The following is a 288,358-nucleotide window of genomic DNA, read 5'->3' on the forward strand; positions in this document are numbered from 1 at the left end:
GTATTTCTCTCGGAGGAGGGTTGGCCACCCCAGCAGTAGGCCTACTGAAAGAATTTAGCAAAAGCAACATCTTTTTCCAATCTCAATACATACAATGAGATAGTCTGTAGAGTTTAAACTTTAAAGAGAAGATCACATGCCTTTCATGGTTGAACGAGAGACATCCCAAAAATCGGTCTTCTCATGTCTGTAGGGTTCAAACTGTTTGAGCTACAAACTAATGTGACCCCTCTATGGAAATATTCTCACAAACACAATGGACTTCTCCGTTTTGCTCTATGTCCCCCACAAGTGTCACAGGACTAGTCTGAAGGTAACCCGCTACCGGGCTCGAAAATGCATGAAAGGGAATGGGGCATTTCAATGTCAAAGGCATACGGATAATTCCATGGTATAATATATATTTTTTCTGAGCTTTCTTATATCTCTCAGATATAGGATGGACACTTCAAAACACACACTTCCCTTTCGATTTATTTTGGGACCAAATTCCAAAATGTTTCATCAAATTATTTTTGTATATATTTTTGTTATACCTACAGGGCCCTAAAATTCTAAATAAAATAGCTAAATGATCCTTGGTATGACCATCATGAAACAATTCCATATGTTAGCTAAGTAGAAACTCAGCCTTGGGCCCTTAGACCCTCGCCTTACTGACTCTGACAATGAGATAATCGGACCAAGCTCCACACACACACACACACACTGTTCAGTCCTTTGCGCCCCTCCTCAGTATCTCGAATGGCCCCTGCGGCGAGCTGATTGGAGGAAGAGGATTCTAAGCGAGTGGACTGGTTAATTATTCTCGAATGGCCCCTGCAGCAAGCTGACTGGAGGAAGAGGATTCTAAGTTGGCGGACTGGTTAATTATGCTAATCCAGGGGGCAGATAACGAGACGCTTAATACCTCACTCTGAGACACACACAGAGCTCTCTGCCAGTGTGGGTACGACTGTTATCCTCTGGAGAGAGATAGTCTCTGTGAGAAAATATAAGACTTTGTCAGAGAGAAAGAGAGATAGGGATGAGTGTGTGTGTTTGCGTGTGTGTGTTTCAGAAAGAATCACAATTATAACTATTTCTCAGCTCATATCCCATATCTATGCTACAGCTCCATACCATAACCCCACCCCTCCTCTGACGTGTGTGTCTCTGTCTTCTCTGTGTTGTGACTAGGCACGTATCCATTCTGGCTCTTTTAACAGACTGATTCTAAACTAATTTTATTTTATGATGTGCATCCCTCTGCCAACTTCTACTGGATTTATAGTCCTCTTCCTGGCTCCCTTTCTTCTCCCTCAATCATTTTCTCTGTTGTTCAATGCAGCATTTTACTGAATCTACAGAGCTGATAACACCACCGTTTGTGTTCATGTGTGTGCGAGCATTAGTGTGTGCAATTATGTGTGCAAGCAAGCATGTGTTGTCCGACTGACTCTCTCTCTCTCTCTCTCGCCCGCTCTCTTTCTCTGTCTCTCCCCCCTTTCTCTCTCTTCCCCCCACTCTCTCTCTCAGGTCAGTGAAGGCTGTTTGTGGGGGAATGTCTGTTCCACTGCAGGCTCGCATCCGTGACTTCCTCTGCAGCTCAGTCTTTAGACACACAGAGACATGGGGCAGAGAGCTCAGCAGAGCCGCTCTGCCTGCCAGACCTCAAACTGCAGCCTGCAGCTGCACTGACCAGCACTGGGCTGGGGGGGGGGGTGGGGTGGAGGGAGAGGAGAGCCGAATGGGAGAGTGAAGATGTGAGGAGGAGAGAGGGGAGAGCAGTGCAAAAGAAAGAGGGGGAGGAAGCGAATGGGAGGACAGAGAGAATTATTATCCTCCCTTCTCCTCCTCTTCCTCCTGCCCCCTCTGACTCCCTCGCTCCCGATGGACAGCTCAGGATGCTCCACCTCCTTCCGGATTTCAACCAATCACTGGCTGAGGCTCGTAAAGCTCGCTACATCCATCACGAGGTCTATCCCCCTGCGAGAGGGAGCTGTCAATCACTGACATATTCACCAGAGGCAATATGGGTTCCAACCACATTCTGAAAGCAACCCTGTTAGACTTAAAAACATTCCTGTGAGTGTGACCTACTGACTAGGTTTGCTTTAACCTAAGACCTTTGCACACCACAGGAATGTGTCGAGTGGGGTTCCCAAAGTTTTTCTGCACATGACCCCAAATTTACACTAGAAAATGCATGGGACCCCACTTTGGAAAATAATAGGCCTAACAGTTAACACTGTGTTTACATTCACTAAATATTAGGTCCCACAGGCTGTCCCAACATGATAATGACATGAAAACACATTTGTGTAAAAGGCCCTTGGTTGACACTGTACACATTTTGAAGAGAAAGAGTTCTTAATTTCTTTGATAAGCTTACAGATTTTCTCAGGGGACCCCATTTCAATTTCAGGGGACCCCACCCCAAGTTTGGAAAACACTGTGTTAGCCAATTAAGCAAAAACCTTAATATTTGCTCGGGGAGCTATAGCAAGTCTTCAGTTCTCAGGCAATTCTCACTTCCGTTACATTATGGACACCTCTATAAACATTAGATCAGTGGAGGCTGCTGATGGGAGAACGGCTCATAATAATGGCCGGAACAGAGCAAACGGAATGGCATCAAACACCTGTAAACAGTTTGTTTGATACATTCGATACCATTCCACCTATTCCGCTCCAGTCATTATCACGAGCCCGTTCTCCCCAATTAAGGTGCCACTAACCACTTGTGCATTAGATCCATTCCAACCTACTATGTCCGGACAACGTGACGCCATACTCAACAAGGCCTTGGTCTGTCATACACCTGTTTTGTGCCAAACTGACAGTGCATCTTGTTCAATGTGCCATATTTCTATCCATGAATGTACCATTTGAGCAGGGCCAGTTTACCACATTTGGGGCCTCGTGCACTAACCTACGTCAGCTAACTTACTGCATTTCAACACATTTGGCTGTGGAGCAGAGAGAGAATGTGCAGTTTTATAATGCTATTCTACACATTTCATCATGAGGCTAAGGGAAAATGTTGCAGTTTAAAGCAAATTTCCAGTAATTCTACACTTTTTGCCATCTCATGCCTTTGTTCACATTTGGCCATAGGGCTGGGAGAACATTTTACAGTTTTAAAGCTAATTTCCTGCAAATGCAGGGTTGGGGGTTGGTGCTCCCTGGAAGTCAGGGGAGGCACTTACCCTGTGTGCCAGTTCGATAATCCAGCCCTGCATTTCAAATCAAATCAATTTTTATTTGTGACATGCGCCGAATACAACAGATGTAGACTTTAATGTGGAATGCTTACTTACAAGCCCTTAACCAACAGTGAAGTTGAAGAAGAAGAAAATATTTACCAAGTAGACTAAAATAAAAAGTAATAAAAAAGGGGGCACCGGTACCGAGTCAGTGTACTGGGGTACAGGCTAGTTGAGGCAATCTGTACATGTAGGTGGGGGCGAAGTGACTATGCATAGGTAACAAACAAACAGCAAGTGTACAAAAGGGAGGGGGGGGGGGGGGTCAATGTATATTGTCTGGTGGAGATTTTATGGATTTTTCAGCAGTCTTGTGGCTTGGGGGTAGAAGCTGTTGAGGAGCCTTTTGGTCCTAGACTTGGTGCTCCTGTACTGCTTGCCGTGCGGTAGCAGAGAAAACAGTCTATATACTTGGGTGACTGGAGTCTCTACTTTGGGTGACTGGAGTCTCCGGTCGGGAAGAAAGGTTTTGTCATGCCCTCTTCACAACTGTCTTGGTATGTTTGGACCATGATAGTTTGTTGGTGATGTGGACACCAAGGAACTTGAAACTCTCAACCAGCTCCTCTACAGCCCAGTCAATGTTAATGGGGGCCTGTAGTTTTCCTGTAGTCCACGATCAGCTCCTTTGTCTTGCTCACATTGAGGTAGAGGTTGTTGTCCTGGCATCACACTGCCAGTTCTCTGACCTCCCATTTGAGACCTGCTCAATGTAAAGGTCCATAATATATTTTGTGCTAAATCATGTATCTGATTGAAATTCTCAATGCATGTAAAGTATAATGTATAAAATCATTGGCTCATGAATCATGATTAATTGTAATAAAATAGAGGCCAAGAGATAAAGGTTGCATCAGTGCCTCAGGCAAGAGTGTGTGAGGAGAACGTCCCCTGGCGACTCCTTTAGATATTGCTTAACATTTGCATTCCAATCACTGACCATAAATACGTATGAGAATATGTAGGCCTATTTAGTATCGCAATGTTAGGATGTTTTTTTAATTTACTTATTTAACTAGTGAAGGGAAAGGGGGATACCTAGTCAGTTGTACAACTGAATATCTTCAACTGAAATGTGTCTTCTGTATTTAACCCAACCCTCTGAATCAGAGAGGTGTGGGGGCTGCCTTAACCGAAATCCACATCTTCGGCGCACCGGGAACAGTGGGTTAACTGCCTTGCTCAGGGGCAGAACGACAGATTTTTTTTTACTTTCGGTTACTGGCCCAATGCTCTAACCACTAGAACAAATTCTTATTTACAATGATGGCCTACCGATAATTTAAAACAAAAACATGTTCTGTGGTATTATTAATAAACTATGAAATCTATTGGCTCAAACCATGGGCAGCTAAGGATGTATGCTTAGTCAGTATGTAACCAAGCCGATGATCCCACTATGAAAAGAGAGAACACTAAAACAGGTTCAAGTACGTTGAAGGATGCTTAAATGAACTCGGAAATGAAAATGTATCCGTTCCGTTCCCAAAAACGTCAAGCACAGTAAAACTGAAATAGAACTAAGTTGGCCTTAGACATACTGATATAAACTAGGTTTTGCGTCCCCCCTTGGCCTTGGCTGGCTTAACTAAGGATTTGGGATGTAGCTGATCCTAGATCGGTTCTTACATCCCTCGGGCAACTTATACCTGGAGCTGAAACTAAAAAACAAGTCAATTGGTTGTAGCCTACTTCCGTGTTTTCTTTTAAACGAAATAGCTCCATACACACAAGAAAAAGAAGAAACACAACCATGACTTTCCTTCGAAGGTTTGCGATTAGGCACTGCTCTCTATCCCGCGGCTTGGGTGCTCTATCCTCGGCGTCTCTTGGAGCTCCAGGCTCGGTAACGTTACACCGTCTGGGAGTGGAAAAGCTGCCTAGCCGAGGACGCCCTTTCACGGGGCACAATGACACACACACAAGCTGGCTACACACCGAGACGCCAGAGTCCGTAGAAGTGGATCTAAAGCGACTAGATGGAGAGGACACTGGTAGGGAAGGACGCTCTTTGAATCTTTATGCTTTCCGCTACCAGGAAACCGAGTTGAACGGTAGTAAGGTTTACCATTTTTGAGTGAGTGCAAGTTCCACAATATTCACCATGGTCGACAACCTGGTCTCAGAGCATTTCGTATTAGCGTTCCATTTATGATATGTATGTATGTATTAATTTGTGGATAATCCATCTCCCATTTTGTATGATATATTACGAATTTGTTACATGTACAATATGTAACTAATTTGCAAAACATTCTATATGTTACGAATTTTCTAAATGTATGATATGTTACAAATTCTAGCTAGGTTGCTGACTAATGTTTGCTGGGTTAAGGGAAGGGTTACCTAACATGCTAAGTAGTTGAAAAGTTGCTAATCAGCTAAAGTTGTCTGTGAAGAGATTCTAACTCCAACCTTTGGGTTGCTTAACGTTTGTGTTATACGCCCATCCACCAACTACTCTAATATGGGTTATGTAACCATACCAAATGTAGCATCTCTTACTTTTATGAGAATCTTGGATTTAAATGTACTATGTTACGTCTAGGGTATGAGACCAGGCTGTGATTGACAATCCTGAGAATCATAAACTCAGCAAAAAAATAAATGTCCTCTCACTGTCAACTGCGTTTATATTTCAAACTTAACATATGTAAATATTTGTATGAACTTAACAAGATTCAACAACTGAGACAGAAACTGAACAAGTTCCACAGACATGTGATTAACAGAAATTGAATAATGTGTCCCTGAACGAAGGGGAAGTCAAAATCAAAAGTAACAAGTCAGTTTCTGGTGTGGCCATCAGCTGCATTAAGTACTGCAGTGCATCTCCTCCTCATGGACTGCACCTGATATGCCAGTTCTTGCTGTGAGATATTACCCCACTCTTCCACCAAGGCACCTGAAAGTTCCAGGACATTTCTGGGGGGAATGGCCCTAGTCCTCACCCTCCGATCCATCAGGTCCCAGACGTGCTCAATGGGATTGAGATCCGGGCTCTTCGCTGACCATGGCAGAACACCAGGAAATCACGAACAGAACAGGCAATATGGCTGGTGGCATTGTCATGCTGGAGGGTCATGTCAGGATGAGCCTGCAGGAAGGGTACCACATGAGAAAGGAGGATGTCTTCCCTGTAACGCACAGCGTTGAGATTGCCTGCAATGACAAAAAGCTCAGTCCGATGATGCTGTGACACACCGCCCCAGACCATGATGGACCCTCCACCTCCAAAATCGATCCCGCTCCAGAGTACAGGCCTCAGTGTAATGCTCATTCGTTCGAGGATAAACGCGAATCCGAACATCACCCCTGGTGAGACAAAATGGCGACTTGTCAGAGAAGAGCACTTTTTGCCAGTCCTGTCTGGCCTAGCGACGGTGGGTTTGTGCCCATAGACGACGTTGTTGCCGGTGATGTCTGGTGAGGACCTGCCTTACAACAGGCCTACTAGCACTCAGTCTAGCCTCTCTCAGCCTATTGTGGACAGTCTGAGCACTGATGGAGGGATTGTGCGTTCCTGGTGTAACTCTGGAAGTTGTTGTTGTCATCCCGTACCTGTCCCACAGGTGTGATGTTTGGATCCGTCCTGTCTCTCTGTAGAGCTGTCTTAGGAGTCTCACAGGTCGGAAATGGCAATTTATTGCCCTGGCCACATCTGCAGTACTCTTGCCTCCTTTCAGCATGCCTAAGGCACATTCACACAGATGAGCAGGAACCATGGGCATCTTACCTTTGGTGTTTTTCAGAGTCAGTAGAAATGCCTCTTTATTGTCCTAAGTTTTCATAACTGTGACCTTAATTGCCTGCCGTCTGTAAGCTGTTAGTGTCTTAACGACCATTCCACAGGTGCATGTTCATTAATTGTTTATGGTTCATTGAACAAGCATGGGAAACAGTGTTTAAACTCTTTACAATTAAAATCTGTGAAGTTATTTAGATTTGTACAAATTATCTTTGAAAGACAGGGTCCTGAAAAAGGGACCTTTCTTTTTTTTGCTGAGTTTAGGTAGCTTAGGTGAATAAGCTTACCCTGAAATGACATAAACATTATCTGAAGTTACAGGGGAAGTAAGCGCACCACCTGCTGTGCCATAAAGGTCCTGCCCTTGATTTGATTTGGATTTAACCTCTTGGTAGAGGCAGAAGAAGTAGTAGGCACATTGATACAGGGAGTGTTGTGTTGCAGGAGCACAGAGCACAGAGTACAGAGTGAAAACCATGTCCTACTATTCAGTGATTAACACTGAGGTAAACACGGACATATTTACACACACACAGGGGAGATGCTGCTTATAAAAAGCCTTCAGCCTAGCCACAGGTCAGACAGCCTCAGGCATTCACCTCCTGTCTCTTTCCCTCCTTTCCTCCCTCTATCACCTCCTCTACTTCCCACTCCTTCTGTCCCTCCTATCCTCTTCTTCCTCCCTCCCTCATCCTCTCCTCTCCTCTTCTCCAGACATACACACACACACCTGTCACCTCATGGCTCAAATCTAATGTGACAATATCGTCAACATCTGCATCTGCGCCTGTGCAGCTGCTTATATTTCAAATGCATAAACAATAACACACACACACGTGACTCTCTTTCTTTCTCTCTCTCTCTCTCTGTAGGTATAGCTGAGGTGTTGATGTGCCGTCAGAAGGCAAAGAATGCTCTGGGCCGTGTGTTTGTCTCTCAGGTGGGTTTGATCTCTATGTGACCTTACACACGCATCGAATTGCTAACTATTGATCAGAGGTGTGGACTGAAGTCACATGATTCGAGTCTGACTTGATAGAAAATAAATTTACTTTAGACGCTGAGGAGTATTTCTGTCTGTAATAAAGCCCTTCTGTGGGGAAAAACGAATTATGATTGGCTGGGTCTGGCTCTCCAGTGGGTGGGTCTATGCCCTCCCATGTCCACCCATGGCTGCACCCCTGCCCAGCCATGTGAAATCCATAGATCAGGGCCTAATGAATTTCTTTCAATTGACAAATTTCCTTATATGAACTGTAACTCTGTAAAATCTTTGAAATTGTTGCATGTTGCGTTTAAAATGTTTTTTTTTCAGTATATACAGTTGAAGTCGGAAGTTTACATACACCTTAGCCAAATACATTTATACTCAGTTTTTCACATATCCTAACATTTAATCCTAGTGAAAATTCCCTGTCTTAGGTCAGTTAGGATCACCACTTTATTTTAAGAATGTGAAATGTCAGAATAATAGTAGAGAGAATGATTTATTTCAGCTTTTATTTCTTTAATCACATTCCCAGTGGGTCAGAAGTTTACATACACTCAATTAGTATTTGGTAGCATTGCCTTTAAATTGTTTAACTTGGGTCAAACATTTCGGGTAGCCTTCCACAAGCGTCCCACAATAAGTTGGGTGAATTTTGTCTGACAGAGCTGGTGTAACTGAGTCAGGTTTGTAGGCCTCCTTGCTCGCACACGCTTTTTCAGTTCTGCCCACAAGTTTTCTATAGGTTTGAGGTCACGGCTTTGTGATGGCCACACAAATACCTTGACTTTGTTGTCCTTAAGCCAGTTTGACACAACTTTGGAAGTATGCTTGGGGTCACTGTCCATTTGGAAGATCCATTTGCGACCAAGGTTTAACTTCCTGACTGATGATATATTCAATATATCCGCATAATTTTCCTGCCTCATGATGCCATCTATTTTGTGAAGTGTACCAGTCTCTCCTGCAGCAAAGCACCCCCACAACATGATGCTCCCACCCCAGTGCTTCAAGGTTGGGATGATGTTCTTCGACTTGCAAGTCTCCCCCTTTTTCCTCCAAACATAACGATGGTCATTATTGCCAAACAGTTCTATTTTTGTTTCATCAGACCAGAGAACATTTCTCCAAAAAATGACGATCTTTGTCCCCATGTGCAGTTGCAAACCGTATTCTGGGTTTTTTATGGTGGTTTTGGAGCCGTGGCTTCTTCCTTGCTGAGTGACCTTTCAGGTTATGTCGATATAGGACTAGTTTTACTGTGGATATAGATACTTTTGTACCCGTTTCCTACAGAATCTTCACAAGGTCCTTTACTACTGTTCTGGGATTGATTTGCACTTTTCGCCAACCAAAGTACATTCATCTCTAGGAGACCGAACGCTTCTCCTTCTTGAGCGGTATGATGCCTGCATGGTCCCATGGTGTTTATACTTGAGTGCTATTGTTTATACAGATGAACGTGGTACCTTCAGGCATTTGTAAATTGCTCCCAAGGATGAACCAGACTTGTGGAGGTCTACAATTTTTTTCTGAGGTTTTGGCAGATATTTTTTTTTCACATGATGTCAAGCAAAGAGGCACTGAATTTGAAGGTAGGCCTTGAAATACATCCACAGGTCAATTCCTCCAATTCACTCAAATGATGTCAATTAGTCTATCAGACGCTTCTAAAGCCATGACATAATTTTCTGGAATTTTCCAAGCTGTTTAAAGGCACAGTTAGCTTAGAGTATATAAACTTCTGAGCCACTGGTATTGTGATACAGTGAATTATAAGTGAAATAATCTGTCTGTAAACAATTGTTGGGAAAAATACTTGTCATGCACCAAGTAGATGTCCTAACCATCTTGCCAAAACTATAGTTTGTTAACAATAAATTTGTGGAGTGGTTGAAAAATGAGTTTTAATGACTCCAACCTAAGTGTATGTAAACTTCCGACTTCAACTGTATGCCTTAGTGGTAGTACTGACTACAGTGCCATCAGAAAGTATTCAAACCCTTTGACTTATTCCACATTTTGTTGTGTTTCAGCTCAAAATGCAGGCGTATGAAGCAGTTTATTTCTATATCTTGCGTTTTGAAAATGCGTCACCGTTTATGGTTGTAATGAAAAGCTACATTGTGTGTGCCTGTATGCCCAGTGCATGCGTGCACGTGCTTCCGTGGGGGTAGGAAGCTTTGAACCATTCCTTTTCGTGGTTGCGTGTGAAAAAGTTTGAAAACAACTGAGCTAGCGAACAAATTGCTGATTTGATGTACAGTGATGGGTTCAGCGTAAACGTCAAATTGTAGGGAGAGAGGATTGCCAATGTCACAAGAGGCTGCTGAGGTGAGAACGGCTCATAATGATGGCTGGAACTGCGCAAATGGAAACCATGCGTTTGATGTAGTTGATACATTCCACTCATTACACTCCAGTCAATACCACGAGCCTATTCTCCCCAATTCATGTGCCACCAACCTCCTCTGAAATTTGCTCCAAAAACTTTTCGGTGATCAAGTGTTTTAGAGAAAATAATGAAAAGGTCTGTCTGTTAGCCTCATTAAATATACAAAGATTTGTAGTTGAACAAGTCATTGCCTGTACAGATTTATTTTTGATTGACTTGACTTGGAAAAAAAACCTGTGACTCGACTTGCTCTTAGAATGCACGACTTGGACTTCAGACTCGACCTGTTCTACTTGGGACCTGACTTAAGACTTGGACCTTTCGACCTTCTTGTGAGTGACTCGAATAATAGTGACTTGGTCCCAGCTCTACTATTGATCTAACAGAGTATGATGACTGCTAAGACTATTCTCTCTCTCTCTCCCACTTCCTCTCTCTATCCATCTCTCTCTAGATGAGGGAGCTGGTGTCCTCTCTACACCATGACTCAGCTGTGAGAGTGGTGGTCTTCAGGAGTCTGGTACAAGGGGTCTTCTGTGCAGGTCTGTCCTTTTGTGCGTGTGTGTGTGTGTGTGTGTGTGTGTGTGTGTGTGTGTGTGTGTGTGTTTTTATGTCTTCTCTGTGTCTTCTGTAGGAGCTGATCTGAAGGAGAGAGCTGAGATGAACCACTCTGACTCCGATCTGTTTGTTCACGGCCTGCGCTCACTCATGACTGAGATCGGTGAGGGGTGTGTGATCGATTTTTAGGATGTCTGACAAATACTGCTCTCACTCAGTCACCTTTCACAGCAAATGCGTTAGTGTTACATACATTACCAGTCAAAAGTTTGGACACACCTACTCATTCCAGGGTTTTAATATCTTTTTACTATTTTCTACATTGAAGAATAATAGTGAAGACATCAAAACAATGAAATAACACATTTGAAATCATGTAGTAACCAAAAGTGTTAAACAAATCAAAATATATTTAATATTCTTCAAAGTAGCTACCCTCTGCCTTGATAACAGCTTTTCACACTCTTGGCATTCTATCAACTAGCTTCATGAGGTAGTCACCTGGAATGCATTTCAATTAACAGGTGTGCCTTGTTCAAAGTTAATTTGTGGAATTTCTTTCGTTAATGCGTTTGAGCCAATCAGTTGTGTTGTGACAAGGTAGGGGTGGTATACAGAAGATAACCCTATTCGGTAAAAGACCACGTCCATATTATGGCAAGAACAGCTCAAATAAGCAGAGAAAAGACAATCCATCATTACTTTAAGACATGAAGGTCAGTCAATCTGGAGAATTTCAAGAACTTTTAAAGTTTCTTCAAGTGCCGTAGCAAAAACCCTCAATCACTATGATGAAACTGGCTCTCATGAAGACCACCACAGGAAAGGAAGACCCAGAGTTACCTCTGCTGCAGAGGATAAGTTCATTAGATTTACCAGTCTCAAAAATTGCAGCCAAAATAAATGCTTCGCAGAGTTCAAAGTAACAGACACATCTCAACATCAACTGTTCAGATTAGACCGTGTGAATCAGGACTTCATGGTCGAATTGCTGCAAAGAAACTAGAGGTCGACCGATTAATCGGAATGGCTGATTTAATTAGGGCTGATTTCAAGTTTTCATTACAATTGGTAATCTGTATTTCTGGACACCGATTATGGCCGATTACATTGTACTCCACGAGGAGACTGCGTGGCAGGCTGACTACCTGTTATGCGAGTGCAGCAAGGAGCCAAGGTAAGGTGCTAGCAAGCTAGCATTACAATTATCTTATTAAAAACAGTCAATCTTAACATAATCACGAGTTAACTACACGTGGTTGATGGTAGTACTAGTTTATCTAGCTTGTCCTGCATGGCATATAATTGATGTGGTGCCTGTTAATTTATCATTGAATTACAGCCTACTTCGCCAAACGGGTGATAATTTAAGAAGCGCATTCGCAAAAAAAGCACTGTCGTTGCACCAATGTGTACCTAACCATAAACATCAATGCCTTTCTTAAAATCAATACACAAGTATATGTTTTTAAACCTGTGTATTTAGTTAATATTGCCTGCTAACATGAATTTATTTTAACTAGGGAAATTGTGTCACTTCTCTTGCGTTCTGTGCAAGCAGAGTCAGGGTATATACAGCAGTTTTGGCCGCCTGGCTCATTGCGAACTGTGTGAAGACCATTTCTTCCTAACAAAGACTGTAATTCATTTGCCAGAATTGTACATAATTATGACATATATTGAAGGTTGTGCAATGTAACAGCAATATTTAGACTTAGGGATGCCACCCGTTAGATAAAATACGGAACGGTTCCGTATTTCACTGAAAGAATAAACATTTTGTTTTTGAAATTAGTTTCCGGATTTGACCATATTAATGACCAAAGGCTCGTATTTATGTGTGTTATTAAATTATAATTAAGTCTATGATTTGATATTTGATAGAGCAGTCTGACTGAGCGGTGGTAGGCAGCAGCAGGCTCATAAGCATTCATTCAAACAGCACTTTCCTGCATTTTCCTGCACTTCGCTGTGCTTCAAGCATTGCACTGTTGATGACTTCAAGCCTATCAACTCCCGAGATTAGGCTGGCAGTACTATAGTGCCTATAAGAACATCCAATAGTCAAAGGTATATGAAATACAAATGGTATAGAGAGAAATAATCCTATAATTCCTATAATAACTACAACCTAAAACTTCTTACCTGGGAATATTGAAGACTCATGTTAAAAGGAACCACCAGCTTTCATATGTTCTCATGTTCTGAGCAAGGAACTGAAACGTTAGCTTTTTTTTGTTGTTGAATTTTACCCCCTTTTTCTCCCCAATTTCGTAGTATCCAATTATTAGTAGTTACTATCTTGTCTCATTGCTACAACTCCAGTAAGGGCTCCGGAGAGACGAAGGTCGAAAGTCATGCGTCCTCCGAAACACAACCCGACCTAGCCGCACCAAGCGTGCATTCCAACCTGGAAGCCAGCCACACCAATGTGTCGAAGGAAACACTGTGCACCTGGCCACCTTGGTTAGCGTGCACTGCGCCCGGCCTGTCACAGGAGTCGCTGGTGCGCAATGAGACAAGGATATCCCTACCGGCCAAACCATCCCTAACCTGGACGACGCTAGGCCAATTGTGCGTCGCCCCACGGACCTGCGACAGAGCCTGGGCGCAAACCCAGAGTCTCTGGTGGCACAAACGTTAGCTGTTTTACATGGCAAATATTGCACTTTTTCTTTCTTCTCCAACACTTTGTTTTTGCATTATTTAAATGAATTTGAACATGTTTCATTATTTGAGGCTAAATAGATTTTACTGATGTATTATATTAAGTTAAAATGAAAGTGTTCATTCAGTATTGTTGTAGTTGTCATTATTACAACTATTTGTATATATAAAAATAGGCAGATTTTAATCGGTATGGGCTTTTTTTGGTCCTCCAATAATCGGTATCGGCATTGAAAAATCATAATCGGTCAACCTCTAAAAGAAACCACTACTAAAGGACACCAATAGTAAGAAGAGACTTGCTTGGGCCAAGAAACACAAGCAATGGCCATTAGACCAGTGGAACTCTGACCTTTTGGTCTTGAGGTTTTTGGTTCCAACCACTGTGTCTTTGTGAGATGCAGAGTAGGTTAACGGATTATCTCTGCATGTGTCGTTCCCACCGTGAGGCATGGAGGAGGAGGTGAGAGGGTGCTTTGCAGGTGACACTGTCTGTGATTTATTTAGAATTCAAGGTACACTTAACCAGCATGGCTACCACATCGTTCTGCTGTGATACACAATCCCATCTGGTTTGCGCTTAGTGGGACTATCATTTGTTTTTTAACAGGACAATGACCCAACACACCCAGACTGTGTAAGGGCTATTTTACCAAGAAGGAGAGTTGTATCAGATGACCTGGCCTACACAATCACTAGACCTGAAGGAAAGTTGCCAACAATTGCTCAGCATGTGTGGGAACTCCTTCAAGACTGTTGGAAAAGCATTCCAGGTGAAGCTGGTTGAGAGAATGCCAAGAGTTGTCAAGGCAAAGAAAGGGTGGCTACTTTGAAGAATCTCAAATATAAAGTATATTTTTATTTGTTTAACACTTTTTTTGGTTACTACATGATTCCACATATTATTTCATAGTTTTGATAGGTCTTCACTATTATTCTACAATGTAGAAAATAGTAAAAATAAATTAACTTTTGACTGGTACTGTATGTGTACAGACTAGGGGCTACCCCTTGTCTTATTCATTATTCAGCCTGTTCTCATGCTAGTACATCTCTCTCAACAACCCGAAATTCTCTCTCTCTCTCAAATCACTTTATACAGTGCTTTTGGAAAGTATTCAGACCCCTTGACTTTTTGCACATTTTGTTACGTTACAGCCTTATTCTAAAATAGATTAAATGAAAAAAAAAATCCTCATCAATCTAAACGCAATGCCCCATAATGACAGTGAACTGTTTTTTAAAAATGTTTGCAAATGTATTCAAAATAAAAAACGATACCTTATTTACATAAGTATTCAGACCGAGACAGGATTGTGTTGAGGCACAGATACAGGGATGATTACCATAAAATGTCTGCAGCATTGAAGGTCCCCAAGAACACAGTGGCCTCCATCATTCTTAAATGGAAGAAGCTTGGAACCACCTAGATGCTTCAAGAACCTGATGGTCACTCCAACAGAGTTCCTCTGTGGAGATGGTTGTCCTTCTGGAAGGTTCTCCTATCTCTGCAGCACTCCTCCAATTAAGCCTTTATTGAAGAGTGGCCAGACGGAAGCCACTCCTCATTAAATGGCACATGACAGCCCGCTTGGAGTTTGCCAAAAGGCACCTAAAGGACTCTCAGACCATGAGAAACAAGATTATCTGGTCTGATGAAACCAAGATTGAACTCTTTGGCCTGAATGCCAAGCCTCACGTCTGGAGGAGACCTGGCACCATCCCTACGGTGAAGCATGCTGGTGGCAGCATCATGCTGTGGGGATGTTTTTCAGCAGCAGGGACTGGGAGACTCAGGATCGAGCAAAGTACAGACAGATCTTTGATGAAAACCTGCTTCAGAGTGCTCAGATCCTGAGACCGGGGCAAAGGTTCACCTTCCAACAGGACAACAACCCTAAGCACACTGCCAAGACAACACAGGAGTGGCTTTGGGACAAGTCTCTGAATGTCCTTGAGTGGCCCAGCCAGAGCCCAGACTTGAACCCGATCAAACATCTCTGGAGAGACCTGAAAATAGCTGTGCAGCGACGCTCCCCATCCAACCTGACAGCTTGAGAGGATCAGCAGAGAAGAATAGAAGAAACTCCCTAACTACAGGTGTGTCAGGAAGACTCGATCGGGTAATCCTTGCCAAGGTGCTTCAACAAAGTACTGAGCAAGTGTCTGAATACTTATGATAATGTGATATTTCAGTTTTTTTTTTCTCAATAAATTAGCAAGAAATTCAAAAAAACGTTTTTTTTTTGTCATTATGAGGTATTGTGTTAAGATTGATAATAAGGGAAAAACCAATTGAATACATTTTAGAATAAGGCTGTAATGTAACAAAATGTGGAAAAAGTCAAGGGGTCTGAATACTTTCCGAATGGGTTGTCAGCCTTCACTACACAGTACGAGTTTCATCAAAATTAGAAAGTTATCACAGGGCCTCTCGAGTGGTGCAGCGGTCTGAGGCACTACATCACAGTGTTAGTGGCGTCACTACAGAACCGGGTTCGATCCCGGGCTATATCACAACCGGCACTGATCGGGAGTCCAATTGGGCGGCGCACAATTGGCCTAGCGTCGTCCGGGTTAGGGGAGGGTTTGGCCGGGGGACTTTACTTGTCTCATCGCATTTTATACGAGTCCTTGTGGCGGGCCGGGTGCCTGCAGGCTGACCTCGGTCATCAGTTGAATGGTGTTTCCTCCGACACATTGGTGCGGCTAGCTTCCGGTTTAAGCGGGCAGGTGTTAAGAAGCTCGGGTTTGGCGGGTCATGTGTCGGCGGACGAATGACTCGACCTTCACCACCCGAGCCCGTTGGAGAGTTGCAGTAATGAGACAAGATCAAAATGGGGGAGAAAAAGGGCGTACAAAATATAGTGTGTGTTTGTTCATTGTACTGTGTGCATGCGTGCATTCATAGTCTGTAACTACATCGTCTGAACTCTCCACATGTCGTCTCTCCACATGTCGTCTCAGCCTTGTTGCCCATGCCGACGGTTGCTGCGGTGGATGGCTTCGCCCTTGGAGGGGGTCTGGAGCTGGCGCTTGCCTGTGACCTTCGAACAGCTGGTCAGTGACCTCTAACCTCTTACCTCACCAATCGCCATTAGCCTCTCACTTCTCACCTCTAACCGGGAGCCATCCCTTTTTGTGAAGAATAAATACAGTCTAGATTATTGTGTACATTGCATTCGGAAAGTATTCATTTTCCCACATTTTGTTACGTTACAGCCTTATTCAAAAATGTATTAAATATTTTTTCCCCTCATCAATTTACACACAATACCCCATAATGACAAAGTGAAAACAAGTTATCAATTTTAGCAAATGTATTAAGGAATAAAAAAACATACGTTATTTACATGAGTATTCAGACCCTTTGCTATGAGACTCGAAATTGAGCTTAGGTGCATCCTGTTTCCATTGATCATCCTTGAGATGTTTCTACAACTTGATTGGAGTCCTCCTGTGGTAAATTCAATTCATTGGACATGATTTGGAAAGGCACACACCTGTCTATTTAAGGTCCCACAGTTGACAGTCCATGTCAGAGTAAAAACCAAGCCATGAGGTTGAAAGGAATTGTCCGTAGAGCTCCAAGACATGATTGTGTCGAGGCACAGGTCTGGGGAAGGGTACTAAGATATTTCTGCAGCATTGAAGGTCCCCAAGAACACAGTGGCCTCAATCATTCTTAAATGGAAGAAGTTTGGAACCACCAAGACTTCTTAGAGCTGGCAGCCCAGCCAAACTTGAGCAATCGGGGGAGAAGGGCCTTGGTCAGAGAGGTGACCAAGAATCCAATGGTCACTCTGAAAGAGCTCCAGAGTTCCTCTGTGGAGATGGGAGCTCCTTCCAGAAGGACAACCATCTCTGCAGCACTCCACCAATAAGGCCTTTATGGTAGAGTGGCCAGACGGAAGCCACTCCTCAGTAAAAGGCACATGACAGCCCGCTTGGAGTTTGCCAGAAGGAACCTAAAGACTCATAGACCATGAAAAACAAGATTATCTCTGGTCTGAAGAAACAAAGTTTGAACTCTTTGACCGAACTGCCAAGTGTCACGTCTGGAAGAAATCTGGCACCATCCCAAAGGTGAAGCATGGTGGTGGCAGCAGCATGCTGTGGGGATGTTTTTCAGCAGCAGGGACTGGGAGACTAGTCAGGATCGAGGGAAAGATGAACGGAGCAAAGTACAGAGAGATCCTTGATGAAAACCTGATCCAGAGCACTCAGGACCTCAGAATGGGACGAAGTTTCTCCTTTTGTTATAGTTCCGCAGATCTGTGCCTCAATACAATCCTGTCTCGGAAGTTCCATGGACAATTCCTTTCAACCTCATGGCTTGGTTTTTGCTCAGACACGCACTGTCAACTGTGGGACCTTATACATACAGGTGTGTGCCTTTCCAAATCATGTCCAATCAATTGAATTTACCACAGGTGGACTCCTATCAAGGTGTAGGAACATCTCAAGGATGATCAATGGAAACCGGATGCACCTGCGCTCAATTTCGAGTCTGACTGCAAATGGTCTGAATTTTTATCTTAATAAAGTATTTCTGTTTTTTATTTTAATATATTTGAAAAAATTCTGAACCTGTTTTCACTTTGTAGTTAATATTACACTGAGTGTACAAAATGTTGACCAATGCTTCCCACAGTTGTGTCAAGTTGGCTGGATGTCCTTTGGGGGTGGACCCATTCTTGATACAAACGGGAAACTGTTCAACTTCAAAAACCCAGAACTTAAATCTTTTGTCTTGCCCATTCACCCTCTGAATGGCGCGTATACACAATCCATGTCTCAATTGTCTCAAGACTTAAATAAGTATTATTAACTGGTCTCCTCTCTTTTATCTACATTGATTTGAAGTGGATTTAACATGTGACGTCAATAAGGGATCATAGCTTTTACCTGGATTCACATGGTCAGTCTGTCATGGAAAGCGCAGGTGTTTATAATGTGTTGTACACTCAGTGTATGTATTGTTTTTTTATTCTGAAAAATGACTGAGGTCCAGACCTTAGAATGTAATTTCATTACTTTCAAATCACCTATAATTTCCGTTCTCGGAGAGTAAATAAAACCTCCCAGGAAATTGTTCAAGGAACCAGAGTAAAACGTTCTCAGAACCTCCCTGGAACCTAAAAAAAAAAAAACATTCCCAGAACAGGCAACATTTTTACTTCTATTCTCAGAATGTTTAAAAAACATTCAGAAACGTAAAAACACGTTCCAAGGAACCAAATGTGCTATTTGGTTTGTTATTTGAGTGAAATGCTCATTATATTTATTTTAACCTTTATTTTGACACGGAGTTAACGCCGAGACCAAACTCTTTTCCAAATGAGCCCTGTATATCACAACAATAAGCATCAAAATACACATTATTCTACACAACAATTCATACAGTATGATGGCCATTGTTCATTGTAAACATTTTATTTTTGGACAGCCCAATAGAGTAGCTTAAATCTTAAGTTATTGAAACACCTTTCACATGATAATGATTAGCAAAATATCTGGATATATTCATAGTTCAAATTACTATGTGACAAGAAATGTGTGTATGCGTATGTAAATTTGGAGAAATGTAAGTTTTTAATTACACTCCTGAGTCTTATTTTGTCTAATTTGTAAAGCGAGCACATGTAGTTGCTATTTGTTGTACATTTTGTATAACATATACTAGTGTATTTAAATGTATGTTTTTAATGATTAACGTATTCAAACACTCAACATGATTTTCGTTTCACCAACATACTTTTCCACAGTGGTACCTTATCATACGTAACTTGTAATATATATTTTATGGAACTGCTAGAATCTAGAGAAAATCTGGTTGGTAATAGATTTTTTGGCAGAGGCGTGAGGTGAGCAAGTGTGTGTATGTGCGTGCACGTCTCGCTCTTACAGACCCATCAGTCAGTCTGTACTCCCACCGTTGCTTAATGACACACAGCCAGTCTGACCTTCAACTGTCCTCTGTGTGTGTGTTGTGTTTCAGCCAACTCTGCACAGATGGGTCTGATTGAGACAACACGGGGGCTGCTCCCAGGGGCGGGTAAGACAACCAGAAGTCATATGCGCGCACACACACACACACCAGTTACCCTCATGTCATCTCAGTTTGTTTGGAATAATGAGTTCAGCATCTTTCCCTCTCTACATCCTTTCTCCAATAGGTGGCAGTCAGAGGCTGCCCAGAGCGGTGGGCTTTGCCCTGGCCAAAGAGCTGATCTTCACCGGCAGGAGAGTGGATGGACAGAGGGCTGTGGACATGGGGCTGGTCAACAGAGCTACCGAGCAGAATTCAGACGGAGACGCTGCCTATAGAGAGGCACTGAGTCTGGCTAGAGAGATACTACCACAGGTTACACACACACTAAAACCTTACTCATTTGTCTCTTTCCATTCCGATGAGTGATTTTATAGGTGGTTAGATTAAATGAGTTACCAGGGATGAGAAGAGAGATTACACACTGACTGACACTGGGGTTACATAGACATCTGCTGTCTCTCTTATCACATCCTGTCAGTTGTCAGTCAGTCACTGTCACCAGACCAGTCATACCAAACCAGGACACCAACTGACCACTGTAAGGGACATGGACAGCAGTGTTTTAACCTGGGTCATCTGCTGAGCTAAAGCCTTGTCATTATCTCAGGGAGCTAACACAAGTTCAGGTCTTAGACATGGTTACTCATTGTGTGTGTCCGTGGTCCTTCTTACCCCCAGTGTGTTCTCTCTCCAGGCTCCCATTGCTGTGAGGATGGCTAAGGAGGCTATGAACAGAGGCATGGAGGTATGGCTGCTTTACACATTACTCAGGGCCAGACCACATCAGGGGCCCGGTAACTTCCTGCAATTCTACACATTTTTTCCCATGGGGCAGAGAGAAATGTGCATGCTATTCTAATTTGCCACAAAGCAGAGAAAATGTTGCATTTTTAATTCACATTTTGCCATTCCTTATGTGTTCATATGCTATCTGGGATACACACATCCCAGCTCATTATCTCAATGTATTTGATGACACCTGTCTCTGTGTGCTAGTAGCAGGTATGTCTGTAACCTGTCTGTCTCTCTCAGGTGGACATCACATCAGGGATGGCCATAGAGAGGATGTGTTACGCCAGGGTAAGAGGTCAAATGCTCATGTGCATTGTCTGAGGTCAAACTGTAGTGGTTAATCATCTTTCTCTCTCCAGGTGATCCCGACAAGAGACAGACAGGAGGGGATGGCTGCCTTTATAGAGAAGAGACCCCCACGCTACACTGGAGAGTAACACACATGGAGACTGCTATTGTGATTGTACACAAACCTAATTTTCATTCCTTTAATAAAATGTTTTTCAACTGCAGTTGTAATATTTTAGCAGATGGATCAAGGATAAGTGTTTGCGATAAAGGGATACAGTACTCGTTTACAACCGATGGGGGGTGTACATTCTTTATTTCAGAAACATGAAAACATGACCCTCAGCAGCAACATATGCAAATGCTTTCCCTTAGATCCACTCTGCCCCCAGCTTCATGAAATACCCATACTGAAAGAAGAAACTGACTGTCACATTAGGGGAATGTACAGACAAGACTAAACTTTCCCACAGCTTCAATCACAGTGAGGATGCAAACTCACATTTCATATTCTGTCAATATGTAAATTAGGATGCTGACTTTAGTTCAAATCAGTTCTGTACATTGCCTTTGATGCCATAGAATGACCCATGCAGCAGTAGCAAGCACATACAATGTGTAGGCTGATTGAAATTGAGCATGTTGTGATTTGCCAGCAGCCATGAAATGTAATGTCAGCCTCAGTTGCATAAAGAATGAAGGCAGTAGCCTATAGCATTATCACAACCAGGATCACGCTCAGAACGTTGCGGATAGAATTGCCATGAATAAAGCAGACATGATTCCGTTACTCTTCAAGTCAGAGGCATGTCTGTGACACAGTGCATTTCTGATTCAGAACATTCCATAACGTTGTACCTACTGAACAAGGCCCTGATGGGAGAGCGCAATCAAGATACAATCCCAAATTGACTGAAGCCTCATGCAGTTCTTGTGTACATCTGAAAGGACTGTGGGGTTGAGCAATATGGTGAAAATTCAGAGAGCAAGGTGGGGAACCTGACATTTTTCTTACACATCTAAATGAAGTGCCTAAAGGGTAGGGGCTATGGGTCGATTTGGGATTGAGCTACTCTGCTTCAGAATTCCCCCCTCAGTTGACTCCTTTGTTCCATTAAGTACCTCATTTGGAAATAAACCAAATACGTGTATTATTGTTTCCGTGCAACACTTTACACATTTCCTTATAACGATTGTAGTTTTAATCTCCCCCAATCCAGGTATGTACAAAATAGAATCCTCACACTCAGCCTCATACATGCTCCTGAATGTACTGACACTAGTACAAAGACACAACCAGCAAACACACACTCACCTATACCCATACACGGATCCACATACAGAAATATACAGGACTCTCAAGAAAAAAATTGCTTTCATACTGTACAAAGTCGGATTCTAAATATTGACCAACATATTTGCCATTTGTGTCCACAGGGGAAACCATATTTACTTTCCCAACATAATTTCTATTAACATAATTCAGAAGAACTCAAATTCTAGAGGTCCACAGTACTGCTGATTTTCATCACCTAACCCTCTAATCAGGGACTGATTCAGACCTGGGACCGTGGTTTTTTTAATTGATCCATCAAATAATTCATACATTTACATTAATCAATTAACTACCAGACTGAAAAGATGTGTACACTATGGACCTCCACGTCAATGTCCTGCTACAAACTCACTGGTGTCCAAATAATAGACCTAAGCCTCTGGAAAAATCTAAACATAATAATTCAGACAAACTCAAGCATGCTGGGAAATCACATTGTCATGCACATATATTACTTAATCAGCCAATAAGAGGAGCTGGACTCTCAACCCCCCCAAGTATTTAACCCCTTATTTTTGTCACCAAACAGACTCCATATATATTTCCATAATTCTTTTCAACTGGTACCAAGGGACCTTCAGACTTGTCTTGTGATGCTGCAAACATGTTTGTGAGAGTCTCACTTTTACACAGATGGGTCATATTAATGTGTAGCCCAAACTGTTCGGACGCTACAAACAGAAGTTGGCAGATCGGCTGTACTGACTTCTGACGAGTCCCAAGACGCTTGCAGTGGTCGAAGTGCAAAACAGAGAACACCCTGGTGTTTTATGAAGGTCTCATCTTTCCATAGAGGTGTCATAATAGTTTTGTAGGCCAAACCGGGTCGGACGCTACAGACCAATTTGTCAGAAGATCGATTTTTAGGATGTCTCACAGTCTGACAAATACTGCTCTCACTCAGTCACCTTTCACCGCAAATGCGTTAGTGTTACATACAGTACCAGTCAAAAGATTGGACACACCTACTCATTCAAGGATATTTCTTAATTTGTACTATTTTCTACATTGTAGAATAATAGTGAAGACATCAAAACTATGAAATAACACAGATGGAATCATGTAGTAACCAAAAAAGTGTGTTAAACAAATCAATATATTTTATATATTTGAGATTCTTCAAGGTAGCCACCCTTTGCCTTGATGAGAGCTTTGCACAATCTTGGCATTCTCTCAACCAGCTTCATGAGGTCACCTGGAATCACCTGGAATGCATTTCAATTAACAGGTGTGCCTTTGTTAAGTTCATTTGTGGAATTTCTTTCCTTCTTAATGCGTTTGAGCCAATCAGTGTGACAAGGTAGGGGTGGTATAAAGAAGATAGCCCTATTTGATAAAAGACCAAGTCCATATTTTGTTAAGAACAGTTCAAATAAGCAAAGAGAAACAACAGTCCATCATTACTTTAAGACATGATCGTCAGTCATACTGGACATTTTCAAGAACGTTTAACGTTTCTTCAAGTGCAGTCACAAAAACCATACCATTAAGCGCTATGATGAATCTAGCTCTCATGAGGACCAGCACAGGAATGGAAGACCCAGAGTTAACTCCACTGCAGAGGATATGTTCATTAGAGTTACCGGCCTCAGAAATTGCAGCCAGAATAAATGCTTCACAGAGTTCAAGTAACAGACACATCTCAACATCAATTGTTCAGAGGAGACTGCGTGAATCAGGCCTTCATGGCTATAAAGAAACCACTACTAACGGACACCAATAAGAAGTTGAGACTTGCTTGGGTCAAGAAATACACTTAATGGACATTAGACCAGTGGAAATCTGTCCTTTGGTCAGATGAGTCCAAATTTGAGATTTTGGGTTCCAACCACTGTGTCTTTGTGAGACGCAGAGTAGGTGAAGGGATGATCTCTGGATGTGTGGTTCCCACCGTGAAGCATGGAGGAGGTGGTGTGATGGTGCTTTGCAGGGGACACTGATTTATTTAGAATTCAAGGCACACTTAACCAGCATGGCTAACACAGCATTCTGCAGCGATACGCCATCCCATCTAGTTCGCACTTTGTGAGACTATCATTTGTTTTCAACAGGACAATGACCCAACACACCTCCAGGCTGTGTAAGGGCTATTAGACCAAGAAGTAGAGTGATGGATTGCTGCATCAGATGACCTGGTCTCCACAATCACCCGACCTCAACCCAATCGAGATGGTTTGGGATAAGTTGGACTGCAGAGTGAAGGAAAAGCAGCCAACAAGTGCTCAGCAGATGTGGGAACTCCTTCAATACTGTTGGAAAAGCATTCCAGGTGAAGCTGGTTGAGAGAAAGTGTGCGCAAAGCTGTCATTAAGGCAAGAATATCAAATATATTTGGATTTATTTAACACTTTTTTGGTTACTACATGATTCCATTTGTTGTCATTTAATAGTTTGATGTCTTCACTATCATTCTACAATGTAGAAAATAGTAAAAATAAATAAAAACCCTTGAATGAGTAGGTGTGTCCAAACTTTTGACTGGTACTGTAGGTGGATGTGGTGGATTGAGATGCATCAAATGCAAAAAAACGTCTCTAGTTTAAATGAACAGATTTCTATGGTGATTATTTCATTATAAATAGATTTACGTGGGGGCATAGACATCGACCTTAGTGTTTTTAACCAACAACTATTTTCTTAGCATTTTGTTTTCCATAATATTAATTTGCTTATCAGTAGCACGCATAAGTAGCCACATAGTACTACTTTTGCTTACCAAACTCTAGAAAACATAGCAAGGTGTGTGTGCAAAGAAATGCATAGTTTCTGTCCTCTCATTCACTTTATAGCACCACCTTCAGACAGGATGGGGGGTGACAAGGTGTCCGTCCTCACCCCTGTCTAATGAACGCACTCACGCACACACTTTCAATGGCCTCTTGTCCTGAAGGTAGCAGTGGGATAGGTTCTGATCAGGGCTTGTCACCCTCTGGAGGAGGAAAACAGAACATTTTTAACATGACTTTTAACATGTTCTGAAATAACACACTTCAAATAATTGTGTGTGTCTCACCTTTGTGTGTGTGGGGTTGTAGCGGGCAGCGGGTGTGTGTGTGTGTCTGTGTGGTCTGCCTGGTGCGAGCTTGGTGGCGCTGCAGGCTCTCCAGAATGCTCTCGGCCAATCGCATGACGTCTGCGTGGGTGTCAGGGTGTGTCTGGACCTTCTCCAACTGATGCAGACCTCCCTCGTCCAGCAGCATACTGCAGTACCGAGGGGCTGAAGGAGTTCAGAGAGATTACACTCACATCAATTATAGAAACTTTACGATAGTGGTACGTGTGTCTCACCGTTCTACACTGGAGACAGGCAGATAGGGGATGTGTGTGTGTCTCACCGTTCTACACTGGAGACAGGCAGATAGGGGGATGTGTATGTGTCTCACCGTTCTACACTGGAGACAGGCAGATAGTGGTACGTGTGTGTCTCACCATTCTACACTGGAGACAGGCAGATAGGGGGATGTGTGTGTCTCACCGTTCTACACTGGAGACAGGCAGATAGTGGTACGTGTGTGTCTCACCATTCTACACTGGAGACAGGAAGATAGGGGGATGTGTATGTGTCTCACCGTTCTTGCTGCAGACATGCTGCATGGCCCAGGCCGCCCACAGCTGAACTCCTGGGGTGTGGAAACACTCCAACAGGGGGAAGAAAGGGTTAAAGGACCTACAGGGAAAGAGGGATGAGAGGTGGAGGAGAGAGGAGATAATTAACACTCAGGCTGCATCTCAATACTTTACAGTGTATTCCTCTCCTTTTGCGAGTGTATGGGGTTGTAAAGGTGTGTTCTGGGGTCTCACCTGTAGGCCACCATCTCACACGCTGGTGTCGGCCACTTCAGGATGGTAGAGTGCTAGAGGAGAGAGAGAGAGACACAGAACATGAGCCACATTTATGAACACATGAAGGTGGTGGGATAACATTACAACTCACTTTGACAACATACATACGTGAACACACTCACACAGACGCGCACACAGGCGCGCCCCCCCCCCCCACACCACACACCAGTTGTTCTAGCAGGTCAGACCTCAGTGTGATACTGAGTGTCCAAGCAGCCTCTCCTCTGGAGGTGAGGTGGGCCAGTATCCCAGCAGCGAAGTAGGACACCTCCACCTCAGGGCTGTGGAGCAGGGAGCAGATGTGATCCAGGAAGCCCTGAACCATCAGCTCCACATGCAGCTCCCCAACCTCCGCTATGTTATTCTAAGGAGAGGCAGAGCCACAAAGTCAGCTCCTCCACTGTTCTACATCACTTCAAACAGGATGATTCAAACACTAAAACAACGGTATTGTCAGTATAGCTTCAGCTGAATTCACTAAGACCCTGTCCAGAAACACCCCCCTATGCACTCTGGCCACCTAGGGCTACCAGGGTTGGATGTCCACCTAGGGCTACCAGGGTTGGATGTCCACCTAGGGCTACCAGGGTTGGATACCCACTAGAATAAATACACACATTCATTCAGGGTTCACTATGACTCACCAGCAGCCCCAACACCTTCTGTTGGATGGAAGACTCAGAGGGGAATGACTGCAGAGAGAAAGAAAGAGGAAAAGAAAGAGGCATGAGTGAGTCAGCTTACACTTTAGGGTGACAGCGAGAGCGTAACTAGCACTTCGATAAACAGCTCTAGGGTCTGTGAGTGTGTGTGTTAGTGTGTGTTCTTCCCCACCCGCAATCGCCCGACCATTACACTGAGCATACAAAACATTAAGGACACCTGCTCGTTCCATGACATAGACTGACCAGGTGAATCCAGGTAAAAGGTATGATTCCTTATTGATGTCACTTGTTAAATCCACTTCAATCAGTGTCGATGAAGGAGAAGGGACAGGTTAAATAATTGTGTATGTGTGCCATTCAGGGGTGAATGGGCAAGACAAAAGATTTAGGTGCCTTTGAATGGGGTATGGTAGTAGGTGCCAGGAGCACCGGTTTGAGTGTCAAAAACTGCAACACTGCTGGGTTTTTCACTCAACAGTTTCCCATGTGTATCAAGAATGGTCCACCACCCAAAGGACATCCAGCCAACTTGACACAACTGTGGGAAGCATTTGAGTCAACATGGGCCAGCATTCCTGTGGAACGCTTTCGACACCTTGTAGAGCACATGCCCCGACGAATTGAGGCTGTTTGAGGGAAAAGGGGGGGGGGGGGGTGCAACTCAAGACAGTACTGTGCAGCCTTCTTCATCGACCTGGCCAAGGCTTTTGACTCTGTCAATCACCGCATTATTAAATCGGCAGACTCAATAGCCTTGGCTTCTCAAATGACTGCCTCGCCTGGTTCACCAACTACTTCTCAGATAGAGTTCAGTGTGTCAAATCGGAGGGCCTGTTGTCCGGACCTCTGGCAGTCTCTATGGGGGTGCCACAGGGTTCAATTCTCGGGACGACTCTTTTCTCTGTATATATCAATGATGTCGCTCTTGCTGCTGGTGATTCTCTGATCCACCTCTATGCAGACGACACCATTCTGTATACATCCGGCCCTTCTTTGGACACCGTGCAAACAAACCTTCTAACGAGCTTCAATGCCATACAACACCCCTTCTGAGGCCTCCAACTGCTTATAAATGCAAGTGCATGCTCTTCAACCAATTGCTGCCTGCACCCTCCTGCCCGACTAGCATCACTACTACGGACGGTTCTGACTTAGAATATGTGGACAACTACAAATATCTAGGTGTCAGGTCAGACTGTAAACTCTCCTTCCAGACTCACATTAAGCATCTCCAATTAAAAATTAAATATAGAATTGGCTTCCTACTTCGCAACAAAGCCTTCACTCATGCTGCCAAACGTACCCTCGTAAAACTGACTATCCTACAGATCATTGACTTCAGCGATGTCATTTACAAAATAGCCTCCAACACTCCACTCGGCAAACTGGATGTAGTCTATCACAGTGCCATCTGTTTTGTCACCAAAGCCCCATATACTACCCACCTCTGCGACCTGTATGCTCCCGTTGGCTGGCCCTCGCTACATATTCGTCGCCAAATCACTGACTCCAGGTCATCTATAAGTCTATGCTAGGTAAAGCCCCGCTTTATCTCAGCTCACTGGTCACCATAGCAACACCTACCCGTAGCCCGAGCTCCAGCAGGTATATTTCCGCCTTTTTTTCCAGTTCTCTGCTGCCAATGACTGGAACGAATTGCAAAAATCACTGAAGCTGGAGTCTTATATCTCCCTCTCTAACTTTAAGCATCAGCTGTCAGAGCAGCTTACCAATCACTATACCTGTACACCACCAATCTGTAAATAGCACACCAAACTACCTCATCCCCATATTGTTACATATCCTCTTGCTCTTTTGCACCCCAGTATTTTTCTATTGTGTTATTGACTGTACGTTTTTTTGTGTAAATGTGTTGTTGTTTTGACGCACTGCTTTGCTTTATCTTGGCCAGGTCGCAGTTATAAATGAGAACTTGTTCTCAACTGGCCTACCTGGTGAAATAAAAGGTCAAATAAAAATAAATATTTGTTTTGTATACTCAATGCAGTGGCGAATTTAGCATGTAAAGCGGGGAAGAGAAAAAAATAGTTGGGATGCATGCCAGCAAAGCCAATACACAACACAACACTAAACAATACATTAATTGCACTATAGCGCTGACAAACTGTGCCCACAAACTGTTAGGGCCTAAAGCTGTCCCAACACCGTACCACTGCTACACCAGGCTATCAGAGGAGCCTTGTCTTGCAGCGAAACAGTTCATTCAGCCTCATTTATTTGAAAAAAAACATAGCTGATATGGCTGACTTGCTTAAAACAAATGTGGTTCTACTGACAATTGAGATGTACAAACTATGGCATAACAGGACGACAAGCAGATAAGAGGCAATCCGTAATTTCAATTAACACATTTATAAGCGAGCTAGGACGGACATAGTCAATATAACTACTTCTTCAGATCTTTTGAAATGTAGAGCAACAGAATTCAGAACTTGGCCCGTTCTTACAGTATTCTCCCTGTATACCAAGTCAGAACCGTATGATAAATAAAGGGGGCATATAAGCAGACAATGAAAGCTCTCACAATATTCCATGATTACATTTCTCTAAAAACAGGTTATAGGCTACATGTGCACCACCAAGTCAGAACAGTAGGCGAAATTAAGAGGGGAAAATAGACCAAATTATTAGGGTGAGGCACATGGGCTACTAACATCTTACTACACAACATACACTTATGTATACTGTAACTAAGGAAGTAATACTATCTCCCTGGCATATTACATCATTTACAGTGCCTTGCGAAAGTATTCGGCCCCCTTGAACTTTGCGACCTTTTGCCACATTTCAGGCTTCAAACATAAAGATATAAAACTGTATTTTTTTGTGAAGAATCAACAACAAGTGGGACACAATCATGAAGTGGAACGACATTTATTGGATATTTCAAACTTTTTTAACAAATCAAAAACTGAAAAATTAGGCGTGCAAAATTATTCAGCCCCCTTAAGTTAATACTTTGTAGCGCCACCTTTTGCTGCGATTACAGCTGTAAGTCACTTGGGGTATGTCTCTATCAGTTTTGCACATCGAGAGACTGACATTTTTTCCCATTCCTCCTTGCAAAACAGCTCGAGCTCAGTGAGGTTGGATGGAGAGCATTTGTGAACAGCAGTTTTCAGTTCTTTCCACAGATTCTCGATTGGATTCAGGTCTGGACTTTGACTTGGCCATTCTAACACCTGGATATGTTTATTTTTGAACCATTCCATTGTAGATTTTGCTTTATGTTTTGGATCATTGTCTTGTTGGAAGACAAATCTCCGTCCCAGTCTCAGGTCTTTTGCAGACTCCATCAGGTTTTCTTCCAGAATGGTCCTGTATTTGGCTCCATCCATCTTCCCATCAATTTGAACCATCTTCCCTGTCCCTGCTGAAGAAAAGCAGGCCCAAACCATGATGCTGCCACCACCATGTTTGACAGTGGGGATGGTGTGTTCAGCTGTGTTGCTTTTACGCCAAACATAACGTTTTGCATTGTTGCCAAAAAGTTCAATTTTGGTTTCATCTGACCAGAGCACCTTCTTCCACATGTTTGGTGTGTCTCCCAGGTGGCTTGTGGCAAACTTTAAACAACACTTTTTATGGATATCTTTAAGAAATGGCTTTCTTCTTGCCACTCTTCCATAAAGGCCAGATTTGTGCAATATACGACTGATTGTTGTCCTATGGACAGAGTCTCCCACCTCAGCTGTAGATCTCTGCAGTTCATCCAGAGTGATCATGGGCCTCTTGGCTGCATCTCTGATCAGTCTTCTCCTTGTATGAGCTGAAAGTTTAGAGGGACGGCCAGGTCTTGGTAGATTTGCAGTGGTCTGATACTCCTTCCATTTCAATATTATCGGTTGCACAGTGCTCCTTGGGATGTTTAAAGCTTGGGAAATCTTTTTGTATCCAAATCCGGCTTTAAACTTCTTCACAACAGTATCTCGGACCTGCCTGGTGTGTTCCTTGTTCTTCATGATGCTCTCTGCGCTTTTAACGGACCTCTGAGACTATCACAGTGCAGGTGCATTTATACGCAGACTTGATTACACACAGGAGGATTGTATTTATCATCATTAGTCATTTAGGTCAACATTGGATCATTCAGAGATCATCACTGAACTTCTGGAAAGAGTTTGCTGCACTGAAAGTAAAGGGGCTGAATAATTTTGCACGCCCAATTTTTCAGTTTTTGATTTGTTAAAAAAGTTTGAAATATCCAATAAATGTCATTCCACTTCATGATTGTGTCCCACTTGTTGTTGATTCTTCACAAAAAAATACAGTTTTATATCTTTATGTTTGAAGCCTGAAATGTGGCAAAAGGTCACAAAGTTCAAGGGGGCCGAATACTTTCGCAAGGCACTGTATGCAGCAGCATACAAGACATTTGTGACCTTGTTGTGCTGTGCTCACTTGAACAGGAAGGTGGCGCAGCGGTCCTTCGTGGGCAAATTTTGTCACCAAACTTTGTCATCAAAGTCTGACATTCTCTGGATTTATGGTGCTTTCAAGACAACTGGGAACTCTGAAAAAAAACAAGGTCGAATTATGATGACTTCAGTGATCTTCAGGTCGTAGCGCTAGAAAGAGGCCAGAGTTCCCGACTTACAATTCCGAGTTGGATGACCGTTCAAAACGTATTGTCCCAGTCAGAGCTAGTTTTTTCCCCAAGTACGCAGTTGTCTTGAACTCACTGAAGTTAGATTTCCCAGTTCCGAGTTAACAGGTGTTTTGAGCACGGCAGAAATCATGCTGGATTGACAGCATGGTCAATGTTGAATGTTTATCATTTTAAGTTTGGAAACTGGAGACCCTGAAACCCAGACTTGGAACCACACACCCACTGAACTGAATAGCAGGTTAGCAGGTTAGTGATTGCTTTGCAATGCTTGCAGTTAACCACTGATTCCTTCCAAACGACTCACTGTTGAATTTGCGATTTCCAACTTGTTGTGTGATGTTTATGTCCAATGACCGATACTTTTTATCTATAACTTATCATGACAAAAATTAAAAAGGATTTGCAAGTAGATTGACTTGATTCATGATGATGACTGCTAGCTAATATTTTGAAAGCATAATGCTGACATGATCAGTCCAATCAAACTTACGGTAGATATAACGTGATTTGATGTAATTTTATTTGTGGGCAATGACCTTGAGCCTTGTTGGATGGGTACTTCTAATGTAAATATATGGCAGCACCCAAAGGGCTTGAATTTCAAGCTCTCCCTGTAGAGTTTGTGGTGACGTAGTGTCCCCATGAGTGACAGAACACTGAGCTAATCATGGCCTAACTAGAGAACACCAACCCCTAAGCTTCATATTTTCTGCTGGCTGCCCCACCACCACAGAAAGCACTGAGCTGGCTGAAACACCTGCATCTTGGAGCTGCCTTACTCAAGAAAGCAAAAAAGAGACCATGTTTATTTTTTTTTTTAAATGTGGGGCTCAAAAGCCTCACCTGCACTGAATGACGGGTAGACACTGACGCAATGTGTGATAGTGACAATCCCGCCAATATAGAAAATGCATTGAGATGTTGAGATGACTGCTTACAATTTCAGAGATTCTCTGTGCAAATTTGTTTTTAATAAAAACAATTATTTAACCTTTATTTAACTAGGCAAGTCAGTTAAGAACAAATTCTTATTTACAATGACAGCCTAGGAACAGTGGTTTAACTGCCTTGTTCAGGGGCAGAAGGACAGATGTTTTACCTTGTCAGCTCGGGGATTCGATCTTGCAACCTTTCGGTTACTAGTCCAACGTGCTAACCACTAGGCTACCTGCCGCCAAATGACATCAGTTTGACCAGTAGTAAGGAAATAGAAAGCTGTGAAAAACGACTCAACATGTTTCTGATAACATTTCAGTTTGGCTTGGATGCATATTTTAGTGGTTGAAATACTAAATCAACTGTTATGACGCTGATGAAGATCGATATACCTGTAGAGGTGCTAACTGCACATGCGCATTCTCTTAAGATGCTGAAAGAAAGAAAGAAATCATATTTCTCCACTCCTGTTCCCGAGTAAAAATGTTGCCTCCATTTAGTGTATAATTTTACTGCAAGAAATGCTTAATTCTGCAGGAGTTAATAATAAGGCTATGTGATAAGTTATAGACCTACAGTCAGTGTCCAGATTTCAGTTTCCATTTAACCCATCTGAACAGTAGGTTACATTTACCTTGACATGCCATAGGCCTATTTGAAGTCCACATCTTGTGACTGTTGAATTTGTATAGTGCCTCACAATCACACATAACAGCTTTTCTCTTATTGAATTACACTCCGACATTGTCCTCTTTGCCCCTGTGGATCGATGTTAATGAACTTTTTCTACCCGTTCCCAAAAGCATTTGGTGATTGGCGTGTAGGCTATTTGGTGTGCGTACAGTTAGGCCCTCAAGTTTAGCCTTACGCACTAATGCGAGACAAGTTTTTTATTTTATTATTTTAGGCTATAGCCTATAGATGTAAATTGCACAAGAATGATACATTTATGGATTCTTTAAGGTATTGTTGTTTTCCCTTTATTCAACCCACCCAGCCACCCTTCTTCCACACAATATTTAATGACCCTTAACCCGCCCACGGATATAACTACAGGGACTGTGGGTTATGAGTCAACCTGTGCATCATGAGTGTGTGTGTGTACTACCTCCAGTACTTTGATGAACAGGTCCAGTCCCTGGTTCTCTATAAAATGGCGGCAGGTGGTTGGTGATTCGTCAGTGAGGTTCCAGAGCGCGCTCAGTGTGAACTTGAGGGTGGCGTCCACCACGCCCTGGGTAGCCTTCTGATGCACAATGTGGAGAAGCTGCTGCAGAGGGAGGGAGGGGGAGAGAGAGAGAGAGAGAGAGAGAGAGAGAGAGACACACACACACACAGAGCGAGAGACAGACAGATACAGCGAAAAGAGAGAGAGGGGGTAGAAAGAGTGAAGTGGGATAGAGATGGTGAACATTACAGTCTTAAAATTATTATTATTATAGATTTTTTTTACACCCTGCAAACAGCAATTGACCCTTTTTGGTATTTTATTAGGATCCCCACTAGCTGTTGCTAAAGCAGCTACTACTCTTCCTGGGGTACACACAAAACATGACATAATACAGAACATTAAAAGACAAGAACAGCTCAAGGTCAGAACTTCATGAATGTAAAAACAGCACACAGCCTACTTATCAATACATACACACAAAATATCTAGGTCGGGCCGGGCGCAGTGCATGCTGACAAGGTCGCTAGGTGCACAGTGTTTCCGCCGACACATTGGTGCGGCTAGCTTACGGGTTAAGTGGGCATTGTGTCAAGAGGTAGTACGGCTTGGTTGGGTTGTATTTGGTTGGGTTGTATTTGGTTGGGTTGAGTTCTGATACCAAGACATTGGGGAGAAAAAAACATTTTTTTTTAAATAAAACTTTGAAGAGTAGAGGTCCTAGAGAGCTGTTCTGCGGTACACCAAACATGTTTGACATTAGAGAAGTTCTCATTAAAGAAAACCTTTTGAGTTCTATTAGATAGATAGCTCTGAATCCACAATATGGTAGAGGTTGAAAAGCCATTAAATAAAAGTTCTCAACAGGTTATGGTCAAAGGCTGCACAGAAATCTAAATCAAATCTAGGTCCCACAATCTTATTTTAATCAATTTCTTTCAACCAATCATCAGTAAATTTGTATCAGTGCTGTGCACTTTGAGTGTCCTCTATAAGCATGCTGAAAGTCTGTTGTCAATTTGTTTACAGAGAAATAACATTGTATTTGGTCAAATACCATTTTGTACGACAGTTTGCTAAAAGCTTGCAGCAAGCTGATAGGTCTGCTGTTAGATCCAGTAAAGAACGCTTTATCCCTCTTGGGTAGCGGAATGACTTTGGCTTCCCTCCAGGGCTGAGGAGATACACCTTCCTCTCAACTCAGATTAAAAATGACAGATAGGAGTGGCTATAGTCAGCTACCATCCTCAGTATCTTTCCATCTAAGTTGTCAATGCCAAGAGGTTTGTTTTTATTGATAGATAATTTTCCCACCTCTCCCACACTAACTTCACAAAATTCCAACTTACAATGCTTTCTTTCATCATTCACTTTTTTTTATGCAAGAATAGGATGCTCACTGTTCATTGTTAGCATTTCCTGCCTAAGTTTGCCCACTTTGCCAATGAAGTAATCATTAAAATAATTGGCAACATCAAATGGTTTTGTGATAAGACATCTGATTTGATTAAAGTTGAATTTGTCTTTCTGCCCATAATTTCATTTAAAGCACATCAAAGATCTTGCCACCATTCTTTATACTTAATTGACCTTGGCTTTATAAAAGTTTCTTCTTCTTGTTGAGTTTAGTCACATATTTCTCAATTTCCAGTAAGTCAGGTGTGCAGCCAGGCTTATTAGCTACTCCTTTTGCCCAAACTCTTTCAACTATAGTTTTCCAATTCCTCTTTAAACCATGGAGCCTTAACACTTCTGACAGTCAGTTTCTTAAAAAGGTGCATGTTTATCAATAACGGGAAGAAGCAATTTCATAAAATTTCATCAAGTGCAGCGTCTGGATGCTCCTTATTAATCACATCGGGAGAAGGGCCTTGGTCAGGGAGGTGACCAAGAACCCGATGGTCACTCTGACAGAGCTCCTCCTTGGAGATGAGAGAATCGGCATTGAAAGTTCCCAAGGACACAGAGGCCTCCATCAAAACCACCAAGACTCTTCCTAGAGCTGGCCGCCTAGCCAAACTGAGCAATCGGAGGAGAAGGGCCTTGGTCAGGGAAGTGACCAAGAAACCGATGGTCACTTTGGCTCTAGAGTTCCTCTGTGGAGATGGGATAACATTACAAAAGGACAACCATCTCTGCAGCACTCCACCAATCAGGCCTTTATGGTAGAGTGGCCAGACGGACACCACTCCTCAGTAAAATAAATGACAGCCCGCTTGGAGTTTGCCAAAACGCACCTAAAGGACTTTCAGATCATGAGAAACTAGATTCTCTGGTCTGATGAAAATCTGAATCTGCCAAGCGTCACATCTGGAGGAAACCTGGCACCATCTGTACGGTGAAGCACGGTGGTGGCAGAATCATGCTGTGGGGATGTTTTTCAGCGGCAGGGACTGAGAGACTAGTTAGGATCAAGGGAAAGATGAACGGAGCAAAGTACAGAGAGATCCTTGAAAACCTGCTCCAGAGCAAAGGTTCACCTTCCAACAGGACAATAACCCTAAGCACACAACCAAGACAACGCAGGAGTGGCATCGGGACAAGTCTCTGAATGGCAGCAGCATACCACCCTGCATACCACTGCTGGCTTGCTTTTGGAGCTAAGCAGGGTTGGTCCTGGTCAGTTCCTGGATGGGAGACCAGATGCTGCTAGAAGTGGTGTTGGAGGGCCAGTAGGAGGCACTCTTTCCTCTGGTCTAAAAAATATCCCAATGCCCCAGGGCAGTGATTGGTGGACACTGCCCTGTGTAGGGTGCCGTCTTTCGGATGGGACGTTAAACGTGTGTCCTGACTCTCTGAGGTCATTAAAGATCCCATGGCACTTCGTAAGAGTAGGGGTGTTAACCCCGGTGTCTTGGCTAAATTTCCAATCTGGCGCTCAAACCACCGTTGTCACCTAATAATCCCCAGTTTACAATTGGCTCATTCAACCCCCTCCTCTCCCCTGTAACTATTCCCCAGGTCGTTGCTGCAAATGAGAACTTGTTCTCAGTCAACTTACCTGGTAAAATAATGGATAAATACAGTGGGGCAAAAAAGTATTTAGTCAGCCACATAAAAAAATGAGGTCTGTAATTTTCATAATTTCATCAACTTTTCAATCAAGAAGAAAAAAAATCTGACAATCACATATTTTTTATTTATTTATTATTATTATTTTTTGAATTTTACCCCTTTTTCTCCCCAATTTCGTAGTATCCAATTGTTGTAGTAGCTACTATCTTGTCTCATCGCTACAACTCCCGTACGGGCTCGGGAGAGACGAAGGTTGAAAGTCATGCGTCCTCCGATACACAACCAACCAAGCCGCTGCTTCTTTAACACAGCGCACATCCAACCCGGAAGCCAGCCGCACCAATGCGCCGGAGGAAACACCGTGCACCTGGCCACCTTGGCTAGCGTACACTGCGCCCAGCCCGCCACAGGAGTCGCTGGTGCGCGATGAGACAAGGACACCCCTACCGACCAAGCCCTCCCTAACCCGGGCGACGCTAGGCCAATTATGCGTCGCCCCAAGGACTTCCCGGTCGCGGCCGGTTACGACAGAGCCTGGGCGCGAACCCAGGACTCTGATGGCACAGCTGGCGCTCAGCGCCCTTAACCACTGCGCCACCCGGGAGGCCCTCATTGTAGGATTTTTAATGAATTTATTTGCAAATTATGGTGGAAAATAAGTATTTGGTCAATAACAAAAGTTTATCTCAATACTTTGTTATATACCCTTTGTTGGCAATGACATAGGTCAAACGTTTTCTGTAAGTCCTCACAAGGTTTTCACACACTGTTGCTGGTATTTTGGCCCATTCCTCCATGCAGAGATCCTCTAGAGCAGTGATGTTTTGGGGCTGTTGCTGGGCAACACGGACTTTCAACTCCCTCCAAAGATTTTCTATGGGGTTGAGATCTGGAGCCTGGCTAGGCCACTCCAGGACCTTGAAATGCTTTTTACGAAGCCACTCCTTCGTTGCCCGGGCGGTGTGTTTGGGATCATTGTCATGCTGAAAGTCCCAGCCACGTTTCATCTTCAATGCCCTTGCTGATGGAAGGAGGTTTCACTCAAATTCTCACGATACATGGCCCCATTCATTCTTTCCTTTACACGGATCAGTCGTCCTGGTCCCTTTGCAGAAAAACAGCCCCAAAGCATGATGTTTCCACCCCCATGCTTCACAGTAGGTATGGTGTTCTTTGGATGCAACTCAGCATTCTTTGTCCTCCAAACACAACGAGTTGAGTTTTTACCAAAAAGTTATATTTTGGTTTCATCTGACATTCCCCCAATCTTCTTCTGGATCATCCAAATGCTCTCTAGCAAACTTCAGACGGACCTGGACATGTACTGGCTTAAGCAAGGGGACACGTCTGGCACTGCAGGATTTGAGTCCCTGGCGGCGTAGTGTGTTACTGATGGTAGGCTTTGTTACTTTGGTCCCAGCTCTCTGTAGGTCATTCACTAGGTCCCCTCGTGTGGTTCTGGGATTTTTGCTCACCGTTCTTGTGATCATTTTGACCCCACGGGGTGAGATCTTGCATGGAGCCCCAGATCGAGGGAGATTATCAGTGGTCTTGTATGTCTTCCATTTCCTAATAATTGCTCCCACAGTTGATTTCTTGAAACCAAGCTGCTTACCTATTGCAGATTCAGTCTTCCCAGCCTGGTGCAGGTCTACAATTTTGTTTCTGGTGTCCTTTGACAGCTCTTTGGTCTTGGCCATAGTGGAGTTTGGAGTGTGACTGTTTGAGGTTGTGGACAGGTGTCTTTTATACTGATAACAAGTTCAAACAGGTGCCATTAATACAGGTAACGAGTGGAGGACAGAGGAACCTCTTAAAGAAGAAGTTACAGGTCTGTGAGAGCCAGAAATCTTGCTTGTTTGTAGGTGACCAAATACTTATTTTCCACCATAATTTGCAAATAAATTCATAAAAAATCCTACAATGTCATTTTCTGGATTTTTTTCCCCCTCATTTTGTCTGTCATAGTTGAAGTGTACCTATGATGAAAATTACAGGACTCTCTCATCTTTTTAAGTGGGAGAACTTGCACAATTGGTGGCTGACTAAATACTTTTTTGCCCCACTGTAAGTAAAATAAAATCACCTTGAGTGGCCCAGCCAGTGGACTTGAACCACATCGAACATTTCTGGAGAGATCTTAAAATAGCTGTGCAGCGACGCTCCTATCCAACCTGACAGAGCTTAAGGAGGATCTGCAGAGAAGAATGGGCGAAACTCCCCAAATACAGGTGTGCCAAGCTTGTAGCATAATACCCAAGACTAGAGGCTGTAATCACTGCCAATGGTGCATCAACAAAGTACTGAGTAAAGGGTCTGAATACTTATGTAAATGTGATAGACAATTTTTATTTTTAATACAATTTCTAAAAAACAATTTTTTGCTTTGTCATTATGGGGTATTGTATGTTGATTAAATGAGTGGGAAAACAATGATCAATTTTAGAATAAGGCTGTAATGTTACAAAATGTGTAAAAAGTGAATACTTTCCAAATGCACTGTATATAGCAACACCTCCCCCATAAGCATTACTGTCTCTAACATATAGATGTTATATCCTTGTATTGCTACTGCTGTATCAAAGGAATTATCTAAGTGAGTCTCAGAAATTACTAATATATGAATGTTATCTGATGTTAGCAAGTTATTGATTTAATGAACCTTATTTCTAAGGCTACATATATTAATATGGGTTATTTTCAGCCCTTTCCAGGGTAGCTCCTCAGAGATAGACATAATATGGAAAATAACAAAGCAAGAGAAAGAACAAAAATCAGCAGTCGATTAATCAGTTGGTGTGTGTGCGCTGCGGGGGTTGAAGCTATGAACCCATAGGCTTGACTCTCTCATCCCTTCCAGGCTTTTGGGAGGGTGGGAGGACAATGAATTGGTCATAGCGGATGGAAGCAACATCCCCACGTGCTCTAGCAGCTTTCATGGCAGGAATAAGTTATTTTCTCTTGTGGTGCACAGCTTCTGGATAGTCCTCGTTGAGGAGATCCTCTCAAATTCTTGGCTCTTTCTAAAACAAATACCTTGTCCTTGAACCTCAGGAACATGACCACTATCGGGCCTGTCACCTGGGTCGGTGGTGGGTTTTCCAGTCCTGTGGGCATGCTCCATCTTCAGTTTCTCCGAGACAATTTCCCTCACTTTGTCCTCAGACTCCGTCCATGTCTCGTGGAGATTCTGCAATTCCGTCCACAGCTATCTTGTTCCACCCTGATTGTTCCTCTAAATAATAAGATTTCTCCATCATTATCATGGATTCACATACAGAACTGATGTCCTCTCTCAATGACTTCTCCTGTTTAAACTCATCGAGCTGACCCTGGGACAACTGCAAAATGTTCTTCAGGTCCTGGACCTCTCTGGTCAGGTCGTCCATTATTTTATTAGTTGACTCCACCAGTATTTGGATACAACACTTGAAACTATTTTCTTGTTGTTGTAACAACTGCTTGTGGAACAATTTTTGTTCATTTAAAAGATTCTTCACCTGTGATAGAGAGACACCACTGTCCTCAACGGTACTCCCACTGGCTTTGGTCTTTTTCATGGTAGAAACGTAGGCTATGCTGTTACTCCTTGTTGCTCCTTGCTGTTACTCCGCTAAGCCCCGGTCCTTTTGTTACTGTTGCAGCATTTTCCCAAAAAGCCCAACTCCCCATTCAACCACTGGTAAAATCCCCTCACAATGATCTCAAAATCTGTTTCTAATACACAATGAAAATAAACACAGACTACCCCTTGTTAATGTTGTAGTGGACTGTCATGACAATTGCTTCATGGGAAACTAACTGGTAAATTATGTTTGTCGTGTAGCTAGCCACTGAATGTCTCTGTATTCACTGTCAGCATGCAGTCAAAGCTAATAACCACTTTAGGAGCTAACTAATGCTCTTAAATCGTATCCTGACATCAACAGCAGATGGGAGTTGTATTCATAACATTAACATACATTGAGAAAACAAGTTATATTAAGTGGCTAGCTAGCTCGTCACGGTATCTCTGTGCATTCAAATTGTAATCGATTAAATGCAATTGTGTTCGTTGCCCATAGCATATGCATGTCCATACCGCTCGCCCACACAATGCCATCTGCCCAGTACAGTTGTAAGCGGGATTCATCTGTGAAGAGTACACTTCCAGCATGCCAGTGGCCATAGAAGGTGAGCATTTGCCCACTGAAACTGGTTATGATGCCGAACTGCAATCAGGTCAAGACCCAGGTGAGGACGACGAGCAGACAGATGAGCTTCCTTGAGATGGGTTCTGACAGTTTGTGCAGAAATTCTTCAGTTGAGCAAACCCCCAGTTTCATCAAATGTCGGGTGGCTGGTCACAGATGAACCCGCAGGTAAAGAAGCCGGATGTGGAGGCCCTGGGATAGCGTGGCTAGACATGGTCGAAGGTTGTGACGCCGTTGGACGGAATGCCATATTCACTAAAACAACATTGAAGGTGGCTTATGGTAGAGGAAATTAACATTAAAGTCTCTGGCAACAGCTCTGGTGGACATGCATACAGTCAGCATGCCAATTGCACGCTCCCTCAAAACTTGAGACATCTGTAGTATTGTATTTTAGAGAGGCCATTTATTTCCCCCAGCACAAGGTGCACCTGTGTAATGATGATGCCGTTTAATCAGCTTCTTGATATATAATGCTCACTAATAGGGATGTAAACAAATTTGTGTACCAAATTTGAAAGAAATAAGCTTTTTATGCACATGGAAAGTTTCTGGGCTCTTTTAATTCAGCCATTTAAAAAAAAACTCTGTCCATTGGAGCCCTTCGATTGGTTGCCCAGAATTCTGGGGTGGGGCTTAGCGAAGGGTCAATCATTTAGAAGGGGAAAGTGTACACAGCATTGAATCATTAGGAACAACTACTCTTTCCATGACACAGGTGAATCCAGGTGAAAGCTATCCCTTATTAATGTCACTTGTTAAATCCACTTCAAATCAGTGTAGATGAAGGGGAGGAGACAGGTTAAATAATGATTTTTATGCCTTGAGAATGTGTGCAATTCAGAGGGTGAGTGGGAAAGACAAAATATTTAAGTGCCTTTAACGGGGTATGGAAGTAGGTGCCAGGCGCACCGGTTTGAGTGCGTCAAGAACTGTAACGCTGCTGGGTTTTTCACGCTCAACAGTTTCCCGTGTGCATCAAGAATAGTCCACCACCCAAAGAACACTCAGCCAACTTGACACAACTGTGGGAAGCATTGAAGTCAACATTGGCCAGAATCCCTGTGGAACGCTTGACACCTTGTAGAGTCCATGCCCCGACGAATTAAGGCTGTTTTGAGGGCAAAAGGGGGTGGAACTCAATAATTGAGAAATGTTCCTACTGTTTTGTACACTCAGTGTATGTGGAGCTGTTTGAATGGAGGGTGTAAAATATGTGTTTAGTGAACAGTTTTACCTTCACTATGAAGAGCTCTGCTCCCAGCTGTGCCGTCTGCTCTGTAGACAACTGAAGTTAAACACACAAATGTTAGTAAAGGCCAAACTGTAGACACATTTCTAATACATTATTATGCGCGCGCACATGCACACACACCTTGGCAGCCAGTATAGAGATGATAGCCACAGCCATCCTCTGCATGTTCTGGTCCTCATGGTTACATAACCACTGCATCACCAGCTTAGCTGCTTCAAACCTGTAATAGACCACACACACAACTGTACAACGGATACGCACATACACTGTACATACTACGTTTCTTGTCAGAAATAGGGCTCTATTTTCGGCTAGCGGTAAGAAGGCGCAAGTGTCAAACGCAAGTAAGTTTGCAATTTCGTCATGTAAAAACAGCCTCACAGCCCTTTAGCCAGGTTTGGCAATTTCCCTGTCTAACTTCATCAGCTCGCTTGCGCTGAGGTGGGAGGGGTGAAAATACTTGGTGTGTCCTTAAAAATATGCGCCAATATGCCAATTTCAGCAAGCGCAACTAGGGATATTTAAGACCAACCAAAAGCGGGTCTTAGATGTAACGCAATTGGATGTTGCAGCGATTTTGCCAGTGGTGGTACACACAGTAGCCTTTATTACATCACCAACGTTTTATTAAAATATTGCGAGCAGCAAAATAGACATGACCCTTTTTTTATTTATATTGGACATTATTTTTGTCCAGCTTCTGTGAAACATTTGGACTCATTATATGCGATAACATTGAATGAAAGTTGTCTGACTGTAGGAAGCCTGTTTAGGAACACAAATGTATTTTAAAAAGACTGCTTAGGGAGCGGTAGAAATGTACACAATTGTTACCCGGAGGAAAATGGGAGGGTCATGCTTTTTCAATTTCGTCAAAAAAAAAATGACACTTTCCTCTGTTGGACCCAACTGTCAAATTCCAATCACTGTCAGTGGTGCTGAATGCATTTGAAAGCTATATTTGAAAGTTGACCTTTCAAGTGGCAGTCACTACTGGCCCTATCAACAGTCAACAGCAATGGTAGGCTATAGCTACATATATAGGAGATGTAACAGTGAGTGGACGTTCCACCTTTCTCTTTATATTGGATATTTCCCCAGCTCTTTTGTATGTAAAACCCTCCATAGTCTACGTTGCCTTAGGCATAATATTATATGCTGTAACTGTATTTAGACATAGCTTAATTAAAAGCAAGTTGTTCAATTTTATTCAAAGTTAATTAGAATTATTCACTGTCATTTTAGGCCTTATCGATAGTGAATTTAATCTTGCTTAATTCAATGATAAATTAACAGGCACCGCATCGATTATATGCCATGCAGGACAAGCTAGATAAACTAGTAATATAATCAACCGTGTGTAGTTAACTAGTGATTATGTTAAGATAGATGGTTTTTTATAAAATATGTTTAAAGCTAGCTAGCACCTTACCGTGGCTCCTTGCTGCACTCGCATAACAGGTAGTCAGCCTGCCACGCAGTCTCCTCGTGGAGTACAATGTAATCGTCCATAATCGGTGTCCAAAAATGCAGATTACCGATTGTTATGAAAACTTGAAATCAGCCCTAATTAAATTGGCCATTCCGATTAATCGGTCAACCGCTATACAAAACCCATCCCTTTCACACTACCGCCCACATAATTCTGATAGTGAAATTAGCAAAAATATTTCTGACAAACCCCTGAACCTATAGTGCACTTAGATTTACCATTGCGTTAAGTTTGTTCAAATAGAGCTCATAATCTTAAGGGATAAATGTATCTACAGTAAGTCAACGTAACTAAAAATGTATGTGTACCTGTTGAAGGGAACCTCCTGCAGTATGCGATCACTGCACAGAGAGAGCAGGCAATTCTTCTGCAACTGGAAAGAGAGGATCCAAGATGGCAGTCAGAGACCAAACAAAACAAAACACACATTCTGGCCTGGTCCTCAAACAGCCCCTAGCCCGTCTGTGTTTGCAGATGGGAAGAAACTGAATATGTGTAAACAATTTGATGGAGAAGGTGAGAGTGTGTGTGCACCTGTTGGTGGTTAGGGAAGGTGCACATGGCCTCCAGCAGTAGTTGAGTGACTGTGCCCAGCAGTCTAACAGGTATGCCCGCTGCCAGGTCCTGCTTGGTCAGGTTAAACACACATGCACTGGCTGCCAACTGGACGTTCAGGGTGGCAGGGTGGTTCTTCATCCCCAAAACTACCAACTAAATAGAACGATAGAGGGAGAGAGAGATAGGGAGAAGAGAATAAATTACTTTCTAAAAAGTTGTACCACTGACTAAGAGCCAGGCTGTAGTAAGATTTAGGTGGAGGTGAAGGAAACAGAATGACAAAGTGTGTGTGTACCTAAAGTGTGTGTACCTTGAGTATGTCAGGGCGTGGTTTCTCCATGACGTGTGTGAGACTGAAGAGATGAAACAGAGCCTCTCTGACAAAGCCCTCCCTCTCACTGTAGCGACGCAGCGCCTCACAGATCTGAGTCTCATTGGCCTCTCCTGTCACCTGAGAGGACATACACAACATGTAGTGCTCTCAATATGCTGCTTACTCTACACAAAGGCAACATAGCAAGAGAGACAGAGAAAAAAAAAAGGAGACAGTGAGACCCACCTTGAGGCTGCCCTTTCCATTGAGGAAGTTAGAGAAGCCAGCGTCTGTAGCCAGCAGACCAACAAAGGTCATCCCTGGACGCTCCTCTACAAATGCCTTGACCGCCGCATCCGTCACCTGGCATAACACACACACCAGGTAAACACTCTACACCAGGGTCCCCAACTACATTCACCCGTGAGCGGATGATCGGGGGACCAGAGCAAAATTGCAAATTGACCATAAGAATCGCCAAAAGACTTAGCATTTGACAAAAACAGATGCCTCTGTATTCATGAGTGAGAATACCTGGGAACAGATTTCGTAAATGAAAATCAATTTGAGCTGATTTTACAGTCTTTATGTCCAACAGCGAAAATCCCAATAGGCTCGGGCCGCCGATTGGTGAACCCTGCTCTACACACACAGCCAGGTCTGCAATACACCCACTCACAACTCTAGTCAACTAAACTCATAGTCTGTCTCCAATACCTGTTTGCGTCCAGACACATCCAGCGAGACCAGAGCAGGCAGGATCCCAGGCTCACCCAGCAGCTGACGAGCCACATCTGATGTGAACTGTTTATCATCACTGATGTCCAAGTGCTGCATGGTTAGGTTCACACACACACACACACACACACACACACACACACACACACACACAATGCTTGTGTATCATAAGTAAAACCATTAGAGCACCGCAAGTAAAGTTCAGGGATAGCTAACAATCACTGTGACGGATCACTAAAAAGGTTTCAGAAACTTGGCTCAGCAATGCACACTACATGACAAAACATCTCATTCCAAAAATAATAGGAATTAATATGGCGTTGGTCCCCCCTGTGGTGCTATAACATCCTCCACTCTTCTGGGAATGCTTTCCAATAGATGTTGGAACATTGCTGCGGGGACTTGCTTTCATTCAGCCACAAGAGCATTAGTGAGGTTGAGAACTGATGTTGGGGCGATTTAACCCTGGCTCGCAGTTAGCGTTCCAATTCATCCCAAAGGTGTTCGATGGGGTTGAGGTCAGGGCTCTGTGCATCCAGTCAAGTTCTTCCACATCGATCTCGACAAACCCTTTCTGTATGGACCTCGCTTTGTGCACGGGGGCATTGTCATGCTGAAACAGGAAAGGGCTATCCCCAAAATGTTGCCACAAATTTGGAAGCATAGAATCGTCTATGTAATGTAATTGTATGCTGTATCGTTAAAATTTCCCTTCACTGGAACTAAGGGACCTAGCCCGAACCATGAAAAACAGCCCCAGACCATTATTCCTCTTCCACCAAACTTTACAGTTGGCACTATGCATTGAGGCAGGTAGCGTTTTCCTGGCATCTGCCAAACCCAGATTCGTCCTTCGGACTCCCAGATGGAGACGCGTGATTCATCACTCCAGAGAAAGCGGTTCTACTGCTCCAGAGTCCAATGGCAGCAAGCTTTACACCACTCCAGCCGACACTTGGCATTGCGCACGGTGATCTTAAGCTTGTGGGCGGCTGCTCGCCCATGGAAACCCATTTCATGAAGCTCCCAACGAACAGTTCTTGCGCTGACGTTGCTTCTAGACGCAGTTTGGAACTTGGTAGTGAGTAATTAAAACTTGTTTTTCAACCACTCCAAAAATGTCCTGTTAACAAACTAAAGTTTTGGCAAGTCGGTTAAGACAACTACTTTGTGCATGACAAGTAATTTTTCCAACAATTGTTTACAGACAGATTATTTCACTTATAATTCACTGTATCACAATTCCAGTGGGTCAGAAGTTTACATACACTAAGTTGACTGTGCCTTTAAACAGCTTGGAAAATTCCAGAAAATGATGTCATGACTTTAGCTTCTGATAGGCTAATTGACATAATTTGAGTGAATTGGATGTGTACCTGTGGATGTATTTCAAGGCCTACCTTCAAACTCAGTGCCTCTTTGCTTGACATCATGGGAAAATCAAAAGAAATCAGCCAAGACCTCCACAAGTTTGGTTCATCCTTGGGAGCAATTTCCAAACGCCTGAAGGTACCACGTTCATCTGTACAAACAATAGTACGCAAGTATAAACACCATGGGACCACGCAGCCGTCATACCACTCAGGAAGGAGACGCATTCTGTCTCCTAGAGATGAACATTCTTTGGTGACAAAAACGCAAATCAAACTCAGAACAGCAGCAAAGGACCTTGTTTCCTCCAGCATCTTCACGGGTACAAAAGTATCTATATCCATAGTAAAATGAGTCCTATATCGACATAACCTGAAAGGCCACTCGGCAAGGAAGAAGCCACTGCTCCAAAACCGCCATAAAAAAGCCATACTATGGTTTGCAACTGCACATGGGGACAAAGATCGTACTTTTTGTCCTCTGGTCTGATGAAACAAAAATAGAACTGTTTGGCCATAATGACCATAGTTATGTTTGGAGAAAAAGGGGGACGCTTGCAAGCTGAAGAACACCATCCCAACCGTGAAGCACAGGGGTGGCAGCATCATGTTGTGGGGATGCTTTGCTGCAGGAGGGACTGGTGCACTTCACAAAATAGATGGCATCATGAGGATAGAAAATTAAGTGGATATCAGTCAGGAAGTTAAAGCTTGGTCGCAAATGGGTCTTCCAAATGGACAATGACCCCAAGCATACTTCCAAAGTCGTGGCAAAATGGCTTAAGGACAAAGTCAAAGTATTGGAGTGGCCTTCACAAAGCCCTGACCTCAATCCTATAGAACATTTGTGGGGAGAACTGAAAAAGCGTGTACGAGCAAGGAGGCCTCCAAACCTGACTCAGTTAAACCAGCTCTGTCAGGAGGAATGGACCAAAATTCACCCAACTTATTGTGGGAAGTTTGTGGAAGGCTTCCCGAAACATTTGACCCAAGTTAAACAATTTAAAGGCAATGCCACCAAATACTAATTGAGTGAATGTAAACTTCTGACTCACTTGGAATGTGAGGAAAGAAATAAAAGATGAAATAAATAATTCTCTCTACTATTATTCTGACATTTCACATTCTTAAAATAAAGTGGTGATCCTAACTGACCTAAGACAGGGAATTTTTACTTGGATTAAATGGCAGGAATTGTGAAAAACTGGGTTTAAATGTATTTGGCTAAGGTGTATGTAAACTTCAACTGTATATATGTATATTACACACACCTTATAGTGGAGGAAATCAATGTAAAACTTCAGCATCAGAGCTGTCCCCACCCACCTGCAGTGCCTCCAGTTGTCCAATGACAGCTAGTAGCTGGGCAGTGCTCATCTCCAGCCTCTTCAGCTGGTGTAGTGTTAGTGACCTCAGCCTCTCTCTGAGTCCCAGTAGAGGGTTGAGGTTGGTCACGGAGGTGTTGGACAGGTCCAGGCTCTCCAGGCGGGACAGGGAACACACATCAGCCAGCCCAGAGTCGTAGAAGTCCACATTGGCCAGGGAGAGGGACCGCAGCCCCTGGAGAGAGCTGAAACAGTGACATGACGGTTCCTCCAGAGAGGACATGGTCAGACCTGTAAGGACCAACCGCTGCAAGCTCTCCTGGGGGGGAGAGGGAGAAGGGGGAGAGTGAGAGAAGGTTAGTGTTTGTGGGTGTCTAACTGCTGGAGGCTCTCTTATTAGTGTGCTTACCCGGCAGTGTTTGTTGGAGGCAAGGCCATGTAGTATGTCAGAGATTGTGAGGTCAGCGTTGACCCTAGCAGCGTCCAGCTCCAGCAGGCGGTGAGGACAGAGAGCTCTCTGGAACGCCTCGGCAGAGATACGGGCCGTACGAATACACGCACGACGCAGCCGAAGGTACTCACTGCTACGAAACACTCCTACTGTACTGTCATTCAACAGACCTAGAAACACACACATACACACCTTTTTTGTTAGAGCGGAGACAAAATCATTTAAGGAATTAGCTCATTACTGCTCTAGACACTGCCTGTTTTGTGTTTTCTACTAATGATCAACGTAAGGATCGAAGCTTGGATCTGTGACGGTTGACTACTTCATCCTCCTTGCTCACCGTCAGTGGCCATCTTAGCCAGCAGCTGGTCAGCTAGCTCCTGGGGAAACAGCAGAGAGTCTCTGAGACAGAGAGATCCATCAGCATGCTTCACACAGAACCTCTCCAGGTTCCTACTGACATAGGACAGACACAGATCCGTCAGAGATGCAGGGGATGCCTCATCCTGGAACACACAAGGCAAGAGATCACCATTAGACACTTATGCCCGCACTTCAAGGCAGTATTCCCAAATGGCATACCAAACATTTGAATAGATTGCCATTGTCGCAACCCCTATTACCAGCCTGTTCAACCTCTCTTTCATATCGTCTGAGATCCCCAAGGATTGGAAAGCTGCCGCAGTCATCCCCCTCTTCAAAGGGGGAGACACCCTGGACCCAAACTGTTACAGACCTATATCCATCCTGCCCTGCCTATCTAAGGTCTTCGAAAGCCAAGTCAACAAACAGGTCACTGACCATCTCGAATCCCACCGTACCTTCTCCGCTGTGCAATCTGGTTTCCGAGCCGGTCACGGGTGCACCTCAGCCACAATCAAGGTACTAAACGATATCATAACCGCCATCGATAAAAGACAGTACTGTGCAGCCGTCTTCATCGACCTTGCCAAGGCTTTCGACTCTGTCAATCACCATATTCTTATCAGCAGACTCAATAGCCTCGGTTTTTCGGATGACTGCCTTGCCTGGTTCACCAATTACTTTGCAGACAGAGTTCAGTGTGTCAAATCGGAGGGCATGCTGTCCGGTCCTCTGGCAGTCTCTATGGGGGTGCCACAGGGTTCAATTCTCGGGCCGACTCTTTTCTCTGTATATATCAATGATGTTGCTCTTGCTGCGGGCGATTCCCTGATCCACCTCTACGCAGACGACACCATTCTATATACCTTCGGCCCGTCATTGGACACTGTGCTATCTAACCTCCAAACGAGCTTCAATGCCATACAACACTCCTTCCGCGGCCTCCAACTGCTCTTAAACGCTAGTAAAACCAAATGCATGCTTTTCAACCGATCGCTGCCTGCACCCGCATGCCCAACTAGCATCACCACCCTGGATGGTTCCGACCTTGAATATGTGGACATCTATAAGTACCTAGGTGTCTGGCTAGACTGCAAACTCTCCTTCCAGACTCATATCAAACATCTCCAATCGAAAATCAAATCAAGAGTCGGCTTTCTATTCCGCAACAAAGCCTCCTTCACTCACGCCACCAAGCTTACCCTAGTAAAACTGACTATCCTACCGATCCTCGACTTTGGCGATGTCATCTACAAAATGGCTTCCAACACTCTACTCAGCAAACTGGATGCAGTCTATCACAGTGCCATCCGTTTTGTCACTAAAGCACCTTATACCACCCACCACTGCGACTTGTATGCTCTAGTCGGCTGGCCCTCGCTACATATTCGTCACCAGACCCACTGGCTCCAGGTCATCTACAAGTCCTTGCTAGGTAAAGCTCTGCCTTATCTCAGTTCACTGGTCACGATGGCAACACCCATCCGTAGCACTCGCTCCAGCAGGTGCATCTCACTGATCATCCCTAAAGCCAACACCTCATTTGGCCGCCTTTCGTTTCAGTACTCTGCTGCCTGTGACTGGAACGAACTGCAAAAATCGCTGAAGTTGGAGACTTATCTCCCTCACCAACTTCAAACATCAGCTATCTGAGCAGCTAACCGATCGCTGCAGCTGTACATAGTCTATTGGTAAATAGCCCACCCATTTTCACCTACCTCATTCCCATACTGTTTTTATTTATTTACTTTTCTGCTCTTTTGCACACCAATATCTCTACCTGTACATGACCATCTGATCATTTATCACTCCAGTGTTAATCTGCAAAATTGTAATTATTCGCCTACCTCCTCATGCCTTTTGCACACATTGTATATAGACTCCCCCTTTTTTTTCCTACTGTGTTATTGACTTGTTAATTGTTTACTCCATGTGTAACTCTGTGTTGTCTGTTCACACTGCTATGCTTTATCTTGGCCAGGTCGCAGTTGCAAATGAGAACTTGTTCTCAACTAGCCTACCTGGTTAAATAAAGGTGAAATAAATAAATAAATAGATATAATGTCCAAAGTTAAAATAGTCGCCAATGAGACCTGTTATCCAGATACACACAGGAGGAGGTAGAGAACGTCTGGTGGTGGTAATTTGTAAAAAATAAAAAATAACAGACACCTCCAGCTAAGGACAGGTTTAACTAGCCAGCAACGTTACGTTCGCGATCGTGGTGGATCAAATTTCATCAGGTACCGTTATATAGCTAGCTTGCTAGTTACTGATTTGCTATCGAAAACCCAAGGCATTCTAATCAAGGCATTCTGCCTTATCCCAAGGTAGCTAGTTAGTGTCTATGCATAGGCTAGCTAGCTAACGTTAACTGTATGCTTTTTTAGATCAATGCACGACTGAATTTTAGAAATGTAAAGCGAAAAAAAACCTCACCATGGTCAAGGAATTGAAGGCCATATCATGCACAGTGAAACAGACGGGAAGGCTCGACACCTGACCAAAAATAAATATAGCTTTAGCCTCGGCTCGTCTTGTTAACTTGCTACTGTACCTAGATAGCCAAATCTAGCTGAAACTAGTTGTTGCGAAGAGCTAACAACTAACGTTAGCTAGCTAACTTGTTGGTACGAAAAGAGATGTTCCTGCAACATTTTCAGACCATGTCCGTTAGTTAACAGGGCTAATACGTATCTCTAAATCAACACACAGCCAGTTTGAACGTAAACATTCACCGGAGAAAACGATAGATGTAGCTATTTTTGTTGACAGACAGTAACAAAGGTCATGACACAGGAAGTACATCACCAGCTAGGAAGCTATTATTTACAGTATGCTAGGAATATACAGGGCGCTTTCGAGGATAAATGTTGTCTAGTCCCTTTCAAAGGTTGTTGCATTATGGAGATACAAATTGTCCGACTGCGCCTGTAGTATATGGAGCTATACACCTTTAATGTTGTTGTGATCAAATGTCATTCGTTTTTTTTATGAAGTCGCTTTCAAGTCACTGGTCATGGCTAGAAGGGATCCAGCTTTTGTAAAATAACGTCAAAAGGTATATTTGTTTCGAATTTTAGCAACCCGTGTCCAAACCTTAACCGAATTATCCTAACCTGCTATGTTAATTATCCAACCCTGCTACAAAAAGTCAAATCGGACGTTAATTTGACAATTCTTGGTTGGGCTGCCAATTTTTGGAGAAAGTTTGGAGTGAGATTTGCTGTATGAATTTCATTGCCCCCTGGCACAACCCCTAGTTGGGGGTTCTCCCCCGGGAATATTTTATTGTTTTAAAGCTCATTTTCTGTCATTCTATTTATTTTGACATGGTTTAGTCCTATGACCAGGGTGGAACATTTTAATAATAAAAAACACAGGTCAGGGGTATTCAGGATGCTTTGAGCATCAAATGAACACTCAAAATGCGACTACTTTGTTACTTTGAGATTTTGGGGTGATGAAATATACTTTTCTTTAAAACATATTTTTGAGGTGGTTTGACACTTTATTCAGACAGTAATGAAATGGGGGGACAGGCAAGTGGGAGAAACAGTGGGAAGGTTGGAAGCAGGGATTGATTCCTGTTCTCATGTGGAAAGTTGTAAACGACACATGCTGGGGAGTTTAACCACTACACCAAGGCTCTACTCAGGAAATACTCATATTAATGGTTGATGGCAGTGGGTAACCAAATCATAGATTGCAGTCTCCTTGTCCATAGGTTAGTTTCAAGGTAAGGACACAAATATTTTGTAATTTGGGTACACCCCGCTTGCGCTCCAGGATGGTTGGCCACCCCTGATCCATATTTCCCAAGTGCTGAGAGTTTTAAAATGTTCTTGTTCTAACAATTAATTTCTCAAAATGAACCAACCTTCAAGAAAAATCAAATTAATATTCAGGTGGTTTATGCCAACTAGTTGAAGAACTAGTCCTTGCCATCATCTTACTCTACAAAGACAAAATATGATGTGTTTATGAGTTGTGAGTCCTCCTACCATCTATGCCATCTGTGCATGTGCACAAATACTAAAATGTCCTACAATTATATTTGAGGCCTGGAGCATTCAATATCCAGTGCTTATTTGTATGACTTATTCAATACTGCCCATGAATGGTGGCAAAAATACATAGCCTCATATATTTCATTTTTAAAGACACGAGTAGGCATATCAGATTTCAAATATGTTATTACAATGAAAAAAATATGAAGAAGTAAAATAATAAAACAAGTGTGGGGAATGGTAATAGTGTTCTTGCTGACAAGCACAATTATTACCCTATATTTTAGCCCATTGTTAAGCAGGAGAATTGTTCCACTAATCAGATATTTAATAGATCAGTTAATAGATATTTAAAACGCACATCCAATCCATCCGATCCCTTACATAACTAGACCAATCACATATGCTTCAATGTGCCGCGGTTAACAGTGCAGGGGTAAAACAGGGTAATGATGTGGGCCTCCCGAGTGGCACAGCGGTCTAAGGCACTGCATCACAGTGCTAGAGTCGTCACTACAGACCCGGGTTCGATCCTGGGCTGTTTCACAACCGGCCGTGATCGGGAGTCCCATAGGGCGGCGAACAATTGGCCCAGCGTCGTCCGGGTTAGGGGAGGGTTTGGCTAGGGGGGCTTTAATTGGCTCATTGCACTTTAGCGACTCCTTGTGGCGGGCCAGGCACCTGCAGGCTGACCTCGTAGCGATTCCCTGTGGAGGGCCGGGCACCAGCGGTCGTCAGTTGAATGGTGTTTCCTCCGACACATTGGTGCAGCACGCTTCTTGGTTAAGCGGGCTGGTGTTAAGAAGCGCGGTTCCGCTGGTAGGCGATGCTTGTAGGTGATGTCATGGCTACTGTTGGGAGTGTTCTAAAAAATCTGCTAAAACAAGCATCTCTAGCTACCTTTTCCTTAAAAATAGATTATAATTCACTGCAAGTTCATCACATCAAGACGATCTCTCAATATTACATTGTTGTTCAACGGGGACCTGAAATTATTACCTCATCAGTCCAACACCAAGGTCACAAGTTGTGGACTTTTCAACACGTGAGGTTTTTAGACAGGGATTTTTATGACACTGCTCCTCCATTCGAATCACGGCTAGACTCATAAACTTTGAGGACGAAAAGGAGGTGAAGCAGCATTTGGATAACATAGGGGTAGATTTCAGCTACCAGTGTCACAGAGAGAAGGACCCTGAAGGTAAGGCATGACGTGCGCTGTCCCATGTGCTGAAGTGAGTGGTTGGGTCACTCAGTGTTGTTCAGCTCATGGTTACCCTTTCGCTGTCCCATAACTGGGGTGCTGAAACACTGATTCTGGTTGGTGTTTAGTTTGTTTATGCCTCATGTACTTGTACTGTAAGCTTTCCGCCTTCCACCTCATAAAAGTATCTAACCTATTTCTGCATGTACAGTGGGGCAAAAAATTATTTAGTCAGCCACCAATTGTGCAAGTTCTCCCACTTAAAAAGATGAGAGAGGCCTGTAATTTTCATCATAGCTACACTTCAACTATGACAGACAAAATGAGGAAAAAAAATCCAGAAAATCACATGGTAGGATTTTTTATGAATTTATTTGCAATTATGGTGGAAAATAAGTATTTGGTCAATAACAAAAGTTTATCTCAATACTTTGTTATATACCCTTTGTTGGCAATGACAGAGGTCAAACGTTTTCTGTAAGTCCTGGCTAGGCCACTCCAGGACCTTGAAATGCTTCTTACGAAGCCACTCCTTCGTTGCCCGGGCGATGTGTTTGGGATCATTGTCATGCTGAAAGACCCAGCCACGTTTAATATTCAATGCCCTTGCTGATGGAAGGAGGTTTTCACTCAAAATCTCACGATACATGGCCCCATTCATTATTTCCTTTACACGGATCAGTCGACCTGGTCCCTTTGCAGAAAAACAGTCCCAAAGCATGATGTTTCTACCCCCATGCTTCACAGTAGGTATGGTGTTCTTTGGATGCAGCTCAGCATTCTTTGTCCTCCAAACACGACGAGTTGAGTTTTTACAAAAAAGTTTTATTTTGGTTTCATCTGACCATATGACATTCTCCCAATCTTCTTCTGGATCATCCAAATGCTCTCTAGCAAACTTCAGACGGACCTGGACATGTTCTGGCTTAAGCAGGGGGACACGTCTGGCACTGCAGGATTTGTGTCCCTGGCGGCGTAGTGTGTTACTGATGGTAGGCTTAGTTACTTTGGTCCCAGCTCTCTGCAGGTCATTCACTAGGTCCCCCCGTGTGGTTCTGGGATTTTTGCTCACCGTTCTTGTGATCATTTTGACCCCACGGGGTGAGATCTTGCGTGGAGCCCCAGATCGAGGGAGATTATCAGTGGTCTTGTATGTCTTCCATTTCCTAATAATTGCTCCCACAGTTGATTTCTTCAAACCAAGCTGCTTACCTATTGCAGATTCAGTCTTCCCAGCCTGGTGCAGGTCTACAATTTAGTTTCTGGTGTCCTTTGACAGCTCTTTGGTCTTGGCCATAGTGGAGTTTGGAGTGTGACTGTTTGAGGTTGTGGACAGGTGTCATTTATACTGATAACAAGTTCAAACAGGTGCCATTAATACAGGTAACAAGTGGAGGACAGAGGAGCCTCTTAAAGAAGAAGTTACAGGTCTGTGAGAGACAGAAATCTTGCTTGTTTGTAGGTGACCAAATACTTATTTTCCACCATAATTTGCAAATAAATTCATTAAAAATCCTACAATGTGATTTTCTGGATTTTTTCCCCTAATTTTGTCTGTCATAGTTGAAGTGTAGCTATGATGAAAATTACAGGCCTCTCTCATCTTTTTAAGTGGGAGAACTTGCACAATTGGTGGCTGACTAAATACTTTTTTGCCCCACTGTATGTATTCTGTTGTCATGGTGTCAAAGGCTTGCTGACTACATGGAAGGAGTGAAAGAAAACATTGAGTCTACCACCCAGGTGCTCAAACACAATTGTGAGATGAATAAACATGGTGAAGGCTTCTACAAGCTTAGGGTTTACTATGTCCAAGGGAGGTACATGACTGAACTACACTACACTTAATCCCATTCAGTAGAAGATTATAACAGCAAAGTCTGCAACAATTTGCATTTCTCAGATTGACAAGTCATTTGAAAGGTTAGAGTGTGGCATGACAAAAACATGTTTTCAGACATGTCATCTTATTAATAAGAAATATAAGGATGATAAGAAAATACAGACAGACAGACCCTGAATCCATCCCCCAAGTGGTCAAACTCACCATGTTCTACATCTCTCCACCAGGGGAAGTTGCAGATAATCTGAAGATGGCCTACTGCTTCATGACGGCCTACAGCAGTAGTGGTAAGAAGTCTGTGGACTCGTGTCAAAACGTGGGTCTCTTCACTGACGTTGGTTGAGCCATGAAGGCCGGCCCTGACTCAGGGGGCAAAAGGTTGAAGGATTCACTAATGTGCGTGTTTTAGATTTAGGTATGTCATTTTAGGCGGGAATTGAAAAAAAGGGTCCAATCCTTTGTGTGTGGATGATTTATATGGGGCTCTGTAAAATATAACATGTTTTTTCTCTATAGGGGACCAACTTAATATTTTTGCATCCAATGAGATTGTTCCTCTCGACATGGAGAAAGGACAGATTCTCAGTCCAACACATCTATCTGCCTGAACATTGACAACAACTTGACTTGATTAAAATGAGTTCATGCAAACAGGTCTGTTCACGTGGTGTCATTATAGTTATAAATCCATGGTGGAGAGTATCTCATCCCACATTGACAGTGGACAAACAGCGCCATTTAAGTGTGTGGTCGTGTTAAAATGCAGCTGTTTGCGAAGTTCATAGGTTCTGCCATAAGATGGAGTCAAAGTCAAGGAAAACTAGCGTGATATGGCAAATCCACTGTCCATGAGTACATCAGGGCAGGTCAGAGTTTTATTTTGTCGTCTAATTTGCTCATCCCATTTGATGTCATGTGATGTGTTAAAAATAGAATAATCTGGTGGGACATATTCACGTTATGGAGTAAAGCGCTTCAGATCAGACAGATAATGTGACGTTTCGGTCAGAATTGCTGAAACATTTTTTTTTTTTTTTTTGCACCCATATTATTATTAAAGTACCAGCCTTCAATGGGCCAATTTGACAATATTGTAACGACCCAGGGTTTATATCCGCGGAAATCGTCTCTGCTGCTCGAGCATACTTCTGCGGCACAGTCGATAGCGCGCCTGACCTCCAGGGTTCGAGACCTGCTCCCTGCTGTTTCATTACAAAACATTGATGTAAACATATTCTATTGTCTTGCTACTTCCAAATCCAGCAGAGAAGCACACTGGTCACATCCGAGATAAAAACTTGTCTGTAATGCAAAATATTTGGGGGTGTAGCGAGAAACCTAAAAACAGACCTTTATCCTCTTACCATTCATTACCCGTGGCAATTTCACTGGCATATCATCCACTCTCGTAGACACTTAACTAAACAGTGCCCAGCTCTGTCTCGCGACCCCGGTAGGTGCCAGTCAAGACTCCACACGCGCAGCATTCTCTGGTGTACTGGCACACGGTGGTAGGAATCACCGTTATCTGTAGCCACAGATCTAGGATTAGTTTACACTCCCTAGTAACATTGGGGGAGACATAAAACATATTTTAGAGCAGTGTTTAGGCAGTCTGGTCTCATAGACTAAACGTAACATAGTAACATAAATCCTGGACACTCGTATTAGTTAGTATATGTTAGGTTTGATATGGTTACATAAAACAGATGAGTACTTAACGCAAAAACAAAAGTAGGATGGTTGGTTGGTGTGGATGGGTAGGAATGAATGTCTAGCAACTCAAAGGTTGGGAGTTTGAATTTCATCAGGGACAACTTTGGAATTTTAGCTAATGAGCAACTTTACAACTGCTTACTACGTTTTAGCTACTTTGCAAGAACTTAGCACGCTTTCCTAACTTTACTCCTTTAACCTAACTCCTAAACCTAACCCGAACCCCTGGCCTAGTGTAACAGTATAAGTTTAGACCGTCCCCTCGCCCATACCCGGGCGCAAACCAGGGACCTTCTGCACACATCAACAGTCACCCTCGAAGCATCGTTACCCATCGCTCCACAAAAGCCACCACCCTTGCAGAGCAAGGGGAACTACTACTTCAAGGTCTCAGAGCAGGTTACGTCACCGATTGAAACGCTATTTAGTGCGCACCGCTAACTAAGCTAGCCGTTTCACATCCGTTACACTAGCTAACGTTAGCCAGCTTGCTAAGGTTAGCCACCTAACTGTCTAGCTAGAATTCGTAACATACCATATTTTTTTCAAATTTTGTAACATATAGTTAATTTTGCAAAGTTTAACATATTCTGTATTTTGCAAATTCGTAACATATGTCACGAATTACAATTCGTATTATATCATACAAAATTGGTGCCTGACATCCACAAATTAAAACATACCATTGGACATGTCATTTATTATCCTGAAAACTAGGCTTTCGGATTTCCGTACACGAAGTGCTCTGAGACCAGGTTGCAGCGGGCGACTTTCTAAATCCCGCCATTTTTCCCGTGTCCATTCACCCTTATTCAAAACAGAACACATCTGTTGCAAGTTTCGGATTTAGCTACACACGTACACAACAATACGACTTGCTCTGAGACCAGGTTTCAGCGGGCAACAGCGAAGGCGAGCGAACTTTCTAAATCCCGCCCCTTTTCTCGTGTCTATTCAATCCTCATTCAAAACAGAACACAGCTGTTGCAGAGCACACCGCTTTTGGCTTTGTAGGAGCCTCTGAAATTTGCTGGGGTCGAGTTTGCCTTCCCGAAAAGAGGAATTTGGCACCCATTTCTGTGTGGTGAGTGTCTGGTTTATGTCTGTTTTCGTAAGCTAGGGTGTGTGGCAGCATCCCTGATGCTAAATCCATTTGCGCGGAAGGTTAGCTAACGTTATCCACAGGAGTAAGCCACACTAACGACGTTAAGTATTCTCTTTGAAGGTTTAAGTAAAGCGTTTATTTTGAGTTGAATAGTATTATGTGTTGCAGTAACGTTAAGTACGTTAGCTAACGTTAACTACCTTGCATTACACCACAGCCAGTTCTAGCTCTCAGAATGTCTTAAGATGTTTGCACTTGTCGAGTTAGCTAACGTTAGCTATTGTAGGTAGTCAACCTTTGTTTGCCGAGTTTAGTTAGCAAACTAACTAGCAACTGTCTTTAATGTCGTTGCTATTTGTGTTTTTTTAGCCAACTGAGATGGCAAGCTGGCTAACGGTTATTTGCGCGTGTTGTCCCCCTGATGTTAGCGCTAAGCTGATGGCTACTGAAACGCCTTGTCTCGGGTTGTCTTGGACTCAGAACCCCCCTCACTGTCCCGCCCAGATCCGGGGAGTGTTTCGGGTGGGGCGTGTTTTTTTTCTCTCTCACTAAAATGGCTTGGATATAAACATAAACTGCCGGTTGGCTACATGTCTTTCAATATAGAAGTTATTACTATGTGCAGTTAGTCTGAAAAAGCAGAGCACTTTTAGGGGAGGTGCAACGGCCTGTAGTTCATGCACAGGCAAGAAGCATCACGTTAGCCAGTCAGCCGTTGCAATACGAATTCATTAATCTTTCATGACAGGTTGGCATCAACATCGTGGTGCCTGCCTACTGTAGCTAGGATATGTCAGCATCAGTGATTAGCTAGGTAACGTTAGGCCCTGAAACGTACCAGTTAAAAGCAATACCGTGGGTCGATATTTGATTTCAAAGGGTGAGTGTTTAGTAATGAATTTATTATTTGTAATGCACAGTCAAGCACGTCTCATGTCCCACATCATTAGCTAGATGAGCCATGTTTAACAGATTGCTGATGCATCTTTCATTGCTGCCTTCAATGCCTTGATATTGCTAGGCCACTCTTGCTGGGCAAAGCAGGGACTCTACAGCAACATATATCAATCATGCCACATGCCATGCAGGCAGATTTCCGTTAACCCAGTAATATCTGTCAAGCAGTATAAGCTCGTGTTCCATAACTGAGATGCAGGTCTGGACATTAACGTTTTTAGCCAGTAGGACATTAAAAAAAAAAAAACATTTTTTTTTACTTGTCGAAAGAGCTCAAGTCACTTGTCCCCCGCCCCGGAGGACACCACTCCAATTCGGCTTAGCCTAATTGTTTGATATTGTTTTTTTTTGTGTGATTTCTTTAACTTGTCCATTCGGCCAGCTTAAATCTATATTTATTATTATTATATATTTGTTTTATTATACTTGCCCCGGGGAAGCGGACAAGCGTTGATGTCGAGCCCTGAGATGCCGTATAGTCATGGTAGTGCCTTTACAGCCTGGTTGATCTCAGGCTGTACTGTAGCCAACACCTCTATCCTATCATAACTTGTCATGCCATACACGTTTGGCATGACGTAGAACGAACACAGAGAGGAGTTTGCTAAATTAGCACTTTAGCAGATCTGGACCACCAGGCTATATATATTAGCCTTGGTTGGATACACAGAAAACTACAGAAATGTGTATTGTAGGCGCACTTCTGCATTGGCAGATTAACATTCTCTCAAGATGAATATAACTCGCAAGATAGATTTGAGTTGGGTTAGATGCTCATATCTACATAGCTACAATTGTCGTGTCTATCCATTGGTAAAAGATAAAGTGAATAGTGTGATATTGAATGTTTAGATAAAGTTCCAGAATTCAGCCCTAATAAGAGATCACAGCCACTGAGTTTCCCTGGCAGATCTCCTGTAGAATAAATTATTTATTTTCATGCATGACTAGAGCTGTTGCATAGGATGCAGAGCAATATAAACTGAACATAAATATAAATGCAACAATTTCAGAGATTTTACTGAGTTACAGGTCATATCAGGAAATCAGTAAATTTAAATAAATTAGGCCCTAATCTATGAATTTCACATGACTGGGATTACAGATATGTTAGTCAAAAATAAGTAGGGGCGTGGATCGGAACCAGTCAGTATCTGGTGTGACCAATTTCCCCATGCAGCACAATACATCTCCTTCGCATAGAGTTGATCAGGCTGTTGATTGTGGAATGTTGGCCCACTCCTATTCAATGCCTGTGAAGTTGCTGGGTATTAGTGGGAACTGGAACCCGCTGTTGTGCACATCAATCCAAAGCATCCCAAACATGCAGATTGGGTGACATGTCTGCTGAGTATGCAGGCCTTGGAAGAATTGGGACATTTTGACATCAGCAAACCGCTCGCACAAACAATGCCACACACACGGTCTGCCATCTGCCCGGTACAGTTGAAACCAGCTCATGAACTATGAGACCAACACTTTACATGTTGTGTTTATATTTTTGTTTAGTGTGTATATATTATTTTTACTAAACTTTGGGGGGGGGGGGGGGGTAAAATCTCTGGATGAATCTGTTTGTCTACCCCTGGTGTACAGAGCATTCAATAATCAAGATTAGTAAGGGAAAGTTTCACCATAATATAGGGAAAGGGAATACCTAGTCAGTTGCACAACTGAATGCATTCAACTGAATTATTTCTTCTGCATTTAACCCAACCCTTTTGAATTAGAGAGGTGTGTGTATTGGGGGGGGGGGGGCTGCCTAAATCGACATCCACGTCATCAGTGCCCGTGAAGCAGTTGTTGTTGGGGGTTAACTTTCTGACTCAACGGCAGATGTTTTCCACATTGCTGGCTCAGGGATTCGAACCAGTGATCTTCCGGTTACTGGCCCAATGCTCTTTATCTAATTTTATCTTTTTTCTTCCCATCACTATATATCACTGGCCCTCCCTGACTGTCCCACACGAACACTGGTTAGTGCAGTCTAATCTAAGTGGTAGTACTGCTGTGTTCTAGGTGCGCCCATCTGGTGCTGTAGTTGTGTTCTCTCTTTCCAAGGCCTGAAATGTGATTAGCTGTAAAATGAGACTCTCTGCTGTGTGTGTGTGTGTGTGTGTGTGCGTGCGCTACAGGGCATGCGTCAGATGTCAGCGCCATGGTCTGTCTCGGGTTTAGTCAGCCTACTCTGGGTTTTGTCCCTCCTCGGATGACATGGGACTTTCTTAGAGTCCGGATTTGTTATTGTTTTGCGAACTAAACTGAGGTGAGGAGCATGGTGTTCTAGCTGATAGCTGTTCTATCGCATGCGCAATGATTTCTGAGAAGGGGGGGAAAAAGTGTTTGTTCGCAGTAACCTCTTTGTTGTAATATCCCAAACAGATGTGGCAGTTACACCACTTTAGGATTCTAGCTTTAAATTGCAACATGTGTCCTGGTCTGTGTGTGTCTCAATGTTGGTGTTTGTGAACCGTTTCAAGAAGCAAGGCGTATGTCACGTCAGTACTTCACAAGAGAGGCATTGGAACGTGTTGATTTTTTTGGCTGAGATAATGGATGGGCTGGACATGCCTACAGATGATTTTGGATTGGTCTGCCATGTAGCACGCTTCTGTCTATAACACGAGCTGCTCAGTATGTGTAGATAATCCTTGGAAACGCAGCTTTTTTAGCCATGGGGAACTGCAAAAGTGTTGCTACTGCTCTTAACAACATTACTGTCCAGAATTTAGCAGGAGCTATCAACAAAGATCACTGGAAAAAATTGTGATGGACTACTTTCTGCACAGTTACTGTGAACTGGAGTGACTTGACACAACAAGGGGCCAAACAAAGCTGTAGCTAGCTGCAAACAGAAAATACATGCTACCGTGAAGTGTTTATCCATGTATACGGGTAAGAGTCAAGCTAAATTTTAAGTACACTTGCCAATTTTACGTGTATGATATGAATATTGCTAGACAGATGTCATTTGCATTGCTAGTTATAGCCTATTGTTACCTAGCTAGCGCAAATTGACACTAGTTACTACAACATTTCATGCACGGTGGCTAGCTATGACGATCAGTTTGTATTGCTAGTAGAATGGGTTGGGATTATGGTTCATTGTTCATGTTCAAATGTTCATTTTGTCCCATAAAGATTATTTTTTATAGCCGAAATACCTTCGTTTGTAGTTCACGTTTGGTTGAGAAATCCACCGGAAACTGCGGTCACGACAACGCCAAAAAATATTCCAAATTAGATCCATAATATCGACAGAAACATTGGCAAATGTTTTTTATAATCAACCCTCAAGGTGTTTTTCAAATATCTATTCGATAATATATCAACAGGGACAGGTGGCTTCTTAGTAGGAAATAGAGAAACAATGGTCGCATTTGGTCTATTACGCACAAATCACTCTGAGAGCCTCCAGCTGACCACTGACGCAATGTTGTCGTTCAGGCTCATTTTTCAAAATAAAAGCCTGAAACTATTTATTGTGACACTAGACACATTAGGGAAGCCATAGAAAAAGGAACCTGGTTGATATCCCATTCACTGCTCAATAGGAACGCAGAGCTTTCTAAATAAGAGTCCCTTCCTGATTGGATTTTTCTCAGGCTTTCGCCTGCAATATCAGTTCTGTTATACTCACAGACAATATTTTTACAGTTTTGGAAACTTTAGAGTGTTTTCTATCTTAAGCTGTCAATTATATGCATATTCTAGCATCTTGTCCTGACTAAATAGCCCGTTTTACTTTGGGAACGTTATTTTTCCAAAAATGAAAATGGTGCCCCCTAGTTTCAAGAGGTTAAACCACTTGTGTTGATTTAGCAGTATGCTTAGGTTCATTGTCTTGCTGAAAGGTGAACCTCTGTCCCAGTCTCAAATCTCTGGAAGATTGAAACAGGTTTCCCTCAAGAATTTCCTTGTATTTAGCGCCATCCATCATTCCTTCAATTCTGACCAGTTTCCCAGTTCCTGATGATGGAAAAACATCCTCACAGCATGATGCTGCCACCACCATGCTTCACTGTGGGGATGATGTTCTTGGGGTGATGAGAGGTGTTGGGTTTGCGCCAGACACAGCGTTTTCCTTGATGGCCAAAAAGCTACATTTTTGTCTCATCTGACCAGAGTACCTCCTTCCATATGTTTGGGGAGTCTCCCACATGCCTTTTGGTGAACACAATGTGTTTGCTTATTTTTTTTTTCACGCAATGGCTTTTCCCCCTCTTCAAGTAATGGCTTTTTTTCTGGCCACTCTTCTGTAAAGCCCAGCTCTGTGGAATGTACGGCTTAGTGGTCCTATGGACAGATATTTCAATTTCCGCTGTGGAACTTTGCAGATCCTTCAGGGCTATCTTTGGTCTCTTTGTTGCCTCTGATTAATGCCCTCCTTGCCTGGTCCTTGAGTTTTGGTGGGTGGCCCTCTTGGCAAGTTTGTTCTGGTGCCATATTCTTCCAATTTTTAAATAATGGATTTAATGGTGCCCTGTGGGATGTTCAAAGTTTCAGATTTTTTTATAACCCAACCCTGATCTGCACTTCTCCACAACTTTGTCCCTGATCTGTTTGGAGTGCTCCTTGATCTTCGTGGTGCCCCTTGCTTAGTGGTGTTGCACACTCTGGGGCCTTTCATAACAGGTTATATATATGAGATCGTGACAGATCATGTCACACTTAGATTGCACACAGGTGGACTTTATTTAACTAATTATGTGACTTCTGAAGGTAATTAGTTGCACCAGGTCTTATTTAGGGGCTTCATAGAAAAGGGGGTGAATACATGCACGCACCCTTTTCCGTTAAAAACAAACCCCCAAAAACTATTTTTAAACAAGTTTATTTTATTTCACTAATTTGGACTATTTTGTATGTCCATTACATGAAATCCAAGTAAAATCCATTTAAATTACAGGTTGTAATGCAACAAAATAGGAAAACCGCCAAGTGGGATGAATACTCTTGCAAGACACTGTGTGTGTTGTGCCCATAGTTAAGGAGCTCATGTGGCCCCTTGCCAACTTCAGTCTGCCGGTTGGGCTGTCACTCAAGATAATGTCTCAACTTTCACTTCCGGAAACCGGAGTAGAGACCCACAGTCTGAAGCTGACTTCCCCTCTGGTACCACAAGCAAGTAGGCTACCCGGCTGCCAGGGGAGGCTGCCCTCCCTTGATCATACTGGTCTGGAACTGGATGTCTCCGCCTGTACTTATACTGGGAGTGGCTCAAACAACTACAAGTGGCACACTGTCTCCCTCTCTCTGTTCTGTTCCTCCAGTCTCATTCTCAACTCGGGCGATATATCTAATTCATTTGATAAATTTGAATTTATGTTTATGCCTTTTTCCCCAAGAAAGTTTGAAGAAATTTTAAGTTATTGTAATTTTCCGGCTTGACTGACCTTAATGTCTTAAAGTAATCATCAAGTAGTCGTTTCTCTTTGCTTTTTTTGAGATATTCTTGCCATGATATTGACTTGGTCTTTTACAAAATAGGGCTATCTTCTGTATACCATCCCTACCTTGTCACAACACAACTGATTGGCTCAAACACACATTTTTAGAAGGAAAGATAATACACAAATTAACTTAACAAGGCACACATGTTAAATTAAATGCATTCCAGGGGACTACAACATGAAGCTGGTTGAGAGAATGCCAAGAGTGTGCAAAGCTGTCATTGAGGCATATTGTGGCTACTTTGAAGACTCTCAAATATAAAATATATTTTGATTTGTTTAACACTTTTTTTTTTTTTTTTTTTTTTACATGATTCCATATGTTCATAGTTTTGATGTCTTCACTATTATTCTACAGTGTACAAAAGATAAAAAAAAATAAAGAAACCCTTGAATGAGTTGATATGTCAACTTTTGACTGGTAATTGATACACTGTGAATCACCCATAAATTAGAAAATTATAAGATGTGATTGTTAAGCCATATCGCCCTATTCTCAACTTCTCTCGCTCCTGTAAACAGTTCACGGCTGTATGGAGCTGTGCATCTTTCTAATGGTTGTGCTGAAATGGGGGCATATGAATCAGCCGCTCTATCAGCCTCAATCACCCAGACCCCAAGTCTCCTCTCTCACACAGTCACACTGTGAACTAACCCTACAACGATTCACTGTGTATGTGTTCATGAAATGTGGGGATAATGCATGGAAAGTGTGTGGGTGGACAACAGGCGGGGTAGCTGCAGTCAGTGCAACAGGCCCTCGTGTGCCTAGGTCAAGCTTTTGTGTGGGTGGGGTGAAGAAATGTAACTGGCTAATGAGGCCAGTCCTAAGGCTTATACACAGTGCCTTCAGAAAGTAGTCATACCTTTTGACTTAATCCACTCTTTTTGTTACAGCCTGAATTCGAAATGGATAATACAAAAATTCTACACACAATAACCCCATAATGATAGTGAAAACATTTTTATACATACTTTTGTATAAGTATGTGGACACCCCTTCAAATTAGTGGATATGGCTATTTCATCCACACCCATTGTTGAGGTGTTTAAAATCGAGCACACAGCCATGCAACCTCTGTTGGCAGCAGAATGGCCTTACTGAAGAACTGTGACTTTCATAGGATGCCACCTTTCCAACAAGTCAGTTTGTCAAATTTTTGCCTGCTAGAATGAGATGTTCGATCAAATGACACTACATGACCAAAAGCATGTGGAAAGTTTTCACACCCCTGAGTCAATACATGTTAGAATTTGGCAGCGATCACAGCTTTGGGTCTTTTCTGGGTAAGAGCTTTGCAGACCTGGATTGTACAATGTTTGCACTTTTTTAAAATTTAAATTCTTCAAGCTCTGTCAAGCTGATTTTTTATTTTTTTTTATTTTATTTTTTAAGTCAACTGTAACTAGGCTACTCAGGAACATACAATGTCATCTTATCAAGCAACCTCTGTGTATATTTGGCTTTGTGTTTTCGGTCACTGTCCTGCTGAAAGGTGAATTTGTCTCCCAGTGTCTGTTGAACAGCAGAATCAGGATTTCCTCTTGGATTTTGTGCTTGGCTCTAGCTCATATCTTTTTAGCCCCCCCAAAAACTCCCTAGTCCTTGCCAATGACCAGCATACACATGACATGATGCAGCCACAACCATGCTTGAAAATGTTAAGAGTGGTACTCAGTGACGTGTTGTTTGATTTGTCCAAAACACAACAGTTTATATTCAGGACAGATTTTTTTGTTCTGGTTTTACTTTAGTGATTCATTGCAAATAAGTAGAGGCTTTCTTCTTTTCACTTAGGTAATTTAGGTTTGCATTGTGAAGTAACACAATGTTGTTCCATCCTCAGTTTTCTGAAATCCCTGAGCAGTGTCCTTCCTCTCTGGCAACTGAGTTAGGAAGGACGCATGTATCTTTGTAGTGACTAGGTGTATTGATACACCATCTAAAGTGGAATTGGGTAAATTCACCATGCTTAAAGGGATATTCAATGTCTGCGTTTTATTTTATTTTACCCATCTACAAATAGGTGCCGTTTGTGAGGTATTGGAAAAACCTCCCTGGAGTGGGTCCTGGGTAGAGGTCGACCGATTATGATTTTTCAACGCCGATACCGATTATTGGAGGACCAAAAAAGCCGATACTGATTAATCTGACAATTTTTACAATTATTTATTTGTAATAATGACAATTACAACAATACTGAATGAACACTTATTTTAACTTAATATAATACATCAATAAAAATCAATTTAGCCTCAAGTAAATAATGAAACATGTTCAATTTGGTTTAAATAATGCAAAAACTAAGTGTTGGAGGAGAAAATAAAAGTGCAATATGTGCTAACGTTTCAGTTCCTTGCTCAGAACATGAGAACAGATGAAAGCTGGTGGTTCCTTTTAACATGAGACTTCAATATTCCCATGTAAGAAGTTTTAGGTTGAAGTTATTATAGGAATTATAGGACTATTTCCCTCTATACCATTTGTATTTCATTAACCTTTGACTATTGGATGTTCTTATAGGCACTTTAGTATTGCGAGTGTAACAGTATAGCTTCCGTCCCTTTCCTCGCTCCTTCCTGGGCTCGAACCAGGAACACAACGACAACAGCCACCCTGGGAAGCAGCGTTACCCATGAGCAAGGGAAACAAGTACTAGAGGGCTCAGAGCGACTGATGTTTGAAACGCTATTAGCGCGCGCTAACTTGCTAGCCATTTCACTTCGGTTACACCAGCCTCATCTCAGGTGTTGATAGGCTTGAAGTCATAAACAGCGCAATGCTTGACGCACAACGAAGAGCTGCTGGCAAAACGCACAAAAGTGCTGTTTGAATGAATGTTTACGCGCCTGCTTCTGCCTACCACCGCTCAGTCAGATACTTAGATACTTGTATGCTCAGTCACATTATATGCAACGCAGGACACGCTAGATAATATCTAGTTATATCATCACTAGTGATTGTTTTTTTATAAGAAGTTTAATGCTAGCTAGCAACTTAACTTGGCTTACTGCATTTGCGTAACAGGCAGTCTCCTTGTGGAGTGCAACGAGAGAGAGGCAGGTCGTTTTTGCGTTGGACTAGTTAACTGTAAGGTTGCAAGATTGGATCCCCCGAGCTGACAAGGTGAAAATCTGTCGTTCTGCCCCTGAACAAGGCAGTTAACCCACCATTCCTAGGCCGTCATTGAAAATAAGAATGTGTTCTTAACTGACTTGCCTAGTTAAATAAAGATTAAATAAAGGTGTAAAAAAAAAAATTGTGTCCAAAAATACCGGTTCCTGATTGTTATGAAAACTTGAAATCGGCCCCAATTAATCGGTCGACCTCTAGTCCTGGGTGGCACCACCGTCAAAAGCACTGTACCGCAATGGCGCCACTACAGGCTGGGGTTTGATCCGGCCATAACTGGGATCCCCATAGGACGGCGCACAATTGGCCCAGCGCCGTATGGGCTAGGGGAGTGTTTGTCTGGTGGGTCTTAACTTGGCTCATTGTGCTCTAGCGACTCCTTGTGACCGGTTCGGGCGCCTGCAAGCATCATTAATCACATCAGACCAACAAATATTTTTTACATCTTCAACAGGAGTCACAGCTAAATCTTTTGTATGATCTCTTATACACTATTTTAAGCCCAGCTGTTAGAACTATGGCTTTCCTGGATATTGCCACTGCATCCAATTGGTATGGATACAGCTTTAGAACAAAGTTCTACAGTATTAGTAAAAATGTGATAAATACATGTGGATGATCTTGTTCCTGTAGTGTTTGTAAATACCCTGGTAGGTTGATTAATAACCTGAAACAGATTAGACACTATTTAGATACTGACAGTTAGCACTGGGTGGCCTATAGCAACACCACAAAAGAAAAGGCCTTAGATGTGCCAAGTGAACCTGCAACCACAAGACTTCAATAACACATAAGATCTTCTCTAACATTACAGCGATATGGCTTTTCTATAGATGTGATATCCTTGTATTGCTGCTGCTGTATCGTCAAATGAATTAAGTTAGTCTCAGAAATGGCTAATATATGAATGTTATCTGATGTTAGCAAGTTATTGATTTTATGAACCTTATTTGTAAGGCTACATATATTAATATGTGTAATTTTCTGCCCTTTCCTGGGTCGCTTATCAGAGTCATAATACTGAAAAGAACAAACAAAGCAAGAGAGAAAAATATACATTCAGCGGGAGGTTTGCCATTATTGATTGATAAGCCTGTCATAGCGGATGTAAGCAATGTCCCTACACGCTCTGGCAGCTTTCATGACTGGGATCAGTTCTTTCCTCTTCCGGCGCACAGCTTCAGGATAGTCCTCGTTGAGAAAGATATACGTTCCTCTCAAGTTCATGCTTGTGGCCATAACACCCAGGCCTGGTTAGTACTGTGACAGGAGACTGCCTGAGAATACCAGTTGCCATAATTGCACTGAGTCCATGCAACTTATTGTGAGTTAAGCACATTTTTTAGTCCTGAGCTTATTTAGGTTGCCATAACCAAGGGGTTGAATACTTATTGACTCAAGACATTTCAGTTCTTCATTTGTAAATAATTCTAAAAACCTAACTCCACTTTGACATTATGAGGTGTGTGTGCCAGTGACCCAATCTACATTTCAAATTCGGCTTAACACAATAAAATGTGGGAAAAGTCAAGGGGCGTAAACTTTCTGAAAGCACTGTATATGAATAGGCTCTAACACACACTCACTGAAGACTTTTTCACTTAAAAAAAAATGTATTTACACTTCTAGTTCTCAGCACTATTGAATGACTGTCCCATCTGAGGATACAGTAGAGAGGTGATAGAGGAATTTATGAGGTGGTGTCATAAACCTAGGGGGCCAAGGTGAGAGGTGTAGGGGAATGAGGTCTGTGAGTGAAGGCATGCAAAAGACCAGCGATGAAGGGCTTGAATGGCCATTACTGCGGTTGAGTCAGTTTCTGCAGTAGCATGTACTGTTAAAGGGAAAATACACTCAAACTATCTTTTTGGTATTTTTTCATTAGTCCTCTGATACAGTCCCCAAACATTAATCCACTCCTGATACAGTCCCAAAATGTTTTGCATGTCAGCAGTCAAGTTGTCAAGATATTGGTCTTTCAAGAAGTTTCACCGGCCACATCATGATGATGCATGATATATATATATATATATATATATATATATATATATATATATATATATATATATATATATATATATATATATATATATATATATATATATATATATATATATATTGAGATTCTATATGCAAATCGATATTGCGATTTGATGTTCCAAACTTATTGCTCTCTGTCTGTTGCAGAGAGAATGAGAATTATTTCAGGGAATTAAAAATGTTTGCTCACTAGGCTCTTTAGAAGATTGAGAACCATTTAATAGGAGGAAAAATATTGGCGTTTTTGCGCAGGTACAGCGGGCTTAGTGCCAGCTAAAGCTACCAGCAGTAGCAAAATAATATGTACTAGGAGTCAAATATAGATATTGTCCCAGAATATTGTGATATGTATCGATTTTTATTTTTTCATCACTAGAATAGCCTGCTTGCCTCCTCTTCCTGTTCTCACCCTTTCTCAGAGAGCGGTTTTATGCTGATTCCCTTTTATCGTGTGTATAAACATGCATGAGCATTTGGGTGTCTGTTTTTGTTCCTCTCCAGCATGCAATGTGCACTCTGTTTCAGTAAACTCTGAGAGCAAACTATTGTGTGTTTGTTGCCCTCCACTGACCAGCCCTCTGAAAGACATGTCCAGGCTAAATCATGTGGACACTGCTACTCAGCAGGCGTCCAGTCTTCCACTTGGTTAGGAGTCCCTTCAGCTCTTCATCTCTTCTCCTTCTCTTCCCCCTCTCTACAAGCTGTAATGGGGTGTTTTATCAGTCTCTGGAGACAGGGCAGTGCCAGGTTAGAGGAACCCATTGTGTGTGTGTGTGTGTGAGAGGGGGGAAGGGAGGCCCTACTCCAGCTTTGTTATCCAAGTCTTGCTCAGTGAAGCACCTTCAAAGAGCATTAACTACACACTAGAGTATTTGTTCCTATGCCTGGAGACTAGTGTCAGTACTATCACGCAACTATTTTGTGGTAAGTCAACACTGTTACACTAAATAAACTCAGAGCAACATTGTACTGCAGTATTTCCTCTTTTAAAGACATACAGTAAAGTTTGATAGTATTGGGATAGTTACACATTTTGTTTTTAGATCTACTCCAACACGTTGGCTGCATTTGATACAAAGATGGCACAAAGAACATACCCCCAAGACATGCTAACATGTCACCATTACCAATAACAGGGGAAGTAAGCATTTTTGGCTGGGTATGATCTTTATGCCTCAAACTTTCTCGCGTAACATTATTCACTATTCAGGAGTATCTGTAATGGTAGAATCCACATTAGAGATTCTCCGGTACTTTTTGTGTACTTTTGTTTTAGTGATGCATCGATATGACATTGGCCGATATCCAATATTTTCCTTGCCAAAAAAAACCCGATGCCGATATTAAAATGTTTAGCGGCCTTTTAAGCGTTCTAGTACAGTTAAATAGTTAACAGACCACTGCGTCCATGTGTGTGTAAGGCACTCTGCATCTCAGTGCAAGAGGCGTCCACTACAGTCCCTGGTTCGAATCCAGGTTGTATCACATCCGGCTATGATTGGGAGTAGAGGTCAACCGTTTTAATCGGATTGGCCGATTAATTAGGGCCGATTTTCGAGTTTCATAACAATCGGAAATCGGTAAATTTGGACGCCGATTTAAAAAAAATAAATAAAAAAAAATAACAATAATATATATATACATACATACATACACACACACACACACACACACACACACACACACACACACTGCTCAAAAAAAATAAAGGGAACACTTAAACAACACAATGTAACTCCAAGTCAATCACACTTCTGTGAAATCAAACTGTCCACTTAGGAAGCAACACTGATTGACAAATTTCACATGCTGTTGTGCAAATGGAATAGACAACAGGTGGAAATTATAGGCATTTAGCAAGACACCCCCAATAAAGGAGTGGTTCTGCAGGTGGTGACCACAGACCACTTCAGTTCCTATGCTTCCTGGCTGATGTTTTGGTCACTTTTGAATGCTGGCGGTGCTTTCACTCTAGTGTGGGTTGTAGACTCCGTCTCATGCTACCACAAGTGGCTCAGGTAGTGCAGCTCATCCAGGATGGCACATCAATGCGAGCTGTGTCAAGAAGGTTTGCTGTGTCTGTCAGCGTAGTGTCCAGAGCATGGAGGCACTACCAGGAGACAGGCCAGAACATCAGGAAACGTGGAGGAGGACGTAGGAGGGCAACAACTCAGTAGCAGGACCGCTACATCCGCCTTTGTGCAAGGAGGAGCAGGAGGAGCACTGCCAGAGCCCTGCAAAATGACCTCCAGCAGGCCACAAATGTGCATGTGTCTGCTCAAACGGTCAGAAACAGACTCCATGAGGGTGGTATGAGGGCCTGACATCCACAGATGGGGGTTGTGCTTACAGCCCAACACCGTGCAGAACGTTTGGCATTTCCCAGAGAACACCAAGATTGGCAAATTCGCCACTGGCGACCTGTGCTCTTCACAGATGAAAGCAGGGTCACACTGAGCACATGTGACAGTCTGGAGACGCCGTGGAGAACGTTCTGCGGCCTGCAACATCCTCCAGCATGACCGGTTTGGCGGTGGGTCAGTCATGGTGTGGGGTGGCATTTCTTTGGGGGGGCCGCACAGCCCTCCATGTGCTCGCCAGAGGTAGCCTGACTGCCATTAGGTACCAAGATGAGATCCTCAGACCCCTTGAGACCATATGCTGGTGCGGTTGGCCCTGGGTTCCTCCTAATGCAAGACAATGCTAGACCTCATGTGGCTGGAGTGTGTCAGCAGTTCCTGCAAGAGGAAGGCATTGATGCTTTGGACTGGCCCGCCTGTTCCCCAGACCTGAATCCAATTGAGCACATCTGGGACATCATGTCTCGCTCCATCCACCAACACCACATTGCAGCACAGACTGTCCAGGAGTTGGCGGATGCTTTAGTCCAGGTCTGGGAGGAGATCCCTCAGGAGACCATCCGCCACCTCATCAGGAGCATGCCCAGGCATTGTAGGGAGGTCATACAGGCACGTGGAGGTCACACACACTACTGAGCCTCATTTTGACTTGTTTTAAGGACATTACATCAAAGTTGGATCAGCCTGTAGTGTGGTTTTCCACTTTAATTTTGAGTGTGACTCCAAATCCAGACCTCCATGGGTTGATAAATTTGATTTCCATTGATGATTTTTGTGTGATTTTGTTGTCAGCACATTCAACTATTTACAGAAATTATTTAATAAGAATATTTCATTCATTCAGATCTAGGATGTGTTATTTTAGTGTTCCCTTTATTTTTTTTGAGCAGTGTATATTTTACACCTTTATTTAACTAGGCAAGTCAGTTAAGAGCACATTCTTATTTTCAATGACTGCCTAGGAACTGTGGGCTAACTGCCTTGTTCAGGGGCAGAACAACAGATTTTTACCTTGTCAGCTCAGGGATTCAATCTTGCAACGTTACGGTTAATTAGTCCAACGCTCTAACCACCTGCTTCACGAGGAGCCCACCTGTTAAGCGATTGCAGTAAGAAGCCAGGGTAAGTTGCTAGCTAGCATTAAACTTAATCAATCGTAATCACTAGTTATAACTACACATGGTTGATGATATTACTAGTTTATCTAGCGTGTCCTGCGTTGCATATAATCGATGCAGTGCGCATTTGTGAATAAGGACTTTCGTTGCGCCAACGTATACCTAACCATAATCACCAATGCCTTTCTTAAAATCAATACACAGAAGTATATATTTTTAAACCTGCATATTTAGCTAAAAGAAATCCAGGTTAGCACGCAATATTAACCAAGTGAAATTGTCACTTTCCTTGCGTTCATTGCACGCAGAGTCGGGGTATATGCAACAGTTCGGGCTTCCTGACTTATTGCGAACTAATTTGCCAGATTTTACGTAATAATGACATAACATTGTAGGTTGTGCAATGTAACAAGAATATTTAGACTGATGGATGCCACCCGTTAGATAAAATATAGAACGGTTCCGTATTTCACTGAAATAATAAACGTCTTGTTTTCGAGATGATACTTTCCGGATTCGACCATATTAATGACCTAAGGCTCGCATTTCTGTGTTATTATGTTATAATTAAGTCTATGATTTGATAGAGCAGTCTGACTGAGCGGTGGTAGGCAGCAGCAGGCTCGTAAGCATTCATTCAAACAGCACTTTAGTGCGTTTTGCCAGGAGCTCTGCTGTTTATGACTTCAAGCCTATCAACTCCCGAGATTAGGCTGGTGTAACGATGTAATGTGAAATGGCTAGCTAGTTATGCGCTAATAGCGTTTCAAAAGTCACTCGCTCTGAGACTTGGAGTAGTTGTTCCCCTTGCTCTGCATGGGTTCGAGGGTGGCTGTTGTCGTTGTGTTCCTGGTTCGACCCCAGGTAGGAGCGAGGAGAGGTACGGAAGCTATACTGTTACACTGACAATACTAAAGTGCCTATAAGAACATCCAATAGTCAAAGGTATATGAAATACAAATGACATAGAGAGAAATAGTCCTATAATTCCTATAATAACTACAATGTAAAACTTCTTACCTGGGAATATTGAAGACTCATGTTAAAAGGAACCACCAGCTTTCATATGTTCTGAGCAAGGAAATAAATCGTTAGCTTTCTTACGTGGCACATATTGCACTTTTACTTCTCCAACACTTTGTTTTTGCATTATTTAAACCAAATTGAACACGTTTCATTATTTATTTGAGGCTAAATTGATTTTGTTGATGTATTATATTAAGTTAAAATAAGTGTTCATTCAGTATTGTTGTAATTGTCATTATTACAAATGCATTTAAAAAATCGGCAGATGTATTGGCGTTGAAAAATCATAATCGGTTGACCCCTAATTGGGAGACCCATAGGGAGGTGCACAATTGGCCCAGTGTTGTCCGGGCCGTCATTGTAACTAACAATTTGTTCTTAACTGTAGTAGTTTAAAAAAAATATATATTTATTTTTTACATAAGGTAGAATGCAGTATGCAGACCACCTATTCAAAGTTTGTTCCGAAGTCTTGGATCAATTATTGCGATGCACAATTCAGTGATTCATGTGCTGTTTGAATCAACATTGTCTGAAGGTTTTCCCAAAAATATCGACTGCAAAATAGGCATAATGATATGATTTGTATCAATCGCGGTCCATTTATTTAGCTGACTCGGCCATCACATGCAGCTTACTGTACAATAGATAAACACTGCTAGCCAAACACAACAGTCTCTTGCTAGGCACACCCTCTACATTTTTGGGGGTGATTGTTCCTAGACCTCAACTGGTCTCCTCATGTGGTTTAAAGTTTTACTTTGGGATTTGATGAACGTGTGGATGCCATTGTTATGTCTCTGTGTGCAATTTGAAGGAAGTTGCTAATTAGCGCTAGTGCAATTGCTAACTAGTGTGACTTGTGAAATGACAGAGATATAAAAGTGCTGTCCATGAGTTCACCTGGCTCAAAGTATCCCTTTGTTGTGGATGTTGGACCTTCATTTTTATTTTAGTAGACCTAGAAAAATATAAGCGGTAAAACATAATTTACTGAAAGATGAAACTTTAGAGTGACTGCACAAAGGGTTCTTGTTAGTGACTGGAACACTAACACCCCCCCCCCCCCCCCCACTCACTCCAAACAATCAATGTAAATATGTCAAAGTTCATTATTTGTCTATGGAGGGTAGGTAATTATAGGCTATTTGCTCGGCTCACAAAGGAAAGATAACATTTTAAATGGTGCGAGCATCATCTGCTTTCTCGGGCCTTTATTATTTTCTTTTGGGTCAGTAGCTTTGGCCTGGTGTGCCACTGGCAAATTTAGCTGAATTTCAAGTCCTGCAAGGGCATAGTGATTTAAAAGATGGCCAAAAAAAGAGTGTGCGTGTGTAATAAACACCTTAATTACATAAGTATTCAGAACCTTTGCTATGAGACTCAAAATTGAGCTCAGGTGCATCCTGTTTCCATTGATCACGTTGAGATGTTTCTACAACTTAATTGGAGTCCACCTGGGGTAAATTACATTTTTGGAAAGACACACACACCTGTCTATATAAGGTCCCACAGGTGACAGTGCATATCAGAGCAAAAACCAAGCCATGAGGATGAAGGAATTGTTCGTAGAGCTCCAAAACAGGTTTGTGTGGAGGCACAGATCTTTGGAAGAGTACCAAAAAATGTCTGCAGCATTGAAGGTCCCCAAGAACACAGTGGCCTTCTCCATTCTTAACTTCTCTAGGGCAGGGGGCAGCACTTGGAATTTTGGATGAAAAGCGTGCCCAAGTTAAACTGCCTGCCACTCAGGCCCAGAAGATAGGATATATATATATATAATTTGGACGATTTGGTAGATTTGGATAGAAAACACTCTAAAGTTTCCAAAACTGTTAAAATAGTGTCTGTGAGTATAACAGAACTGATTTGGCGAAAAACTGAGAAAAATCCATTCAGGAAGTAGGATTGTTTTATTTTTGTAGTTTTCTATTCAATGCCATTACAGTATCCATTGATTTATGACTCAAATTGCAGTTCCTATGCCTGCCACTGACCTAGTCTTTATAAATTGTTTCAGGCTTGTATTCTGAAAAATGAGGGAGTAAGAGCAGTCTGAATGAGTGGACCCTCCCGTGTCAGAGCTTTTTCATGCGCGTGACCGAGAGAGTGCCTTTCTTGTTTACCTTTTTATATTGACGACGTTATTGTCCGTTTGAAATATTAGCGATTTATTTAGGCTAATAACAACCTGAGGATTAAATGTAAACATCATCTGACATGTTTCTATGAACTTTATGGATGCTATTTGGATTTTTTGTCTGCCTGTTGTGACTGCGTTTGAGCCTGTGGATTACTGAAGAAAACGTGAACAAAACTGACGTTTTTGGATATAAAGAGACTTTATCGAACAAAAGGAACATTTATTGAATAAATGAATGTCTTCTGAGTGCAACCATATGAAGATCATCAAAGGTAAGAGAATTAATTATCTCTATTTCTGACTTTTGTAACTTCTACTTGGCTGGTTACTGTTTGTAATGATTTGTCTGCTGGGCTATGTTCTCAAATAATTGTAAGGTATGCTTTTGCCGTAAAGCATTTTTAAAAATCTGACATCGTGGTTAGATTCACAGGAAGTTCATCTTTAAACCTATGTAAAATAGTTGTATCTTTTCAGAATTTTTACAATGAGTATTTCTGTATTTGAATTTGGCGCTCTGCAATCTCACTGGATGTTGGTCAGGTGGGACGCCCGGCCAAACTGAGCAATCAGGGGAGAAGAGCCTTGGTCAGGGAGGTGACCAAGAACCCGAGGATTGGCCAGATGGAAGCCACTCCTCAGTAAAAGGCACATGACCGCCCGCTTGGAGTTTGCCAAAAGGAACCTAAAGAGACAATGAGAAAAATACTCTGGTGTGATGAAACCAAGATTTTAACTCTTTGCCCTGAATGTTAAGCTTGTAACTTCATACCGAAGACTCGATGCTGTAATCGCTGCCAAAGGGTCTGAATACTTATGTAAATGTGATATTTCAGTTTATTTTGAATACATTTGTATAAATACTTCTCTATGCTTTGTCATTATGGGGTATTGTGTGTAGAGATTTATTTTTTGAACCTTGCGCAAGGGCACATCAACAGATTATTTTCACCTTGTCGGAACGGATATTTGAACCAGCTACCTTTGTTACTGGCCCAATGCTCTAACCGCTAGACTACCTGCCACCCTAGTCATCATTAGCCTGGTTCCGTATGGACTGGAGCAACATTATGGGACACGTTCATTTCAGTATCGCTGATACGATTTTTCGTGACCAAATTGTGCTGGTTCCATCAACTGAAAAAGTTAATAGCACCAGTGGGAAAAGGTTGTCTAGAGCATTGTACACATTGACACATCCAGGTTTAAAAAATACTTCGTAGTTGTTAAAGTTCTGGTGCATGTCTTTATTGTAGAAGTGTTTAACATTTTCTTATTTACAATAAAAGGGACTCCAATATTACACGTTATTTACCATTAATTTCCTTTGAGCACAACAATCTGAAACATCAAAATGCATCCAAGTTTGTAGAGTCAAAAGCATGACGTAGTCATTACATACTAGGAATATGTGACAAAATACTAACCTTTCTGACTACCGTAATACACACAGCCTAAGTGAATTTGTTCAAATACCTTAGTCTCTCCATTTTAGGGACCCTCTATGTACAAAATGTGCTGTAGTATCTAAGCTATTCACCTGATATGGATAAAAATGTAAGCTGACCGTCTGCACTTTAACCTCCCATAGTCATTGTGTAATCAAATCCATAGTGCTGGAGTACAGAGCCAAAACAAGTAAGTCTAAAAACAAGCCTATTTAAAAAGGTAATGTTATGTCATCCTAAAGTCCTTCCTCCTGCATGCTTCGGTTCGGCTGACACTTAGTCCAACTCGGTGAACCGAACTAGTGTGCTCGCGTACTCCCTTAACTAGAAGAAAGATGCAATCGTACTGTTCGTCCATCTTAAGACACCGTAGCCAGTATACACTTTCTCAAAATAGTCAGAAGATAACTTAAGAAATCTGTCAGTGATTTTGACGGTTTTGCAGAGATCGTAGTTGCGCAATTTTATATTTAACAAATTTTAGTATTTCTCAAATGAAAAATGTGCATGAACTGTCTCTTGTAGAACGACAACAAACAGTTATTTGAAGAATCCCTATTGTTGACCAATCACTGGCGAATGGGCGTAGACTTTGCTACCGACAGATGAAAAAACCCTTGCCGAAGAACAAAATAAACATCACACAAAGTCAGCATAATATATGCACACACTGTTCTAAACTGTTTGGGATGGGAGCATGCAGGATGACTTGAGCCTTTTTATTGAATGTGTGGTGGGGAACATCTGTGGCTATTTAGCTGCTCCACTACCTCCCAACAACCTGGAGGGGGATAGAACAGAAAAGAAAATGGAGAAAGAGGGGCATGAAGTCATTGAGTGGGGATGGAAAGGTTTTGCTGAGTTTCAGAGGGGCGGGTGAGTGGAGTGGAGGGTCTCACACACCACTTATCTCTCTCCAGCTCATAAAGCAGTTCTAAGCCAGCTCTTACCATAGACCCCTTGCGGAGATGGGCCCAGCAGGATCAAAGCTCAACATGCCTCCACAGTACTGCCTGTTGAACAGCTTCAGTCAACATGGAAAGCACACAGGAGGTCACATAGATATACTATAGCTGAACACTCCCCATCTTAATTTCCTTTGGCTTTTGCCTGTGTTTGTGTGTGCCCTAGCTATGTTGGATGGGAGGAAATTATACAGCTTCCACAGGCTTTACTGTGCCTGTCAGTACCAGAGCCAAATCATTGTTCTAGCCCGGCCTGCGAGTAGAAGGAGGGTGAGATGGAGTGTGTTTGAGAGAAAGTGTATATGTGTGTCAGAGCGCGAGCGCAAGGTGTCTGTTTTAGAAAGGGGTGCCTTTGCTTTGTCAGGTTCCAGCATGTCGGCTTGCTAAAGTCTATTCCACCCAAAAGCCCCGGGGCCCGACTGGCACGTCCCCCTGGGAAAATAACTGAGTGTGGGTGTTGAAGCTGGGCAATATGGACAAATCCATTTCACTATAAATGTACTGATTTCTAACGAACAAAAGAACGATACGTTTATAACAATGTGCACGGGTTTGCCTATTTTTGTATATTACAGTACTATTGACACTACTTTGAATGTTTTAACTATCAATTGTATTCTTAGCAATAGCCCACATTAGCAGTTATTTAATTTCAAACTTCACATTTCTTGTATAGGTTAATTGTCATGATTATCAGTAAAATGTGCTCAGAATGACAGATGAAATATAATATAAAATTTGACATCTTAACAGAACATGTAACTCCTGTAATAAAGCAGCCAATAAAATGTAATTTGCGCGAAAACAAATCTAAACAGCACACCTGATGCGCGTTTTTACGAATGTGACAGATGAAAATCTGTGGAATTTCGAGGGGAATATGACTAGTATTGTGCCTTTGGCTTCTGGCCAACGAAAGAAATGCGATATGAAAGAAATGCTGGTTTCAATGGCATATGAGGAAGTCTTTATAAAATAAATGCCTCCATGTTTCTATTGTCGAATTTTGTCTAGGCTTCTGTGATGCAAGGTAAGACATGGCTCATAATGAAGTGAAACGTTCAGGTTTCAAACAATTAAGCTTGTGTTTTCATAATGCCTACTGCCTCCAACTTGCATTGCAAAGTGGTGGGTGGCTTGCTGATAGCCTGCCTACAGTTGCCTGTGCACTTGAATGGCGAACGTGTGGCGCGCTTCAATTACCAGTTGAGGAACAAAAATAGTGGCAATTGTTTTTATTGTGGCCATCAACTGTTTTTAACACGCGATTGCATTTACAATTGTTGCGCAATGACTGGGTTTATAAAAGAAGCAACCAACTGAGGAGCTTGCACGAGAAATCCAGCTCAAATTAGGCTCTGTATGCTGTGCGCGTGTGACTAGTTGTTGGATAAGATGCATGATAACTAACAAGTACACGGTCATATTAAATTCCACAAAATGATGCTAATTAAACTATAGACTGATAGGCATGACAGGGAAATTTGTTTCCATCAACGAATAAAGAGCATTATTTTGCACTGGGGTTTTTCTCCCGGTCATTTTGACGTCAAGTTGTCTTATTGGCTGTTCAATTTTGTTATCGGCCAAAAGCTGGCAATTGCCGGCTAACGGAAACGCTCTCGCTCTCTTTGTCTCTCTGTGTTAAAGGGAAGCTTGGAGGCTTATACCAGTTACTCATCATAAACACAGAGAGATTGCTGGGGGAGGTAGACTGAGAAGGAGAGCAAGAGGGAGTTGGAGAAAGGCTATTCTTGCTGTGGCAACAGCAAGCTACTGATCAATCATTTAAAGGATAGCTCTAGCTTCTGGCATTTAACCCATTGTTCTACTTACCCAGAGTCCATTGAACTGGTGTATATTAGCATTGCTACTGTACCTGTGGACTTCCAGTCATTGCACTAATGCTAGTTAGCATTGGCTTGTGAAACGACATTCATACTGCACACAGACATAAAAATGGTATCCAGAAGTTCTGACCTTGTGTAAGTAGAACAAGGGACAGAATCTCACAGTATCCCTTTAATCAGTATTGGGGGAAAACGCACAACAAACCCTAGATCAGTGGGGTCAACATTGGCCTTGCTACCTTGTCACATGGTGCTTGTAGACCAGGATAACCTTCGACCTCTAGTCCCCGGAACACTCCTGACTCCAGTCATGACACCTGGCTTGTGATGAGGCAATATGCATATAACATTGTAATGGGATGTGGGACAGGGTAATGTTGCTGTAATTAACCCACATTTTAGTATAGTTCTAGTTTCACTTGACATGACAGTTGAGTGTCTCACTAATAGGAACATTGAACTTCGATGCTAAACGCTCCTTGATGTCCTGCGTTGCTGTAGTGTAGACAGCATAAACTCCATACGACTCAGAGTGAGATCTCAGGCAGTTTCCTATTAGCATGGTTCTAGTGACAGAGCTGTTCTGGCTATTGTTCCCCTACCGTATTACTCCACACATTATTAACTGACTGTCTGACCCACCATAACAATCTGCACTGCTTCTGCCTGTACAACACGTCCTCTCCCCCCTTCCTTCCTACTCGTCTGTCGCTGAGCTCTGGCCCTCCAGTCTTAAGCAAGAGAAGCTGGGACTAGGCCAGGCTGGCTGCTCCCCTGTGGCCCACCAATAAGGCCAGAGGCATTCACACAGAACACTCTCCAGTCCCCCCACATGAGCACACTCCCACACACACAGCACACGACCACACGTGCCAGCCTGCGGCCCCGGGACCTTGCCACACACCCTTTCACTTACCAGCTTGGCACAGGTTTTCATCTCCCTGTTTCCTGCTTCTCCTCTCTCCCTCTCTGTCCCTCCCTCTGCATCTACTTTCTTTGTATTTCCCCCTGTAGCCTGTATTAAGGAGCTGTTTTCTGGTCTGAGTGTTGGTTTAGCCTTAATGCTGGTTGTGTATGATGCTGCTGTGTCTGTCTTACTGGGGGGGGAAGGTGCCAGGTGAGGAGAGTGGGTGGGGCAGGCAGAGCAGACTTTGTCCATAGTCTGAGGGATACAGGGAGGGAAGTTGTGTGTGTGTGTGAGCACATGTGCTCCTAAGTTGAAGACATGTAGGAGCACACAAAGAAATGTAAGCGCAAACTGAAAAAATGTATAGTATTAAAGCGGCAATCCGCAGTAGAAACAATAACAAAGCCACTCCCTGTCACTGTTTTGATAAAAGGCTGAGGGATGGGGCTGGAGAATAGTACAGAGCTACTGACACAAAGCTATGGATGCAAGGACGAACCAGCCGTAATATCAAAATTTATAGTTTTAATCATGTTTTCAAGCTATATTCTGTGTTTTTTATATTTTGTTTGTTATAAGTATATATATTTTGGCTTATTGTGTGTGTTTGTGTGTGCGAGTAAATTCACGCATGGTCAGAGCTGCTGCCAAGATTAGGGACCAGCAGAATTTCACAAAAAGACTGGAGTCAAGCTAACAGCAAGCATGTGTGTGTTTACATCAATGTCTGTGTGTCCTGTTTGGAACATACCTGTGTGTCTGAGTATTCTCAATGTGTTTGAGTGGGAGAGGGTCTGTGCTCTCCTCTCCCATCATCATCACTAGGGACTGAAACTTCACCGGCCCTCAGATTTTTACCCAGCATTTGACTGGTGGTAGGTTAATGCTAGGGCTGGGCGGGTAAGCAGTATTTTAACCAGTATTGATGCATGGAACGGTTTGGATTTTTACTTCACCTTTCATAACGTTATTTCAATGTTAGTTGTGGTAATTGTAATATTTATATTACATTTATGTAAATCGTCAGTTCTTACCGTCCTTATTAAGAGACTGATAACTGCTTATTTTCTAGCAAGAGTTTCGCACATGTACTTTTTTTTTGCCATGAATCTTGCTTGTGAGACAGTGATGGTGCCAAAAGCACTCTAGATATTGGCACAGTGCCCATTGTGGCGAAAGTAAGAACTGCAATTGAATCAATTGAAATACATGGTCATAGAGGAGAATAATTATTCTGATAAAGGAAAAGGGACTGACAAAAGAGGCATACAAAGACCAAAGAATAACACATGAGTTAAGGAAAGTTGTATAAAAATTCAATGATTTTTGATTGATTTAACAGTATAACAAACTTAAATCAGAGCAAAATCTCCATTTAAAACCACTTGCTATGTAACCCACGGTTATAGATGAACATCGTCATTAACATAAAATAACTGTCATAGAAAAAAGAAGCTGCTTGAAGACAGGATAGCTGGGCAGTTGAGTCAGTTTTTGCGGTAACATGGAGTCTTAACAAATTGATGAAACTTTTGCTCCTTGCTGAAACAAACTAGCAAACAAATTATTTGGTTGCCTAGGCAATGCCCCCCACAATGCATCAGCACACACGGTTATAGACTGGGTTTGGAACCTCGAACCCTGACAATTTGACTTAAACTCATTGGTACACTCGCAATGGCTGCCTGGTACTGCGATGCAATAATTTCCATGATGTAGAATTTTCATTCAGATTATGTTAACTGAATGTATTTTTTGTAATGTCAGTTGAGTTGAATCAACAAATCACAGCATGTATTGAATGTCACACTTCCTGCTTTTACGATTGAACGATTGAAGACAATGGGACAAGCTATGCTAGTTAGCAATGGCACTAGTCCCAGAATTGTGACAACGTTGTTTTTACTGGTATATTTTCGGCGTAGATTTTTTTTTCCCCTGCTTTGCTCGTATTATGGGTACAGTTGCAATGGCCAGTCCACCCATTATGCCATCATTGACTTGAATAAGGACGCCCGTTTTATTCATTCTATTTCTATGGCAGCACATAGAAACACATTTGGGCTCCCAAGTGGCGTATTACATTTTTTTTTGTACCTTTATTTAACTAGGCAAGTCAGTTAAGAACAAATTCTTATTTTCAATGACAGCCTAGGAACAGTGGGTTAACTGCCTGTTCAGGGGTAGAACGACAGATTTGTACCTTGTCAACTCGGGGGTTTGAACTTGCAACCTTCCGGTTACTAGTCCAACGCTCTAACCACTAGGCTACGCTGCCGCCCCGGTCTAAGGCACTGCATCTGTGCTAGAGGCGTCGCTACAGTACCTGGTTCGAATCCAGGCTGTATCATATCCGGCCGTGATTGTGAGTCCCATAGGGCGGCGCACAATTGGCCAAGCATCATCCCGGGTTTGGCCAGGGTAGACCGTCATTTGTAAATAAGAATTTGTTCTTAACTGACTTGCCTAATCAAATGAAAAGAAATACATAATCCTTCCGTTCAGGAGCAAGGAAGAGGAGAAAATGTGTGTATATTAGAACAGTTAGGCTATTGTGGAGACCGTGTGGTCATTTGGCTGGACAATTATCGTCATCCAAAATTCCATAACCGTCATAATCCTTAATTCAACTGCACACCAGCCAGACACCGTTGTTTGGGTTAGCTGTGTTTCTGTAGCGCTCATGTGATTGCAGAGTTTGCAAAACAAATGGCCACTGGATTGACTCAAATAATCATGATGTTCTGCCAGGTAGGCATTGGCTGCTTTGTAGTTAACATTTAATTTGCCGCTTCAGAAAGTTGAAGGAAAACACCACTGATACATTTTGTTAATCTCTTATCTTGGGAGAAATTAATGCATTTTCTAATAAGTTCAATACCTTTTTAGATGATTTCCTAATAAGTTCAATAATTTAATTCCATTTTAATGACTGGTATCCTTGATTCCATCCATGTTATAATGCCCTACACACATTGTCACACAGCGGGTTAGGGACACAAGCCAGGTGTGTTTGTCCCACTCAGCACAGGGGTGTGAGGGGTGTGTGTGACTTGTTCTGCAGAATGGTGACTGAGCACACGTTGTCCACAGTGAAACCCTCTTCACACAATCACTTAACAGCAAGATGGCGCAGACGGACACGGTCACCCTGTTTCTAGCTTCTAGACAACTTTGCAATTTTTCGTTTTTTTGTTATTTCTTACATAATTTGCTCAGAACGTTTCTTGTATTATTACCTACAACCGGAAATAACTTTTGGATATTAGATCAGCGGTCACTCACCAAAAATGTGCCTTCCCTGACCTGGATCCTTTGTTTGATCTATTCCAGGGGCTGCCCTAAAACGCAGATGTTGGAAAAGAGGTCAGACTCAGGCAGCGTGCATACCATCCACCACTTCAGAGTATATTATTTGCTAAATTCAGTCCCTAGACAATGAAGTAGACAAGCTCAGGGCGAGTATCTCCTTCAAGAGAGACATCGGGGACTGTAACATACTCCCTTTTTACGGAATCATGGCCATCTCCAGACATATCGTACCCGTCCATTCATCCAGTGGGGTTCTCCATCCATCTCACGGAAAGGAAGAAACAACTCTGTGAAAAAGGCAGCAGAGTTTGATTCACATCTCCTGGTGTGATTGTGGTAACGTACAGAAACTCAAGTCCTTTTATTCTCCCGATCTGGAATACCTCACCATCAAATGGCGACCGCTTTACCTCCTGAGAGACTGTTCTTCCGTCATCGTCACTGCCATGTGCTGTGCATTCGGAAAGTTTTCAGATCCCTTGACTTTTTCCACATTTTTTTACGTTAAATTGTTGGCATCAATCTTAACACAAAACCCCATAATGACAAAGCAAAGGGTTTTTTGCGAATGTATATATATATATATATATATAAAAAAATACATTTCACATAAGTATTCAGACCCTTTTACTTAGTACTTTGTTGAAGCACTTTTGGCAGTGATTGCAGCATTGAGTCTTGGGTATGACGCTACAGGCTTGGCACACCTGTATTTGGGGAGTTCTCCCATTCTTCTCTGCAGATCCTCTCAAGCTCTGACAGGTTGGATGGGGAGCGTTGCTGCACAGCTATTTTCTGGTCTCTCCAGAGAAGTTCGATCAGGTTCAGGTATTGTATTTATTATGGATCCCCATTAGCTGCTGCTGCCAAAGCAGCTCTCTTGGGGCCCAGCTAGGTTAAGGCAGTTTATACAATTTTAAAAACATTACAATACATTCACGGATCCACGGCACACTGTGTGCCCTCAAGCATCAACTCTACCACATCTACAGTACTAAATCCATATTCTGTGTCTGTGCCAATGTTTGTTGCTTCACAGTCCCCACTGTTCCATAAGGTGTTTTTTTTAACATTTTTTAAGTATCTGTTTTTTTAAATCTAATTTTACTGCTTGCGTCAGTTACTTGAGTTGGAATAGAGTTCCATGTAGTCATGGCTCTATGTAGTACTGTGTGCCTCCCATAGTCTTTTCTGGACTTGGGGACTGTGAAGAGACCTCTTGTGGGGTATGCATGGATGTCCAAGCTGTGTGCCAGTAGTTTAGATAGACAGCTCGGAGCATTCAACATGTCAATACCTCTCATAAATAAAAGTAGTGATGAAGTCACTCTCGTTCACTTTCAGCCAGGAGAGATTTGACATGCATATTATTAATATTAGCTTTGTGTACAACCAAGGGCCAGCCATGCTGCCCTATTCTGCAATTTATATTCTGCCCTATTCATGCTGCCCTAGTCTGCAATTTTCCAAAATCCTTTTTTGTGGCACCTGACCACACGACTGAACAGTGGTCCAGATGCGGCAAAACTAGGGCCTGTGGGACCTGCCTTGTTGATGGTGTTAAGAATGCAGAGCATCTTCTCCTCATCTTAGCTACTACTGTACCAATATGTTTTAACCATGACAGTTTACAATCTAGGGTTACTCCAAGCACTTTAGTCTGGGCTCTGGCTGGATATTCAGAGACTTGTCCCAAAGCCACTCCTGGGTTGTCTTGGCTGTGTGCATAGGGTTATTGTCCTGTTGGAAGGTTAAACTTTGCCCCAGTCTGAGGTCCTGAGCGCTTGGGAGCAGGTTTTCATCAAGCATCTCGCTGTACTTTGCTCTGTTCATCTTTCCCTCAATCCTGACTAGTCTCCCAGTCCCTGCCGCTAAAAAACATCCTCCCAGCATGACGCTCCCACCACCGTGCTTCATCGTGGCGCTTGGCATTCAGGCCAAATAGTTCAATCTTGGTTTCATCAGACCAGAGAATCTTGTTGCTCATGGTCTGAGAGTCCTTTAGGTTTCTTTTTCTGAGGAGTGGCTTACATTTGGCCACTCTACCATGAAGGCCTGATTTGGTGGTGTGCTACAGAGATGGTTTTCTTTTTGTAATGTTATCACATCTCCACAGAGGAACTCTAGAGCCCTGTCAAAGTGACCATCGGTTTCTTGGTCACCTCCCTGACCAAGGCCCTTCTCCTCCGATTGCTCAGTTTGGTTAGGCGGCCAGCTCTAGGGAGAGTCTTGGTGGTTTTGATGGAGGCCTCTGTGTCCTTGGATACTTTCAATGCCGCAGATTTTTTTTAAATTGTTATTTTATTTTTTTATAACCCTTCCCCAGATCTGTGCCTCCACACAGTCCTGTCTTGGAGCTCTGCAAACAATTCCTTCAACCTCATTGCTTGGATTTTGCTCTGACATGCATTGTCAACTGTGGGACCTTATATAAATGTGTGTGCCTTTCCAAATTATGTCCCATCAATTGAATTTACCACAGGTGGACTACAATCAAGTTGTAGAAACGTCTCAAGGATGACCAATGGAAACAGGATGCACCCAAGCTCAACTTCGAGTCTCACAGCAAAGGGTTTGAATACTTATGTAAATAAGGCATTTCTGTTTTTTAAACCTAGTTTTCACTTTGTCATTATGGGGTATTGTGTGTAGATTGCTGAGGATTTGTTTAAAAAAAATTTTTTTTAGAATAAGGCTGTAACGGAATAAAATGTGGATAAAGTCAAGGCTTCTTAATAGTTTCCAGAGGCACTGTATGTTATGACACCTCTACGGAAAGATGTCATTTACAGTGTTCTCCGTTTTGCTCTACGACCCCCACAAGCATCGCAGGACTCTGATGTTGGTACTGCAGATATGCCAACGTCCGATCAGTTTTGGCTACACACTAATTTAACCCCTCTAAGGTGAGTCTCTCACAGACTTGCATACATGTTGGTTGTTTTGCTCTAGGATGAACACAAGACTCATCTGAAGGTACCCCGATACAAGTTGAAAATATTTATGGAAGTATACATTTAAGTAGTTTAGCCCCTAAAATAAGCGGTTAAATAGGTGTTTAAAAAAAATCTAGAATGGTTTCCTCAACTTTCTTATCGCTCTGATACTGTATAGTTTTGGGGGAATATCTGTCCTATCTGTTCCATGTGGTGAATTTTATTCAATACGTTTCTATGGGCTAATGGCATTAAGGCCAAATTCAATAATACTTTAGATGTAATAGATAAAATGATCCTTGGTATGACCATCTTAAAACAATTTATTTTGTTAGCTTAGTGATGTTGAGAGCAAAACCTGAAAATGAAAACTTAATCTGGCAAAAAAAAATACCTGATTTTTATAGGGCCCTATGTGTATCGACCTGGTTGCAGTGACATGCATGTGTGTGAGAGAGACTGGCTCAGTGGCCCCTCTTAGTTGATTTAAAAAATATATATTTTTTTTTACTTTTACCCCTTTTTCGTTATCCCCGTACGGACTCGGAAGAGGAGACGGTTGAGAGCTGTGTGTCCTCCGAAACACAACCCTGCCAAGCTACACTGCTTCTTGACACAATGCCCACTTAATCCAGGAGCCAGCCGCACCAATGTGTCGGAAACACTGTGCACCTAGCGACCGTAACAACGTGCGCTGCGCCCAGTCCGCCACAGGAGTCACTAGTGCGCGATGGGACATCATTGCCAGCCAAACCCTCCCCTAACCCGGACGACGCTGGGCCAATTGTGCGCCGCCCCATGGGTCTCCCAGTCGCGGCCGGCTATGACAGAGCCTGGACTCTAACCCAGAATCTCCAGTGACACAGATAGCACCGCGATGCAGTGCCTTAGACCACTGCACCACTCGGGAGGCCCCCCTCTTAGAATATCTCTGACGTTGGGGTTGTTTGTCTCTGACAAAATTAGTTCTAATTTCACCTAGGCTACATGTTAACATCACTGTTACGAACTCTTCAGAAATGGCTCTTAATGAAAACTGACAATGTCAAAAACGGAATGCCTAATGTTGACGCTGTTCACTCGGGCTTTAAGACTATAAAAGAGGCACGCTACAGTGTGTTTCTCTGCATCCCACAGTTCTCAGCACAGTGAGTACACTGACCCACTTTGGGTCTTACCAAGATGCTGCAGTCTGCACCGTTTAGAAATGCATGAGGCTGGGTGGCGCTTTGGGATTTAGCATAGCGTGTGTCTTTGTCTGTGTGTGTCGAGTGTGTGTGTGTGTGTGTGTGTGTGTGAAGTGACATTTAAGGGTGTCACACCCAGTCCTGCACTGCTGAGTGGCTAATGGCTAGAACATACACATGACCTCACTGTCACGTGCCTGTTTTTTTCACCTGGATGCAGCAGCTTTTGATTCTGACCCTGATCACACAGACACACACGGCCAAGCCTGTAGTCTCTAACAAGGGACAGCTAACTGTCACACCAACAACATACTCATCCTATTTGTCTGTGGAGACTCGTGGCTCATCACTGGGCCAGACGAACTGGTTCTCAATATAGATGTTTGTTGGAGATGAGATTATAGCACAGCTCACATGGGTCAGTGACTGTGGCCTGAATAAAGCTGTTTCTAGAGGAATGAGTCAGTCTGAAGGTGATAGCCTGCCTGTAGAATGCTTCGGCTCTGTCCTCATATCAGTGTTTTTGCAGTCAGTCAGTGGCTGGGCTGTCTCTTAGTGTGTGGGTGTGGGCCATCCATCATCCTTACTCACAGCCAAGTGTATACACACACTCACTCACTCACCAGGGTTTAGTTTGGCTGGTAATTGGCGGCGTTTGGCAAAAAAATGTAAGTGCTAATAAATATAATTTTTGCCCGCCTAATTGGGGCGGTAGGGAACCTAGTGGTTAGAGCAGGGACAATAACACAAAGGTTGCTAGATTGAATCCCCGAGCTGACATGGTAAACATCTGTCTTTCTGCCCTTGAACAAGGAAGTTAACCCACTGTTCCTAGGCCGTCATTGTAAATAAGAATGTGTTAACTGACATGCCTAGTTAAACAAAGGTAAAACAAAATTATAATAATTGACCGCGAGGTGGAAAGTTCAGTCCATGTAAATACATTTGACCACCATGCTTATCGATCTATTGGTTAATTTGCAAGACTTAGAGGAATTAAATTGGGGCTTGTGTATTTTCGTGTATCTTATCCCACATGGACAGCACACAGAGACAATTTCAATGGAAAGTCCCTTGTCCGACAGCGCTAGAGCCACTGCTGCAGCTCCTCAGCTGATTGCTGCTGGTGTGAAACATCGTCTTTTATAAGCCCAGACATAGTGTAACAATTCTAAATGCAATCGCCTGTTAACCTTAGAGTTGATTTCCGCTGCCCCATGGAAATCAAATTAGCATAATACAAAACTCCCCATAGAAAACTGTCAGTTTAAACTAGTGATTTTGTTTTGCATGGGGTGTGTCTCAATCAACCACATTCGCTGATATCGCACTTCCGCAGTGAAGGGTGACTGCAGTCACCCTTCATTGATGTAATTTATGTATATATGTGTGTGTGTGTGTGTGTGTGTGTGTGTGTAAATTACATCAATGCTGAATGAACACTTATTTTAACTTAATATGATACATCAACCGTTCCGTATTTTATCTAACGGGTGGCATTCATAAGTCTAAATACTGCTGTTAAATTGCACAACTTTCAATGTTATGTCATAATTATGCAAAATTCTGGCAAATTGAATTAGTCTTTGTTAGGAGGAAAGGGTCTTCACACAGTTCGCAACGAGCCAGGTGACCAAACTGCTGCATATACCCTACTCTTCTTACACTGAACGCGAGAGAAGTGACACAATTTCAGGCACCGCATTGATTATATGCAATGCAGGACAAGCTAGTTAAACTAGTAATATCATCAACCATGTGTAGTTAACTAGTGATTGTCAAGGTTGATTTGTTTTTTAATAAGATAAGTAATGCTAGCTAACAACTTACCATGACTCCTTGCTGCCTGCACTTGATTAACAGGTGTTCAGCCTGCCACGCAGTCTCCTCGTGGATTGCAATGTAATCGGCGTCCAAAAAGGCCGATTACCGATTTCTTATGAAAACTTGAAATCGACCCTAATTAATCGGCCATGCCGATTAATCGGTCGACCTCTAGTCTGAAGTCAGTACTGCCGATCTGCCAACTTCTCTAAGTGGCTACACATTAATATGACCCCTCTGTGGAAAGGTGAGACTCGAACACGTACATGTGTTTTGCTCTAGAATGCCTCAAGACTCGTCTGAAGTTCCCACCCGGTACCAGTTGAAAAAATGAATGGAAATATATATTGTATTTTTTATTTAACCTTTAATTTAACTAGGGAATTGTGTGCCGCTCTATGGGACTCCCAATCACAGCTGGTTGCGATACAGCTTGGAATCAAACCAGGGTCTGTAGTGATGCCTCTAGCACAGAGATGCAGTGCCTTAGACTGCTGTGCCTCTCGGGAGCCCCGCCAGCTTACACAGTGCTTAGACTGTAGAGGGTGAAAAACAGTTTTGATGGCCACGATTTAAAAAGGGCTACTATTTAGAGCTACGTGTGAAGAGTGGATCTGTTGAGTGAGAAGTTCATAACAGGAGAGGGGGAGAGAAGATGGAGAGGGGGTGAAGAATGGAGGATTTGTAGAGGGAGTGCTGCTAGGCTTAGTTTCTTGAGTAAGATTTTATATTTTCCAGAGAATATACCAATTTTCCTTCTCGAAAATTGCAAGAAATTACCGGGCTTCCCAGCATTCCCGTTCAAACCAGAAGTGCTATTTTACCTGTTGAGTGTAGGGGTTGATGTTTGGATGAAAAACATACCCAAATGAAATTTCTCAGGCCCAGAATCTAGAATATGCATATAATTGTCAGATTAGGATAGAAAAAACTCAAAAGTTTCCAAAACTGTCAAAATATTGTCTGAGTATAACATAACTGATATTGCAGGTGAAAACCTGAGGAAAATCCAACCAGGAAGTGCTGTTTTTCCTGAAACCTCTGTTCCATTGCATGCCTTCCCTCCATTTAAAGGGATATCAACCAGATTCCTTTCTCTATGGCTTCCACATGGTGTGAACAGTCTTAAGACATAGTTTCAGGCTTTTATTCAGAAAAATGAGCGCGAACATACACGTTGCGTCAGTGGATGGCTGGGTGCCAGCAGAGTTTTGCATGCGCAACAGTTTGGAACAGACATTTTCTCTCTCTCCTATTGAAAAATCTACGGTCCGGTTGAAATATTATTTATTGTAAAAACAACCTAAGGATTGATTATAAAAAAACGTTTGACATGTTTCTACGAACTCTACGGATACTATTTGGAGTTTGTCTGCCCCGTTGTGACCGCTCGAGCCTGTGGATTTCTGAACAAAACGTGCCAACCAAATGGAGCTATTTTGGATATAAAAATCTTTATGGAACAAAAGGAACATTTATTGTGTAACTGGGAGTCTCGTGAGTGCAAACATCCGAAGATCATCAAAGGTAAGCGATTCATTGTAGTGCTTTTCTGACTTTCGTGACCAATCTACTTTGCTGCTAGCTGTTTGTAATGTTTTGTCTGCTGAGAGATGTCCTAACATAAACGCTTGGATAGCTTTTGCTGTAAAGCTTTTTTATTTTATTTTTTAAATCTGACACGCCAGGTGGATTAACAACAAGCTAGGCTGTGTTTTGCTTTATTGCACTTGTGATTTCATGAAAATTAAATATTTTTAGTAATTTCATTTGAATTTGGCACTCTGCAATTCAGCGGATGTTGACACAAATGATCCCGCTAAAGGGATCGGTGCGCCAAGAAGTTAAATGCATATGGGCATTTCCATCAAAGGACCAATGAGCACTAATGTGAAGTTCATTGGAGCATATCACATTTGGTGTCAAATGAAAGCTAAGAGTCTCTATTTTTGAGAAATGAAGGAAGATATATTGGTATACGCTGTCCAACGATACAATGCAGTAAAGATAAGTGTAGTACACTGTACTATAGTCTTCTGTACTGTGCTCTGCTGTGCTGCACTGTGTTGTGATGTCCAAACTTGTGAACCATGAGGCAGTTTTAATTTTGGCATTTTTTAAAACATTTTTTATTCAGTGTAGTCTTACTCATTTTTACAAAAATATCATGAAGTCTAAATCACATTTTTTGTCATTTGAATAATGATTTTGCCCAGTTACTGTCAAACGGTGGAACATTTTAGTCAACTACAGTGGTTCCTCCTTTAAAAGTTGCATCATACTGTGGTATACCTTTGAATGCTGCCGCAGCATTCACGTAATTTAACTTCTTGCGACTAGCAATCCCGGATCCGGGAGCGTAATCATAGCCTCAAACGAATTAGCATAACGCAGCGGACATAAATACCCTTAGAAACTTTTCCTATTCATGACAATCGAAAGTGATGGTCGGGAGTAGGCTACAGAATGGAGGATTCTAAATTGTTTGCCTTCATTAGACAACTTTGTTCCAATATTTCTGTAAATCAGGGATATTTATTCCCGTAGTACTTCGTTATTGATCCATAACTAAATCAACATCTGCATTTTGAGAATTTTTATCATTAATCTATTAACAAAATGTGTTTATTAGGCTACTGTGCAGTCTACAATACATACTGTAGTAAACATGGGAAAGCGCCTAATTTCTTGCAAAAGGGAGAGCAGGCCATGTCTGTACTACAGAATGCAGGGCACACGGGAGACCAGTGTGATTTCATAGTTGTGATGTCTTCACTATTATTCTACAATGTAGAAAATAGTAAAAATATAGAAAAATCCTGGAATGAGTAGGTGTCAACTTTTGATTGGTTCTTGCTGGTACGGAAAATATGGCGCTGTACAACGTGACGGTCGGCAGTACAGTACTGGGCTATTTAGCTTAAGAATCCATCCAGGGCATGAGGAAGGACTTGCCTAGTTAAATAAAGGTTACACTAAGAGTATAACATTTCTGCACCCTCATTTTTGTATTCTTGACTAACCAATACCCAAATGGAGAGTTAGTGAAAATCAAAATCTCATTGATTTATCAAGACCAGTCCCCATGCTTGCATCAGAGCAGTGCGAAACGGTGATAAAATAGTTGTAGGCTTTTGCTTCTAACTTGTATATGCTCTTTTTAAAAAAGACCTACACCATTTTTAACAGCACATTACTCAACGCTAGTGGGACTGATTTCGCATATGGTAGGCCTACAGTGTATCGAAATATTTTTTTCAATGACGTGACTGCCAATAATTACATTTAGAGGATTGGAGGACTCAATTAATATCTAAGGGGCTTTTTCTGTTAGATATTCAGGTATTCACAGATCATACGTTTGTTTTATATAATTCTAAATTTAATAATAGTAATAATAATAATGGTTTAGGATTTCTGGTGTAGGTTTTCTCCATCTGTTGGTGTGCAACGCTTGCCTAACAAGTTAGCTATATTTTGAGAACCAGCCACTGTTCACCTCCAATTGATTGCGCTGTGGTTGCCGCCAGTTTTTATTTTTAATTTTTAAGTTGAACCTTTATTTAACTAAGCAAGTCGGGTAAGAACAAATTCTTATTTACAATGAAGGCCTACCCCGGCCAAACACGGATTACTCTGGGCCAATTGCGCGCCGACCTATGGCACTCCCAATCACGGTCGGATGTGATACAGCCTGAATTCGAACCAGGGACTGTAGTAAAGCCTCTTTCACCGAGATGTAGTGCCTTACCGCTGCATCACTCGGGAGCCATGACCTATATACAGTTGAAGTCGAAGGTTTACATACACCTTAGCCAAATACATTTAAACACAGTTTTTTCACAATTCCTGACATTTAATCTTAGTGAAAATTCCCTGTCTTAGGTCAGTTAGGATCACCACTTTATTTTATCTCTTGGCAGCTGTTGCCAGCAGCTCTTCGTTGTGCGTTAAGCATTGCGCTGTTTATGACTTCAAACCTATCAACTCCCGAGATGAGGCTGGTGTGACCGAAGTGAAATGGATGGCTAGTTAGCGCGCGCTAATAGCGTTTCAAACTTCACTCGCTCTGAGCCTTGGGGTGGTTGTTTCCCTTGCCCTGCATGGGTAACGCTGCTTCGATGTGGTGGCTGTTGTCGTTGTGTTGCTGGTTCGAGCCCAGGGAGGAGTGAGGAGAATGACGGAAGCTATACTGTTACACTGGCAATACTAAAGTGCCTATAAGAACATCCAATAGTTAGGTTAATGAAATACAAATGGTATAGAGAGAAATAGTCCTATAATAACTACAACCTAAAACTTCTTACCTGGGAATATTGAAGACTTATGTTAAGGAACCACCAGCATTCATATGTTCTCATGTTCTGAGCAAGGAACTGAAACGTTAGCTTTCTTACATGGCACATATTGCACTTTTACATTATTCTCCAACACTTTGTTTTTGCATTATTTAAACCAAATTGAACATGTTTCATTATCTACTTGAGGCTAAATTGATGTTATTGATGTATTGTATTAAGTTAAAATAAGTGTTCATTCAGTATTGTTGTAATTGTCATTATTACAAATACATTTTTTTTTTTTATTTTTTTAAATCGGCCGATTTTAAATCGGTATCGGCTTTTTGGGTCCTCCAATAATCGGTATCGGCGTTGAAAAATGATAATCGGTCGACCTCTACTGTGAACAAATTTGTGGCCTGCATAGAGCCCTGACCTCAACCCCATCGAACACCTTTGGGATGAATTGGAATGCTGACTGCGAGCCAGGCCTAATAGCCCAACTTCAGTGCCCAACCTTGCTTCCACTCAGGCACGAGTATTACTAAGTCCCTACTGTAATGTTCCAACATCTAGTGGAAAGCCTTCCCGCAAGAGTGGAGGAGGTTATAGCAGCAAAGGGGGGACCAACTCTATATTAATGCCAATGATTTTAGAATGAGATGTTTGACGAGCAGGTGTCCACATACTTTTGGTTTTGTAGTGTATCGGGGGAAGGATATAAAACTATTTTTAAAGTGTTGAAAGTTTCCAAGAGCATAGTGGTCTTCATCATTGGGAAATAGAAAAAACATAGAACTACCTTGACTCTGCCTAGAACTGGTCGTTCTACCAAACTGTGCAACCGGGCAGGAAGGACATTTGCAAGAGAGGTGACCAAGATCCCAATGACTGTGGAGGTAGAAATCCAAATCAACTGAGGGGGTCACCATTTTGTACTTGGATGAATTGTCCATTATAATACCAGGGAAAGAAATCGGACATGCTTATACCACTGTAAATTGACAAATATATTTTTATTTGATTTATTTAACCTTATATTTAACAAGGCAAGTCAGTTTTAAGAACAAATTCTTATTTACAATGATGGCCTAGGAACAGTTGGTTAACTGCCTTGTTCAGGGACAGAATGACATTTTTACCATGGCAGCTCGGGAAGTCAATCTAGCAACCTTTCGGTTACAGGCCCAATGCTCTAACCACTAGGCTTCCTGCCGCCCTGATTCATATACACATGAATCGAACATTTTCTAAATATTTTTTGTTGGTATTTTTGTAGGAATTAAACAACTCAGTTCTGTCACCTCACTTTTATTGACATAGCCTAGTTTTAAAACTACAAGGCCTGTTTTATCGGCACTGTTGGCTGACTGGTAAAATATTGAGGTTATTACAGTGTAGTAAGAATTACTTGAGTTTTAGCTTACCTTTTGACTGAAAGATGCAGCATGGTTAATTTTTACTTCACTTATTGTGATGATTTTTTTCCGAAGGAACATATCTAATTCTCCGCAAATCAGATAGATAACAGGGATCTCACCAAAGAATGTAAGAGGGGTGCTGTGCCACCTTGTGGACTGGCTGCACCGCTATAAAAAATAATACATCTAAATTAGACACCCGGTAATCGCATAATTTTTCGACATGAAATTGTCTCTTGTAGCTCATTTGGGAGAGCATGGGTCTTGCAAGGCCAGTTTTGTGTTTGATTCCCATGGGGGACCAGTATGAAAAGGTATGCACTCACTTCTGTAAGTCACTCTGGATAAGAATGTCTGCTGAATGACTAGAATGTAAAAGCAGACTTGGTCAAAAACAGATTAACTATAATTGTAGATAGGCCTAACTGTAATTGTAGCTGACTGATTCTCAAGACCCAGCCAAACAAATGTATAATACAATTCTACACACAAACTAAGGCTATAGGCTACGTAAAATAACCTGGCAGGCCTACCTTGTAGCAAACAAACAAAATAATTTGCATAGGCTGTAGGCCGTACCTGTAGACCTTTCTCAGAAAACAGAAAACACTTCCCCTATTACATGCCCCAACATGAGCCTTAATCCATCTCTCCTCTCCTGTACCTCGACTCATCCTTTCAGGAACTCTGGTTCATCTCCAGCTTGCTAAGATAAGAGGCAGGAACATCAGCTGATCCACACATTCCCAAATACACACCGCGTTATCCCTCACTGTCTGTCAACAGGTGACGGTTTGATGTCACTAGACAGACAACCAGACCATCGGGAGGGGGGTGAACCTCAGAGCATTGAGCTGCTGTGTTGTTAATGTGGACTCGCCTGTCTGTGGATCTACTGATCGGGAGCTGGGTTTGTGATTGGGGCCTGTTTGTGACGTGAATGCGATGTCAGGGTTTTTACTCAACAGGGTGCATTCTCTCCCCATTCCCTGAGCGACGGTCTGTCTTTTGGTGAGGGGCTGGGGAGGTGTTTATTCCAACTAGGTATGGACTGTTAGGTCCTCATCTAGTCTATGGGAATGTTGTGGCTTTCGGTATGAGCACTTTTACAGCCATTCACACACCTTGTGTCATTTGGCCTGGGCAGTGAACTTATTGACATCTGCTCTGGGGTCAGGGTAGAAACTCTTGGCAGCTGTTGGTCTCAACCACATATCTGGGTTCAGATTGTAACCTGACACAGCAGGAGGATGTTGGGCAGGTAACCGAAAGGTCGCTGATTTTAATACCCATGCCGACAAGATGTGCCCTTGAGCAAGGCATTTAACCTTTATTTGCTCCAGGGGCACTGTAAAATTATGGCTGACCCTGTTTTTTTTTTTATATATCTCATCCTTAACCAGGATCTCTGTTGGACAGGCAGGCAACTGTAGACTTGTGTGGGTGTGGAGAGCCTTCTGGTGGCTGCTGTTTGTCAGGTGCCTCAGGAATGTGGTGAAGCAATGGAAAATTGAAGGTTGAGTTCAGTAGTCTGCATGAAACTGATAGGCCTACTACGTACTGAACACTGCCATTTCGAGAACTGTTTGAAACGTAGAAGGCACCACCTGAACTTGTCCATTTCAGTTTGCGTGATCATTCTTCTTTCCAGTTCCATTGGAAAATGTGTTCCCCTGTTTGTGCTTCCCTGAAGGTGATGCTTGTTTGTAACTATTGTTCCACAAGCCTTGAACAAGATAAACCACATTTAACTTGAGGAGACAGAGCTTTTTAACTGCCACACACAGGTAGTGTTTTAGCAGTGTTTCAGGCCTAGCGCCTCTGTATGGTGTGTGTGTGCTCTGTCTGTGTGAAATGGGAGTTGTCCTGGTATGTTTAGATTACTCCAGCCAAACATTCTCTCCCCTGACTTACTGCATTGACTGAGCTCATCATTGGAACCAACTTTCACATCTCATGTTTTTAAATGAAATGCTGCGCAAAAGATTTGAAATGTTCTCTGCTACCTCTGTTGTTTCTAAATTATGTTTTAATTGTTTAGATAGAACAAAACACTGTGCATGCTTTTTTTATTGATTTGTATAAGGCCTTCCACACTGTCATTCATGACATATTCAGAGATTTTCAACAATTGGCCTGAAGCAGGCTGTGCTTCACTGGTTTGTCAATTATTTAAAGAACACAATGTGTATTTACTGATTCTGAACATAAAGGATTTCACACAAGGGAGGGGTGGAGAGGGGGGGGTCTTGTGGGATTATTTAAGATAGTCTTTGAAGAGGTTGGGTTTCAGATGTTTTTTTGGATGATGGCTTCAGGGGTGATGCTGGTTCTACCATTGGGGTGCCAGGACAGAGAAGAGCTTTGACTGGGCTGAGCGGGAGCTGCCCTGCTGTAAAGGCGGGAGGGCCACGAGTGTTATGTATGCTATTGACCCCACGGCTGACCAGAATCTTTCGGAGCTTGTCTGCCTTTATTGTACTGCAGAGGGCCTTTGTTGAATTGAAGTTAGTGCTAAATGCAGGTAAAACCAGGTACATGTTTTTTTCCAGGTCATGTAAAAAATATCATGATTTCTGCATACATACTTCGGATGGTGCCATCATTGATCGTGTTCCCACGTATAAATATCTGGGCATTTCATTCCACATACATGTTGATGAGTTAAATAAAATTTTATAGGAATAGGTCATACCTTACATAGGGGGCTTCTGAGTGGCGCAGCGGTCTAAGGCACTGCTTCTCAGTGCTAGAGGCGTCACTACAGACCCTGGTTCGATTCCAGGCTGTATAACAACCGGCTGTGATTGGGAGTCCATATGGTGGCGCGGAATTGGCCCAGCGTCGATAGGGTTTGGCCGGGGTAGGCCGTCATTTGTAAATAAGAATTTGTTCTTAATCGACTTGCCTAGTTAAATAAATACACTTAAAATGGCAGAAAACTGAATTATTCATTCTGATTTTAGACTATAGCAATATCAATTATGACTGCTGCTGCTTCTGTATTGAAGGCCCTGGACGCTGAATATCATAGTGTATAGCGCTTCATTATATTCGATAGGTTCAGCACTGTACTCTGTATGAGAAGGTATGCAGGCCTGATTTGAAGTCTCCCAAATCTATGCATTGCGCTCTTTTTGTTGATTTTTAAAGCACTCTTGTGTAAACTACCTCTGTACCTCACTTTTCTGGTAACCTACAGAAATAGAAGCATCAGACATGATCTCAGGAATGGTTAACTCTAGAGGTCCCTTTGATCTCGACATATTTAGGTAAATCTACCTTTAGCTATTTTGCACCTTGCTTCTGGAATGTCTACAGAGTTAAATGAAATTGAATTTTTTGGTGCCAACTCACGTGGTTAAATAAAGTTTATTGAATAAATGCATAGTGTATATGATTACATAATAATATTATGCATGTAGCATTGTCTATTTGTGTATGGTGAATTTGTCTATTTGTGTGTGAGTGTTCATGGATTTATTCTGTGCTCATCATATGAATCTAACATGCGCTCTCTCCTCTCCCCTCAAGATTGCAGTGTGAGGAGGACACAGACAGACAAACACCCACTCTCTGAGCTGTAAAGAGGCAGCCATTCCTCAGCTCTCAAGCACAATGCCCATCTGACACACAACTAGTAAGTACAAGGTGTGTCTGTGTGTTGTAAACTACAGTAGAAGCTCTAATCAGGCTTAGCCCCAGGCAGAATCTGAGCCACGTTAACTTTGTGTTGCTGTTGCAGACAAACGATTGCTCTGTTCTACTCTGGTTGTATGGTAGCCACTTAGACAGGGGACATAATGACAGGCCAACACACAGTTGGAGACAGAGGGAGGGAACTGGTGGCTAGACTGACATAAGGACAGCTATACCAGTGGAATGTCTGTGTGGTAAGTCTGTGGAAGGCAGCCCTTTGTTACTGTACTTCGGCTTGGATGCACCCGCACGCACACACACGAAGTCCAGCAAGCCACACAAAGGCCAGTGCTGTCTGTCTTGCACACAGGGTCTCTCTATGCTGTATGTCAGTGATCTGAACAGCTCCTTATTCCTCATTAGGTTCACTGTTGTGTGTGTGTGTGTGGAGGATTTAATAAGAGAAGGGAAGGACACTAGGAATGTTCTCAGACAGCTGGTGATTATTTAACATGTCACTATGACACATTTGTTTCAGTGCCTTTTGAGAAGTACAAGTTGGTTTTTAAAAAAAAAGGACGTTTTGATTTTAACATTGTCATAACGTTCAAAAACAAGTTTTTCCATCTCGAGGTTAAACAAAAAGTAACAGGGTTGACTGTAACACGGTTGTTTGTAACAGGGTTGACGATTTCATCTTAAATCAGCCATAATTCCCCTTGTAACAGGGAGTGGCAATTGAATGCATACTTCACAAAAAAATGTAATGTCTAATACAATTGAAATAAAATGGGAGTCCTTCATGACAGTAAAAAAAAAAAAGAAGAAAGGAAAACAAACAAAGTGAGAACAAATAATAAAAAGAGTAAATACTGCTTGTTTGAATCCCCTGTATGTTGTGAGTAGAAGGTGGTGATGGGCTGGTGATAAGCTATTATGAATCTCACAGAGAGATGAGAAAGCATAAGAAAATGAGTTATCAGTCAGGGAAGTAAAAGTGCTAAAAACACATCAGCTCACTATTTTAAAAAGGAGAAAAAGGTATAGGATGGAAGAAACGGGGTAAGAAAAGTGTTCCATCACACCACCAGAAAATTGCCTAAAAGAGTCGAACCAGCTCACCTGCTTTTACACCGATTGAACTACAGTGCCTTGCGAAAGTATTCGACCCCCTTGAACTTTGCAACCTTTTGCCACATTTCAGGCTTCAAACATAAAGATATAAAACTGTATTTTTTTTGTGAAGAATCAACAACAAGTGGGACACAATCATGAAGTGGAATGACATTTATTGGATATTTCAAACTTTTTTAACAAATCAAAAACTGAAAAATTGGGCGTGCAAAATTATTCAGCCCCTTTACTTTCAGTGCAGCAAACTCTCTCCAGAAGTTCAGTGAGGATCTCTGAATGATCCAATGTTGACCTAAATGACTAATGATGATAAATACAATCCACCTGTGTGTAATCAAGTCTCCGTATAAATGCACCTGCACTGTGATAGTCTCAAAGGTCCGTTAAAAGCGCAGAGAGCATCATGAAGAACAAGGAACACACCAGGCAGGTCCGAGATACTGTTGTGAAGAAGTTTAAAGCCGGATTTGGATACAAAAATATTTCCCAAGCTTTAAACATCCCAAGGAGCACTGTGCAAGGAATAATATTGAAATGGAAGGAGTATCAGACCACTGCAAATCTACCAAGACCTGGCCGTCCCTCTAAACTTTCAGCTCATACAAGGAGAAGACTGATCAGAGATGCAGCCAAGAGGCCCATGATCACTCTGGATGAACTGCAGAGATCTACAGCTGAGGTGGGAGAGTCTGTCCATAGGACAACAATCAGTCGTATATTGCACAAATCTGGCCTTTATGGAAGAGTGGCAAGAAGAAAGCCATTTCTTAAAGATATCCATAAAAAGTGTTGTTTAAAGTTTGCCACAAGCCACCTGGGAGACACACCAAACTTGGAAGAAGGTGCTCTGGTCAGATGAAACCAAAATTGAACTTTTTGGCAACAATGCAAAACGTTATGTTTGGCGTAAAAGCAACACAGCTGAACACACCATCCCCACTGTCAAACATGGTGGTGGCATCATCATGGTTTGGGCCTGCTTTTCTTCAGCAGGGATAGGGAAGATGGTTAAAATTGATGGGAAGATGGATGGAGCCAAATACAGGACCATTCTGGAAGAGAACCTGATGGAGTCTGCATAAGACCTGAGACTGGGACGGAGATTTGTCTTCCAACAAGACAATGATCCAAAACATAAAGCAAAATCTACAATGTAATGGTTCAAAAATAAACATATCCAGGTGTTAGAATGGCCAAGTCAAAGTCCAGACCTGAATCCAATCGAGAATCTGTGGAAAGAACTGAAAACTGCTGTTCACAAATGCTCTCCATCCAACCTCACTGAGCTCGAGCTGTTTTGCAAGGAGGAATGGGAAAAAATGTCAGTCTCTCGATGTGCAAAACTGATAGAGACATACCCCAAGCGACTTACAGCTGTAATCGCAGCAAAAGGTGGCGCTACAAAGTATTAACTTAAGGGGGCTGAATAGTTTTGCACGCCCAATTTTTCAGTTTTTGATTTGTTAAAAAAGTTTGAAATATCCAATAAATGTCGTTCCACTTCATGATTGTGTCCCACTTGTTGCTGATTCTTCACAAAAAAATACAGTTTTATATCTTTGTTTGAAGCCTGAAATGTGGCAAAAGGTTGCAAAGTTCAAGGGGGCCGAAATACTTTCGCAAGGCACTGTATGAGATGTTCAATTTTTCTTTTGAAAATAATATTTAAAGAGCGTTCCACCATAATGATACTCTGTTACATGAACTGAACTCTCATTTATCTTAAAATGAGGGACAGATTTTTTTTATTTTTTTTACCTTGATTTATTTCATGTGATTAATTTATAAATAAATAATCTTCAAAACATGGAGACATTTTGGGATTATGTGGGTTAAAATCTTAGAAGTGACAAATCCTTGAAGTGACAGGTTTGATGGAGGTACATGTCAAAATGCTGAATTTTAGCACTTTCACAAGCCGTTATTCATAATTAAAATGAGATTTATTAAATGTGAAATATAGTCTATTAAAGGGCACTTCATTTAATAGACTTTTAAAACACAATTTGAATGCACAATTTCTACTTAAAATATCAAAGGGACACAAAATGCGCTATTTTCACGGCACGACCCAGGTGTATGTATGTATGCAGCCGTACAGTTATGGACTATAGGGATACGGCTGTAGGTTGTTGATTGACAGCATTAAGCCTATAAGTGTGTAGTACAAGCTGTTCCAAGATAGATAGTATGAGCCCTAACTTCTCCCGATCCACTCTACTTCAGATCTCTGGCTAATGCTTACCCTAAGCTTTTTCAGCTGTCTCCTACCTACTTCAGACAATCTCCTCTCGCTTGCTCTCACGTGCTCTCTTTCTCTCATTTACTTGCATGCATACATACATACATGCATACATCGGAAAGTATTCAGACCCCTTGACTTTTTCCACATTTTGTTACTTTACTGCCTTATTCAAAACAAAACAAAACTGCAACCTACACACTACCCAAAATTGAAAAAGTATAAATATATATATATTTGAAATTGTAGCAAATGTATAAACTATTTTAAAAAACAAACACATTTACATAAGTATTCAGACCCTTTGCTATGAGACTCAAAATTGAGCTCAGGTGCATCCTGTTTCCATTGATCATCCTTGATGTTTCTACAACTTGGAGTCCACCTGTGGTAAATTCAATTGATTTGGAAAGGCACGCACCTGTCTATATAAGGTCCCACAGTTGACAGTGCATGTCAGAGCAAAAACCAAGCCGTGAGTTTGGAGGAATTGTCCGTAGAGCTCTGAGACATGTTTGTGTCGAACCACAGATCTGGGGAAGTAGACCACATTTTGTTTGCAGCATTGAAGGTCCCCAAGAGCACAGTGGCTTCCATCATTCTTAAATGGAAGAAGTTTGGAACCACCAAGACTCTCTTCATAGAGCTCTCTGCCTGGCCAAACTGAGCAATCTGGGGAGAAGTGACGAAGAACCCCGATGGTCACTCTGACAGAGTTCTAGAATTCCTCTGTTTAGATGGGAGAACCTTAAAGAAGGACAACCATCTCTGCAGCACTACACCAATCAGGCCTTTATGGTAGAGTGAACAGACAGAAGCTGCTCCTCATTAAATGGCACATGACAGCCGGCTTGGAGTTTGCTAAAAGGAACCTAAAGACTCTCGGACTATGAGAAACAAGATTCTCTGGTCTGATGAAACCAACATTGAACTCTTTGGCCTGAATGCCAAGTGTCACATCTGGAAAAAACCTGGCACCATCCATACGGTGAAGCACGGTGGTGGTGGCAGCATCATGCTGTGGGGATGTTTTTCAGTGGCAGAGACTGGGAGACTAGTCCGGATCGAGGAAAACATGTACAGAGAGATCCTTGATGAAGTCCTGAGTGCTCTGGAAACAGGTTGTCAGACTGGGATGAAGGTTCACCTTCCAACAGGACAACAACCCTAAGCACACAGCCAAGACAACCCAGGAGTGGTTTCAGGACAAATCTCAATGTCCTTGAGTGGCCCAGCCAGAGCATGGACTTGAACCCGATCGAAACATTTCTGGAGAGACCTGAAAATAGCTGTGCAGCAACACTCCCCATCCAACCTGATAGAGCTTGAGAGGATCTGCAGAGAAGAATGGAAGAAACTCCCCAAATACATGTCTGCGAAGCTTGTAGTGTCATACCCAAGATGACTCGAGGCTGTAATTGCTGCCAAAGGTTGCTTCAACAAAGTACTGAGTAAAGGGTCTGAATGCTTATGTAAATGTGATATTTCAGTTTTGAATTTTGTACACAATTTTTTTTATAAAAACCCTTTTGAATTTAATCATTTTAGAATAAGTCACTGTGGAAAAGGTCAAGGGGGTCTGAATACTTTCTGAATGCACTGCGTGTGTGTGTGTGTACACTTGCAGTCTCAAGTTTGGACACGCCGACTCATTCAAGGGTTTTTCTTAATTTTTATTATTTTCTACATTGTAGAATAATAGTGAAGACATCAAAACTACGAGATAACACACGGAATCATGTAGTAACCAAAAAAGTGTTACAAAAAATTAAAATATATTTGAGATTCTTCAAAGTAGCCACCCTTTGCCTTGATGACAGATTTGCACTCTCTTGGCATTCTCTCAACCAGCTTCACCTGGAAAGCTTTTCCAACAGTCTTGAAGGAGTTTCCACATATGCTGAGCACTTCTTGGCTGTTTTTCCTTCACTCTGCAGTCCAACTCTTCCCAAACCATTTCATTTGGGTTGAGGTCAGGTGATTTCGGAGGACAGGTCATCTGATGCAGCACTCAATCTCTCTCCTTGGTCAAATAGCCCTTACACAGCCTGGAGGTGTTTTGGGTCATTGTCATGTTGAAAAACAAATGATAGTCCCACTAAGCGCAAAACAGATGGGCTGGTGTATCGCTGCAGAATGCGGTGGTAGCCATTCTGGTTAAGTGTGCCTTGAATTCTAAATAAATCCCAGACAGTGTCACCAGAAAAGCACCATCACACCACCTCCTCCATGCTTCATGTTGGGAACCACACATGCGGAAATCATTTGTTCACCTACTCAGCGTCTCACAAAGACACGGCGGTTGAAACCAAATATCTACAATTGACTCATCTGAGCAACGGACAGATTTCCACCGCTCTAATGTCCGTTGCTCGTGTTTCTTGGACCATGCAAGTCTCTTCTTATTGGTGTCCTTTAGTAGTGGTTTCTTTGCAGCATTTTGACCATGAAGGCCTGATTCACGCAGTCTCCTCTGAACTGTTGATGTCTTAAATGAACTCTAACTCTAATGAACTTATTCTCTGCAGCAGAGGTAACTCTGGATCTTCCTTTCCTGTGGCTGTCCTCATGAGAGCAAGTTTCAATCATAGTGCTTGATGGTTTTTGCGACTGCACTTGAAGAAACGTTCAAAGTTCTTAAAATTTTCCGCGTTGACTGACCATGTCTTAAAGTAATGATGGACTCTTTGCTTATTTGATCTGTTCTTGCCATAATATGGAGGATATATGGACTTTTACCAAATAGAGCTATCTTCTGTATACCACCCCTACCTTGTCACAACATACCTGATAGGCTCAAATGCATTAAGAAGGAAAGAACTTCCACAAATTAACTTTTAACAAGACACATCTGTTAATTGAAATGCATTCCAAGTGACTGGTCACTAAGCTGGTTGAGAGAATGCCAAGAGTGTGCAAAGCTGTCAAAGCAAATGGTTACTTTTTAAGAATGTCAAATATAAATTCTATTTGAATTTGTTTAGCTTTTTTGGGGGGGGGGGGGGGGGTTACATGATTCCTTGTGTTATTGATTAGGTGTGCCAACTTTTGACTGGTATTGTATATACAGTGCTGCTTGAAAGTATGTGAACCCTATAGGGCTGGTACTTTTTCTGATTTAAAATCAACATTCAAAATCCTTATCTAAATTCTTAATAAAGACATTCCAAGTAAGTGGAAGAAACAAAAAAATGATATTTTCATTGTTTACTTAACAAAACTGATTTAACACACATATTTGATATGTGTAAAATGATTTGAACCCCTTAGGTCAATCACTTGGGGCACCTCCATTAGCAGCATTAACTTTGATTACTGGGTATAGGAGATGTTTACTCTGTCTCTGACATCTGTTTTGAGGGATTTTTTCCCACTCCTCCTTACAGAACTCAGCCAATTGAGTGAGGTTTGAGGGGTGTCTGGTATGAACTGCCCTTTCGAGGTCCATCTCGGATGGATTTAGGCCAGGACTTTGACTTGGCCAATCCAAAACACATCTTTCTCCTGAGCCATTCTTTGGTAGATTTGTTTGATTTGTTTGGGTCATTGTCTTGTTGGAAGACCCGTTTTTGGCCCAGCTGTAGCTCCTTGACTGATGGCCTGACGTTCTGTTCAGGAATCTTCTGGTACACCTCAGAATTCAGTGTTCCCTTAATGATGTGGAGTCGTCTGTGCCCAGTGTGGGAAAAGCAGCCCCAGATCTTGACATTCCCACCACCATGCTTAGCTATTGGGATCAGGTTCTTTTGGTGGTACTTTTGACTCATCGGTCCAGAGAATGGACTTCCAGAAACCTTCAGGTTTGTCCAGGTGGTCTTTGGCAAAGTTAAGACTGGCAGTTTGGTTCTTTTTTGACAGCAGAGGTTTCTTCCTAGCAAACCTCTCATGAATGGCATTTTGGTTCAGTTTTCCTATTGTTGAAGCATGCACAGTTACCTGAGATGCAGCAAGGAAGGTCTGCAAATCTCTAGATGTTATCTATGGGTTGGCTTTTACCTGATTTATTGTTTTTGTGGCTCTTGGGGATATTTTGGAAGCGCGTCACTTTTTTTTGCTGTTGCACTAATTACTTTTAATGTTGTTTTTCTACTACACACATGATATCATCTATGGTATTGGTAAATATAAACCTGTTAGGTCAGATCAAAAAGACTAGTTCTGATTAAATGAAGATTTCATGGTAAACACTAGGGGGTTCGCATACTTTCAAGCAGCACTGTATATTCAATCTGTTTTTTTTGCTCCCGTTTCCTCCCTGAGCTTTTGGCAAGCTGTGTCTGTGCTGGCAACTCTAGGACACCAGACCTTTCCTCAAAAACTATACACAGTTTCTCTTTGTTTGATTGTTCTGTGAATGTAGAACTTCACATTTTGAACACTGTGTCTCAATTCAGTAAATGCTTTAATGGTGTGGATAGTGGTTGTCATTGTTGCCAAAGCAATGTATATGAAGTATGACCAAAATGAACAATTATTTTTGAGCAACAATGTTAATTATTATTATCATTCTTTAAGTTTCATGTGATAAATACCTCCTTGATTGAAGCATATTTGGAGTAGTGGATAGAAAGTGCTGCTCATCCTCTACCTCACCTCTGCCACTGTCTCTCCTCTCTTGCACTCTGTCTCCTCGCTCTCCTCTCGCTGTCTTTCTCGCTCGCTCGCATGCACACTCGCTTTCATACTTGAGGATTACACTGCCAACTGAGCTGGTTAAACCACAGCTTAGTGAGCATCTGTGTGTGTATGTCTGCATGTGTACTTGGAACCAGTATGTGGGGCTAGAGCACTGCTGATTTCCCACATCTGAAGTGAATCTCCTACCACTTTCATCCACAAGGGTGCACTGTTGATCCAGGGTTTTGTGAGCATTGGTCTGATAAATGAAATATGGGTTTACGTCGTTTCTCTCTCGTTTGTGTGTCTGTCCAGAGTGCACACACTGAGGATGAGTAGTGCTGTGCTGCACTGACAGACAGATGGTGTGGGAATGATGGACCTCCCCAATGGCCAATCAAGCGTCACCACCGCTGCTGCCACTGCCTCGGAGGTGAGACACGCCCCTTTCCCCCCTTAACTTCTCCCATTCTGATGATTTCATTAATGTGTGTCTGTGCAGGGCTAGAACAATCACTCACATAGAGCGCTATGGGTGTCAATCACCCCCCCCCCATTTCTTTGAGCTTTATGTTTCCCAAGTTCCCTGCCCTAACGTGTGTGTGTGTGTCCAGAAGAGCAGCAGCTCAGAGTCTCTCAGTGAGAAGGGTTCTGAGCTGAAGAAGAGTTTTGATGCTGTCGTCTTCGATGTCCTGAAGGTTACCCCTGAGGAGTATGCAGTAAGTACCCACCCTGGGGTGTGTGTGTGTGTGTGTGTGGAATAGTGCGTATGTGACATTGAGACACTAGAGAGAGGGGAATGATGCATCTTGGAAAGTCTTTCAGAAAGAGAGGATGAAGTGGGTGAGCGATCCAGGAGGATACACAGGCACAAATTTCCTCCGATATTCTCAATAGAACGAGGCCATTCTAAAAGCTACAACTCCCTGCCCCTGTTAGATAGATCACCATGGTCCTCCCTAATATCCTAGGCAGTCAGTTTCCATGATGTCAGACAACATAAACCATCTGCCTGCGCAGACTAGACCATTACTCTGTGTAGAGTATAATGAACGGCTGTGATTTACATGCTTTTCCCTGAAAAGCCAAAGGTCTGTATATTATATATAGAAGATTTAGGTCCAACTTCCAACTTGGAAGTTTGTCGTCCAGTATGGTTAGAGCATTACTGTAGCGCAGTTGTGATTTGTGACGTGATTACCCACAGGTCACATACATCAGTTCAACGTCTAGATTTTGTTGAGTTGTCAACTACTGTGAATTCAATGTGATATCAAACAACCTTTTCACCCTGTCATTGTATTTAGTTTAAACGTTGATTTATTAATTTGTGCAAAGCCAATCAGTTTTCCACGTCCTCACATTGAATTGTTTGATTGAAATGACATGGAAACAATGTTGATTCAACCAATTTCTGCCCAGTGGCTAGTGCAGCAAGCCTTTAATGCTGACACAGTCCCTCTAAGACTCTAGGTTCTCGGTACAATTCTAGTTTGAGCCTTTCCACTCTCCCCTGCCTTGCCATACCCAGCTAGACAGACAGAGGGTGGTCTCTACCTTTTCTATCCCCCTCCAGATTGAATTTCTCCTGGTTATTCTGGGACTGTTGAATAAAGTTTTGGAAGCACTGCCTGCAATGATGTCAGGTCAACGTTTCAGTCCAAATCTGTTTCCCTAATTACTGCTCTGATGCCTCTCTCTCCTTATCCTGCTCTCTCTCCTTATCCTGCTCTCTCTCCTTATCCTGCTCTCTCTCCTTATCCTGCTCTCTCTCCTTATCCTGCTCTCTCTTTCTCCCCCACTTCTCTCTCTCCCCTTCTCTCCAGGGTCAGATCACTCTCATGGATGCTCCGGTGTTCAAAGCCATTCAGCCTGAGGTGAGGTACAGGACTGTCTGTCCCCCTGCTTCTCTTCTTACACACCATGATCACGACACACACACACACACACACACACACACACACACACACACACTATAAATGGTCTACGTGAAAGCCAGTGTAAGCATGTGTATCCGTGTGCTGGCTCTCTGTAACCTTGTAAAGTGAGCTGACACCTCAGGCATAACCTGTGTTTAACGTTGGCCACAGTAGACCCCTTAAAGCAGCGTCCGTCCGTCCACATCACACCACCACCATGTGGAATCACTCTGGCTTCTGATTGGTTAGCAGTGTAGGGTAGGCCTATTTGTTCCACCTATGCTCAAATTAGATTTTGGCACTTGTTGCAGTTTAAGTAATCAATTTGAATAAGAAAGTAAGTCATTTAGTTGAGGATAGGATAATGGGTAAGGTTAGTGGTTAAAATGGATGTGTTATTGCTAGCCTGTAGAGTGGGACAGTTCTCCCTGCCTGAACCCGCCAATGATTCAAACTCCAATTAAAGGACGTTATACTGTTGTCTCTGGTGCCTTTCCACAGCTCTGCTACCAAGGGATTTATGGAGACTGACATGCCCTTGTGTTCTGTTCTGACTGACTGACAGACTGATTAGGCATTTGATGATCTCTACTCACATTGAAACTCAATGTAGCATTCTGGGCCCTTCACTTTTATGACTGATAGAGATGAGAAGATCGGATGGGGAATATGAGAAAAATAGCAAGGATGGCGGGAGAGCAGAATGGACATTAAATAAGGTGAACGATTGGGTGCAGGGACGACGGGGTTAGTAGAGGTGAGTGGGCTGGAGTGAGGAGGAAGCGGTACCAATGCACCAAGTTTGGAACCAACAGGCTCTTAAACAGCTTCAGCCCCTCAAGCTATACTGCTAATAAATAGTTATTTAAATATTTAACCAATAGCTACCTGGAATATCTGCATTGACCCTTTTTGTCCCTAAGAGCTTTCCACACCTGGATTGTGCAACACTTGCACATTATTCTTTTTAAAAATTCTTCAAGCTCTGTCAAATTGGTTGTTGATCTTTGCTAGACAACAATTTTCAGGTCTTGTCATAGATTTTCAAGTAGATTTTAGGTCAAAACTGTAACACGGCCACTCAGGAACATTCACTGTCTTCTTGGTAAGCAACTCCAGTGTAGATTTGGCCTTTTGTTTAAGGTTATTGTTCAGCTTAAAGGTGAATTCATCTCCCAGTGTCTGGTGGAAAGCAGACTAAACCAGGGTTTCCTGTAGGGTTTTGCCTGTACTTTTTTTTTCTTTCCTTTTTTTCACCTTTATTTAACCAGGTAGGCTAGTTGAGAACAAGTTCTCATTTACAACTGCGACCTGGCCAAGATAAAGCATAGCAGTGTGAACAGACAACAACAGAGTTACACATGGAGTAAACAATAAACAAGTCAATAACACAGTAGAAAAGAGTCTATATACATTGTGTGCAAAAGGCATGAGGTGTTAGGCGAATAATTACAATTTAGCAGATTAACACTGGAGTGATAAATGGTCAGATGGTCATGTGCAGGTAGAGATACTGGTGTGCAAAAGAGCAGAAAAGTAAATAAATAAAAAAGCATGGGGATGAGGTAGGTAAATTGGGTGGGCTATTTACCGATGGACTATGTACAGCTGCAGCGATCGGTTAGCTGCTCAGATAGCAGATGTTTGAAGTTGGTGAGAGAGATCAGTCTCCAACTTCAACGATTTTTGCAATTCGTTCCAGTCACAGGCAGCAAAGAACTGGAAGGAAAGGCGGCCAAATGAGGTGTTTGCTTTAGGGATGATCAGTGAGATACACCTGCTGGAGCGCGTGCTACGGGTGGGTGTTGCCATCGTGACCAGTGAACTGAGATAAGGCGGAGCTTTACCTAGCATGGACTTGTAGATGACCTGGAGCCAGTGGGTCTTGCGACGAATATGTAGCGAGGGCCAGCCGACTAGAGCATACAGGTCGCAGTGGTGGGTGGTATAAGGTGCTTTAGTAACAAAACGGATGGCACTGTGATAAACTGCATCCAGTTTGCTGAGTAGAGTATTGGAAGCTATTTTGTAAATGACATAGTCGAGGATCGGTAGGATAGTCAGTTTTACTAGGGTAAGTTTGGCGGCGTGAGTGAAGAAGGCTTTGTTGCGAAATAGAAAGCCGACTCTAGATTTGATTTTAGATTGGAGATGTTTGATATGAGTCTGGAAGGAGAGTTTACAGTCTAGCCAGACACCTAGGTACTTATAGATGTCCACATATTCTAGGTCGGAACCATCCAGGGTGGTGATGCTAGTCGGGCATGCGGGTGCAGGCAGCTGACGGTTGAAAAGCATGCATTTGGTTTTACTAGCGTTTAAGAGCAGTTGGAGGCCACGGAATGAGTGTTGTATGGCATTGAAGCTCGTTTGGAGGTTAGATAGCACAGTGTCCAAGGAAGGGCCAGAAGTATACAGAATGGTGTTGTCTGCGTAGAGGTGGATCAGGGAATCGCCCGCAGCAAGAGCAACATCATTGATATATACAGAGAAAAGAGTCGGCCCGAGAATTGAACCCTGTGGCACCCCCATAGAGACTGCCAGAGGACCGGACAACATGCCCTCCGATTTGACACAATGAACTCTGTCTGCAAAGTAGTTGGTGAACCAGGCAAGGCAGTCATTAGAAAAACCGAGGCTACTGAGTCTGCCGATAAGAATATGGTGATTGACAGAGTCGAAAGCCTTGGCAAGGTCGATGAAGACGGCTGCACAGTACTGTCTTTTATCGATGGCGGTTATGATATCGTTTAGTACCTTGAGCGTGGCTGAGGTGCACCCATGACAGGCTTGGAAACCAGATTGCACAGCGGAGAAGGTACGGTGTGATTCGAGATGGTCAGTGATCTGTTTGTTGACTTTGCTTTCGAAGACCTTAGATAGGCAGGGCAGGATGGATATAGGTCTGTAACAGTTTGGGTCCAGGGTGTCTCCCCCTTTGAAGAGGGGGATGACCACGGCAGCTTTCCAATCCTTGGGGATCTCAGACGATATGAAAGAGAGGTTGAACAAGCTGGTAATAGGGGTTGCGACAATGGCGGCGGATAGTTTCAGAAATAGAGGGTCCAGATTGTCAAGCCCAGCTGATTTGTACTGGTCCAGGTTTTGCAGCTCTTTCAGAACATCTGCTATCTGGATTTGGGTAAAGGAGACGCTGGGGAGGCTTGGGTGAGTAGCTGTGGGGTGGGGGGCGGACCTGTTGGCCGAGGTTGGAGTAGCCAGGAGGAAGGCATGGCCATCCGTTGAGAAATGCTTGTTGAAGTTTTCGATTATCATGGATTTATCGGTGGTGACCGTGTTACCTAGCCTCAGTGCAGTGGGCAGCTGGGAAGAGGTACTCTTGTTCTCCATGGACTTTAGTGTCCCAGAACTTTTTGGAGTTAGTGCTACAGGATGCACATATCTGCTTGAAAAAGCTGGCCTTTGCTTTCCTGACTGACTGTGTGTATTGGTTCCTGACTTACTTTTAAAGAATGACCAGGCATCCTCAACTGACAGGATGAGGTCAATATCCTTCCAGGATACCCGGGCCAGGTCGATTAGAAAGGCCTGCTCGCAGAAGTGTTTTAGGGAGCGTTTGACAGTGATTAGGGGTGGTCGTTTGACTGCGGACCCGTAGCGGATACAGGCAGTGATCGCTGAGATCCTGATTGAAGACAGCAGAGGTGTATTTGGAGGGCCAGTTGGTCAGGATAACGTCTGAGGGTGCCCTTGTTTACAGATTTAGGATTGTACCTGGTGGGTTCCTTGATGATTTGTGTGAGATTTGAGGGCATCTAGCTTAGATTGTAGGACTGCCGGGGTGTTAAGCATATCCCAGTTTAGGTCACCTAACAGAACAAACTCTGAAGCTAGATGGGGGGCGATCAATTCACAAATGTCCAGGGCACAGCTGGGAGCTTAGGGGGGTCGGTAGCAGGCGGCAACAGTGAGAGACTTATTTCTGGAGAGATTCATTTTTAAAATTAGAAGTTCGAACTGTTTGGGTATGGACCTGGAAAGTATGACATTGCTTTGCAGGCGATCTCTGCAGTAGACTGCAACTCCTCCCCTTTTGGCAGTTCTATCTTGACGGAAAATGTTATGGTTGGGTATGGAAATCTCCGAATTTTTGGTGGCCTTCCTAAGCCAGGATTCAGACACGACAAGTTCATCGGGGTTGGCAGAGTTTGCTAAAGCAGTGAGTAAAACAAACTTAGGGAGGAGGCTTCGGATGTTGACATGCATGAAACCAAGGCTTTTTCGATCACAGAAGTCAACAAATGAGGGTGCCTGGGGACATGCAGGGCCTGCAGGGCCTGGGTTTACCTCCACATCACCCGCGGAACAGAGGAGGAGTAGGATGAGGGTGCGGCTAAAGGCTATCAAAACTGGTCGCCTAGAGCGTTGGGGACAAAGAATAACAGGAGCAGATTTCTGGGCGTGGTAGAGTATATTCAGGGCATAATGCGCAGACAGGGGTATGGTGGGGTGCGGGAACAGTGGCGGTAAGCCCAGGCACTGGGTGATGATAAGAGAGGTTGTATCTCTGGACATGCTGGTTGTAATGGGTGGCCTTCTGTACTTAGCTCCATTATGTTTCCTTTTTTATCCTGAAATTCTCTAGTCCTTAATGATTACAAGCATACCCTTAACGTGATGCAGCCACCACTATTCTTGAAAAAATGGAGATTGGTACTCAGTAGTATTGGATTTGTCCAATCATAACATATAACACTTTGGTTTCAGGAGAAAAAGTTAATTGCTTTGCCACATTTTTTGCCTTATTACTTTAGTGCGTTGTGACAAACAGAATGCATGGTTTGTAATATTTTTTTATTTTGTACAGGCTTCCTTCTTTTCACTCTGTTAATTAGGTTCGTATTTTGGAGTAACTTCAATGTTTTTGATCCATCCTCCGTTTTCTTCTGTCACACCCGTTAAACTCTAACTGTTTTAAAGTCACCATTGGCCTCATGGTGAAATCCCTGAGTGGAGTTTTTTTTGTAGTGACTGAGTGTATTGATACACCACCCAAAGTGTAATTAATAACTTCACCATGCTCAAATGGATATTCAATGTCTGCTTTATTTATTCTACCAATAGGTTCCCTTTGTGAGTCATTGGAAAAACTCCCTGGTCTTTGTGGTTGAATCTGTGTTTGAAATTCACTGCTGGATTGCGGGATCTTACAATTACCTGCATGTGTGGGATACAGAGATGAGGTAGTCATTCAAAAATCATGTTAAACATTTATTATTGCATTTTGAGTCCATGCAACTTAAGTGATTTGATTTTTACTCCTGAACGTATTAAGGCTTATTCAATACTTATTCACTCAAGACATTTCAGCTTTTCCTTTTTAATTAATTTGTAAAAAACTAAAAAAAACTAAAAATATCAAAATGGAATTAAGTATTGTGTATTCTATATTAAATTCAGGCAGTAACACAACAAAATGTGGACAAAGTGGCGTGAACACTTTCTAAGTGCACTGTATCTACCTAAATTACCTCGTACCCCTGCATATCGACTCTGTGCTGGTACCTATTCCTTGGGTTAGATTTTTTGGGGGAAAATACTGCTTCGAAGGGCATTTGACTGTTCGTCCTCGCCTGCTGTTTACGAATCATGTGACAAATTACATTTGACCTAATTTGAGAAGAGCGCACAGTGACCCACTTTGTTGACAGGGACAGAGGCCTCTTCCTGCTCTGACTGTTTTGTCTCTGATCTTGCGCTAATGTGGGTTTGTGTTTGTGCATGTGTCTGCGTCAGAGTTTCTGTTAGGGGGTAATAGCAGGCTTTTGGCCTAAAAAAAAGTGTAAAAGTCGTTCAATAAAATTGGCGCAAGCCCCATTGTAAAATAATGCTGTTAGCCTTTTAATTGATATAAATGCATGTCGATGGAAATACATTTGACTGGTCATGCTTATCGGTCTATAGGTTAATTTGCATAATTTAGTGTAATTAAATTGCTGCGTGTGTAGGCTACAGTATATCTGTTATGTTCAGTATCTTATTTGTCACGTGCGCACAGCGTGCAGAGCCTTTTAGCGGAAAATCTGTCAAATGGCAACGGAAGACGTCATCAGCGCGTCACACTTTGCAACGACCTGGAGGCTGTAGGATATGCATTTTGAGAACATATACTTTATTCTTTGAAACCTGAATGTTATGAGGTGTGTCTTACCTTGCTTATTAGATCCTCTTTCTAAATTTCTAACAGATATTTTCATCTGTCACGTGTAACCACTGGCATGTGCAGTGTCGTTTTGACAGTGTTTTCCCGCTAATTGCATTGTGACGAACATTCGCACGTAGCCTACTGCCTTGTGTGCGTTGCTACTCTTAAAATGTGAATTCATTTGTATATCAACATTTTAAGCTAAACGTTCTCATCTGTTGCATCAGACTCATTGCTTTTTATTTATTTTTTATGTAACTTAGGCCTACTAGTTAGATTCCAAATTAAAAAAATAAATCTTCCTACAACTGTCCCAGAGTCTGTTTGGAATAGGCTATTTCTTTCTCGACAAGCTGACCAATAGAATAAGTAAACTTTTATACTGTGGGGGATAATAAATTGACATAGGCCATGGATTTTGCTGTTCGTTACTTGTCTTGTTGGCTTAGGACATCAGAACGTTCTGCTAATATGAATGCCCTTAATCTAAATGTGATTTCTGTCATTCTGAGCACCGTCTGTGGACGCCCTAATCAGTTGCAGCCAAAGCATATGGGTCCGGTAGATTTCTCAAATGTCTGGAAATTAAAATGTTGCTGGTCAAATGTCCGGCACCACATTTTCCAAACGTAAACACTGGTGTGCGCGTGAGAACCATCAATGTCCTGACTTCAGCTGGAGTTACCACTCCTGTCACTCTCCTTCCCCCTCACATCTAGAATGGAAAAAATGTCTGTGTCCACGGTATAGATGTGTGTGCTTCCTGTTAATTCACTCGGTGGTTCTAATTGAATCTATGCATATGAAAGTAGTGAATAACAAGACTGGAGAGACTTGGAAGGCTGGGACTGTAGTTAGTATTTTATTGTGACTGACGGACGGACAAATGGACAGTTCTTCTTCTCCTTATCTTTCAGTATCCTATAAAGTACCTCCTGTTATGGTACTGAAATAAACATGCCTTCTGCTACCGCTCTGGACACTCAACACAGCTGGATCTGACGGTCTCTCCACTTGGGCCGAATCTTAACTGGAGGTGCCGAACTTGAATTTTTACAGAACTTTCTCATTGACGTCAATGCACAGTACACAGAAGTCAGAGTTGCTCATGCAGTACAAAGCCCTCAGTCTCTCCAAGCTTGGATTTAATTACTCAACGTTAAAGAGTTTTAATGGTACATGACATAGCACGTTTTATGCAATAATGAAAGCTGATTAATCAGTTTTTCCAAAAGAGAACTAGGCACGTTGAGGTCTGTTTTCCATGACGTGATGTGTTTGAAATCTGAACCAGGCCAGTGATACTACAGTAGTTTAACTGTAGGGGATTAACCCTGGATCACTTCTCTTCATTAGAGTCCTTCCCCACTGTACCTGTTTTTAACACCACCAGACCCTCATAAAGACGTTTAAGGAAAAATCCACCCCAAACCAACAATTCCTATCATGTACAGTGTTTAATAACAATAATATGTGAGAACAATATTTTTTGTAAACAAGTGTTTAATTTTGGTGTTATAAGGTTGGTAGCAACATGTGAAAATCATTGTGGACATCCTTTTGCCTCAAGTCAACTACGAAACCCACAATGCAATACTATCTCTATGGGCTGGCAAGCTTGTATACTGTAGCTACACACAGTACCAAAGTCTTATCAGCATGTGAATAGATAGTGCAGTTTAGGCGATTTTACAGCAAACTATCAATTTAGCTGTCTACAATCTCACAATTTTCAATCTGACATGTGTGATCGATGTTTCCGCGATCTGAAAGTCATATTCCGATTACCTCTAAAAGTATAAGCCGTTGGGGCGGGGGTTCTACTAAGCTAACGTATGGTTTTGTTTTAACATGGTCATACCATGGCTCATTTTAGCTATTTGATTTAGAATTTTACAACCCCTTCAGCTATCAAAATACCAATGTCAATCTGATTTAAAATATAGAATTTGGCCTTTGCTTGCTACTATAGCGCATAGAAACACATTGAACAACACATTTATAAATGTCATAAAGGAGAGTAAAACATGTATCTAGGGGAGATATACACTTAGAAATGTCCTTATTTTTGAAAGAAAAGCTCTTTTTTTTTTTTTGGTCCATTGAAAATAACATCAAATTGATCAGCCACTGCTTCTTAACACAGCACGCCTCCAACCCGGAAGCCAGCCGCACCAATGTGTCGGAGGATACACCGTGCACCTGGCAACCTTGGTTAGCGCGCACTGCGCCCGGCCCGCCACAGGTCTCATCGCGCACCAGCGACTCAAGGACATCCCTACCGACCAAGCCCTCCCTAACCCGGACGACGCTAGGCCAATTGTGCGTCGCCCCATGGACCTCCCGGTCGCGGCCGGTTACGACAGAGCCTGGGCGCGAACCCAGGGACCCAAGGCGCCCTTAACCACTGCGCCACCCGGGAGGCCACAGTGTAGACATTGTTAATGTTGTAAATGACTATTGTAGCTGAAAACGGCTGATTTTTAATGGAATATCTACATAGGCGTACAGAGGCCCATTATCAGCAACCAACACTCCTGTGTTCCAATGGCACGATGTGTTAGCTAATCCAAGTGTATCATTTTAAAAGGCTAATTGATTATTAGAAAACCCTTTTGCAATTATGTTAGCACAGCTGAAAACTGTTGTTCTGATTTTAAAAAAGCAATAAAACTGGCCTTCTTTAGACTGGTTGAATATCTGGAGCATTAGCATTTGTGGGTTCGATTACAGGCTCAAAATAGCCAGAAACAAAGAACTTTCTTCTGAAACTCGTCAGTCTATTCTTGTTCTGAGAAATGAAGGCTATTCCATGTGAGAAATTGCCAAGAAACTGAAGATCTCGTACAACGCTGTGTACTACTCCCTTCACAGAACAGTGCAAACTGGTTCTAACCAGAATAGAAAGAGTGGGAGGCCCTGGTGCACAACTGAGCAAGAGGACAAGTACATTAGTGTCATTTATATGGGTTACATTCAGACGAGTCCCGTGATAGTTATGGGGGCCATGGAGCACACCATCTTATTCATGAGTCTCTTTCCCCTTCTACAGACGCTACAGACCAAAGTAGGCACATCGGCGTTACCGACTCCGGATGAGTCCCGTGGGGTTTGTTTCGGTCAAACAGCATAACAGAGGACACCATTGTGTACGTGCAGAGTCCGGTCATTCCATAAGGTGGTCATATTAGTTTGTTTGGATGCTACAGAATTTGTGAGAATGTCTCATGATCTGACAAACGCTGCTGTAGCTCGGCCACCTTCCACCACAGATGCAGAAGACCAGCGGTGGATTGAGATGCAGCCCATGCAAAAAAATATCTATCTTAAACTGAGATTTTAATGTTTTTAATTTATTATTTTACTCTGACTGAGGATTAATCGCAATGCTATGTGATATCGGTCGAATATCTGCCTGCTTTGATAGGCAATAGCTCCGATACAAATTAAATGACCCAAATCGGGGAATCGATAGAACATTGCTCAGAGATACACAAAAACAACATAACATTCAAAATGGGTGAATCTTTCCTTTTAATGTTGATATCTTACGTCTTATTATGAATGAACAAATAACCGTCATTTTCAGTCCAATTGTTTCCAAGCTGTCCTGGTCGTTGGTTAAAGTTGTAATATTAATTTTACAGCAGCAGGGTTTATGGAAGCAGGCAGCAGAGCTAGCAAGCTGTGAGACCACTGCGTCATGGAAAAGTTGTCATCTGCTTGACTGTAATGAAAAGTCAGCAGTAGGCTATATTTGTGTCAGTGGTCTGGTATGTTTAATCTCATGTTATGGAGTAATATTCTCACCGTGCTGTCTAATAACTTCTTAATAACTGTAAATAGCTGTGTGTTATGAGTTATGACCTGAGGCTTTATATTGGTCTTGCCCTTTTAGAATATGCTTCTCTAACCACCATAAAACACATCGTAACAGTCTTAACACGGTATGTCTGTGTGAGCGAGTTTCTGTGTGCGCCAGAGTCTGAGCGGAGCGTGCCCAATTTGATTGTAGCGCGGAGCGTGATTGTCAAAGGCTGGAGCATCCGCGAAGGCCGGCCCCAGTAGCTCTCACTTCACGAGCTCAGGGCATGCCAGGCCCAGCATGCATTTGTAGTCTACTTGTGTGCTGCTATAGCCCTTTGATTTAGCTACTGTCATGGAGTTAACTAAATATTTCCATAAAGAAACTGACCAAGCACACAGGTGCAAAATGAAGGTGAGTAAGAGAGGGAGTGTGGTGATGTAGTGTCCACAACTAAAGAATCATTGTTGAATCTGAAAAGACATGTATCCCGACTGCATGAAGGTGTACTTACTATGTGCACATGCTAGAAGAAAGGAACGAGGTGGGTAGATAACTGTGCCATTGTATCAAAGTATTTATAAACTAAACATCTGATCTCTTAAAAGTTGTTCATTTTTGTTCTATTATCTGTACAATAGACCTGGCATATTCTCACTTTCAAGGAGCTTTCCATTTTGATTGGGTTATATTGCCTAACAACCTTTAGGCATACCTATAGAAAAATAAACTCTGCATCTCTGCCCAGCCTGGCAAGAGTGGCCAAAAGGGTGTTTAGCATCCCCAGTGGCTCTGCAAGTGCAGAGAGGATTTTCTCCTCTGCTGGCCTGCTCTCCAGGCACCGTCACATGAGCCTGAAGCCACACACTGTCCAAGCTCCCTGTTTCTAATACGAATTCAACGGCACTAGTAAGGCATTTTTGGTTTAATTTGTTTTTAATTTGAATTCACAGCCTATATGCGCAATTCATACACTAATGATTTAATACAACGAAATGTTCAAATTCTGAGATGTGAAGCACTCACACGCGCTTCACAATGTATTTATTTGTAGGCTATAGCCTTGAAATAATATAGCAAAAATGATTCCTTCTTAGGCTCCCTTTCTTGCTTCTGGCCTATTTAGTGTTTATATGCTGTTTAATATGACATGTAGCCAATTTGAAATGATGAGCGCTTCTTACATTGACATTTTCATGTTTATTAAAATACATTTAATTCAAATCATAGTGTTTGGTTTCAACACTTTAAAACCAAATGGTTGGTCCAGGTGGAATTGTTGGTTAAATTGTGATTTTTCGAGCAGCAGTTATTTTTTCCTGTGAGCGAGGAGCAGGTTTTTTAGCAGAGTGGTTGGAAAGGAAGGCACAGTGTTCCATGAGCGGGATTTCCAAATGCTCAACTCCGCTCACATACTCTGGTGTGTGCGCACATTGACTGCATTGAAGAGCAGACCGCTTGCAGTGCTTTCCTCTAGCCAGCTGTCGGCTATACAACCAGTTGTACACTCAATTTCAGCCATGTAAATTTTTCCACTTAAATTAACTTGTCAATTTAGATTTTTTTTACAGTTCGCAAGTCAGGAAAAAAATTCAGCCGAGCCCTCTCCCGCTAGAATGAACGATATGCATCTTCTAGCGATCTATTGATAGGACAGGCGTCTGTCTGCCTGTCAGTCACAAAGTGAGCGATGACAGGGAAACACTGCTGGTTTGACATTTTTCACTCTCTTCCGGTACCTGGTAGTGTGTTTTCTGTAAGCTGTGTTGGCAGTCAAATGTCTTTACACGAAGGGAGAGAGCATGATGCTCATTCATCGCCTAGGAGTCAATTTGCATGACCCATATTGTGATAACGGCGGGTCGAAATCCACTTAGCCTATTGTTTCCTGGCACATATATTTATTTTATTTTCGCGTGTTTCATATACAGTCACGAAGTGCTGGCGCATGGACTTACTGTCATTTGATTGATTGATTGATTGAACATCAAGCTAGAGTAGTTTATTAATGGTGTCGAACTGACTGAATAAACCCAATCTCATATTCTTGCCATTCATAAATCACGCAACATAATAATATCTCCATTGTATCGGGACATGGCATCGGGACAAGTAAACTCTGACATCTGCTGATGTAAAAAGGACTTCATAAAAACATTTCATTTGATTATCGATATATTATGAAAACATTTGATGAAGATGGCGAATCCTCCTCACTGCAGGACAATAGTGTAAGTAGGCTAGTGATGCGATAGTTGCACTCTGGTCCAAAATATGATGAAACTGATTGAATTGTTTTAAAAGCTTTAATCAAGGTTTAATCAAGGTCAAATGCCTCTTCAAATCCCATGATTAACACCTGCTTCATTCTTCAATCATACCTGCATTGCAGATAACTGAGAAAATGCCTCTTAAAAGGGTGCTTGAAGCCTGTAGAGTTAAAGATTATTTGAGAATAAATCTGTGGGTCAGTCGCTAAACAAGTATTTGTTTTGTATAAATTACACTGCAATTCACAAATGGAGTTGCAAACTAACTTCTTTCACTAATTTAACTGATGTCATTCTCTCTTCTCTTAACAAGTATAGACCCAGAACTTAATTGAGCATTTGTTCTGCTTATTTTAGAGACCCATTTTTCCATTTAAAAAGTGCACATCACACAATTCGTTTGATTTAAATGTAAGCTTAAATTATTTTGGGGGCTATTTACTTAATTTAATAAAATAAAATACATAATTTAAAGAAAAAACATTGTGTCAATTCATATCTTGCCATAAAATACTTTAGTCTCAATATAAGACCAGTTAAATGTAAAAATAAAGTTGTAATGTTCTCTTACTTCAAAAATAGTATAGATCATATAGGCCTAGATGATTTCCCAAAAAACTAACAAAAGGAATTCATACATTTTCAGTAATGTATGAATTATTTTCAAATTTGTGAGAAACTCAAAAGTATTCAATAATATTGCTGTGTATTTCGCATGGAATCAAGGCATTAAAATGTACCAGAGGCCACCAAAATAGAGCTTGTTCAGCAAAATATTCTTAACCCCGGCTCGGGGAATCCTGGCTTGTCTACCTTTTCTATTTGGCTGACTATGCCATGTGCTTGTGGAAAACACTTGGCATCAACCTCCTTTCATAGCAGAGTGGTTAAATCAGACATTATTGCTTTTATCAAGAACACAGTGGTCCATTTACAAGAATGTGTGTGTGATTAAGCCAGACATGACCATTATGATGCAAGAACTGACATGAAGCAGATGGTTTGATTTGAGCCTGAAAGTAAAGTTTCTCCCTAGAGGAGATGGAGTGAAGCCACAGAGCGAAGTGTAAGAGGGGACTGACTGGTTTATCTGTAGTATTGTCCCACTGGGCACAGATTTCAACATTTATTTTATGTTGGTTCTACACAATTCCTTTGAAATTACGTACGAACAACGTTGGTTCAACCAGTGTCCAGTGAGGTGTCTTCTCTTATAAACTCAACAAAAAAAGAAACAACCATGTATTTCAAGGATAATTCGTAAAAATCCAAATAACTTCACAGATCTTCATTGTAAAGGGTTTAATTAAACACTGTTTCCCATGCTTGTTCAATGAACCATAAACAATTAATGAACATGCAGCTCTGGAATGGTCGTTAAGACACTAACAGCTTACAGACGGTAGGCAATTAAGGTCACAGTTATGAAAACGTAGGACACTAAGAGGCCTTTCTACTGATTCTGAAAAACACCAAAAGAAAGATGCCCAGGGTCCTTGCTCATCTGTGTGAATGTGACTTAGTCATGCTGCAAGGAGGCATGAGGACTGCAGATGTGGCCAGGGCAATAAATTGCAATGTCCGTACTGTGAGACGCCTAAGACCGCTCTACAGGGAGTCAGGGCGGATAGCCGATCGTCCAACGCAGTTGCAGACCACGTGTAACAACACCTGCACAGGATTGGTACATCCGAACATCACACCTGCGGGACAGGTACAGGATGGCAAAAACAACTGCCCGAGTTACACCAGGAACGCACAATCCCTCCATCGGTGCTCAGACTGTCCTCAATAGGCTGAGCGAGGCTGGACTGAGGACTTGTAGGCCTGTTGTAAGGCAGGTCCTCACCAGACCACACAGGCAACAACGTCGCCTATGGGCACAAACCCATCATTGCCGGACCAGACAGGACTGGCAAAAAGTGCTCTTCACTGACGAGTCGCGGTTTAGTCTCACCAGGGGTGATGGTCGGATTCGCGTTTATCGTCAAAGGAATGAGCGTTACACCGAGGCCTGTACTCTGGAGCGGGATCGATTTGGAGGTGGAGGGTCAGTCATGGTCTGGGGCGGTGTGTCACCGCATCATCGGACTGAGGTTGTTGTCATTGCAGGCAATCTCAACGCTGTGCGTTACAGGGAAGACATCCTCCTCCCTCATGTGGTACCCTTCCTGCAGGCTCATCCTGACATGACCCTCCTGCATGACAATGCCACCAGCCATACTGCTCGTCCTGTGCGTGATTTCCTGCAAGGCAGTAATGTCAGTGTTCTGCCATCGCCAGCGAAGAGCCCGGATCTCAATCCTGTTGTGCACATCTGGGACCTGTTGGATCAGAGGGTGAGGGCTAGGTCCATTCCCCCCAGAAATGTCAGGGAAATTGCAGGTGCCTTGGTGGAAGTGTGGGGTCACAGCTCAGATCAAGAACTGGCAAATCTGGTGCAGTCCATGAGGATTAGATGTACTGCATTACTTAATGCAGCTGGTGGCCACACCAGAAACTGACACTTACATTTAATTTTGATTTCCCCCCCCCCCCTCTTTTTTTTGTTCAGGGACACATTATTCCATTTCTGTTAGTCACATGTCTGTGGAACTTGTTCAGTTTGTCTGTTGTTGAATCTTGTTTGTGTTCACACAAATATTTACACATGTTAAGTTTGCTGAAAATAAACACAGTTTACAGTGAGAGGAAGTTTCTTTTTTTTGCTGAGTTTATTATGTTCCACCTTTCCAATAGAACAGGGAATCTTCCCCTCTATCGATTTCATAATTTGCAACACGTTAAATGTTTCAGCTCACTGTCCTCCACAGGTGCTTTAGGTAGCTGGTAGGCTATTGGACATGTAAGATGACAGTGACATCCAGTCCTCTGAGTCTCCCTCAACAGCTTCTGGACCTGTTTTCTGGGAATTGGAAAACTATATAAAAAAAGAGACAGATTCATAGAGGGGAAAGAAGTTGTTGAGCTGCTGAAAACGTGTAACTGAAGCCATGTCTTTCTAGTGTAGTTTACAAGCGCCGTTTTATGAAAAGTTATTTCTAGCCCTGACCAGGTCTGGTTCTGGTTAGAGAAGAGTGACGTGGGTCCGATTGGATCCTGGCTAGAGAGACTGTAGATAGCATTTCATCCTGTTGTCTCTGTCCTCCTCTCTCTCTGTAGCTCCATCTCTCTTTATGCTCATCTGTCTGTTTTGGTGCTGAAACATGAGCAGTGCAAGAGAGAACTAGCGTAAAAGAGCCATGTTTTTACCCTGTGGTTACATCAACAGCAGGGGAAGTAAATTAGGTTTTGGCGGGCAGAGATTGTTTTTGGCTAGTAGGGAAGTGGCATCAGATAGCTCTAATACATACCACTGAGTGGTATGCCAGTTCCCTTAGAAGTCTGTACCCACCACACACAGACAGAAGCACACTGGAAATAGAAAACACGCTCAACTTCTCCCAAACATGGACCAGGGCACTCATTAGTTTAAAGATCACATACAGTACCAGTCAAAAGTTTGGACACTTACTCATTCAAGGGTTATTAATCATAATTTTACTATTTTGTACATTGAAGAATAATAGTGAAGACGTCAAAACTATGAAATAGCAGATATGGAATCATGTAGTAACCAAAAGTGTTTAACAAATAAATATATTTGAGATTCTTCAAAGTAGCCACCCTTTTCCTTGATGACAACTTTGCACTCTCTTGGCATTCTCTCAACCAGCTTAACCTGGAATACTTTTCCAACAGTCATGAATGAGTTCCCACATATGCTGAGCACTTGTTTGCTGATTTTCATTCATTCTGCGGTTCAACTCATCCCAAACCATCTCAGTTGAGTTGAGGTCAGGTGATTGTGGAGGCTAGGACATCTGATGCAGCACTCCACTTTTCTTCTTGGTCAAAAAGCCTTGACACAGCCTGGAGGTGTGTTGGGTTATGAAGCTGGTTGAGAGACTGACAAGCACGTGCAAAGCTATCATCAAGGCAAAGGGTGGCTCCTTTGAAGAAAATTAACTAAAACTTTTTTGGTTACTATAGTTGAAGTCAGAAGTTTACATGCACTTAGGTTGGAGTCATTGTTTTTCAACCACTCCACAAATTTCTTGTTTAACAAACTCTAGTTTTGACAAGTCGGTTAGGACATCTACATTGTACATGACAAGTCATTTTTCCAACAATTATTTACAGACAGATTAATTCACTGTATCACAATTCCAGTGGGTCAAAAGTTTACATACACTAAGTTGACTGTGTCTTTAAACAGCTTGGAAAATTCCAGTAAATGAATCATTTGGAAGTGTACCTGTGGATGTATTTCAAGGCCTACCTCCAAACTCAGTACCTCTTTGCTTGACATCATGGGAAAACCAAAATAAATCAGCCAAGACTTCAGAAAAAAATTGTAGACCACAAGTCTGGTTCATCCTTGGGAGCAATTTCCAAATGCCTGAAGGTACCACGTTCATCTGTACAAACAATATTACGCAAGTTTAATCCCCATGGGAGCACACAGCCGTCATACTGCTCAGGGAAGAGACTCGTTCTGTCTCCTAGAGAGGAACATACTTTGGTGCGAAAAGTGCAAATCAATCCCAGAACAACAGCAAAGAACCTTGTGAAGATACTGGGGGAAACAGGTACTAAAGTGTCTATATCCACAGTAAAAAGAGTCCTATATCGACATTACCTGAATGGCCACTCAGCAAGGAAGAAGCCACTGCTCCAAAAGCACCATTTAAAAAAGCCAGACTACGGTTTGCAACTGCACATGGGGACAAAGATTGTACTTTTTGGACAAATGTCCTCTGGTCTGATGAAACAAAAATATAACTATTTTGGCCATAATGACCATCGTTATGTTTGGAGGAAAAAGCAGGATGCTTGCAAGCTGAAGAACACCATCCCAACCCGGGAAGCACGGGGTTGGCAGCATCATGTTGTGTGGGTAATTTGCTGCGGGAGGGACTGGTGCACTTCACAAAATAGATGGCATCATGAGGTAGGACAATTATGTTGATATCAGTCAAGGTATTGGAGTGGCCATCACAAAGCCCTGACCTCAATCCTATAGAACATTTGTGAGCAGAACTGAAAAAGTGTGTGCAGCAAGGAGGCCTACAAACCTGACTCAGTTACACCAGCTCTGTCAGGAGGAATGGTCCAAAATTCACCCAACTTATTGTGGGAAGTTTGTGGAAGGCTACCCAAAACATTTGACCCAAGTTAAACAATTTAAATGCAGTGCTACCAAATACTAATTGAGTGTATGTAAACTTCTGACCCACTGGGAATGTGATGAAAGAAATCAAAGCTGAAATAAATAACTTCACTATTATTCGGACATTTCACATTCTTAAAATGAAGTGGTGATCCTAACTGACATAAGACGGTGAATTTTTACTATTGTGAAAACTGAGTTTAAATGTATTTGGCTAAGGTGTATGAAGTCAGAAGTTTACAACTGTGTATTTTTATGTATACATTTTTTTTCTTCTGGATTTTGACAATTCTCCCGTGATCCTATTTTCATATCAGGTGACCCCTAGTTTGGGAACCGCTGGTCTACATGTTTGTCTGATCACATCGCTCCTCTCATACCATTTTATGAGCCATGACATTAGCTGTGTGGGAAAGTGAACAGGATAGGAGTATAACGGACATTATAGGCCTATCTCCTACACGTCATGTAAAACCAGCCATGTAGGGAATAGGGATGCATACATATTCGCAGGATATGATGAACTAACCACCACCTAACATATAACACTAGCTAACAAGGGGGCTGGCGCTAGGGAATGACGCACTGTTTGAGAGATGCATTTTTACACCAACATTTCATAGGTCTTCCTAGAGGCAGGCGAGGTAATGGTCTGAATGCCAATCAGTCGTCAGCGCTGTAAGTAATGTTTTTGTGGTATTCAGAAGACTGCCACTCAGGCAATTAGGATTGTCTCTTACTGCCTTTCCGTCTCCTGGCATTACAGCACAGGCCTGGATATAATTTTACCACACACAAGTTACTTTCCATTACGATTGCTGTCAACCTTAGTCAACCTCCCACTCCCCTCCTTTCTCTCTCTCTCCCCCCTCTAGCTCCAGCTGATTCTCTCGTTCTGGTCTGGTCCACAGGGTGTGTGGAGGTCCAGGTTTCCACTGTGTTGACTGAAACGAGGCCCAGAGCAGAGAAGTGGCTGTGGTATCTCACATTAGATCGGCTCTGTTAGTGGTTTGGCTGGAGCTGCTTTAGCTGTGTGTGTGTGTGAGGACTTCAAAATACATGCTGTGGAATCATCTGTCAGTCAAGGGTGTGTGTACTGTATTGCTGATTTTAGAACTAGAAAGCAGTGAGGGTAGGACTGGGCTGGGACCAACTACAACCGCCAAGACAATCACTGCATCTCAAATAATCATGTTGACTTTAATGCAAATGTTCGCTCAAAGCACAAGGCAATGTCACAGATTCGACAAAGGCATGGCTCAGACATGACATAAATCAAATGGACCAAGTGGCAAATGGTGTTCCACAACAGACTGGAGCTGTTTGTTAGGGTAATATCATTGATTGATTCTCTGACTTTGATTCTGGTACTTGATCCTAGCGACCACCCCTAGGCCAGGACATTGTGGAAACTAGTGAAACCCATCTGTGGTTTGTTTCAGCAGGCTGACTGCACTTTACTAGCCCCATTAAAGTTCTCCTGAACGCTTCTACCTCGTCAAACCTCTCTTCACACACTCACCAGGACCACCTCGTCAAACCCAGGCACTAAAGGGCCATCCGTGTTGAGCTGTTTTAAAGCTCTGTGTTGTTTTTAATGCCTATTGAGTGAAATGGGATGATAACGTTATGAAGTTGTAACTGCTTTTGAATTAGCTGTACAACAGTTCCCTGCTGACTTTTACACACACCGGTTGTAATTGGGACAGCTTATGAGATAGCATTGTAAGTAGGGCACTTTCTGTTATGAGGTATCATTTAGGGTTTCCTTTAGTTCAGATGAGAGGAATGTGTTGTTGGGTTAGTTATAAAGTTTTAGGTAAAGGTTATGAGGGAGTGGCTGGTTGCTGGTTGCTGCCTTCTATACTGCTGGTGGATGGAGTGAGTTAAACCCCCACACTGTCAGGTGTTTTGAGACCTAGTGAAATATTTCTATTGAATTGTGCTTATTCAAGGTTTAATATTGTGTGTGTGTGCAGGGCCTAAAATTAACACCTGCCAAGTGCAGGTAGATTTAGTTATTGGCTATTTCACCAGCCACGTTGGCGGGTGGTCAGGCTCCACTGTGCAAGCATTTCAATCGCATTTGTGAATAAAAATAGTTAAGTATGATCACATTTATAGTATTTCCCTCGTTTTGTTTTATAGCTGGTAAATTAATCGCATCAAGTCAAAACTACAAACTGTCCGTATATAGCCTATTCCACCTCTCGCTGCCACACTGCTTGGTGGGGGCTGATGTGCACACGTGAAGAGCTGAGTCAAAGATACATATTTTAGAAGCACAGGCATAAAAGTTGGTCAAGTTTACTTGAAACGAAAGTCTACAGAAGTGAGACTTTGTCCTTGTTTCTTGGCTATTTACATAGTTGATTTTTTCTGTTTCAACTAGCAGGGAAGAGAAGACCACTCTTCTCCTAGACATACTCAATCACACAGGCACAGACATGACTCGAGTCCCATTCCCACAGTTCCCTCCAGGGGCAGGTGAACATTTTTATCTCGTCAAGATTTAGGTCTTAAAATGAAATTTAAAAAATACCACATTTTAGTTCTTAATAGTAATACAATTATTGTTTTAGAAACATTACCAAGCATGTCTGTTCTTTTTTTCTTCATGTTTTTGTTGGTGTCATTTTAGCTAAAAAAATATTTTCCCATTTACCTGCAACATTTGCTGGTGGACCAAAAAGTTAATTGTGTGATAATAAATAACATCTCATGAGACATTTTCACTACAATTGTCTTCCCCTGGGATCTACAATAGTCCTTTATTGTATATCCATCTCTCTCCCACTCGCTCTAACTCAGTCTCCCAATGGAACATCCCAATCTGGGAGCCATTATTAGGAGATGGGGGAGGAGAATGGTGGAGGAGTGGATAACGAGTGGGATAGAAGGGATGAGTGACAGCCAGAGGGGAGCGTATGTTTAAGGAAGAGTGAAGGTTAAATAAATGAGTGCTGTAAGAGATGTGACAGCTGGCACTACTGGGCTACTACATACACGCACACACACACACACACACACACACACACACACACACACACACACACACACACAAAGGGGGTTCTCACTCAGTGGTGTAGAGTGTCTGTCAGGGCAGCAGTTTAACAGTTTACAGAGGCCTGCTAAAAGCTGCTGTCATGAGGCTCTGGACCTCTGCTCTCTCTCTTTCTCCCTTTCCTCCTCTTTGCTCTCTCTCTCTCTCCTCTCCAACCCACCAAGCGCCGCTCGGCTCCTGTTGTACTCAATACAGGGGACGCCATCTCTGCTTTCTTAGAACTGATGATGCTGAAGTTTGAAAGCACCCACTCACACACTGTTTTTAATATCTGTGAAATACTTGTTCCCCTCCACACAGAAACACACACAGGGCCATTGCACATGATTTATTTGGCCAGGGTGTGTGTGTAGCTCACGGGGCCAGATTGTTTGGAGCTAGTGGTGAAGGAGGTTGTTGCTTCCAGACAGACAATCAGGCAGCCAGTCTCGGAGGTGGTCATCAAGAGAATAGTTCAGCTGATTAATAGAGAATACAACACGTTTTCCTACTGTTCCATCACTGTGTCCCTTGCCCCCTGGCAAATCTCTGGCCCCCTGATAATGTCCCTTATCCAGAGAGGGCTCTCCCTGCTCTGTCTGTCTCTATGGTCTCCACTCTCTCAGGGCCAGTTCAGTCTGTCCAAGTGCACCATTATCAACTGCTCCCCTCCGATTGGGATAGTTACTTACCCTTATGACAACTCTGACACTGCTACCCTTCAGCTCTCTGTTTCTGACCTAAAACACCTACTCCTCTCTCTCTCACACTTCTTATCGTGTCCCAATGTGCCCCCTCCCCTCTCAGTGAACTGTTAAGAACAGACTGACTTTGTCCTTGGTGGAATACACAAACTCTTTACTCCGTTCAAGACTGTCTGTTTTTTGTCCCGGAGTGTGCTTTGTATAAATCTGTGTTAATGACTTATTTAGGAGCTGCTGAACCTGTGGATGCGTTCACCATGTAAATCTGTGACTGTGTTTTATGTAAACTTCTGGCTAAGTGTGTATGTTTGTGTGTTTAGGAGCTGTCAAGTTGTGGCTGGAACAAGAAGGAGAAGCACAGCTCTGCCCCTAATGCTGTGGCCTTCACCCGCAGGTTCAACCAGGTAATGCACACACAGGCAGAAAAGTGGGGGTGGATAGGGGGAGAAATGTTCCCCTGGAGCTGAGTTATGAGCTTTGGCGAGCAAGTCATGGAGAGATTAAATCCTCTCCTCTTTCCTCTTCTTCTCTCACCACATCCCAAATCATCCTCTCTTTCCTAATCCTTTGTTTTGGAGCTTGGAGGGTGTCATGGTAACAAAACATACCTCCTGCTGACTTGTTGACTCATCTTACATAGGGAACACACACACACACACACACACACACTCCATTGACATATCTCACAGCAGTGCATTCGTCTGTATTCTGTACCTGACACTTTGGGCCTCTAGAGCCCTGAATACGACACAATCCATCATCTAAAAATATCCCATTTGTCCTATTGTCTTAGCCTGCTCTTTCTCTCTCTCTTTCTCTCTCTCTTTCTCTCTCGGTCTCTCAAATCCTATCGGTCTCATCAGACTGGGTTCTGTCCATGATATGGCTAATAAACACTGAAGAGACCTGAGAGACTTTCTTTCCCAACACTCTGTCCTTAGCTGGCCTTCACTGTCTCTGGTGTTTGTTTAAACTGTTTGGATATGGATATGGTCTGATAATGTGTTTGTGCATGGTTTTAGTACACTTGGGTATTTGTGTTTTGAGCGCGTGTGCATGAGTACAATTGAGCTCACGTGTGAAGTCATCAGCAGGAAGCCCTCTAATGACGCACGGGCAGCCTTACCCTTTTATCCTGCTCCATGTCTCCTTCTTCCCCTTTTCCTTTCTCCCATCTCCCCGGTCTCTCCCCCCTGTCCATTTGAGTGTCTTTACTACCCTCCATCTTCTCCCTGCCCCTTTAAGAGTGTCTTTAAGACCCTGCAGACTCCGTATGAGATGATGTTAGAGGAATGTGTTTCTGTGGAAAGTTCCCCAAACGGCCGTTACAGATGTTAGTTAGCTGCACATCACAGGGCCAGCCGGCCGGCAGGCATCAGCCAAGTAAAAGGAGCCTTGTGAATAATGGGGCTTAGGCAGGGAGAGGTCCTTAGCATGAGCTCCAGTCTTAGCAGTCTTCCTTCAACTCTGTTATTGGCTTCAGGCTTTGGATGACAAGGGGAAGGCTGCCATCTTTCAGTAATGCTCAAGCTCAAACCCATAGGTTGTTAGATAAATAGCAAACCAGAATAATTATTAACTATCTGCATTGACCTTTTTTGCACTAACTCTTTCTCACATATGCTGCTGTTACTGTTTATTATCTATCCTGTTGCCTAGTCACTTTATCAATCAATCAATCAAATGTATTTTATATAGCCCTTCGTACATCAGCTGATATCTCAAAGTGCTGTACAGAAACCCAGCCTAAAACCCCAAACAGCAAGCAATGCAGGTGAAGAAGCACGGTGGCTAGGAAAAACTCCCTAGAAAGGCCAAAACCTAGGAAGAAACCTAGAGAGGAACCAGGCTATGTGGGGTGGCCAGTCCTCTTCTGGCTGTGCCGGGTGGAGATTATAACAAAACATGGTCAAGATGTTCAAATGTTCATAAATGACCAGCATGGTCGAATAATAATAAGGCAGAATAGTTGAAACTGGAGCAGCAACACAGTCAGGTGGACTGGGGACAGCAAGGAGTCATCATGTCAGGTATTCCTGGGGCATGGTCCTAGGGCTCAGGTCCTCCGAGAGAGAGAAAGAAAGAGAGAATTAGAGAGAGCATATGTGGGATGGCCAGTCCTCTTCTGGCTGTGCCGGGTGGAGATTATAACAGAACATGGCCAAGATGTTCAAATGTTCATAAATGATCAGCATGGTCGAATAATAATAAGGCAGAACAGTTGAAACTGGAGCAGCAGCACAGCCAGGTGGACTGGGGACAGCAAGGAGTCATCATGTCAGGTAGTCCTGGGGCATGGTCCTAGGGCTCAGGTCCTCCGAGAGAGAGAAAGAGAGAAGGAGAGAATTAGAGAACGCACACTTAGATTCACACAGGACACCGAATAGGACAGAAGAAGTACTCCAGATATAACAAACTGACCCTAGCCCCCCGACACATAAACTACTGCAGCATAAATACTGGAGGCTGAGACAGGAGGGGTCAGGAGACACTGTGGCCCACTCCGAGGACACCCCCGGACAGGGCCAAACAGGAAGGATATAACCCCACCCACTTTGCCAAAGCACAGCCCCCACACCACTAGAGGGATATCTTCAACCACCAACATACCATCCTGAGACAAGGCTGAGTATAGCCCACAAAGACCTCCGCCACGGCACAACTTAACCCAGACAGGATGACCACATCAGTGACTCAACCCACTCAGGTGACGCACCCCCTCCAGGGACGGCATGAGAGAGCCCCAGTAAAGCCAGTGACTCAGCCCCTGTAATAGGGTTAGAGGCAGAGAATCCCAGTGGACAGAGGGGAACCGGCCAGGCAGAGACAGCAAGGGTGGTTCGTTGCTCCAGAGCCTTTCCGTTCACCCTCCCACTCCTGGGCCAGACTACACTCAATCATATGACCCACTGAAGAGATGAGTCTTCAGTAGAGACTTAAAGGTTGAGACCGAGTTTGCGTCTCTGACATGGGTAGGCAGATCGTTCCATAAAAATGGAGCTCTATAGGAGAAAGCCCTGCCTCCAGCTGTTTGCTTAAAAATTCTAGGGACAATTAGGAGGCCTGCGTCTTGTGACCGTAGCGTACGTGTAGGTATGTACGGCAGGACCAAATCAGAGAGATAGATAGGAGCAAGCCCATGTAATGCTTTGTAGGTTAGCAGTAAAACCTTGAAATCAGCCCTTGCTTTGACAGGAAGCCAGTGTAGAGAGGCTAGCACTGGAGTAATATGATCAAATTTTTTGGTTCTAGTCAGGATTCTAGCAGCCGTATTTAGCACTAACTGAAGTTTATTTAGTGCTTTATCCGGGTAGCCGGAAAGTAGAGCATTGCAGTAGTCTAACCTGGAAGTGACAAAAGCATGGATTAATTTTTCTGCATCATTTTTGGACAGAAAGTTCCTGATTTTTGCAATGTTACGTAGATGGAAAAAAGCTGTCCTTGAAATGGTCTTGATATGTTCTTCAAAAGAGAGATCAGGGTCCAGAGTAACGCCGAGGTCCTTCACAGTTTTATTTGAGACGACTGTACAACCATTAAGATTAATTGTCAGATTCAACAGAAGATCTCTTTGTTTCTTGGGACCTAGAACAAGCATCTCTGTTTTGTCCGAGTTTAAAAGTAGAAAGTTTGCAGCCATCCACTTCCTTATGTCTGAAACACATTCTTCTAGCAAGGGCAATTTTGGGGCTTCACCATGTTTAATTGAAATGTACAGCTGTGTGTCATCCGCATAGCAGTGAAAGTTAACATTATGTTTTCGAATAACATCCCCAAGAGGTAAAATATATAGTGAAAACAATAGTGGTCCTAAAACGGAACCTTGAGGAACACCGAAATGTACAGTTGATTTGTCAGAGGACAGACCATTCACAGAGACAAACTGATATCTTTCACTTTACCCCTACCTATTTATGCATATCTACCTCAATTACCTCGTGTCCCTGCACATCGACTCTGTACTGGTACACCGTGTATATAGCCAAGTTAGTGCTAGAGGTGTCACTACCGATCCGGGTTCGATCCCGGGCTGTGTCTGGTTTAGGGTAGGGTTTGGCCGGCCGAGATGTCTTTGTCCCATCACGCTCTAGCAACTCCTGTGGCGGGCCGGGCGCATGCACGCTGACACGGTCGCCAGTTGGACAGTGTTTCCTCCGACACATTGGTGCGGCTGTCTTCCAGGTTAAGCGAGCACTGTGTCAAAAAGCAGTGCGGCTTGGTTGGGTTGTGTTTCGGAGGATGCATGGCTCTCGACCTTCGCCTCTCCCGAGTCCGTACGGGAGTTGCAGCGACAAGACTAACTACTGTACCAATAAGATATCACAAAATTGGGGAGAAAAGGAGGTAAAAAGTAGAATTCTTTAAAAAAAATATAAATAATGCATTTCTTTTCCCTATTTGAAAAAAATAAAGATCTCTGTTTGGTGGGAAGGGATTTGAGCTATCTCCATACTGCTTTTCCATTTCTTCATGTTGTTTTGAAAACACGGGATAGGTTAAGGTTTTGGATTGAGTATATACACCCGATATACAAAACTATTTCAGCTACATCCGTTGCTGATAGTTGCAGAAAGTCGAGCACACAGCCATACAATCTCCATAGACAAACATTGGCAGTAGAATGGCCTTACTGAAGAGCTCAGTGACTTTCAACGTGGCACCATCAGAGGATGCCACCTTTCCAACAAGTCAGTTTGTCAAACTGTAAAACCCCTGTCAACTGTTTGGAATGAGATGTTTGATTAGCAGGTGCCCACATACTTTTGGTTATGTAGTGTAGGTTGGTATGACTGGCGAGGGGTAGGTATAGAGTGGGATGTAGTGGAAAGGGGAGGAGAGGATGATTTAGGGATGAAGTGAAAAGGATTAAAGGGGATGGGGGAGGTTAGGTGTAGAGCTAAAGAAGATTGGAGAAGGGTAGATAATGTTCTGGGTGAATGGGGGCTGAGGTAAGGCTAGAGCGGGCTGGAGGGGCCCTGGGGTAAGGCTGGAGGGGCCCTGGGAGTTGACTGAGGTATGGCTGGCGGTAACGGAGTGGCTATTTTAAAGGGATACGGCAATATTTGTTTGTTCTACTTACCCAGAGTCAGATGAACTTGTGGATACCATTTTTATGTCTCTGTGTGCAGTATGAATAGAGTTGGCGTTCATTTCACGAGCCAATGCAAAATAGTGTTAGCGCAATGACTGGAAGTCTACAGGTGTGCGGGCTAGGGCTGGCACTATTACCATCTAACCGTGTAACCGACGGTTATGGATGAACACGGTCTTGAAAATAATATAACCATTAACGTTTTTTTGTGTGTGTGGAATGAACAGCTGACGGAAGACAGGATGGCAGGGCATTCGTTCGGTTGTGTCGGTTTCTCCAGTAACAATGTGAAACAAGCAAGGTGTTGTAGCAAACAAGTCTTTGGTTGTCTAGGCAACGCCCCCTTCCTTGCAGCAGCTCACATATGAATAGAGCTTGGAACCTCTAACCCTGGCAAAAAATGTGTTAAGGCGTCAATGGAACGCAGACATTCCATTGACCAGATTGGCGCACATTCAATAAATATGATCTAACAAAGTGGATATTCCTCAAATCCTTCATGATTTATGTATTGTAACAGGCCCACAATGTGGTTGCTTAGGGCCGATTTGGATATTGTTGTCTGTTTTCAAATCAAATGTTATTTGTCACATGCTCTGAATACAACAGGTGTAGAACAGTGAAATGCTTACTTACAAGCCCTTAACCAACAATGCAGTTTTAAGAAAAGAACTTGTCAAGTAAAAAATAGATGAATAAAAAAAAATGTAATCAGTAAATTTAACAATAGCGTGGCTATATACAGGGGGTACCGGTACAGAGTCAAGGTGTGACACTGGTTAGTTGAGGTGATATGTAGAGGTAAAGTGACTATGCATAGATAATACAGAGTAGCAGCAGTGTAAAAGAGGGGGGGGGGGGGGCGGTCTGGGTAGCCATTTGTTTAGCTGTTCAGGAGTCTTTTATTGCTTGGGGGTAGAAGCTGTTAAGAACTCCTTTGGACCGAGACTTGACGCTCCGGCACCGCTTGCCGTGCGGTAGCAGAGAGAACAGTCTGACTAGGGCGGCTGGGGTCTTTGACCATTTTTAGGGCCTTCCTCTGAGACCGCCTGGTATAGAGGTCCTGGATGGCAGGAAGCTTGGCCCCAATGATGTACTGGGACATACGCATTACCTTGTGCCTTGTGGCCGGAGGCAGAGGCGTTGCCATACCAGGCAATGATGCAACCAGTAAGGATGCTCTCGATGGTGCAACTGTAGAGCCTTTTGAGGGTGTAGAACTTTTTGAGGTTGTTGTCCTACTACCACACAGCCAGGTCTCAGACTATAGGGAGGGGGTCAATCTCATCGTTGTCTGTGATCAGGCCTACCACTGTTGTATTGAGGATCAGTGTGGGGGATGTGTTATCTACCCTTTACCACCTGGGTGGGGGTGGCCCGTCAAGAATTCCAGGATCCATTTGCAGATGGAGGCGTTTAGTCCCAGGGTCCTTAGCTTAGTGATGAGCTTTGAGGGCACTATGGTGCTGAGCTGTAGTCAATCAACAGCATTCTCACATAGGTGTTCCTTTTGTCCAGGTGGGAAAGGACAGTGTGGAGTGCAATATAGATTTCATCATCTGTGGATCTGTTGGGGCAGTATGCAAATTGGAGTGGGTCTAGGATTTCTGGGATAATGGTGTTGTGAGCCATGACATGTAGAAGTTGTTAATTTTAATGTTTAGAAGAAGTGACTGCTAAATGCTAACTCCTGTTCGTATAAGCTGGTTAGCTAGCATACAGACATCTTTGGTGTGAGTCAGTAATTTTTTAAAACTGTAATGCAGTTTATTGGTAACAATGACATGAACATGTGTTGGGGTTGACATCCATACAAGCATTAAACACAGATATTTGCCTCAACATAGTGTGAAATACACTAGCCTAAAGGTAAGCTCATTTTTCTGGGGGTCAATGAGGTGACTCTTGATCTTTCCCCCACAGCCCTTTCCCCCACGCATTTCAATTGCTATTCCATTGTTCTGTTCAAGTTCAATATACCGCTTTTAACACTTCTATATATATATATATATATATATATATATATATATAGTATTCTCATGGCTAATCTTGCAATGGCTGCCTGGTATTGTGATGCAATAATTTCCATGGTCATGTAGAATGTTCATTCAAATAACTGATGTGCCTCATGCAATGGAATGTCATTTTTGTAATGTTGAAATAACAAATGACAGCATGTATTGATGGGTACACTTCCTGCTTTTTATTTCCTGCTTTGCTCCTTGCAATGGTCACAAGTCTAGCCATTATGCCATTCTTGACTTGAATGGGGATGCCCATTCTATTCATTCTATTTCTATGGCAGCACATGCAGTCAGGAGGAGAGGGGAAAATGTGCGTCTTGTATAAAATAAATTAGCCCCTGACCCTAGCCATACCCAGCTGTAGCCTCTTCAGCACCCAGGCAGTGAGATGGAGCTATCGTAAACTCTCCAGTCCTCTGGTGCTTTTATGAGAGACTCCGCCTATTACAGGACTAATCCGCAGCTATCAGCTGGTGTCTCCATGTTCCATGTTATTTATGATGATTGCAGAGTTGGACAGAGCAGCCTGAAATAACAGGGATTTATAAGATCATAAACACTACTGGAAAGACAACTGAGAGCCTCTGCTCTTTCCTCTGGCCTGACCTGTAGAGTGCACACACATAGACATATGAGGGCGCGCACACACTATTTTAGGCTTAGGGGATTAGGTTTACGAGTTAGGTTTGGGGTAAGGGTTTGGTAAATAAGGATTTGGAATAGGAATACATGTATTACTTTCCCAAAAAACCCTGATAATTCACAAAAACAAAGTTGTGTGTGTGGAGGATGTTAGAGGGGAAAAAGTTATGTTACTACCCTGCAACTCTCCAACCACTTTAATCTCTTGAATGGCTGTGACCCTCAATGGTGCCGGAGTGTAGCAGTACATTATTTTTCCCACAGTGGTTTTCTATGCAGAGCCACCTGCAGTAAGCTGATATCGCACACACTCACACTGACCCTGTGGGGGGTTTGGTCAGTCTGTTAACCAGAGCAGCCCCTCCCCTCCCTTCCCCATGTTGCTTCCCCCCTCTGGGCCTGTCTGGGATTCTCATCATCTGCACAACCCTGCACGTACAGTAGAACCATGATCACACACACTCTGAAGAAGGGAGGACCTAAAGATTTGGAGAAGGGAAGAGGGAAAGTGAGTGGGAGGAAGAGAGGGACTCCTGGGGAGATGGAAAGTTGAAGATGAAGCAAGCGAGTTGGAAGTGTAAGAAAGGGATGCAGAGAAGTGAGATGGTTGCACAGGGAAAGTAAAGGATAGAAAAAGCTGACTTCAAGGAGCATCAGTATTGTGTATAGTTGATGACATATTGATGTATTGGTCTATTACACAGGCAGGCAGGATATACGTTTGGTGAAGTGCATATTTCCTTTGTTTTTCCTGTGGGTAGGTTAGGTGACATCAGCGCTCTAGATCTCTCTGATCCACGCTGATCACTGTCTCTCCGTCTGTCTCTCGCTTCCTCACTATCTCTCTCTCTTTTTCTCCTCTCCTCTCTCAGGCTCTCGCTCCCTCTTACATACATACTTTCTCTCTCAATTCAATTAAATAAATGCTTTATTGACATGAATGGGTGTTTGCCACTGTTGCCAAAGCAATGTATATGAAGTATGACACAAATGAACAGTATGCGTGACAAACAATTTTAATATCAACAAAAACAATTATAGTGTACATAAATAATACACAAAAAGGAAAACGGCAACATTTGAGAAATTAAATCTAGAAGGGGTCATGTACATGACATGGTGGGAGCTATTGTCACTTGTCTTATGACAGGCCAGGACACACTGCAGCAAGCTCTACGTTTTTACCTAACAAAATGCTGATTTGTGTTTCTCCTCAACGTATGTTAAAGAGATCCTGAAATTCTTTCTTTAAATTTCAGGAGATAAATACCTCTGAGTCATTGGAGCAGTTTTGTATGAAGTGCTGCTCATTCTCTAGTTCACCCAACCCACAGTGCTTACATAGTCTTTCTTCGCAGACCTTCCATGTTTTTCTGTTTTCTATTTGTTTCTCTCTTGCTCTCTCTCCCCTCTATCTTTCTCTCTGGAACACGGTGTACAGACGGTTTTAGACTATAAAAGACTCAGGATGCCTGATATCAGCTTATTTCTCCCCCCCATTACCACTCCTCTTCCTTCCATCTTTCCATTCCACTTCCCTCCCTCTCTTCCCTTCCCTCTCTCCTGAGGGTGGTTGGACCAGACACTGACCAATTCATTGACCTTATTTGCTTTACTATGAGAGGAGAGCTGTGTCAGTGAGCTCTTGGCCAATTGATATATCGATCAGATCACTTTGTTCTGTCTGGGGGTTATCTATCACACACTCTGACCACATTCTCTTACATACCTTTTATGGGTAGCTGTTGATACATCAGCTGGTGTAGTGCTGCTGGATCATGGGGGAGCAGCGCTCCCTTATTTTTAAATTTAATTAAAATATACACAGAGCTGGTCAGAATTAAATTTCCAAAAATAGTTTGATCAGTTATGTATGATTTATAGTTAATTACCACAAATTACATAACAATTATAGTATGACAAACCATATAAATATTTATAGCAACCTAGAGGTAGGTAAATGGTGGTTTCTTCCATGTCTCCTCTCTGGCGGTGACGAGAATGAAGAGCTGTAGGCTACTTGTGTGCACTGCAGAGGCCGGTCAGAGGCTTGACCACTTTGACCAATCAGAACATTGAAAAATCATCACCAGCAGTTCCTATCCTATTCTTAAAGGGATACCATCCTTATGTCTCAGTTTCCAGTATGAAGGAAGTTAGAGGTAGTTTCACGAGCCAATGCTAACTAGTGTTAGGGCAATGACTGGAAGTGTATTTTATTTAACCTTTATTTAACTGGGCAAGTCAGTTAAGAACAAGTTCTTATTTACAATGATGGCCTACCATAAGGCAAAAAACCTCCTGCGGGAACGGGTTGCTGGGATTAATGGGTATCTACAAACCATAGGCTAATAGTTTAACACCATCTGCTCTAAAACAGTCATTCAAGAAGATCTACGCATATTCCCATGAAACTGATTGTGATCAAATGATTGGCATGCAGATGCCATTTCGCCGGTAAAATGTGAATAATTATCATTCATGGCAGCAATGATGGTCTATTTTGAGACGAGATACAGATACAGTATCTAGAAACGCTTCTTCCACCACTGGCTGGAGTCTGAACTTTCCTCCATTCCAGTAGCCCTCCTACCCCTCTTCTCCTCCAGTGCTCTTGTTTCCCCCAAAGATCACATTGCAGACAGAACAACTAATCTGATGAACATTCCCATTTAGTTCAGCTTCTCTGTAGACATTGTGTTGTGATCTGACCTGTGTGATGTAGGCTGAGTCTGTCTTGAAGGAACATTTATACCTGATGTTAAATAGCTGTTTAGTCTGCAATCACATGTATGAGTGTGTCTGTCTACTCTGTTGGGAAGTCCTGTTTAACCATCTGTGTCAGGTGCCGTTAATCACTTTGTGCTATACAAAATAACAAATTGATTGATTGTGTCTCCAGACAACTTTCTGGGTGGTGAGGGAGATCCTTCATGCTCAGACCCTGAAGATCAGAGCTGAGGTACTCAGTCTGTACATCCGAACTGCCAAGGTAAGGAACACAACACGGTACTCTGTTTATTCTCAACAGATTATTGTTTCATTTCCACATGAGTGGACAATAAACCTATAGTAATGCAAAAGTGTGTGTATACATCTCGAGTGTTTTCTGTTCCCAACAGAAACTGTGTGACATAAACAATCTGCATGCCGTGATGGCTGTGGTGTCGGGCCTACAAAGCGCTCCCATCTATAGACTCTCCAAGACGTGGGCGGTGAGTTACTGTGTGTCCATGCATCTCAGAACAATGGTCTCTCTCTAACCGCACGCTACAAAAAATGTGGTTGAAAATGTGTTTGAGCAGTGTTGTAGAGCAGTGGCAGATGTAAATGGTCTTTATCTCACCAGTCAAAAGTCATTACATGGTCATTACTGGAATATGTAATGGTTTTGTGTATATGAAGCGTCTGTGCAGAAACTTCAGCGAGAACATTGATTTAACATGCACTGTCCCTGTAAAAATAAACTCTCATACGTAAACTCACTCACTCTCCGCACACTGGTCACTCTCTCACTTTATTTCTCTCACACTCTCGCTCACACTCTTTCTCTCTCTCGCTCTCTCACGCACTCTCTCACTTTCTGGCAAGGCTGAAAACCAGACTTTGCTTGCCGGGTAATGCACGGTATTATATTGCACTCTGAAGTGACCGGAAAATTAATAAATTAGAGTGAATGAATTTGAATCACAACGAGGCCATTCCAGGGAAATTATCCCCAGTTCTCCCGCCACAACAATGTTCCTGGCTCCAGGCTGGATATTGTGCTTCTTGCGTCCAGATTTGAGCTCTTTCCCCCCTCTTTTTAGCACTTTCTCACTTGGCTCTTGCTTTCATATGTTCCCAGTTTTATTTAGTCTGTGAATGTTGAATTAATTCTCTGTATGTGTACAATAATTCAACTCCCTCTGTCTCTGTGTAGTTGTTGAGTCGGAAAGACAAAGCAACGTTTGAGAGGTTGGAGTACCTCATGGCCAAAGAAGACAACTACAAGCGTCTGAGAGACTACATACGCAGCCAGAGCATGAACTCCTGCATACCGTACCTGGGTAAGATGCAGACACTTTCCCGTCGCCATTCTCCCTGCCATTTTATGTAGAAGCACTGAGAAGCTCAGACCTTTTAAAAGGACTTTCTACTCTAAAATGAATGAAAATAAAAGTATACTGACGCCATCTAAAATATAATTTCCACCCCTAGAAATGAGCCCAAAAGCGTATTGTTACAATTATTTTAACATATTTAACATGTAGCTTATGCATGGTCCATATTATCAGGTATGCTATTAGCAATCAGCATTATCACCTGTAGCCCAACTGGTGCAGCATAGTGGCTATAAATAAATTGTCTGAAGAATGGGGTTGCCTATCTGCATTTATCCTATTGAGCTAATCATTAGCTAGATACCCACATGTAATCTTTTAACTAGTTACAATTCATCAATATGATGCTATGTCCCAAAAAACTTGCATGAACACAGTGAATAGGGTTACTTGGGGTAAAACGGCCCCTGCCTGTACCTCACACAAACCACTTAATGTTAAAAATAAATAATACTCCCCTAACACTTTCCCTGGTTGCCACCACTATTGCTCAACTAAACATTTCATCTGTCTCATCACAATTTAAGTCACTCCTCAAAAATTATTTTGCGATAGGGTGGCACTTAACCCCACGTTACCCTACAATTTACTCTTACCTATGCACTCACTGCAAATTGCAGAGCTGTAATGTGCTTAACCGTGCCCCGGCAAAAAAGAACTCAGGGTTTAAAATGGTGCAATTTGCGCATATTTTGGAGTTGAGAAATTAAGTATGAATGGAAAGCTGGGTTCCCCACGATTGCGTTAAGAATTGTTGTGCATTGACCTTTTGTGAGAATGCCATGGGGAGAGAGACAATCGGCACTTGAATGCGCCTTGAGAGAAATATTTATCTCGCATAGAACGCACAACAACAAGCCGACTAGGTAAATATATAATGGGGTTCTCTGTTTTTACAATTCATTACTCATTTGCCGAGGAGAAGTAAATGTGAATTTTCTTTCATGTTCCATATTTTTTTGCCGTGGCGCAGCACCACAGCTAAATGACTGCAGCGGAAACCCCATGTGCCGCTCATAGCTGGACAAACACATGAGTCATGGAGAAATCATTAAAAGTCACATGTTATTTATTTTTCCTCTGCTTCATCATTTTATATTTATCTCCCTTTCTTTCTTTCTTTCCTTTTTCTCTTTGAGAGCTGGCAGCACAGACTGTCTTACTGAACACTAACAAGGCCCAGGAATCCCCTATGAACTACAGGGGGAAAACACATCCGTCTTCTCTCGATCTCTCTTTTTCTTTCTCTTGTTTTCTCTTGCTCTCTCGCTCTCTTCCCCTCTCCCTCCCCCTCACTCCCGCTCTCTCACTGTCTCTCTCTCTCTCTCTGTGTGTGTGTGTGTGTTTGTGTGTTTGTTCTGTTTTTCCTTTGAGGACTAGATGGAAGGTTTCTTCTTATTTTATTAGCTCTAGTAAAACTCGTGATTCTCTGTAGTTCCTGTTGTGGTAGATATGAATGGGGAAAGGCAGGAATTGGTGCTCTCTCTTACAATCACTCCACTCTCTGTATACAGTAGAAGCAGCCATACCCTGCATGTGTGTGTGTGTGTGTACACTGAATGGGGAGTGATTGATTGACTTCCCTCTCTGACTGACATCTTAGTGATGACTGCACTGGTGTTTTAACCTGTGTTTCTGCTCTGTTTCCAAACCATGTTGTCCCTCAGTGGAGGGTGTGTTATGTTTTTGTTTTTACCGGAAGTCCTCACAAGGATAGTAAAAGGAGGAACATTTTGACAAGTGGGGACATTTTGCCGGTCCCCACAAGGAAAAGGGCTATTTTAGACTTAGGTTTAGGGTAGGTTAAGGGTTAGGGGAAATAAGATTTTGAATAGGAATCAATTGTTTGCTCCCAACAAGGACAGTAAAACAAACCCGTGTGTGTTGTTCCGTGGAACCCTGCTGCTATTAGAGATAGAGGTTTATTCATCTGAGTGGAACCCTGCTGCTATTAGAGATAGAGGTTTATTCATCTGAGTGGAACCCTGCTGCTATTAGAGATAGAGGTTTATTCATCTGAGTGGAACCCTGCTGCTATTAGAGATAGAGGTTTATTCATCTGAGTGGAACCCTGCTGCTATTAGAGATAGAGGTTTATTCATCTGAGTGGAACCCTGCTGCTATTAGAGATAGAGGTTTATTCATCTGAGTGGAACCCTGCTGCTATTAGAGATAGAGGTTTATTCATCTGAGTGGAACCCTGCTGCTATTAGAGATAGAGGTGTATTCATCTGAGTGGAACCCTGCTGCTATTAGAGATAGAGGTTTATTCATCTGAGTGGAACCCTGCTGCTATTAGAGATAGAGGTTTATTCATCTGAGTGGAACCCTGCTGCTATTAGAGATAGAGGTTTATTCATCTGAGTGGAACCCTGCTGCTATTAGAGATAGAGGTTTATTCATCTGAGTGGAACCCTGCTGCTATTAGAGATAGAGGTTTATTCATCTGAGTGGAACCCTGCTGCTATTAGAGATAGAGGTTTATTCATCTGAGTGGAACCCTGCTGCTATTAGAGATAGAGGTTTATTCATCTGAGTGTGTGCAAACCAGAGATGTATAATACTCATAGTACAAACAGGCAAAAGGCTGCTCTGATTACACGAGATTGCTTATTTGAGGTAGCTACCTTACAACACCCAACAAGCTGTCAAATGCATCCATGGCAGTAGTCATGAGGGTCCTTTGCTCTATGTCAGTCCTTGTACTGGGAAAGGGATTTGGCAAGGACTTCTGAGATGTGACAGTCCGTGATATTAGGAGAGGGAATGGGATATAAGAATTGAGTCGTAGGGTAATCTTTAGTTGAAGTGCTGAATCCAGTGTGGCTCAGTTGGTAGAGCGTGGCGCTTGCAACGCCTGGATAGTGAGTTTGATTCCCGCGGGGAACAAAAAGTATGAAAATGTATGCACTCAGGTGTGAGTCGCTCTGGATAAGAGCATCTGCTTAAATGGCTAAGCAGACTTCTGTACCGGAAGGGGCACACACATACGCTCCCGCGCACACACTGACCTGAGATTCACACTGTGGTCTGAGATTTTGAATGGGAATCAATGGTTTGGTCTCCATTTGGCCTGTTGACATAAGTAGATGAGTTGGTTGAATTCAATATGCTGTGTATGTGTCTAAAGGGACACACATATTCAAACCTAATTGGATTTAACCACACTTTCACCCCTTTACGCGGCAAACCATTACAGAATTGGCTGTTACAGAAGAGTCACCCATGTTCTGAGGCAAATCCCTGGCTGCACAGAATAGTGCCAGGGCCATTGGCGAGGTGTCTGTGTGGTGCAGTAGGGTTGGAGCTGGGCTGTGGAGGAACCAATGTAATGGAAATATGAGGGCAAAGTGTCAGATGAGAGAACTAGGCCAAGTTGCTATCCAACTTTCCAAACCAACTCTCTTCAATTTCCCTCTGTTTCCATGACCTACAGCCACAGTATTGGAGCCAGAGATGCAGAAGTGGTGTGCATGCCTATATATTGTGTGTGTGTGTGCATTCGCTCATCATCCTTGCAGTGCTAGCTGTGTTGTGTTGTGTGTGTGTGAAGACTAATGGCTCCTTAGGGACCTGGGTCAGAGGAGAATCATAACTTTAGGACGTATCTTAGTAAAACTGAAAGCCTAGCATTTTAACACGGAAAGAATGTTCCCGACTGTCTTTTTTCATTCCCTGCTCCCCCCCTTTTTTCTTTTTTGTGTTTTTGCCTTTTTGTCTTCAATCCATTTCTCTGTTGATCACTCTCCTTTTATCTCTCTCGTCTCCCCTCTACTTCAGTATCATCTTTCCCTGTCCTCTCTTTCCTTCTCCACTTTCACCTTTTTGTTGTCCTGACTCCAGTCTCTCTCGCTCTCAACTACAGAAATGTGGTTCTCATTGTTCCTCCTCCCCGTTCCTCCTCTCTCCCCCTCTTCTCCTCCTCTACTCTCCAAGGCTGCATTCTTTCATTATGAACTCCTTCAAAATGAGAGGTTTCATAAGACTTATCATCCTCCATATTTACTACCTCTTTGTTCCTGATAGCTCCTTCATACAGCGGTATAATCAAACGTATAATGTTTACGCCAGCTGTGACAAAGCAGACTTACTAGTTTGACTAACTGTCCTGGAATATGTTACTTTGTTTGTTGGCCATGGGGTGGTTGGGTGAGAAATGGAGAGAGAGATGGTGTGAATGAGAAGTCTTGAGAGCAAAGGGTATTTCAAAACGGTTTTATTTAGTATAGAGCTGCATGGAAACTGATGTCAGAGCAGGGCAACTATTCACCTTCGTCAACTTGACGTTCGTCTCTGTGTGTGTGTGTGGAGAATGACCAATATGGATTGTTTAGGGCCGATACCGATTTTTAGGGAGTCAAGGCTGATATTTTAGGCTGATATCCAATATCATTACATTTTAACATTTGGATGACAAAATTTCCCAGAGACAGCCGTGTATGCATTAATTTAAAAATCAAACAATACGCTTGACATATAGTTTTTACCAATCTAACTACGTAACACAATTACACCATTACAAGTCAGATGGTTCGTTGCAGAAAATGGTGCGTGTTCGAAATGATAACCAGCTAAATGACAACTAGCTAGTTACATTGGCTATTAGCTCCTATTTGTTATCTTAGCTACATTTTTATCTAGCTAGCTGGCTAACACCACAGATGAAATGTTTAGTTGTGATCTTTGATAGCAGGTCACATAGCTGGCTTGCTTATTGCATGCATGTCCGGGCACATTGACACAAGCCTAATTATTAGTGAATTAACTCAACTAATATTTGCCACGGGAGTTAATTCATCCATTGTGTCAGTTAATCCATTTCTTAATACTACACATTTCTGTTGGAGAATGAGCTAGCTTGCTGCTTACTGCTGCTGATTTTCCCAGCTAGACATTCCTTGGCATTGTGCAGTGCTCGTGGCTGAGGCGTTGACTGGTGGCTGGCATAGCAGCAGCTTTGCTATGTAGAGAGGGACTATCTGCAAAGTCGTTAGAGAAGGGCCAATAGCCGATTAAACTAGAAACAGCCAATATCGGCCCAATATATCGGCTCAGCTGATTATCGGTTGTTCTCTAGTGTGTGTGTGTGTGTGTGTGTGTGTGACCCTTAACAGGAATAAACAGAATGGCCATACTGGGGCTAAATAGAGCAGGGAGTGACTATAACTATACTCATTATAAATATGTTGATAAATAACAGAAGTGAGAGATGGCAGGGAGACCATGGAGGAAACATTTGGCTTGAGCAGATTCATACGTCTTAAATTAACTCTCACAAATAAAGCCCAATATATTTACATGCCAAAGCGAGTTAGGCCATTCCCACGTCACAAAGCACATTGTTGGAGTCCATTTCCGCTCAGTGCTTGTGGGAACCCCGAAACAACAAGCCCAAACAAAACAACAGAGTAATATGTACATGAAGACCATACCAAGTCCTGTATGCCTGGGGGGAGGTGCGTGCCTCTCAACCCCTTTTGACTGTGGTACATTCTCATTTTGATTTTAACCGATGACATAAGGAACTTGCAATTAAATCCTTATTACGCTGTGAAGAAAGGCACTCACTTAGCAACAAACCCGCTGGAGACAAGCAAAACAGAACAACAAAATGAACAATATTTTTTTCCAGTAGCATTTAGGCTGTAAGTCATCTCAAATTCCTAAAGTAATCACCTTCATAGTGTATTGAACTGTGACATGGTGAAGTAGCATACTGTATATATAGACTGTTGTAGAAGGCAGTGGCAGATAGCTCTGTGTTCGAGTCCATACTCTGGCTGTCCACTGCTATCTGTCACAGCACTATCTGGCTATGTTAGAGAGGACTCAATAGGAGCACAGCTGAAACATAGGAGAAAGCTGTGTCTTCTATCCAGAGACGGTCAAACATAACCAGGGTTTCCATTTTGGGCATTGACTGTTGAAATCCAATCTTCTTCTCCACTTGAGAATGGAAGGATGGAATGGAGTGTGGAGATGAAGGGTAGCTTGGTAGAGAAGCTGAGAGGGGTCAGGAGTGGGAGGGGTAGGGTAGGGGTCATGATGGGTCAAAGGTCATGGTGTAGGTAGGGAGATGGAGCCTGTTCCAGGCTCAATCGATAGGTCGGATCATCATGCGGACAGACTTGAGGGAGTAGAACCCTCCTCCGTACTCGGCCCAGAAGATTCCATCCTGGAACTTACTGCGGTAAACCCCTCCACTGTACCATACTCCGTTCAGGTTGGTCTGGCCACAGGCGTTGTACCACCAGCCACCCTTATGGAAGTGAGCACAGTTACCTAGGGAGAGGAGAGGAGGGGGCTTAGTGGTACAGCATATTCTAGTGCTTGATGTCACTTGAGCAGGGATGTTAGAGAAATGGACCACAGTACAAAGAAGCTTGTGAAACGGTATGATTGGGAAACTAGTATTGTAGCATAGTAGTGTGTCAACGTACAAGTACAGCAGTGTACTTGTATTCTAGCATACATCCCTATTTTGGCACACTGTCTTGTTTTACCTGAGAAAGCGTCCTTGTCCCTGTCCAGCGTGGTGAACATTTTCCCATTGTGGCTGCTGAGGGAGTCTCCAGCGTTTCCCTGGTAGGTGCCCAGTCTCAGGCGGTACCCCTCACTCTCAGGCTCCAGGTGGAAGCTGCTGTACTCGGCATACACCTTCTTTCCCACCCAGTCCTCCAGCTCTACCAGCAGCCTGTAGTCCCCCTGCTTCCCTAGGTTATAGATGTTCTCCAGACCCAGCCAGTACTCACTGTCAATGTTCCCAAAGCCTTTCTGTAGGGGGGCACACACACACACACACACACAGCAGGTTATAATATAGATAATTTCTAGTCTCCAAGGGTTTCTAATGAACGGTTACAGGACAGTAAGTTGTGTGGTGGTTGTGTAGTGTCCCAGCTAAAGCTTTTGGAATGCTGCTTTCACCCACTAACTAGCCTAACAAACCACACCGTTTCTAGTCAGCAGCAAAAGGAACCACACCTGTGTCTGTAGACAGTCTAAATAGTCCCGCTCAGAGGACAAAGAGAGGGTAAATCACAGAGGGTAGACTTCAGTAATATGATTACACGCTGCATCATTGTGTTAAAGGAAACCAGACCTTAAGAATCAATGGAACAGAATTGAATCAGTTCCCTGTTGGAGACGATAATGTGTCAAAGTTCTGCCTTCCCAGTCAAGGTGAATTACTGGCTGTGGCAGGGGAGAAAGTCTATGGGGGCTACACACACACACACACACACACACACACACACACACACACACACACACACACACACACACACACACTGTCTCACACACACACACACATTGCTGGGTGTTTTGGGTCCAGATGAGATCTGTGATGATGACTAGAGGAAAGTGGGGGGGTGGAGGAAGAGAGAGGAGGGAAGGAGTCTGATTTCCTCACCTGCCCATGGGGGTATAATAGGTGTGTGTGTGCGCACATGCGTGGCTCTGTGCCAGGTCTTTCTCCAGAGTGATGGGGTGTGTTAGCAGCCCCAGAATGTGGTGGGGAGTGGGCTTGGTTATGTAGGAGGGGAGATAAGGGGAACATCAGCCCCTCCCTCCATGTCCCTACAGGGGTCATATCTGGGTGGCTTCTGGTTGGAGGTCAGAGAAAGAGGGCTGGACTTAGCCCCAATGGCTCTGTGCTTTAACAATATATATACTTATCCAGATGTTAATGATAGATGTCAGTGTGCGTTATTGTCTGCACTATAGTACCTTGTAGTTCTCCCAGTTCCTGAAGAAGTTGACCGATCCATCCTTCCTCCTCTGTAGCACAGTCCAGCCTCCGTTGTCTAGGCCGTGTTCACACCAGGCCTGGATCAGCCGGTCACTGCCCTCGGACTTAAGCAGGTACATCCCACTGGTGCTGTGGCCCGCCTGGCGTACCTGGTAGCAATCCTTAAACGGACCTGGAAGAGGGGGAGGGAGAAATGGGTCAGTGGCTGCGTCCAATATGGCACCCTAATCCCTATATAATGCACTTGTTTTGACCAGAGCCCAAAGCCAGTGTGTCTCCTCTGTTAGTACTTCTATTATGTAACATCCTCTTCTCTAATCTCCATACTATATCTTGCCTCAGGTGAACAAGATGTCTTCTTTCATCACACACACGCTAAATAGATTATGTACCCCCGCTGGGCAGACAGAGAAAGGAAGGCATCGCTTGCCAAGACCTCCTAGCTTAGGGGGATGGCTAGGAGTAGTTACGATGCTGTAGCAGTCCGTGAGCCCCTTTCCTGCCCAGACCACCATACAGCCTTATGTAGCCAGCCAGCCAGCATTAGCTCAGTACCTAGATTCCCAGCTGTATCTAAACCCTGCTTATTTCCTGCTCCTGTGTGAATGATATGTATTGAGCAGCCATGAAGACAGTCTTTTGTGAGGGGGACCTCTGGGGCCAGAGGCACACAGAAGATAGTTTTCTCAGCTGTGTGTGTGTACAGGGAGGACAGAGCCACTGTAGTGCTTTATAAACATACCTAAAACCTCACAGAACCGGGATATATTATTCCAGTAACCATACGTCTTCATCTAGACCACTTCTGTCTTATGAGGCTTTCTGTCTATAGCGCTCTTGGACTCTTTTTCATTCTCTCTCCAAGTAAAAAACAGGGGAATATCTCATGTGACCCTAGTGATTTGAGCAGGGATTGGCCCATCCACAGTGTGGTGTTGGTCTGTGTATTGAGGTGAACTGGCCATGTGTATTTTGAGAGCTAAGCCATCAACAGAAGAGAATTCAGGCTGGCTCCACTCATCCTCAGAGATTCATGATAGATGATCGTGTTGCTTTTCCTCACAGAGCAGGAACAATTAATCGCCTTCTCTCTCTTGTTGCTTTTGGGACCAAATAAACTGTCCAGAATGAACAGAGATGAGTAGATTTATTTGGGCTACGTTTCAGAGTGGAGGAGCTCTGATATGATGTGTATGATTTAGTTGTCTGTCTCTCTTTCAGTGGGCCATCCGGGGAGGGCCCGTGTGGCTCAGTTGATAGAGCATGGCGCTAGCAACGCCAGGGTTGTGGGTTCGATTCACACCGAGGACCAGTACGAAAAATTTACGTACTCACTTATTGTAAGTCGCTCTGGATAAGTGTCTGCTATATGACTACAATGTAAATGTAAAATTTACTCAGTGAATTTCATAAAGTAAACCTTTTTAGATTAAACAATATTACATATATTTACGTCACTAAATAACTGATTAAAACGCACTGTTTTGCAATGAAGGTCTACAGTAGCATCAACAGAATTCTGTAGGGTAGCACCATGTAGCCAGAGGACAGCTAGCTTCCGTCCTCCACTGGATACATTGACTTCAATACAAAACCTAAGAGGCTCATGGTTCTCACCCCCTTCCATAGACTTACATGTTGTCCATCCAATCAAAGTATCAGAGAATGAATCTCATACTGAAAGCATAAGCTACAGCTAGTTAGTACTGCAGTGCATCAAATGTGGTGAGTAGTTGATTCGAAGCGAGGGAGAGATAATAGTTGATCAGTTTTGAACAAATTAATTTCTTAAATGAAAGAAGCAGCTGTTTTATTTTGTTTATTTCTCTTAGTTTACCTTTCACTTAGTTATCTACCTAATGCAGCTTATTGAGCCTACTCAAAAACCTGTTGGATAGCCAACACTACAACTCTTCCAACTGAAGTTAAGCTTTCAGTTGTATGAATTTATTGCAGCCGGGGCCCACCGGTGTAACTGCTAAACTGCTTGCTGTACACTGTATTGTGTGATTGTACACAATATAGTGTCCACATGGATTTGTACACATAGATTTGATTGTGGGTTTACTAACGTGTTAGTCAACATGGCTACTAGAACTATGACGTTAGCTAATATGGTGACGGCAATGTAGGCTGTGTAGCGGTTTTTCCAAGCAAATGGAAAAGGTTAGCGGAGAGGTCGTCACTGGTCCAAGAAGTTGGAGAAGCTAGCTAGCTAGGTTAATTGAGGCCGCAGTGCATGCGCTTCCTTATTCTTATAATAACAACATATCCATTCAGAATATTAAGGAGCAGCCTAGCTGTTGGTCATTGTAGCCTATCCTTCTCCTTAAATGTTTATTTCTATCTTCCATTAACATTAGAACCTCCTGGCCGTTCAGCTTGTAAGTACCAGCTAGAGAGTGTTGCCGGGTGTTCCATTTAGTATACACATCAGATGCATATCAACCCGCAAGGTTTGCAAACTAAAACACTAAGTCTTGATAAATAGGGCATAAACAGTTGTAACGCACGAATTGCATGAAGAAATATATCCATGTAAAAATATAACAATAGTTATTTGTTTTAGATCAGTTTTTGTATAATTCTACAAAGTCCTTGTGAAAAAATTAGGCCTAAATCCAAATTTCGACACTTCCAGCCAATGACGCATGAACATTCTAACAGTGTAATAAATACATTTCATATATGCTATTGGAAGAATAATAATTTGTTTGTGTTGATAAAGGTCTTAGGTGACATTAGAAACCTAAAAAAAAACGATTATTTCAAACAACATAATAGCATTTTCAATAGTTTGCAGTGGTGTAAAGTACTGAAGTAAAAATACTTTAAAGTACTACTTAAGTAGTTTTTTGGGTTATCTGTACTTTACTATTTATATTTTTGACAACTTTTACTTTCACTCATCACTGTTAATGTAATGTAATTCTATAGCCTAACTCTTGTGTGAAATTAGTGTAATAACTATCTATGCATTGCCACTTTAATAACTCTACCTACATGTACATAATTACCGGTGCCACTGCACATTGACTCTGTACCAGTACCCCCTGTATATAGCCCCGCTATTGTTATTTAATGTGTTGGCTAATTATTTGTTATGCTTATCTCTTTTTTTAAATTTAGGTATTTTCTTAAAACTACATTGTTAGTTAAGGGCTTGTAAGTAAGCATTTCACTATAACAACACCTGTTGTATTCAACGCATGTGACAAATAACATTTGATTTGGAAAGAAATGTGTTTGTGTGCATTTTGTTTCAATAGGCCAGCTGTGCAGGCTGACTGGCGTTGTTTGTTTCTCCTTGCTCATCAACTTTGATATTGTCACGGCTACAGTACGTAGCATGTTTTCGTTTCCCTTACAATAAATTTGATTAGTAATGGCGTTATAGTAAATAAAGTAGACCGGTGTCAACCCGCAAGGTGCAATGTCAAATCTTTTACATGAGCGCCAACGATAATAAATCGGCATAACCAAACTCTTCATTACACTATTTTTTTTCTAAATTAAATCAACCTCTTCACCCTCCTTATCATTCAGTTAGGCCTAATGTCATTTTTATTGTGAAGAAACGGTCACAATTGTCATCCATTTGTCATTCAGTGAGGAAAGAGAGACTCATTAGCGCCTGTCCTTGGTACCAACGTCCTACGGTGCCACCAACGTCCTACGGTGCCACCAACGTCCTACGGTGCCACCAACGTCCTACGGTGCCACCAACGTCCTACAGTCTTGGTGGGTCAAGGAATAGATATAAAAAAACAGGATTTTAAGACTGTTTGATTTCAAGATTTTGACAAATGTAATCATAGAGCCTGTTGCCGTTTTAATGAGGACAACAAGCTACGCTCTCGTGGAAAGCAAAAGCAGCAGCATAAATTATAATGTCTCTCTCGCTCTCTATTGCAGCAGTCGTGTTCAGATCTGTACAGGCCCTTCCAAACAAGTCAGTTAAAATTACATACCCGAGACCATCATATCAGATCTGACCCAGACCCTTAACATTATTTAGAATTCTGGATCCGGATCCGCTCTGGTCCCAGATTGGGTTTTGGATATTCGGGTAAAGATGGATCCGTGAAGAGTGTGTGTGTGTGTGTGTGTGTAATCAGGGGTGTATTAATTCTGCCGATTGTGTTGCAAAGCAATTTCTTAAGCAAACGCAACGGGGATGGACCTACCTGAATTGTAATGGAAACTCCAATAGCAACTGTTTGGCCTAATGATTACACCCCAGATCTACTGGATTCAGGCAAGAGTGTGTGTGCAAGGCAGTATTAAATGTCGCGTTGTCACCTTGATTACTCTAATTTGTGTCACTCCTGACCTATGCACCTACATTATAAACTTTAATTTGTAGGCTAGGTTGTAGCAACCTCATGATGGGTGTAGGGCGCATTCGAGTATCATGTAGTACTCGAATTTGTAGCTCTTGCGTTAGCTCCTATAACTGATGCCTAAACTCTGTCGTGGTCAGAAGTTGTGCGCTGTGGACGACCCCCACGTATCCAAGTGGAAATGTCAGTCATGTGAAGTTAGTTTGTGCTGCTGTAACATACAGCTATAGAGCACATCACCACTGTGGAGAGGCAGCTGTATGCACAATCAGAAATCTTCAACACTCGCTGTCCCTCTATTCCTCTGAAAGTGGGGCCCTAGTCATCACAACCCCTCCATCCTCTCTCCCCTTGTACTTCCCTCCGTCCCGCTCCCTCGTTCCCTACCAACCGGCCTTTCTCTCAATAGACTCTTTCTAAATGTAGCCCCTTCCCCCTTTCCTCTTCAGTCCTTTCGACTGCCAATAGTCCCACTATTGTTACTGCAGGAAACGGCTGCTCTGCCTGAAGGAGCTGGAGGCTCACTGGTCTGACACTGACATCACACACTGACATCACACACTCCACTTAGACTTCTCTGGAGGCTCTTTAAGCTGGGCACAGGGCCAGTAGTTACAACACTCACTATATTGGATGAGTGTATATATAGACACTTAGTTCAACTCAGATCACACATGCAGACAGACAGATGGCAGGCGGCACTATTTGACAGAGATGTCTGATTTCACGTCAGGGAGAAGTCTGCTGTGAACAATGACCACTTCTATCATGGTTTAAGTGCTTGCTAGCTTTTGCTGTTATAACATTTGACTACTGAAAGGCTGTAGACCAGTTTTGTTGTCTATTACAGTGAGGTTGTTTCCTGTGATGGCTAATGGTAGGAAAACTGTAACAGATTAACCAGAGACGAGGTTAAAATGTCTGTCAAACATTGACCCCTAGATCTGTTTATTGTATTGAACCTATTGACCTGGTACAGTACATACAGAGTTATGGCCCTACAGTGCACCCAGCTGAAGGGTTTAAGTAATGCAGACCCCAGCTGGCCCACAGCAGACCTGAGAGGGGCCGATACAGGAAGGTAGTGGCAGTTTGATCTGAAGATTACGGTCTCAGGCTTTCCTCTCCAATCCACTTTACCCAAAAACAGACCAGAGATTATTTTGTCCTCAGTAATCAGTCTGTCAGTTTCACATCCTTCCTACCCCAGGCCATATATGAAAGCCCTTGCTCATTCTTCTAGTGCAGGGGTACTCAACTACTATTTGAGAAGGTCTGGTCACACAATTTTCCTAGATGGCAAAGGACCGGATGGATATTGTCATTTATCAGCATAGTAACAAACCCCCACCTTGCAACCCATGTAACCTCAAGCTGATCAAACTGTTCACACCCCTGTTGTTGGCGGGGAGAACATTTGGCAATTTTTTTTAAAGCTTCTTTCCTGAAATTCTACACATTTTGCCATGGGGCAGAGAGAAATTACAGTTTGAAGCTAATTTCCTGCAATTTACACATTTTGTGTGTTCATATGATGCCGGGGTGACTCAACAAAATCAATGGGGGCCCCCTGTGGGTGAGTCCCCTGGGCACGTAATCTGGCCATGATCACTACAAGATTTAGACCGCTAAATAGCTGGTTAGACTAAGTTACCTAACATGACCAGCAGTTGATCAACTGGACATTTCTGACAGGTTAAAATTAGCTCTAATGTCTGTAAGTGAATGACATAACGAGGAAAACTGCCTGTACACTACCAAATTTCGTAATTGCACCTTGCACATTCTACTATTACCACTCTCAACTGCAGAATGTTTAAAGTCTGACTGAGTTCCTGAAGTGTTTGTGTGTGCTGCATTCGGGAAGTATTCCGACCCCTAAAATGGATTTTTTTTAAAATTCCCTCATCAATCTACACACTATACCCCATAATGACAAAGCAAAAACGGGTTTGCCCAGTTAAATTATTTTTAGTATTATTTATTTTTTATGGCAGCTTCATACTGTGGGGATGTTTTTCAGCGACAGGGACTGGGAGACTAGTCATGATTGAGGGAAAGATGAACGGAGCAAAGCACGGAGAGACATCTTTGATGAAAACCTTCTCCAGACAGCTCAGGACCTCAGACTGTGGCGAAGGTTCACCGTCCAAAAGAACAACGACCCAGCCAAGACGATGCAGGAGTGGCTTTGGGACAAGTCTCTGAATGTCCTCAAGTGGCCCAGGCAGAGCCCGAAATTGAACCCGATCAAACATCTCTGCAAAGACCTGAAAAAAGAGCTGTGCAGCGACCCCATCCAACCTGACAGCGCTTGAGAGGATCTGCAGAAGAATGTGAGAAACTCCACAAATACAGGTGTGCCAAGCTTGTAGCGTCATACCCAAGAAGACTTGCGGCTGTAATCGCTGCGGCTGTAATTTTATTTTTTATACACTTGCAAAAACTTCTAATAACCTGTTTGTGCTCTTTGTCCTTAAGCCATTTTTGCCACAACTTTGGAAGTATGCTTGGGGTCATTGTCCATTTGGAAGACCCATTTGCGACCAAGCCATAACTTCCTGACTGATGTCTTGAGATGTTGCTTCAATATATCCACATAATTTTATTTTCCTCATGATGCCATCTATTTTGTGAAGTGCACCAGTCCCTCCTGCAGCAAAGCACCCCCACAACATGATGCTGCCACCCCTGTGCTTCACAGTTGGGATGGTGTTCTTCAGCTGGCAAGCCTCCCCCTTTTTCCTCCAAACATAACAATGGTCATTATGGCCAAACAGTTTTATTTTTGTTTCATCAGACCAGAGGACATTTCTCCAAAAAGCATGATCTTTGTCCCCATGTGCAGTTGCAAACTGTATTCTGGGGGTTTTGGAGCAGTGGCTTCTTCCTTGCTGAGCGGCCTTTCAGGTTATGTCGATATTGGACTCGTTTTACTGTGGATATACATACTTTTGTTACTGTTTCCTCCAGCATCTTCACAAGGTCCTTTGCTGTTGTTCTGGGATTGATTTGCACTTTTCGCAACAAAGTATGTTCATCTCTAGGAGACAGAACGCATCTCCTTCCTGAGCTGTATGATGGTTACGTGGTCCCATGGTGTTTATACTTGCGTTTGGAGATTGCTCCCAAGGATGAACCAGACTTGTGGAGGTCTACAAAACATTTTTTCTGAGGTCTTGGTTTATTTATTTTGATTTTCCCATGATGTCAAGAAAAGAGGCACTGAGTTTGAAGGTAGGCCTTGAAATACGTCCACAGGTCTGTCTGTAAACAATAGTTGGGAAAATTACTTGTCATGCACGAATGTTAATGACTCCAACCTAAGTATATGTAAACTTCCGACTAACTGTATATCGCAGAATTTTATTTGGTTTTGTCTAACAATTCACACAGGTGATCTCAGGGCCGTTGCATCATGGTTTAAGGCTGTAACGTAAACAAAATGTGAAAAAGTCAAGGTCTGAATACTTTCCAAATGCTGTTAAAATCAAACTTTTTTAAAGTCACCATTGGCCTCATGGAGAAATCTGTGTTTTGAAATTCATTGCTCGACTGAGGGACCTTGCAGATAATTGTATGTGTTGGGTACAGAGATGAGGTAGTCATTCAAAAATCATGCTAAACACTTTTTGCACACAGTCATGTTTGCTCCTGAACTTATTTAGGCTTGCCATAACAAAGAAGTTGAATACTTATTTACTCAATACATTGTTTTCCATTTTTTTATTCATTTGTAAAAATGGCTAGAAACATTAATCCGCTTTGATATTATCGGGTTTTGTGTGTAGGCCAGTGACACAAAATCTAGATTTAAATTCAGGTTGTAACACCACCAAATGTGCAAAAAGTCAAGGGATGTGATTTCTTTCTGAAAGCACTGTATATATTTATTTTAAGCCGGGACCAGCGGTCCGTATTGACCCCGTTCTGGTTCTGGACCGTGGTCTGCATGTTCAGTATGGCTGTTCTAGTGAGTGTTACAGTAAGTTCATTGTCAGCCATCTGTTTGTTTAAGCCCCCTCTGCGGTCTTCAAACCAAATCTCCAGTCATAATAAAATGCTCCTGCCCAATCTTTCAAAGAGGGATTTCCAAGAAGCATTATGACCCTGCAAATTGGTTTCATGCTGAAAATGATCTCACTCACATGGGAGATGTTGTGATTTTTGTGGGGGCTAGTCAGGAGAGCAAGTTGAGTCAGATGAGGAGAGCATCTCTTAGCTTCCTGCACTCTCTAATTTACTGCTTCTGTCTGACTGTAATCTGGGCCTGGCCCACCAGATGGGTTTGATTTGAGTATATTGTGTGTGTGTGTGTGTGTGTGTGTGTGTGTGTGTGTGTGTGTATAGGCCTATTTGCTTGCACATACATTTTTTTAATTTCCCTGCAGCTATATTTATCGGGGGCTACATCCAGGTTTTTATCATTTTTTCCCCTCTGTGTGTGTTTGCTGTGGGTGTCTGGTGAGTGTCTGGTCAGTGATTAACTGCAGGTAGAGCTCTCTATCCCCACCTGTTCTCAGAAAAGGCTTACTTGAGCTGGCCCATATGCTGAAAAATGCCTACATCATCCACCCAGAGTTAGATCATATACCCAGGTTGTAGCCTGGCACCCAGCAGCCAGCTGTGTGAATGTGTTTGTGACTTTGCGTGCCTCTGTACCTGCTCAGTGATGGACTGCAGGTAGAGCTGTATTTATCGCAGTTTGTATATCTGGCCAGCATTTGAGCCAACACTGAGCTTAGTTCGGCCATACGCCCAGAAAGCCAATGTTACGCCCAGAACTCAACCCATACTGTTAGGGCTCAGTTTAATTCTCCAGAACCCACTCCATATGCTCAGACACGCATGCAAGCAGTAGGTTATAGCCAGTCCAGCTGTCCCAGAGGCACTGAGAGGAATGTGTGATCTCACTGCTTAAGTCTTTCCTGCCAGGTATGAACCCACTATACCACAGCCAGCCCATTAGCCAGACCGTTTACTCATTCGCCAGGCATTTAGGGAATTAGATGCACCATTGGCCACCGCATTGCTAATTTTGCGTTTTTCTGATCATTCAAGATGTGAAATGTCTGCCCGGCCTACTGTGAGTTTAGCTTCTGCCTAATTCAGAAATTACAGTACCAGCACTGCTTCCAACCAACTCCACATGCTGTGATAATTGGACACAATTATTGTGTTTTTCTCATTTAATGTTAACCACCCCTCCCGGCGCTACTTGGTACATACCGTCTGAGGTGAGCGTGCCCTGCGGTGGCGGCGGATTGAGTGCAAATGGGGAGGCAGTGGGGGAGTCCATGCGTGACCCCCGTGGGAAGGCTCGGTTGGTATGGTCCCTCTGTATCTCGTTGGTAAAGCGGCTGTTGACAGGGATACTCTCTGGCACCACCTGGACCAGCGGGGGGACCACAGGTAGTTCACTATGCCCCAGGGTCCGCAGACACTGCTCCTCCAACGCAGCGATCAGCACCGACTGGTTGTTCACCAACCCTGCCATCAATGCGAAACGCCCCTCCAGCTCCTGGTGGCAGAAAGAGAAGGTAACAAAAGGCCACAAATCACTTAATTTAGTTATAGAATATCTAAATATCCTCAAACTATATCAAATTATTGTTTGCTGGTCTTTTTAAAGCTTCTGTATTATGGCACTATTGATTTGCTTCTAACACGCTTCGTTTGATTTGATTTATACATGAAAGTAGCGTTAAGCACATTGCTTTCTAGTTCCACCTTGATGTTCTAACCTTGTAGCGTGAAGCCAGTCTCAGCATTTCTGAGGTGACGTTGAGAACCCGGGTCTCCAGCTGGGCCAGCTCCAGGGAGTTGTCCCTCTTCCTGATGATCTCGTGCAGCAGCTGCATGTAAAGCTGGGTCACCCTGGAGTTCATGTTCCTGCTCTCTTTCCTCAGCAGCTTCATCTCGTTCACCATGTTGCCGTCCACGTCCACCACCAGCTGCATGGTCTCAATCTCCCGTCTTTGCTTGGACAGCACCTCTCTCACGTCAGCTATGTCGATCCGCGTCACACGCTCTTTGTCCGGCTCTGGGCCCGTGGCGCTGGCACAGACGGGGCCTGATGATGGACGTTAGAATCATTCAAAGTCATGAAACAAGACCGGACCAAAGAATAAATGACCGTCTTCACAGAAGACAAAACACTGACCTGTGATCTTCTGCTCGGGAATGAGGAAGGTGTAGGAGCACTTCTTGACATCATCAGCAGGAGCTCGTTTGGCCCTGAGCATGGGATGGTCCCTGGGCTGGTTCCTGGTCTCTCTGGCCTGTCTGGAACCGCTGCACTGGCTCAGCCCCCAGAGAGAGAGGCAGAGCAGGCCACACAGGCTCCACGACACCCCCCGTCTCACCCCAACCACACCCTGCATGGTCTTCTTCTACTGGCTAGCTGGATGCCTCTTGGACTTCCTCTATGCTTCCCTGCAATGGATGAAGAAACAGGAGTTAGTGTGAAGAGAGTTAACTTTTCCAAACAATGAAAAATACAATTGTTGACGACAATATACCAGGTGTGCTAGTCCTGTATATTATATCCCTAAAAAGGAAAATAGTTTTGCGGCAGATTCATAACAACTAAGCAAGACGTGTTTTCTAATACCCAGAGGCGCAACATTGCAAGACTTCCGGGAACATTTTCGAAACAGACCAAGCAGACCAGGCCAGAGTTTGGTGTTTGAGAAGTGAGACATTCTTCCTTTCTTGTTCATTTTCTCAATCTAAAGGCACAACCTTGATTCTAATAAGTAGTTGAAAATGTTATTACCCCAACCTGAAGAAAGTGAGAAACTAACAAGTTTTAATTTTCATCCAAAAACAACTTCTATCGAAGGAGTGGCTTTGATTTGACGGCCTGCACATGCGCAGTTCGACACGAGACGACTGTTAGACCTGATGATGTGTTTCTGCGCACGAGCTTAGCTAGCCAACGTCGCCATAACATCGCCTACAAATGTGATCAGCAATTTCTATTGGAGTGGCAGTTTCTGCTTATCTTCATACTTTACGGTCTTTGGTTGCAGTATGTTGCCAGCGTTGAACAATTAAATAGCATGTTTACAGCTAATAATTACTAGCAAACGGTCTTTGTCAGAAGTAGTAGTCAAGCTCACTAATAATGGACATTTTACAGTAGCCAGTTTACAACTCGAACACCAGGGGAGTTTCCCTCTTGGCGAGGGGTTCTGTTCTCTGTCAGAGCCGCCATAGCCTATGCAATCTCCAGGAAGCGCTAACATCCGGGTTTCAGGGATACAGTATTTTCAACCTAACTTCCGTTTCCCCTGTTAAACAGAAGTGGGAACTTCACTCAGGCGTCTTTCTCCACCTGCTACGTTATTTTAGAGCTTCGATTGAAACCACCATTTCACTCCTGTTCTATTGGTTTTCATATCAACTTTATTTTGTTGAGCCAAAGGCACAATGTTAGTCACATTAGCAACCCATCCTAGTTGTTGCATCTTTACTCACCTAATGCAGATGGGTCCTTTCTGGTCATGTTGTCCGTCGCCACATTTTTACTAACGGAAACCCGGACACACTCACGCACGCAGGTATGCTAAGTAGAAAATGTTATTTACCTCTCAAGGTGTCTGTTACTCCCTCTGCCAGGGCTCTAAATGAACATTTTTCATTGATAGCACTTAGTTAGGAGTACCACATGAAATTTAGGCGCAAAAATAATAATGTAATTGATTGAGATACAGCCTATATTGGGCCTAAATTAATTTTAGCTACCTTTTGAAGCACCTGTTGTGCCCTAGAAACTAATATCTAATGCTGTAAATACATTAGTTTATTATAAAGGCAAAAATGTTGATACGAATACCTGTCATTGAAATTACAAAGTCATTTGTGGAATTAACAAATCTGCACTCGGTTCTCTAGGGTGCTCGGAAACAAAGGTACAGCGACGCCTTATCATTACAACAATTACTTTTTCATTGTAGCACAGTGCTCCCAAATAAAATTTGAACAGCAAAATATTTACTTGCATATACGCTACCACGTTGGTCACACTTTAGAGCCCTGCTCTCCGCCCACCACCACTCCCCCCTTTTGCCCCAGTGCCCTGGCCCTGCTCTGATTCCTGTAACCTCTCTCTGACCCCTACTGTTGTTTGTCCCTCTGCAGGTGCCTGCCATGTCTGCTTCTCATCACCACCTCTATCTCTCTCTCTCACACACACACACACACACACACACACACACACACACACAAACTACCTAAATGCTGCTCCACTTTACACCCTGAGTTTTCACTACCTAAAACCCCCACCCTTAAACTGACGCCCTGTGTGGCTCCTGTAATGCCGTTGTTGCTCCTCAGGACTAGAGTCAACTCTGTCAGTTCGATTAGTAGTGTGGATACTGTGTGCCAGAGTGTGTTTGTGTGTGTGTGTGTGTGCTAGCCGAGCCAATACGCTGTGAAAAGTGTGTGTAGTCCATTCTTCATTTCTCTGGCTGTGTGTTAATTTGACAGCAGACACCCCTGACAACGTAACCAGGTCCTCTATCCTCACTGACCTGTTAATGGCTTTAACAGCTCCTTCGAGCTCTGTCTCCACACACAGACACACTGCTCTCCTGAAGGCAGTTACTATTCCAGCTCCTTCATGTCCATACTGCTCCATTATCAGGCTCCCTTTGAGACAGACAAACCAATCCACACTGAACAGCACACATACCTACCACTGTCATTACATTATTTATTTCTCTGACTCTCTCCCCCTCTTTCTTTCTATGTATGTACACCACAGAAGTAGAGCATTCTCACCAGACCTGTCAGTGGCCTGTACTCTGTGTCGGTACACTGTGTCTTAACGCCTAGTGAAGGCCTACAGGGAGAGCACGTCTGTAGCGGGGGGCAGAATGTAGATTGAACCAGCTCTCTACTGTGTCAGTCAGTCTCAGATTAGGTCCCAAATGGCAACCTATTCCCTATTTAGTGCACACATTTTGACCAGGGCGCATAGTGCTCTAGGGTGACCATTTGGGACACAGCCAGAGACTGGTGGAGGTTGGAGAGGTTAGTGTAGAGAGAAGATGAAGAAGAGACGTGTCTCTTTCAGTTAGACATCAAAGCCAGATGAAAGCCCCGACCAGTCAGACCAACCTGAGCCGACTAAACCAAAACAACTCCGAACTGCACAGAACACCCAGAGCCTCACAGGGGGGAGGGGGGAGGCAGGCAAACAGAGGTAAAAGCTGACCGTTAGATGCAGAGTTGGAACTGGGTCATACACTTCTCATCTCCCTGGCTGTCTCTCCATAAAGGGGAATGGGGATACCTAGTCAGTTGTACAACTGGATGCATTCATCTGAAATGTCTTCTGCGTTTGACCCAACACCTCTGAAGCAGGACTACGCCTCAACAACCACTTATAGTACTGATGCAACACTCTGTTCTACCTCTTTATTCTGGCTTTCTCTCCCTTTATCCCCAACCTGTCTGCTCCTCCCTCACTCTATGGGTCAGTATTGAGGCTGTAGTAGTTAATGGGTGGTGGCAGTAGTGAGGGGAGATGAACAGACCTTAGAAAAGCGCAAAACACAGCTAGTTAGAAATCACAACCTTTCCTTTTCTCTCCCTTCTCAACTTGTTAGAAGCCTTTTCTTTTTCCTTCAACCTCTCTAAATTCAATAAAAATAAGTGTTTTTGGCTCCTGGTCCATAGCCAACGGTTCACGTATCCCCCTAACAGATGTCGCAATGTACAACTCCAGCCAAAGGAAAACTAGCCTTAGGAGTGTGATGGTGTGTGTGCGCATGCACCTGTGTGTGTGTGTGTGTGTGTGTGTGTTGTAACTGTGCCTTTTGTGTTCTGGAACTGCCCTGGCCGGTCTCCCTCTTCCCAGTCTTACATGATGGAAACAGGGTGACCTCCGTCACTTTCCGCTGGCTGCTCACCTTACTAAAGGTTATTAATAGGCAGCTGACCTATGACTTTGGCCTGAAACCTCGGTCTCGCTTTTAGCCATATGCTCCCATTCACGTACACACACATGGACTGTTAATGGAGCATTCACGGGACAAGAGACACCATCTTACATCTCTCCCTTTCTCTCTGTTACGGTATTACTGTATAAATTATTGCCTCACCCCAGGGCCAATATAGGCCTACAGCCCAGGATTCAATAGCCCCCTCTACCAAGCTACCTCATCTATACTAGACAAATTACCACCCACTCCTCAACCTCCTGTGTGAAGCCTACCACTGTGTTACATGCTTCATGGCAGGCAGCTCTAGGATCAGTTTCCTGCCTCATTAGCCCTTCTAGTCTTATTTTGGCTACTGTGGCTCTTAACAGGCCTGTGGGTTGGGGTTCTGGGAGTTTTGTGGCTTTGGATCTTAGAGGTTTCTGCTGTGATGTAGTAAGCTGTTCACGGGCATGCCAGCTCCAGCAACCAATCACCCTAGACACAGCCCCAGCCCCACCCTGTGCTCTGATTAGGGTTGCGAAATTCCGAGAACGTTAAATAAATTCCCTGTTTTTTTTTTTCTAAAAGTCCGGTTGGAAAATTCCCGGAATCAGAAGGGAATAACCAGAAAATCTGGAATCCTTTGACCAGGATTTCTGGAAAACCAGAGAATTTATCGAACGTTCCCGGAATTTTGCAACCCTAGCTCTGAGCCCCCCACTCAACACCTCTACCTCCTCTCCCCTTGGCATCTGATCTCCTACATTCCAGGGCTGTGTTGCGGTGGTCGGACATTTTGGGTCCAGTGCCAGATCGGCTGCAAAATATTTTTTCCGATAGCCGGAGGCAAAGTCATTATTAATATTAAGTTATGTTGAGTGATTGTTTGAGCCGCCTTGGGTGTGTGCATTGCAGAGCCGTCTATTTAAGCTTGCTCATCTGCATGAGCAGTAAACACTGAACAACTTGGAAAACCCAGGTTCAGCTTAATTATTTGTGAAATAAATGAAAGCATCACCAGCTAGCTACAAATCTATTTAGTTTCACTGTCTACTATTGTTATTTTGACCTTTCCACAAACTGTCTGTTGCTTGATATGAGTAAGTTAACCCAAATGTGTCACGATTAGTTGGCTATATTTCAGTAATTTAGCTATCCTAAATGCGGTGGTCAGTGGATAAACGAACTAGGAGTTGAACATATTTTAGTGAAAACTAACTAGTAGCCAGTTGTTGTCCTTGGTGGAATAATATCTAACCAGCTGGCTCCTGAAGCCTATGTGACTTGTCTATGTGCTCCCGAGTCTAGACACGGTTTATCTAACGTTAGCTAGTTAGCATTGTTAACTGAGCTTTTATAAGAAAATACTAGTTAACAAACCCTCCTCGGCGACAAAATCATTGGGTTGGGTGAATATTAGATATCTTCAAATTAAAAAGACAGCTAACGGTCATTGAAGTTGGTGTTTTACTACTGGTTTTAGATCCGAGGGGAGAGATTGTACGCCATTGTTTTGGTTAAGGCTCAGAGTGATGTCACAATCAAGAAGGCACAACCAATCACCTGACGGATAATAATAACTTTGCCTCCGGCTATCCTATGAAAGGAAATTTCGCAGACTGGCTGTGAGTAGAGAAGGGATTAGGGTGCAACCACACCACACAGTGCGTAAATCTGTGGTAAGTGAAATCACAGCAACCTCAGCCAGAGAGGAAATGGCAGAAGCTGCGTTAACCACTCACTCTAAAAATCATGAATGAGAAGGATTGTTTAAAGATCTGCAGTCCTCACTGCTGCTACCAACAGGATCAGCCTTCTGGCTCTTGCCACACTATTCTCACAGGATTTATAGACCAGGGTTAAAGTTGATTATAAACTGGGTGGTTCGAGCCCTAAATGCTGATTTGGCTGACAGCTGTGGTATACTAGACCGTATACCATTGGACAAAACATTTATTTTTACAGCTCTTATGTTGGTAACCAGTTTATAAAAGCAATAAGGCACATCAAGGGCTTGTGGTATATGGACAATATACAATGGCTAAGGGCTGTGTTCAGGCACTCCGCATTACATCGTGTGTAAGAACAGCCCTTAGACGTGGTATATTGGCCATATACCACACCACCTCGGGCCTTATTGCTTAACTAGAGGTTAAAGTGGCCAATATATCACATGGCGCCAGAGCCATATATAGAGATTTATTAAATGGGTGGGTCTAATCCTGATTGCCGATTTGGTTAAAACCGCATTCTAGCCAGTGTCTATTCCACAAGTTACCACCAGCTAAATCTACTGTTAAAATGCCCATTTACTCTGTTCCGTCTGACTGCGCAATCCACCGTCTCATCAGCCCAGCCAGGCAATTTATTATCTCCACAATAAAAAGCATCTAAACATTATCGCACATTTTCAACAGCGGAGATTTGTGTGAACCTTGCTGTCTGTCTCTACGATATTTGCAACATTGTTTCAATATTCAAATTCGATCTCCAGCGCTCCCATCGTAATGAATGTGTCGGGATGAGACACAGGTGGGCAGCTTTTCTCAGCCTGTTGAAATCATGAATTAGCATAATTTTTGTTTTTATATTCATACAAAGCACTATCAATAGAAAACAGGTCAAATTGAACGTGCAGCTGGTTTGCAGTCTTTCCAGCTTCAGTTTTAAGTGATTGTGTTAGCTGTGTGCTGCTGCCTCTGAACAACAGTGTTCTTACGAGAGAGCACATTTTCTATGCCATGCGAAATCGCGCCTCATTAGCTTATTGTTACGGATGTATAAAAAATAAATGTCACTAGAAAACAGCTTATACAGATGTGAATAGAGCTATTGTTGTTATTTTGGCTGCACTGTTTGACATACTTCTAAGTTAGTTGGCTAGCTAGCTAGTAAGGGATAAGAACGTTGCCAGCCGGTATGGCAATGGAACATTTAGAACGAATGACTGGGTCGCGTCCATAGATACAGACAAAAAAGACTGAATGACAGGGTCGCGTCTCTGGCAACCGAACCGATAGAACGAGCGACCAGCTGGCTTGGGTAGCAACCTTAGATTTGTGTCAGAACTATATCTCGTGGAAGGATGAAATAATATGAATAAATTCATCAAAATAAAGTTTTTAATGAAAATATGTCAATCATTATTTGAATATGCACGTTTTTCTTTTGGTTTGGTTGCCAGAGACGTGACTCAGTCGTTAAGACTTTTTGTTCTGCCTCTATGGACGCGACCCAGTCATTCGTTCTAAATGTTCCATTGCCATGCTGGGTGACAATGTTCTTCTCCCTTCCTTGCTAGCTAACTATACCTGTGCCAATATATCCTCCAAACACCAGCTTCTCAGGCATTATCACTTAAATAACATATTTATATACAGTACCATTCAAAAGTTTGGACACACCTACTCATTCAAGGGTTTTAATTTATTTGTACTATTTTCGAAATTGTAGAATAATAGTGAAGACCTCAGGACTATGAAATAACACATGGAATCATATAGTAAATAAATAAATAAAAATTATATTTGAGGTTCTTTAAAGTAGCCACCCTTTGCCTTGGTGACAGCTTTGCACACGCTTAGCATTCTCTCAACCAGCTTCACCTGGAATGTTTTTCCCACATACGCTACCGGTCAAAAGTTTTAGAACACCGCAATTCCAGTTTTTATTGAAATTCGCACAGTTTACTGTCTTTAATGTACTCTGAAATTAAAGCATAGAACAAATAAACAATTGGAGACAAAAATCATGTAATCGTTTTGTTTAACTAAATGTAATCTACATTTTTGCAGACATACCAGCCGAACACACTCGTTGCAGTCTTTCTACAATGGAAATCAAATATTGTTCGGAAAGTTCTTCCCAACACTGTATAAGTTCTCACAAATTTATTGCATTTGTACTTTGCCTTCACCCTTCTTCCCAGTTCATCCCAAACCAGCTCGATGCGGTTTAAGTCTGGAGACTGTGCTGGCCATTCAATGATTTGAAGCCGTTTTGTTATTTTCTTCTAAGGTAGTTCTGACATAGCCTGGAGGTATGTTTTGGGTCATTATCTTGCTGTAGGGTGAACCCCTGACCAACTAGGTGTACACCAGAGGGTATTGCCTGGCGCTGCAAAATGCTGTGGTAGCCATTATGGTTCAGGGTGCCACTCACTCTGTGCAAGTCGCTGATTCTGGATCCATGTTTGACAGTTGGTGTCACACACTGAGGAACCATCCTTTCTCCTACTTGACGGTGTACATAAACCCTGCATGATGAAACAAAGATTTCAATTCATTGGTCCATAAGACCTTCTTCCAGTCTTCAGTAGCCCACCTGCGGGGCTTCAAGGCCCAAGGCAAGCCTCTTTTTCATATTTTACCATCTTAGCAATTGCTTTCTTACTGCCACTCAACCTGTCAAACGAGCCAGTTTCATCATAGCTCTTAATGGTTTTTGCGACTGAAATTTTCCAGATTGACTGACCTTAATGTCTTTAAGTAATCAACTGTCATTTCTCTTTGCTTATTTGAGCTGTTCTTGCCATAATATGGACTTGGTCTCTTACCAAATAGAGCTATCTTCTGTATACCACTCCTACCTTGTGTTCTGACAACTGATTTGCTCAAACTCATTAAGAAGGAAAGAAATTCCACAAATGAACTTTTAACAAGGCACACCTGTTAATTAATATGCATTCCAGGTGACTACCTCACTAAGCTGGTTGAGAGAATGCCAAGAGTGTGCAAAGCTGTCAAGGCAAAGCGTGGCTACTTTGAAGAATCTGAAATATAAAAAATATATTTTGATTTGTTTACACTTTTTTGGTTACTACATGATTCTATGTGTGTTATTTCATAGTGTTGATTTCTTCACTATTATTCTACAATGTAGAAAATAGTACAAATAAAGAAAAAACCCTTTATGTCCGATATGTCCAAACTTTTAAATGGTACTGTATATGGCTGGATGGTGTCACTCTTCCATTCATTTTTATTAAAGCCTGCAGATTTGGGTACGGATCATGTCTGTCTCTAGTCTGATGGATGGCAGAACCAGGAAGAGAAGGGACATATTTGAAAAATATTGATTTATATTTTTATAGCCAATGTATTTCCCAGCCTCGCGGCTCCAGCTTCCAACATCCCATCTGGCCTTCAGCCTTTCCCTGTCTGATTCCAAACCCCCCCAAACACACAACAGATACTCTACATCACTAGAAATAACAGCAGGAGGAGGAAAAAATATAGGGATCAGAAGAGGAGGACAGGATGCTTTAGAAGCACATCTGTAAAAAACTCTACTACAAACTTAGTCCTGTCAGGACCCTACTGTTCACACACAGTCTCATAAAAACACAGCCCTTCCCAAACATAAATATGATCTGCTTTCTCTGTCGTTTGCTCTCTCTCATTTGCTCTCTCTTTATCTCGTTTTCTCTCTCGCTCTCTCACTCTCACACTCTCTCGCTCTGTCTCACACGCACCCCTGAAACATGTTAGCAATTAATCAGAACCCAGGCAACAGCCCAGGCAACCTCCACATGCTAGACACCCTGTCATACTAACTGATAGAAACAGCGATGAAGGAGGAGATGTGGAGGACGGGGGTAAGTGAGGTTATAGAGGGGGAAGAGAATGAGGAGTAGAGAGGGAGAAATGTCCTTGTGAAAGAGTCCGTCTAAACTCTAATTGGTCCTGGAGCCGGTCTGTAGGATGAAGAAGAGGAAAACCTTCTTACAGAGACTTCTTCCACAGCCCAACACCACACTGGAGTCAATGTTTTGGTTCTTCCACTGTGCGTTTTTGACTGAAACCCTAGACGAGTTTCAGGTCAGAAGTCAAATGTGGGCTTTGCAGAGTAGTAGGGTGTGGTCCCACTCTGCCTTCACCCCCACCCCATAATCAATTACTCTTTGTGGGGCATAAGCCCTAGCAGGTCTCTCTCACACACACACACCCAAATACACACCCAAGCTCCCTTGTGGGCTTCTCTGTGTTTGTGTATATGTCGTTGGGTGCTGACTGCTGTGTCTAGGGTTAGCTTGGGTTCATTCAAGGCCTCCCTTACTCTTTCCATCACACACACTCCCCCTCAAGATAACACGGTGTGTGTGTGTGTGACCCTCCAGTACCTATAGGGTGGATAATGCAGTGTGTTTTATGTTGGAACGGAACCGTTAATCCTCTGGTGTTGTTATTTTTTTACTGCTCTGTCAGTCACCATGCTACTAAAAACCTCTGCACATATGTTACCTATTAGACACACACACAGTGTCCTCTGACTCTTGGTTGTGTGTGTGTGTATGTGCCTGTATCTTGCCTCCCGCTGTCCTCTCCCTTCTCGCTTCCTCTTTCCTTTCCTACCAGAGTAGTTTTGACTCATTGCTGTCTGATTCGTCATTAACACATAACAGATCCATGTTTGAGCTCTGTATATACCTCTTTCTCTTATATCCCCCCTCGGTTTTTTCCCATTGGTGCAGGCTCACTTAAAATAATTGATTTGCTTAATAGTGTGTATTACTCCCTGTGTGACAGGCAGGCTCAGTGGAGTGTGTGTTGTAGCTGTGGTATTGTGGTCAGAGCGAGAGCTGCAAACTGTGTGTTTGTGGACTGACACCACAGTGTGTGTTTGAGTTTCTCAGGAATCCCATATGAATAGACCTACTCCTCAAATGTCTTAAGTTTTAAATCGTCTCCAAACCTGGATGTCAAGTCCTGTCAATGTGTGTTTCTGGGAAGCACAGAGTCTTTTCTGATGACGTTTGACTGGGAAAGTCCCTCTCCCTCCCTCCCTCCCGCTCTGTCGCTCTGTCTGTCAGATTATTTAGGGCTGTGATTTGCTCTTTGTTTTATCGCTTGTTGAGAAACACTTGTCCTCACAAAACATTTTCAGGACATTTAGTCCTGCCCTCATGTTTGCTTTAGCTGTTGTTAATACTGCCTATGTGAACTCTGTGGCTGTGCGCGCATGCGTATGTACGTGCGTTCCCTATCTCCAGTCCTACAGCATTAACAGATGTGCATCCTCAGTGAGCAGAGAGTTTTCCATGGATCTCACTGACAGAGTAGAGCATGTATAAGTGAAAGCAGTTTAACATAATTGTGAGTGGCAATATGAGCGCTAGCAGACTGATACTATTAGTGTTCAAAGCCCCAGTGTCATGGTGAGGTTCAGAGATGCTGCATGACCGTGGTGGATGTCTGGATGGAGGGTAGCGTCGGCTGCAGCAGGATATGGTCAGAGTAGAATTACAATGTATTATCAGGGTTGTTTTTCTTCAAACAAGACGCCATGAATGGGATTTTCTATTCACTCAGAAACAACCCCAGTCACTCTTGATGACGCCACAAAATGCAAGTGGGTACGTGTGCTTGTCATCTAGCCACACACTGTAGAGTCACTACCTCATTAGGTTGACTTATTTATTTAACCCTAATCTATCCTGGTTAATTTAACAACCATTTCTCATTCTGCACTATCGGCCCTAGGACAGGCAGAGAGGGTATTAGGAAACCAAAGCTTAGAAAAATAAACAGGACCATGGCTCTCTCTCTCTCTCTCTTTTCCTCCCTCTCCTCTTGAATAATAGAGTTATGGAAACAGTCCAGCTCGACAGGGAGTTACTCTAGTGAAAGACATGCACTTTATTTAACTAGTGGTAGTTTGAAAGGAAAAGTAGTAAAGTTTCAGTAGCCTAGTAAAGAGCCCAGTAAAGAGCCCAGCAGCAGTGAATGGACATTTACAATGCAGGCTACCTGTTGCTCAGCAGCTGTGTGTGGCTTGCTCCCTTCTCTCCTGCAGTCCAACTCAAATCATGAGTGTCGCAGCCTCTTTGTCGGAGGCGTCCCTCTTACTACCACTGTACACTATGTACAACCAGCCTCACAGTAAAGCTGTTCAGCTCTAGATCCCAGTCCTCTGGAGAAGCGGAGCATTGATAAACTTTTCTGACTCTTCTGCAGACAGAAAATAACTCCCTCACAGAACATCCTAACCTTTCCTGCAGAGCTCTCCCAGCTGCTCACATTGTTACACAAGAGAGGGGGGGAGGGAGGGAGGGAGGGGGGGGGGACAAACTCTGAGACATGCAGCTGCTTACCTTTGTGTGTTTGTTTGTGAGAGAGTGTGTCCTGCAGATGTGTATGTGTGTGTCGTTAGTCAGGCAGTGCTCAGAGAGCCTCGTGCTCCGGTTCAGTCCCCTCCTCAAGCTCTGCTCATGTGCATATCTCCCATCTCACACAGGGGTTCATCTCTGGCTCTCTCACCCACTCTACTCCCTCTGTCCTGGGATCTCAACCGGTCCCCCTCCTAGAGAGCCAGAGTCCAGAGGCCTTCTGTCAGCAGCCTGCTACCCAGCAAAATCTCCTCTCTGTGGGCTCAGTGAGGCTGGGGTTAGGGGTTAGAGCTGGAGCTCTGTCTGGAGCACGGCTGAACTAGCGGCTACTTCAACACACTGAGCTCTGGCGCCTGGTGCCTCAAGGTTTTCACAAAGGATTGGATGGAGACTGAAGGGAGGGAGGAAGAGGGTGTGGAAGAGGGAGGCTGTTTTTCCCCTCCCTTTTCTCCCTTCGTCTTTTTTAGAACGTGCCAGCCCACCTCTGATGTCATTGGTCTGAAAAAGAGAGCGAGTATCAGAAGAACCTCCTTAAGTTTCACATCCTCCAGCACTCCTGCCCTGCTTTTTTAAGGAAAGAAAGAGAGAAAAAAGTCAGTTGGAGAAACTTTCAACTTAAAATGTTTTTTGGTTTGAACTCACACAAGGGGGGCTTGTTTGGGGGTAAGGACAACACACACACATTCCCTTTAATGCACCATATATTCAAGTCCACGTCTGCCCCTGTAACCCCCATCCCATTAGTACCCCACAATTACCAGACAGCAGCTTCTCTCTGGCTAACTCCTCTGTGCTTAGACCCCTTCTGTGTACAAATCCATAAGACTCCATTCCTCTCTCTTCTCTTCCCAGGCATGTTCATGCTGTGCCACAGTTATACCGGTGTGGTGTACGGTTTACTGCATCTTCCTTTAAGGCCAATCCACGTGTGCATCAGATTCACTTGAAACAAACAACCAAACTGAGTGAAGAACAGAAATCTCAACTAGCAAGCAAGTCGCAGCAAAGAAGAATGCGAAGGCCAAATAAAATGTATTTATATAGCCCTTCGTACATCAGCTGATATCTCAAAGTGCTGTACAGAAACTCAGCCTAAAACCCCAAACAGCAAGCAATGCAGGTGTAGAAGCACGGTGGCTAGGAAAAACTCCCTAGAAAGGCCAAAACCTAGGAAGAAACCTAGAGAGGAACCAGGCTATGTGGGGTGGCCAGTCCTCCAAAACATTTTGCCAGAACTTTGTCGGAGCCTACGACCGCACGTAGTGGTACTTCATCGTCAAAACGAGACCCTGTCACACTGAACAAGCCAAGATGTCTGGTAATCGTTTACAACCTAAGAATTTGCCTACAACATGGAAATTTGGTCTGCGACGGCAAAATTGTGGCAAGACAGCCAAATAAAATCGTACAGTTTGTGCAGGCCTTTAGACACTATGTAATATACACGGCTGTGTGTGTGTGTGTGGATCACACTGATTTGTAGAGAGATGGGAAGGAGAGGCCAGCTCTTCTCCCCTCTCCCTCCCTCTCTCACCTTTCCACACCCTCCTCTCCCTCTCCGCAAGCATGTGAGATGTCCGAGAGAGAGAGCAGATGATTTGCGTGTTTTGGAGAAAGGGATTTTTCTGGTTGCCAGACTGGTTGATAATATCCCACCAGATGGGGAGTTCTCTTCATGTCAGACACACTTCCAGATAGAACACTGGAATGAGAAGAGGGGGATCAAGGGAGAGGAAAGGAGGAGGTATCTCATTTATTTATATATCACTCGCGCACACACACACTTAAGTTGGAGTCATTAAAAGTCATTTTTCAACCGCGCCAAAACTATAATTTGTTAACAAGAAATGTGTGGAAAGTCGGTTAGGACATCTACTTTGTGCATGACACGTCATTTTTCCAACAATTGTTTACAGACAGATTATTTCACTTATAATTCACTGTATCACAATTCCAGTGGGTCAGAAGTTTACATGCACTAAGTTGTCTGTGCCTTTAAACAGCTTGGAAAATCCAGAAAATGATGTCATGACTTTAGAAGCTTCTGATTGGCTAATTGACATAATTTGAATTGGATGTGTACCTGTGGATGTATTTCAAGGCCTACCTTCAAACTCAGCGCCTCTTTGCCTGACATAATTTGGAAAATCAAAAGAAATCAGCCAAGATCTCCACAAGTCTAGTTCATCCTTGGGAGCAATTTCCAAACGCCTGAAGGTACCACGTTCATCTGTACAAACAATAGTATGCAGGTATAAACACCATGGACCCACGCAGCCGTCATACCGCTCAGGAAGGGAGACACGTTCTGTCTCCTACAGATGAACGTACTTTGGTGCGAAAAGTGCAAATCAATCCCAGAACAATAGCAAAGGACCTTGTGAAGATGCTGGAGGAAACGGGTACAAAAGTATCTTAATCCACAGTAAAATTAGTCCTATATTGACATAACCTGAAGGCTGCAAGGAAAAAGCCACTGCTCCAAACCCACCATTTAAAAAGCCAGACAAAGGTTTGCAACTGCACATGGGGACAAAGATTGTACTTTTTTAGAGAAATGTGCTCTGGTCTGATGAAACAAAAATAGAACTGTTTGGTCATAATGACCATCGTTATGTTTGGAGGAAAAAGCAGGAGGCTTGCAAGCCGAAGAACACATCCCAACTGTGAAGCACGGGGCGGCAGCATCATGTTGTGGGGGTGCTTTGCTGCAGGAGGGACTGGTGCACTTCACAAAATAGATGGCAACATGAGGAAAGAAAATGATGTTGCTTCAATATATCCGCATCTCAAGACATCAGTCAGGAAGTTAAAGCTTGGTCGCAAATGGGTCTTCCAAATGGACAATGACTCCAAGCATACTTCCAAAGTTGTGGCAAAATGGCTTAAGGACACCAAGTCAAGGTATTGGAGTGGCCATCACAAAGCCCTGACCTCAATCCTATAGACAATTTGTGGGCAGAACTGAACGTGTGTGCGATCAAGGAGGCCTACAAACCTGACTCAGTTACACCAGCTCTGTCAGGAGGAATGGGCCAAAATTCACTCAACTTATTGTGGGAAGCTTGTGGAAGGCAACCCAAAACGTTTGACCCAAGTTAAACAATTTTAGTCAATACTACCAAATACTAATTGAGTGTATGTAAACTTCTGACCCACTGGGAATGTGATGAAAGAAATAAAAGCTGAAAATCTCTACTATTCTGACATTTCAACATTCTTAAAGTGGTGATCCTAACTGACTTAAAACAGGGAATTTTTACTTGGATTAAATGTCAGGAATTGTGAAAAAATGAGTTTAAATGTACTCGGCTAAGGTGTATGTGAACTTCTGGCTTCAAGTATATGTGTATACATACATACATACATGCATGCACGCACGCACGCACGCACGCACACACACATACATACAGTGGGGCAAAAAAAGTATTTAGTCAGCCACCAATTGTGCAAGTTCTCCCACTTAAAAAGATGAGAGAGGCCTGTAATTTTCATCATAGGTACACTTCATCTATGACAGACAAAATGAGGAAACAAATCCAGAAAATCACATTGTAGGATTTTTAATGAATTTCTTTGCAAATTATGGTGGAAAATAAGTATTTGGTCAATAACAAAAGTTTATCTCAATACTTTGTTATATACCCTTTGTTGGCAATGACAGAGGTCAAATGTTTTCTGTAAGTCTTCACAAGGTTTTCACACACAGTTGCTGGTATTTTGGCCCATTCCTCCATGCAGATCTCCTCTAGAGCAGTGATGTTTTGGGGCTGTTGCTGGGCAACATGCACTTTCAACTCCCTCCAAAGATTTTTTTATGGGGTTGAGATCTGGAGACTGGCTAGGCCACTCCAGGACCTTGAAATGCTTCTTACGAAGCCACTCCTTTGTTGCCCAGGCGGTGTGTTCGGGATCATTGTCATGCTGAAAGACCTAGCCACGTTTCATCTTCAATGCCCTTGCTGATGGAAGGAGGTTTTCACTCAAAATCTCACGATACATGGCCCCATTAATTCGTTCCTTTACACGGATCAGTCGTCCTGGTCCCTTTGCAGAAAAACAGCCCCAAAGCATGATGTTTCCACCCCCATGCTTCACAATAGGTATGGTGTTCTTTGGATGCAACTCAGCATTCTTTGTCCTCCAAACACGACAAGTTGGGTTTTTACCAAAAAGTTTTATTTTGGTTTCATCTGACCATATGTCATTCTCTCAATCTTCTTCTGGATCATCCAAATGCTCTCTAGCAAACTTCAGACGGGCCTGGACATGTACTGGTTTAAGCAGGGGGACACGTCTGGCACTGCAAGATTTGAGTCCCTGGCGGTGTAGTGTGTTACTGATGGTAGGCTTTGTTACTTTGGTCCCAGCTCTCTGCAGGTCATTCACTAGGTCCCCCCGTGTGGTTCTGGGATTTTTGCTCACCGTTCTTGTGATCCTTTTGACCCCACGGGGTGAGATTTTGCGTGGAGCCACAGATCGAGGGAGATTATCAGTGGTCTTGTATGTCTTCCATTTCCTAATAATTACTCCCACAGTTGATTTCTTCAAACCAAGCTGCTTACTTATTGCAGATTCAGTCTTCCCAGCCTGGTGCAGGTCTACAATTTTGTTTCTGGTGTCCTTTGACAGCTCTTTGGTCTTGGCCATAGTGGAGTTTGGAGTGTGACTGTTTGAGGTTGTGGACAGGTGTCTTTTATACTGATAACAAGTTCAAACAGGTGCCATTAATACAGGTAACGAGTGGAGGACAGAGGAGCCTCTTAAAGAAGAAGTTACAGGTCTGAGAGCCAGAAATGTTGCTTGTTTGTAGGTGACCAAATACTTATTTATCACCATAATTTGCTAATAAATTCATAAAAAATCCTACAATGTGACTTTCTGGATTTTTTTTCTCATTTTGTCTGTCATAGTTGAAGGGTACCAAGGATGAAAATTACAGGCCTCATCTTTTTAAGTGGGGGAACTTGCACAATTGGTGGCTGACTAAATACTTTTTTGCCCCACTGTACATACATACATACACACATATATACACACACACACTTAGTAACTACATCCTGCTCATGTCTCCTATTTCTGACCTGCGTGTGTGTGTGTTCTGGGCACTGGGCAGGCTTTACTCTTGCATGACTAACTGCCGTCATCCGTCTGACACGCTATGAAATTACCAGCTGTTTCTCCATAACCATTTGTCTGCACTCCTTCTCTCTGTCCCGTTCTCTGTCGCTCCTTTTCTCCTTCCCTATATCTCTCTCTGGTTCTAATCAGAGTGATGGTATCTATGTATGATGTAGCCATTAGAGGGCTCCATGATAAGTGGTGCTGGCCCAGGACTAGTGTCTGCTGCTCTTGTGTTGTCAACACTGGTGGTTTGTAGTTGCACAGTTGCTTTTTACAACCACTTGGCTTTGTGTGTGTGTGTCAGAAGGAACACAACTCTTGTCATGATGGTGTGAGACATTGCCTTGCATCTGCTGCTTCTCCCATTACGAACATGAAAGTGAGGGAGGGAGAGAGATTTGGGGTTGAAGGGGAAAGATGGAGATAGAAAGCAGTAGAGAATGACAGAGGGGGAGGGAGAGCCAAGAGGACAGTGCGGGTATGGGAAAGGCATCAGAGAGGGAATACACTGAGTGTACAAAACATTAGGAACACCTTCGTTGGTTTGCCCTCAGAACAGCCTCAATTCGTCGGGCATGGACTCTACAAGGTATCAAGCGTTCCACAGGGATGCTGGCCCATGTTGACTCCAATGCTTCCCACAGCTGTGTGCTGGATGTCCTTTGGGTGGTGGAACGTGTGGAAAAACTAGCAGCGTTGCAATTCTTGACACAAACCGGTGCACCTGGCACCTACTACCATACCCTTTTCAAAGGCACTTAAGTCTTTTGTCTTGCCCATTCACCCTCTGAATGGCACACAAACACAATCATGTCTCAATCTTAAAAAAAACTTATTTAACCGGTCTCCTCCCCTTCATCTACATTGATTGGAGTGGATTTAACAGGTGACATCAATGTATGACTAACAGGATGATGGAAAATTGTGTTATCTATTAGTGGTGTTTGTGGTACACATTCCACTCATATCCATTTTATGTCTCGACTCCAGTATAATGTCTTTAGACTATCGTCAAACGATCTGTGTGTGCGTGATCAGAATGTGTTTGTTGACTCAGGAATAGGGATCAGTCAGTATGTGGTCTGGAATGTTTTCTTTGTTCCCTGGTGTTGAGTCATACCTCCAGACAGCTGGGCCTTAGCCCTCCCTTTTCTTCCCGCTAAATGAGGATGAGAGATGGAGAGGCGAGATCAGTGTGTCTGCAGGAAACTAATGCAATCTTTTTCACTCAGTCAGCAGATTCTGTTCTCTGTTTGGGTTCACGTTTGTTTGTAAGAAAGATAATGCTGAAGTTCCCATGGCAATTTGTTAGTCTAGTATGTGTCCCTGTTCTAGGATTCTACTTAACCTATCACCTCTTGTGTTTTGAGTTTTACACATGACAAGACCTTCACCATCTCTCTCTCTCTCTCTCTCTCTCTTACCCTCTCTCTGTAGGTATGTATCTGTCTGACCTGACGTATATAGACTCAGCGTATCCCTCTACTGGCAGCATCCTGGAGAATGAACAGAGATCCAACCTCATGAACAACATCCTGAGGATTATATCTGACCTGCAACGCTCCTGCACCTACGGTACACACACACACAGACAGACAGACACACACACACACACACACCCCTCCCTGCTCTATACCCTAAGACATTTCTCTCTGTCTGTACAGATATACAAGTGTTGCCTCATGTCCAGAAGTATCTAAACTCAGTCATGTACATCGAGGAGCTACAGAAGTTTGTGGAGGATGACAACTACAAGTGAGTAGTGGCTCTAATGTAAATGGAGTTTGATTAGTTTGACCCTTTATTGGAAGTCATAATCAGGTGTGTGTTATGCGGGTTCCCATGTGTTGTGTGGTGTTGTGTTGTGTTCAGGTTGTCGTTGAAGATCGAGCCAGGCTCCAGCACCCCCCGCTCCACTGCCTCTAGAGAGGACCTTATAGGTTCGGATGCGTCTGCGTCTCCTCTGTGTGGTCGTAAGGGCCCCATTGCAGACGGAACCAAAGTCCCTCCCACGCCCCCCTCCCCCCGGAACCTCCTCCCCTACGGACACAGGAAGTGTCACAGCCTGGGCTACAAGTGAGTCACCCACTACCGCAGGCTAACTTTAGCATCCATTACCACATAACATCTGAGTGCAGTGCTTCCCACTTCAGAATCTTCTGGATTCCAAGCCATAATCATCCCCATGTGCTCTTTTAGGGATTTAGCACATTTTACTGCATTGGTTCATTGGTTGTCATATGTTTTCTAATAGTTATTTTGTTTCACTGTAGTTTTATTCATAAGATGAATACGGTAGAGTTTAAGAGCGCTACGTTCCCCAATGCTGGTTCTCGTCATCTATTGGACGACAGCGTCATGGAGAGCCACACCCCTACGAGAGGACAGGCCGAGAGCTCAACGCTCTCCAGCGGCATCTCACTGGGTTAGAGACACACACACACACGCACACACAACTGTGTTTTTATTCCTGTCTTTTGACTTTGACAGTCTCTTTGTTTATCTGCAGGGAGCAGTGAGGGTTCAGAACTCAGTGAAGAGATGTCCTGGCCAGCCTTCGAGAGGTAAGTCTGAACGCACACACACACGATGATGTGTGAAGTTCTTTGAGCAAAGCTTAGCCCACAGACAAGCAGCACTTACTTCCTTGTGAACTGCTGTTCTATTAGCCTGTCTCTCTGGCTCCATGAGTGTGACCGAGATGCTATGGTAATGTCTAGGCTTCAGCTCAGTGGGTGAACACAGTCGAGTGGTGTGCAGACGACCGGGGTTCATACCCAGTAACTGGTCACATAAGCCCTTATGTCTGAGCATCTGTTGCTTTGTACCAAAAACACCAGTCCTGAAAGAATCTGAGAAGAAGAAAAAACGTCCTCAAACCAACCCTTAAAGTTGTGCTAGAATGAGCCGAGCTGAGAGAGCCCAACCTTTACTGTTCCGTGCCCCCACCCTGTCCCTGTCCTCTGCCGAACAGGACTCGGTTCTATCACTCTCTGGGCCCTGTGACCCGCGTGGCCAGAATCCCCTACAGAGGAGGCCTGAGGCCCAGCAGGTACACACACATTACCACCTCCTCTTCTACACCCCTCTCAACACCATCGCCCCCTTCTCAACTCTCTCTCCACCCTGCCATCTGCCGCCAATATCCGCTCTCTCTGCCCGAGGCCACTGTGCTGGTGTGTGTGTTGAAGGTGGTGGGAGTGTGTGTGTGTGGTATAAACGGGTGGTGGGCCTCTGGGTGACTCGCCGCTAAACCAGACCATCTTAGCAACACTCTCATTCTCCCTGTATGTCATCTCTCACACATGCAATGAACCAATATGCAATATGGAGCCTTCAGGTTTTCTAAGAGGTGACAGTGAGTTTCCAGTGTACCACACTGCTGGGAGCTCTGCCCTGTGTCAGTCAGGGATGACCTCCCACAGACTTCTATTCTAGCTCCATACAGTTCGGATGGGTGGATTCTCTCACTCTGTCTGTCTCTTTCATATATACAGTGCTTTCGGGAAAGTGTTTAGACCCCTTTATTTCCCCCACATTTTGTTAGGTTACAGCCTTATTCTAAAATGTATTTAAAAAACAATGTCCTCATCAATCTACACACACTACCACATAATGACAAAGTAAAAATAGGTTTGACATTTTTGCTAAATTATATTTTTAAAAAAATTTAAAACATCCATTTGCATAAGTATTCAGACCCTTTACTCAGTACTTTGTTGAAGCACCATTGGCAGCAATTACAGCCTCAAGTCTTATTGGGTATGACGCAATAAGCTTGGCACACCTATATTTGGGGAGTTTCTCCCATTCTTCTCTACAGATCCTCCCAAGTTCTGTCAGGTTGGATGGGGAGTGTTGCTGCACAGCTATTTGCAGGTCTCTCCAGAGATGTTTGATCGGGTTCAAGTCCGGGGTCTGGCTGGGCCACTCAAGGACATTCAGAGACTTGTCCCACGCCACTCCTGCGTTGTCTTGGCTGTGTGCTTAGGGTCGTTGTCCTGTTGGAAGGTGAACTTTCACCCTAGTCTGAGGTCCTGAGCGCTCTGGAGCAAATTTTCATCAAGGATCTCTCTGTACTTTGCTCCGTTCATCTTTGCCTTGAGCCTGACTAGTCTCCCAGTCCCTGCCGCTGAAAAACACCCCCACAGCATGATGCTGCCACCATGCTTCACCGTAGGGATGGTGCCAGGTTTCCTCCAGACGTGACGCTTGACATTCAGGTCAAAGAGTTGAATCTTGGTTTCATCAGACCAAAGAATCTTGTTGCTCATGGTCTGAGAATCTTTAGGTATATTTTAGCAACTCCAAGCAGGCTGTCGTGTGCCTTTTACTGAGGAGTGGCTTCCGTCTGGCCACTACTATAAAGACCTGATTGGTGGAGTGCTGCAGTGATGATTGTCCTTCTGGAAGCTTCCCCCATCTCCACAGAGAAACTCTAGAGCTCTGTCAGAGTGACCATCGGGTTCTTGGTCACTTCGCTGACCAAGGCCCTTCTCCCCCGATTGCTCAGTTTGGCCGGGCGGAGAGCTATAGGAAGAGTGTTGGTGGTTCCAAACTTCTTCCATTTAAGAATGATGGTCACTGTGTTTTTGGGGACCTTCAATGCTGCAGAAATTATTTGGTACCCTTCCCCAGATCTGTGCCTCAACACAATCCTTTCTCTGAGTTCTACGGACAGTCCTTCAACCTCATTGCTTGGTTTTTGATCTGACATGCACTGTCAACTTACATTGTAAACTGTCATGGTAAAACATGTAGGTTCAATGGTTGTAAAGATGGGGAGAAGTCTGTCCATAATAAGGTGCTTTTTTGACACCACACTCCAAAAAGAAAGTTCTGCAGTCTCTAGTTTTGCCCTGATTATTGTCCAGTAGTGTGGTCAAGTGCTGCAAGGAAATACCTCGTTAAGTTGGAGCTGGTCCAGAACAGAGTGGCACGACTTGCTCTTTATTGTAATCGGAGGGCTAGTATAAATACTATGCATGTCAGTCTCTCTTGGTTAAGAGTTCAGGATAGACTGACTGCATCACTACTTTTTATAAGAAACAATGTGTTGAAAATCTCATTGTTTGCATAGTCAACTTACACACAGCTCTGACGCACACACTTACCCCACAGACATGCCACTAGGGGTCTTTTCACAGTCCCCAAATCCAGAAAGCGTACAGTATTGTAGAGAACCATTATTGCATGAACCTCCATTCCATCTTATATTGCGTAATTGAACAGATAAAGCAACACCTCAAAAGCACAACGCGCCTCTGCTATTTGACTTGGATCGCTTGTGTGAATGTATTGATATATGTAGGCTACGTGTGCCTTTTTGTAAAAGTCAAAAAAATAACATTTATGTAGTTCTGTCTTTGAGCTGTTGTCTATTAATGTTCTGTATTATGTCATGTTTTGTGTTGACCCCAGGAAGAGTAGCTGCTGCTTTTGTAACTAACTAGCTAATGATGATCCTAATAAAATACCAAAAACTGTGAAACCTTATATAGACAGGTGTGCCTTTCCAAATCCTCAATTGCATTTACCACAGGTGGACTCCAAATAAGTTGTAGAAACATCTAAAGGGTAATCAATGGAAACAGGATGCACCTGATCTCTAATTTGTCTCGTAGCAAAGGCTCTGAATACTTATGTAAATATGTTTTTTTTTATACGTTTGCAAAAAATTAAAACCCTATTTTCACTTTGTCAGTATTGTATGTTTATTTTTTTTATTTTTTTATTCAATCAATTTTAGAGTAAAGCTGTAACGTAACAAAATTTGGAAAAAGTCAAGGGGTATGAATATTTTCCGAATGCACTGTATGCCTCACTGGTGTCCTTCTAGTTCCCACTGGCTGCCCTCTCCTTACTCTCTGTTGTTACAGCCAGAAAGACACTGCACTGGAACCTCCCAGACAGGAAAATATATCTGTGGAATTGATTCAAAGCAAGCCAAATACTGCTGCTACATAATTTATTAAATATGCAGATGGTGCAGTTCAGATATTGATTAATGAGGAAACTTCCCTGCAGATTCCACTTGGCACTATGTCAAAGAACATACTTTACGAATGTCTGCATGTGTGATTGTGCCTGTGTTTTGCTGCGTGTTTATGTCCTTGTCTCTGTGTCCGTTTGTGCCTGTGTTTTGCTGCGTGTTTATGTCCTTGTCTCTGTGTCCGTTTGTGCCTGTGTGTTGCTTTGTTTTTGTCCTTGTCTCTGTGCGTGTGTGTGCGCTTCTCTGTCATAGGGCTGGGCGATATATTGTGAATACCGGTATGGTACCACATACCGGTATGGATTTTTACAATGCCGTTTAACGGTATTTTGATACTTCGCCAAACTAAATGATACGTTCAACAACAGGCTCACTTTTTGTCCTAGTTTGATTGAATGTAAAACCATCAGAATGGAGAAATCCCGTTACAATCACTTAGAATTCATTTGTTGCCTTCTTACTCATGAAATATGTTTCAAACTTTTTTATTATTCATAAACAAACATACTGTCAAATACCGCCATACTGTAAAAAATGTGAGAAATATTGTGATATTATATTTTGGCCATATCGCCCAGCCCTGTGTGTGTGTTTCACCATAAGTGTGTGTTGTAATTCTGCTGTGTTCTGCTCTAGCTCTGCTGAGTCTGAGGAGTTAGCAGTGCACCTGTACCCTGGAGCCGTCACCGTGCAGGGAGTCCTACGACGCAAAACGGTCTTCAAGGAGGGCAAGAAACCCACAGTGAGAACACACACTGCATACATCAAGAACATACTGTACATTGGTCCTTCTATAAATAATAGGACTAATGTGTGACATTGGGATAAACATGTCGAAATACTTTGAAATAAAAATTGTTTATGCAGTTCCACTTGTGAACTTAAAATAAAAGTAAATATATGCAAATTGGCCCATAATTCAACTTCCACTCCACCTATACAACCACATTGGGTCTAGGACTATACATCCTTTAAGCAGGGTTCATACATACAAGTCAAATTCAATTACTTTCAGGGACTTTTTCAAGCGCTTAATTACAATTTAAGGACCTCAATGTTCTATAATTGTATATAATTCTACATATAGTGCATAAAATAGAATCCCACCTCATTACCATTTTGAGAAGAAACATTTTGTTTTGCTTTGCCAATGCATTGATATTATAATTATTACATTTTCAAATATGTAAGAATAATGTGGACATTGCCTGTAGACTGGCCAACGCAGGCACACATAATAATGCTTGATGATTTATTAGATTCAACGTGGATCCACCGGCGTAACGAATGATTAACCAAAGTATTCATTCCTTGCGAACACCTTTTTTCCAGCACTTGGGCTGCTGCATCGCATGTGCTAATACAACATAACCAGATTGTGTGTGAAAATATCAAGGCTTAATCAAACAGCTCAATAGAAAACACGAGCTGGCGCACACCCAGACAAATGTGTTTGTGTGGAGGTGCTGACTAACAGCGAATCAACTATAAACTATCAAAATAGTGTCACACCCCATGTATAAACTCCTAGTAATTTATTGGTTATTTACCAACGTTTCGGCATCACTGTGCCGCCTTCAGGGTAATGTCATGAATACTTGAACCAGGTTATGTAGACAAACAGTGCAATGAATCCAACGAATGACAATAGTGTGCGGTGTGTCATAATGATTAAGTTAATTAGTGAAACTGTTAAAACAATAGTTTGTCATATTAAATATATCAGGCTATTGTTATCATATAGCAACATACTTGAATATTGTACATAATATTAGCATCCACAGACGTTTTTTAATTACATTTCACATGTTTAATTGTTTATTATTTCATATTTGTACATGTCATCTTTTGGTTCAACCTTAGTGCATAATAAGCATCATCAACAGGGGGAACATATTGAGTGTACGCTAATAAACTGTAGAAGGAATATATAAGACTTGTTCATAAGAAGGGCCTGGGATCAAAGTCAATATTCAGACCTCTAGTGGTCAATGTTTTTAGATAGGATATCCAAATAAGCCTCCTTTTGTAGTAGTAGGATCTCAATGTTACCTCCTCCTTGGTAGAGCAACATGCTCAATGCCTGTGTATTTAAGGGAGGAGATTGGATGGTTATCTTAAACAAAGGGAGCTGCTACTGGATAGTCAATGTCCTTACGCCTGATTGAGCTGCGGTGTTTTAATTGTCTTTTTGTTTGTCCGACGTAGGCTTTTCCACATGAACAGGTGATGAGATAGATTACTCCCTTGGTCTTGCATGAGATGATACCCCTAAAAGACAGACTCAGATTTCTGAGATCTCTATACAAAAGCTGTCTGGCAGCTAGATAGTTCAATGTCCAATTTAACTGATTCATGCTTTAGCAACACTGACTGTACAAAAAAAACACATTTAAGAACTTAATATTGAGTTGCACCCCTTTTTGCCCTCAACAGCCTAAATTCGTTGGACATGAACTCTACAAGGTGTCAAACTTTCCACAGGGATGCTGGCCCATGTTGACTCCAATGCTTCCCTCAGTTGTCACGTTAGCTGGATGTCCTTTGGGTGGTGGACCATTCTTGATACACACGAGAAACTGTTGAGCTTTGCAGTTCTTGACACACTCAAACCGGTGCGCCTGGCACCTACTACCATACTACTACTACCACCTGGCCCCTACTACCATACTACTACTACCACCTGGCCCCTACTACCATACTACTACTACCATACTACTACTACCACCTGGCACCTACTACCATACTACTACTACCACCTGGCCCCTACTACCATACTACTACTACCACCTGGCCCCTACTACCATACTACTACTACCATACTACTACTACCACCTGGCACCTACCACCATACTACTACTACCACCTGGCCCCTACTACCTAACTACTACTACCATAGTACTACTACCACCTGGCCCCTACTACCATACTACTACTACCACCTGGCCCCTACTACCATACTACTACTACCATACTACTACTACCACCTGGCACCTACTACCATACTACTACTACCACCTGGCCCCTACTACCATACTACTACTACCACCTGGCCCCTACTACCATACTACTACTACCATACTACTGCTACCACCTGGCACCTACTACCATACTACTACTACCACCTGGCCCCTACTACCATACTACTACTACCATACTACTACTACCACCTACTACCATACTACTACTACTACCATACTACTACTACAACCTGGCACCTACTACCATACTACTACTACTACCACCTGGCCCCTACTACCATACTACTACTACCACCTGGCCCCTACTACCATACTACTACTACCGCCTGGCCCCTACTACCATACTACTACTACCGCCTGGCCCCTACTACCATACTACTACTACTGCCTGGCCCCTACTACCATACTACTACTACCGCCTGGCACCTACTGTTCTGTGCTCTTTCTCCAGATTTTCTCATCCCGCTCTCCTTTTTCTTCATTCATTCCCTGCTCTCTTTCATATCTGCCTGTCTTCCTGACTATCTTAGTTCCGTCAAATGAGCTTCTCTCTGCTGTCTCTCTGGGATAAACTCATCTGGACATGGTTATATACCTGAGGCTGGTAGGGCTGACGTACGTAACGTTGACAGGGTGGCATTAGCATAAGGGTTACTGTAGGTGACATAACTGTTTTCTTTGATGTAAGGACTTCCTGCTCTCTCTCTGTGGGTTTCCTCTCAGCAGATGTCATTGAACAGATATTTTATTTTCCGACCAACCAACCAGGCCTGAGAACCTCCACCCAAACCATCAATTGACATTCTCTCTCAGTCGCTTGCTCTCTGTCTGTCTGTCGCTTGCTCTCTGTCTCTGTCTGTCGCTTGCTCTCTGTCTCTGTCTGTCGCTTGCTCTCTGTCTCTGTCTGTCGCTTGCTCTCTGTCTCTGTCTGTCGCTTGCTCTCTGTCTCTGTCTGTCGCTTGCTCTCTGTCTCTGTCTGTCGCTTGCTCTCTGTCTCTGTCTGTCGCTTGCTCTCTGTCGCTGTCTGTCGCTTGCTCTCTGTCGCTGTCTGTCGCTTGCTCTCTGTCGCTGTCTGTCGCTTGCTCTCTGTCTCTGTCGCTCGCTCGCTCTGTCTGTCGCTCGCTCGCTCTCTGTCTGTCGCTCGCTCGCTCTCTGTCTGTCTGTCTGTCGCTCGCTCTCTGTCTGTCGCTCGCTCTCTGTCTGTCGCTCGCTCTCTGTCTGTCGCTCGCTCTCTGTCTGTCGCTCGCTCTCTGTCTGTCTGTCGCTCGCTCTCTGTCTGTCTGTCTGTCTGTCTGTCTGTCTGTCGCTCTCTGTCTGTCGCTCTGTCTGTCTGTCTGTCGCTCGCTGTCTGTCTGTCGCTCGCTGTCTGTCTGTCTGTCGCTCGCTGTCTGTCTGTCGCTCGCTCTCTGTCTGTCGCTCGCTCTCTGTCTGTCTGTCGCTCGCTCTCTGTCTGTCTGTCGCTCTCTGTCTGTCGCTTGCTCTCTGTCTGTCGCTTGCTCTCTGTCTGTCACTTGCTCTCTGTCTGTCGCTCGCTCTCTGTCTGTCTGTCTGTCGCTCGCTCTGTCTGTCTGTCTGTCGCTTGCTCTCTGTCTGTCTGTCTGTCTGTTGCTCGCTCTCTGTCTGTCGCTCGCTCGCTCTGTCTGTCTGTCTGTCGCTCGCTCGCTCTGTCTGTCGCTCGCTCTCTGTCTGTCGCTCGCTCTCTGTCTGTCTGTCGCTCGCTCTCTGTCTGTCTGTCGCTCGCTCTCTGTCTGTCTGTCGCTCGCTCTCTGTCTGTCTGTCGCTCGCTCTCTGTCTGTCTGTCGCTCGCTCTCTGTCTGTCTGTCGCTCGCTCTCTGTCTGTCTGTCGCTCGCTCTCTGTCTGTCGCTCGCTCGCTCTCTGTCGCTCGCTCTCTGTCGCTCGCTCTCTTTCTGTCGGTTTGTCTGTCGCTCGCTGTCTCTGTCGGTTTGTCTGTCGCTCGCTGTCTGTCTTGCTCTCCATATTTATTTATTTTTCCTTGTTTCTCTTCTGAAACAAACAAGCGCAAACAGACTTAAAGCCCCAGCCAAAAATAATGCACAGATATTTAACCACTTTACCATACCGGTCTATGTAGTTGGCCTAAACGTTATGTCTGTCTCCAGTGATCGCCTACTGTTAGAAGCATATAACCAATGTGTCGTATGATTGTGTACTGTATTTTGCGCTCAATGCTGCCCTGAAACTAGTTGTTGGGACACGGTGCATCAATAAAGTTGTATTGAATTAATAGACTGGAGTAATTGACTACTGTGTGACCTCTAAACCCTGACCCCTGGGTGTTTGTAGGTGGCGTCTTGGACCAAGTTCTGGGTGGCTCTGTGTGGAACTCAGCTCTACTACTACCATGCCAAGTCCCTAAAGGCCACTGAGAGAAAGCACGTAAGTCTCTCACTCCTTCACACCCAACCTTCTCAACACTCTCACTGTACACATCTCCCTCTCACCATCATCCCTTTTCCCTCCCTATTTCCTTCTCTCGCCCTCCCTCATCTCGCCCTCCCTCATCATCCCTCGCCCTCCCTCATCATCTCTCGCCCTCCCTCATCATCCCTCCCTCTCGCACAAGCTTGATGTGGTCATTGCGTAGTAGGAATATGGGACAAAATACTAAACCTTTTGACTACTTTAATACACTACGTGAATTTGTCCAATTACTTATGACTTGTTCAAATGAGGGGGACTAGATACATGGAGTGCTTTCATTTCTAAACGTTAAAACGTATGTATGTAATATAAATACCATCAAATAAAAGGTACTTTTGCTTCATATGAACCATTTCATATCAAATGTAATTTTGCCTTCACTCCAGATACGGAGGGGTATGTGCCATTTTAGCAGATGCTTTTATCCAAAGCAACTTAGTTGTGTGTGTGTGTGTGTGTATACAATTTTTAGGTATGGTTGGTCCCGGGAATCAAACCCATTATTATGACGTTGCAAGAGCCATGCTGTACCAACTGAGCTACAGTTGGTAGCTGTCTTGTATACAAGCATACTTTCTGAAATCTAACGATATGAATCCAAAATCATTTCTAAATGTGGCCCCCTCCCACCTCTCTCGCTTTCTCTCCATCTCCCTTCAGTTCAAGTCGTCTAGCAGTAAGAGTGTGTGTGTTGTGGGGTTAATGGCCATCATGTCAGACGACCCTGAACATCCCGACGTCTTCCTGCTCACAGACTCGGAACACGGTGAGACTACCTGTCAATCAATCAATCAATCACCCACAGCCAGGAGTGTTCAGCCAAACTACACGTATCTCCTCAGATGGTCTGTATGTTCCTAGTTTAAAATGCCAACACACCCCATAACTGTCTCTCACACTCACGACGTGCAGTATACACCCATATTGTACGCATATGCAATCACACACACACACAGTACTCAATTTTAATAAACACAATGGCAAATCTAAGTGCTGGTGGTAGCACTATAGGTTCAGGGGGTGCCAAATATTTTTGCTATTTTCACAACCAGAATTATGGGCGCAATAGCTGGCGGTGGAGCGAAAAGGCTGGGTTTTAGTGAATAAACAAGTTGGTGTGGAGACTTGACTCCTCACTGGCCAAACAGAACGTGCTCCATAGCTAAATACACTCAGTGGCCAGCTTATTAGGTACACCCATCTAGTACCAGGTCGGACCCCCCTTTTGCCTCCTGGACAGCCTGAATTGTTTGAGGCATGGAAACATTTCTCAATTGGTTGCTAAAGTAGGTATTTAATATTTTCCCTGTATCTTACAAATGTTCCATCCCGAGAATCACTTTTCTCCCCGAGTAACCCGGTATTTCCCGCCAAAACCGGAAGTGTCATTCTAAACAATATAAATATGTCTGGATTTGATTAGAACTTAGATCGGCATAAAAATTCAAGCCGGATGGTACCTGAGCCTGATCAACCATACATTAAATACATTTATCTCCCAAATTAAAATTTTAGGCGAGCAAATGTGATTTAATTTTGAAATTTAGTGGTCTATTTTACATTTTAATAATTCGTAGGCTGATGCATATGTATTAGCACACCCCCTCCTTCCACAGTGCCACGCTGAAAGTCACTGAGCTCTTCAGTACCGGCCATTCTACTGCCAATGTTTTTTCTATGGAGATTGCATGACAGTGTGCTCGATTTGATACACTTGTCAGCAACGTGTGTAACTGAAATAGCCAAATCCTCTCATTTGAAGAGTTGGATGCGCGCGTACGTACATACGTGCAGTGCATTCGGAAAGTATTCAAACCCCTTGACGTTTTCCACATTTTGTTACAGCCTTATTCTAAAATGGATTATATGTTTTTTTCCCCTCATCAATCTACACACAATACCCCATAATGACAAAGCAAAAACAGGTTTTTAGAAATGTTAGCAAATTTATAAAAATACAAAATATAAATATCACATTTACATACAGTACCAGTCAAAAGTTTGGACACACCTACTCATTCAAGGGTATTTCTTAATTTTTACAAAACTATGAAATAACACATATGGAATCGTGTTGAGAGAATGCCAAGAGTGTGTAAAGCTGTTATCAAGGCAAAGGGTGGCTACTTTGAAGAATCTCAAATATAAAATATATTGATTTGCTTAACACTTTTTTGGTTACTACATGATTCCACGTATTATTTCATAGTTTTGATAAGTCTTCACTATTATTCTACAATGTAGAAAATACTAAAAATAAAGAGCAACCCTTGAATGAGTAGGTGTGTCCAAACTTTTGACTGGTACTATACATTTTAAAAAAAGGGGGGAATGTCTGACTTCTACTGCTTGTAATATTTGAATAAAACTTTGCTGATAAGGCTCCTGTGTGCATCTCTGTGTGAGCCTCCTCTGGCAAATCAATGCCGTAACTAATTACGCTGCCACTAAGACCAGCTTTAGGTCGGTATTAAATATCCCTACACACAGATGGACACACACAGGTTCCTGTCTGTCTGACCCAGCAGTAACCCTGTCTGCTTTGTGGACTGCTTGCCTGTCATATCTGACATCTCTGTATTATCGCTCTCTCAACACACACACACCGTTTCTGTTCTCATATGTTCTGCATTGCGGCAGCTTCCTGCTGTACACAGATGAGGATGGGAGAGTCAAATAGTGTAACTGTACACGACTGGACTTAGACTGGGCTGAATCCCAGTTTTCTGCTACAGGGACATCTTGTGATGGTGTGTCTCTGTGCTTCCTAGGTAACACCTATAAATACCAGGCAGGGAACAAAATGAATGCCCTTCTGTGGTTCAAACACCTCAGTGCTGCCTGCCAGAGCAACAGACAACAGGTAACACACACACACACACACACACACACTCACACACATACCCACACCAACCTGCTCTCATACCTTTTTCTCTCTCTCTCCAGGTCCCAGCCAATCTGATGTCCTTTGAATGAGTGCTGCTGTAGAGGACGGAGCGGTAGAGCTAAAATAGGAAGAGGGCTAGTGACTCAGCACCAGGAGCTTTCACTGCCATGACCCCAAAACTATGACCCCAGCCCCACTGGAGCCCCACCTGCCACCACTGCCTTAACCTATGGAGCCGTGTGTGTGTTGAAGCAGTGGTTATTATGGTGGCATAGACTACTGAATGAAGACCTAAACCACTTCTCTCTCGTTCTCTCGCTCTGTTGTTTTTGCCTGTGGAACTATGGGATGTCTCCTCTCCTCTTTCTTGGATGTTTCTTAAGGAAGGATGGGTGGACATGATTTATCCTTGTTTTCCCTCACTCCCTCTCTTCTTGACATACTGTGCTCTGGTGGAAGACGGACTCACACACACAATACTGGACTAACCCAATGGAATGGGATTTCAAACACACTCCTTTATCACACTTTGGTTCACAAACTCCCTCACACACAAGACTCCAATGGTCTCTTCATACTTGAGTTGGGCTCACAAAATGGACACTTTTTACACACATTCACTCCCTCCTTCTGAGAGTGTGTGTGTGATTTGGCCTGTGTGATTGCAGCATTGTGAACATTAAGGGCTTTGATTCTCAAATCTATTCCAGCAGAAACCACTCCCACACACACACACGTGTCCTGAATGTATCCTACTGTTTTATATTCCAGAGCCTCTCCTCACCGTGTGTGTGGGGGGGGGGGGGCACACACTATATATATATATATATATATATATATATATATATATATATATACTATACCCGTGATGAGACTTACCATATATATATATATATATATATGGTAAGTCTCATCACGGGAATGATAAACCCAGACTCTAAGCTTTCCTCTATTCCACCTTTATGGACCCAGTTATATCGCTCTTATAAACAGGCTTTATATGTTGTTCTCTCTGGACCACTGTCTGCTCTGTCCACATGTTAAAGCTTGAGATTCACCAGAACACACGCGTGTACACACACTAAAGACTTGAAAGCTGTGAAAACGTGAACGATGAAATGTTAACCCCAGAAAAATAATTTATCTCCACTTCCTTTTTTTGTTATTGCTTGAACATAAGAGGGAGCAACAGGTTCTGACCTGACCTGCTTTACACATCTGAGTGTTTTATACACACACACACAAAGCTATCGGGAGCCATTCAGAATCCATTTGAATGATTATTTTGTTGGTTAGTGTTTTCTGTTACCTTGGTGTTGTTGTGTTGGGCGTATCAGCAGTATTATCCTGTAGATGACTTGCACATGTCTAGCTTATTTGAATTGTCTGTTACATTTCATTTCTGGCCTCTTCCCTTTATTTTGAACATGTTGTACCTTTACTTGTTTTCGATTTTATTTGTGTAGTGTTTTTGTTTTCTCACCTATGAGTTTGTTACATAGGGTTACGGTACAGATCTACTGCTCTATTGCCTAGTTCCATGTCATCCTCTTGACCCATCGCCAGGTCACTACTCATGGCATCTTCAATTAAAGCTATAGATGGGTGTAAGCAAGTTGTTGATGACTCCACCTAACCTTCCAATTGGCGGAGAGAAACTTCCTCCATATTGCTTACACCTATCCAGTCCTTTCAGATCTGTGAACAGTTAAGGAGTATGAGCTAGAGGGAGGGGCTAACAATTTGAAGTAGACCCAGCCAGAGTGTGTATGGTTTGGGACATTGGTTTGGGACTCAACCCTGAGTGTGTGCCAATATACCAAACACACATTTTTATTCCGATTTGTGAGAAAGTGTTAGTTAGAACAAATGAAATTAATACGTTGTTGGGAAAGGATGGTGTGGTCACGTTCTCATACTACTCTCAGAAAGGACTTAAACCACTAGTAAAGCGTTATCCTCTCCTGACTGTTTCCATCTCAACCTGACAGTCAGGTTAGGTCCTGACATGTAACAATTGTTTACATCTCCCATCTGTCCATATATTTTGCATGTCTATTGTTTACATAGAGGTCCAGCAAGTTAGCATCACATTCCTCACACCTCAAACTGACACTATGTACTCTAGCAGCAAGAGACTCCAACTCCCATGGGCCAGTGCGGCAACAGTTGTCTTATGTCCTGTAGAGGCTAAGCTAATGGGAGATGGTAGAACTTATCCATAACCATTGATACAAGGTCAGATATGTATTCACCCCCTAATGGTTAAGATTGGGGTTGGTGTAATCTGATCCGAGATCTGTTGTTTAGGGCAACTTCTACATATTCCATTTCAGGCTCATTTCCGATGTGCTCTGCTCCTCAGCTCCCAGCAGTTATACCACACACAGCTACAGCTCCATTAATAGCAAGACTCCAGCAGGGCTATGTCATACACAGACTAGAGGATGAGGAAGCCAGAGAAAGACAGGAATGAGAGGAGTAGCGTTAGTGATACAAACGGACAAGAGAGGAAGGTAGTACAACAGTATGAGGGTGTAAAAATTATTTTGGTTTACCTGCTAGAAAGCATTAGACGGACAGAGCCTCATGGCTGCCATTTCTTCACTGTTGAGCAGTGGGTAAATCTGTATAGAATGTGGTATAGCATATTCTGTGTGGAGTGCGATTGAACAAGGAAGGATATAGTAGAAATAGAGGGGTGAATGGAACTCTGATGCAACCGGAGCTGTACAGAGAAGCAGGCAGACTGACGCTCCCCACAGAAGACCAGCAGAGGAGAAAGTAGTCTTTCTCTCTTCTCCTTTTTTCCCTCTCACAGACCTCTCCTTCACAGACCTCTCCTTCACATCTCTCTCCCTTGGACATAGAGGGCTTCAATGCAGGCTGAAGAGAGCGGCAGATTAAATGGCAGACAGGAATGCTCCCGTGTAGTGTCACAGTGCTGACGTGAGGGATGTGGATGCCTATAGGGAAAGGGTTAGGAGTGTGAGTTTTTAAAATCTGTTATGGTGGGCTTTTTGTTTGAGAAATATCAATGTCAAAATGGTTTGTTTGTTTTTGAGGTTTGAGGTTTCCACAGTTTGTGTATTATTTACTGTCAAAAGTAAAGTTTTTGGGGATTTGTCTGCAGTGTTCATTTTTTTTTTCTCCTGAGAAATTCTTTAACAGTTCAGCTGAGATGACTGGGTGGTGTGTAGTTAACATGAGAGTGGGGTGTAGTGGTGTTTGTGTGCTGTAGGATGGAGAATTTGCCCGCAGCTCAAGGGTCAACTTAATTCCCTTTAAATCCAAACTTTAACCATTAGGGGAAAATGTCAAACTGACCTTAGATCAGTTTCTAGAAGATGCATCTATGTGCTCTATATGGCTCAGTTTGAGAGTGATGTTTATGATGTGTTGACGACGTCACTTAGCTTTGTCCATGTCCCATGACCTGTGGGGTGTGTCCATGTGCTATCCCTCTACCTCCTGTACTCCGACCCCTAGTTAGGACCCACCCATGTTACGTGACCCGGGTTTGAACTATGACCTCTGAATTGAGTGACGTGACCTGAGTCTCAGCCAGATAACCAATAAACACACTGCCCTTTTTATACTCTGCCCCTCGGTTCACTTTCATTTATATAAACATGGTTTCAGCTAAATGTGGTGTATGTGTGCCGGACCAGGAGTTTCTACTTACCACAACCTGTTAAATGTCCTGGACAGGGCATGTGGTTAGGAAAAATGTGTGTGTGTGCTTAAACTAGTGTTAATACACTTTAGGTATGGATTGATGTGTAATCTTTCCTACTGAAATAAAAACCTACTTGAATTGTTGAACTTGTGTAATGGTTTTTCAATTGACTGTCTCCTTCAAATAAACCCAACAATTTAACTGAAATTGAACATTCTCTGACTTACCTTGTAAACCGAGTTAGTCACTTCATGCTTTTTAGAGGGAAATGAGTGGTGACAGTGTTTCTTTTCAACCCTGGGCAATCTTTGTGTTGTGTAGGACACTGGAAATCCCAGACAGAGGCTGCATCTCAGTCAACACGGTCTGAAAACACAAGACTAGTGAAAGCAAATGGCAAACTGGGAAAATGCTTTTCACCTGTCCAGTTCTTCTTTCACTTAGACTATTGGGATGCAGCTTTTGCCTGGAGAGGCTAATGTAGACTATTGACAAGAAGCAGAGGAGGGCATTTTAGATTGGCATGCAGCTGTGAATTCCACAGTGTTGACCTACTGAGAGCAGATGTGTGCAGCTGGACTGGGAGGGGGCTGCTTGGGTGTGTTGGTGCTCAGCAGGAACTGTGACCCTAGAAGCCTCCTTACACTTGGTCAGAGTGGGCTATGAAGAAATGCTTTGTGCCGAATGCTGGGATTGATTGGGCCATCGATGTCTGCTGTATTCCGTGTGTGCTAGCGGAACTTAACTAGTTGTAGTGATGGTGACTATACACAAACCCACACCAGGAGACCTCTGTTTGGGATGCAGTTTTATACACACACAAGATCCATATGCTGTAATAGTTAACCCACCACACACAGCATTTACTGGAAATCTAGGATGGGGCCCGGAGACGAAGGCAGACATTTACATGTCCCCAACCTATTGTTTTTTTGATAAGTTAAACCATGCAAATAAACTATTTTGTAGATAATGTTGCCGCTACCTTCTCTTGTAACCGAAAAAAACAGACTTCAGGACTGCGATTACTCACCACAGACTTGCAGAATCCTTTTCCTTTCACGACTGACGAGCCCAACGCGAAGGATATACTGCTTTCTCGGGAACAGGCCCAGATCCCCGCGATTTGCGTGAAGAGGCAGAGATTAAGGGGCCAAAGGGCAGGCTGCCTTCTGAGAATTTGCAAGCGAAAGAATAAACCCCCACTTCCCTCCATTCTGCCAGCAAACATGCAATATTTGGACAATAAAATTGAGCTACGCGGAATATTAAACTACTAACGGGATATTAAAAACTAACATCTTAGGCTTCACGGAGTCGTGGTTGAACGACGACACTATCAACAAACAGCTGGCTGGTTGCACGCTATACCGGCAGGATAGAACAGCTAAGGAAGTCTCAAGGTTTTGCTCGCCTGAGGTAGAGTATCTCATGATAAACTGTAGACCACACTATCTACCTAGAGAGTTTCTGTACTTTTTGTAGCTGTTTACATACCACCAGTTAGGCTGGCACCAAGAAAGCATTGAATGGGCTGTATTCCGCCATAAGCAAATAAGAAAACACTCACCCAGAGGCGGCGCTCCTAGTAGCCGGGGACTTTAATGCAGGGAAACTTAAATCCGTTTGACCAAATTTCGATCAGCATGTTAAATGTGCAACAAGAGGAAAAAGAACTCTGGACCACCTATACTCCACAGACGCATACAAAGCTCACCCTCCATTTGGCAAATCTGACCATTATTATATCATCCTGATTCCTGCTACAAGCTAAAATGAAAGCAGGAAGCACCAGGGCCTAGCTCAATAAAAAAGTGGTCAGATGAAGCAGATGCTAAGCTACAGGACTGTTTTACTAGCACAGACTGGAATATGTTCCGGGATTCCTCCGATCGCATTGAGGGGTACACCACACAGTCATTGTCTTCATCAACAAGTGCATCGATGATGTCGTCTCCACAGTAACCCTACATACATACCTCAACCAGAAGCCATGGATTACAGGCAGCATCCACACTGAGCTAAAGGATAGAACTGCCTCTTTCAAGGAGTGGGACTCTAACCCGGAAGCTTATAAGAAATCCCGCTATGCCCTCCGACGAACCATCAAACAGGCAAAGCATCAATACAGAACTAAGATCGAATCGTACTATGCCGGCTCTGACGTCGAATGTGGCAGGGCTTGCAAACCATTACAGACTACGAAGGGAAGCACTGCCCAGTGACAAGAGCCTACCAGACGAGCTAAACTACTTCTATGCTCGCTTCGAGGCAAATGACACAAACATGCATGAGAGCACCAGCTGTTCCGGAAGACTGATAACGCTCTCCGCAGCCGATGTGAGTAAGACCTTTTAAACAGGTCATCATTCACAAGGTCCCAGGGCCAGACAGATTACAGGCAAGTGTCTTCACTGACATTTTCAACCTCTCCCTGTCCGAGTCTGTAATACCAACCTGTTTTAAGCAGACCACCATAGTCCCTGTGCCCAAGAACACAAAGGTAACCTGCCTAAATGACTACCGACCCGTAGCACTCACATCTGTAGCCATGAAGTGCTTTGAAAGGCTGTTGATGGCTCACATCAACACCATTATCCCAGAAACCCTAGACCAATTTGCATACCGCCCCAACAGATCCACAGAGGATGCAATCTCTATTGCACTCCAAACTGCCTTTTCCCACCTGGACAAAAGGAACACACACCTATGTGAGAATGCTATTCATTGACTACAGCTCAGCGTTCAACACCATAGTGCCCTCAAAGCTCATCAATAAGCTGAGGACCCTGGGACTAAACACCTCCCTCTGCAACTGGATCCTGGACTTCCTGACGGGCCACCGCCAGTTGGTAAGGGTAGGTAACAACACATCCGCCATGCTGATCCTCAACACAGGGGCCCCTCAGGGGTGCATGCTCAATCCCCTCCTGTTCACTCATGACTGCACGGCCAGGCACAACTCCAACACCATCATTAAATTTGCCGATGACACAACAGTGGTAGGCCAGATCACCGACAACGATGAGACAGCCTATAGGGAGGAGGTCAGAGACCTGGCCGTGTGGTGCTAGGACAACAACTTCTCCCTCAACGTGATCATGACAAAGGAGATTATTGTGGACTACAGGAAAAAGAGGACCGAGCACACACCCATTCTCATCGATGGGGCTGCAGTGGAGCAGGTTGAGGGCTTCAAGTTCCTTGGTGTCCACATCACCAACAAACTAACATGGTCCAAGCACACTAAGACAGTCAAAGAGGGCACGACAAACCCTAGTCCCCCTCAGGAAACTGAAAAGATTTGGCATGGGTCCTCAGATCCTCAAAAGGTTCTACAGCTGCACCATCGAGAACATCCTGACTGGTTGCATCACTGCCTGGTATGGCAACTGCTCGGCCTCCGACCGCAAGGCACTACAGTGGGTTGTGCGAACAGCCCAGTACATCACTGGGGCCAAGCTTCCTGCCATCAGGACCTCTATACCAGTGTCAGAGGAATTACCTAAAAATGGTCAGACTCCAGCCACCCTAGTCATAGACTGTTTTCTCTGCTACTGCACGGCAAGTGGTGCCGGAGCGCCAAGTCTCGTAAGTATTCATTCTGTAAGGTCTTGTTGTATGCGGCGAATGTGACTAATACGATTTTATATCTTTATGCTATAATGGTTCACATCTACAGTAATGCATGGTTTCACGCACACCACCATGCACACACAGACCTCTCTTCAACCCAGGTGTGCAGGATTTATTGAACTGAAACCATTTTTACTGGGAGACTCTCCCTAGAGAAGTAGGCCTATGTCTAGGTCCATATCGAAATGAAGGTAATGCAGTGACGTGCATTACTTATGTGACGACTGCTTAATTATAATACAACAGCGCTACCTGGTGTCTAAATCGAAACCTGACATTAATAAACCCCATAATGTTGAATACATTGTCTACAATTAAATAGGTCCTGGTCTCTTTAAGATTTAGGTGGCGGCGTGCTTGAGGAAATGTTTCGGAAGTGTAAACGCTAAGGTAGGAGGAAATTAGAGCAAAGGGATGGAGCAATTATCCCTTTTTGACAGCCTATTGGTGAATATACAGTTCCACACAAAATACCAAGCACACACTGACTGGTGCACTGTCGTCGTTTGACATCCAGTAACGTTAGCGGTAATCGTGAAAGGTAAGACATTTATTAGACTTACCAACTAGCCAAAGGCACATCTTTACAATTAACGTTGGCAAGCTAGCTAGCCTATATTAATCATGTTCATAAATGTTTGATAATGACTGATGTTAGTTTACTCGCTAGGTACTGTAGGTACAGTACTAGCTAGCTCGTCAGCAATCTACGCAAGCTTTGATGTGGAAAATATCGGTGCAGTTCGTCAGCTATCACTATAAATAACGTTAGCTAGGTACAGTAGCTACGTTAGTACTGTACGTTGCTGCATTGCTGGAGCTTGCTAACGTTAGATGCTTTCAAGAACCCAAGCCAAAGTATTAAAGGTAGTTAACGTCTAGTATGGGCTACGTCGCTAGCTACAGAGTATATGTCTACCTAGCTGTGGGCCAGTTTCTAAACCATACTGTAACGTTGTCTTTGTGTGGGCCTTTGCGATTTCCAACCTATCAACCAGCTAGCTAAAAGGCTAACTAGCCAATGTTGTTGGTCCCATGAAAGACCGATTGTGTAGAAGGCAGCTCGAGTCATTCCTGCCTGCGTGGCCACGGCTAGACAGATGTTTAACTTAGCCAGCTAACGTTAATTCACGGGTTGTCTTCAGTTACTGGTATGCATTTTTCATTCATTTTCAACAAGACAGTTTCATGTGAACCAGAATCTGGCACAGGAGGCGTTTATATGGCGAATCATATCAACGTCTTCTGATCTGTAAAACTAGATTCTGGTTCAGTTTCATGTGTATGTGGGTCATTTTTGGGCTCGGGTAATATTTCAGTCCCTCTGACTGAAGTATTGGGTCACCAAAATGAAATGTTTAAAAGATGTATATGAATGTAAATAAATATAGCATTATTTTAAACTTTATTATAAAAATTATTTCGTTTAACCTAATTTTTACTTGGGAAATTAATATTAAAATGTGCACATAATAACTTTTGCAATTAATGCAAACGTGTTTTTGTTGCGAAGGTATAATTGAATAAAATCACACAATTTTCCCTCAGTCGACACTCAACCCCATCACACCAACCAAAGTCCACCCTTATGCGCCGTCATTAACAGGAAGTGACATCATTCAATATGTTTTTTTTTTTTTTACCTTGATTTAACCAGCTAGGCCAGTTGAGAACAAGTTCTCATTTACAACTGCGACCTGGCCAAGATAAAGCAAAAGTGCAACACAAACAATAACACAATAGAAACATCTATATACAGTGTGTGCAAATGGAGTATGGATGTAAGGCAATTAATAGGCCATAGTAGCAAAGTAATTCAAATTTAGCACATTAACACTGAAGTGATAGATGTGCAGATGATGATGTGCAAGTAGAAATACTGGTGTGTAAAAAAACAATATGGGGATGAGGTAGGTAGTTGGGTGGGCTATTTACAGATTGGCTAAGCTGCTCAGATAGCTGATGCTTAAAGTTAGTGAGGGAGATATAAGTCTCCAACTTCAGCGATTTTTGCAATTTGTTCCAGTCATTGGCAGCAGAGAACTGGAAGGAAAGGTGGCCAAAATGGATGTTGGCTTTGGGGATGACCAGTGAGCTATACCTGCTGGAGCGTGGGTGTTGGGTGGGTGTTGTTATGGTGACCAGTGAGCTGAGATAAGGCGGAGCTTTACCTAGCAAAGACTTATAGATGACCTGGAGCCAGTGGGTCTGGCGACGAATATGTAGCGAGGGCCAGCATACAGGTCGCAGTGGTTGTTGTCAACTGCATGGTACAGAAACAGGCAAGTAATCACGTTCTTTTATATCTGTATTTTGTTCGTTTTTAAAGTCAGGTGGGGATCGTTGAGCTGACCAACTCAAACCCGTTACATGAAATAAAGATGGAAAACTAGTACTTTCAAAATGATACTTTAAGCCATAAAAATATACAATCTATTAATTTTATGCCCACCACCATATGGTCTCCTGTCCTTCACCACATGAGGAGCAGAGGCCATTTTGAACCAAAAAACTCCACCCCGTCACATGTTTCATTGTAACTGGGTTGTAAACCTGTGACAGGTTTGAGTTATTTACTTATGATTATTGCATCTAAACAAATTAATTATTCAATATATTATACATTATTTATATTCACTTATGAAACATGCTGTAATGTATTCCATGTGAACAAAACTATATATTTTAAGGCAGTTGGTAGGAGAGTTGGGCAAGGTTCTTAACTACAGTTGTTCCTTTAAGTCGTTCTAGATCCTAAATGACTCAAGGATTATAGTGTATACTTGTATATATTCTAAGAATCTTTGATTTTACGTTATCCATTGAAACATCTAGGGAATGGTGGCACCCACCTCAACAGCAGAAAGACAAAGGCAGTGTCGAGCACGTCAAAATGCTGACCCAGAAAAAAGGGAACAATACCTTGAGATCAGTGATTTCAGTAAGAGAGACCAGCGTCAGAAGCGTAAACAGTGGAGAACAGCATACATAAGCAAGGAGAGGAAAGAAGCACTGAGGAACTTGACCACTCCTCCACAAAGTCCTGATCAGGTCATCATCCTTGCTCCTGGTGAGCTGATGTCAGCTGCCATTGTTCAACAAAGAAGGACCTACTCTGTGCATGCTTTAACACACAGCACTTCAGTTTCAGGCAGAAGGTCCTGGCTGCTCCAGTACTGCCAGCCAATGAGGAAAATCCACAACCTGTGGATGTAATCCAGGTCTTCTTGGGCAGTGGTGTATAGTGGAATACGGTGATGACCTTTATCCAGGCATCATCCTCGGCACGGATAAAAATGTGTGTACAAGTGAAATGTATGCATCGTGTCGGACCGAACAGATTTTTCTGGCCTTCTCGAGACGACATCCACTGGTATCAGTTTGATGAAGCATGTGACATCCCGCCACAGAGGTTGAGAGAGACGTGTGGGCCAGACTCTCAGGAAGAAAACCATGAATGAGTGAATATGGTCCTCCTGAGAAGAAGGATAGTCATGCTGACACTAGTGCTGTAGTTCCAGCTGTTCTAGCATTCTAAATGCCCTTGGAAAATGTTCCTACAGTTTGATGACACGTTGAACTTCTCTGATGAAACGTGTTGAATGTTATTAATTACCCTAATGCCTGATGTTTTTATTTGTTTGGTTAATAAAACCCAGATTATTCTAAATATATCTAATGTCCTTGTTACATGGTTGAATACAATGAAATTAAATGTTTGGGGTAAATCTTGGATGGATTTTTGACAGTTAACTAAACTAGATTATATGGAAACCAATCTCTTCAACCTGTTACAGTATTCCACCCTGTCACCCGTCTCAACCCTGTTACATGACAATATTTGTTAAACAAAATGGCAAAGATGAATAAATATGAATTGAATGTTTTCTGAGCTCAGTCTGAAATGTTAAGGACAATCCCAAACTATTAGAGTTGTTATAATTCTGAATTTAAAGTATTTTTTATTTATTTAAATGACCCCACTGACACAAAATATGTCTATTTCAGGGTTTAATATAGCAAAAGTCTGAGATTTTACATTTTATATTATAATAATTTAATTGGTTTGGGGGACACATGAGCATTAGGTAAATGTTGATTTCATAACAAGTATATTTTATAATCATATTCTGACAACTTCCATATTGTCTGTGACGGGTTTGAAGATAAATAGTGTCCATATCAGACAACAATAAAAGGGCTTTAATGCCTTAAGTGGGAATGTTTTCTTGAAGGTTTAATATGTACTTAATGTTGTGGGGTGTTCAGAAAATGCATTTATTCTAGTAAAACATTTATATATATATATATATATATATATATATTGCCCAAGAATGACCCATATGTTGGGTTTCCTAATTGAAGTTCACAAGTGAGTCCTTTTCATTTGAAGGAAACATGATCGCTGTTGTTGATTATGCTTATTCCAGCTGACTGTCACACAAAAACCTGTTTTGGAAAAGTTTTTTGAAGCTATGATGATTCTGACATTGACAGTGTTCGTTTGACATATTATGGTGCTCACGTCATTAGGTAGGGCAATCTGTCCTTTTTGAGTTGTGGAGAGCTTAAATAGTTGGATACAGTTGCAGTATGCTTATGTTACTGAAGATGACATATCCATTGTTACAGGCCAATTGATTTGCAGGTATTTTGCTTATTTGCCCCAAATATCACAACAACCCCCATCTATGGACATGAAATCGGATCAATATCTTAGTCTTGAAAACACTCGTTACCTACCGATCAATACATCCATCTCAGCTGAGCCGGACTTTACCCTTATTCATGATGACTCAAATTCCGTTTCATTACATTGAGCCATTGAACATCGCCTTTAACCTTGTGAGGAAGATTTTTCACTGTCTTTTTTACTGTTGTTTTTATTTCTTTATTTACCTATTGTTCACCTAATACCTTTTTTACACTGTTGGTTAGAGCCTGTAAGTAAGCATTTCACTGTAAGGTCTACTACACCTGTTGTATTCGGCGCACGTGACAAATAAATATTAATTTGATTTGAGATGGCCCTTTGCTGCCCAAATGTTCTGTCTTCGCAAATACGCCTCACACGCCATACAGTTTTGGAAACAATTTGACATTTCATATAAACTGGAAATACATTTTCCAAATACAAAAGTTGCACCCGGCTATATTTTCAAGGACACAGCATCCAACCAGTGTGCACTTCCTCTCCTCCAATTTCCGCTTCAAATGTCTCCAAGGAAGAATCTCAATTGGTCTCCTTTAATCGCCTCTCCTCCTCAAAATCCATTGGAGGAGGTCAGAGGGAAGAGAGAGAAAGCTAGGAATCAAGGAAACCAATTGAGATTCTCCCCAATGGGGTGTAACTGGGGAGGAAGTTACAAACCTCATGTTTTTGAAAATTCTGCAACTTTGCTAAACTACGTACAGTAAGTATATAATTTGTATTTGAATTATTATTTCTAGCTGATGTGAAAGTTAAGTTCCAAAGGTTTCCAAAACCGTATCGCAAGGGAGGATTATTAACGTTCCAAAACGTTACAACTGAACATTCATATTGTAGTTCATTGATCCAGCAGTCATTCATAGGGCTTTGATTGAGAACAAGGGCTGGGTAGCTATACACCCTTCAATTCTAGAGAGCTAAGCCTGACTGTATGAGAGTCAGAGAGGCCTAGCAAAACAATTTAACTTGTGTCCAGTTAGTCACGAAATGTGGCAATGCCTTCAATTGTTGAGGCAACGCCACACATATTTACATAGGAACAAAAAACAAACGTCCCTTGTCTATCACGAATGTTGAATAAAATTATATTTGAACTTACTCTACCCATTGTCCGTGGTATTCCTTCAGCTGGTTGATATGAGACAATGAACACAGGAAATTATTATTAAACCGACTTCTTCTAAACGGGTGTCTGTGTTTGGCAATCAAGACGGAAGTACACTGAACAAAAATATAAGGGGAGTGGATCAGAAAACCAGTTTATATCTGGTGTGACCACCATTTACCTCATGCAGCGCATCTCCTTTGCATGGAGTTAATCAGGCTGATTGTGGCCCGTGGAATGTTGTCCCACTCTTCAATGACTGTGCGAAATTGCTGGATATTGGCGGGAACTGGAACAATCTGCCGTTCACGTCCATCCAGAGCATCCCAAACATGCTCAATGGGCGACATGTCTGGTGAGTATGCAGGCCATGGAAGAACTGGGACATTTTCAGCTTCCAGGAATAGTGTACAGATCCTTGCGACATGTGGCGGGGCATTATCATGCTGAAACATGAGGTGAAGGCTGAATGGCACGACAATGGGCCTCAGGATCTAGTCACAGTATCTCTATGCATTCAAATTGCCATCGATAAAATGCAATTGTGTTCATTGTCCGTAGCTTAAGCCTGCCCATACCATAACCCCACCATGGGGCACTCTGTTCACAACGTTGACATCTGCAAACCACTTGCCCATACGCCACCCTACACTCTTTCTGCCATCTCCCTGGTACAGTTGAAACCAGGTTTCATCTGTGAAGTGCACACTTCTCCAGCTTGCCAGTGCCATCGAAAGTGAGCATTTACCCACCTAAGTCAGTTATGACACCGAACTGCTGTCAGGTCAAGACCCTGGTGAGGACAACGAGCATGCAGATGAGCTTCACTGAGACGGTTTCTGACAGTTTGAGCAGAACTTTTTTGGTTGTGCAAACCCACAGTTTCATCAGCTAACCGAGTGGCTCGTCTCAGACGATCCCGCAGGTGACGAAGCCGGATGTGCAGATCCCGGGCTGGCGTGGTTACACGTGGTCTGTGGTTTTGAGACCGTTTGGGCGTACTGCCAAATTCTCTAAAACGACATTGGAGGCATCTTATAGTAGAGAAATTAACTTTAATTTCTCTGGCAACAGCTGTTGTGTGTATTCCTGCAGTCAGCATGCCAATTGAATGCTCCCTCAACTTGAGACTTCTATGGCATTGTGACAAATTGTAACATTTTAGTGGCCTTTTATTGTCCCAAGCACAAGATGCACCTGTGTAATGATCATGCTGTTTAATCAGTTTCTTGATATGCCAAACCTGTCAGGTGGATGGATTATCTTGGCAAAAGAGAAATGCTCACTAACAGTGATGTAAACAAATTTGCTCACAATTTGAGAGAAATAAACTTTTCGCGCGTATGGAGCATTTCGGGGATTTTTTATTTCAGCTCATGAAACATGGGACCAACACATTACATGTTGCGTTTATATTTTTGTTCAGTATACCAGCACACTAACAGGTGTTTACATGGTTTTGCAGATGTGCCAGAAATGTCAACTTTAGTACCCGCTCTCAAATAAATCAGGTAAAACAATTAGGGCCCCATTTAGTCGACTGGTTGATTGTTTGGTCGATTAGGCTGTTCGTCCACCAAGATTTATTTTGTTGAGCAGTTGCAATTTTTATTTTTCACCGCGCATAAGACACCTGTCTGATAAGCGCATCTCAGTGGACGGATCCATTGCTGAGGCCACGGGGATGGCACAGTCCATCAATCTAAGACGTGATATTGTATATGGTTATATTACATAAAAATAATGGCGCAACACTAATAAATCTATTTTATAAGATGCACTTCCTCCCACGTTGGATACGGTCTAAAATGAGATTCTGAAACTATCTTCAGTGCGCAGTAGAATTGGCACATTTCCCTATGTTGCTATGTGCGTAATAGCAAAGTTAACCAGCATATTGAGATTGAGAACAATGCAGTGGAGGCAGCAGAGATTAGGAAACAGCCTTAGCCCAATTGTCTAAGACAATTGAGGCGAGAGGAAACCAACTTATTTAGGTATATAATCAATAGGCTAACTGTTAAATGTGCCTGGCTTTATGAACCCTCCATATACAGTACCAGTCAACATTTGACAGCTACTCATTCAAGGGTTTTTCTTTATTTTTTTACATTGTAGAATAATAGTGAAGACATCAAAACAATGAAATTACACATGGAATCATGTAGGAACCAAACAAGTCTTAAACAAATCAAAATATATTTTATATTTTAGTTTCTTCAAAGTAGCCAACCTTTGCCTTGACAGCTTTGCACACTCTTGGCATTCTCTCAACCAGCTTCATATGGAATGCTTTTCCAAAAGTCTTGAAGGAGTTCCCGCATGCTGAGCACTTGTTGACTGCTTTTCCTTCACTCTACGTTCCAACTCATCCCAAACCATGTCAATTGGGTTGAGGTTGGGTGTTTGTGGAGGCCAGGTCATCTGATGCAGCACTCCATCACTCTCCTTCTTGATCAAATAGCCCTTACACAGCCTGGAGTTGTGTTGGGTCATTGTCCTGTTGAAAAACAAATGACAGTCCCACTAACTGCAAACCAGATGGGATGGCGTATCGCTGCAGAATGCTGTGCCTTGAATTCTAAATAAATCAAGACAGTGTCACCAGTAAAGCATCCCCACACCACCTCCATGCTTCATGGTGGGAACCACACATACGGAGATCATCTGTTCACCTACTCTGCGTCTCACAAAGACACGCCGGTTGGAACCAAAAACCTCACATTTAGACTCATCAAACCAAAGGACAGATTTCCACCAGTCTAATGTCCATTGCACCAAAAGCACTCGCAAACTTCAACGCCTGGTACGGCAACTGCTCCTCCCACAACCGTAAGGCTCTCCAGAGGGTAGTGAGATCTGCACAACTCATCACCGGGGGCAAACTACCTGCCCTCCAGGACACCTACACCACCCGATGTCACAGGAAGGCCATAAAGATCATCAAGGACAACAACCACGGGAGCCACTGCCTGTTCACCCCGTTATCATCCAGAAGGCGAGGTCAGTACAGATGCATCAAAGCAGGGACAGAGAGACTGAAAAACAGCTTCTATCTCAAGGACATCAGACTGTTAAACAGTCACCGCTGTGTTAAGAAGCAGTGCGGCTTGGTTGGGTATCGGAGGACACATGACTTTCAACCTTCGTCTCTCCCGAGCCCGATGAGACAAGATACCACGAAATTGGGGAGAAAAAAGTCACCACTAACATTGAGTGGCTGCTGCCAACATACTGACTCAACTCCAGCCACTTTAATAATGGAAATTGATGTAAAAAATGTATCACTAGCCACTTTAAACAAAACAATTTACATATAATGTTTACATACCCTACATTACTCATCTCATATTTATGTATATACTGTACTCTATATCATCTACTGCATCTTGCCATCTGCCATGTATCACTAGCCACTTTAAAAATTATGCCACTTATGTTTACATACCCTACATTTCACATCCCATATGTATATACTGTACGATACCATCTACTGCATCTTGCCTATGCCGTTCTGTACCATCACTCATTCATATATCTTTATGTACATATTCTCATTCATATATCTTTATGTACATATTCTTATCTCTTTACACTTGTGTGTATAAGATAGTAGTTGTGGAATTTTTAGGTTAGATTACTCGTTGGTTATTACTGCATTGTCGGAACTAGAAGCACAAGCATTTCGCTAGACTCTCATTAACATATGCTAACCATGTGTATGTGACAAATAAAATTTGATTTGACTTTAAAACAGTTAGAGTTTTAGTTACTCCACAATACTAACCTAAATGACAGTGAAAGGAAGTCTGTACAGAATACAAATATTCCAGAACATGCATCCTGTTTGTATTAAGGCACTAAAGTAAAACTGCAAAGAAATTAACTTTGTTCTGAAATCAAAGCATTATGTTTGAGGCAAATCCAATACAACACATCACTGAGTACCACTTTTCATATTTTCAAGCATGGTGGTGGCTGCATCATGTTATGGGTATGCTTGTCATTGGCAAGGACTAGCGAGTTTCTTTGGATGAAAATAAATTTATTAAAGCTAAGCACAGGCAAAACCCTAGTGGAAAAACTGGTTGTCTTCTTTCCAAATGACGCTGGGAGAAAAAATGATCACATCTGGAACAGTTTCTCAAAGAGTGATAATTTGGCAAGTTGAAACGATACATTTAAAAAAAAAATTGATATATACAGACAATCGATGTAGTTTATTATACCTGTTCCTTTTGAATTTTATAAATGGATTAACAATTCTATAATGAACACTGCATGGGAATGAATTATGCCCAGTACATCTGTTTTGTGAGTAGGCCAAGGGTTAATGATTCTGATGAATATACCCTCTTTGTTTTTGCATATTTTCAGTGTGGAACCTGTCTATGTTTAGGGAGGTAATAGCCTAGGCTAACCGATTCTAAATGCCACTAGCAGTTCGCAAAGTAGGGTCGTCACTAATGTAACTTGGCACAGTCATAAACCCTGCCTGTTTCTACAATTTAGTTTCTTAAAATCTGATTTTAAACCACAACGTTAACTTTATGCCTTACCTAAAAAAAAAAAAAAGTGTTCAGTGCCGGTAAGTGTATGATGCAAAAATGTATTTTGTCCCCCCACACCAAAAGCGATCACGACACGCAGGTTAAAATATCAAAACAAACTCTGAACTAATTACATTTATTTGGGGACAGGTCGAAAAGCATTAAACATGTATGGCAATTTAGCTAGTTAGCTTGCACTTGCTAGCTAATTTGTCCTATTTAGCTAGCTTGCTGTTGCTAGCTAATTTGTCCTGGTATATAAATATTGTTGTTATTTTACTTGAAATGCACAAGATCTTCTACTCTGACAAATTAATCCACACATTAAACGGCCAACCGAATCATTTCTAGTCATCTCTTCTCCTTCCAGGCTTTTTCATCTTTGAATTTATATGGTGATTGGCATCTACACTTTTACCACAACAACCTTTTACCACAACAACCACAATCACCCACGTGGGTATAACCAATGAGGAAATGGCACGTGGGTACCTGCTTCTATAAACCAATGAGGAGATGGGAGAGGCAGGACTTTCAGCGTGATCTGCGTCAGAAATAGGAATGACTTCTATTTTAGCCCTTGGCAACACAGACGCTCGCGGTCAGTGTGGGTGCAATAATTGAATAACATGGATTTCTAAATGTATTTTGTGATGCACGCAACGTGTCCGGTCTGGTCAGCATGTGAGATATTGCTGCGCATTCAGTGTCCCATCAGCCCAGCCAGCCAATTCATTAACTTAATTTCCACTGTAAAAAGCATCTAGACATTAGTTCCCCACGCTTCTATCTTAACATTTGGTTTGCAACAACAGGGGTTTGTACAAACATTGCCATCCTTTCTCTAGACATTTGCAACGTTGTTTCAATATTGAAATTTGATCACACACACAAAAATGTCAATAGAAAACAGGTTCAACTAAATGAAATCCAGCTACTTTGCTGTTATTCTAGCTGCACGGTTTGATGTGACTGTGTTAGCTGTAGTTGGCTAGCTAGCAAGCAAGGGATAAGAGCGTATAGAACGAACGACTGGGTCGCGTCCATAGATATCTAATAAACACACTTCACGACTGTCGAGTCTCTAGCAACCTAACCGATAGAATGAACGGACATCTTTTGTCAGCCAGTCGAAATCATGAATCATCATAATTTTCATGGATATATAAAATACCATTTTATTGGTCACATACACATATTTAGAAGATGTTATTGCAGGTGTATCGAACTGCTTGTGTTCCTAGCTCCTGCAGTGCAGTAGTATCTAACAATTCACAGCAATGCACAAATCTAAAAGAATGGAATTAAGAAATAAATAAATATTAGGACGAGCCATGTTGGAGTGGCATTGATAGAATGAACGGCCAGCTGGCTTGGCTAGCAACCATAGATGTCGGGACAAGGCCTATATTTTCATTCAGGAATGAAATGGTAGCATATAAATACATTTACAAAAAAAAATGTTTTATTGAATTTCTAACCGGTTGTAAAAAACATATTGTACACAAGGTTGTGCATAACTACTTTTTTAGCACGGCTGTGCTGATCTACGGGACTCGGCAACCTCGTACCGATGACTGCAGAACAGCCGTGCTAAAAAAGTATTTTTAAAGTATTTTAGCACGCCCTCTCGTGTACAATTGCTTTAGTCGACACCGGTTGGTGTGTAGCACTGTGGCATGGTTATAGCCATCGGGTGAGGTAGTTCCTGCTCCCAGGACTGCCGCACATAGAGCAGCTGGTCTGTGATGGATTCATCCCAGCCTCTCTCCCTTCTCTACAGTGCATCTCCCCACATGTGCCACAGGGCTTCTTTAGTGTACATGCACTGTCTTTGTGTCCCCATCCGCATCTGAGACACCTCTCCTTCTGTTGGACCCAGAAGGACCGCTGTGCAGTATTCAACTTGGAAAAGTCGGTGCAGTTATTTGAAGTAGTGATCCTTAGAATCACAAAAGGGGCAAAAAGGCTTAAACCTGTCATTAACCCTGGTCTGTCCTTTGTTAGGTCCACTAGGCTTATGATCTACCGTGACCTGGTGCACACCAGAGAGAGAGAGGGTTCTGCAGGCCTCTCCGTGGGGTACCTGCATCACTGCCTCTTCCTCACCAGCCAATCAGAAAAGTCTGTGTGTGTATGTCTGTGGGCCTCCATCTTGCACGATTCCCTTGGGAAAACAGTGCTCAGCTAAGAGATCCCGGTAGGCTGTCCACATGGGACCCACAAAGGAGCTTGTTTAGCATACCCACCAGGCCTCCCACTGATAAAGCAAAGTCCTCCAGCACCTGGGCATCTCCCACTCTGATGGAGGGTGCATTCAGGATGGCAGACAACTCACCCTGTACCAGTTGTGGTTGACCATTTGCGCAGCTGGAAGGCTTATGTGGCCCAGTGTTAAGGACACTACCTGTTTGTTAACTACCACTGCCTCTCCTCCAGTGGATCTTTACAGGCATGTGGAGAGACTGTGGCAGATGGACACTCCTCTCTACAGAAATGAGAACCTTCTGACCTGCTCTAAACAAGACCATATGGCAGTGGCCATTCTTGAGGCTAAGACTGTTCGTGTGCCAGTGGGTGGTGGAGAGAGTTATGCCACCCCACTGCTGAGAAAAGGGGAGGCCCCCTGAGGCTCTGATGCCGCTGCTGCACAGTACAGAGTGCCGCCTGGCTAAGGTCTCCACAGTAGTGGAGAGGGGACTGGGAATGATATCCAGTGTGGGCTCAGTCTCTATAGCAGGCAGCTCCTGATGACCAGTGGGGGCTGGGAACATGACGTGTCCCTGCCCGGTCTCAGTAGCAACCGTTAGAGGAGAGGCGGCTTCCTGCTGCTGAACTGCATAAGACCGTCCTATATCCTCCACTGCAACCTGTCGGAGACGGATCCCCTGATTGGAGGAAGCCTGGGATCTGGTCTGTTGTTGCAATAGGCAAATCAGACCCTCGATATTCGATATTGGCAAAAACATGCTTCTGTACTCCATACAACATAGTCAGCGATGTCCACGGCGCTGCAACTCACTGACACTCCAATTTAGGAGTATAATCCTCCTGTTGGGAATGCAGCCCCACCTGGTGCCGAATACTATTCCACAGGTGGAGAGGACATCGCGGAAGCCCCTGCCTGTCCCGGAGTGTAGGTATAATCCAAATGTGATGGCGCTGCGGCTCAGGGGGCATCACTGGCTGGGGGATAACTGGTAACATAGTCCCTCAGGTACTCAAGGCCTCCTGCTCCGGACTACACATGGACTGGATGTCAGGTCCTCTGCATGACCTCTGGAGGTTGCCATATATCATGATCAGTAAGCCACATATTTGTGAGGTAGAACCTCCAGAATAAACGGGGCTGTGGCTTTACTGATACTTATCTCCTATTAGAGAGAGACAAGGCAACCTCCAGAGTATTCCAAACAGATTACTTTATTGACCTATTACAGCTGGTTATAGGTCTAAAACAGAATATTAACATGGAGTGAAGCTATGATAAATACAATAACTACAATATACATGTAATGGATATAATAATGGAAGAAGTGGCACTGAATGGAATACTATGAATGGATGACAATAACAGTAACGGAGAGTAACGGGACTGTATAAATACACAGGGAATGGCAGGCTATTACATAGTAACAAGCAATAAAGGACTGTATGAAATGAATTACAAATCAATAATAGGAAGTACTGGCTAATTGTTACCGACAATAATATAAGTAGCTATTAACACAGTAGTAATGAGATGGAGAAACTAAGCAACACCAGCTATACTAGCACAGTGCAACAATGACAGCAATAAGAACAAATAATAAACATATATTCTTTCATGCAACCCAAACCCATAAATACAACCAAGCTCTCACAAGGAATTACACTGGGAAGGAAAAAGACAAGAGGGGATTTACTTATACCCTTGTAAGAGCATGGTCTGGGCCATTCACAAACCAGAAGCACTGCATCCTGGGGCTATGGGCAGGGATGAGGCACATGGCTACTCCCTGATTGGCTGGGCTGCAATCTAATGATCTCTCACATGTTGACTAAGGATGGGTGAGACCTAGACAAACAACACGGCACCAGCCAAATTAGGTAAACAGGTGGTAATTTAGCCTAACATCCTGGAGGGAGAATTCTTTACAATCAGCAATAGTTTTGGTAGTTTTGCTTTAAACAGTCAGTGTATATGGTCATTTTTAGATACACAGGGTAAAGTTGATCATTTCATAACGAGCAATCACTTTTGCGAGGCACACTGCATGGCCAAAGCAGGGGGGGAAAAGAAGCTCACTAAACTTCCAAACGGTCAAAACCATTTGATTTTGAAATGGGGGTGAAGTCCAAAGTTATCCTATATGTTCATTGGCTATGTCATAGCTGAATTGTAAGTTGATACATTACTAGCTCAAACCCATCATCTGCAACAATGACAAGTTCATTAGTGAGTGGTGGTGATTTCTGTGAGATGTAGTGGGGTGGTAGATGGCTCAGGTCAGGTACCTACTTATACACACACAAATGTTAGTGCACTGAATTGTTACAAACTGAACCGTATCGGAGCCCATGTATATAGATAGATACGAATCGGATCGTCTTGAAAGGGAAAGATTAACATCCAGTTTTTGATAGAATTGCGTTCTGTGGGTCCCCCTACCAAAACCCAAAAAGATCTCGTGCGGGCTGCTCTTTCTTTGCCCGATTACCCATCTACTTCGCCCGCTAAAATGTATTCTCCACAATGAATGTATGAGGTGATAGAGCAGCAGTATTAGACTGAGCCGTCAGGCAATCTCCTTCTCCTTTAACTAACAAGCGGCTCCCTTGTCAGAGGTAGCGTCAAATATATAGATGTTTTAAATTACTATGGATATCAGCACCCAAAGAATAGTATGCAGTTAAATAGGAAAAACAAGTACAAGGTAAGCATTAAAAAATTGACATTTTTACAGGTACTGACTGATACTGAACAAAAATAGATGCAACATAGAAACACACAAAAAGCTTATTTCTCTCACATTTTGTGCACATTTGCCAAGATAATCCATCCACCTGACAGGTGTGGTATATCAAGAAACTGATTAAACAGCATGATCATTACACAGGTGCACCTTTTGCTGGGGACAAAAGGCCACTCTAAAATGTTACATTTTGTCACAACACAATGCCACAGATGTCTCACGTTTTGAGGGAGCGTGCATTTGGCATGCTGACTGCAGGAATGTCCACCAGAGCTGTTGCCAGAGAATTTAGTTAATTTCTCTACCATAAGCCACTTCTGTTGTTTTAGAGAATTTGGCACTGCATCTAACTGGCCTCACAACCGCAGACCACATGTAACCATGCCAGCCCAGGACCTCAAGGAGGGATGGATGGATCCTTTACCTATTCTAAAGAAGAGTGCTAGAACAAACAGTAGGTTTGGCAGGGTTTGATGTTGTCAGTAAAGGGGTGGTTTAAAACCCAGGATGTGGAACCAGGAGTCAGTCAGGTTTGTCAGTCAGTCAGGTTTGTCAGGTATGGGTGTGTCTCTCTACGCCACAATGACACATACATAACAACTGTAATATGTTACTGAGCCCATTACTACATGTTGTACATGTTACTGAGCCCAATAGTACATTACTTTGTCATGCTCATATCGATCATGTTCCTGCCTGGCGGGCCTGGGGCATCTAGGCTCCTGCTGTTTCTGTCTGTATGTCTGTCTACATTTTTGGATTTATATCAAACTTTTTCATCACTAATGTCCTCCCCTACTCTCTCTACAGGGTGGTTGCTGATACATTAGGGACCAGGGCTAGCTGTGGGTCTGGTGGTGAGACTGAGCCATACCTCCTGCCCCGCTGAATAGTGTGTGAGAGAGAGGCGACTGGAGGGGGAGGCAGGTGCCATGCTCCAGGGGTGAGGCGGGAGAGAGAGAGACACACACACAGGGCTCAGGGGTGGTGGGTGAGGTTGCCAAGGAGATGAAGTTGAAACAGCGGGTGGTGTTGCTGGTTGCTGTGCTACTCCTGTTGGGGCTGGCCAAATTCTTTCTGCTGGATGGAGGAGAGGGGTCCGCAGCCAGTCGACGAGACCTCCGGGCCTTCCGCAAGGTACGGCTGTTTGTGCGTGTCAATGTTTATATCTGTGTGTGTACTGTGTGTGTGTGTGTGTACTTGTGAGCATTAATGTGGAAGTCTGTGTTCCCAGATGGAGGCAGGCCTGTCTCTCTCACGCGGTGACCGGCTAACACACACCCTCCAGTCTCCATGGGAGGTGGCAAACCAATGGGTGGGCCCCAGGGAGGTGTACCCTGAGGAGACCCCCGAGCTGGCAGCCGTCCTCTCCGCGCTGGGCACTGCCCGAGTGGAGCGGGCAGATGTGGGCTACAAGGGCACCCAGCTCAAAGCTCTACTAATACTGGACGGGGGGCAGAAGGTGGTCTTCAAACCCAAGAGGTGAGGTGGAATACACACACATTGTCCTCTGGTTCTCTGCTGCGGAGTTGTACGGTTTTTGTTAGGTCAGATTAGGACAGTGCTTTTATTCTGTGTCTTACGTAAGAGGATTCCTCAATCACGTCCTCCCTGTCCATTTCTCTCTCTTTTTCCAGGTATAGTAGAGGCTATGTGGTAGAAGGAGAGCCTTATGCAGGTTATGACAGACACAACGCAGAGGTGGCAGCTTTTCACCTGGACAGGTACACACACGTATCGGCCTAATGCATTAAAATATATACGTTTTAGTTTTGGCCATCTGAATACTGGTGTTGCTAGTGGTATGTGACTATCTGTCCTGTGTATCCATCTGCTGTAGGATCCTGGGTTTCAGAAGAGCACCCCTAGTGGTCGGGAGGTTTGTCAACCTGAGGACTGAGATCAAACCTGTCGCTACGGACCAGCTACTCAGTACCTTTCTAATGCAGGGTGAGACACACACACACTAGAGGGCTCTTTTCAGTCCCACCCATAATGTTTTCTTATAGACATACCACTCCCTATAAAGTTGATAAGATAACATTGTGTGTCTGGGTTCAAGAAGCAGTGGGCTGGATCTCTCTCTAAATGAAAATGGTTAACCATTTTTTCTCCCTTTCTTTGTCTCTGGCCCTTCCTCTCTCTCTCCAGGTAATAATAGTTGTTTCTATGGGAAGTGTTACTACTGTAGAGAGAGTGAACCGGCATGTGCGGAGGGAGATATGATGGAGGGATCGGTAACTCTCTGGCTGCCAGACGTCTGGCCTCTCCAGAAACACAGACACCCCTGGGGACGCACCTACAGGGAGGGCAAACTGGCCAGGTAGGGGTGTGTCCGCATTTGTGCTTATATGTTAAAGTCCTACTCCAGTCTCCTTTTCACCTAATTTAATACCCAATTTACTTAACAAAAAATCTAAATAGGTGGTCCAGGTATCCTCATGACATGGCACAAGTTGCCTTGTCTTGTTCCTCAAGCAAGGGGGAGGCCAATGAATCACATCAGACCAATTCCTTGAATGGCCTACTTCTTGAAGTTTGCAGTTTTCTAAAAAAAAAATTACAAATTCTCAAAACATATTGTTTTACCACTACTGTAAAAAGGTCCAGACACCTTTTTTGTGATTTCAGTAGTTTTTGGGAAACTTACCCCAACAGCAAATCACTTCCTCATTGTCATTGTGTAGTATGGGGGCTTTGAAAAAAAACATGAACAAAGAATAAAAAATAAAAAAATCCAATATGTATTTTTTGAAACGGTAAAGCTCTCAGTATAGTGATGCAGGTCTTTAGATGTTGTACACATGAAATAGTGTCAGTCCACAACGTTGTATTCCATTTTGTTGTGACTCGAGTGATACCTCTAAATCCATTCTTCAGGTAACTGACAAAATACCGTGAGTAAATATACAAAGTATATTGGAAGCATGGGGTGCTTCCACACAGGAAGTTCCAGACACTTGTAGAATTAACGCCAAGGCGCATTGAAGCTGTTCTGGCAGCTTTTGGTGGACCTACTCCTTATTAAAACACTATGTTGGTGTTTCCTTTATTCAGGCACCTGTAGCAGCAGGCTACATGGAGAATGGAACAGCTGGATAGGGGAAACGGCTCAAGTCCAACAAATGGAATAAAACGTTGCAGTTAAAGTTCAGCTTGGCACAATTTCATGTATACAACATCTAAAGACCTGCTTTTCTGTTCCCAAAAGGACATATTTGGGTGTTTTTGGAGCCTTTATTCATGTTTTTTCAGGCCCCAATACTACACAACGACGATGAGGAAGTGATGCTATTCGGGTTAAGTTTCTCAAAAACAACTGAAATCACAAAAAAAGGACACTTCTATAACATGCGATTTACATCCAAAATAGAGATTAAGTTGTAAAAAAAATAACTTCTCCTTTAACCTTTACGGGATCGGTGTCCCTATACCGAGATGGTTGAGCATGACTGTTGTAAGTAACAGCAAACTTTACAAGACATAGACATGTCTTATATGGGCAGAAAGCTTAAATTCTTGTTTATCTAACTGCATTGTCCAATTTAAAGTAGCTATTACAGTGAAAGAATACCACGCTATTGTTTGAGGAGAGTGCACAACAACAAAACTTATCACGGCAACTGGTTTGATACATTCCCCTCTGAAGGTAAATAATGTACTTACATTCAGGAATTTTTTTCTGATTTGTCATCCTGAGGGTCCCAGAGATAAAATGTAGCATAGTTTTGTTTGATAAAATCCATTTTTATATTCAAATGTAGGAACTGGGTTCCACAGTTTGAACGCCTGCCGTCTCTGGCTCCACACCCACCCCACCTGGCCAACTAGATGTGTGAAAGTTAGTGTATTAGCTAATAATCCATCATGTATGACATTCCTGGGAGTGTATAAACTGTAATTTTGTATGTTCTCTATAATTATGTACTTGAAAATGTATCAATTGGCCAATACGACACGTAACATTTTGTCCAGTATTGGCATGCGTCACATGTTTTTTTGTTTGTATTATCTTTTACCAGATCTAATGTGTTATATTCTCCTACATTAATTTCACATTTCCACAAATTTCAAAGTGTTTGCTTTCAAATGGTATCAAGAATATGCATATTCTTGCTTCAAGTCCTGAGCTACAGGCAGTTAGATTTGTGTGTGTCATTTCAGGCAAAATTGGGGGGGGGGGAAGAGTGTCAGGTAGCCTAGCGGTTAAGAGCGTTGGGCCAGTAACTGAAAGGTCACTGGTTCAAGTCCCCAAGTTGATTAGGTGAAAAATCTACCGATGTTTTTTATTGATCCTGTAAGTTGCTAAATTACAAATATGTAAGTGTTACGGTGTTTCTATTTCTCTTTTAAACAGGAGAAGTAAAAAACTAAATGCTTTAACTGTGTGTAGGTGGGAGTATGATGAGAGCTACTGTGATGCGGTGAAGAAGATGCCTCCGTACGACGCCGGTCCCAGACTGCTGGACGTCATAGACACAGCCATCTTTGATTACCTCATCGGCAACGCCGACCGACATCACTACGAGAGTTTCCAAGACGATGGAGGAGCCAGCATGCTCATCCTGCTGGATAACGCCAAGAGGTGAAGAACACAAACACATCACTAAGTGTAAACACAAAGAAACTCTAGACATGCTGACTAAGCTGGCAACTCCTTTCACCTCTAACTCCATCTCTCCATCCCCCAGTCCACTCCTCTTTTACCTCTGTCCCTGTTGATTGATCTGCTGAGCTAAGTGTGAACTAGGGTAGTGTTGCCCAACCCTGGTCCTCCAGTACCCCCAACAGTACACCGTTTCATTATAGCCCTGGACAAACACGCCTCATTCAGCACATGAGGGCTTGATGGTTAATTGACCAGATGAATCAGGTGTTACAATAAAATGTGTACTGTTGGGGGTACCGGAGGACCAGGGTTGGGAAACACTGTGCTAGAATGTGTGTTATGATAGTGTGTCAAATCAAATGTTATTGGTCATATACACATATTTAGCAGATGTTTTGCGTGTGTAGTGAAATGCTTGTGTTCCTAGCTCCAACAGTTTAGTAATATCTAACAATACACAAATCTAAAAGTAAAAGAATGGAGTTAAGAAATATTAGAACAAGCAATATCAGAGTGGCATTGACTAAAATCCAGTAGAATAGAATACAGTATATACAGATTAGTAAAGCAGTATGTAAACATTATTAAAAGTGACCGGTGATTCCATGGCTATGTATATAGGGTAGCAGCCTCTAAGGTGTAGGTAGGGTTGAGTAACCGGCTGTTAGCCGGCTAGTGATGGCTATTTAACAGTATCATGGCCTTGAGATAGTAAGGCATCTGAAGACAGCTTCTATGGTGTAGGGTTGAGTAACCGGCTGTTAGCCGGCTAGTGATGGCTATTTAACAGTATCATGGCCTTGAGATAGTAAGGCATCTGAAGACAGCTTCTAAGGTGTTTTGTTGTTTGCAGTTTTGGGAATGCAGCTTTGGATGAAAGAAGCATTCTGGCCCCTATATATCAGTGTTGCATGTGAGTAGACACACACACACACACACTGAAAATACCAACATTTCCTCAAAGGAATCACAACCCATTCCTAGTGTTTATGAACAGTTCTCTCTTACTCTCCCTCCCTCCGTCAGGGTGCGTGTGTCTACGTGGAACAGGTTGAACCTGCTGAGAGCTGGGGCTCTGAGTTCAGCCCTAAGACAGGCCCTGACCTTTGACCCCATTAACCCTGTCCTGGCCGAGCCCCACCTGGCTGCCCTGGACAGACGGCTGTCTGGTGTTATAGCAACCATCCAGCAGTGTGTAGAGTCGCTGGGCCCCGACAACACACTGATAGAGGACCGCATGATCCTGCCACACCCCTAGAAAAGGACGGGAGGGAGGAAGGAGGAGGGAAAGGATAACCTGTCTCGCCTCGAGGGAGAGAGGGTTCAGCCATGGGAGGAGCTGGATGATCAACCCCTCCTCCTCCTCTCACGGCCCCCCAGAAAGGAACAGGAAATGACCCCAGCAGCAGGAAGTGACTTGATAAAGGACTGGGTGTTGAGTCCTCTACAAACTGTTCGCGTCCACGCTAGGACCAACTCCATACCTAACTCTTTCCTGACGTCTCCGGTCACACACACACACACACACACTCTGCCAGAACCTCTCTCTCCATCCAGTGTAAAGGAGGGAACCAAGGCCAAAGGACTCAACCCAAAGACACTCAGGATAGTGGGGGGGTTCCATACACCCCCCCTCCCCTCCTATCTGGACACAATCGCGAGAGAGAGACTGGCCAACTGACCATGGGGGGGCAGGAGGGGGATTTTGGGGTCAGTCTGATTGTGACAAACAGATGTCTGTATCCAAAATGGCATCCTATTCCCTGTATAGTGCAAAGGCTCCAAAAGTAGTGCACTGTATATAGAGGGAATTGGCTGCCATTTCACATCTGCTCGATGTGAGCAGTCTGACCAGTGACTACGGATGCTATTCCACATATTGCACTAGTTCCGGCCCCTGTTTCTCAGACCCAATTCCTGGACTAAAAGCACTTTCAGTAGAGATTCTTTATACATGCCATAAAGAGATCAATGGAATGCAGACCGTGGGGGATAGAAGAGGGACACTGTCATTGGTGCCCATTCAAAAAATCTGATCTAACAAAGTGGATATTCGTCAATTCTCTCATGATGTACACTGAATGTAGAAAACATTAGGAACATCTTCCTAAAATTTAGTTGAACCCCCTCCCCCCTCCTTTTTGCCATCAGAACAGCCTCAATTCGTCAGGGCATGGACTCTACGAGGTGTCAAGTGTTCCACAGGGATTCTGGTTAACGCCAATGCTTCCTACAGTTGTCAAGTTGTCTGGATGTCCTTTGGGTGGTGGACCATTCTTGATAAACACGGGAAACTGTTGAAAGTGAAAACTTTACAGCGTTGCAGTTTGACACACTCAAACCGGTGCACCTGGCACCTACTACCATACTACTACTACCACCTGGCCCCTACTACCATACTACTACTACCACCTGGCCCCTACTACCATACTACTACTACCACCTGGCCCCTACTACCATACTACTACTACCACCTGGCCCCTACTACCATACTACTACTACCATACTACTACTACTACTACTACTACCACCTGGCCCCTACTACCATACTACTACTACCACCTGGCCCCTACTACCATACTACTACTACCACCTGGCCCCTACTACCATACTACTACTACCACCTGGCCCCTACTACCATACTACTACTACTACCACCTGGCCCCTACTACCATACTACTACTACCGCCTGGCCCCTACTACCATACTACTACTACCGCCTGGCCCCTACTACCATACTACTACTACCACCGCCTGGCCCCTACTACCATACTACTACTACTACCGCCTGGCCCCTACTACCATACTACTACTACCACCTGGCCCCTACTACCATACTACTACTACCACCTGGCCCCTACTACCATACTACTACTACCACCTGGCCCCTACTACCATACTACTACTACCATACTACTACTACTACTACTACTACTACCACCTGGCCCCTACTACCATACTACTACTACCACCTGGCCCCTACTACCATACTACTACTACCACCTGGCCCCTACTACCATACTACTACTACCACCTGGCCCCTACTACCATACTACTACTACCACCTGGCCCCTACTACCATACTACTACTACTACCACCTGGCCCCTACTACCATACTACTACTACCGCCTGGCCCCTACTACCATACTACTACTACCGCCTGGCCCCTACTACCATACTACTACTACTACTACCACCACCTGGCCCCTACTACCATACTACTACTACTACCACCTGGCCCCTACTACCATACTACTACTACCGCCTGGCCCCTACTACCATACTACTACTACCGCCTGGCCCCTACTACCATACTACTACTACCGCCTGGCACCTACTACCATACTACTACTACCACCTGGCCCCTACTACCATACTACTACTACCATACTACTACTACCGCCTGGCCCCTACTACCATACTACTACTACCGCCTGGCCCCTACTACCATACTACTACTACCGCCTGGCCCCTACTACCATACTACTACTACCGCCTGGCCCCTACTACCATACTACTACTACTACCACCTGGCCCCTACTACCATACTACTACTACCACCGCCTGGCCCCTACTACCATACTACTACTACCACCGCCTGGCCCCTACTACCATACTACTACTACCACCGCCTGGCCCCTACTACCATACTACTACTACCACCGCCTGGCCCCTACTACCATACTACTACTACTACCGCCTGGCCCCTACTACCATACTACTACTACCGCCTGGCACCTACTACCATACTACTACTACCGCCTGGCCCCTACTACCATACTACTACTACCGCCTGGCCCCTACTACCATACTACTACTACCGCCTGGCCCCTACTACCATACTACTACTACCGCCTGGCCCCTACTACCATACTACTACTACCGCCTGGCCCCTACTACCATACTACTACTACCATACTACTACTACCGCCTGGCCCCTACTACCATACTACTACTACCGCCTGGCCCCTATTACCACACCCCGTTCAAGGGCACATAAATAATTTTTTGGGGCCTTTCAGCCTCAATGGCACACATACACAATCCAGGCTTCTTTAACCTGTCTCCTTAATTTACAATGATTTTAAAGTAGATTTAACAAATTACATCAATAAGGGATCATAGCCTTCACCTGGGTTCATCTGGCCAGTCTGTCTAAGTGTAATGCAGTTGATTGGTAACAATGATATGAACATGTATTGGGGTTGACATCCATACCAGCATTATACTCCGATTTTTACCCCAACATAGTTTGAAATACACATGTAAACACACACATTTTGATGGCCGGCAATGAGGAGATTCTGGATTTATACCCCACGGAGGGACACGTGTGGCATTACCATTATTTTGGTTGAGTTCGATTGAGGTCTTTACCACATGTATTGAGCATGCTTTTTTAGTCTTGGATTAGACTAAAGGAACAAGTCTTTGGGGCTCTGGTCAGGACTGGTGCACTATGTGAGGAATAGGGGGCCATTTGAGATATGACCAGTGTGTACATACTGAACTAACTGTTGAATAGCATAAGAGTATAATTGAGAATTATAATATTAAAGAAACCTAATTTAGTGTCAAGTTTGGATGGTGTGTGTGTGTGTGTGTACGTTTTTGTGTGTGGTGTGTGTGTCTGTGTGCATGAGTCCAATGTTTCCCCCAGTTAATTTTAATTTTTTTCAGAAGTGGAAAGGTCGTGGGGGGTGGGGCAGACACAGGGGACATGCGCCGCCCCCCCTGGACAGTTTTTATAGAAGGACTGTGAGAATGTCATTTATTTTTAAAAGGACGTTCTACTCTAAAATGAATGAAAATCAAATTATCCCAACACGATCTGTCTATGATCTCCCCCCATAAATGAGCCCAATAACATATTGTAAAAAAAAATGTTTAGGGCTGACTCTTACCATAGTCTATACATGGCACCATACCATATTATCAGGCAAGTGTGCTATTAGCAATAAGCACTTTTTCTGGATTAAAACAGGGCTACTTTCCTGCAATTATATACATTTTTCCATGGAGCTGACATAAAATGTGGCAATGTGAAAGCTAATTTCCTGCAATTCTATACATTTTGCAACTGACAAAGAAAAAATTGGGGAAATTGAGGGGGTTGCTGGGAAGTTTGGGACTATGTATGTTTTCAACATTAAAAATTATTTAAATATGCTGTATTTCAGTGTTTAACAAAAAAAAAGTAATGGCTCCACTTCAATTGGCTGCTCTTGTATAGATGGTTTCTGGATGCTTTCGTGTAGACGCTCCTGTATAGGGGGTCTAGAGATACTCAAACTTTCAACTGTTACTGTCTATATACAATAACCTGCTTTTTAAGTGTTCCTCCCTTAGAGGGAGCCAGATCATTACAGTAGAGATATCTAGATACAGACAATCAACTTAGACATCGCATCATTTTATCTGTCCCATAATGTTATCTGTGGGAGAACCCATTGGATGAGAAAGCCACATGTCCCTCCTCTTTGAGAAGGAGAGGACGTGAGAAGTATGCAGTTGAGATCCTCCTCATGAGAGCACGGGCACCACCAGAGGCCATCTTCATTTTGAAGTAGTACATTTCTATGAGTTGGCAAACAAACTTGAAAGGGTGCATACTGCCAACTGGAGTGTGTTGTTTGAACAGGTATAAAGCCAAGGTTGGCGATTTACTGCCACCTGCAGTTATGGAATGTTTGCTCACGAGTAGAATTCATTGGCTGATACCTCCTGGTGACCTAGATGGAATTATGTGATCTTTCCTTAACTCATTGGAAGTCCCACCCAGTTGACTACTTCAACATGGTGAAAGTCCTCACTGGTGCTGCCCATGCTAAAATGGGCACTAGAGTCCTCTATCGGACAACCAATGCCACCACTCTTCCGTCTCTTCTATCTGGCACAAATGGTCTTTGGTCATTTGTTGCATCGCCAGGTGTTGACAGATTAAAACAAGTTTACAATCATAGAGAGAGAACAGAGCGTGTGAAAGGCCTTGTGTGGGGCCAGTGGTGGTGGTAGCCTCATGACCGCATAGTTTCTAATCAAACTGAACTTTGGAATTTCCAACTGACTGGCTGGCCTGAATATTGTGTTTGTCTGCTGGGAGGTGTTGGGTGTTGTTAATAACCCTTTAATGATGGCATATATACAGACACAGTCATCACAGTTCGGAATATTAATGTCGTCACGAAGGGGGTCTGTTTCCGGTAAGTCAATCTTTGTTGAGTGGAAGAATTCCAAGAACAGAATTGCTAACTAAAAACCTAACTTTTTGTGTTAGAGATGGAGCTGTCAGATGCAAACAGACTTACAGGGGGAGTCCCATGGACAACACCACTGGAGAACGGGCCTTCTCCCCATATCTGGGGGGATGGTGGTACACCACTAATATTATGTGCATAACAGCCCATTCATACCCAATCAGGCCTGGTCTCCCAGTATCAGGGTGAGAGGAACAGGCACATACACACGGGGAGACCCCCTAGGACTGTATGTGGAACAGATCCAGTACTGACCTGCATCCACCCATCATTTCCACTAACCCCAGCTCTCAGCTGTCTGCGTAAAAAAATAACACACACACATTTTTATTTTCCGTTGAATCGTGCTTACAGAGATGCTTGGTTTCATTGCCATTTTTCTTCCTCTCCTCCACCCGTCTCTCGTCTTTGATGCACTTTTGCAGGTTCACTATGACTCAGCGACATCAAAAACATGTCACACAAACACTTCCCTCAGAAATCAGATGGGGGGGGGGGGGATGTATAGGGGGCAGGATAGTATTTTTTTTGTCATGAATCTTGTTCTGGAGACAGCTCTGCAGAATGGTCACAAGCCAGCTAACAATTCTAGGGGTAGAGAGTGTTTTTGTAATGTTTGAGTTTCCAGTTCTCAGGGGAACATTCTGTTAGCAAAACCCTTCTCAGAACCTTTGTAGCATGTTTTGACATGAATTAGGAAAACATCCCCTTAATGTCATACTGAACATGGTTGACAACGTTTCATGAGAACATTCATGTGTCCAGTTTTCTGAAGGTTAGGAGAATATTCCCTTAATGTCATACTGAACATGGTTGACAACGTTTCATGAGAACATTCATGTGTCCAGGTTTCTGAAGGTTAGGAGAATATTCCCTTAATGTCATACTGAACATACCTAGACCGTGGTTGGCAGGTTCTCAGAATAAGATAAATGCCCTGAACACGTCATGGGAACGTTGCAGGAACATTTCTAAGTGACCCATAACTTTTGAACGGTAGTGTACATATACAACTCACTTTGTACATGTTGAGTAATGATTATTTTGCAAGTCAACATGTCCTCACCTGGGAATTGATCTCACAATCTCTTAGTTCACGGTACTCCGGTCTTCCTGCTACACCACCATGTCTGTTTCATGTGTCGGTTAATGTGAATATTCATCGTTGATTGAGGCCTAGTTATTTAAAACGTTTAAGAACTTTCAATATAGTTGTCTAAGGTTTTTCATGGGAACATTGCAAGAATATTAATATGTCCAGATTTCAGGACCTCACCTGATGGTCCCAAGAACCTTTTCATTACACGTCGGGCCTTATTGTTGCCACTGATACCCCTTTATTTGTTGGAAAGGGATACTCACAGCACTTAAGTGTTTTCAACTTATATATTTGACACACGTTATTACATTGTGCATGTTCATTTATACAATAATAATTATTCAACATGTCCTCACCTGGGATTTGATCTCACAACCTCTTGGTTCACAGAACTCCGATCTTCCCACTATGTCACCATGTCCATGTCAGGTATTAGTTAATCTGACTATTCTCATCATTGACTTGACTTATTTCAGCAATTTAAGGGCTTTCTGTATAGTTGTCTAATGTTGGTGGGGAATGTTAACCTGTTAATGATACTCCTAAATTGTGTGTACTTTTAACAGAGCTGAGATTTACTTCAAAGTGCACTCACCCTATTGCGTACACCTATATCAAGTTGTTTAATCTACATAAGTGTCCAGATTAGAAGGGGTTAGGGTTTCTTCTGGACAGGACCTAACGATACTGGCCCAATAACCACACACCCTAGAGATATCCCTTATTGTGACATTTTAATTAGATGTGTTGTAAATGTTGCCAAATGACTAACATATGTGCCCCCTGTATATAGCCTCGCTACTGTTATTTTGTTGCTCTGTTATTTCTCTTTTTTTTACTTCAGTTTATTTTAGTAAATACTTTAACACTTATTTTTCTCAACTGCATTGTTGGTTAGGGGTTTGTAAGTAAGCATTTCGCTGTAAGGTCTACCTCCACCTGTTGTATTCGGCGCATGTGACAAATAACGATTTGATATTTTGCTAAAAACCCTTACCACTGTTCCAATAAGGGATATCTCTAGGATGTGCTTATTGGGCCAGTAAAGTTAGGCCCTGTCCAGAATAAACCCTAACCCCTCCTCCCTAGGCACTAGAGTAGATCTGAAACAACTTGATAGGTGTAAACCACACCCTATTTCTTAGCCTTACACCTATCAAGTTGTTTCAGATCTACTCTAGTGCCTAGGGAGGGGTTAGGGTTTATTCTGGACAGGACAGGGCCTAACTTTAAGTACATTTTCATCTTTGTTAAACTTTTTTGAGTGTACTTTTAACAGGTTAACATGCCCCACCAACATTAGACAACTACAGTCGTGGCCAAAAGTTTTGAGAATGACATTCATTTTCACAAAGTTTGCTGCTTCAGTGTCTTCAGATATTTTTGTCAGATGTTACTATGGAATATTGAAGTATAATTACAAGCATTTCATAAGTGTCAAAGGCCTTTATTGACAATTACATGAAGTTGATGCAAAGAGTCAATATTTGCAGTGTTGACCCTTCTTTTTCAAGACCTCTGCAATCCGCCCTGGCATGCTGTCAATTGACTTCTGGGCAACATCCTGACTGATGGCAGCCCATTCTTGCATAATCAATGCTTGGAGTTTGTGGGGTTTTGTTTGTCCACCCGCCTCTTGGGGATTAAGGTCTGGGGAGTTTCCTAGCCATGGACCCAAAATATCGATGTTTTGTTCCCCGAGCCACTTAGTTATCACTTTTGCTTTATGGCAAGGTGCTCCGTCATGCTGGAAAAGGCATTGTTCATCACCAAACTGTTCCTGGATGGTTGTGAGAAGTTGCTCTGTGTTGGTACCATTCTTTATTCATGGCTGTGTTCTTAGGTTAGGCAAAATTGTGAGTGAGCCCACTCCCTTGGCTGAGAAGCAACCCCACACATGAATGGTCTCAGGATGCTTTACTGTTGGCATGACACAGGACTGATGGTAGCGCTCACCTTGTCTTTTCCGGACAAGCTTTTTTCCAGATGCCCCAAACAATCGGAAAGGGGATTCATCAGAGAAAATGACTTTACCCCAGTCCTCAGCAGTCCAATCCCTGTACCTGATGTTTTTCCTGGAGAGAAATGGCTTCTTTGCTGCCCTTCTTGACACAAGACCATCCTCCAAAGTCTTCGCCTCACTAAGCATGCAGATGCACTCACACCTGTCTGCTGCCCTTGCTGGACTTTCTTGGGCACCCTGAAGCCTTCTTCACAACAATTGAAGATCTGATAAATGGTTGATTTAGGTGCAATCTTACTGGCAGCAATATCCTTGCCTGTGAAGCCATTTTTGTGCAAAGCAGTGACAACGGCACGTGTTTCATTGCAGGTAACCATGATTGACAGAGGAAGAACAATGATTCCAAGCACCACCCCCTCCTTTTTAAGCTTCCAGTCTGTTATTCGAACTCAATCAGCATGGCAGAGTGATCTCCAGCCTTGTCCTTGTCAACAGTCACACCTGTGTTAACGAGAGAATCACTGACATTATTTTATATTTCACCTTTATTTAACCAGGTAGGCAAGTTGAGAACAAGTTCTCATTTACAATTGCGACCTGGCAATTATGTCAGCTGGTCCTTTTGTGGCAGGGCTGAAATGCAGTGGAAATGTTTTTTGGGGGGATTCAGTTAATTTACTTTGCAAAGAGGGACTTTGCAATTAATTGCAATTCATCTGATCACTCTTCATAACATTCTGGAGTATATGCAAATTGCCATCATACAAACTGAGGCAGCAGACTGAAAATTAATGTCATTCTCAAAACTTTTGGCCACGAATGTATACAGAAAGCCCTTAAAATTCTGAAATAAGTCTCTCTGACCTATATCCACCAACTAACTGGAAGCAGAGCTCACTTTCTTTCAAGCTGTTTGATGCTTACTATATGCACTGACTGTAAATCAGCATCACGGACTGAGAAATGGGGGGGGGGGGGGGGGGGGGGGAACTGTTTATACAGGAGAAAAGAGAGAAAGCCTCATGGTACAGGAGTGATTCATCTGTCACCACATCCCATCCTGATGAAACATATCACAACTACATATTGTACAGCCCCTAATGGGAGCTACTGCTCTGTGGGTGAGAGGGGTATTTACTGACCTGACCTTCAAATAACATTTCATATGTCACATGCTTCGTAAACAACCGCTGTGGACTAACAGTGAAACGCTTATTTTTCAGGCCCTTTTCCAACAATGCAGAGAAAGAAACTGGAGAAATACCCACCCACACATACAAAGTCAGTGGGTGGGTGCCCATTCATGATTTCTGGGAACTGTAGTCAACACACTTATCAGAGGGCTTGGAAAACAGACCCACACAAACCTTAGACCGGCTCAACTCAGTGTGAGAGCCCTTGTTTAATGATCAAGCTGGTTGTAGTCCAGTCAATTATTTGCAGTGTTTCCTATCATGACAACACTGGGATTGAGTCATGATGGTTCAACTCTAGCACACACAGTTTAGATCAGAGGGATAACAGTGATTCAGGATGTAACAGGTGGAAAAGTGGGTGCATTGTGACGCACTGCCCACCACAGTGAGTTTCCCACCTTCATCAGAAGGGAAAATCTAAGGCTGATAAAAAAAAAAATTGTGTGGGAGTAAAAGTGAGATTTAAAACACGATGACACTACTGTGACCTTACATTTGGTGAACCTATACATACTGTCTGTCAAATATCCAAATAAATGATCTGAATCTGATAACTTGCCTAAACAAACAGAATATGATGCAGTGTTCAATCTTCAGGAAATGCTGTACTGCTCTGTTTACTGCAGTACTGTACTGCTGTCTGTTTCCTGATGCAACTATTAAAATAAAAAGTACAGCATGTTGCAGTTTATGCTTAATCAATTAAGCTGACAGTCTGTGGATTGGTATTTAGTAAAACCTATAGATTCAAGTAAAATGTTACTTTTTACTGACAAAAGCCTGAGCTCTAAATGGTCAGCCAGTCTAACAATGGATAACCAGTGGATTATTTCACATAGTCTTTTCTACATGTGGGTCCAACAGAGTTCACATTTGCAGTTCTGATTGGTACCTTATAAAACAGAGGTGTCCAACCCAGCGATAACTGGAGAGACTGGATGATCTGAATCAGTTGGGTTAGTTCCGGGCTGGAACAAAAGCCTGCACCCGTACAGCTTTCCACGACCCTAGTATGAATAAAAACTGACCAGTATTCACTTTTTCACAGCCTTTAACTTTTCCAGGAACAGACAAAAAAAGTAGTTGGTATGTTACTTACTGTTAGCTATACGGATACAAGTTGCAGTTATGTTCAGTTGAATGTTAAATTAAAACATGTATGCCACCCACTGAAGCAGGGGTAGGTAACTCTGTTCCTGGAGTACTGCAGGATTCTGTTCCAACTGGTCACCACACCCGACCGGGCTAATTGATCAGTTCAGTGAGTGCCTAAATTCAGCACACCTTGTCTTCCATGTCGGCTAAATCAAAAACATGAAGTGTCTGCAGCACTCCAGGACCAGGGTTTCCTACCCCTGCACTGTAGCATTGACAAGATGCAGTCTGACAGCTGCCCTGCAGGGGAGCTGTTTCAGAGATACTGGTACGTTGACCTCTTGTGCTTCCCATTCTGCATACTTGGCTACGTTATTTACGACTCAGTAAACTATACTGAACAAAACTATAAACGCAACATGTAAAGTGTTGGTCCCATGTTTCATGAGGTGAAATAAAAGATCATTGACATTTTCCCAATGCACAAAAAGCTTATTTCTCTCAAATTTTGTGCACGAATTTGTTTACATCCCTGTTAGTGAGAATTTCTCATTTGCCAAAATAATCCATCCAACTGACAAGTGTGGCAAATCAAGAAGCCGATTAAACAGCATGATCATTACACAGGTCCACCTTGTGCTGGGGTTACAAAAATGTGCAGTTTTGTCACATAACGCCATGCCACAGATATCTCAAGTTTTAAGGGAGCAGATGCCAGATAATTGAATGTTAATTTCTCTACCATAAGTTGGCACTTATGTTCATCCCCAACATCGTTTTAGAGAATTTGGCAGTACATCCAACCGGCTTCACAACCTCAGGCCACGAATAACCATGCCAGCCCAGGACCTCCACATCCGGCTTCTTCACCTGCGGGATCATCTGAGACCAGCCACCCGGACAGCTGATGGAACTAAGAAGTATTTCAGTCTGTAAAAATCCCTTTTTTGGGGAAAACACATTCTGATTGGCTGGGTCTGGCTCCCCAGTAGGTGGATCTTGCTCCCAAGTGGGTGGGACTATGCCCTCCCAGGCCCACCCATGGCTACACCCCTTCCCAGTCATGTGAAAAACATTAGGGCCTACTGAATTTATTTAAATTCACTGATTTCCTCATATGAACTGTAACTCAGTAAAATTGTTGAATGTTGTGTTTATATTTTTGTTCACTAGATGCCCAAATGTAAGAGGTAGGAAATACCTGTTTTTGTAGGGTTTCTCTCAGATCAGCCTTGGGAGGTTGAGCAACAAACAGAGTAGTGTCCCTGTTGCCCAACACATTTAACTCACCACGGTACTTAGTATTAGTGTCACTTTTCATAATAGTATAGGGTGAAAAGTTTTAAAATAACTCACTGTATACAGCCCCTCAGATTATGTGGTTAATATCATGGAGCATCCACCTGCAATACATCCCAATACCTATAAACGGGTTAGGCCCCCTTCCCCAAGGCAGTAGTAATGAAAAGACAGTTCTGCTTTAATAAAATAATGAAAGTATATTGTCAGTTTTAGTCAACAACACAACAGGCACAATTTCACAGTTCACAGAATAGCCTACTGTAACCTACCTCACGTGCACGTGTAACCTAACTGGAAAACAACCAATGAAAACATAGCAATACAACCCAGCAGTCTTACAGCATTTATCTCAAATATCACAATAACAAACACACAAACAAAAACATGAAAATGGCAGACGTTTCTGTGTTCATGGAGTTTGTATGAGGGCTGGCAGGGACTAAAATAATAGAAGTAGTCTACAACGTTGTCACAGTAATATTCTTCTCCTTTGAATGGCTAATTAGGCCTAAATGTTCATTTTCAACAGTGTCCCTTCTTATCCTTGCACTACTATGTAATGTCAAACAACTGAAAAGTCCACAACTTTAGATGTCCTCTTCTTTCAGGACATAAACAGAAAGTGAAATTACTTCCATAGGAATATTTTATAACTAGGTTGAGTCATGCGTTCTCTGAAACATGACCCGCCAAGCCGCGCTTCTTAACACTCACTGGCTTAACCTGGAAGTCAGCTGCACCAATGTGTCGGAAGAAACTGTTCAACTGTCGACCGGAGTCAGCCTGCAGGCACCCGGCCCGCCACAAGGAGTCAGCCTGCAGGCACCCTGCCCGCCACAAGGAGTCAGCCTGCAGGCACCCGGCCCGCCACAAGGAGTCAGCCTGCAGGCACCCGGCCCGCCACAAGGAGTCAGCCTGCAGGCACCCGGCCCGCCACAAGGAGTCAGCCTGCAGGCACCAGGCCCGCCACAAGGAGTCAGCCTGCAGGCACCCGGCCCGCCACAAGGAGTCAGCCTGCAGGCACCCGGCCCGCCACAAGGAGTCAGCCTGCAGGCACCCGGCCCGCCACAAGGAGTCGCTAGTGCGTGGTGAGCCAAGTAAAGCCCCCCCCGACCAAACCCTCAGCTAACCCGGACTATGGGATCAAACCCCAGGCTGTAGTGACTCCGCAGTGCCTTAGATCGCTGTGCCATTAGGGAGGCCAGAACTAATTGAGTCCAGCAATATGAGTCTGCCAGATGTTGTCCCGCTGGATGGGGATGGTCATGGAGGCTTTAGGTCCACACAATGAACAAGTCCCTTCCAGTGATGTGGAGCTGCCCCCAGACCTGGTGCCAGTAAGGACAGTCTTCATGGAGGCAGTAAGACCTTCCACTGTCTTATCAATGGTAAGGTCCCCTTACACAACAGGGACACTTGACCTTCACCACTGCCTTGAAGCTCTTTGTTACCTGTGCCTCGCTTTACAGACAACACCCCATCCAACGACTGATCTGAGGACCCGTTTTAGCAGCGGTCCCTTAACCACTGAAGATCTTCCTCTGTGGGTTCCAGGGATAGAGGCTTGTAGTCATCAGCTGGCTACAGGTCCTCCACTGACTGGGCACAGCTAGCTTCCTCCAATCGAATTCCACATCTGCACAGCCGACATTCTGAACCGGAGAAATAGTGAATGCAGCTGCATGGCAACACTTATGAGCTCCGCGGGGGCATTCGCTTGTGGTAGAGAGAATCCCCTGGTCACCTGTAGAGACCTGCCATGAGGAAGGATGTTAAGTGCCATATGCCTTTCAATGCATGACGATGAACACCTTGAAATGCGTATGCTGGAAGACTTGCTATATAAATGAAGTTGGATATTTAATACACTTATTTTCACGAGGAGAAGTGCAGTTTTTCTTGATAACTCAGGATTTTATCCCTTGACATATCAATCATACAGTGGGAAGGATCGCATAAATCAAGACTGTGTGAACGCATGTACCACTCCGAATAAATACTGTGCCTTTGAAGATTTGTCTCTGGTCAGGAGACAGCAATACAGGCTGGATGTCTAAACAAAGTCAGTTACACACACAAACGTGATTTTACCTGATACTAGTTTGTCGGGCGGAGATCTTGCTCAGCTGTGTATAGACAACCCCTATATACGTAAAAGGTGATTGGCAGACGTGATCAACAGAGATAGTACCATGGATAGTACACACATTTTTATGGATTTACAGTTTAGTAATCTGCGGCGTTTGCCCGTCCAGCTAGGGAACATAAACGTAAGTAAAAACAATATGTAAAAACCAGCTCCTCCCTCGAAAGAGATCAATCATCTCGAAAAGTAGATAGCTTGCTGTAGCCCACCACCAACAAGAACAAGAAGAAAAGCAGATCAACTGTCACTCTAACTGACTGAACTGTCAATCACACTGTAATCTCTCTCCCTCACTTTACCCCTCCCCCACACACACACCAAAAAATCCTATTGGTTTTCAAGTTTCATGCATAGGCCTTACCATGGCCGATACAATACCAGCAACTGGAAAAAGTGCACCATTTGAAAACACACAGGTTTCACTCTTAGAAATAACCTAGAACCTAAAAGGGTTATTGGGACGTCCCAATAGGAGAACCCTTTGAAAAAAACGTTTTGGTTCCAAGTAGAACCCCTTTGGTTCCACGTAGAGCATTTTTGAATTCCATGTAGAACCCTTTACACAGAGGGATCTACATGGAACCAAAAAGAGTTCTACCAGGAACCAAAAAGGGTTCTCTTATGGGGACAGCAGAAGAACCCTTTTGGAACCCTTTTTTTCCAAGAGTGTATTATAGTTTTGAGACAGGCTAATGTTATGGCCTCCAGTGCTAATAGACTGGAGCCTATTCTCCAGTGTTGTGCTAAGATTTGACAGAGTTTGACACGCTATTCAAATCAAATCAAATTGTATTGGTCACATACACATATTTAGCAGATGTTAGCTCCAACAGTACAGTAGTATCTAACAATTCACCACAATACACAAATCTAAAAGTAAAAGAATGGAATTAAGAAATACATAAATATTAGGACGAGCACTATCAGAGTGGCATTGACTAAAATACAGTAGAATAGAATACAGTATCTGGTTGATTTTGTAAATACGGGAACTTTGGGATGTTAAATGTTTTGGAAAATGAAACCTCTTGAAACTCCTTTTTATCTATCTGAATATTTTCTTCACTCTGTCTGGAAACAAGATCTAATAGTGGCTGAGACCATACTATTTCTGGAAACAAGATCTAATAGTGGCTGAGACCATACTATTTCAGTTTTATTTTTTATCAGTATACCCAAATGACCGAGGAGAAATGTCATTACCACCAGTGTCACGTCATAAAATTAGCTATTTTAATTGAAAAGGAAATTACAGGAATAGTGCCTATGGTACTTTATATAACATTTCACATGAACTGTATTTTTTCATGTTACTTATTTACTATTTGGAAGTTTTCTTAATTATATGTATTCATCATTGTCATGTCTAAATGTTCATATGTGCCTTGATGATACTCAAACATGTATTTACATCAAAATCTTAATATTTTACATTACTTTAGAAAGTATCTTATAAACAAGCATATAAGGTTCACATATGGGAAAAATCATCAATATCAATTGTAATTTAATGCACCTTTGCCTCAAAAATATGTACCGTGATGGTAATGACTTGGTGTTGTGGTAATGACAGTGTGGTGGATATTACATTTCATATAAAACATCTGATGAAAAATACCATTAAAAAAACAATAATTAAATACCATTTAACATTTTCACAGTTGTACATGTTTAATTTGATTGAAGATATAGAACAGACCATTCGTTTGAATTCATCCCAAAGGAGTTCGATGGGGTTGAGGTCAGGGCTCTGTGCAGGCCCAGTCGTTCTTCCAGACCTCGCTTTGTGCACGGGGCATTGCCATGCTGAAACAGTGAAGGGCCTTCCCTAAAACTGTTGCCACAAAGTTGGAAGCACAGAATCGTCTAGAATGTCATTGTCTGCAGAAGCGTTAAGATTTCCCTTCACTGGAACTGAAGGCCTAGCACAAACCATTAAAAACAGCCCCAGACCATTATTCCTCCTCCACCAAACTTTACAGTTGGCACTCTGCATTAGGGAAGGTAGCATTCTCCTGGCATCCACCAAACCCAGAGTCATCTGTCGGACTGCCAGATGTTGAAGCGTGATTCATCACTCCAGAGAAAGCGTTTCCACTGCTCCAGAGTCCAATGGTGGCTAGTTTTACACCACTCCAGCTTGGCATTGTGCATGGTGATCTTGTGCTTGTGTGCGGCTGCTCGGCCATGGAAACCCATTTCATGAAGCTCCCGACGAAGTGACTCTGCTGACGTTGCTTCCAGAGGCCGTTTGGAACTCGGGAGTGAGTGTTCCAATGTAGGACAGACGATTTGTATGCGCTACACGCTTCAACACTTGCTGGTTCCGTTCTGGGAGCTTGTGTGGCCTACCACTTCGCGGATGAGCCGTTGTTGCTCCTAGACGTTTCCACTTCACAATAACAGCACTTACATTTGACCGGGGAAGCTCTAGCAGGGCAGACATTTGACGAACTTACTTGTTGGAAAGGTGGCATCCTATGACGGTACATACGGTGTCCATATACTTTTGTATATAAGGTGTATGTCCTTGTCCTCTCCTTGGTTGATTTAGGGGGCATCTTATAGAAACATTTAATATAAATAACCGAAGTCAGTAATAACCATAGTAAGTCACATAAATAGACATCAAAATCACTCAATCAACCTAACGTAATACAATATGTAATGGTCTTATTTAGCAAATACGTGTTCAATTTCAACTTAACCATGATCATATATGTCATGTGTTTGTCTTTTCAGGAAAGTAAAAATGTATGACCTAATACATTTTGTCATTACCACTACATTCTGTCCTTACCATCACAGTTCATTATGTGGTGGTAATGAGATTTCTACAGTATTTGGTCATAAATAGCAGGGATTCTAGCATGCTAACCCCAGCTAGCATACAATGTATCCTAAATACACATAATTAGCCTATTTGGTAATGATGTACAATACAAATATCTTCTCAAGTCATATTTACCTTTATTTTTCTATACTTTCCTGGCATCAAAATTGGAATTCCCCTCCACTATTCTTGTCCATGGTAATCAAGGAAACACAAAAAAAAGTCATATAAAGTCATATAATCATGTAATCATATCATTTTCTTGTCGTGGTGGTAATGACACAATACTTAGAGACGACTGCATTTTGTGTAAAAAAAAAGGTATGAAATGGCTTATTCACATCTAATATGTATATAGTTTCCATTTATTTGACTCTTTTTAAACAGGTGTTTTACATATTTTTTTAATTATCAAGACTTTTGTAAGTGTAATACATAGAAGAATGTCAAAAGTATAGATATGACTTCCAAGGAAGATTTTACTATCATGAAGGAGCGTGCAGTTCAGTGTTAGCACTTTCTATAGCAGTTCCTTCTGTATTATATAAACAGAACTTCCATTTAAAACCCTTTCCCGCAGTCAAATGACCAAATCGCCCTCTAGTGGCCTCATGGGTAGAATGATATTCATATTATTAAAAAAACAACTGCAGATGTTATATTTAAGTCTTCTGTGATATAAAGTGTAATATTGGGATGAGAATTCCAAATTGAATATCTTTGTCTGACATGGTACAGGTGTCTTGTTTTTAATGCCCATAACCATGTGTATGAGGTGTATACTTTTGTTTCAAAGTAGATTTGTTTAAGACTGTCAAGAAGCACTCTGTGACGCTGTGCAGTAAAAGGTTAAAGCCAAAGATTGTCGTGAACCGAAGCTATTATTATCACTCCCTAACCTGACTGCCAAATAACTTCCTCTACCTGACTGGATGTAAATGGTTGCTTATTAGTCATATCCCTTTCAAATCCAATCAACATTCATTTATTCATGAATGAGTGTGTGTGCTGTAATGGACAGCACAGTGGAGTACCAGACACCCACTCACTACAGCACAAATCTGACAAACAACCTGCTCACAAGGAAGTGGATGAATGGCCTTAAGTACTGTAATCAAGAGGGTAGAGATGCTGTTAAGGCTTGGCTGCATAGGGCAGTCATGTGAAATAGATTTGGCTACTTAGGCCTTGCATAGGTATGGCTCAGGTGTAGCCAGCAAACAAACATTGCTTCATGACCATGATGATGAGAAACACTGCATCACGTCTCTGCTGAACTTTCACTTTCTAAATGGTCCCTGCGGTGGAACAAACGCTTACACAATGTCCTCGGGCACACAGTATCACACAATGAACACCCAGTCTTTGACAGACCTGGGCCCTGGAAAAACTTTCAAATCAGCACTGATGACTGGGTATTTGATGTGAGGCTGTGCAGTTTTTTCATATGAAATACTTTATTTGATCCAAAGCATAGTAAATATTCAGAACATTCACTATAACAGGGAAAGCACTGGGTTAAAATAATACAGTAAATATTCAGAACATTCACTATAACAGGGAAAGCACTGGGTTAAAATAATACAGTAAATATTCAGAACATTCACTATAACAGGGAAAGCACTGGGTTAAAATAATACAGTAAATATTCAGAACATTCACTATAACAGGGAAAGCACTGGGTTAAAATAATACAGTAAATATTCAGAACATTCACTATAACAGGGAAAGCACTGGGTTAAAATAATACAGTAAATATTCAGAACATTCACTATAACAGGGAAAGCACTGGGTTAAAATAATACAGTAAATATTCAGAACATTCACTATAACAGGGAAAGCACTGGGTTAAAATAATACAGTAAATATTCAGAACATTCACTATAACAGGGAAAGCACTGGGTTAAAATAATACCGTAAATATTCAGAACATTCACTATAACAGGGAAAGCACTGGGTTAAAATAATACCGTAAATATTCAGAACATTCACTATAACAGGGAAAGCACTGGGTTAAAATAATACAGTAAATATTCAGAACATTCACTATAACAGGGAAAGCACTGGGTTAAAATAATACAGTGCAAGATCAGAATTCCTGAAATAATAAGAGTCCTCTTATATCATGCCACTTAGCTAAAGCGACTTACGTGCATATATGTTTTTAGTATGGGTGGTCCTGGGAATCGAACCCACTATCCTGGCTTTGCAAGAAAAATGCTCTACCAACTGACCTACAGAGGACCACAATATAATTACATAGACAACATATTTACATACAATCATATTCCACCATCTTATTATTACATTTAATCACTTTGTAACTTCATGGTTGATCAATACGTTTTACAACTAAAATATTGTAGAACATATAAGGTATGTATGTCTTTCTTGGGATTCCCTGTCCCCTAACATTCTGATAACATACAATAACGATACCAGTATACACATACACTGAGTGTACAAAACATTAGGAACACCTGCTCTTTCCATGACATAGACTGACCAGGTGAATTCAGGTGAAAGCTATAATCCCGTTTTGATGTCACTTGTTAAATCCACTTCAATCAGTGTAGCTGAAGGGGAGAAGACAGGTTAAAGAATGATTTTTAAGTCTTGAGACAATTGAGACATTGATTGCGTATGTGTGCCAGGGTGAACTGCAACGCAGCTGGGTTTTTCACACTCAACATTTTCTTGTGTGTATCATGGTGAATGGTCCACCATCCAAATGACATCCAGCCAACTTGACACATCCGTGGGAAGCATGAGTCAACATGGGCCAGCATCCCTGTGGAATGCTTTCAACACCTTGTAGAGTTAAATGCCCCAACGAATTGAGGCTGTTCTGAAGGTAAAAGGGGGTGCAACTCAATATTAGGAAGGTGTTCCTTATGTTTTGCACAATCAATGCATAATTATTGTACACAAGTGAACACGTATGCATGTAATGTACCAGTATTTACTGCCCGATTCTTTTAAGCAAACGTTACGGTTTTAAGTTGCGTGTAGAAATGTATCAGCTCCATTGTTTATGTTGTTAACTCAGTCTTCAACGGTATCTTACAGAGTGCGGCATAACCCTTCTAGACTGTACTGTTTCAGTCCGGTCACTGCTCGACGAGCTCGTAGACTGAGAAAGTGCTCTCTTTCAGTTTGGGTTTGCCCGTGTTGAAGACGAGGTAAACCCGACCACCTTTCAACAACTTGACCTCCGTAGCGAAGGTGATCTCAGGGCAGGTTCCGTTGTTGGTTTTGATCTTACGGCTGCTTTTGAGTTTCCAAAACAGGTAGACTTTCCCCTTCCCTTCTGCCATCGTCACCTGGCCATGGATGAAATAGATGGCGTCCTTTGGGGCGATGAAGATGTCATAGTCGTATTCGTCTGTTTCATCTTCTGACGGTTTGCCCTCTGAAGACAGAGGAGAGACAGTTACAGTTACCATCTGTGTATTGGATACGCAGTTGTTCTTGCCATAACCAGAGCCTTGAGTCTATTGCTGGGTCTACTTATTTCATTACACTGAGAGACAGTTAACATACACTTACAGTACATAAAGGACGTGCAATGTACTACCTGAGATAGAGATTACTGTGTGATATGAAGACCATAGGAGAATAAAGACAGAAGCATTAACCTTGAAGTATGAAGGTCTTGTTTAATTTCACTGTGCAATTTGCTTGTCCAGTTCCCTAGAGAGAGAGAGATGAGAAATACAACTTTGCGCGCACACACACACACACACACACACACACACACACACACACACACTTACCAGTGTGGCTGTCTGGGTGTAGAACCCAATGCAGAACCCCACGAATAGAGCCATGATCACGAGCCCCATCACTGATACCAAGGCAACCACACACCTGAACCAGGGGTAGAGGGCTACTGGTGAGAGGGCCCCAGGAAGGAACACCTTGTTGTCTATATGTCTGTCTGCCTGTTTGTCCATCTGTAAGTTTACCTGACAGTCTACCAGTCTCTCCATTCTGATGTGTGTGAGTAGTGTGTCTACTTGTCTGACTGGCAGTCCTGACTGTGTTCCTTATCAATAGGAGGGAGCTCCTTTCTTCCCACCCACTGTTATAAGGCAGAGATCCTGAGTCCGGCCCCCAGTCAGCCAGCCAGCATGACACATTTCATACACTTCTCTTTGGCCCGCCTACAAACACTGCTCTACACACACACTTGCCCTGCTCCTTTTTAATGGCACATGCACAAAGAGGAAGGAAACATTTTGTTACGGACAGCCAGGCCGCTGTGTGTGCGTGCATGTGTGAGCGTACTTGAGTTTGTTGCATGCAAGTGCACGTTGGTGTGTGTCTCAGACTGTTCCCAGTACCAAGGCCATTCCCATGCAGACATCAGTATGAGTCAGACTGCCAGGAACAGACCTCTATATCACTCATGTATTCTTCTAGTTACTGTTGTTAATATTGCAGCTCATCTTTACAACCCGTGCAACACATACACACTATTTATTTTATTGATATCATAATGGGAGAGATGTTCCATTATCAGATCCAGCTGAGGTCTAGACCTTAGGGAATGATTGGTACCAAATACTATGCTCTTAGTCTTAGATATATTCAGGACTCATTTATTACAGACCACCTATTCTGAAACTAACTGCAACTCTCCGTTTAGATTTGCAGCGATTTCACTAGCTGTGGCCGCTGACGTGTATAGGGTTGAATCATAAGCATACATAGACACACAGGTTGTGTTTAGGTGCTGCAAAGAAATACATACTAAAGCTAGCTACAGGTGGCCCAAAACAGAGCAGCACATCTTGCACTTTATTGTTCACATAGAGCTCATGTCAACTAAATGCATGTTGACCTTCCTGGCTCAAAGTAGAGGAGAGATTGTCTGCATCACTTCTTGTTTTTGTAAGAAATATGAAAGTGTTTAAAACTAAAAACGGTCTATTCAATCAACTAACATACAGCTCTGAAACACATTCATATTCCACAAGACATGCAACCAGAAGTCTCGTCACAGTCCCTTTAGCCAAAATTAATTCAAAGCAACACACAGTAATATATAGAGCCATGATAGCATGGAGCCCCCTGGAATCACAAATCACTCAAGCAAGCAACAAAAGCAGCAACATTTACTTTAAAAAAATAAGTAAAACAGCACATCACAACATCTCTGACCTAAATAGCTTGTAGCATCTTCCTCCCAAGCACATCTGGTGTTTGGGTTCAAGTTAAAGATATGATGTGCCCTTGGCATGAGTATATCAGGGCCTGCTTCAGAAAACAATTGTAAGAAAGGCCTCAGTAGAGTAAGGACTCCATTTGATATGATACTCTGTTCAGCACACTGAATAACCAATGTAACAACCTCTCAGGATGTTTAAAGAATATTTGAGCAATGACATTAGGATATCAGGGCCTGCCTCAGTTGGGCAAATATTATTGATGTATGGAATGTAGGGCTTCAGTGTATAAAGTGTGTATTCTTATTTTAAATGTACATATTTTTCTCATTGAGTTGATACCTAAGCATATACTGTGTGAATGTGGTGTAGGGGAATGAAGGTGGAAATGTAAGACAAGTTGCTAATGTGGAAACCATAAAGTAGAAACTTTAGAGGAAGGAAACTACACACCATTCAAGTGTGCTTCATTCATGTCTGTTAACTTGCCTAGTTAAGTAAACGTAAAAAATGTACGCTCATCACGGTGGCAGAGGTGAAGGCCTCAGTGGGAGCCAAGGACCTTGGGTAAACTCCCATCTGATTTGGTTCATATTATAACCACTATCTGATTCATGGGGACGTTGTTCATTTTATGAGTAGGTCCATACCTCAGCTAGCCTGTCATGGGCGGTAGACTATTACACGTTACACTATATCTCAACTAACCCGTTAACGGCGATAGACTGTAACAAGGCTCAAGATTCAAGGCCTGGTTGTTTCATGTTGCTGTTTACCTAATGAAACCCATGGCAAGTGGTAACTATATAACAAAAGGCCTACAAATGTAAGAGGTTACATGTTACCCCAGGAAACCCATTGCGGGTGGAAACTGTAAAAAGTCTACTAAAGTCTATCACAGGATACCCATTACGTGTGGTAACTTTAGAAACAAGGTTGCTTTAGTCACTCAGGGGATTTCAGAGAAGTGTTAAGGACAACAATGGTTATTTGGGTTATCCTTGATGATTTTCTTAAATAGTAGGTGGAGGCGTCACTGTCTGGAGTGCCCTTTTTTGTATCAATATTGCATTTTCGTTTTTATGTGTTGCACTTGCTTTCAGTAAGTCTATGAATCACATGATTATAAAGACATACATGTATGAAAGCATTCATATGTGACACACACATATGTATGGTTATATTTTAATGTTATTTTTATTATTTTAGGGAGCCATCCCTTGTATCATTTTTCTAGGCCTCCCAGGTATCTGCATTGAAAGTAATGTACTGTACATTGTCTTCAGAAAGTATTCACACCCCTTAACTTTTTCCACATTTTGTTGTGTTAGAGCCTGAATGGATTACATTTTGAGTTTGTGTCACTGGCCTACACACAATACCCCATAATGTCAAAGTGGAATTATGTTTTTAGAAATGTTTCCAAATTAATTAATTAAATTAAAAGCTGAAATGTCTTTAGTCAATGTGGATAGAATAAGTAGTATATCTGAAGGATAGAATAGTATATGTACAGCAATAGTTGGCTAAGATGGCCTTGACTAGAATACAGTATATACATATTAAATGGGTAAAACAGTATGTAAACATTATTAAAGTGACCAATGTTCCATTATTAAAGTGGAACTGACAGCATTTTAGCTAAATGAAATCTTATTCAAATCTGCTCATATACATCCCAGGAAGAACACCTTAAAAAAAGAAAAATCTGACAAGCAAAACTTCTGAAAGGCTGGCGTATAGGACCAATATGGGAGATATGAACAGAGGCAGCTGCTGTCTGTGTTATGAGTTTCTACGTGTTGTAAAAGCAAGCAGAGCAGAAACTGGCCACTCTTTAGTTGACTGATCTAGCTGGCAAGGTAACTACTGTTTGACAGAAATCATTTTGTTTTATTTCCAGTGCTGAGCTAGTAGTGTAACTGACATGTTACGGTAGCTAATGTTTCATCCCCTCTCAACTGAATTGAATGAACTATTAGCAGATAGTTAGCTAGCTAGTAGCTACCACAGCTAGTTTAGCTCTATCTGTCAGGTAGCAGTTTCTAACAGCTGTTGTGTGTATGGAAATGTATCTGGCCGTTGTTTTGTCCCATTTCAACAGAAGTAAATTTGATGATGTACCATTGTAGCATTAGCTAGCAGAGCTAGCCAAAAGTTTACTAACGTTAGCTAACTAGCTTTAGCTATTATGTTTGCCTCAATCACACTAGATCTGAATCAAACGATGAAACCAGCAGGCAAAAAAATTTAAGACTGATATTCAGACTTCTTTTTTATTAGTCAGTATAGCAATGTAACGTTATTAATATGTCAGTTTCCCTAGCTAATTCCCTACTTTTCACACGGCATAAATAGTTCTACTGTCATGGTGCACAGTCAGTACACAACACTATGCTCATCATGTCTTAGCAGGATCAGATGGTGACAAGTGGCCCTGCAGGGTCAGACAGCCAGGGAAGACCAGTCTACAGAGCTCAGGTGATTTTGCAGTATATTATAATCAGGGAATGGATACAAAGTTCCATATTGAGTTGATGGGTACAGTAGGCTACAGTCTGGGATCTGGGAATAATGGTCATTTAAATTGTTGAACCATTATATTATCCATGAATAGAATCCATGTATAAATGTACACCAATGTAATTCTTTGTCATGCCTCATCTGAGCAGGATCAGATGGTGACAGGGGAGGGGTCTCATCAGGGTCAGGCAGCCAGGGAAGACCAGTCTGTGAAGGAGCTGAGCTGAATTTTTGCAGATACAATGTATTTTCCCTGTGCAGCAAACACTGGACAAGTGAAAAGCTTCAAAGATTGAAACTATTTTAAGGCAGTCTGAGAAATCTCTAAAGTTGATTTCCAAACAGTACCAAAGGTTGATAAAAGGCTTTTCCAGATGACACAAAACTAAAAAGTGAAGAAGACCTGGGAGATGCTATTGATGATGATGAATGGATACAGATATATTATAATGCCCAGTCATGTTCATATAATCTCAGACATAAATGACTGCAGTTTAAGACCATTAATAGAACGTACTATATGCCAGTGAAACTGAATATCATGCAATCAGAAATGTAACTATTCTGCTAGACGTGTTAAACACAAAAGGGAACATATTTGCCTTTGTTATGGTCTTGTGAAGGCTGGTTGAATTCTGGAAAAGAGTATGTTCTTTTATCTCAGCATGTCTACAGATTCTCCCTTCCTGTCAAGAATCCCGCCGAAGATGGTGCCTCTTCCTGTTCGGTCGTCGTCGCCGGCCTACTAGCTGCCACCGATCCCCTTTTCTGTTTCATTTAGTTTTGTCTGATTAGTTTCACCTGTTTCTTGTTTGGGTTTTGTTTTGGGCTATTTAAACGCGGTAGGCCCGCCGGCTTTTGTGTGGGCTTGTTTTTCTGTTCATGGTGTGTGGATTATTTGTGGACTACGTTTTTCTGAACAGTTTCGTCCTGTTTGTTGGACTGGGTCTTTATGCGCCCTTGTGTGTGGCGTGATCGTCACTCTGTTCTTGGAAATAAAAATCCACATTTTGAACTACCCTGCTCTCTACGCCTGTCTCCTCCACCCACTACTCCTAGAAGCTGTTACACTTCCATGTTTTTGTTTGCATGGAAATGTTGATACTGGAGTCTGTTATCAGAAGAAAGAGTGGCTAAGAAATGCATTGCCAATAACTGAAAGGTTGGTTAGTAATGTCAAGTTGTGTGTCACTAGATTTGATTTATTACAAGATTAAGGGTATACTTTGCAACTTTCATAAGGTCTGGATGCCTATGGAATACAGTACAACAAAAGGAGTCTGTATTGAAAACATGCCCACGTCAGGGGAGATACTCATTTAGGCAATCCCTAGCTGTTGGGCTGCTCAGCCCTGGCCTTGGGGATCTGCTGTACTGGTAGTTGACACTCTGGCCTTGGCGTAACACACCTGAAACCAATAATGAATGTTTCACTAAGAACCTAAAGCTCACTGGGGTGTGTTGGGTTGGGGCGCTGCAGGGCTGTGGACCCCTATGGACAGGACGGGGTAACCAAGCTATATTGTGTGCAAGTAAAAAGAGCTAAAATCAAATGTTATGTCACACATGCCAAATACAACAGCTGTAGACCTTACAGTGAAATGCTTACTTACCAACAATGCTTACAGTGAAAAGCCCTTAAACAACAAAGTTAATAAAAAAGAATTGTTAAGTAAAAAATAGATAAGCAGAAAATAGAAAATAAAAGTAACAAATAATTAAACAGCAGCAGTAAAATAACAAGCGAGGCTATATACAGGAGGTACTGGTACAGAGTCAATTTGCGGGGGCACCAGGTTGGTCGAGGTAATTGAGGTTATAAACTCAGCAAAAAAAGAAACGTCCCTTTTTCAGGACACTGTCTTTCAAAGATAATTCGTAAAAATCAAAATAACTTCACAGATCTTCATTGTAAAGGGTTTAAACACTGTTTCCCATGCTTGTTCAGTGAACCAGAAACAATTAATGAACATGCACCTGTGGAACGGTCATTAAGACACTAACAGCTTACAGACGGTAGGCAATTAAGGTCACAGTTATGAAAACTTAGGACACTAAAGAGGCCTTTTGTTAGTCACGTCTGTGGAACTTGTTCAGTTTGTCTGTTTTTGAATCTTGTTATGTTCATAGAAATATTTACACATGAAAATAAACGCAGTTGACAGTGAGAGGACGTTTCTTTTTTTTGCTGAGTTTATGTTCATGTAGGTAGAGAAAGTGACTATGCATAGATTATAAACTGACAGTAGCAGCAGCGTAAAAGAGCAGTCTGGGTATACCTTTGATTAACTGTTCAGGAGTCTTAAGGCTTATGGGTAGAAGCTGTTAAGAAGCCTTTTGGACCTCGACTTGGCGCTCCGGTACCACTTGCCGTGCGGTAGCAGAGAGAACAGTCTATGACTAGGGTGGCTGATGTCTTTGCCAATTTTTAGGGCCTTCCTCTGACACCACCTGGTATAAAGGTGCTGGATGGCAGGAAGCTTGGCCCCAGTGATGTACTGGGCCGTACGCACTAGCCTCTGTAGTGCCTTGCAGTCGGAGGCCGAGCAGTTACCATACCAGGCAGTGATGCAACCAGAAGGTCCAATGGCCGATTAATTAGGGCCGATTTCAAGTTTTCATAACAATCGGAAATCGGTAATTTTGGACGCCGATTATTTGTTTTTACACCTTTACCTAATCTTTAATTAACTAGGCAAGTTAGTTAAGAACACATTCTTATTTTCAATGACGGCCTAGGAACGGTGGGTTAACTGCCTTGTTCAGGGGCAGAACGACAGATTTTTACCTTGTCAGCTCGGGGATTCAATCTTGCAACCTTACGGTTAACTAGTCCACTGCTCTAACCACCTGCCTCACGAGGAGCCCGCCTGTTACGCGAATGCAGTAAGAAGCCATGGTAAGTTGCTAGCTAACATTAAACTTAATCAATCATAAACACTAGTTATAACTACACATGATTGATGATATTACTAGTTTATCTAGCATGTCCTGCGTTGCATATAATCGATGCAGTGCGCATTCGTGAATAAGGACTGCCGTTGCGCCAACGTGTACCTAACCATAATCACCAATGCCTTTCTTAAAATCAATACACAGAAGTATATATATATTTTTAAACCTGCATATTTAGCTAAAATAAATACAGGTTAGCAGGCAATATTAACCAGGTGAAATTGTGTAACTTCTCTTGTGTTCATTGCACACAGAGTCAGGGTATATGCAACAGTTTGGGCTGCCTGGCTCATTGCGAACTAATTTGCCAGGATTTTACGTAATTATGACATAACATTGAAGGTTGTGCAATGTAACAAGAATATTTAGACGGATGGATGCCACCTGTTAGATAAAATATGTAACGGTTGTCACGGCTGGCTAGGTGTGTAGAGAGGAATCAGGCGCAGAGAGCAGAGAGGTCCAGGGGAAAGATGCACTTTAATGCGGCACCAAAAGTAAATGCCCAAAACACTGACCAACCCAAAACAACGGGTAACACGGTCCAGAGCACAAACACCAACGACACAACGTGAACATCAAAATAATCCCACACAACCAAGGGGGCGGGTTCCACATGCTAAATAGGGAAGCAAATCAAGCACACACAAAGTAGGAACAGGTGTAACTAATGAGACAAAACTAACCGAAAAGAAAAAGGGATCGGTGGCGGTTAGTAGGTCGGTGACGACGACCGCCGAGCACTGCCCACTTCGGCAGGAGTCGTGACAACGGTTGCGTATTTCACTGAAAGAATAAACGTCTTGTTTTCGAGATGATAATTTCTGGAATCGACCATATTAATGACCTAAGGCTTGCATTTCTGTGTGTTATTATGTTATAATTAAGTCTATGATTTGATAGAGCAGTCTGAGCGATGGTAGGCACCAGCAGGCTCATTGGCATTCATTCAAACAGCACTTTCGTGCGTTTTGCCAGCAGCTCTTTGTTGTGCGTCAAGCATTGCACTGTTTATGACTTCAAGCCTATCAACTCCCGAGATTAGGCTGGTGTAACAATGTGATGTGAAATGGCTAGCTAGTTAGCGAGGTGCGCGCTAATTGCGTTTCAAACGTCACTCGCTCTGAGACTTGGAGTAGTTGTTCCGCTTGCTCTGCATGGGTAACGCTGCTTCGAGGGTGGCTGTTGTCGTTGTGTTCCTGGTTCGAGCCCAGGTAGGAGTGAAGAGAGGTACGGAAGCTATACTGTTACACTGGCAATACTAAAGTGCCTATAAGAACATCCAATAGTCAAAGGTATATGAAATACAAATGGTATAGAGAGAAATAGTCCTATAATTACTATAATAACTACAACCTAAAACTTCTTACCTGGGAATACTGAAGTCTCATGTTAAAAGGAACCCCCAACTTTCATATGTTCTCATGTTCTGAACAAGGAACTTAAACGTTAGCTTTCTTACATGGCACATATTTCACTTTTACTTTCTTCTCCAACACTTTGTTTTTGTATTATTTAAACCAAATTGAACATGTTTCATTATTTATTTGTGGTTAAATAGATTTTATTGATGTATTATATTAAGTTAAAATAAGTGTTCATTCAGTATTGTTGTAATTGTCAGTATTACAAATAAATTAATTACAATTTTTAAAATCGTCCGATTAATCATTATCGGCTTTTTTTGGTCCTTCAATAATCGGTATCGGTGTTGAAAAATCATAATCGGTCGACCTCCAGTCAATGCTCTCGATGGTGCAGCTGTAGAACCTTTTGAGGATCTGGGGACCCATGCCAAATCGTTTCAGTCTCCTGAGTGTGAATAGGTTTTGTCATGCCCTCTTCACGACTGTCTTAGTGTGTTTGGACCATGAGTTTGTTGGCGATGTGGACACCAAGGAACTTGAAGCGCTCAACCTGCTCCACTACAGCCCCGTCGATGAGAATAGGTGCGTCCTCCCTTTCCTGTAGTCCACAATCATCTCCTTTTGTCTTGATCACGCCATGCAGTCATGAGTGAACAGGAAGTACAGGAGGGTATCCCTGAGGGGCCCCTGTGTTGAGGATCAGCGTGGCAGATATGTTGTTACCTACCCTTACCACCTGGGGGCAGTCCGTCAGGAAGTCCAGGATCCAGTTGCAGAGGGAGGTGTTTAGTCCCAGGGTCCTTAGCTTATTTATACTGTAAGCTTTGAGGGCACTATGGTATTAAATGCTGAGCTGTAGTCAATGAATAGCATTCTCACATAGATGTTCCTTTAGTCCAGGTGAGAAAGGACAGTGTTGAGTGCAATAGAGATTGCATCCTCTGTGGATCTGTTGGGGCGGTATGCAAATTGGAGTGGGTCTAGGGTTTCTGGGATAATGGTGTTGATGTGAGCCATGACCAGCCTTTCAAAGCACTTCACGGCTACAGATGTAGTGCTACGGGTCGGTAGTAATTTAGGCAGGTTACCTTAGTGTTCTTGGGCACAGGGACTATGGTGGGCTGCTTGAAACACGTTGGTATTACAGATCGAAAATGTCAGTGAAGACACCTGCCAGTTGGTCAGCGCATGCTCGGAGTATACATCCTGGTAATCTGTCTGGCCCTGCGGCCTTGTGAATGTTGACCTGTTGAAAGGTCTTACTCACATCGGCTACGGAGTGTGTGATCACAGTCGTCCGGAACAGCTGGTGCTCTCATGCATGTTTCAGTGTTACTTGTCTCGAAGGGAGCATAGAAGTCATTTAGCTCATCTGGTAGGTTTGTGTCTGGGCAGCTCGTGGCTTTGCTTCCCGTTGTAGTCTGTAATAGTTTGTAAGCCCTGCAACGAGCGTTGGAGCTGGTGTAGTACGATTCAAACTTAGTCCTGTATTGACGCGTTGCCTGTTTGATGGTTTGTTGGAGGACATAGCGGAATTTCTTATAAGCTTCCGGGTTATAGGAGTCCCACTCTTTGGAAGCGGCAGCTCTACCCTTTAGTTCAGTGCAGATGTAGCCTGTGATCCATGGCTTCTGGTTGGGGTATGTACAGTGCCTTGCGAAAGTATTCGGCCCCCTTGAACTTTGCGACCTTTTGCCACATTTCAGGCTTCAAACATAAAGATATAAAACTGTATTTTTTTGTGAAAAATCAACAACAAGTGGGACACAATCATGAAGTGGAACGACATTTATTGGATATTTCAAACTTTTTTAACAAATCAAAAACTGAAAAATTGGGCGTGCAAAATTATTCAGCCCCTTTACTTTCAGTGCAGCAAACTCTCTCCAGAAGTTCAGTGAGGATCTCTGAATGATCCAATGTTGACCTAAATGACTAATGATGATAAATACAATCCACCTGTGTGTAATCAAGTCTCCGTATAAATGCACCTGCACTGTGATAGTCTCAGAGGTCCGTTAAAAGCGCAGAGAGCATCATGAAGAACAAGGAACACACCAGGCAGGTCCAAGATACTGTTGTGAAGAAGTTTAAAGCCGGATTTGGATACAAAAAGATTTCCCAAGCTTTAAACATCCCAAGGAGCACTGTGCAAGCAATAATATTGAAATGGAAGGAGTATCAGACCACTGCAAATCTACCAAGACCTGGCCGTCCCTCTAAACTTTCAGCTCATACAAGGAGAAGACTGATCAGAGATGCAGCCAAGAGGCCCATGATCACTCTGGATGAACTGCAGAGATCTACAGCTGAGGTGGGAGACTCTGTCCATAGGACAACAATCAGTCGTATATTGCACAAATCTGGCCTTTATGGAAGAGTGGCAAGAAGAAAGCCATTTCTTAAAGATATCCATAAAAAGTGTTGTTTAAAGTTTGCCACAAGCCACCTGGGAGACACACCAAACATGTGGAAGAAGGTGTTCTGGTCAGATGAAACCAAAATTGAACTTTTTGGCAACAATGCAAAACGTTATGTTTGGCGTAAAAGCAACACAGCTGAACACACCATCCCCACTGTCAAACATGGTGGTGGCAGCATCATGGTTTGGGCCTGCTTTTCTTCAGCAGGGACAGGGAAGATGGTTAAAATTGATGGGAAGATGGATGGAGCCAAATACAGGACCATTCTGGAAGAAAACCTGATGGAGTCTGCAAAAGACCTGAGACTGGGACGGAGATTTGTCTTCCAACAAGACAATGATCCAAAACATAAAGCAAAATCTACAATGGAATGGTTCAAAAATAAACATATCCAGGTGTTAGAATGGCCAAGTCAAAGTCCAGACCTGAATCCAATCGAGAATCTGTGGAAAGAACTGAAAACTGCTGTTCACAAATGCTCTCCATCCAACCTCACTGAGCTCGAGCTGTTTTGCAAGGAGGAATGGGAAAAAATGTCAGTCTCTCGATGTGCAAAACTGATAGAGACATACCCCAAGCGACTTACAGCTGTAATCGCAGCAAAAGGTGGCGCTATAAAGTATTAACTTAAGGGGGCTGAATAATTTTGCACGCCCAATTTATCAGTTTCTGATTTAAAAAAGTTTGAAATATCCAATAAATGTCGTTCCACTTCATGATTGTGTCCCACTTGTTATTGATTCTTCACAAAAAAATACAGTTTTATATCTTTATGTTTGAAGCCTGAAATGTGGCAAAAGGTCGCAAAGTTCAAGGGGGCCGAATACTTTCGCAAGGCACTGTATGTACGGTCACTGTGGGGACGACGTCATCGATGCACTTATTGATGAAGCCAGTGACTGATGTGGTGTACTCCTCAATGCCATCGGAAGAATCCCGGAACATATTCCAGTCTGTGCTATTATTAGACCAATGATATGAATTATATGGAGGGCGTACTGTTTCTGTGTAGATATTTTTTATTAAACTTTTGTTTTCCAAACCTTTCCCAAGTTTCCCGAGAGAGTTAAGTTATTGACTAGACTGGTTGGTGGTTGGGCGTGCAGGCTGCTCGGGCTGGCTTGGCGGTCTGGCAGAAATTTGATATAGAGGTTGTCTTAATAAAGACAATCAAAAGTATTTGTACTTTATTTGTAAGAGTTGTTCATTTGTTCAGGCTATTGGTTAAATTGCAACACAATATTGATTATTGAATTATCATTCATCTAGTTCAGTCTTATCAATCACTTAAACATATCTTACCTAGCTTGATGACTGGGTAATTTTGCGCACTTTATGTTTTTCTAAATAGAGACGGCTAGAAGGGCCATATTAGATTGTGTAGAAATGCAGGAAATTAGCTTTAGATGCCCCCCAAAATGGGAGGACCACCAGACCCCTCACCAAGTTATGTCCTTCCCACGCAAAGCGATTAACATTTATTGCTAACCAAATGCCACCTGCAGCATCTCTAGCTGTAGCCAATGAAAAACATTATGAGGGGAAACGTTTGTTCACTCACCCACTGCTCCAATGACATGACTAGCTAGGTAATGTTAGGCTCCGTGTTTTTAGCTTGCTGAATAAATAGCTAGTTACATAAATTGATATGCTAGCCCAGGGGTGTCAAACTCAACCAGCACACAGGCCATATAGAAAAAACTATGGAATCGCGGACGAGACATTTGTTTTTTGTTTTACAAAAAACGTGCAACTGAGACCCAAACCGGCCATTGTTTTATAAAACAATATTGCCCTTTATAATGTTAACTTATGCACATAGGATGCTATATATAGCATTTTAACATGTTATGTTGTGGGTAAATTTGACCCATTTCCACTTTTGAGTTGTCTAAAATTCTAGTTAACCCATCTTTTTATCCATGGGTCATGGAAGGGTCATGTACCTACCTTCAAAATGTGGACACACTGATGTGTTGTGGAATGTCTGTGTAGATTTTGTAGACAAACATGATGTTGTGGGTCATTTTGACCCGGAAGATTTCATGTGTGTAGATATTTGCACAGGTCCAAAATAAACAAGTGTCTTTGATGTATTTTGTTTTGACTGGTTCTGGTTGCACTTTTATAATTATGTTTGGGTGTAAATGACTTTCCCAAGTTTCTCCTTCTGAGTGCGAGAGCAGCAGATCTCTGACACAGACACTCAAAAATGAGCTCCAACAGATTTTCAGTCAATGAAGCCTTAGCAGAAATTCTGGACTGACAGTGAAATAGAAGAAGAGGTTTCAGAGACAGAGGACATTTCAGTGATAGAGGACAATGCTGTTGAGGATACAGATTGTGAATTTTTAGTTGGTAGAATTCAGAGGAGGGGTCTGCCATACCATCCCCTCCATCAGATGAGAGAGCATGCAACAACCATCATCCAGAGAAGAGAGGACATGGAAGTCTAAAGATGGTCATATAAAATGGTCACTGTCTTAACAATGAAGTCAAGGAAGACTGTCAGCTTCCAATGTAATCAAAATTGTTCCAGGGCCTACACAATTTGCTCTGCTCCGCTTGCTAAGACAGTACAACCAGCACCACTTGAGTAGAATGCAAGTAATTAATCTGCAGAATGCACACACGTACATTGTATTCAACATGTGGAGAGAAAGACTGAAGGGATCATTTTGACCAATAGGGTCAAATCCCACTTAAGTGTTACTGTGAAATACAAACAAAAAACAATGCCTACATGGAGAAACAGAAAATGCTTGTTTGTGAGAAAGGAAATTTGCTTAACAAATAGTTATTAAATGTAGAGTTTTGAAATCAAATGTTCTTGCATTTCTTCTTTCTGAAAGGTCTGACAACAAAATAAAGTTTGGGCTGTTTTTACTTGGTTCTTTGACTGTCTTGCGTGTTTTTTAACTGTGCGGGTCAATCTCACCCATAACACAATGGATGTAAAAAAAAAAAAATATCTGCAAAGCACAAGGGTTAAAACAAAAGAGATAAATAATATATCTGTCCAGCCTTTGCTGCTATGCTTGCAGATGTGGATAATATGCTGCAACCTTAACAAAAAAAGTATTTAATAACTCAAAATAATACAAACTTAGCTATAGGTTGTTGTAACATAAACTTAAAACATGTTGTTGTTGTTTTTTGCACCACATGCATCACCGGTGTGGTTGAATGCAGCCTTGCTGTATAGTGCACTCAAAATGTATTGTAGTTGAGTAGCCAAGTTGAATTCACCGATGCCAAGACATCAGGCTGTAATTTCACAGAGTAGATGACTCAACTGTTGACTCATTTAGACTTGCTGGTGTGTCCAATTAGCCACGCTATGACTGACTTGTGATTGTTGCTAGTTTGACTGCATTGACATTCTCAGCCTTTGTTATAGTGGTCCGTTTTTGTTCAAAATATTGAGTCATTGAAACTGAAATGGTGCATCCCGAGAGGTTGGGGGAAGGAAACAATGTACCAGGCCATCTGATTCACAATCTGATAGCAATGTTGTTTGGACTACCAAGAAATGTATTGTCGAATTATTTTAACCCTTCAGACCACAATAGAATTCTAGAATGCTGCTGTAGATAACTGAACATTTTCAAGAGAAAGCTAATTTTCTCACACATTATTTTTTTTTTAAAGACATGGCTCAAAAACAAAACAAATGGCAATTACAAATTAACTTAGTTTTAAAGAGCACAACCTCTTATTTAATATGACACCACATTCATGTCAATAGGAATAACACTCATTTTGTCTTCCATTGTATAAAGACACTCATTATCAACACCACACAACAAAAAACCTGGAGTATTTAAATTGTAGTTATTTGACTAAATTACTCACTCAATATGTACCAAGTATAATATACTTCTAAATATTGTTTACATATAAATAATTATCCAAAATGTGACCAGAGGACAATTTTCAGAAAGTGTTATAAAACCACACGAAGTAGGCTATTTGATTGTTACAGAAGTAAGAATTGTTGTCAATGTAAAAAGGCAACAAAAAAAACTATTCAGACTATTTCAAAATGTAGGTAACCTCTCTCATTAAGATTGAGTACAGACCAGGCCTGAAACAAAATGTAGAAATAGTAGCCTACTTTGACAACAATTCAGTAAATGCAACAAGTATTAGATAGTCAGATAAAGAAAGAAGATATAAAACAACTGTTCAGAGACAAAATATTTTTAGGACAAATTCATATTTCACACTAGATGTTGACCAATTAATCGGAATGGATGATTAATTAGGGCTGATTCCAAGTTTTTATAACAATCGGTAATCTGCATTTTTGGACACCGATCATGGCCGATTACATTGCACTCCACGAGGAGACTGCGTGGCAGGCTGACTACCAGTGCAGCAAGGAGCCATGGTAAGGTGCTAGCTAGCATTAAACATATCTTATAAAAACAATCAATCTTAACATAATCACTAGTTAACTACACATGGTTGATGATATTACTAGTTTATCTAGCCTTTCCTGCTTTGCATATAATCGATGCGGTGCCTGTTAATTTATCATTGAATGATAGCCTACTTCGCCAAACGGTTATTTAACAAGCGCATTCGCGAAAAAAGCACTGTCGTTGCACCAATGTGTACCTAACCATAAACATCAACGCATTTCTTAAAATCAATACACAAGTATATATTTTTAAACCTGCATATTTAGTTAATATTTGCTGCTAACATTAATTTATTTTAACTAGGGAAATTGTGTCACTTCCCTTGCATTCTGTGCAACAGAGTCAGGCTATATGCAGCAGTTTAGGCCGTCTGGCTCGTTGTGAACTGTGTGATGACCAACTTCACTAAACGTGGGATGAACAAAAGCGCATTTGCGTAAAAAGCACAATCGTTGCACGAATGTACCTAACCATAAACATCAATGCCTTTCTTAAAATCAATACACAGAGGTATACTTTTTTAAAGCTGCATATTTAGCTAAAAGAAATCCAGGTTAGCAGGCAATATTAACCACGTGAAATTGTGTCACTTCTCTTGCACGCAGAGTCAGGGCATATGCAACAGTTTGGGCAGCCTGGCTCGTTGCGAACTAATTTGCCTGAATTGTACGTAATTATGACATAACATTGAAGGTTGTGCAATGTAACAGGAATATTTAGACTTATGGATGCCACCCGTTAGATAAAATACATAACAGTTCCGCATTTCACTGAAATAATAAACGTTTTGTTTTCGAAATTATAGTTTCCGGATTTGACCATATTAATGACCTACGGCTTGTATTTCTGTGTGTTATTATGTTATAATTAAGTCTATGATTTGATATTTGATAGAGCAGTCTGACTGAGCGGTGGTAGGCAGCGGCAGGCTCGTGCATTTGCCAGCAGCTCTTCCCTGTGCTTCAAGCATTGAGCTGTTTATGACTTCCAAGCCTATCAACTCCCGAGATTAGGCTGGTGTAACCGATGTGAAATGGCTAGCTAGTTAGTGGGGTACGCGCTAATAGCGTTTTAATCGGTGACATAACTCGCTCTGAGACCTTGAAGTAGTTGTTCCCCTTGCTCTGTAAGGGCCGCGGCTTTTGTGGAGCGATGGGTAACGATGCTTCGAGGGTGGCTGTTGTCGATGTGTTCCTAGTTCGAGCCCAGGTTGGGGAGAGGAGAGGGGCGGAAGCTATACTGTTACACTGGCAATACTATAGTGCCTATAAGAACATCCAATAGTCAAAGGTATGTGAAATACAAATGGTATAGAGAGAAATATTCCTATAATAACTATAACCTAAAACTTCTTACCTGGGAATATTGAAGACCCATGTTAAAAGGAACCACCAACTTTCATATGTTCTCATGTTCTGAGCAAGGAACTTAAAAGTTAGCTTTTTTACATGGACATATTGCACTTTTACTTTCTTCTTCAACACTTTGTTTCTGCATTATTTAAACCCAATTGAACATGTTTCATTATTTATTTGAGGCTAAATTGATTTTATTGATTGAGTTTGGAGAACACACTCCATGGAAATGTACACGCCCCTCTGGGGTGAGCTCTCCCTCTTCTCTTCCCTCTTCCTTTGCTTCAGCCTCTCCCTCTGTTTCCTCCTCTTCTCTCCACTCCTCTTCCTCTTTCCCCTCCACTCCCACCTCCTCTTCCTCCACAACTCCTCTTCCTCCCTGCCTTTTGCTGCTGAGCCCTGACTCTTTATTACATTTATTTTTTTAACAACAAATCAATACAGGAAGTACATGCGGGAACACAAGTATATATAAATAATATACAAAGGACAATTGGGCTAGGGGGGATAGGGGGCGGGGCTAGGGGGTACAACATCACATTACACAAGGACCTTAAGGGACATACATAAACGTATTATTCAAACAGCTTTTTTGTTAGCAGAGTATTTAATTGTCTTAATAAACAGTTCAATTTATTTTTGTAAGATAAGAAAATGTGGTGTTTTGTTTGTAAATTTACATTTGTGAATATGAAATTTGGGCAAAAGAATAATGAAATTAATTACATACAAATGTTACAGCTTATTTCTATCGTAGGTAAAGAATCCAAGCAGTACATCTCTCCACAATAGTGTAAAATCTTCATAAATGTGTTCAATTATAAATCTACTGATGTCTTGCCACAGTTTTCTTACATGAATACAATGCCAAACAAGATGCAACACTGTTTCTGGGTGGTCATTACAAAAGGAGCAATTTGAGTTGATGTTTTCCTTAAACTTCTTCATATAGTGGTTGGCAGGATAATATTTGTGAATAATTTTAAAGGAAAATTCCTTAATTTTGTTAACAAGTAGGTATGTGTGTGGCAACATCCAAACTTTTTTCCAACAGATATTATCAATAAATCCATTCCAATAAGGCATGACATAAGGTAAAACAAGGATTGTATCGCTCTGTTGTTGAATGGACCAAAAGAGAAACAAATCTTTCCTACTGATGAGTCAACAGGGTCAATGGAAGGTAGGCTCTGAGGGTCAGGTCTTGACACGTTCCTGAATAATAAAGCAAAACCTGAGGGAATGGCATCTAAAACAATTACAAAATCTTTAGGTGTTACAGGGACCTTGTAAAGTGATAAGAATTCTTTATAACTGAGTAAAAGACCCTCTGCATTTACCAGTTGGCTCACCAATAGGATATTATTTTGGAACCAATATTCTAAAAACAAATAAGTATTTTTATACAATATCTCCCGATTATTCCATATTAGAGGTCGATGGATTAATCGGAATGGCCGATTAATTAGGGCCGATTTCAAGTTTTCATAACAATCGGAAATCTGTATTTTTGGCCGCCGATTTTGCAGATTTTTAAAATGTATTTATTTTTTATACCTTTACTTAACTAGGCAAGTCAGTTAAGAACACATTCTTATTTTCAATGACGGCCTAGGAACGGTGGGTTAACTGCCTTGTTCAGGGGCAGAACGACAGATTTTCACCTTGTCAGCTCGGGGAACCAAAGTTGCAACCTTACAGTTAACTAGTCCAACGCTCCAACCACCTGCCTCTCGTTGCACTCCACAAGGATACTGACTGCCTGTTACGCAAATGCAGTAGAAGCCAAGGTAAGTTGCTAGCTAGCATTAAACTTATCTTATAAAAAACAATCAATCAATCATAATCACTAGTTATAACTACACATGGTTGATGATATTACTAGTTTACCTAGCGTGTCCTGCATTGCATATAATCGATGCAACAGTGGGGGATGATTTAACAAAAGCGCATTTGCCATCGTTACCTAACCATAAACACCAATGCCTTTCTTAAAATCAATACACAGAAGTATATATATATTTTTAAACCTGCATATTTAGCTAAAATATATCCAGGTTAGCAGGCAATATTAACCAGGTGAAATTGTGTCAGGGAGTCAGGGTATATGCAACAGTTTGGGCAGCCTGGCTCATTGCGAACTAATTTGCCTGAATTGTACGTAATTATGACATAACATTGAAGGTTGTGCAATGTAACAGGAATATTTAGACTTATGGATGCCACCCGTTAGATAAAATACCGAACGGTTCCGTATTTCACTGAAATAATAAACGTTTTGTTTGCGAAATTATAGTTTCCGGATTCGACCATATTAATGACCAAAGGCTCATATTTCTGTGTGTTATGTTATAATTAAGTCTATGATTTGATAGAGCAGTCTGACTGAGCGATGGTAGACAGCAGCAGGCTCGTAAGCATTCATTCAAACAGCACTTTCGTGTGTTTTGCCAGCAGCTCTTCGCAAGCACAGCACTGTTTTGACTTCCAGCCAGTCAGCCTAATGGCTGGTGTAACCGATGTGAAATGGCTAGCTCGTTAGCGGGGTGCGCGCTAATAGCGTTTCAAACGTCACTCGCTCTGAGACTTGGAGTACTTATTCCCCTTATCAACTCCCGAGATTAGGCTGGTGTAACCGATGTGAAATGGCTAGCTGGTCAGCGGGGTGCGCGCTAATAGCGTTTTAATCGGTGACGTAACTCGCTCTGAGACCTTGAAGTAGTTGTTCCCCTTGCTCACGCTGATTCGAGTATGTTCCTGGTTCGAGCCCAGGTAGGTGCGAGGAGAGGGACGGAAGTTATACTATTACACTGGCAATACCAAAGTGCCTATAAGAACATCCAACAGTCAAAGGTATATGAAATACAAATGGTATAGAGAGAATGAGTCCTATAAATACTATATTAACTACAACCTAAAACCTCTTACCTTGGAATATTGAAGTCTCATGTTAAAAGGAACCACCAACTTTCATATGTTCTCATGTTCTGAGCAAGGAACTCAAACGTTAGCTTTTTTACACGGCACATATTGCACTTTTACTTCTCCAACACTTTGTTTTTGCATTATTTAAACCAAATTGAACATGTTTCATTATTTGAGGCTAAATGGATTTTTATTGATGTATTATATTAAGTTAAAATAAGTGTTCATTCAGTATTGTTGTAATTGTCATTATTACAAATGTAAAAATAAATAAAAAAACGGCCTATTAATCGGTATCGGCTATGTTTGGTCCTCCAATAATCGTTATCGGTGTTGAAAAATCATACTCGGTCGACCTCTATTCCATATATAATATCTGTGTGGAGAAAAATTATGCTTATAAATTAAGGACCATGACAAGAAAACATGCCGATGAAAAGCAGAAAGCTTCACTGGAACTTTGTCAATATTATAATTGCAAACCAACATGAAGTTAAGGCCACCAAAGGTAGAGAAGACATGATGAGGAATAAAATTCCACATAGAAGTGGGTCTTCTTAGGAATTGTTTTATCCAGTTGATCTTAAAAGTATTATTTAAGGTAGTAAAGTCCAGAAAATTCAGCCCACCATTCTCATAAGTGTTCATTACAACATTTTTCCTAATGTAATGGGTACGGTTTCTCTACAGAAAGTTGAAAAGCATCTGGTCTATCTCCTTGCTTATTTTACTGTCAAGATCTAAAGATAGAGCGCCATATGCTAGTATAGAGATACCTTCAGCCTTGGTTATTAGGACTCTTCCTTTTAAAGATAGCCCGGACTCTCCACATCACCTCCTTTGCTTTCACTGACCTAGAGGAACAGAGGGAGAAGAGCAACACATAGGATACAAATGTGGTCAGGAAAATAATCTCTCACACACAGAGGGACACGGTGTGTGAGACTCGCTCTCTCTTTCTTTTTCTCAACCACAAAAAAAACTTTTCCTAATAAGGGGTTTCCATAATAAATTGTGTGATCAAGTTCCACGGCTCCCATTCCACACACAAGCTCTCTCTCCTCCAATCAACTATTCTTTCTTGCATGACAGGCTGAACTACAGAGTTCGCCAATGTTAGCTGATTAGTTACGAAGCTGGGACAGTTTCCAAATGAATTGCATCTGTAGAAACAGCAAAAAACTATCGACTTGTTTCCAGGCTATGTAAACAAATATCCACCTCATAATATGAGCTCCACTGCACGGGCATCTGTTACCCTAACACGACAGTTAAACTGTCAAATAATAGGAATACGAGGCAATGTATGGACTATGAATATCTGCACCTAGCAAACATCAGAAACCATAACCAACAGATAAACACAAATGATTCAAGCCTTCACGTCGGTGGCTAGTTAGCTGGATATCTGTATGGCTAGCTAGTGAAAGTGACAGCAGCGGTTGACACTTCGTGAGCGCAGCCCAAATTTACCGCTACACGCATTTTCCTGCCTGGCAGACTAACGTTAATTAACTAGCTATCTGTAGCAAGCAGCTTGGGTCGTTTCCATATGAATTACATCGGTAGAAACAAAAACAACCAACTAGTTAGCTAACTATATACAACTAAACACTGCAACTATTTCCATGAGACAGAGAGCAATTATTCGAGCTCCACCGCTGATGTCCTCGCCTGTACCAACCACGTTATTATGACATTACAGGATTTGCTCATCCGAGAGCTATTCCCCAAGTTTCACAGCATCAAACATCAACAACACCAAACATTTATCTGCTTTTTACTTATTTCACTCACCTCGACATCATCGCTTTTTAAACGATTCGGACTTTCCCGAATCTACATCACCAACCAACGTAGATACAGCCTCTGCCTCTTTCACAGTGAAAAGCCTTGTCTGCGTTGGCGCGGTCATTTTGAGTAATGAAGAAAAAAACATTGAAAAGTAAAATGACAGCACACCCTGTTTCCGGTTGATGACAACAGCCACGCGGATACGACAAGCAAATTCATTTTGCGATATTGAGAGATATTATTGTTAGAAAAACAAGGCAGTTCGCGGCCACTATTGGAATTTAAAGAAATGTCGTCCATGGCCGCTACGGGTTCTAAATAGTTATTAATCATGCATTAAACTGCATCCATCTATTCTGCCAACAATGCCTTACTTTACAGCATGGATTTTATTTTGTCAAATATAACCTATTTTCTATCAATAAACTGGGAATATTCTACACTCGGAATGTGACCCCTTTGGTCACTTTATTAGTCTTGTGATCAGTTACAATGAATGACATTACACTCATTACTGTAAACTTCTACGGGTACAACACCAAACATGAGAATGATGAGTTACTTGAATCTATAGAGAAACATATATTTAATTGGTTATCTAAATTTTATATATATTATGATTGTCTGTTTGTTTCATATCTGCAAAGTAGTTCAAACGCTGTCAGTTCCACTTTAAAGTGACCAGTGTTCCATGTCTATTTAAACTCAGCAAAAATTAAACGTCCTCTCACTGTCAACTGTGTTAATTTTCAGCAAACTTAACATGTGTAAATATTTGTATAAACATAACAAGATTCAACAACTGAGACATAAACTGAACAAGTTCCACAGACATGTGACTAACATAAATGGATTTGCCGGTTCTTGCTGTGAGATGTTACCCCACTCTTCCACCAAGGCACCTGCACAGTGTTCTAATGTACTTTGCACTTTTGTACAGGGATTCCCTGGCAGAGAGAAACTGAGTGTGTGCAGTACACTCTTTTTTTCATATCTAAGAATGAAGCGCTTGCATTATCTACATCGGTCACAAGTGTTGTTGTGGCCGCATTGTGTTATGGGTATGATTGTCACCAGAAGGGACTGGGGAGTTAGTCTGTATCAACATATGTATAAAAGTAGCAAAGCTCATGTAAAAAGTTTGAGGAAAACACACCCTTAGTAGGGCGTCATTGTAAATAAGAATTTGTTCTTAACTGACTTGCCTAGTTAAATAAAGGTTAAAAAAAATTGTCTTCTGAAACCCTAACCCTGGGATAGATTTGTATTTTTAGTGGAACAATTATCCAAGAAGTGCTGTGTTCCTGAGTGGTCCAGCCTTAGTCCTGACTTCAATTTGCTTGAAAATCAGTGACAAGGATTGAATATTACTGTCTGTCAATGACTCCTTACAAATTTACTGAGCTTGAGCAATTTTGACAAAAACAATGGATAAATGTTGCCCTAAGAGTTGTGCAAAGTTGGTAGAATCTTTTTCAAAATGATTCCCAGCTATAATGGCTGCCAAAGGCGCTTCCATCAAGTATTAACTCTGGGGAATAAAGACCATTTTTGTAGTTTCTGTTAATTAGTATAAAATGTTTCTTAGACAATGTGGAGTAGGTTGTGTAGATCACTAGGGGATCCCCCCTTTGAGATTTTATTTTATGACAGCTAAATGTGAACACTTGTCCATTCTCCCTCTGAGTGGCACACATACACAATCCATGTCTCAATTATCTCATTAAAGTGGATTTAACAAGTGACATCAATAAGGGATCATGTTTTTTTCACCTGGTTAGTCTATGTCTTGGAAAGACCAGGTGTTCTTAATGTTTTGTATACTCAGTGTATGACGCGGAGGAGCTGTGAGGTGGTAGATAAACGTTGACTTGACTAGAGTTGGGGACATGAGTGGGCTCTGTGAATACCACAATCCATGTTTGATTTTGCCTGGGAAACTGGTATCAGTCATGGTAGGCATTCATTGCGGTTAGAAAGGTAGGCTATGGAATGCCATTTGGGTCTTCATGTGTCAAAAAGGATACAGGTCAAATAACACGATTTAACGTGTCAAATAAGCTTGTTGACCAAATGCTTGTGGAAGGTGCCAAGATGGCGGCTTGAACAGACGCTTTTTTACCAAGCTCCGTACCAAACTTCAGAAAGATTGTGAAAAAAAACAAAAACAAGTTTACAGTCATGACTATTTTTATTTGTTCAAGATATAAGACCTTTCCTGTGACTGGAATGATAGTTGGATCATTTATTTCGGCATGTCCATGCAAAGTCGTGACAAAAAAAGAGAGGAAGAAGTTAGCCGTTCTATTGCTAATCAACAAGAGAGAAACGTGCTTATAGACAACTGCCACAACTACGCTTGGCCTATGGATAATATCATGCTTTCGAATGCTGTTGAATATGACGACGACGAATTCCCCTCTTTACCGGTTACTCCGTGCAAACCTCCACCCTCCAAAAAAACCAACATGAACTCTGACATTGTGGCTACCCTCTCCTTCCTCATCAACTCCAGGTGTGACGCCATTGAGAAAATGGTAGGCGCGAACACCATGGTTATCGAAGGCTTGAAAAAGACTGTGGAGTTTGCATGTGGTGAAATTAAGGATGTGAAAACGAGAGTGGCAAAAGTTGAAAAAAATGTGGAAAGGGTGGAAAAGAATAACAATGTCTACCATAGACGGCTCATTGATCTGGAACAATATACAAGAAAATGGAACCTGAGACTCTACGGCTTGCCAGAGGTGGACAATGAAGATGTGCGAGGAGAGGTTTTGCCTGCAGAGAAGAACAAAGTTGGTGATACCATCGACGTTGTGCTTCGCCTCGGCAAGAAGCAACAGCAAAACGATTCAAGACCTAGGGGTATCATCATCCTATTCACTACCAGATTCTACAGGGATGCTGTCTGGAAAGCTGCTAAGAAGAACGCCTTCCTTCATAGCCATGGTATGCGTTTCGCCAAGCATCTCAGCCCGGAAGACATAGAAAGAAGGAACAAGTTGTGGCCAACGATCAAGATAGCACGAAATGAGGGGAAGGCTGCTTACTCGTCGGAGGACGAGGCTTCATCAACGGTTCAGAAATTCATATTCCTCCCTAAAATCTCACCAGAAGGAACAGGTTGATGGTTTCAGCCATGGTATTCTCATTTTCCTTATGTTGTTTACCTGACAAGCATCAGGTGACTATTTTTCAGGAATACTCAGGTATTTCAATTTATTAGTTTGTTCTTGTATGACCAGAATACCTATTTTGTTTACAAACTTACGAAGAAGATTGAAAGCTGTATTTAATTTTTATGTATACAGTAACTAAGATACTGTTTTAAAGGGCATACAGGTCTGCTCTGACTTTACACGGTTATTGCTCTATTTAGTTATTAATACTTATTTCCAAAAAAGGTCTTAGGAACGTTTATATGTAAAACATTTTTTATTCAGTTATTTTATGATCAGTTTTCATATGTACTTAAAATAGTAGGTACCCTTTTATTTAAATTATTATTTGTTGTTTTATTTCTCAGAATAGTTCCTGATTACACTAAAGAGGGTTTTTAGTCTCTCTTACTACAATAACCCTTAGTTTGGTGTTGAACATAATTTCCAGTTAAGTTGAATTTCAAAGCCAGATAACGTCTAGCTCATGGAATAAGCTATTTTCACTTTAAATTGACTTAAATTGTGCAGATCTCGGTTCCTTATCGTTTACGTTCACTGCTCCTACGTCTTTGACTCATCCTACTACAGTTTATACTTTTATATAATCTTTGTTGTTTTGTCTTTGTCTATAGTATCTCTTAATGCTAGGGGGTTACGAAACAAAGTGAAGCGCAAGGCCTTATTTTTATTTGCTAAAGAATTTCGAACAGATTTTTGCTTTTTTCAAGAGTCTCACTCAATTTTGGCTGATGCCAACTTCTGGAGGTCACAGTGGGGCAACGATATTTGGCTTTCCCATGGATCTGAACGCTCCGCCGGTGTCACTAGAATGAAAAATACCTTTGGTGGTAATATTCTACACTCGGAATGTGACCCCTTTGGTCACTTTATTAGTCTTGTGATCAGTTACAATGAATGACATTACACTCATTACTGTAAACTTCTACGGGTACAACACCAAACATGAGAATGATGAGTTACTTGAATCTATAGAGAAACATATATTTAATTGGTTATCTAAATTTTATATATATTATGATTGTCTGTTTGTTTCATATCTGCAAAGTAGTTCAAACGCTGTCAGTTCCACTTTAAAGTGACCAGTGTTCCATGTCTATTTAAACTCAGCAAAAATTAAACGTCCTCTCACTGTCAACTGTGTTAATTTTCAGCAAACTTAACATGTGTAAATATTTGTATAAACATAACAAGATTCAACAACTGAGACATAAACTGAACAAGTTCCACAGACATGTGACTAACATAAATGGATTTGCCGGTTCTTGCTGTGAGATGTTACCCCACTCTTCCACCAAGGCACCTGCACAGTGTTCTAATGTACTTTGCACTTTTGTACAGGGATTCCCTGGCAGAGAGAAACTGAGTGTGTGCAGTACACTCTTTTTTTCATATCTAAGAATGAAGCGCTTGCATTATCTACATCGGTCACAAGTGTTGTTGTGGCCGCATTGTGTTATGGGTATGATTGTCACCAGAAGGGACTGGGGAGTTAGTCTGTATCAACATATGTATAAAAGTAGCAAAGCTCATGTAAAAAGTTTGAGGAAAACACACCCTTAGTAGGGCGTCATTGTAAATAAGAATTTGTTCTTAACTGACTTGCCTAGTTAAATAAAGGTTAAAAAAAATTGTCTTCTGAAACCCTAACCCTGGGATAGATTTGTATTTTTAGTGGAACAATTATCCAAGAAGTGCTGTGTTCCTGAGTGGTCCAGCCTTAGTCCTGACTTCAATTTGCTTGAAAATCAGTGACAAGGATTGAATATTACTGTCTGTCAATGACTCCTTACAAATTTACTGAGCTTGAGCAATTTTGACAAAAACAATGGATAAATGTTGCCCTAAGAGTTGTGCAAAGTTGGTAGAATCTTCTTCAAAATGATTCCCAGCTATAATGGCTGCCAAAGGCGCTTCCATCAAGTATTAACTCTGGGGAATAAAGACCATTTTTGTAGTTTCTGTTAATTAGTATAAAATGTTTCTTAGACAATGTGGAGTAGGTTGTGTAGATCACTAGGGGATCCCCCCTTTGAGATTTTATTTTATGACAGCTAAATGTGAACACTTGTCCATTCTCCCTCTGAGTGGCACACATACACAATCCATGTCTCAATTATCTCATTAAAGTGGATTTAACAAGTGACATCAATAAGGGATCATGTTTTTTTCACCTGGTTAGTCTATGTCTTGGAAAGACCAGGTGTTCTTAATGTTTTGTATACTCAGTGTATGACGCGGAGGAGCTGTGAGGTGGTAGATAAACGTTGACTTGACTAGAGTTGGGGACATGAGTGGGCTCTGTGAATACCACAATCCATGTTTGATTTTGCCTGGGAAACTGGTATCAGTCATGGTAGGCATTCATTGCGGTTAGAAAGGTAGGCTATGGAATGCCATTTGGGTCTTCATGTGTCAAAAAGGATACAGGTCAAATAACACGATTTAACGTGTCAAATAAGCTTGTTGACCAAATGCTTGTGGAAGGTGCCAAGATGGCGGCTTGAACAGACGCTTTTTTACCAAGCTCCGTACCAAACTTCAGAAAGATTGTGAAAAAAAACAAAAACAAGTTTACAGTCATGACTATTTTTATTTGTTCAAGATATAAGACCTTTCCTGTGACTGGAATGATAGTTGGATCATTTATTTCGGCATGTCCATGCAAAGTCGTGACAAAAAAAGAGAGGAAGAAGTTAGCCGTTCTATTGCTAATCAACAAGAGAGAAACGTGCTTATAGACAACTGCCACAACTACGCTTGGCCTATGGATAATATCATGCTTTCGATTGCTGTTGAATATGACGACGACGAATTCCCCTCTTTACCGGTTACTCCGTGCAAACCTCCACCCTCCAAAAAAACCAACATGAACTCTGACATTGTGGCTACCCTCTCCTTCCTCATCAACTCCAGGTGTGACGCCATTGAGAAAATGGTAGGCGCGAACACCATGGTTATCGAAGGCTTGAAAAAGACTGTGGAGTTTGCATGTGGTGAAATTAAGGATGTGAAAACGAGAGTGGCAAAAGTTGAAAAAAATGTGGAAAGGGTGGAAAAGAATAACAATGTCTACCATAGACGGCTCATTGATCTGGAACAATATACAAGAAAATGGAACCTGAGACTCTACGGCTTGCCAGAGGTGGACAATGAAGATGTGCGAGGAGAGGTTTTGCCTGCAGAGAAGAACAAAGTTGGTGATACCATCGACGTTGTGCTTCGCCTCGGCAAGAAGCAACAGCAAAACGATTCAAGACCTAGGGGTATCATCATCCTATTCACTACCAGATTCTACAGGGATGCTGTCTGGAAAGCTGCTAAGAAGAACGCCTTCCTTCATAGCCATGGTATGCGTTTCGCCAAGCATCTCAGCCCGGAAGACATAGAAAGAAGGAACAAGTTGTGGCCAACGATCAAGATAGCACGAAATGAGGGGAAGGCTGCTTACTCGTCGGAGGACGAGGCTTCATCAACGGTTCAGAAATTCATATTCCTCCCTAAAATCTCACCAGAAGGAACAGGTTGATGGTTTCAGCCATGGTATTCTCATTTTCCTTATGTTGTTTACCTGACAAGCATCAGGTGACTATTTTTCAGGAATACTCAGGTATTTCAATTTATTAGTTTGTTCTTGTATGACCAGAATACCTATTTTGTTTACAAACTTACGAAGAAGATTGAAAGCTGTATTTAATTTTTATGTATACAGTAACTAAGATACTGTTTTAAAGGGCATACAGGTCTGCTCTGACTTTACACGGTTATTGCTCTATTTAGTTATTAATACTTATTTCCAAAAAAGGTCTTAGGAACGTTTATATGTAAAACATTTTTTATTCAGTTATTTTATGATCAGTTTTCATATGTACTTAAAATAGTAGGTACCCTTTTATTTAAATTATTATTTGTTGTTTTATTTCTCAGAATAGTTCCTGATTACACTAAAGAGGGTTTTTAGTCTCTCTTACTACAATAACCCTTAGTTTGGTGTTGAACATAATTTCCAGTTGAGTTGAATTTCAAAGCCAGATAACGTCTAGCTCATGGAATAAGCTATTTTCACTTTAAATTGACTTAAATTGTGCAGATCTCGGTTCCTTATCGTTTACGTTCACTGCTCCTACGTCTTTGACTCATCCTACTACAGTTTATACTTTTATATAATCTTTGTTGTTTTGTCTTTGTCTATAGTATCTCTTAATGCTAGGGGGTTACGAAACAAAGTGAAGCGCAAGGCCTTATTTTTATTTGCTAAAGAATTTCGAACAGATTTTTGCTTTTTTCAAGAGTCTCACTCAATTTTGGCTGATGCCAACTTCTGGAGGTCACAGTGGGGCAACGATATTTGGCTTTCCCATGGATCTGAACGCTCCGCCGGTGTCACTAGAATGAAAAATACCTTTGGTGGTAATATTCTACACTCGGAATGTGACCCCTTTGGTCACTTTATTAGTCTTGTGATCAGTTACAATGACATTACACTCATTACTGTAAACTTCTACGGGTACAACACCAAACATGAGAATGATGAGTTACTTGAATCTATAGAGAAACATATATTTAATTGGTTATCTAAATTTTATATATATTATGATTGTCTGTTTGTTTCATATCTGCAAAGTAGTTCAAACGCTGTCAGTTCCACTTTAAAGTGACCAGTGTTCCATGTCTATTTAAACTCAGCAAAAATTAAACGTCCTCTCACTGTCAACTGTGTTAATTTTCAGCAAACTTAACATGTGTAAATATTTGTATAAACATAACAAGATTCAACAACTGAGACATAAACTGAACAAGTTCCACAGACATGTGACTAACATAAATGGATTTGCCGGTTCTTGCTGTGAGATGTTACCCCACTCTTCCACCAAGGCACCTGCACAGTGTTCTAATGTACTTTGCACTTTTGTACAGGGATTCCCTGGCAGAGAGAAACTGAGTGTGTGCAGTACACTCTTTTTTTCATATCTAAGAATGAAGCGCTTGCATTATCTACATCGGTCACAAGTGTTGTTGTGGCCGCATTGTGTTATGGGTATGATTGTCACCAGAAGGGACTGGGGAGTTAGTCTGTATCAACATATGTATAAAAGTAGCAAAGCTCATGTAAAAAGTTTGAGGAAAACACACCCTTAGTAGGGCGTCATTGTAAATAAGAATTTGTTCTTAACTGACTTGCCTAGTTAAATAAAGGTTAAAAAAAATTGTCTTCTGAAACCCTAACCCTGGGATAGATTTGTATTTTTAGTGGAACAATTATCCAAGAAGTGCTGTGTTCCTGAGTGGTCCAGCCTTAGTCCTGACTTCAATTTGCTTGAAAATCAGTGACAAGGATTGAATATTACTGTCTGTCAATGACTCCTTACAAATTTACTGAGCTTGAGCAATTTTGACAAAAACAATGGATAAATGTTGCCCTAAGAGTTGTGCAAAGTTGGTAGAATCTTTTTCAAAATGATTCCCAGCTATAATGGCTGCCAAAGGCGCTTCCATCAAGTATTAACTCTGGGGAATAAAGACCATTTTTGTAGTTTCTGTTAATTAGTATAAAATGTTTCTTAGACAATGTGGAGTAGGTTGTGTAGATCACTAGGGGATCCCCCCTTTGAGATTTTATTTTATGACAGCTAAATGTGAACACTTGTCCATTCTCCCTCTGAGTGGCACACATACACAATCCATGTCTCAATTATCTCATTAAAGTGGATTTAACAAGTGACATCAATAAGGGATCATGTTTTTTTCACCTGGTTAGTCTATGTCTTGGAAAGACCAGGTGTTCTTAATGTTTTGTATACTCAGTGTATGACGCGGAGGAGCTGTGAGGTGGTAGATAAACGTTGACTTGACTAGAGTTGGGGACATGAGTGGGCTCTGTGAATACCACAATCCATGTTTGATTTTGCCTGGGAAACTGGTATCAGTCATGGTAGGCATTCATTGCGGTTAGAAAGGTAGGCTATGGAATGCCATTTGGGTCTTCATGTGTCAAAAAGGATACAGGTCAAATAACACGATTTAACGTGTCAAATAAGCTTGTTGACCAAATGCTTGTGGAAGGTGCCAAGATGGCGGCTTGAACAGACGCTTTTTTACCAAGCTCCGTACCAAACTTCAGAAAGATTGTGAAAAAAAACAAAAACAAGTTTACAGTCATGACTATTTTTATTTGTTCAAGATATAAGACCTTTCCTGTGACTGGAATGATAGTTGGATCATTTATTTCGGCATGTCCATGCAAAGTCGTGACAAAAAAAGAGAGGAAGAAGTTAGCCGTTCTATTGCTAATCAACAAGAGAGAAACGTGCTTATAGACAACTGCCACAACTACGCTTGGCCTATGGATAATATCATGCTTTCGAATGCTGTTGAATATGACGACGACGAATTCCCCTCTTTACCGGTTACTCCGTGCAAACCTCCACCCTCCAAAAAAACCAACATGAACTCTGACATTGTGGCTACCCTCTCCTTCCTCATCAACTCCAGGTGTGACGCCATTGAGAAAATGGTAGGCGCGAACACCATGGTTATCGAAGGCTTGAAAAAGACTGTGGAGTTTGCATGTGGTGAAATTAAGGATGTGAAAACGAGAGTGGCAAAAGTTGAAAAAAATGTGGAAAGGGTGGAAAAGAATAACAATGTCTACCATAGACGGCTCATTGATCTGGAACAATATACAAGAAAATGGAACCTGAGACTCTACGGCTTGCCAGAGGTGGACAATGAAGATGTGCGAGGAGAGGTTTTGCCTGCAGAGAAGAACAAAGTTGGTGATACCATCGACGTTGTGCTTCGCCTCGGCAAGAAGCAACAGCAAAACGATTCAAGACCTAGGGGTATCATCATCCTATTCACTACCAGATTCTACAGGGATGCTGTCTGGAAAGCTGCTAAGAAGAACGCCTTCCTTCATAGCCATGGTATGCGTTTCGCCAAGCATCTCAGCCCGGAAGACATAGAAAGAAGGAACAAGTTGTGGCCAACGATCAAGATAGCACGAAATGAGGGGAAGGCTGCTTACTCGTCGGAGGACGAGGCTTCATCAACGGTTCAGAAATTCATATTCCTCCCTAAAATCTCACCAGAAGGAACAGGTTGATGGTTTCAGCCATGGTATTCTCATTTTCCTTATGTTGTTTACCTGACAAGCATCAGGTGACTATTTTTCAGGAATACTCAGGTATTTCAATTTATTAGTTTGTTCTTGTATGACCAGAATACCTATTTTGTTTACAAACTTACGAAGAAGATTGAAAGCTGTATTTAATTTTTATGTATACAGTAACTAAGATACTGTTTTAAAGGGCATACAGGTCTGCTCTGACTTTACACGGTTATTGCTCTATTTAGTTATTAATACTTATTTCCAAAAAAGGTCTTAGGAACGTTTATATGTAAAACATTTTTTATTCAGTTATTTTATGATCAGTTTTCATATGTACTTAAAATAGTAGGTACCCTTTTATTTAAATTATTATTTGTTGTTTTATTTCTCAGAATAGTTCCTGATTACACTAAAGAGGGTTTTTAGTCTCTCTTACTACAATAACCCTTAGTTTGGTGTTGAACATAATTTCCAGTTGAGTTGAATTTCAAAGCCAGATAACGTCTAGCTCATGGAATAAGCTATTTTCACTTTAAATTGACTTAAATTGTGCAGATCTCGGTTCCTTATCGTTTACGTTCACTGCTCCTACGTCTTTGACTCATCCTACTACAGTTTATACTTTTATATAATCTTTGTTGTTTTGTCTTTGTCTATAGTATCTCTTAATGCTAGGGGGTTACGAAACAAAGTGAAGCGCAAGGCCTTATTTTTATTTGCTAAAGAATTTCGAACAGATTTTTGCTTTTTTCAAGAGTCTCACTCAATTTTGGCTGATGCCAACTTCTGGAGGTCACAGTGGGGCAACGATATTTGGCTTTCCCATGGATCTGAACGCTCCGCCGGTGTCACTAGAATGAAAAATACCTTTGGTGGTAATATTCTACACTCGGAATGTGACCCCTTTGGTCACTTTATTTGTCTTGTGATCAGTTACAATGACATTACACTCATTACTGTAAACTTCTACGGGTACAACACCAAACATGAGAATGATGAGTTACTTGAATCTATAGAGAAACATATATTTAATTGGTTATCTAAATTTTATATATATTATGATTGTCTGTTTGTTTCATATCTGCAAAGTAGTTCAAACGCTGTCAGTTCCACTTTAAAGTGACCAGTGTTCCATGTCTATTTAAACTCAGCAAAAATTAAACGTCCTCTCACTGTCAACTGTGTTAATTTTCAGCAAACTTAACATGTGTAAATATTTGTATAAACATAACAAGATTCAACAACTGAGACATAAACTGAACAAGTTCCACAGACATGTGACTAACATAAATGGATTTGCCGGTTCTTGCTGTGAGATGTTACCCCACTCTTCCACCAAGGCACCTGCACAGTGTTCTAATGTACTTTGCACTTTTGTACAGGGATTCCCTGGCAGAGAGAAACTGAGTGTGTGCAGTACACTCTTTTTTTCATATCTAAGAATGAAGCGCTTGCATTATCTACATCGGTCACAAGTGTTGTTGTGGCCGCATTGTGTTATGGGTATGATTGTCACCAGAAGGGACTGGGGAGTTAGTCTGTATCAACATATGTATAAAAGTAGCAAAGCTCATGTAAAAAGTTTGAGGAAAACACACCCTTAGTAGGGCGTCATTGTAAATAAGAATTTGTTCTTAACTGACTTGCCTAGTTAAATAAAGGTTAAAAAAAATTGTCTTCTGAAACCCTAACCCTGGGATAGATTTGTATTTTTAGTGGAACAATTATCCAAGAAGTGCTGTGTTCCTGAGTGGTCCAGCCTTAGTCCTGACTTCAATTTGCTTGAAAATCAGTGACAAGGATTGAATATTACTGTCTGTCAATGACTCCTTACAAATTTACTGAGCTTGAGCAATTTTGACAAAAACAATGGATAAATGTTGCCCTAAGAGTTGTGCAAAGTTGGTAGAATCTTTTTCAAAATGATTCCCAGCTATAATGGCTGCCAAAGGCGCTTCCATCAAGTATTAACTCTGGGGAATAAAGACCATTTTTGTAGTTTCTGTTAATTAGTATAAAATGTTTCTTAGACAATGTGGAGTAGGTTGTGTAGATCACTAGGGGATCCCCCCTTTGAGATTTTATTTTATGACAGCTAAATGTGAACACTTGTCCATTCTCCCTCTGAGTGGCACACATACACAATCCATGTCTCAATTATCTCATTAAAGTGGATTTAACAAGTGACATCAATAAGGGATCATGTTTTTTTCACCTGGTTAGTCTATGTCTTGGAAAGACCAGGTGTTCTTAATGTTTTGTATACTCAGTGTATGACGCGGAGGAGCTGTGAGGTGGTAGATAAACGTTGACTTGACTAGAGTTGGGGACATGAGTGGGCTCTGTGAATACCACAATCCATGTTTGATTTTGCCTGGGAAACTGGTATCAGTCATGGTAGGCATTCATTGCGGTTAGAAAGGTAGGCTATGGAATGCCATTTGGGTCTTCATGTGTCAAAAAGGATACAGGTCAAATAACACGATTTAACGTGTCAAATAAGCTTGTTGACCAAATGCTTGTGGAAGGTGCCAAGATGGCGGCTTGAACAGACGCTTTTTTACCAAGCTCCGTACCAAACTTCAGAAAGATTGTGAAAAAAAACAAAAACAAGTTTACAGTCATGACTATTTTTATTTGTTCAAGATATAAGACCTTTCCTGTGACTGGAATGATAGTTGGATCATTTATTTCGGCATGTCCATGCAAAGTCGTGACAAAAAAAGAGAGGAAGAAGTTAGCCGTTCTATTGCTAATCAACAAGAGAGAAACGTGCTTATAGACAACTGCCACAACTACGCTTGGCCTATGGATAATATCATGCTTTCGAATGCTGTTGAATATGACGACGACGAATTCCCCTCTTTACCGGTTACTCCGTGCAAACCTCCACCCTCCAAAAAAACCAACATGAACTCTGACATCGTGGCTACCCTCTCCTTCCTCATCAACTCCAGGTGTGACGCCATTGAGAAAATGGTAGGCGCGAACACCATGGTTATCGAAGGCTTGAAAAAGACTGTGGAGTTTGCATGTGGTGAAATTAAGGATGTGAAAACGAGAGTGGCAAAAGTTGAAAAAAATGTGGAAAGGGTGGAAAAGAATAACAATGTCTACCATAGACGGCTCATTGATCTGGAACAATATACAAGAAAATGGAACCTGAGACTCTACGGCTTGCCAGAGGTGGACAATGAAGATGTGCGAGGAGAGGTTTTGCCTGCAGAGAAGAACAAAGTTGGTGATACCATCGACGTTGTGCTTCGCCTCGGCAAGAAGCAACAGCAAAACGATTCAAGACCTAGGGGTATCATCATCCTATTCACTACCAGATTCTACAGGGATGCTGTCTGGAAAGCTGCTAAGAAGAACGCCTTCCTTCATAGCCATGGTATGCGTTTCGCCAAGCATCTCAGCCCGGAAGACATAGAAAGAAGGAACAAGTTGTGGCCAACGATCAAGATAGCACGAAATGAGGGGAAGGCTGCTTACTCGTCGGAGGACGAGGCTTCATCAACGGTTCAGAAATTCATATTCCTCCCTAAAATCTCACCAGAAGGAACAGGTTGATGGTTTCAGCCATGGTATTCTCATTTTCCTTATGTTGTTTACCTGACAAGCATCAGGTGACTATTTTTCAGGAATACTCAGGTATTTCAATTTATTAGTTTGTTCTTGTATGACCAGAATACCTATTTTGTTTACAAACTTACGAAGAAGATTGAAAGCTGTATTTAATTTTTATGTATACAGTAACTAAGATACTGTTTTAAAGGGCATACAGGTCTGCTCTGACTTTACACGGTTATTGCTCTATTTAGTTATTAATACTTATTTCCAAAAAAGGTCTTAGGAACGTTTATATGTAAAACATTTTTTATTCAGTTATTTTATGATCAGTTTTCATATGTACTTAAAATAGTAGGTACCCTTTTATTTAAATTATTATTTGTTGTTTTATTTCTCAGAATAGTTCCTGATTACACTAAAGAGGGTTTTTAGTCTCTCTTACTACAATAACCCTTAGTTTGGTGTTGAACATAATTTCCAGTTGAGTTGAATTTCAAAGCCAGATAACGTCTAGCTCATGGAATAAGCTATTTTCACTTTAAATTGACTTAAATTGTGCAGATCTCGGTTCCTTATCGTTTACGTTCACTGCTCCTACGTCTTTGACTCATCCTACTACAGTTTATACTTTTATATAATCTTTGTTGTTTTGTCTTTGTCTATAGTATCTCTTAATGCTAGGGGGTTACGAAACAAAGTGAAGCGCAAGGCCTTATTTTTATTTGCTAAAGAATTTCGAACAGATTTTTGCTTTTTTCAAGAGTCTCACTCAATTTTGGCTGATGCCAACTTCTGGAGGTCACAGTGGGGCAACGATATTTGGCTTTCCCATGGATCTGAACGCTCCGCCGGTGTCACTAGAATGAAAAATACCTTTGGTGGTAATATTCTACACTCGGAATGTGACCCCTTTGGTCACTTTATTAGTCTTGTGATCAGTTACAATGAATGACATTACACTCATTACTGTAAACTTCTACGGGTACAACACCAAACATGAGAATGATGAGTTACTTGAATCTATAGAGAAACATATATTTAATTGGTTATCTAAATTTCCCAATTCGTTATTATTGATAGGAGGGGACTTTAACATTACAATAGATAATTCAACTGATAGATGGCCCCCAGGTAGGCCAACCAATCAGAATTTGGGGTGTAATACTTTTTATGGAAAAGTTTGATCTTACTGATATATGGAGAGAGAGGTTTCCGGCCGAAAGATCATTCACTTGGAGTAACAAAACAGGTTCCAGACAATCCAGAATAGATTTTTGGCTTATATCCAAATGTATTGATGGTGAGTGTGTTACTACAAATATTTGTACTACTCCCCTCACAGACCATAGGGCTATTTACATTGATATCAAAATATTTACCCCTGATATAGTTTAATTTGAGGTTAAAGATCTGCTCTCACACTTTTGGGAAAGGGCTTGTGAAGAAAAATCTTATTGCAAGAACTGGGAGCTCTTTAAATTTGAGGTGTCCAAATACCTTATAAAATATGGTAGTAATCTTGCTTAGACCAGAAGAGCTGAGGAGGAAAAGGTGATCATTAAGATAACTTCCCTTTCTCAGAGGTCCCCAGCCGACCTCTCGGGGGAGGAGAAGATGAAACTAATTGAGTTACAAAATAAACTGGATATTATATATAAATTAAAAGCAGAAGGAGCCTTTATTAGATCTAGGAAAAATGGATTGAGGAGGGAGAACAGAATTCATCCTATTTCTTTAGACTTGAGAAATTTCACTCTAAAAATAACACTATCCATAAGTTAAACATTGATGGTGTTATTACAGATGACCAAAAATGATTCGCTAAATACTGTAGCAATTTGTACAGAAAATTGTATAGCTCTACGTACTGTCAGGAATCCACAGATATGTTTTTTAACTCACTGAATAATGTTCACTCTATCAGTGATATAGAATCTAAACAATGTGATGAACCCATCAAAGTTGAAGAGATTATAGAGTCTATCAAACATCAAAAGAAATCAAATCAAATCAAATGTTATTTGTCACATACACATGGTTAGCAGATGTTAATGCGAGTGTAGCGAAATGCTTGTGCTTCTAGTTCCGACAATGCAGTAATAACCAACAAGTAATCTAACTAACAATTCCAAAACTACTACCTTATACACACAAGTGTAAAGGGATAAAGAATATGTACATAAAGATATATGAATGAGTGATGGTACAGAGCGGCATAGGCAAGATGCAGTAGATGGTATCGAGTACAGTATATACATATGAGATGAGTATGTAAACAAAGTGGCATGGTTTAAAGTGGCTAGTGATACATGTATTACATAAAGATGCAGTAGATGATATAGAGTACAGTATATACGTATACATATGAGATAAATAATGTAGGGTATGTAAACATTATGTTAAGTAGTATTGTTTAAAGTGGCTAGTGATATATTTTACATCAATTCCAATCAATTCCCATTATTAAAGTGGCTGGAGTTGAGTCAGTGTGTTGGCAGCAGCCACTCAATGTTAGTGGTGGCTGTTTAACAGTCTGATGGCCTTGAGATAGAAGCCGTTTTTCAGTCTCTCGGTCCCAGCTTTGATGCACCTGTACTGACCTCGCCTTCTGGATGATAGCGGGGTGAATAGGCAGTGGCTCCCGTGGTTGTTGTCCTTGATGATCTTTATGGCCTTCCTGTGACATCGGGTGGTGTAGGTGTCCTGGAGGGCAGGTAGTTTGCCCCCGGTGATGCGTTGTGCAGACCTCACTACCCTCTGGAGAGCCTTACGGTTGTGGGCGGAGCAGTTGCCGTACCAGGCGGAGATACAGCCCGACAGGATGCTCTCGATTGTGCATCTGTAGAAGTTTGTGAGTGCTTTTGGTGACAAGCCAAATTTCTTCAGCCTCCTGAGGTTGAAGAGGCGCTGCTGCGCCTTCTTCACGATGCTGTCAGTGTGGGTGGACCAATTCAGTTTGTCTGTGATGTGTACACCGAGGAACTTAAAACTTACTACCCTCTCCACTACTGTTCCATCGATGTGGATAGGGGGGTGTTCCCTCTGCTGTTTCCTGAAGTCCACAATCATCTCCTTAGTTTTGTTGACGTTGAGTGTGAGGTTATTTTCCTGACACCACACCCCGAGGGCCCTCACCTCCTCCCTGGCGGCCGTCTCGTCGTTGTTGGTAATCAAGCCTACCACTGTTGTGTCGTCCGCAAACTTGATGATTGAGTTGGAGGCGTGCGTGGCCACGCAGTCGTGGGTGAACAGGGAGTACAGGAGAGGGCTCAGAATGCACCCTTGTGGGGCCCCAGAATTGAGGATCAGCGGGGTGGAGATGTTGTTACCTACCCTCACCACCTGGGGGCGGCCTGTCAGGAAGTCCAGTACCCAGTTGCACAGGGCCAGGGTCTCGAGCTTGATGACGAGTTTGGAGGGTACTATGGTGTTAAATGCTGAGCTGTAGTCGATGAACAGCATTCTCACATAGGTATTCCTCTTGTCCAGATGGGTTAGGGCAGTGTGCAGTGTGGTTGAGATTGCATCGTCTGTGGACCTATTTGGGCGGTAAGCAAATTGGAGTGGGTCTAGGGTGTCAGGTAGGGTGGAGGTGATATGGTCCTTGACTAGTCTCTCAAAGCACTTCATGATGACGGAAGTGAGTGCTACGGGGCGGTAGTCGTTTAGCTCAGTTACCTTAGCTTTCTTGGGAACAGGAACAATGGTGGCCCTCTTGAAGCATGTGGGAACAGCAGACTGGGATAGGGATTGATTGAATATGTCCGTAAACACACCAGCCAGCTGGTCTGCGCATGCTCTGAGGGCGCGGCTGTGGATGCCGTCTGGGCCTGCAGCCTTGCGATGGTTAACACATTTAAATGTTTTACTCACCTCGGCTGCAGTGAAGGAGAGTCCTCATGTTTTGGTTGCGGGCCGTGTCAGTGGCACTGTATTGTCCTCAAAGCGGACAAAAAAGAACAATAAATCACCAGGTCTTCATGGAATTACATCAGAATTTTACAAATTATTTTCTGAACAAGTAACTCCCTTCCTATTTGAAGTCTTTTTTAGAGAGTATTAAAAACAGTGTTCTACCTCCTACAATGAGTCAGGGGTTAATAACACTGATACCAAAGCCTAAAAAATAAGTGCTGCTTATTGATAACTGGCATCCAATTTGTCTTCTTAATAATGACTATAAGATATTATTAGCCTTACTACTTGCAAAAATAATTAAAGAAGTACTGGACGCAATCATTGATGAAACACAGTCTGGCTTCATGAGGAACAGACATATTTCTAACAATGTCAGACTAGTGTTAGACATACTTGACTACTCAGACCTAATAACTGAGGATAGCTTCATATTATTTTTATATTTTTATAAAGCATTTGACACAGTAGAGAATCAGTTTCTCTTCCACTCCCTTGAGAGACTTGGCTTTGGGGATTTTTTCTGTAAGGCTATTAAGACTCTATGCAAATGGTAACAGCTCTATCAAATTGAAATATGGCACCTCACCTAGATTTGAGTTAAAGAGAGGAATTACGCAAGGTTGTCCTATCTCTTTTATTAGTCACCCAACTTCTTACAAATTCTTTAAATAATAGTCCTGTACAAGATATTTCCATAGCTGTTAAAGAAATTATTATAAGCCAGCTGGCTGACGATGCTACACTTTTTCTGAAAGACGCTAACCAAATTCCCATATCGATCAATGTGGTACAATCCTTTTCCGAAGTGTCTGGTCTATATCTTAACATTAATAAATGTGAACTCATAGCTGTCAAAGATTGTGTGACACCTTCATATTATGGTATTCCAGTAAAAGAAGAACATACATATTTAGGCATAACCATTACAAAGGATCAGAAGTCTAGAGGCTTACTAAATTTTAACCCTCTTATTAAAAGAAACCAGAAGAAACTAAATCAATGGCTACAGAGGGACTTATCTTCAAAAGGTAGAGTCCTAATAACCAAGGCTGAAGGTATCTCTAGACTAACATATGGTGCTCTATCTTTATATTTTGACAGTAAAATAAGCAAGGAGATAGACCAGATGCTTTTCAACTTTCTTTGGAGAAACCGTACCCATTACATTAGGAAAACTGTTGTAATGAACACTTATGAGAATGGTGGACTGAATTTTCTGGACTTTACTACTGGATTGGATAAATTGGATAAAACAATTCCTAAGAAGACCCACTTCTATGTGGAATTTTATTCCTCATCATGTCTTCTCTACTTTTGGTGGCCTTAACTTCATGTTGTTTGAAGTTCCAGTGAAACTTTCTGCTTTTCATCGGCATGTTTTCTTGTCATGGTCCTTAATTTATAAACACAATTTTTCTCCACACAGATATTATATATGGAATAATCGGGATATATTGTATAAAAATACCTCTTTGTTTTTAGAATATTGGTTCCGAAATAATATCCTATTGGTGAGCCAACTGGTAAATGCAGAGGGTCTTTTACTCAGTTATAAAGAATTCTTATCACTTTACAAGGTCCCTGTAACACCTAAAGATTTTGCAATTGTTTTAGATGCCATTCCCTCAGGTGTTGCTAGGTTTTCAGGAACGTGTCAAGACCTGACCCTCAGAGCCTACCTTCTATTGACCATGTTGACTCATGAGTAGGAAAGATTTGTTTCTCTTTTGGTCCATTCAACAACAGAGCGATACGATCCTTGTTTCAGCAGGATTATGTCATGCCTTATTGGAATGGATTTATTGATAATATCTGTTGGAAAAAGGTTTGGATGTTGCCACTCACATACCTAATTGTTAACAAAAATTAAGGACGTTTCCTTTAAAGTGATTCATAAATATTATCCTGCCAACCACTATATGAAGAAGTTTAGGGAAAACATCAACTCAAATTGCTCCTTTTGTAATGACCACCCAGAAACACTGTTGCCTCTTTTTTGGCATTGTATGCATCTAAGAAAACTGTGGCAAGACATCAGTAGGTTTATAATTGAACACATTTATGAAGATTTTACACTATTGTGGAGAGATGTACTGTTTGGATTCTTTACATACAATATAAATAAGCGGAAACATTTTTATGTAATTAATTTCATTATTCTTTTGGCCAAATTTCATATACACAAATGTAAATTTACAAACAGAAAACCACATTTTCGTACCCTACAAAAATAAATTGAACTGTATTTTAAGACGGTAAAATGCTCTACTAACAAAAAAGCTGTTAGAATTGTAAGTATATGCATGTCCCTTAAGGTCCTTGTGTAATTGTAATGTGATATTGTACCCCCTAGCTCGATTGTCCATTGTTTGTAATCTATGTATGCTTGTGTTCCCGCATGTGCTTTATGTATTGATTTGTTGTTAATAAAACAATTAAAAATAAGCTTGTTGACCAATCAGGACCTGAATTTGACTGCACGTCACATAATAATTTAACGCATTCATTTATTTTTTACGTAGTTATTACACATTGATTACACTATCATTCGTATTTTATATGTCACAACGATTCATCATATGTCATCGTATGATGCTGGTAAAGTTGTCTCGCGCACGTGCCCTTCCCCAAGCTCTGGGCAGTGCTGGTCATAAAAAAGCAAGTTAGCTGATGGAGGCAAACAATGTTCTTCCCCAAAAACACAGTACAACGACATAATGTTTCATTTGCTTTAGTTAACTAATAGCTAGGTGTCATCTAAAATAACCCCAATTTGTAAAACAGTTCTTTGCGGTTAGCCTTCAAAATAAAAGTATGTCATCGACAGTGATGCAAAGAGGTGATTTCCCACAGTCAAAGCTACGATGCACATATTTCCGCAAACTCTTCACAGTTGTGTTCTCTGGGTCATCGAATAGACTGATACCCCATTTCATTGCTCCACATTCCAACACTCCAACCATGTTTAACATTATCAAGTCTAAATATGGCATGATTTCACCAATTGTAACCTTCTGCTTCACTTTCAAAGGGGAACTTTTATTTTAAAGGCGAATCGCAAATTGTGGCTAGCTTCACAACACATAACCCGGTCCGGTCAAACCATAGTACTGTATAGTTGTCAGATTAAGCTAGTTGAATGCTTATAGCATTAGTTTTCGGCAGCAGGGTTAAGTAGAAGTCTAGCTAGTTGTTTTTCAATAGAAGAACAAGTGTCTACCTAGCTAATACTTACTCACACGGATTCCTAAACCATTGCTAAGAATATTGAAAATGACTTCAGTTTCTACTGTTCATTGTTTTCAGGCTGGTTGCATTGGTGCTAGCTAGGTACCAAGCTAAAGCTAGCTAGTTACCTCAGAAGTTGCTGAAACAGACGTTTTCACATTCGACCTAACAAATAATGCCTTATTATTAATCGCAGTATTGTACAGCTTTGACAGTGATCGTAATGGTGGCACTTGGCTTGCACGTGCAAATTCAGCACACACCACATTCTATAATATAATTGTGATATTTGACGAGTCAAATTAAAAGCTTATTTGGCGTGTATCTTTTCTGACACGCCAAGACCCAAACGGTGTTCCATAGCAGGCCAGTAACCAGAGGGTTGCTGGTTCGAATGTCATGTTCAGAATGAAAAATCTGTCCGAATGTATTTTATCCCAGGTGCCACCTACTTCCATTGTGCCATAAACATGTTGCAACTACAGTGCTCCAGGCTGTGCTGCTTCTAGCCTGTTGTGTGTGTGTGTATACACTGTAGAGCAATTCCCATCATTTTTCAGTTTCTGTACCACAAACTGAATTTAGCTTTGCCCGGAGTACCCCTGATGTACCCCCTCATGTGCATCTTACCAGTAGGCCTATGGTCTCATGAGTCTTCTCAAGTACCCTCTGTGGATAGGCCAAGTACCCACAGGGGTCCTAGTACCCATGGTTAGGAACCACTACTGTAGAACACTCAGCTGAGATATCAGTTAAACAGAGGTTTCATCTTCTCATTTTATTTATGAAACAAAAAGAGTACAAAAGGGTTTCTAATGGAAAATGGAGAAGTGCATAAAGGTCACAACAGCAGCAACAGAAACAGTAGTGAAAACCAGCCGAATCAAAACCAATAAAAACTTTTGTTACTTTCACTTTCAGAGCAGTCATATGTAATACATCTGTCTGTACACTGATACAATGATGTCAAAACCGAGCGAGAGGGAGAAAGAGAGAGAGCGCGAGAGAGAGAAAGATGAAAGTAAATAGTAAGGCAAGGGTGATACTAAACTAACAGTTCCAGTCAGTGATCAGGGACAGGAAATACAGTACTCTGATGTGACACACATTTTAAAGATGTACAAGACTTCTTATTCTCAAAATGTACAATATGACAATAACAATAAACAAATAGAAGAAACATCAGTATATAGATTTCAATCACCTATACTTTTAACCACATACTACACAGAAACAATGATTTATTGGCATTAAATACAATGACTTATTACCATAAAAGTTGCATTAAAACCGAAAACTCATGCACCTTATTATCAACTATGTGATCTACTATGAAGACTAATGGAATCATTTTCATGAAAGTTAATTACATGACAGTTGATATCATATCCAAAAATAATTTGTATTTCTACATTCATCATCATTCCCTGAATATCATCTTTATAAAAATGCTGTTCTTGTGCAAGCCTGTGTGTGTGTGTGTGTGTGTGTGTGTGTGTGTGTGTGTGTGTGTGTGTGTGTGTGTGTGTGTGTGTGTGTGTGTGTGTGTGCGTGCGTGCATGCGCGCATGTGTGTTGTCCCCAGCCCCTCAGTGCTGACATTGTGTCCCCAACAGGTAGTGCAGTCCCAGAGTCAGCTTCTTCACCATCAAGTTGTTCTTGCCTTTCGAGGTGAAGTGTAGAGTGGCGATCTCCCCCTTCCTGAGGTACACTGTCTGGTGGAGGAGAGAATCCCTACAGTCCTCTTCTCTGGCCTGCAGGCTGAAGCTGGCCAGCTCCCGACTCCCCTCCCTCAGCTCCAGGGTCCCGTTGCCTAACTGTCCATCCAGACCCTCACTGCACACCTCCATGTACAGCATGTAAGGACCAGTACACCTGATCTGAATCCCAGTATCGCCGCTGAGATTCATTGTATGGTTAACGTACCTCTTAAAACTGACTGGCGTATTGTCTGGGATGTCTGCAGAGACTGGGAGGGGAGGAAATGAGGGTGGAGAGGGATAACCTCCTGCATCACTTTCATGTTATAACATATTCTTCACCTGCTACATTTCAGTTGAATGCATTGTTGTACAACTGACTAGGTATCCCCCTTCCCCTTTCCTAGCCTTATAATTTATTATTACACTGTTATAAAACCTACTGTTAAAAATGTGTGAATAACAGGATGTTTGTTATGAGGCCTAGTGTAACGAGATAGAGTATTACGAACAGGTGATAACTCACCTGTAACAGGGTCAAAGTGGATGTAGATCTCACTCTCCTCCGGCCTCTCAGACACCTGGCACAGCAGAACACACACCGTCAGAGAACACACAACACACACATGTTTATGGTCTGTGGTCTGTGGTTGTCCGTCCTGCTTTCCTGTTATTAGTATATAGTGAGTCAGTGTGTCAGTAAGGGACATCCTCTATGTCTCCCTGATAACCCGTCAGAAAGGTTACAGAGCACTGGGGAGTCCTGTGGTCTGTATGGGGCTGCCCCTACACACTGATCTAAGGTCAGCTTACACACTAATGGTTATGGTTAGGATGGGGATGGGTAAGACGATCCTAGATCTGAGCGTATTCAAGTGCCAATGCATTTGTTAAATTTAAACATTTGTTAAATTTAAATAAAGGTTATTATTATTATATATATATTTGGGGATGGGTAAGACGATCCTAGATCTGAGCGTATTCAAGTGCCAATGCATTTGTTAAATTTAAACATTTGTTAAATTTAAATAAAGGTTATTATTATTATATATATATTTTTTAATACATTGGTTGGTTGCTCTCAATAAAGAGTTTTTTATGGCAACCCTTCCAAACAGCCTATTGACATGGAGGTGGCATCGAATTGTAGATATGAAGACTTGGTGACCGCAACGTGCGTCCAAGTTCTGTAATTCTCCAACTGTGGCCCGTGGACTTTTCTTTGCCTCCCGAACCGTCTTCCTCACTGTGTGTGGGGACAAGATAGACCTGCGTCTAATACCAGGCAAGTTTACCACTCTTCTAGTTTTAAACTTCTTAATGGTTGCCCTAATTGTGGTAAGTGGTGTATATTTATTTTTTCAAAGCTTTTTCTTTTACCCATTGCCTGTTTTATGAAAGTCAACAACCATGTGTCTTTTTTCATTTGTGAGCTCTTTGGATGGATGACAAAGGGATTTTACATGTGTGTTACCTCATTTGTATACTCCAGTGAAACAGAAAGGCCACAATACAGTTCCTTAAACTGAGATTAACTATTAATGCAGACTTCATTTTGTTTGATTTTATTTTCAAGAATCTTAGGGATGCCAATCATTTTGACACCTATCTTTTTTAAAATTATAATTGTTAAACAAAATATCTTTCTCTGAGGAATTGTATTAGTATAAAATAATATAATTTCCCAATTTGTTTGAATACAATATTGCTCAGTATTTGTATGATTTATTTTATACTTTTTTGCTCATCTTTACCAAGGGTGCCAATAATTTTGGAGGTGACTGTATATGAACACTGACAGATAGGTTGATATGATTAACTTGCTATGCCTGGTTGTTTTTGATTAGTTTGTGTGCATTGCTGTGGTATGGTTTATGATGACATCTAGTGGTTTAGGACTAGTCAATTCCCCCGAACTTGTAAAGTAAATAGGCTTATCAATAGTGCGTTTATTTGTTGGTGATGTAAGAAGCGCTTTCTATTTTCCCATTGTGTCAAAACATTCAATTGCAGGTCAATTGCTGGGGGTACGCATTAGCATTTACCCTGTATACGTGATGAATACACTTTGAGTTGATTTTAGATCTGTGTGTGCAGAATTCTCTGGCTCTTTTTGGTTATTAAAAAAAAAGAGATAAGCATGCATAGATAAAATCAGTCTTCTTGTAGCTACTCACACGTTGATGCTCAAGCCAGAAGCAATAGAAGCTTACAGCCAAACAAACTGCCACGAGCGCGTTCTGAACAGACAGGACCACTGCCAGCCTCCAGCTTCTCCGGAGAGGATGCGCCCGAACAGTGACGTACTCCATCTCCGTCTCCACGTGAACTTCTCCATCCATTACTGGTTTGTACAATGTCTTGACACACTGTCCAATATTAAGCTTCTTTGTACCTGTCTTTCCCAGTCTAAACTATTATATTACATGGCATTTTATAGCCAATGATTATTCTACATACAGTAATCATCGCGCGCTTGTGAGAATGCTCAGTGGCATCTCGGCTCTGTGTTTTAATAAACCGGCAAGTGGTTATGAGAGGAGTGACTGAAAACATCCCACTCATCCTAAGAAAATAAAAAAACACAAACTCTTCTATGTTTCATGTTTTCAGTTTCTAAAATAGGATTGTTGACTGGTGACATTTGTTCGTTTCAGCTCCTAACTGGCAAGATCCGGTAGCCACGCATGCATCGCTCTCTATTGGTGCAAACAGGCTAGCATAGGTAGTGTGAGATATCAAAAGCCAATCCATTAGGGGCTGGAAATTGTAGTGAG

General features: G+C 42.4%; 5 protein-coding genes, 1 long non-coding RNA gene and 1 other non-coding gene across 18 annotated transcripts; 5 read left to right on the forward strand and 2 right to left on the reverse strand.

The window, feature by feature from the left end:
- Window positions 1-4,715: 4,715 nt before the first annotated feature.
- Window positions 4,716-22,039, forward strand: LOC110521607 (enoyl CoA hydratase domain containing 2). Of its 3 annotated transcripts, none has more exons than XM_021599281.2 (10): window positions 4,717-5,242; window positions 7,869-7,936; window positions 10,834-10,921; window positions 11,014-11,100; window positions 16,572-16,664; window positions 19,606-19,662; window positions 19,784-19,971; window positions 20,354-20,404; window positions 20,692-20,739; window positions 20,811-22,039. In XM_021599281.2, exons 1-10 carry the CDS (start codon window positions 5,002-5,004, stop codon window positions 20,886-20,888), a joined length of 999 nt encoding a protein of 332 aa, XP_021454956.2. In that variant the 5' UTR covers window positions 4,717-5,001; the 3' UTR covers window positions 20,889-22,039. The 3 variants fall into 3 exon arrangements, with proteins under 3 accessions (XP_021454958.2, XP_021454956.2, XP_036825302.1); XM_036969407.1 differs by lacking the exon at window positions 4,717-5,242 and adding an exon at window positions 5,258-5,325; XM_021599283.2 differs by lacking the exon at window positions 16,572-16,664 and having other exon boundaries at window positions 4,716-5,242.
- A 2,440-nt stretch (window positions 22,040-24,479) lies between these two features.
- Window positions 24,480-51,189, reverse strand: LOC110521609 (protein zyg-11 homolog). Of its 3 annotated transcripts, XM_021599286.2 has the most exons (18): window positions 50,830-51,189; window positions 48,368-48,533; window positions 47,986-48,197; window positions 47,578-47,895; window positions 44,861-44,974; window positions 44,390-44,506; window positions 44,141-44,281; window positions 43,807-43,983; window positions 43,581-43,645; window positions 41,901-42,000; window positions 41,763-41,813; window positions 33,258-33,419; window positions 26,563-26,610; window positions 26,085-26,282; window positions 25,877-25,929; window positions 25,645-25,742; window positions 25,089-25,292; window positions 24,480-25,004 (listed from the first exon to the last, which is right to left on the reverse strand). In XM_021599286.2, exons 1-18 carry the CDS (start codon window positions 50,851-50,853, stop codon window positions 24,988-24,990), a joined length of 2,265 nt encoding a protein of 754 aa, XP_021454961.2. In that variant the 5' UTR covers window positions 50,854-51,189; the 3' UTR covers window positions 24,480-24,987. The 3 variants fall into 3 exon arrangements, with proteins under 3 accessions (XP_021454961.2, XP_021454960.2, XP_021454959.2); XM_021599285.2 differs by having other exon boundaries at window positions 33,258-33,416; window positions 47,578-48,197; XM_021599284.2 differs by having other exon boundaries at window positions 47,578-48,197.
- LOC110521610 lies at window positions 50,434-56,090 on the forward strand. Of its 2 annotated transcripts, none has more exons than XR_002473177.2 (3): window positions 50,434-50,633; window positions 55,675-55,862; window positions 55,964-56,090. It is a non-coding gene; the product is annotated as an uncharacterized LOC110521610 (long non-coding RNA). The 2 variants fall into 2 exon arrangements; XR_002473176.2 differs by lacking the exon at window positions 50,434-50,633 and adding an exon at window positions 51,216-51,451.
- A 1,485-nt stretch (window positions 56,091-57,575) lies between these two features.
- LOC110521611 (ras-specific guanine nucleotide-releasing factor RalGPS2) lies at window positions 57,576-193,637 on the forward strand. 6 transcript variants are annotated; one of them, XM_021599289.2, is made up of 20 exons: window positions 57,576-58,247; window positions 100,163-100,279; window positions 108,576-108,693; window positions 108,875-108,979; window positions 110,087-110,137; window positions 131,700-131,783; window positions 142,040-142,129; window positions 142,260-142,352; window positions 143,060-143,186; window positions 179,934-180,071; window positions 180,161-180,251; window positions 180,369-180,572; window positions 180,770-180,921; window positions 181,006-181,060; window positions 181,471-181,548; window positions 185,125-185,230; window positions 189,775-189,867; window positions 190,573-190,678; window positions 192,684-192,775; window positions 192,859-193,637. In XM_021599289.2, the coding sequence occupies exons 3-20, from the start codon at window positions 108,634-108,636 to the stop codon at window positions 192,886-192,888; spliced, it is 1,755 nt and encodes a 584-aa protein (XP_021454964.1). In that variant the 5' UTR covers window positions 57,576-58,247; window positions 100,163-100,279; window positions 108,576-108,633; the 3' UTR covers window positions 192,889-193,637. The 6 variants fall into 6 exon arrangements, with proteins under 6 accessions (XP_021454964.1, XP_021454963.1, XP_021454965.1 ...); XM_021599288.2 differs by having other exon boundaries at window positions 100,163-100,268; XM_021599290.2 differs by having other exon boundaries at window positions 100,163-100,268; window positions 108,878-108,979.
- LOC110521612 (angiopoietin-related protein 1) lies at window positions 147,440-173,786 on the reverse strand. 2 transcript variants are annotated; one of them, XM_021599292.2, is made up of 7 exons: window positions 173,358-173,786; window positions 161,497-161,768; window positions 161,078-161,406; window positions 160,563-160,854; window positions 150,969-151,162; window positions 149,744-150,014; window positions 147,440-149,522 (listed from the first exon to the last, which is right to left on the reverse strand). In XM_021599292.2, exons 2-7 carry the CDS (start codon window positions 161,714-161,716, stop codon window positions 149,335-149,337), a joined length of 1,494 nt encoding a protein of 497 aa, XP_021454967.2. In that variant the 5' UTR covers window positions 161,717-161,768; window positions 173,358-173,786; the 3' UTR covers window positions 147,440-149,334. The 2 variants fall into 2 exon arrangements, with proteins under 2 accessions (XP_021454967.2, XP_021454968.2); XM_021599293.2 differs by lacking the exon at window positions 173,358-173,786 and adding an exon at window positions 173,014-173,216.
- On the forward strand, window positions 152,229-152,301 carry trnaa-agc. The gene has a single exon. It is a non-coding gene; the product is annotated as a tRNA-Ala (tRNA).
- A 6,784-nt stretch (window positions 193,638-200,421) lies between the features above and the next one.
- On the forward strand, window positions 200,422-222,494 carry LOC110521613 (glycosaminoglycan xylosylkinase). The gene is made up of 9 exons (XM_021599294.2): window positions 200,422-200,655; window positions 216,246-216,572; window positions 216,670-216,917; window positions 217,073-217,159; window positions 217,276-217,385; window positions 217,587-217,758; window positions 219,829-220,020; window positions 220,898-220,957; window positions 221,071-222,494. The coding sequence occupies exons 2-9, from the start codon at window positions 216,444-216,446 to the stop codon at window positions 221,300-221,302; spliced, it is 1,230 nt and encodes a 409-aa protein (XP_021454969.1). The 5' UTR covers window positions 200,422-200,655; window positions 216,246-216,443; the 3' UTR covers window positions 221,303-222,494.
- The last annotated feature ends 65,864 nt before the right edge of the window (window positions 222,495-288,358 follow it).

The sequence above is a fragment of the Oncorhynchus mykiss genome, chromosome 30, assembly GCF_013265735.2.
Source record: "Oncorhynchus mykiss isolate Arlee chromosome 30, USDA_OmykA_1.1, whole genome shotgun sequence".
NCBI lineage: Eukaryota > Metazoa > Chordata > Actinopteri > Salmoniformes > Salmonidae > Oncorhynchus > Oncorhynchus mykiss.

What these genes read in the sequence shown, in the direction of transcription:
- LOC110521613 (XM_021599294.2), top strand. Translation starts at nt 216,444, where the DNA reads ATGAAGTTGAAACAGCGGGTGGTGTTGCTGGTTGCTGTGCTACTCCTG. An exon ending in AGGGAGGGCAAACTGGCCAG is followed by an intron (nt 217,759 to 219,828) that starts GTAGGGGTGTGT and finishes AACTGTGTGTAG; the next exon opens with GTGGGAGTATGATGAGAGCT. An exon ending in CTGCTGGATAACGCCAAGAG is followed by an intron (nt 220,021 to 220,897) that starts GTGAAGAACACA and finishes TGTTGTTTGCAG; the next exon opens with TTTTGGGAATGCAGCTTTGG.
- LOC110521607 (XM_021599281.2), top strand. Translation starts at nt 5,002, where the DNA reads ATGACTTTCCTTCGAAGGTTTGCGATTAGGCACTGCTCTCTATCCCGC. An exon ending in GCCGTGTGTTTGTCTCTCAG is followed by an intron (nt 7,937 to 10,833) that starts GTGGGTTTGATC and finishes ATCTCTCTCTAG; the next exon opens with ATGAGGGAGCTGGTGTCCTC. An exon ending in GGGGCTGCTCCCAGGGGCGG is followed by an intron (nt 19,663 to 19,783) that starts GTAAGACAACCA and finishes TTTCTCCAATAG; the next exon opens with GTGGCAGTCAGAGGCTGCCC.
- LOC110521609 (XM_021599284.2), bottom strand. Translation starts at nt 50,853, where the DNA reads ATGGCCTTCAATTCCTTGACCATG. An exon ending in TCTCTATACTGGCTGCCAAG is followed by an intron (nt 41,814 to 41,900) that starts GTGTGTGTGCAT and finishes GTTTAACTTCAG; the next exon opens with TTGTCTACAGAGCAGACGGC. An exon ending in GCATGTCTGCAGCAAGAACG is followed by an intron (nt 25,293 to 25,644) that starts GTGAGACACATA and finishes GAACTCCTTCAG; the next exon opens with CCCCTCGGTACTGCAGTATG.
- LOC110521611 (XM_021599289.2), top strand. Translation starts at nt 108,634, where the DNA reads ATGATGGACCTCCCCAATGGCCAATCAAGCGTCACCACCGCTGCTGCC. An exon ending in GCAACGCTCCTGCACCTACG is followed by an intron (nt 180,072 to 180,160) that starts GTACACACACAC and finishes CTGTCTGTACAG; the next exon opens with ATATACAAGTGTTGCCTCAT. An exon ending in GCCAGAGCAACAGACAACAG is followed by an intron (nt 192,776 to 192,858) that starts GTAACACACACA and finishes CTCTCTCTCCAG; the next exon opens with GTCCCAGCCAATCTGATGTC.
- LOC110521612 (XM_021599292.2), bottom strand. Translation starts at nt 161,716, where the DNA reads ATGCAGGGTGTGGTTGGGGTGAGACGGGGGGTGTCGTGGAGCCTGTGT. An exon ending in TCCCGAGCAGAAGATCACAG is followed by an intron (nt 161,407 to 161,496) that starts GTCAGTGTTTTG and finishes GTCCATCATCAG; the next exon opens with GCCCCGTCTGTGCCAGCGCC. An exon ending in GGAACTGGGAGAACTACAAG is followed by an intron (nt 150,015 to 150,968) that starts GTACTATAGTGC and finishes GCCCCCCTACAG; the next exon opens with AAAGGCTTTGGGAACATTGA.